The 288,358-nt window shown below is 42.1% G+C and overlaps 7 protein-coding genes and 1 long non-coding RNA gene across 16 annotated transcripts; 2 read left to right on the top strand and 6 right to left on the bottom strand.

Annotated features, from left to right (window-relative positions):
- Positions 1-19,404: 19,404 nt before the first annotated feature.
- Positions 19,405-21,424, bottom strand: LOC125303889. Its single transcript, XR_007195133.1, has 3 exons — positions 21,317-21,424; positions 21,157-21,225; positions 19,405-20,438 (listed from the first exon to the last, which is right to left on the bottom strand). It is a non-coding gene; the product is annotated as an uncharacterized LOC125303889 (long non-coding RNA).
- Positions 21,425-23,025: 1,601 nt separating this feature from the next.
- On the top strand, positions 23,026-27,675 carry irak4 (interleukin-1 receptor-associated kinase 4). Of its 2 annotated transcripts, XM_048256230.1 has the most exons (11): positions 23,026-23,359; positions 23,458-23,603; positions 23,705-23,812; positions 23,998-24,158; positions 24,264-24,328; positions 24,524-24,638; positions 24,738-24,847; positions 26,016-26,202; positions 26,489-26,551; positions 26,643-26,801; positions 27,534-27,675. In XM_048256230.1, the coding sequence occupies exons 1-11, from the start codon at positions 23,193-23,195 to the stop codon at positions 27,570-27,572; spliced, it is 1,320 nt and encodes a 439-aa protein (XP_048112187.1). In that variant the 5' UTR covers positions 23,026-23,192; the 3' UTR covers positions 27,573-27,675. The 2 variants fall into 2 exon arrangements, with proteins under 2 accessions (XP_048112187.1, XP_048112188.1); XM_048256231.1 differs by lacking the exon at positions 27,534-27,675 and having other exon boundaries at positions 26,643-26,837.
- A 73-nt stretch (positions 27,676-27,748) lies between these two features.
- On the bottom strand, positions 27,749-36,010 carry twf1a (twinfilin actin-binding protein 1a). 2 transcript variants are annotated; one of them, XM_048256233.1, is made up of 9 exons: positions 35,861-36,010; positions 34,681-34,758; positions 34,299-34,477; positions 33,415-33,510; positions 33,070-33,174; positions 31,617-31,742; positions 30,881-31,031; positions 30,504-30,625; positions 27,749-28,932 (listed from the first exon to the last, which is right to left on the bottom strand). In XM_048256233.1, exons 1-9 carry the CDS (start codon positions 35,883-35,885, stop codon positions 28,765-28,767), a joined length of 1,050 nt encoding a protein of 349 aa, XP_048112190.1. In that variant the 5' UTR covers positions 35,886-36,010; the 3' UTR covers positions 27,749-28,764. The 2 variants fall into 2 exon arrangements, with proteins under 2 accessions (XP_048112190.1, XP_048112191.1); XM_048256234.1 differs by having other exon boundaries at positions 34,299-34,472; positions 35,861-35,891.
- Positions 33,181-78,155, top strand: tmem117 (transmembrane protein 117). 4 transcript variants are annotated; one of them, XM_048256226.1, is made up of 9 exons: positions 33,181-33,198; positions 36,848-36,992; positions 38,334-38,639; positions 53,454-53,586; positions 64,100-64,199; positions 66,374-66,471; positions 69,174-69,333; positions 73,097-73,226; positions 74,127-78,155. In XM_048256226.1, the coding sequence occupies exons 2-9, from the start codon at positions 36,884-36,886 to the stop codon at positions 74,792-74,794; spliced, it is 1,704 nt and encodes a 567-aa protein (XP_048112183.1). In that variant the 5' UTR covers positions 33,181-33,198; positions 36,848-36,883; the 3' UTR covers positions 74,795-78,155. The 4 variants fall into 4 exon arrangements, with proteins under 4 accessions (XP_048112183.1, XP_048112182.1, XP_048112185.1 ...); XM_048256225.1 differs by lacking the exon at positions 33,181-33,198 and adding an exon at positions 36,081-36,386; XM_048256228.1 differs by lacking the exon at positions 33,181-33,198 and having other exon boundaries at positions 36,870-36,969.
- LOC125302891 (P2Y purinoceptor 1-like) lies at positions 46,274-48,766 on the bottom strand. Its single transcript, XM_048256232.1, has 2 exons — positions 48,594-48,766; positions 46,274-47,392 (listed from the first exon to the last, which is right to left on the bottom strand). The coding sequence occupies exons 1-2, from the start codon at positions 48,631-48,633 to the stop codon at positions 46,335-46,337; spliced, it is 1,098 nt and encodes a 365-aa protein (XP_048112189.1). The 5' UTR covers positions 48,634-48,766; the 3' UTR covers positions 46,274-46,334.
- A 7,785-nt stretch (positions 78,156-85,940) lies between the features above and the next one.
- On the bottom strand, positions 85,941-145,540 carry nell2a (neural EGFL like 2a). The gene is made up of 20 exons (XM_048258019.1): positions 145,187-145,540; positions 144,848-144,979; positions 137,972-138,122; positions 136,311-136,484; positions 136,062-136,158; positions 134,063-134,135; positions 133,869-133,951; positions 133,144-133,272; positions 131,945-132,047; positions 129,060-129,148; positions 128,506-128,608; positions 128,110-128,238; positions 122,062-122,187; positions 112,378-112,500; positions 108,215-108,310; positions 95,937-96,077; positions 94,950-95,143; positions 93,458-93,634; positions 86,806-87,030; positions 85,941-86,476 (listed from the first exon to the last, which is right to left on the bottom strand). Exons 1-20 carry the CDS (start codon positions 145,236-145,238, stop codon positions 86,435-86,437), a joined length of 2,439 nt encoding a protein of 812 aa, XP_048113976.1. The 5' UTR covers positions 145,239-145,540; the 3' UTR covers positions 85,941-86,434.
- A 74,850-nt stretch (positions 145,541-220,390) lies between these two features.
- On the bottom strand, positions 220,391-227,495 carry LOC125303061 (C-C motif chemokine 3-like 1). Its single transcript, XM_048256555.1, has 3 exons — positions 227,267-227,495; positions 226,429-226,549; positions 220,391-220,898 (listed from the first exon to the last, which is right to left on the bottom strand). The coding sequence occupies exons 1-3, from the start codon at positions 227,331-227,333 to the stop codon at positions 220,790-220,792; spliced, it is 297 nt and encodes a 98-aa protein (XP_048112512.1). The 5' UTR covers positions 227,334-227,495; the 3' UTR covers positions 220,391-220,789.
- An 11,005-nt stretch (positions 227,496-238,500) lies between these two features.
- Positions 238,501-284,053, bottom strand: smpd3 (sphingomyelin phosphodiesterase 3). Of its 4 annotated transcripts, none has more exons than XM_048256547.1 (9): positions 283,872-284,053; positions 263,923-264,058; positions 256,030-257,948; positions 246,681-246,756; positions 243,382-243,540; positions 243,153-243,242; positions 241,244-241,307; positions 240,823-240,985; positions 238,501-239,377 (listed from the first exon to the last, which is right to left on the bottom strand). In XM_048256547.1, exons 3-9 carry the CDS (start codon positions 257,671-257,673, stop codon positions 239,276-239,278), a joined length of 2,298 nt encoding a protein of 765 aa, XP_048112504.1. In that variant the 5' UTR covers positions 257,674-257,948; positions 263,923-264,058; positions 283,872-284,053; the 3' UTR covers positions 238,501-239,275. The 4 variants fall into 4 exon arrangements, with proteins under 4 accessions (XP_048112504.1, XP_048112507.1, XP_048112505.1 ...); XM_048256550.1 differs by lacking the exon at positions 283,872-284,053 and adding an exon at positions 270,607-270,652; XM_048256548.1 differs by lacking the exon at positions 263,923-264,058.
- Positions 284,054-288,358: the final 4,305 nt, after the last annotated feature.

A 288,358-nucleotide genomic window follows, 5' to 3' on the forward strand; every position in this document is an offset into this window, starting at 1 on the left:
TGCGCATTTTAACTATTCGAATAAGAAATCCCGATTGAAAACACGTGAAATGCACATACAAATTCTAATCGCTAGAGGGGGGTTGATTACCTCTCGATGCGCATAAGGTAATGCGAATAAAGTTGATGGAAACGGTTTATTCTCATAGTGTGATGTAGCCTAACCTTCACAGAATCTCAGCAATCTCAAACATTAGGCAACTTGATGTGCTCTCCTGCTTGTTCCCGTAGGATAAAACAAACTGAATACACACATCGGTGCACAGTTGTTTTGCTGACGCCAAACGTTTCGCACACGTAGAAGTTTACAACTGTGCAGTGCCCGTTCAAACATGCCATTCCTGTAGAAAACCCATAGCAGGTACGCCTGCTTTAAAAAATAAGACGATAGGGAAAAACATCATTCCAGCTAAGCATTCAATAATATCCTACTGAATATTATAAAAAATTAAATGACGGAATGAATTCCGACCGCAGAGAGGAGGGTGTCCATTTCACTCAACGTAGGCAAAGTGTCCCATAGGTGTTGTATTTTATTTATGCACATTACCACGGATGTGCATCACTAATTCCCATAAGTTGGATGGAAACGCTGAGGTCGTGACTGTAGCTAGACGTCTCGGTTGTTTTCTTATGATCATGAATTAATTGTGTTGTTTTCCCGAGATCACAAATTAATTATTTTGATACCTCGAGATAACAAGGTGAAAAAAATAATGATATGACATGGCCTCTCTCGGCTTCCGTACTTATTCACTGTTTTCTCTTTTTTAAAGTTATTGCACTGTCAATATATTCAGACACAATAGCAAAACATAAACCCCTAGCTCCTCTAGCAACAGAATTTTGTTATAAACAAAATCAACTCAAGCGTGCTCAGGTGACATGAATGACTAGGCACCATTGCTCATCAATCCAACTTCGTATGAAGCCAGCCCAAACGATTTGACTCCTCTGAACACCGACACCTCTGGCTCGGGCATAGATTTCTTAATGAAGCAACTCCAGACCAAATTTCCTGAACTGAAATTTTGTGGGTGGGGCTGGCTTCCAGACTAGTTCTGCTACTGAAAAATCAACCAAAATGTTTCAAAAGATATGAAAAGAGATTCCTCGAAACCTCGCTCGACTGAAAAACCTGTTCCCAAAACACCTGTACCCGGACAAGGATCAAAACAGAATTGGACTCGAAGACCAAGAACCTAACCATGTCCTTCCCCACCGCAGACAAACATTGCATCGAGTCGAGCTCAGTCCCACTTTCAATGGCAGGATTATTGGGCTAATCCATTCAGAGGTGTCGGGCATTCCTCCACAACACTGCTGTGCTTCTTCTCCCCCTCAGACCCTGTCATTTGGAGGTTAATGCTTCCAGGGTGTTCTTTGACAGAGACCTGCTTCTTCCCACAAACGTGGCAGTTCTCAGAACCTCAGTGCTGATAAACCCCAGCAACAGCGCTCCAGATAAAATCAAGCTAAAATTAGATGACTTTTTTTGTTTGTTTTCGATAAGATGTTCAGTGTTTAATTCCCAGATGGTGGTTGCTTTGCAGTGAAGGCTCTGTGTAGTATCACTTTTCCTGTTTGTTATGTGACAGTTGGGGGAGTGTATCTATGCAGATTTTTTGAAGTCCATGTTTTTTCCCCATTTCTGGAATAGAGCAAGGAGAATCCATTTTCTACAGTCTTTGAATTAATCGTAGTTTAAGGGCACAGGTCCACCTTTGTATGCTGAGTCACTCTGACATATGTATATAATTTTTTGTATTTCTTTCTCTTTCTTACCTGTGCTGCAGCTTTCAAAGTCGCACATGCAGTCTCTGTTGGCAACACTCTCCATGGAATATTTGATCACAGTATCAGTTTTTGTGGGGGGGAGGGGTGTGTGTGTGGGGGGGGGGGGTTGTGAGAGAGAGAGTTTATCTTTAGTGTGTGGGTGTTGCGTGCTACACATGTGAGTTTGATTTAATACTGGGGAAACAAATCCAGATAAATGTGATATTATCACCATTACTGAGATCAGATAGCCAACAGTATGCCAACAAAACTTCAAAAGACTACAGTATTTTTGTGTATTAGCCACATTGTGTATAAACCACAGGACAGTGTTTTATGCAAGTTAAAAAACAAAACCATATTAATGCCATATTTACTGCCCCCATGTATTAACCTCATCATAGCTGAAGAAATTTAGCAAAATCAATATATAAACCTCGGCTAATAGTTGGGAAATTACAGTAAGTGATTAAACTTTACAGATATAATGGTAAGTGAAAGATCTCAGGTATCACAATATTTCAAGTAGAGAAAATTTCTGCAGGAGTGTTTTTGAAGAGGGCATCCTGTCACAAATCCCTTACCTTTGTGAATAAATGGAAGTATATTATTCTAAAATAAATGGAAGGATATGATTCTAAGTCCTTCCTCTCTGGTAAGATGTCGCTATGTATAGGTAACTGTAGATGTGAACTATAGTCTACCTCAGGTTCATGACATCAGAGCCCCTAAAACCCCCTTTTTCTTGAAAGCGAAAACAATTCCCAGGCCTGTTTCAAATCCCAAACTGTGTAAATCCAATGGCATGAATCCATGAGACGTCTTGGAGGACGGTGTCGGGGGGGATTAGCCTCGGCCCAGGTGGTCTACATTTGCACCCCCATCTGGAACCTACGTGCTGCTGCGCCTCAGACCCCCACCTTCCCACTGCAGCAACCCGTCACCCACCCCTGGAACACACACGCACACACACACACACACACACACACACATTCACATGCCCCTACACATGTAGATACACACACACACACACACACACACACACACACACACACACACACCTAGGCACATATTAACATTCAAGCACACACCGATATAATGTGTTATGCAGAGATCCTTAGGCCTACACACACACACATGCACACAAATCTGCAAGATTCCCACTGGATTTGTCACCACACCTTGGCTGCATTTGCTTATGCTGTACAGCAGTCTCCACCTGAGCTCCCGGCTCATAAAAATGTGTTGGATCTCTATTACATTGGCCAAAGCATGGGACGGATTACAACCTCTCATCACAGGATTACTCCTCCTCTCCGACATAGAGGGCAGACCTGCCTAGTCCCCCGAAAAAATGCTGATGAAATGAAGATGAAGAGGATGAAGATGAGAATGCATACAGTATCTGGTGCCATATTAGATTGTTATCTAAATGAAATGTCATAGACACCTTTTTATGGTCCTTCCCACGGTGCTATTAGTCATTTTGAGACAACCAATATCTTGGACGTGGCCAGCGAGGCACTCATCTAAATTACCTCCTCAAAGACACATACATCCCGTAACTTTTAATGAGTAGAAATCACTAGACATGAACTTGTTCACCACTTTCACTGACTTTTTTTTAAAGTTGGAACGCTGCCAATCAATTACTCTGTGCAGTATAGTTTAAACTCCGGGTGGATTCATTGCTTCAGGCTGTGCCCTCTGCACCTGCGTTACAAAAATCTTCAGACTGACGGAACGACTTTTAGCTAAGCGGCTAAAAACAGTAGTTTTTGAAAATGGCTAGCACCCGCTTTGATCAAAGGCGGGCTGCCAGCAGACGGTGTCAGCTGCTCAGGAGGATGAAAGGGAGAAGATCGCTCCAGTGTGACATCTCCCAGAGGCTCCTGCCGGCCCAGTCTGTGTTGGCACAACACGCCAAAAAAAGAAGCAGAGGAGCAGCACCCACACATAGCTAGCCCACACCCGGCGCAGGATTAGCATTGTGCTGCTCTCGCTCCATCCTGGGTGACTGGCAAGCTATGAGATCCTCAAAGCAAAGCGTAGCTGATTGACAAGCGTTTTTTTACCAGTGACATTCCCCATGGTTGAATGGCAACTGCTGAGGATAACAATTCCCTTATTCTCCACCTAATACACTGACGTTGAGCCCCTTACATTGGCTTGAGTTGAAAGTTTCCCTTTTTGAGATGAATATGGTTTTAATGGGGAAATATGAAAACCCATGGACCATGACGGCAATAAGCCACAAGTCTATTAAATATGTAAAAGTTTCCTTTACATCTCTCCTGACTGAGCTCTACTCTTGCAGCCAGGGGCACCTCCACTCAAGACCGCCTGTCTCTTCACAGTTTGGTAGCACTCCAGATTTTCCTATTCTGTCAGAAGGCTTTACTTCGCCACTGTCTCTAGATAGATAGATAGATAGATAGATAGATACTTTATTTATCCCCAAGGGGAAATTCAAATTCTATAGCTTTGCCCCTGGGGTTTGGGTTCCAGTTATCCGCAGAGCCCCTTTGTGACGATACCATTTGCGGCCAAAAAAAAAGCCTCCGTTGATATCACATAAAACTCAAATGAATTGCACTCTGAGAGATTTAATTGTAATTCAAGCTCGATGTGAGCGCATATAGTCCGTGGATGAGTCTTTATGCTGAGCAACTGAGGCGGTCTGAACTGTGACATCTGAGGTCTATAGAACCGACTCCCAAGCACACTGGAACCCCCTGAGACAGAAGCCTTTAGAATCCCAGGAACAGCAGTGAAAGACTTGTGCTGGTTGATCCACGCACATAAACAGGCCTGGGAGAGCCAATAGGCTCGAGGAAAAGGGGGGCTGGGGGGCAATGGCTGAAAAAAACATGCCAGGCGAGTGAGGGAAAGTAAGGTGTTCACAGGAAGTCTGAGGCAAGTAGGGGGGGACTTCACTTTTCCACAGGTTTTTTGTTTCCGAGTGACAGCTCCCGAGTATTCCTCTCGCCTGTGCAGTCACACACGCTGTGGGGACCACCCAACTGTCTGTTCAGACTTCACGCCCCATTCACAGCGACCTGCCTGTCTCTCCACCAAGCCTCCCCTCCCCGCACGCGGCCAGCTGCTTTGTGTTGCGGGTTGCCGGGGCTTGAGTGGTGGCCCCAGCGGGTAGCGGAGGAACCCACAGTGAAAGGGCAGGGGTCCGGAGAGGACCACGGCAATGCCCGGTGCCCAAGCGTCGACGGGCTCACTATGACGAGCTTGGACGTGAGGCAGTGATGAGGTGTGTGTGTATGTGTGTGGAACGGAAGGAATGAGGAGGTGGGTGACAGCCGGGCTTCACATGGAGAGCGGGGAGATCCTGGCCCAGGAGGTGGCCTGGCTGCAGCAGCTGGGAGTTGGGAGCTGGGCCGGCCCGGGCAGCCCACCTGAGTGGAGCTTCACATGTCTGCTTTGCATTACTGCTCGCCAGTGCCGGGGCCAAATGTGGCTCACATTAGGGGAAGCCATGCCGCAGCGAGATCGGAAATTGATTCAGATAGTGTGCATTGAGGGGAATGACCTAATTACCCGGCAATTCATCTGTTACCACCAGGGCCCCCCTTTCGGTCATCTCTTATAAACGTCTTTCACAGTGAATCCCCATTTATCATATTCAGTCTATACAGAGGGCTCCTGATTATATAAACTGGATTAGGTGTGTCAGTGATGAATAGTGCTGAACAAATCTTTAAATGGGATTTGCAGTTCGGTTAGCTGTGTTTTCTATGAGCTGTCATCTAATCTAGGAAACGGAATACAATTATTCATTGGTAATAGCAATAATTGACACTCCACTGCAAAAGTTGCGCTAAAATTGGGGCAATTTTCATCTTAAAGAAGCAAGACATTACAACAGCATAATTTCTATGTACTGTAATTCTAGTCTGTTTCTAACAATGATGGTACTGTTTCAGCAGACTGCCAAGAAAACATCACAGCATAATCCAATGTGCACACTGTGCAACGTTACAAAAGCACGGATAAAATATTCTCAAAGGAAGTGTCAATATTTGTTTCTTGCTCTCCACAGCAAGCTCAATACAGTGTGACTTTGCTTATTCAGACTTCCGCCATAACACAACTTGTTGGTGTTTGTGTTTAAGATTGCGTTTTTTGTGTTACTAGAGATTAGAAGTTACTGTAGTCAAATGGAGTTCAGTTCTGATAGCACCTCCTGTGTAATTGTATAACCTTTGCTGATATTGTTAGGAAATGACCTTCATTTGGTTTCGCCATATTTCTCAGATGGAGACAGACCAGTCTAGTGCCTCTTGGCTCTGGTTCCTAGTTTGGCTCCAAGTCTCTGCTATTTGTGCTCAGATTACAAAGATACCCATATTATGCTGTTTAAAGGGAACAAAGTCATTCTGAAAATCAGCACGTTCCAAGAGGACTAGTGGCCAGTGCTGACATGTTTTCTACAGTATAAGAGTCTATGTAATTGACCTGGTGAGCACATCGCCAAAGTTTCCGACATTTCCACAATGTCGATTTATGGCTCAGTAAACTTTTACTTAATTAGTTTAGGACTTTTGGGGTCATTCGGGTGCATCGGTCGTGACTTACAGTTGTGTACCTGTGGCCAGCGGAGCAGTGAGTATTCAAATGCCATTAAATGAGATTTTCCTCCATTCTATCAGACACATTTAATGAGAGAAGTTGATACTAAGTCCTGTATCCTTTCCCTGAGGAAATACTTAAACAAATAAAAGGCTCCCCTTTCCTTGGAGCAGACAGGGTGCAATGGGTGACTGAGATCTTATCTGAAATAACCCACAGGAAGGAACAAAGACTTACCCAACTAGCATGAGTGCGCACACACACACACACACACACACACACACACACACACACACACACACACACACATGCACACACACACACACACACACACACACACACACACACATCACACGCACGCACACACACACACACGCACACACACACACACACACACACACACACACACATATGCCTCATGATATGTATGGTTAAATCCCTTTGTGCATGTTTGCCAACTTTATGACAAAGTCAGGGATTTTTCAGCTAAGCTGTATGGGACAGCATATGCTATCCATAGGACTTTTTTTCCAGGCCTGAATGCAATGTTTTGGCACTGCTTGCTGTTTCTAAGCCATGCTAAAAGACACAATGCCATCAAGCACTAGCGAGGGACATTTTCCCCAAAACACCTTTCCTCTCAAGAACGAAAAAGAGAGAGAGAGAGAACCCCCAACACCGCAGCTCACTCCCTGTTGCTCCGTGAGCGTCCAGAGAGCAGCAGTTCCAGAATGCTGATAAGTCCACCATTCACCCCCCGAGTTCATATTTTTTTGTGGAGGTCCATTGACTTTCTCCTTTTCAGGCCCTCTCTAATCCCCCATCTGTGTCCGCGCTGAGGCTCTCCACAGAAGAGGCATTATTCGGGCCCTTATTACGGCGCTCCTCGCGGCTTATCTCCTTCCTGGTGACAGTCTTTTCAAGCCTTCGCTTAATGACTTGGGGAAGCTCACATGCTCAACTTCCCAGGCTGCGAGGGCCCACTGATGTCAGAGGGAGATCGAGGGTGGAGGAATGGGGTAGGGTTGGGGGTGAGGGTGGGTGGGAGCGGGGGAAGGGGTGGAGGGGGCAGAAGGGGAGAAAGGAGCAAGGCACGGAGGTCCCATCGCATCACACACTCCCGCATTCTTCGAGTATGGAGAGCCGCACCCCGTGGAACGCGGTTCAGAGTGACGCGTTCTTCGTTGAGGTGGTTCAGCTGCTGAGCTCCAGCAGTGGTCAGTCAGCTGGACGGTTGCATAAGGGTATAACAATAGAGTGGTGAACTGAGTAAGGGAAGATAATCTTTGAATTTGAGATTAGCCTGGAATAGCATTTGAGTTGTTGGTAAGAAATTGGTAAAACAAACTGTAATGATGAAGATTGTACTAGTGGTAGTTCTTATTATTCTAGATTTATCATTGTATAGTATATCATAGTAAATAGTAAATAGTATTTCATATATCTGACATAAAGCTTTAGGAGTCAAGCATTTCTGGTTGAGAGCATGCCCTTATCCTCACACAAAACTCAGTGGATGTCATATAAAAATGTATGAACACCTAATAACTATCCTTTACCTAAATGAAACCCATAAAGATATCTAGCTAATAGTGCAGTGTAAAGTACACTTTGAAACCCATTAAGTTTCATGTTTTTTATGGGTTTTTAAAATAGATACATTTAGTAGGCATGAGTTTCCTTCCATATCAAAGACTTAGATGCATTTAGGGTGTCCCCTTAAATGTATTTGAGGTATACCTCATCCCCCATTAATCACTCATCCAAACCCACTTTTTCCTCTCTTCCCGACTAAAGTACAGTTAAAAGTCTTAAGTGACAGGGTCTTTTTGAACTATTTGGTGGGATTGACAAGTTTGGTGGCATAGCACAGTGACTGTTTGAGGCTCATGGGAAATGTGGTGCAGGTGTCCCAATCAGATGACACCCCAGGCCTTGTCCCTTGGGGGAACTCGGGGTGGTGGTGGTCGTCATGGGGGGCTAAAAAGCAAGCTCTCTGTGTTTGCGTCTCCAAATCGTAAACTACTTAAGGTCTTGGGAAAACATGCGGGATTGGTCCAATTAAGCGAGTAATGACTGAGGAGAAGCTATTTACAGCAGAGAGGACAGCAGACATGCACGCCCTGGAGGACCGTGGGCCTCAGCAGTGCTGTGCTCAGCTGCTCTGTGCGGCCGCACTCTCACCCATCTGGTTTCCCTTTAGCGCTGAGAAAAAACCATCCACAGCACAGCACACACACCACCACTGTAAAGCTCTGTGAGGAGCACACACACAGATTGCTGTGGCCCATCTCAAACGAGGATAAGACATACATGGTGGCTCCAACAGAACAATTGGAGAAGTCACTGTTTTATTTTCTTCTTCTCTGGAAGCTCATTTAAGATGTTAATTGTGTTACTCCATTGTTGCCATGTCTATTGACATTGTCACTTTGCAAACACTAGCTCAGCATCATTTCCTCATTTGCAGTGGCCACAGCTCCCAGAGAGCTGCTCGGTGAGTAACCCTACTGGCCCCTACTGGCCTTTCACCCTAAGATTTAGCTTCTTTGTGTTTCCCTTTTTTTTCTTCATGCCTAAACCCGCGTTTAATTACACCTCCACACGGTGACCTCTCCAACTGAAAGGACCGCTGACAAAACGCCAGACAAAGGAATGCTCAGTTTCAAGACTAAGGGAACACTGCGATGCCCCATGGCACAGGCAATAACTACAGAAACAAGTCACCTTTTGAAATTCTAGATGCCCCCTACTCCACCTACGGCCTTAATGATTTGACAAGTGCACGTTTACTCGACTCCAAGAGAGGGGAGATTAAGGCAAGGCTGTAATTGCCGCCACAATAGGTGTCTGTCTGTTGACAAGGGCATTGTTGTCTGTTGTTAGTGTGCGTTCCTTCTCTAACTAGCTTAAAGATCTTAAAAGTGGCACATTTTTGGATCTATTATTGTATTTGCCTGCATAACAAACTTCATTTTTGGGGTATGTGAGACAGAAGACAGCAAAACACATAAATGACAAATTAGCATAATAAAGCCAGAGAGGTTTTCCATTTGTTAAGTCCAGCAGGAGGAACATAAATAATTGAGTTATTACTATAGAACACTAATTGGTACAAAATGTGTCGGCTTGTTGTTGTAACATTGCTCTTTTCTGCCAATAACATTGTTTTCCATGTCTGTGTGTGTTATTATAAATGCCAAGTAGTGGAAAATATTTATGTCAACTTGAAGCATGTGTTGTTTTTCAGAGCATGCACATGCTATTGTTCAATACTTGATTGCATTGGAACTTAAAAACATTGCAGCCGCGCAGCTGGCAAGCAACAGTTCCTTATCCTTTGAGCTGCAATGAGAACATTACTGGGGAGTGAGGACTGACTGTGTAGACAGTGTAGCTATGAATTTTGACAGGTCAAATAATGGAACAAAGGCACTTTTGCAGTATGTTTACATGATACACTTGCTGTCATCAAAGGGAGGCAGAGATGAGAATGGAAACTGTTTTGACATCCAATGAAGAGTAATTATTGGACTTGAGAGGGGAATGAGAGGGGAATTCCATCCGATGGCGTTGGATTTCCTGGGGGTGGGAGATGGTAGGCTACCACTGATGCTCTCAAATGTACAACCTAGCACACGTCATGAAACTTCCAAATGAGACGAACCTCATATTTTACTACAGCTGTATAACTGTTTAACAACATTCTTGTCGTATAATATTTACGTCTTTTCTCCATCCTTGGGTTAGCTGTGATGTCACCTAGTTTATTGATTTCAGAACTTATTTAATGGTGTCCAACGGAATCTGGATTTATGTCCCCTTTCTGGTTAATTGGGATTTAAATGCTCAAATACTGGATATATCAAGGTAGATACACATCACAAACACTGCAGGGTTGCTATCATAATCGCCAACATCTTTGCACAGTAGTGATTCTGATGTGAACTATAAACCAAAATACAGTCTGTCCACTTATTCTAATACCTTACAGAGGGGGACATTGACTACACTGCCCATTTTAGGAAGGTGAACCTGGCCAGAGGAGTTGGCTGGCATGGGAGGACGGGGGGGAGGGAGCGTTTCCCCCTTTATCAGCAGGCCTGATCTGGCTGGCCGCCTTGAATGGCTGTCTGTGTAATGACCAGGAGAGGCGTCCACAGTGTAGACGGCAAATAGAGGCCCTCCACACTCATGCTGCCGCCGCTGATAACATCTGCACACTTTTACTGCAACAATAAGAAATGGGGCGCAGCCTGGGGCTCTGGACAGAGGGAAGAGCAGGGAAGTGTAGAGACGGATCAGTGTCTGTGTGAGAGAGAGAGAGAGAGAGAGAGAGAGAGAGAGAGAGACAGAGAGAGAGATCTGTCTGGAGTCTCCCTCTTGACAAGACCAATAACCTTGTTTGTTAGGTTTCGAGAAAAGGTGATCAATTTGTGAAAGACAGCAGGTCGGTATATTCTTCTTTGAAGTTAACCTGGGGCCATTGAGTAAACAACTTGTGACCTGACCAAACAAGCACGGATAAGGAGAGGGCATGTCTGTGCTACACTTAAACTTTTGTCAGAAGTGTTTGCCAGATCGAGGCCCATATGTGTATTTAAGTCTATTTGAACATCGAACAACTATGTTCTATCTATCTATCATGTTATCTGATATATAAATGCATAAACATATTTTATATAAGCTTATCACCCGGAGAGAAGAAATACTCTTTTCTGATTGGCTGGTGGGTTGGCTATTAATTCTGAATAACAGGACACCGTTCCATATCAATGCTTATGAATGGTAACTATAACAACCATAGGACGACGGTTGCAGGCTTCTCAACAATGGAATCAACTGTAAACAAGCTAACTGTCCATGCTATCACTGTTATAGGGCCAACGAAAGTTGTACAACAAGCTGAACTAGTGAGCTTCTTTTTAAACGGAACCGCGTGTTTCCTTTGCTTTACAGTGGCAACCGGATGATAAGCGGGATAACGGCCTTCGAGGTGTGTCCAGTTATACAGAATTAATGGACTCGGGGCGGAGGCTGCGTGTCGGGGAGTTCTTTGCCCCTCGCCCTCGTCCATTAATTCCATATAACAGGACACCTCGGCGGCCGTTATCCCTTACATAATGCATTACTTATTATAAGTACTATTACTTATCAAGGCTAAACTGCAAAATGTAATATATGTAATGTAATAATATGTAATAAATGTAATAATATACACTTTGCCAAAGTCCTTACCTGACACAGGATGTAGACCTGATTAGCAGCATGATGTATGGATGGAATGATCCCGTCCTATCCTACACAAACATACTGTAATGGCAGTCTGCCTCAGTGCAATGAGCAAAGTATAAGTATATATACTCTTTTGATTCCATGAGGGAAATTTGGTCTCTGCATTTATCCCAATCCGTGAATTAGTGAAACACACTCAGCACACAGTGAACACACAGTGAGGTGAAGCACACACTAATCCCGGCGCAGTGAGCTGCCTGCATAAAACAGCTGCGCTCGGGGAGCAGTAATGGGTAGGTGCCTTGCTCAAGGGAACTTCAGCCGTGCCTACTGGTCGGGGTTCAAACCGGCAACCCTCCGGTTACAAGTCTGAAGCGCTAACCAGTAGGCCATGGCTGCTCCTAAAGCCCAACTCATATTGAGCATATACAGAGCTAGTTCATACAGATGTTTGGAGTATGATAGCAATAAAATGAAATGAGTACGGCATATCCATGAATGCATTCAAAGGACAATATGCAATATGTAATTCTTCTCAAGGGACTGATATATTAATGAATGTTGAGCATAAAATAAAAAAGAATATATCACATTAATGCTACATTAGCGAACCAAAAACCTAAAACCATCAGTATGTGAAACTACACTGGTTTGAATTGCATATGGTCCCATTCCTGCTGGTCTCTGCACTTCAACATGGTCAAGCAAAAACTAATTGTATACCTTTCCCCCTCCTGAGGCTTTTGTAATGGTAATGTTAGACCTATAATCTGCTCAGCCAATGCACACTTCCCAGAAGTCCTGCAACCGTGTTTGCTGTGCTGTCTGTATCCTGGTCTGACACTTCTGGGTCCACCATTGACTTCCTTTTGATGTACTCTTCAATTATAGTGTGGAGCAATCATCTCTCCATTCCAAAGATGGTGATTGAGCGGTGTGATTTTTAAAGGAGAATTAATGCTGGTGCCTCGGGCATCGATCTAGCCATGCAAATAAATCACTGATTTTGACTTCTGACATTTAAAAAGACATTTTTGAAAAAACATGACGATTTATACAGACAGTGTGAACATCTTGAATTTGTCTCATAGCCCAGCTTCCTCATGCAAACATCCTTGGAATAGCCTAGTTTTTGCCAACTGTTTGCAGCCTAACTCCATTCCACAAGCTAAAACAGCCACAACACAGTATATTCGATATGGAGTTTTTTTGTTGCAAAGTGGGACCTTTGCACCATCGCACTCAAGGTGACTTCTGGACTTGTTATCAGCAAGATGTAGTTTGCACACTTGGGTTTTATTGCTTTTGATCAATCCAATAGTTGTCCAAAATGTGCACTACCTGCTGTTTTAGTATATGGATAGGTGTCACCGACATCGACTTGCAAAACAACAAGCCACTGCTTCCAAGTTGACTTCGTGTAGAGGTAGCCTGTGAAAACTTTCTGGAACATAGCTTCTCATCTCCTTGCCGCAACCTGGAAAAGCACAAGCGGCGAGAACCATTCTGTCTTCTCTTCCTTTTCTCTTATCGCCGTGAATGCCATCTGAAGCTGCAGTCTAAATTCAAGATGGCTGCTATGCAAGATTCACGTCACTGAGTAGTAAAACATTTATGCCATTTGTTGTAAGGTGCTCTTCGTTGTCATGTACATCATCAATACATATGTTAAACTGGAATCCATGCATTTCCACGGGATTATTTTTGCAATCTGGAAGACACTGTCTGTATAAATCACTGTCTGTATAAATCGTCTTGTAAGTAAACTACCAGTGCTTTTTCAAAGTTCTCAATGTCTCGTTTTAAATGTCAGGGCCCTGGGAAGTATACCAATGAAGTGTGGAGATACGTTGAGCCTCGTAAATGGTGTAAAACAGTGATTTATTTGCATGGCTAGACCGATGCCCGAGGCACCAGCATTAGCCGCCTTGTTGGTAGCATCGGCTAACTAGCGCCAGATTTCGGAGTGCAGGGGACAAGCCGAGATGGGCTATGAGACATAGGTTCACACTCGGCGTCATGTTTCAAAACACTTTAAGGTCAAAATCACACCGGAATTCTCCTTTAAAAGCATCCAGCCCAATAATTTGGATGCATACTTTTATGCCATTTTAGACTGCTCACATGGAAACTTTTGAGAAAGAACAAAAATGGTTTTGATATCTCCTACTTTTCTTCTTCATATCAGAATTGATAAGCATATCAAGTTAAAAAAAACAAGTTAACTCATGTGAGAAGCATTCAATGTGTGTTTAGTAAGTAAATGCAGCAAAAGTATCAAATCCACTTCAGCCACATAAGAAGCAGTCGGCTATACAAGAAAGAAAGATCTAAGAGTTCCTAGCACTCTGTTGCTTATTTGTGTTTTATTTTTTATCAATCTTCCTCTAAATTCTATTCATCCAAGACTGCTGTCTTCCCAGGTCAATTTTTATTGGAAGATGACCATCTCAAAGAGCGGAGGCCCTTTTATCAGTGTGCAATACAGTACCACCCACACATCAACCATTCATGCTGCTAATGGTCCTGAAGAACACTGACCACTTAATCCACCGCCACCCCAGCAGGGGTGCTCTCACCCGAGTGCTTTGAGCTATCCGATTTTCTGTAATTCTGGTCTTTACCGGTTTACACTCCATCACCCTTGGGTGTGTCTAAGGCTAAGAACCTTAATTAATAATGACTCAGCCATCAGACTCCTAACACGCACAAACAAACGAAACGATTCTTCATGGAACCACACAAGATGTAGTTGTTTCAGGGTTTTTTTTTTTACCAAAGATGCATTGGTCAGTTCTTTGGGCCCAGAGGGAAGCATTGTGTTTGCTCTTACCAGCAATGTCAAAGGGAGGTTTTAGCAAAGTACCACACAGTGAGAAAGCTATTCAACACCAATGGCCGGCCAACAACTGTGCCTAATCAGTCTTCAGAGAGTTGTGAACAAACTGGCAAGGAACCATCCCCTGGTCTTGCAGAGAATGGCTGCCATTGTGAGGGGTGAGCTAATGTATGACAGTCGAGTAAACGGCTGTTTGTCTGGATCATTTTCCTCATTAGGTGAGATTAGTGCACCAGCCGGTGAGGAAAGCACGGCCGAATGCGAGCCATGAAGCTGACTTACTCTTCACATGGCTATTTTTGTCTGTTTACTCTTGCTAGGAGAGTCTTTATTGTGCTCACACTTCATTTGAAAACAGCAGTTGCTGTAAATTCGCAGTTCTACTGTACTCTAGTGAGACTCTAGTAAGACAACTTATCATGTTTACCCAAATCACTTAGGCTTTGTTAATTCCCATAGCACACTCTACAAAGCCTTTCAATCCATTTACATGCTCCTACTGGTTCTCAGGAGAAAGTTAGGCATCAACAAAGCAGGAAAAGGGTGCATTGTTAGCAGAGGAAAAATCCCTACCTTCCACTTTTTGTCTACTGTCTGTTTAGGGCTCATCATATTGTATTAAAGAGACTTAGGGAAAAAAGAGTTTTGATGTGCTTTGATGGTCTGATCGCAGAACCTGCCTAGGGCCTCAGACACAACCTGTTCAATTCTCCCAGGGATAGTTATTCAAGGGGGCCACAAAAGTGCCCAGGTTCTTTTCAGAGTAGCACAATTGAAATGACAACGAGAAGCTGTAGCAAAGATTGCAACTAGGATAAAGTCAACATTGTCAACATTCAACTCTGTTAAAGCCTCACAAATAAAGCAAGTATACAGTAAATGCTGGTATAGCGTTTTTTTTTCTTACATAGCCTGTTGTGTTTCTGTTTGGCTCAGCTCTGGAGGGAGATTAGGACAGTCCTCCACTATGATGTGACTTTGAAGTAACATGGTGAGTACCCTTTTTTGTAATTGTCCTATTATGTGCATCCTAGTCTGACATTTCCCTCACAAGAATGTTGTGGCCTTCGTCACGGTCTAGAGACCATCTTATTTTTTTAGCTATGTGGTGTCTGAAATGTTTCTAGCCAACAGTGAAATTAAGTGACCCAGACAACCTTAACATGAACACTACTTTCTCACAGCAGGCGTCTTTTTTGATCTTGTCACCCAAACTTACAACCTAAATTTATTGAATGGCTTAAAAAAATCTGTGATTTCACACTTTTCTCCAAGTGAGGTACTAAGAGTTTCCAGATTACATCCCAAGTTCAAGCCGTAAACTTGTAGAAGGTCTATATGTGATAGACAGCACAAATACTATTGCCAAATATATCTACAGATGATGTATCTATCTTGCTGTATATTTGACAGTTTAAAAGGTAATTCCTGTATAATGATGGGATGATAACATAAACTCCAGGCTTCGTTGTTTATAAGTCAATGAGTGCTGCATGTGCAGCCGCGACTTGCGATGCCAAGTGGGCTGGACTACACAGACTCTTGGATCTGCTGAGGCTGCACATGCATTAAACCTAGTTGTATATACCTAAGGCAGGCATTTCAAAGATTTCCAACTTCCACAAATCAGCATTATATCTCACAGAATTTACTTAGCTATGCAAACCATTTAGAATCAACTCCAAACGAGCCATATTTCTTCATAAAAAGCTTCCCAGAGTCAAAACGAGGAACTTTGTGTTTGCTCTCAGTGTTGGCCAGGTACAGTTGGCCAGGGAACAAAAATCAGCATCCAGTCAGCATCAGACCTCATCACAGTGAGCTAAAACAGACTGCACAAACCTGTTGAGTATAAACCTAAACTTGAGTGATGTGTGACTGTGACTGTGTGTGTGTGTGTGTGTTAGTTCAGAGCACATGTTTACGTCCATCTCTGTACACTCTCTCTTCTTAACAGGAAAAGAAAAGAGAAAAAAAACATTGTAACTCCTTTGCTTGCATCTCGGTAATATTGTGTGTTATTCTAGAAAGGCGATGCAGTCCTGTGCTGGGCCTCCCTGAGGGAACTTCTGGAAATTGGGATTACTATTGACAAGTGCTGGATTACAGAAACCCCGCTGGGATGTCAAAGGGGCACACTGGCCCCTCTTTCACCCCCGGCCTTTGCGGAGAAAGGCATCACTCGTAGGGGTTGTGCACCATCAATGATTTGCTTAAGAAGATCAGAAGACCTTTTGAATGATCAGGGGTCGCTATTTGCCCAAGCCCCCCAGATTTCCCATGGATTATGCCTGCATCCATATCCTGTCACGTCCGCATTGGAGAGCGCTCCACAAAGAGAGCCCAGAGAGACCAGTCCCTCTTTGCCATAAACTCTCCTCCTCCCACAATGCACTTGGTTTGAGTGCTTGTTGGTTGGGAGTTGATATTGGGAAGACAAAGGGAGGCCCTTTTGCCTTTGGCAAATGCACTGCCTGTATTAATAGGAGTTGCCCTACTGGTGCAGACATATTCAATAGACATTTATGTGCAACCCACTCAAACTTCATACATACATATTTTTTGGTTGCCAATGCAAATGATTGAAATGAAATGAAAAATGATGAAATGAAGTCCAGCAAGTCTGATGAGGAGGGTCATATTCCATTAGTCACGCGTCTTCTGCATCATCCTGTAATCACTGTGTCTGTGGATGTCCATGAGATGTCAACCATGCTTGCCGTTCAAAGCCCTGACAAGCTTAAGTCTCAGAGCCCAGTGTGCTGATGGGGTAAACAGGGGGACCCGGAGAGGAAGGGCAAGCACGAGTCAACAAACAGATGGTGCACACGCTACTCTCAGGATGGTGCCTGCTCTGGGGTCGGAACTCATACAAGAGCAGCGGGAGGAATTGGAATAATGCACAGCTCCTCAGCCATTAGCTCGAGGCTAACTTACTTTCACCCAATGTTGGCTGAAAGCTCCCATTCTCTGCAGTTGACATTGTCAGACATTATTGTGTGTTAAGCAATATGTTGAGCTCTGCCAGCACATTCCAACTTGCCATTTCCCCCTAAAGTTAAACAAAAAGACAAATGTCTTTAAGGCGCACATTCATTAATCATGTCTCGATTACGTGTCTGAGGGACATGTTAATGCTACTGGGATAATTCCCCTGTCGTCGTTCCGTCAGGCAGGGCCGTGTATGTTGTTTATGTTTATGGTGGCATGAAGCTCGATCTGTGATTACATTTTGAGGTCGGGGTGGGTTTCAACACCGAGGTGGGTTTGGGTTTTGCCCTGATTGTGCACCGTCAGCACTTCCCCAGTGCCCACCGAGGGTCCGAGACCGACCTCCCCTCTCAATGGTCGCCTCGAGGCCCTCTGCTCTCCAGGGTCGCATTCCCCCCTTTGAACTCAAAACCACAAGAGGTGACTCAATGGGAATGAATTCAGGATATACTATAAGGTCACAAAGGGCCTGTGACAGACACTGCACTGGGTGACTTTGACAGCCATATCCTGACACAGGGTCTCTATGCATATTCCAGTTCTATGAACGTTTTTTTGCTTATCACCAAAAGGGTCATAATTCATGAAGCAACTACTTTAATAGACAGATGTGGGATAAAGGCTTTGTATGAAAGTGATAGGCCTGGTGGAGGAGGGGGCAGGGGATTTCTGTCTTATCGAATATATTCAGGTTAGCACACCTTGCTGGCCATTTCTCCTTAATTTCCTTCCTTCCCATATAATAAATATGTTGCTTTTTGAAAAGTCCATCTATTTGTTCTATTTTACAAGTGAGTACTGCCCTCTAGGTAGTGTCATGAAAACTGCCGTGATCCTGACAGAAAGGCTAATTTGTGCAAGATCTGTTAAATGGGGATTTATTGCAACAATAAACCTTCGGAATGATATCAAACACATGGATCAGGGTACATGCATAAACAAAAACAAACCGAAATTTGCTTTTCTCTGTGGTACTGCAACTACATCTATGTTTAATACATCAACCAAGGTGGCCTTAACTTTGTTTTGGATTTTTTATTATTTACAACTTATTTGAAATAATAGCAATTCAAAGAAAACAGAAGAGAAATTCCATAAAGCTCTGGAATGCTGAGATTTGTCTACAGTGACCCCGTACATCTGGTATATTTTTGTACACACACAAAGATGAGGGAAAAACTCAAATTCACACTGTGACTGGACACTGGACAAATAGTTTAGATACAAAGTGTTGTGACCATTGGACGACAGAGGCTTTCAGGGATTCTGAAAGCATACCCTCTTTGAACATTAGGGTGAAATGCTCCCCTGCCTTGTGACAGAGGTGATGCATTTTTTGGAGAAGTCTTTGTTCCACTGTTTAAATCACGCATATTTAACACACATATTGTTTGGTTTGTAACTCTGCATGGCGTTGGATGTACCTTTAACCTGAATAGACAATATCAAACAAATGGAAATCAAACATTTTTGTGGGATACCAATGTCAAGACAAGTCAACTTTATTTAAATAGTACATTTCATGCACATACTCAATGTGCTCCAAAAGAAAGAGAATAACACAACAAACATGAGATGACCACACAACAAAGCTAAAATAGATAAACATGAAAAGATGGAAATTGAAAATACAAACAATAAGAAGTTAATAAAATAATAATTAAAAACAATAAACAATTAAATTACTTAAATAGCCTGAGTGGGGGCATAGTGACTAAAGCCACCATGTGCTGAATTTCAGTTAATTCTGGGTATTGCAAGGAGCCCTTAATAATGTGAAAAGCATGTGTTCATATGTGTCTCCCAGGCCTTCATTGGTTAAATATTTCACACATATTATATGCATTATGCTACAGAAAACATGACATCAACTGATTTGGTTTTGAGAGTGAAACAGTGTAGGGGGGGGGGGGGGGGGGAGAGAGAGAAAAGGCTCCCTTTGGTAAGAGACTTAAAATTGTTTGCAAAGTTTGCCTCACGCCTTTCTACTTTCCATGATTGACTCTTATTGGGTTTGTTTGAATTCAAACATACTTTTAGCTGGTCCAACTGAACAATTGCAGAGACTTCAGAAGCCATAGCAACATGAACTGTTGCCCCATCAGACAAGCCCTTGTTTGCAGCTAGGCTGATGGACACAACAGAAACTGAAGTCCATGTATCATCACTGTCAAACTACTGAAGCTTGAAGGAGTACTTCCTTAATGCAACTGTTCTGTAAGCATGGTATGCTCCCAGAGGCGACTGGAGCAGAGAGAAGGCCTCATATCACAAGGCCGGCATACGTGACAAATGTGTGTTCTCATGTTGGTAGCCTAGCAACCTCTGCCGGGGTCCTTCGTAGCCCTCTGCCGACACATCTGCCCTGTTTTCCAACAGTGACTCGGCCCAGTCACATGACTTGTTTTGACTATTTCCTGTGCAGACCGTTTGATTTCTTTCACCCCTGGTCTTGTGATTTAACCAGTTCTGGCACCTCTCTCCCCAGCTCTTGTTCCACATCGGCAGGGGGCTTCCTCCCAACCCCTCGCGCTCTTCCTCTCCTCTTTTACTCTCTGTCTGTCTCTGTTTCCGTTTCTCTCAGTCCGTCTCCCTGCATCTTTCTCTCGGACCCTTAGGTCTGGCCGTCGGCGCTGTGCTCTCTGTGGGGACGCCCCGACTTTCTTTGTGCGTGCTCGTTTTCTTTTCCCCCCCCTGTCTTCCACACACTTTGAGCTGTCTGGCCTTTTTTCTTTAATCTTCTCTTCTGTTCATCTCTCCTTCATCTCAACTCACCTCCTCTTGTCACCCTCACCATAGTATGAAAATCTGACTCTCCTTCTATTTTGATTCCATTTCTCTTTCACATGTTTAGGTTTTCGGAGTTCTACACAGAGTTAGGAAAAGGTGGTGACGTGACATAGTCTCCGAAGTTATTGAAACGTGGAGGGACTTCAAAGGCACCCTTCTGCAGGTGTTAACGCTGCTCAACAAAGGGAGTGCTAATCTAGGGGTAGTCCATCAGCTGCACGGTCCTGTCGAACAAGAAACACCTTTGAAGAAACCAGGCTCCATATTGTGATACATTTACTGTAAACTTGATACCTGGCTGCACGGAAAAACCTCTCTCGCTCTCTCCTCTACTTGGCTGTTTCTCTCATTGTATTTCATGGATTTAATTTAAATCCATGAATTCCTACAAAAGTGGAATTACAGTGAGGTAAACAAAGCCAGAACCAAGCACTCATAAACATTGCGCTTGGGCGAGAACATCTCTCAAGTGCATTTGGAAGCATTTTTGTTTGTCTCCTCTGTCACTGATGGTTCTAATTAACTATGTTTTACATAAAATAAACATGATTTCTTTGTTTACAAATTTGAGGTCATTGGAATTTGAATATGATCATCATGCTTCCCCATTCCTTTGTAAAATAAATGTGTCTGGAAAGCATGTAGGTCCTTCCCAAATGGGACCTAGGGGCAGACCTCACATGAATCGGTATGATGCCATGCTGAAGTTCACTGGGAAACCCCTTGACAGACCCTACAAATCACATGGAGTGGCTCTGTTGCGTGGCAATATGTTTTCAATTGCTCGATTCAGGCAGACTGAGGTCATGCTCTTGTGTGGCCTGAACTTGATCAAGTGTCTGCTGAGTTCAGGGAGCCAGTGGCTGGCACCAGGACTCAAGGAGCCAGGACACCGCGTGATTGCTTCCATCCATAAAGGGGTGGTCAACACACAATACTCACTGCTTTTCTCTGGTTGGCCCAGGTCAGCATGTGGAACCAATCTCTCATCCCTGCCTGCAACTCTGAACCCTACACATAAGGAAAACAGAATTGAGCTGGCCCTATAAACACATTGAGTACTCCTGATAAAGACAAAGTATGATTAATTAGCTTTGCTCACGTCCAAGCTGTACTTCAGGGCTACCCAGGGCTGCCAAGACACCTGTTTTCAAGAGATCTGTTTTCTTCATTAGCAGTGATGATAAATGCAGACCACATTTTGAAGCTCTTTTTTCAATCTAAAAAAACAATAGAAAATTATTTTGTCATTTTGGTGACAGTTACTGTATTAGAGAATGAAAGAAAATAGATAAAGCTGTATGATTATGAACAAAATCATGTCACTATCAGGCACACAGGCAGACAAACAGACAGAAACACACACACACACATACAGAGAGAGAGAGAGAGAGAGAGAGAGAGAGAGAGAGAGAGAGAGAGAGAGCAAAGGTGGTTGCTGTATCCTTTGACTTGGAGGAGTCACATGCTGGAGATCTGACACACACATTCCTGTTACTATTACCAAAGCAAGAAACTTGGTAAATGATAGAGTGAAATTAAAGGCATAGTCCTTGATTCTGCCGAGATTGTTGTCAACTGATCTTATATACTCTCCCTTCAATAACATAAGAGCACCAGTGCCCCTTGTTGTTAATTGGCTGAATTAGTGTATTGATTGTTGAGTCACTATGGTTCCCATTCCAGAGCCAGGAATGTGTAAAAACCATAGACTGTATACAAAGATACAAGGATACAAGGAAGTTTATTGTCACATGCATATAGTTACTGGAAGTAAGAAATGCAGTGAAATTATGTCTGGTGTCAGCCTATTTGTGCATTAATGGGGGGGGGGGGGGGGGGCAGTAGAAGAGGGGTTTAGTAGATTAAGTGGCAAGGGGTGCAAAAAAAAGGTGGGGGGGGATTGGGATTGGGTGGGGGGCACCAACAAGGAGCACCCAAGAGCAACAGGGGCAAGGAAAAACTCCCTTACCAAGGAAGAAACCTTGGTATATATAGAGTCTATGGTAAAAACACCAGAGCTTTTTTTGGTTACATACTGTAGGTTATGGGCAGTGAGGAGAAAGTGAGAATTTAACAATGCATTGCACTGCATTACAATCACAAATTATACCATAAAGATATAGAAGATGAGTGATCATGTAATACCATAGCATGCATGTTCATATCTTAACCACAAGGGGTCCTTCTTCACTATGACTTTCTTCAGCTACTTTACATGATGCACCTGTAGTCCTGCTAGGGCAATGGGGGAATAACAGAGGCATGAGGGACAGATGATGAACTGCAGTATTTTTCTAAATCAATAAAACATCTATTATTATTACATTATTATAAAATAAGAAACAAAAACACACACACAAATTTCAGAAGGTAACTTAGCCTAGGCTACTCATTCAATTTAAGATTTAACAATCCTTCCTGTGGGTCTTCCAATCTGGTTACCAAGAATCTGTGTGTAGGCCAGTGCTAGGCCTTATTGCCATTTCGATTTTGGACATGAAGTGCAGTCCTACCCCATACGGCCTGCATGCCCAAATAAGTAGAATTACAGACACGTGCGCCCCCGCAAGTCAACGAATAATATTGCAGTAAAACCAGGAAATGTTACTTCCTTGTTATAATGTAGGCTATCCCTTTCATTTAAAATCCATCAAACTACAGACAGGTTAGCGTGAAAAGGGTTAATGTTTTCAGGAAGTTGCTTCATAACGGAAACCCCAAGCTTCATTCTGACTTCTAGACTGACTACAAACAAACTCATAAAATACAGGAAAATTAAAAAAAATCACCGTGACATGCGTAGGTAGGTAGGCTATGCCAGGCACAAACTATGTTTTTAAGTAGGTTAGTATGACTTAGAACGTAGCCTAATGTTACAAAGTATTTTGTTCAGTTTTAGCATAACAGTGCAGTTACATCGCCTAATTGTTCAAATAATAGGCTTTTAGCAGAAAAAAGATTTTGATGCCGTGAAGATGAGCAACAGTGATATAACACCGTCAACATTTCTTCGGAATCTCAATCATGGCACGCATCATAAACTGGCAGATTTTTTGGACCCTGTCGACACATGGAAGAGGATTCTCGTCGACATACAAAACAAATCCACGGGTCAGCCGAGGTACACACAGTTACACTTCAGGTGAGTTCTAATGGGATACGCATTCTGCCCACTAGATTTCATCAATGTTTAGTCTCCATCGCATATGGCCTACTGTGAACTATTCTGTGCCTCTACAGGAGGTTCGAGGGACTGATGGCAAAAGGGAAAAGCCCAACAGTAGAACTACTCTACGACTGGGGCACAGCCAACGCGACTGTAGGTGAATTGGTGGATCTATTAGTGAAGCACAAGTTATTTGGTCCAGCTGATCTTCTTCTTCCTGGTGAGTTTGCCAGTGTGGCGCCATGAAGTAGATTATTATTGTCGGTATAGGCTACTGAGATTTTTGTTTTTAGTTGACTATTTTCTTTTCTGTTTTCATAGATATGGTTAGTAGTAGGCCAGTTGAAGCAGTGACTGGTCTTGTAGGCCTATGCCAAAAAAAAGTGGCTCTGGAAAGTAGGCCTAGGCCAGAGGAATCTGTTGATCCAGGTAACTCATGATGTGACATTTTAGCAGATTTATTAGGAACACATCAGAGAGTAAGCATTAATCATCTAGTTTCTACTGAAGTATGAAAATGATTGAATATGTTTGATTGTTTCATAGCTGTTTTCATGTTAGGTTGTATCAAAGTTTTGTCAGCATAATAGTAACAGCAGGTTCCTCTCCCTCAGGTTTCTCTAGGTTCTCCTACCATGAGCTCATGAAAATCACAGGGAACTGGGATGACCGCCCAACATCCATGGGAGGAAATAAACTTGGGGAGGGGGGCTTTGGTATTGTCTACAAAGGTTGCTTAAACAACACACATGTGGCTGTGAAGAAACTCAACATGGTAAGTGTTAGTCTATTGTATTATTACGAACTTTGTAGTTGGATGATGTTTGACTGACATTTACTTATTTATTTCTTCCTCCTGACCCATTCCTGTTTCATTCAGATGGATGACATCTCCCCAGATGAGCTCCAGATTCAGTTTAATCAGGAGATTCAAACTCTAATGGTGTAAGGCAACTAGAATGTATTGTCTTGGAACTGGAGACATCACCTTTAATGTGATTTGTAATGTTCAGAAATAGAAATGGAAACCAAAGGAGATCATGAAATTGCCTCTCAGTTACTTTAATACGTATAGCCTTTTTTGCTTTTGAAGGGTGGAAAGCAAAGCTTGATATATAGTGTATGTTTGTAATTCTATAGGTTAGAGCATGAGAATCTGGTAAACATGGTTGGATTTTCATGTGATACGGAACATCCCTGTTTAGTGTATGCATACATGCCTAATGGATCATTGCTGGATCGTTTGGCCTGCTTGGTAAGCAAACCACCATTTTTCAGGGAAACCAGGTGATATAATGTGGTATATTCACAATCTGGCTTTGAACTAATATGTGTGTTTGTGTTTTTTTTTAAGGATAACACCCCGCCTCTCTCATGGCATAGAAGATATATAATTGCTGTGGGAACAGCAAAAGGCCTGGAATATCTACACAGCAATCATCATGTGCACAGAGATGTCAAAAGGTCTCTCTTCACTTTCAATCTTACTATTTAAAGTAGGTGTATGTAAGAAAGCATATTTATGTGCTTCAGTCAAGATAACCAGCTGGTGGCAACATTATTTACAGATTATCTTCCTTAGAAACCGTTTCAGCACTAATGCAGGACTCTGCATTAGCTAACTAAACTTTAACAGGCCTATCTAAATATGACTCAATATTCAGTGTAAAACTATTGACATTATTGCCTAAACCATATTTAAAGTTATTTAAATCTAACTTTCATATGACCATTTAGTTGGATGTAAAATAATTCATTTGAAGCCTTGGGTGCAAAAAAATATGTGAAATTGGAAACAAATAAGGTTTTATTTACATTCCACACTCAATAGCATGGTATTGAAAAGTATGGTATCTATTTTAAAAGTGTATCGGTCTCTTCTTGGAAGGAGGCTCCTCGCCTTGGCCGTTATCATCATCAGCCTTTCTTTGTTGGCGGCATAGTGCTGCATGCTGAAGGAAGGCTTCTCCGGCCTCTATTTCTTCTCCGTGATCTTAACAATCACAGAGTGATATACTATGCCATCCACGTTGTGCCCAGAAACCCTCCATAGCCCCGGGATCTCTTTGCCAGCGTTTTTGACTGGGGACAAAATTTCATAGACAGTCTGTCCATTGGCCAACTCCTGAGTGCTGCACTCGGTTGTGAAGTCCAGATCTAAATTTGCATCCTCTGGTTCTTCTGGCTGCCAGGGAATCTGGAGGGGGATGGAAGGGATTGGTTCTGGCCTTGGTGGTTGAGCAGTTTTTCGATGGTCTATAGGCTGTGGATTTTTTTATACATTTTTTTTTTTGTCAGTGTTGCTATACCATTATGCTATCTTAAATAGAGAAAATAACATGATGGTGAATAAGTCTCAAGGCCTACGCACACGGCCGGCGGCGATTTATGGCAGGTGACCGGCAAAATGGAATAGAATCTATTGAAGTGAATGGTGCAACAGCAGTGTGTGTAGTAAAGCTATTACAGAATTCCACCGTCTCGTTTGTCTGTCGCATCTCCGCCCGTGTGTGGTGGGCTTTAAACTGAATATATAATAAAGTAAAACATATTAAACATTCTAAATGAATGTATTCTTTTTTCCATTTAATGTTTTTGTATTTTTTTTTTTTTTTAATTATTATTTTGGCAGTGCAAATATTTTGCTGGATGAAAAACTTGTGTCAAAAATTAGCGACTTTGGGCTGACACGAGCCTCAGCAAAGCGCACATCCACCACAGTGATGACCGAGAAGGTGGTCGGGACTACAGCCTACATGGCACCCGAGGCCCTGAGGGGAGAGATCACTCCTAAATCAGACATCTACAGCTTTGGAGTGGTATTCCTTCCCTGCCTTCCTTTTGACCGTGTAGAAACACAACTATGTGTCCCTTAAAGTGACTTTTCCATCACTATGAAAAATGGCCACAGACCTTAAGTCAAGTCAAATTTATTTTTATAGCATAGTTAACACAACAGGGTTGTCCCAATGTGCTTCACCAATGAACTAAAACTAATGTTAATAATACAAATAATAATAATTACTGTATATGCTGGTAGTTTATTCTCCATGAGACTTGTACTGATTGTACAGTTTTACAATAATTTTATTTGCTTTGGCAAAGGTGTTGCTGGAAATAATATCTGGACTTCCACCAGTTGATGAGGAACGAAAACCTAAATTTCTAGTAAGTTTCCAATTTCAACAATGACACATTTTCTTTAGTTAATTTAGCTGTGCTGTATTCTGCATTATCTCTGTTGATGGCATCCTCACAGATGGAGGTGAAAGATGAGATTGAAGATGAGGAGATGGAACTGGAAGACCTGGTAGATAAGAAAATGGACTCTGTGGACCTCTCCTCGGTGGAGAAGATATTTGGCCTGGCTTGCCACTGTCTTAATGATAAGAAGGGCAAGCGACCAAGCATGGAAGAGGTAATGGAGTTACTGTTCAAAATCACAACCTCCTGAACAACCCTAGCAAGACATGTAGCAGGCCTCAGCAAACCAAATAGTCAGTAAGACCAGGGGGTATTCCAAGTACATGGTTTAGTGATAAACCTGGGTAAGTTAACTCAGAGTAAGTGTTAAACCTCCTACAAGAAGACCCTATGGCATTGTTTTGTTAGGCGAATGAAGCCAAACAGCTCTTCTGTTAGGAGGTATACCACTTACTCTGAGTTAACTTACCCAGGTTACTAAACCATGTACTTGGAATATCCCCCAATGATCACACTCATTCCGCACCACACCCCTCATATCAGTTTGTTAAATGTTAAAAGATGTTCAGTAGAATGTCAGAATGTATGAAGGCTCCCTGCTCTTCTTTACTATACTAACTCCAGAGCCATAGTGATGTGCATATTGCTGTAATACTACCCCCCCCTCAGACCTACTCGAATTTGATGTTTATTCAACACTCCTCCCATCTGAGAATGTTTGGGAGTCTTCAGAGCTCAGTTGCTTGCACTGTGCCCTTGAGCTAGCCATTTGAGCAGAAGTTATTCAGCTGCTACAGCTTTATTTTGCCCCAGAGCAAGGCGATGCAACTTGAGATGTATCAGCGCATCTAGCTGGATGCCCAGACTACTTGCCCAGACATTTATTTGTTGACTGTTATGTGCAAGTCACTGTTTATTCTTTACAAAATCACACCTCTTTTTGCAGGTGTTGAGAGTGCTGAAGGATGATGTCATTGTGGACTGACAAAGCCAGCAAGAACTAAAAATATACATCAAGTGGTGTAATGTAATCTGCCATGGTGTTGGTGGCACCTTCAGTTTGTAAATAAACAAATATATGGTTTCAATTGTCGTTGTTACGTCATTCATGACATTTTATTTGAGAATGTGCTTTATGTGAGTGAGCATTTTATTCGTAAATGGAGATTTAAATATTTTATTTCTTTTAAAAAATACAACTGTTAAACAGAGAACGGCATACTTAATACCATACTTAAGACAGTTCCATCATGTCATGTTAGTGAGACATTCACTAGGATACGAGATGTTCCATAGTGGTCTAACCTCAGTAGAAGCATGTTCTTCAGACAGCCCAGATTCTATCTAGTAACCTCTTGCTACAGTGTGCATGCTTTGCACCCAGGCTATTTGAAAGCTTGTGGCAGCTACTGTAACAAAGTTAATTGATTATCAATGATGTGAAACGGGAGCATTCACTAAAACAAATGATGCATGCAGTGACCACTGACAGAGAGATTCCAGACAGACGTAACTTTTTTCCACGAGAATACCATTTCTGTACACTTGCATAGAAAAATAAGTTTCTTGGCAGATGGGTCCATGTGTAAACCACAGTTATATCAAAACATGACACCTGTTCTTGTGTTATAAAAAGAAAGGCTATGCATGGAAAATACTATGCATGACATCGCACATTCCCTGTTTAATTCTGTGTTTATGGTGCTGCTGGTTGCAGTTAAGACATTTGTATACAACTGAGGCCTTAGGTGCATTTAAAAATATAAAAAAAGACATTAAAATGAATTGGAATGGTAAATGCTGGACACTAGGAAGATCACTCGCATTGGTGCACAATAGCAGCGGGGAACCTCTTGTTGACCATGTCCCAGCCTTTTAATAATAATTCAAGGAATGCTTAATTGGCTCACACTCTCAATCTGGATATGCTACAAGTGTGTGTGGATGTTAATGTGTGTGTTTACAAACGGAAGGGCTTCTCTTCCTGTGCGTGCATAGTTCAGCGTTGAGGGTGGGTCGGAGTTGGGTTTAAAAAAAAAAAAAAAAAAAAAAAAAAAAAAAAAAAAAAGATTCATGGAGGTTTATGTTGAATGGGCTTTTTCCTCCATCTTCTGGAATGTTCCACTATGGAGTTTGAAAGGAGGGTGAAAGTTGGGAGTGTGCAAGCGTCCATCTGCCTAATCATCGCAGTCATCCTCTCCTGGCGGCCTAGTGATTCGGCGTCCCCCCCTCTTGCCGGCGGGACCCTTGGGCTTGGCAAACGCTTGTTTGTGGGCATGCTGCTTAGGGTGAACCTCCTCATACAAGAAGTCTGCTGTCAGTTCGTCTCCATTGTCGATCTCCAACTAAAAGGAGCAACAGGGGTGAGTAAATGTGACTATTGTACAGTAAAAAGGACTGCTGACAGTTTTTCGATTAAGACCTGAACTGAGAATCGGTCTTCAAATCTCTTTGTCTGCTTTAAACCAGATTACACAGACTAAATCATAACAGTAAGCTCATGGCCAGTAGGTGGAATCCAAGTAGTTGCACAAGCCTTTTGTGGCACAAAGTACTTGGCTGATTCTAAATAGCCTTCAGTAGGTAAATACTAGTTCCAAGAAGATAATGTTTTAAGTACCTTGGCATCAGCATACAACCAACACGAAATACATATATTTATTTTCACACACTTGCTTTTGGAACACATACTGAACAAAACATAAATGCATCACTTTTTACGTTTGCTCCTATTTTTCATGAGTTGAAGTAAAAGATTATTTTTTTTTCTAAAAAGGCTTATTTCCCTAACCTTTGTTCACAAGATCTGTCACAAGGTTTTAAGGGAGCATGCAACTGGCATGTATACGTCACTGCAGGAATGTTGCCTGGGAACTTAATGTGAGAGTTAAATGCTAACTAATACAGATTTGTGAACAAATAAACCTTTTGTGTGCATAGAAGTGTTGGGTCTTTCTCTTTAACTTGTGAACAAACAAATGAGCAAAAAATGAAATGTGAGCAAAATGAATATATGTTTATATATATATATATATATATATATATATATATATATATATATATAGATAGATATAGATAGATATATATGATTTATGATTTAAAAAAAACAATGCAACTGATCTCAGCTGGTATTCTGTCTATAATGGAGTTGAATGGAAATTTCTAAGTGACTCCACACTCTTGACTTATAATATGCCAATTACATAGACTAATGACATAGCTAATGGTACAGTCAAAATATAAGTAGCAATAAATTAGGGGGAGTGGTTCAACCGAGTCATATCTCACACACAGAGCACCTTACCTTACTATGCACAGAGAATCACAGGCTCAGTCCCTGCCTCAGTCATTGCAAGCACCTTGTGATTAATCACCCACTATGTGTTGAGTATGATACTGTTTTTAGTCTTGATTTAGATTTAGTGTTATTTAGAATAATTTGTATTTTAGTATATTCTTTATCTTACTGTCCTTATTGCTTAGTTGTGTTTTTTATATTATATACTTTTAATTACTTTTTCTGCTGTTAGTGAATGTTGTGTGTGATGCATGTATGCTACTGAGACCTTGAATTTCCCCTTGTGGATCAATAAAGTATCTATCTATCTATCTATCTATCTTACTGAAGATGTACTACCAATAAACAAAACCATGAACAAATTTAGAACCTGGGTGAAATGCCATCTGAGAAGAAGTGTTACAGTATTTGCAGACAAGCTATTTGCACTTGTGGGTAGATGGGTCGTAATCGCTAACAACTTACACCATTCTCTTTTCTCTGGCAGTAAAACAGGTCTTGAACAAGTGCACCTCTGTGTTGACATCTTAAAAGCTCTATGCTTTCACAATTACATTCACAAAAGTATTTTTTAATCACAGAAGGATTAGTGCCTTCTGTCAAACTTATAACACTCACCTTCTTCTCAATCTCCATATTAAGCTGGTTTTCAACCATGTCCACCAGGGGGTTTTTACAGCTGGAGTAGAGCATTCTTTCTTTGATACTGCAGCTGTAGCCAGGCATGGAGTAGATGAAGACTGAACGATCAAAAGGAGGAAACTGATGTCATGACGTGAATTCTCATATTCCCATAGTCCACAACATGATGCAGTGTAAATCTTGACATCTTGAAATCTTAAAAGTTGCAAACTCAATAATTTGGCTCAGACACATTATTATTATTCTTACTATTAGTAGCAGTAGTAGTAATAATAAAGCACTTTGGGTCAACCCTGTTGCATTAAATGTGCTATAAAAATAAACTGACTTGACATTCTGCTTAGATCTCTCACCTATGGATTCCAAGTAGTCACCCTCATGTGAGTGCTTGTACAGGAAGAAGTGGTAACGTGCAGAGTCCTTTGGGATCCTTTTAGGCAAGTCTTTAATTTCCGTTGGATCAGTGTTAGACAGGATTATGAGTTCTTTATCAAAGTTGATTTCCTGATAATGAAAAGGTTTTGAAAAAAAATGTTATCATCAGAGCTGCTCAACTTCTCCCTACTCCCAAAATGCTAATTTAGAATATTGTTTTGCCTGTTGTGATTGATCAATCACTTCTTCACTTTTAAGAGGAAATTCTATCTGTTTTTAAAAATAGAATATACTAAAAGAACCTTTACACCAGCTTTTCACAAGCTACCAGTAGCTCCAAGTAGCTCTCCAAAAGGTTTGAGGAAGATGTTCATAAATCTGATAACCCAGTAACTTGGGAAATTAAAATTCCAATGAAATGAAATTCACAGTCTACAAAGAGAGAAGGTAAATAAGTTGAAAGGGACCTTTAAAAAGCATACAAATCTTATTCAGCCGTTTTGAGTGATCAGATATGTGAATACATGGCATGCTACCACTAACATAAAAGCTCTCGGCCATGTCCATTTTGTCAAAGTAGCTCTCAGAGGAAAAAAGTCTCTCGGCCATATCCATTTTGTCAAAGTAGCTCTCGGAGGAAAAAAGGTTGGAGACCCCTGCTTTACACCTAGTTTGTCAGATTTTGTAACCTAAATAGAATCATAGTTGACTTACAAGCTGAACGTAGTTGAACTTCTTGTCCTTGAACTGTTCCAGAGCATTCATGGCATCCCCATGTAGAGGGAAAGCGACACCCTGGAGGGTCTGCTGTTTGGTGTCCACGCTGATGTCAGTTTGCACCTGAGGACAGCAACATACGGTCAGTTTCACTTGTCACAGTCAAACGTGTTGCTAATGATGACCACTTCAAATTCAGCGTTTTAAATAGACAAAGTGTTGAAATCTGTGTAAGTCTACAATGTATCATAGAAATCTGCCCTTGATGCCTAAACCTTTCAGTCTCTACATTACATCAGTGGCATAACCACACTATGTTTTTCCTGTGTGAACTTTTTGTTATAATTAGCACATGCTTAGCACAGGAAGAACACTTAGTTACAGACTCCTAAGTCCTGAAGTCACCTAATGGTGGTGATGGTGCTCCACCCTCTAAATAGCTAGTCTGAGAGAACAGTGGCTAGATTAATGTGAGCCACACACAGCACCCATGGTGAGGTGACCCATGGTCAGTCTACAGAGAACACCAGACAGTCTGAGAGAAGCATAATGTAACTTCCTGTTTATAGTTTTGCTTAATCTCATTGGCTGGTTGTGAAAAAATGACCCATGTCAGCTTGTCATAGAACTTCCTTTTATGGTAAGGTGCAGGGCCAGTACAGAGCTTGTTGATTTGAAAGACTGCATTATGTGGAGCAGACTAGAGTCTGAACTAGCAAAGAAAGTCAACCTATCAACTGACTGACAGCTACTCAAGACAACATTCATGATTTGTCATTTGTAGACTACCGTATATTGAATTAAGACTGCAGTTCAGAACAGTAGTGGATTACAAATCCACAGAGAACAACAGTGATAACAAATCAATCAACACACACAATCAACACCTAATGGGCTTATCAACTCTGTGACCTTGTGGACTCATTCATCTAGACACTGTAGGCCTATTCATTTTGAAATTACACATAATTAGTGAGAGCAGTCTTTCAGCCTCCACACCCAACCCCTTTGTCCATGCCTTATATTATTTTTTTGTCCTTTTCAGCTCTAAATAAATTTTTGATAGTCATCATTTCCAGAAGAGCTACCATGTCAACCTTTGCCTGCCCTCAATCACTACTCTCAAGTCAATGTTTTTTTTTTTTTGCCCACCACCAACCCTCACCTTTTCGGAGGACAATCTTTATTTTTATTCCATATAGGTACAACAAGTAGTTGAAGCCGCTCCGAACCCACCCACCCTAGTGCCGTCCAAATCACAAGTGTGACAAACTGAGACATACAGACAGACAGAAGTCAATTGTACCCACATGTATAAAAAGTACCCACAAAAGTCAAAAGTACCCACATATACAACGATATCCTCAACAAATGGTTCTCAAATTTCTAAGTTTATACATGCAGACACGGGACGATGTGGCTGTGTTGGTGCATGTTGATGTGTGTGTACCTCGCTCAGTTTGATCTGTCTCAGTTCCTCCTCAGCAGCAGTCAGAGGCAGGGGAGCGGCTTGAGCAGTTAGATACTTCCTGTATCCACTGAGCGACACATCATCCTGCAAGGCAGACGTTCAATCTCAGTAAGTGCTTACATGACAACAGTCAGTTACTTAAGCTTCAGCAACCATTACAACTACAAAAGAAAGCCTTAAAGGTATACATCAAAATAGATTAAATCACATTAATCTTTGGCTTTCAAAGCAGGTAACTATGACAAAGTAAACACACATTAGCTGATAAATAAAGCAAGCAAGTTAACAAATTCACAAACAAGCAAACAAACAATCAAGTCAAACCTTAACGTTGCCAAACACCTCATCCTTGATGTGACCACCGCCAAACTCTTTTTTCAGTGTGGCTCTTGTAGCAGCATAGAGCATTTTAGGTCGCACCTACGTTTATTAAGTGAAAATGAAATATTACAACTTAAGTACTGGTTATTTCACCAACAAATTCACCCAATTCATGCTGATCATCACTGATAACAGAAGTCCTTTCATCAGAAACGAGTGCCCCTGCACTGTGGTTGACATAACAAATTATCCAAACAATCTACTCTCCAGGGCTGTTATTCTGTGTGCTTTCATTATTGAAGATCTGTCATTGCTGTTGCAAGACAGTGTGAGTAATCCTAAAGTGTTAAAATCTTTTGTGAAGATAACTCAGAGGAGCGGGATAAATGGGCACGTTCAGTATGCTATAATAAGCTGCCTCCCTCAGAGCCAACATGTCTGAGCCTGTGATGTCTTTGCATTCTGGAGAGGAATGTTTCACCTCCACTAAGTTATTCACTAATCCACTGCCTGGGGAATTGTTTTGCTGTATAAAATCTAACACACTTGCAAAATAACATGATTATGCCATAATAAATCTTCCTGACTAAATAATGATCAACAGAAAATCAAAATGGGACTTAATCCACAAACACAATAACAATGAGCAGTGAAGAACCTATCCTTATTCTATAATGATATGCCTAATTCTTTTTGTCAAAATTTAATACAAACAAAAAAAAACAAGAAGGCTATTGTACACTCTGTCTCCATATGCTTTTTTTGTTTGTTGATTACATTTTGAGCATCCAGGAGGCTACAAGGCTTGATTATTATCTATGACAGAAGCACTAACATGGATGTTAATGTCTATGGGACATGTATGGCATTCAAAATGAGAGACTTACAGGGGAATGGTCGGGGGACCAGGCAATAAAGATCCATTCATAACCCTGATTGTTGGAGGAGTCCAGTCTGTAGAGGATGTAGCAGGGCAGGTCATTTTCTAACAGTGGTAGGACAGAGGTGTCATACTCTTGGTCCCAACTTTGAGTGGCTTGCTTGGATCCGCCAACCACTAACTGCTCTGAAACAAAAGCACACAAACATCCATATAGTTTTATGACAGCTTGGCTATAATTTCCTAAACTGCATCTAAAATGTAAGATGGCCATTAATTAATTAGGCCTAGGTCACAACACTATAGCCATAACGTAGAAAGTCTAGTATAGCTTTTGCATGCATTATTACTAATATAGCTATGGTATGCTCCATTATTTTTATTCTTACCATTCTCAATCACAATTTTCAGCAGCCGATAGTCTCCATTCCTGGCACTGGCAAATATTTCTTTCACATCATCAGCAGCTAAACAGACAGGGCAAAGATCATGTCAACTGCTGGTCCTCCCATAATATAATTTGTTGACAAAAGAGCTGATACAAGGAAAAATTGGCAGTGGTGTGTCATTATTTTAGGTCAAAAGTTCAAACAAACAAGCTGAGCAGGCGATTTGAAAACAATGCAAGTCTGGGAGCTGATATGCAGCGACCAGGGGGGAAGACTATGACAAATGAAGGAATTAAGGCGAGGCATGGTTGCCACACTTTATGTCTTCAGAGAAATTTCAGCAACACAAACACACTTGCCCGACTGGCATTCATCAGCCTGTGTCTGCACTAGAGCTTTAAATTGCTCATTGACTCGCCCTTGATTTTTTGAATATCACTAGCGTGCAGTCAATATTAAGAGAATAGGGCCTACTACAGATTATTTAATATGAACAAAATACCGTAGACAGACATTTAAACGTCTTTGATCTGTCAGCTGTTGGACAAGTGTTTGCAAGGGAGTCTGAATTTTAGCTAGGTCATAGTCTACGTTTCAGACAGGTGACGGATGCAAATGATAACATTGCTTAAGACAAGATAACGTAGCCGCTGTTTCAAAATGTACCAAACATTTGATTTTATTTTTCTCTATTCAATCACAACAGAGGTGTGTTAACCTTCATTGGCACGATACACCTAAGCAGTTTTGGTGAGACCTGCCAGCCAGCTACGAAGGCGTTGCCCGTTCAAACATCTTACTGCATGAAAGGACTTGGGCTAGGCACGAGACTGCGAGCGAGCGACCGAGGTCTGTCGACTTCACACTTCTACTGAAATCTTAACAATCTGGCTAAATGCAATATTCGGTTAAGTGTGAATCGCATGAACTCTATTGTGCACCAGTTCTTTCAAATCTAAGTAGTATGCTGACCATGAATCAGCGTCGACAGTCACTAGAGGGGCAGGCAGGCAGGCAGGTTAACAGAGTGATATGCATAGCAATAGCAACAGCAGGTTTTCATTGAGTGTTGCTTCAGAGCTAACGTTACTTCGACGACAAAAACAGGACAGAACGGTTTCCCTAGAACCAACAGAACAGAACAGATAGTAGTTTCATCTATAGTTTCAATTAGATTTACCTTCGATACCCGTTTGATGAGACATTATTCCTTCGGAATCCGCGGCTGGACTAAAAACCCTAGAGTCAGGAAGAAGGAAATGGGACTACAGTAACATGACTTGTTTCGTTTAGTCTGACGTCATCATCCCGCAACAACTCACTCACTGGCTGCTTCAATGAAAGCAGGGCATGTTCGCTAATAAAGGAGATGCGCATTTGGTTCTGTGGAGGGAGGTATTGGTGGAGGTCCATCTTTTTTTATTGTTTAGGCTACATGCAATCCCAAATTAAGAGCCTGGAATTCACAAAACAATAGAACTGTCTTGCAATATGTTCATGAGAAATAGGCTAGGAACATCATTCCTCCTCCTCCTCCTCTAAAATAATTATTTGTTTTTTGATCATTTTTTTTTTATCATGAAGTCGGCAAGATCCTTCTGAAATATTCGTGTCATTTTGGCAGGCTAGTAACAGTCTAGGCCTCAACAGGGCATGCAGATTGCAAAGTCGCCTATGTCACCTCAGATGATCTCCATGTAATACAGGTGTGTAGCTGCTGTAAATATCCCGATGCCATCATATTATAATTATCCAAAATGTCGACTTTTTTGTAGGCTAGTGATTTTGATCTTTGTAGGCATAGGCTAATCATAAATCACTCAATAGTGGATTAATTAAACGTCATGACAACAATTTGTTAAATAATACTCTCCCGTTGAAGAGGTTGAACGCTTGGGCTATTTTTTCATGACATTGCACTGATGGTATGCGCCTGCTGCCGCGGGGAGTTGCACCCATCAGCACCACTGCTCTCATCATATACCGACCAGACGCCCGATCGTGTTGAGCTGACAAAGCAGCGCCTTGCTTGGCTCGCTGGCCCGGCTGTCGCTCCATGGACTGACAGCACAATGGCAGAGGATTTCGGGGGTGCCCCTGTCTCGACTACAACAACAACAGGGTCCACGTTTAATCTCGCCACGTTGTTTTCGCCCCTCTTCGTCAGGACAAGCAGAGTGCCGCTGTCGGCTCACCGAGCTTGATGAAGCGGTGTGGGAGCTCTGGGTTTGAGGTCCAGTTGAACACATTTGAGGGGCTAGCCTACACACAGCGGCGTGGAGGAGCAGGGTATGTAAGCAAGCATGTGAGCGGTGAGTGTGTTTACATGTATTCGGCATGTTTTGGTCGCGTTGTTAGGCGATTTCAAAAAAGCACAGCAGTGATTTGCATCAGACGATGCAACGTGTTGTGTAATCAGATTGCCTTCCTGATTCCTGAGGTGCCTTGCGATGTTATGGATTAGGTGTAATTTGAGATGAAAGTGTTTAGCCATTTGAAGAGAGACCATGGCTGTATTCACTACATTTTTGGAAATGAGCGTGACAAAAATAGCCAAATTGACATCATAACGCATGATTTTAGTCATATTGTTTTGTTTTTTATGACTGTCGCCGAAAACGCTAGACACATAAATAACTAGCCTACACCACACCGTTTCCTGTAATACATTTGAATAAACCTTTTCTCATTGGTCAGTGTGCGGACGAGATGTAGTGTTAAGGTGGTCCGAAGTTAATAAACACAAGGATGTAAGGGTAATACCTTTATTTAGTTAATTATTGATACTCATGTTGTTGAGCCTGCTGCCAGTCTACCCCTGTATTGCTCCCTTTCTTGTATTGGTAATGTGACAGCCTACTCTTGAACATTAACCTATTAAGTTTTTCTTGAATCGGTTAAACATGAAGGCCACTGGTATGAACAGCAACACGGTACACCCCTTCCAGTTCTATTTCTGGGGCCCTTACATCACAGACTATTCCCACATTGGGTGTTTTGAACGAGCAGTGTGTTAAAAGGAGGAGATCAGGGCAGGGCAGCACTTCCAGTCAGTGGATGGTTTTATATAAAAAGAAAGCAGAACAGGAGTCTACTGCCAGTAGCCTACATGACATCCACTCAGTTCTGGTTCAAGGAGAACCAATAGTTTAGTTGTCCTGTGGGTTCAATCCAATCTTGGGACATACATGGGATGAGATGGGGATCATGAAATTAGCACCCTCTGTAGCAGACTATCGCAGCCATCTATTGTTACACATGTGGTAAGTGACCTGAAGGGCATGATGTTTATGTGCCAGAGAGTTTTGGTTTTAGGTGGTTACTGCCTCACTGTCTTTTTAAACTATTTTTTTGTTGTTGTTGGGCAATTGAGACTAAATGGGATACACTTTAATCTAATCTTTGTGAGCCGGTTGTCTGTCTTCAGATTGAGGGAATATTCAGTGATGCAGAGATATTTATAGACATCATTGTTTTTCTATGTAATGCAACATGTGTACCCAAACAGAGAGTTTGATGATGTGTCATGATCCTGTAAAGTTATTTGTGTATTTTTTGTTTAACCCTTAGTTTGTTCAAGTGTTGCACATGTTATATGGATTCTGTTTCTGGTCTACCCTCCTGTCTTAAGAATGCTTCCTCTTCCTTTCCAGGTGTACTGTGGCCAGGGCTGATCAGGATGGAAATTGATGCCCGCTTCCGCTACTACTTCCAGCACCCCTGGTCTCGCCTGATCGTGGCCTACCTGGTCACCTTCTTCAACTTCCTCGTCTTCGCCGAGGACCCCGTCTCACACAGCCAGACGGAGGCGCACATGATCGTGGTGGGCAACTGCTTCTCCTTCATCGTGAACAAGTACCCCGGCGGCGCATGGAACGCTCTCAAAGTCATCATGTGGCTGTTGGCCATCATCACCGGCCTGTTTGTGGGAAAGTTCTTCTTTCACAGACGACTGTTTGGTAGGTCACCATGCGCCCCAGTCCGTTTATTTACTGCATGCCATTCCATTAGCTCGCTGAGTCAGAAAGGAGTAGATTAATGGTTGCGCAAGATACCTTCTCCCACGTCAGTGTTAGATTCACATCCTTACATCCGTATGTCTCCCTCCCTGTCAATAGGAGTGTGATCTGGGAGAATCTGACAGAAAGAGGTCAGTGTGGGGGTGGGGATTGGGATGCTGAGACCCAGTCCATTTTCTCTAATCTGTGTCCCTAATCCATTTTCTCCTCACAGAGTTGGGTGATATGGGCAAAATATTCATGATATTTCAGAATTATACATGTGAGAATACAGGTGAGGATATTTTGTCACCATATAGGTAATATTATAATAATGGCAACTTAATAACTAGATTTTTATTCTCAGAATCGTTTGTTCCAGCACTGGCAGGGGGTGCACAGTGTTCCTGCTCCACAAAAAATATGCAGACAAGCATGCAGATAAGAAAAGATAACCATCTTAAATACCTTATTTGCAGATAATATTATCCTACATAATATAGTCTATTACGGTTAGCTTAGTACAGGGCACATAGGCATACAGTATATTCATTAACATTATTTTTGAAGAAATGTTGTATATAAACATGTCTTCTGCTTGAGATATTTCTACCTGCATCTTGTTTCAGCTAATATTAACTACCACCACTGCGGCTGTATAAACACCCCAAGACCCTCTGTGGTTTTAGTAGCAATGAGTTATTGTTGGCTTGCATATGCATTTCAAGTTATCTATAATTAGGCAGGTCATGGTGTGTGTGTGCGACCTTTCCAGAGTTTTCTGTGAGGAGCCCATGACAGTAGGGTGGAGCCTACTCTCATCACCAGCAGGCCTTTCATAATTTTAGCACAGAGTCATGATCTTTCCATGTGGCAGTGGATCTTGAAGACAACACACTCACACCATTCTATAATAATGGTACATGTGATGTATTCTAATGTCGGCTTTTTTTAGAGTTTAGTTTAGCCACTCTTATTAACTCCAAGTCCACTCTAAATAATCCTGACAAAAATAGACTGCTTTTAAGCATTTATGTTTGTGTAGAAAAATGTTTGTATTTAGCCAACATGTGTGTGTAGCCAACACAAGAAATCCTACCAGGGGGCATACACAATTAGCATCTTTGTTTATGCTAGTGGTTGTCATCTGTTTAGCATGCAGTATAGTCTGTTGTGTTTACACAATTAAATCAGAAAATGATTCATATTTTGCTGCTATTTATTTCAAGCCGTTCAGTGGCAATAAATTGGATTTACATTTATAAACATTTCTATATATACACATTTAGAAACATTTGTAAATATTTTCACATTTTTGCATTCTACATTTGGAGTTAGATGTTTTAAGGTGGTTATGGATGTGTCTTAGATAGATAGATAGATAGATAGATAGATAGATACTTTATTGATCCCTAGGGGAAATTAAATTCTTGTGTAGAAGGGCTAGATTAGTGCACTGGAGTGAGAGTCCATCAGCAGCACCAAAGGAGGACAGAGAGGAGAAGAGCGCTCCCAGTGTAGCCAGGTGATGCTAATACATACCACTTTGATGTCAGTGTGTTTTTGGTACTGAGAGCGGGGGGAACAGATGGCATTTAAGGGCTTGGTAGAAATAGATAAATAGAGATACAGAGAGAATGAGAGAAAGAGATGGAGGGAGTGGACTTTCAAACTATCATTTAGCAATGCTCTTACGTAATCCTAAAACAGGACTTAGGGAGAGTGCAGGAGAGCCTACTCTGAGCATGCAGGGAAATGTCATCCATAATGCATCATTAACAGAAACCCAGGCCCACCGTGGACTGCTGCCTTTAGTCAAGCACAGCTGCTGTCTCCTCTTAACTGCTGAGAAGTTGTCCTTCTTTATGTAACGTTTCGATTATAAAACAAATAATCTGGAGGGATACCTCCACACAGCAAACATGTTAGTAGTTTGCTGACCCAACGCTTACCAAACGATCATCATTTTGCAGTATGTCTCATGTCACAATTATTGAATTTTATGAAATACAATTGTCTATTCAGTTGATTCCTTATCAAAGATGGCACGTTACAGAAGGCCCTACTGGTTAGTAGGGATGTGCCGATTGTGAAATTCTGGGCCAATACCGTTACCAATGTTTAAAATAACAATTTGGCCGATAACAGATTCTGATACCGATATTTGTTCATTTCTTTGTTTACTTTATTCCTGTTGTTAATCATAGCAGCAACTGGAATCCATGCATTTCCACAGAATTATTTTTGCAATCTGATCCCTTATCATACCTGTTGATATTCGTACTCGTCGCTCAACTTATCGTGACTAAATTCAAGATGGGACCGAACGGTAAACTTCCTGAAGGTTCTGTCGGTATAAATCGTCTTGTAGATAAACTACCAGTGCTTTTTCAAAGTTCTCAATGTCTCGTTTTAAATGTCGGGGCCCTCGGAAGTCTACCAATGAAGTATGGAGCTACGTTGAGCCTCGTAAATGGTGTAAAACAGTGATTTATTTGCATGGCTAGGCCGATGCCCGAGGCACCCCCTTTGAAAACCTGTTTGTAGCATCGGCTATCTAGCGCCAGATTTTGGAGTGCAGTGGACAAGCCGAGATGAGCTATGAGACAAAAGTTCACACTCGGTATCATGTTTCAATACACTTTAGGTCAGATAGAACTTCTCCTTTAAGAAAATAACTGAACCATTTTCAAGTCTTTCAGGCCTTTATAGCACCATCTGTGATTGCCCCAGTCCGTATCACAATATTTAACTAGTGCAGACCTGACGCAAAATAGTAGATAAACATCAGCCACTGCCATCGGTAAATATCATATTAATTTGGCGATAGCCAATATCTGTCAACAAGGCCGATATCGGCCAATACCGATGTTGGGCCGATATACTGTATCGGTGCAACTTTACTCGGTGCAACTCTACTGGTCAGGCAAACGTGTTTCATTAGTATGTGTGCTCCCTGGCTCCCAGGTCTTAGTGATGTTAAGACCTTCCTCCACCAGCTGAGTTACTATAACATAGGTATGGGTTGACAGTTTAAAGCTCTTCTGTTTCATATCATTTGAAATTATGTGCCGTTCGTAACCCTTCTTGAGGGTCTATTTAAGTACCAGAATGTTTAGCCTCACAAAAACAAGATTAGGTTAGATTTGCATAGATGCTGAACTGGATATGAAATTGCAAATAATTTTGCCAGTTTGTTGTTTGGCTGCCTGACACATTGCCTGCATCATTTATGATGACCTAGAAAATTCCAACACTCACAACCACTCATTTTTACGGTGAATTACACTATTCCTTCCCTCTGGCATTGTCCCCTTGCTTTCCCTGCTCACTTGCTTACTGTAAACTACAGGAGATTTTTGTACATAATTTGTCTTTGTGACAAATGCCTTGCATGCCCTGGAATTTGCCCGTTTTGCTTGCCTATGCAGCAGTTTTGTCATTGTGAAAAATAATTACACCAAATACTATTAGTACGCCTATATTATTTTAGAGGGACGTATATTGATTGTCAGTATTTTATCAAAGTGTTACTAGAGATATTGCAGTGGCAGTGGTCTATCAGTCCTTAGCTACTATCAGTCCTTAGCTTATTGTGTTTTGTCATGTCAGTGAGAACTATATCAGCCACAGTGTGAGAGATTGGTCCCATGGTCATGGCTGAATGACCTAACGGCATGGATTTCTTCAAGAAAACAAACGTGGCCATGTGCACACAAGCTGAGAGATGCAGACTGACAGTCGATGTGGGTTAAGACCAGCCCGGGGCTGTGTGGTGAACCTATGCTCTGTCTGCCCGCCGCCACCCTGGGCCATGATGTTTGCCCCTATTGATGGGCTTATCAGGGGGCTGTCTTGCAGCCGTATATCCTGTGGCCTGGATGACCACGTCTTCCCAAGGACTCCTGGGCTAGTGCCTTCGAGGAGGAGTTGGAGGTGTGGTATGCCAATGTCTGTGGAACAGCTGGCTAACTTGAGTTGACTCTTTGTTGTTGTCCAACACACAGAGCTGCCAACAATTGCCTCCTATTTCAGACTGTTGCTGTTCCAGATATAAAAAGATCAAATTTGTTGCAAGCACTCATCGTATGCTTATGCCTTTACTACTGTATATGTGAATACAATATACAGTATGTCATTCAACATCCAAAATAGGTCAAGCTGGTGACCAGGTAATGAAGTAGTGTGTTGCAGAAGTTGCAATGATTTGCTTACTTTTGTCTCTATTGGTTGCGGTTTAATGGCTTTTTATATAGTTTTCATAAGGCCGCTTCAGTTGAGGTAACTGTTCATCCCACTGTAGCGTTATTCATAGAGCATAGCCAGAGATGCTCCATAATTGCAACACGTCCTCATGGGCTTCACAGTGAGTGCACAGTGGACATGTTAATTTTTCATGGCTTAAAAATATGTGGTAAAATTTTCCCATGGGAATATCTAGCTTGTGCCTTACATAATCGACTCAACTGGAGAACAGATTTGACTGGAATATGAAATCAGTTTCTCACTATGTTACCTTTAAGCTAAAAATAAATAAATAAATAAAAAGCACAGTATCAGCACTAGGATGGGTGATGGTCTTGCATATGAAGATGCTGTGAGTTAATCCAGCGGCTTTGTGTGTACTCCCACTTCCCTGAGCAGCAGCAAAGCTTAGACACACCTGAGCACTTGGGCATTGGAGACAACTTCCTTGCTACTACTTTTGACCATTTCTGTGGTGTCCTCTTTTATTGGGACAAATTGAAAAGGAAGGGTACCGATGAGGTCTGTCAGGGATCCATCAGGCCACCTCAGTGCCATTCTTCAAGCGTGTTCCGCCCTGTCAGCCAGTTGTCCTTTGGTTCTAGCCTTGGGGCCGCCATCTGGGTTCTGTCACATGCACTTACATTGGGCCGGGAAAGGGACAGAAGGCTGCCGTGCGTCTAGGGGTCAGCATCCTTCTGTGAGAGCGATTATGTGTCTAGTGGCCCTGCTCACTGTCAGAGCTTTAGTCTCATCACTTTGTGTGTGTGTGTGTGTGTGTGTGTGTGTGTGTGCTTGTGTGTGTGAGTGAGTCAGATTATATGCGCATATGTGCTTGCATGCCTTTTCATTGGTCTTTCTGATCAGATACATCTAGATTGTGGCATAAATTTATGTAACTTTTCATGCACACATGCACTCGTTAAGCGTTACAATGTTATTTATAAGCCTTCACAGCTTTAACTACCAGAATGCATAATAAAGCTTGGTTTACCTTTTGATAATGATATTGATTATATCATTGCCTTATGTTAAATGCTGTTTATTCACCAAATGCACTACATTAATCCATAATGTGACTCCAAATTGTCATAATAGTAAGTTGTGAAGGGCTCATACTACAGCTTCATTATGTTCTATGAGTGCAGTCATATCGGTTTATAAATAATTATATAGATTAATGTCAGAATTAATTATAAGTACTTTACATGTATAAAGCTTATCATATCATATAATGCTTAATTGATACTGGGTTCAAGTTTTACTGACTGCCCAACGTTTTCCATTTTCAACCTTCTGTAGTCCCTTATAGATAATGACAGACATCTCTCAGTGCTGCATATAAAGTCTATTGGTCACACAGATGAACATAGTCAGTCATAGTCTAATGCAGTGGTTCTCAAACTGGCACTGAAGTGGTACTCCGGGAGTCTCAGAGATTTTTTATAAAGACAAAATAATCACTTCAAATTATATCAACAAAAAAAATCCTTAACTATGTGATCACTGAAGTTACATTTAAACTAGTTTTTGTCTTTGTTTTTTATCAGCCAATAGGAACCAATAGGCTTACTAGGTACGTTCAACTGTTTGGAGCATTAGCAAAATGGTTGACAAGCTAAGCTTGTTAACAAGCAAACTTGATGGATAAAAACATTGCATTCATGGCTCCAAATGGGAAGTATTACAAAGAGCAGTGCGGTGAATATGTCGAGCAGCAAAGCAGAAACTGAAGTTGCCAATGAGCCCAGCATAAATGCTAGCTGCGATTTTAGCCCCTTCTGTGTTGTGATTATTTTGTCATAGTTATCTGGTTACATTTGCCCGTAAAATGTCTTCTGGGTCACATATGTCTGTCACTTTACTAGAAAGTAATGAGGCAGTTAGTATTCAAGACTCTGCACTGCAGAGCTGTTTCAGTCTCACTGTGTGCCTAGTCTTTTTTCTACTGGATGAGGTGTGATTCAAATGACTGTGCCTTCCCCAGCCTTTGTCACTACAAGCTGTTGGCAGTAGCGCTGTTCCATGATGGTGATTGATTACATGCATTCTGCCAGGAACTGTCTCTTTTTTTCCTGTTCAAGTACCAATGGAACGGATGAGGAGATGTTATCGAAATGAGAGTCCCACTCTTAGTTCAGTTAAAGCTTTATGTTTTTGCGTAGGCCTTACAGAAAGGCAAACAAGAGAAAAGCAAACTAATGTGTGAGGAAATAAAAGGAAATGGCCTTTTTAGCTGTTTTTATTTGAGGGGGTGATGACTGATAGCCGCAGCTCTGTGCTTTGGTCATAAATAGCTGGGTGAGCGAGCGTCAGCGGGCAGGCAGAGGCCGCGACTGTGTGGCTGTTCTCACCCTCGCCTCCCCCTGATGCATCCCCACGGTGCGGGCTGTAAATACCCCTGTCTCCCGGAGGAGCCCGCGGCGACACCGACACCTCCACTGCCTGATTTATCGCTGCAGCTCCGGCTCACTGTGGCACCCCTCTCGACCTCACGTTTGCTGGCCAGTCAGAGGTGGACGAAAACAGCAGGTCACGCAGCCCACGGTTGGTAGCACTCTGCAGGCCTGTCCCCACTCACAGGCTGCGGGGCCGGGGGGTGGTGGTTGTCGATGGTTGGTGGGGGGGGGGCAGTCCAGGCAGCCCAGCCAGCCCAGCCGGATCTGTCTCCTCCTCTCTGGGCCCTTAGGGGAAAGATGGACGCACTACTCGCCTTATGTTGCATGCTAAGCTTTACTGCAGCCATATGTTTATAAGCACCTTGTATGTGCAAGGCTGCTCCTGTCATGTTAGGAAAACATAGCATGTTTGAGTTTTTTTTTTTCAGAGTGCGTTTATGAATACATTTCATTTCTAAATTGTTTACTGTTAAATTTAACTATTGTATTGTTGTTATTTGTATGTCGCTTTGGACAAAAGTGTCTGCCAAATCCCATAACCATAACCATAACATTTTCAAAACAGATCACTCTACATTTAATACGTTCTACATTTAATAAGGGCAGTGAGTCACATTTTATGTAATATTTTATGTAAGGTTACAGGAAACATGATTTCTAGTGTGTTTAATCATGCTGAATGCTGTAGTGAATACATGTGCTATTCCCCTTAACATGGTAAGGCCCATCCTGATCTCCAAAGAATAATACTCAATGCACAGTATAAAAATGTGATTTAAATATGATGTATGGAGGTGTCTGCATATAAAGAAGGGAAACGATTATCACAGCTTGCATCAGCATACAAGACATTCTTATAAGCTTGCAGGTGCTTTTTATATATAATATATATTTTTTGGCAAGAGGATATTTCATTTGCATTATATTCATTCATATAATTATTTTGCATTGTATTTATGTGATTTGAGGTATTTTCAAGAGTTCATTTTCAATCGTCTCCACTTTGAGGTCATCATCCCTCAACCCCCACCCTCCTGCTGGCTCGGCTGCAGAGCCCAATGGGGGGTCCTCGTCCTCCTCCACCTCGTTCTTCCCCTCCTCTCGCCGATCTCCCACGCCCGAGCCTCTGAAGCCTCTTCTGGAAGCGCTCGCTGGCGAGGATATAGAGCACAGGGTCCAGACAGCTGCTGACGCTGCACATGGCCTCCAGAAACTCGTAGGCGGCATACAGCACGCCGGTGTTGGCCGAGGTCACCAGGCCGCGCACGCGCAGGAACACCAGCGCCACGATCATGATGTGGTACGGCACGAAGGACACCATGAACACCAGTAGTGCCGCCGTGATGAGCAGCAGCGGCTTGCCCGTGACCGAGCGCCCGCGCTTTGGATCTCCTCCCCGCCGACCGGGCAGCCCCCAGATGGCCCGCACGGTTTCCGCGTAGAAGCCTAGCATGGCGCCGAAGGGCAGCACGAAGCCCACGAGCGTGCGCACCAGCGAGATGGTCTTGACATACTCGAACGGGCCCTGGATGTGGTCCATGCAGACGGTGACGTTGCCGGGCCGCCTCACGCCAAACGTGACGAACAGGTCCGGGATGGAGCCCAGCAGCAGCAGCGCCCAGGTCGTGCCGGATAAGAGCCGCGCCCGGCCCACATCCCACCAGCCCAGCGAGCGGATGGGGTGCACCGTGCCCACGTAGCGGTCGAAGCTGACCAGCGTCAGGAAGAAGATGCTGCCGTAGATGTTGACGTTGAAGGACATCTTCTTGAGCTGGCAGAAGGTGTGGATACCACGCAGGTAGGGCCGCTGCAGCGTGAAGTAGATGTTAAACGGCAGGATGAGCAGCCAGGCCGTGTCGCACAGCGCCAGGTTCAGCAGGAACACCGTGCCCGGCGTGGCAGTCTTGCGGAAGCAGCTGAAGGCCATCAGGGCGGCGATGTTGCCCACGATGCCCACGGGCAGCGCAAAGGAGAAGAGCACCAGCAGGATGTAGCAGTACCACTGACCACTCATGAACTGGCTGCAGAAGGGATAGGAGTCGTTTAGAAACTCCAAGAAGGGTTCCCCTTCTGGAGAAGGAGAAAGAGCAACAGAGCCGTTATAGATAGACAAGCAAGCTTAAAAGTATCTATGTACCGGTACCTATGTTATGGGTTTGTATGTACAGTATGTGAGACTGTATGTCATAGGCTACGTCAATTTCCCTTGTGGATGTAATATAATGACTCTTATCTATCTGTAGGGAATGTCCTTGATATTTTAGTGACATTCAGAACAGTGGTACATTGGGTTATTGAGTATTAAATCTATTCAAATGATTGTTTCCTGGATGGACACTTCCAAAGAGTTTGTGCGCATTTTGTTTTCAAAAGATTTGATTGACTTCATTGACATCATTGGTCATTGTTTCCTTGTTTGATAAGGCCAGAAAGGACTGTGGATTTATGGCTTGTTTTTGAAAACCTTTTCATTCATCCAATATCACGAGTGTCTCCAGGAAGCAACTGACTGATTTGCAAACTCTTAATATTGATTCAAGGGTTCAGTTGTTGATACAGCTTTTTCAATTGTGGTGGTCTTTGTGTAAATTCAATCACAGCTTGCAGTTTCTGTTTACTGGACTAGCATGATGGTGCTGCCTATGTCTGCTTCTCCGAGTGCTTAATGCTTTATCTAAATAGGTCTCATTGCCCTGGGTCCTCAGGGTCTTGTTCACAAACAAGGTTTTGGGTTTAAAAACGCCAACAGTATCAACAGATCAATGCTAATTTTCTTGTTGATAATGTTGAGTAAAGACCAGAAATAAGTAATGTTAATGAGTTTTCTCTACTTTCAATCTGCCTTAAACATTTTGGGAAAAGTTGGTTCTTGTAATAGAAAACACAACAGAAAGTAACATTAAAGGGGCAAAAATGTTTAAATCCTAAACCCACCAAAATGGTTGTCAAACGCATTTTTACATCAGATCGTATTGTCTTAGCTCTTTTTTACTTTAGTCTAAATTAGTTTGCATTTGTATCTCTTTGTATCATCTGAGTGTCTTGTAGCATACAGTATGTGTAATACTAGCAAGCACTTCAGTTATTTGGGGGATAGGGGGGTTGTAACCCCACCAATAATCAAAACCAGTCAATACAACCCCCATAAATCATAAATATTAACTGTTCTAGAACATGTAAAGTGGTCCCAACCCCCTACAATTTTTAACCCAAAGTTCTGCCATTGGATGCTAGGTGTGTGTGGGTTTGTGTGGATGGCCGAGGCACTTACCTTTCTTGTGGAGGGAGGCGTTGAAGAGCAGAGAAAACATGATGGTGCAGTTGTGAGCTCCCTCTCTTGTTTGTCTGCGCTGGGTTTCATCTGTCAATGCAGGGGCGTCCCCACACAAGCTATCTATGACTGTGACGTCTGTGACTACTGTGACGTCTTGTATATGTGTTGACCTGCTTATGCCAAAAGGACTTTGAGTCTGACCATGCAGCTGTCAGCCATTTAGAGTACCCTGGATTTGCAATATCCTAATAATGTGTGTGATCAAAGTGTTATTGATCTTCTGTGTAAATGTAAATCAGGTTTCTCGCCCAAGTATGGAATTTGGTCTCTGCATTTATCCCATCCGTGAATTAGTGAACACACAGTGAGGTGAAGCACACACTAATCCGGAGCAGTGAGCTCCCTTGCTACAGCAGCACTCGGGGAGCAGTGAGGGGTTAGGATGCCTTACTCAAGGGCACTTCAGCCGTTCCTCCTGGTCAGGGATCGAACCGGCAACCCTTTCAGTTACAAGCCCGAAGTCCTAACCAGTAGGCCACAACTGCCCACATGCATCTGGTAGCTATTTAGAGTACCCTGGAGACAACCTTATGCTTTTAAAAATACCAATTTGCAATATCCTAATAATGTGTGTGATCATAGAGTTATTGATCTTCTGTGTGTTGACAGATTTAGTTTCTAGGTAAATGCATGTTCAGTTATGGATTAGCACTGAGAGCAATGTTGACAGCCTTATGTAGTTTAGCCGATGCATCACAATTATTGATCATATATGATCATCAGGTTTTGAGCATGCAGTAGCTTATTCTGTAGTCAGCAGGGCTCAACTTGACTTGTTATGCCCTATTATTCACCACTAGATGGAGACACTTTCCCATGTCTGAATTCAATTTCAAAGCTGCCCAGGCACATCACCTAGCATCCCTGGCACATAAGCACAGGCTTTGGCTCTTTCGTGATTCTTTGCCATGCTTTGTTTGCACACAGTGCTTACATTTGCAGATAAAACATTAAGACACACTCTTACCCCCATGACCACTGAATAATGGATGTTGCGCCCTGCAGTTGTATGCACATGTTACAGACACAGAGTAAGAGAAACAGAGAGAGAGAGGGAGAGAGAGATGTGTAGTGTATATCTCACACACACACACCTCTCTACACCTCATCTCTCCCCATCTTTATTCCTCTCCCTGGCCTGACCTGCATTGTTTATTCTGTTGGGTGCAGTGCGGCTGACTGGAGGCAGAGGGCTGAATAATGTTGCTTTAGTTAGGTTAGGGCCCTGGTCTTTGGCACTGGAAGGAGGCCACCTTGTTCTGTTTTATTTGCTGGCTGGCTCTGTGTGTGTGTGGCCCCTGTGTTGTGCAGTGGCTGACTGAATCGAGCCTCAGATCTGCTGATACTTTCGCCGCCGTGGCTGCTCCCATATTACAACCCCGGCCCCAACCTCGCCACTCAAGGCAATTAAGTTCAGCCATGCAAATCGATCCAATTACGCCAGCGAGATGGACCTCCGAACGGCACAAAGGCTTCTCCACCTCTGCCGACACCTTCATCCAGTGCAGTAACATTTTCCATCTGAAGGAAGCTACATCCACCTTCAAAAAGTAGTAGTAATGGATGACAGGTTAAGTGGTCATGATCACCGTAGAAGCAGAAGTGTAACAAGGAGATGTGTCATGCCATGCCAACTCATCAAACTGACAGAGTGTAGGCCTATGTAAATCACAGACTTCACTCAAGAGGTTTATCTGATCATGCCAAGATAAACCTTCAAAGCCGCACAATCGATAAGATAGGCCTATGGTGCATCCATAATGGGGCCTGTCTGCATTAGGCCTGCTCTTTTACACTGAGAACCTCGGAGGGAGGGCCAGATTTAAGTCAGCATTAGCACAGCATACTTTAACGAGGGAGGGAAGTATGTACCTGGGATGACGGCCGGGGTCCATATCCTGTGGCGGTGCTTGAATTATAAGCACCTACGGTACTCCCACATCTTAGCTTAGCAGTGTTGTATGTACGCTCATGCACAATGCTAATGCTGGGTGATTTAGCTGGCTTGGCAGTGCAGGTGTAGCTAACGCCGGCGTAGCGCACAAAGCACCAGAATGCTAATGATAGGAGGTGTCGGGGGAGCGGCGAGGAGCTCATTTGTGACGGAGTAATCCCTCTCTCGCCACTGTGCGGATCCACCTGCTCTCTGCTGGGACAGACTGGCTCAGCGCACCGAGTAGCACAGCGGTGCTAACGGCGGTGGAGCTGCGTTATGCCTTTCGCGCTTCATGCAGTGTCTGCTCTCAAAATCAGTGTTATTTTAATGGATGTGGTCTATTTTTCTACTGGTTTTGTTCCAAGCCTTTTATGCTTCAGTGTCTCATACTTGAAGCAGCAATAAGGGGTTTTGGTCTGAAACATTGCAAGCTACTTGTCTTTAGTTGGGTGCTCTGAGTCCGATCCAGATAACGCTGTGCATAGGCTACTTTGGATTTATCTGTCCCTCATATGGCCTCATATATATGCAGAATAAAAAAAAAATAATATTCCGAGACGATTTAAGACGAATAGGGTTGACATGCAGCCTAGTGTAAGTATGTCAGTGTCATCCAGTCTACCACTGTAAACCTGATAAAAGATCAGAGATGTATGTACTGTACAGTAGGCCTAGGCCTCTCCGTGGTTGTATACAGGGGACAGTATATCTGCCACCTTAAAAAAAAAAATGAAAGCAGGTGTAAATGACTGCCCTGTCAACTGAACATATTGCATTGTTCAAAACATTTATAAGTGGTGGGGAAAAACTATTTAATAAGGTTGTAAACCAGCTCCTCTGGGACTTAAAACATTCTTCATGAATCCTGAAGTGTCCCGCTGCTGCTTTATGGTGGGCAAACAAGGTGAGTATGACTGTGTGTGCAGAGCAGCGTGTGAGGCCATCTCACAGATGTCTCTGGCCAGGGCCCTTAATAGGAAAATAAATTGGCCAATTGTGGCCCCCGTCAGCTGCCCGCCGGCTGGCATGATGCATCCGTGCCGGGACGAGGCGTGGCACCAGGGGGCCATAACTCAAGCGCCAACCGCACCACTCGTGGCCAGAACGGGGAAGCGAGAGTCGCCTTTTTATGAATGGTGTGTGCATCTCAGTTCCTAAGTGCTCATAATAGGTGAATGTCAGAGGATCCACTTCATGTCAAGTATGGAATATTGTGCAATGAGGGGAAAGAACTTATGAGACTAAGCTTGTTTAAAACTTGAGTGGATGCAACAGGAGGCAAGACGAGCAGGACTAATTAAAATTCAAAAGTGATTTTTTTTTTTTTTTTGGAGAATGCAAATTGGTGCTTTTCAACAGAGAGATATTTAAAAGCATAAGGTTGTCTCCAGGGCATTCTTAATGGTTGACAGATGCATGGTCAGACACAAAGTCATTTTGGCCTTTTCAAAATTGTTTTCCCCTCTAAAAAAGTCCCTCGGACATAATGGCTATTGGAATTTCATCACGGTGCGGCATCTGATGTGTTTCCTTTGCTTTCCAAGTGACAGATGGACAGCCTAAATGACCAGCACTGAAAGAACAGGCCCCTCTCCATCGGCAGGGTGCATCTGTGTGTTTATCAGGCTGTTCATTCTCTCTGTAATACCATTGTGTAACAAATGATGTGAAAACAACTATGAGCCTCATATGACTTTTTTTATAGCATGCTATTACTGTGTTTGCTTCATTTGCTTTTATTTTCATTCATGTTTCAATTGACATTCTTTGGATTAACAATCAGGTACTGATACTGAAGTAGCCTGGGACTGGAATGCTTTGGTGTCTCTGTACCGGTTGCTGTCTTCACCTGATAAAGTCTCTCAAATGCCTACCTGCTGCTCAACAGAATGCAGACTAAATGGAACTGTACCCATGCATGAAATGTGTATTTGAGTTTTCTACAGAGAATAATACCATTGTATAATAATATAATCTGAGTTGGCATATCACTAATGGCACATTATGGCGGACTAATAGACATTATCAGAACGTTTGCAAGGAAGGGATTACTTAGCATTCAATCCTCACAATTTTGCCGCATCACAGGAGAGTGGGAAGGACACAATTATGCATTCCGGGCAGGCGCCTGAATATCTGAATCAATCTCATGCTCTATTACTGCGATATCTCCCAGTAATTTGATTCTAAAGCAGAGACACAGAGAGAAGCACACACAGGTCATGAATGTCAAAGCAATCCTTCTAATAATGTGAAACTTCATAAAACGCAAGAACGCCGTTCTGACCTGATTGCTCGCAAAGAGAATGCCCGCCAAGACTGAAATTCACAGGCAACAGACTGCTTAACATGAATGGCATCATATCAGAACTGGTAATTGGTCAATGTTGCACAGGAGTTAAGCGGTTCAGTCGTGAATGTCATGAATGTTAAACAAAACAAAATCATTACTCCCTCCCATCCCATCTCGGTTGTTTGCTCATTCAATCATAAATTTATACAGGGCATAGCTGGAAAGATCAAAATGCTTTTTCTGTGGATAGATAAATTTGAGTTGCTTTCTGGAACTCGTATATTTGAGCAGTTTGAAAAACCCCTGGCGGTTTAAGTGTCTAGACGCTGCCCAGTTGCAGATGCCAAAGCAACCCCTCCTCTTTCAAAGCTCAGCAGCTTGTCCTGATCATCATGTGGTGAACGCAACAGTAAATCTCTCCGTAGGGCTTTTATTGACAAGGATGCTTACACAGCCTTTCATCTGGGCCCATTTGCATCTCCGATCCCCACTGAGGTATCGATATGTGAATACGAGATACAACTGGGTTTTAAGGGTTTCTAATGGCTCTCTCCTCTTTCCCCCGCAGGTCGATACCTGCGTCTGAAGATGTTCCGGGAGGACCATGGCTCCTGGATGACCATGTTCTTCAGCACCATCCTCTTCCTCTTTATCTTCTCCCACATCTACAACCTGCTCTTGCTGATGACGGGCGGCATGGGGTAAGGCTCAGCTCGAGCTGTCACGGGTTTGAACCGCTCTCTATTCTTTTTTTTAAAGTATATCTTTTGGGCTTTTTGCCTTTATTTGGACAGGACAGTGGAGAGTGAGACAGGAAGTAAGTGGGAGAGAGAGATTGGGTGGGATCAGGAAATGACCGCAGGTCGGATTCAAACCTGTGTCCCCGTGAGAGAGCTGTCTGGCTGCTGTTATCTCTGTGGTGTGGTTGCTCTGAGGTCAAACCTGCCTCCTCTGTCTGTAGTGAAATTCACCATTGCTTAAGCTCTCTGAATGTGGCCCATGGTTTCTCTTCAGGAGGGTGAGGTTGAGGGACATGCCTATTGCTTCCAAACAGCACATAACAACCTCTTCGCATTTCAGTGAACAAAGATACAAAAGGGAGTGCCCTCAGCCACTTGGACATTGGTCCTACAATTCAGATGACACAGAGACTCATCATTTCTCACACGCAAATGGAAAGCGATTGGCTAGCTGTGATGAATACAACACATTCCCTCAAGGTTGCTTTCGGTTACTAGGAAACGTAGCATCAAAGCCACTGACAGCGCTTCAATGAAGAAGATCCTCAACTGTTTTTCTTTTTTCTTTAACAGCTATCAATATAACGCTGAGCAGGGAAAAAAAAAGACACAAAAAACAAATATGGCCTCTGTAGAAGCTGACAGCAGCCTTCTGCCATATATTACGAGATCCGTCTCATTTCACCTATGTCTCCTGCGCATAAAGCCACTATAAAATATGTCCATTACCACAGGGGTGGATGTGTGGGGAGATTACGTAGAGATGGGAGGATCCATCACATCTGCCCTTGGTGGCTGGCTTAGGAACAGGTAACGCATGGCTGGGCACCGGCAGGAGAGAAAGGGGGCTTCCGGCTCAGGAGGGGGCGTGGGGCCAGCCTCGTGCAGTTGGGTGCTCTCATATCTGTTCTCAGTAGGTCGTCTGTCATCCTCGAGTAGAGTTTGCTAAGTTGTTGTCTGCTGGTCAGCTGTTTTGAGTCCATTTTGTACTTTACATTGCTTCCAATGTTGGTTAAGAGACTGTAAAGATCTTTAATTCTACGCTGATGTGTTTTTGATGTCATCCATATTGATTGTTTGTTTATGTGATTGATTGTAATATAGTAAATAGTTTTGTTTTTAGGATGGAAATTACCCAAAGTATTATATCTTTTTGCCTCATGCTTGTTTCTTGTTGCTGCAATGATGAGCAAGTTTGAGGTGGTACGAGAGCTGAAGCTCATTCCACTGCTGAGGCTTATTTCTAGTTCCCCTGCTCTTTGCGTAGGGCCCATAGGTGGCGCTGTGGTACAGCGATATGCTGGCAACTCTCCTCAAAGCTGTGAGTGGATCCAGTGCTCCATTCAGTTCAGGGGCTAGTCTTATAGCTAATGCTTTTCCCAGTCTTGTGATTGGTTTGTTTAAACAATTCTTCTTGCTTCCTGTCTTGCTCTCTCTTGCGTGCATACACTCTCTCTCTCTCTCTCTCTCTCTCTCTCTCTCTCTCTCTGTCTTTCTCTCTCTGTCTCTCTCTCTCTCGCTCTCTCCTGACTCATCTCACTAACTCTCTCTCTCTCAATCTCACTCTCTCAATCTCTCTCTCACTCACTCATTCACACACACACACACACAAACACACGCACGCACCAACCATCCATCCTATCAGCACTTCAGTGAGGACTCAGCTCAGCTCTGCCACAAACAATTAGTGTTTACATCTGTGTTGACAGCAGACCTGTGAGAGGCCTGCGTGCTGTCTGTCGGCACACGCCCCACAAGCCGAGCTCCTGCGCGGGGCTGCCTGCCACGGGACTCACCGCAGCTCACGCTGCACCCACAGCAGGGCGGAGAGACTGTGTGGGGTGGGGTGGGGTGGGGTGGAGGAGCGAGGAGGAAAGTCAAAAAGGGAGCAGGGGAGGGAATGGAGGAATGAGACGGAAGACAAAGAGGAAGAGAGAGAATGAATAAGAGAGTGGAGAGAATGACATGAAGGGTGTGTCTGTGTGTCTGTGTGTGTGTGTGTGTGTGAGAGAGAGAGAAGCTGGAGGGAGAGGAGAGGGAATTATTTTACCTCTTTTATTGCAGGAAAAAGCTTTTGATCTGTGCCCAGGTTTCCCCACTCACCCTCTCAACCCTTAAGATCATAGCTGGCTCTATCGTCAAGAAAAAGACAATTGTCCCTCGTAGCTGTTTCATTTCAGAGAGACGTTTTGTCTTTCAGTGCTGTATGTTACTGACTAATTGTATTCAGTTGAGTAGGTAATGATTATCTTGCTTAATTACATGATGAAACAGTGCTTGAGTTGTAGGATTTTGAAATGAAGGCGTAGTGGTTATGATCATTACATGTAGCCATGAAGATGCCTCCCTCATTCAGAGAGAAAGAGAAACTGTACGCACTTTGAAGGCGCATGCTTTGTATTCATTTCACAGGAGTCTTTAGTGAATTCTTTCATAGTGAGTCTGAACCACTACATGTGTGCTTCTATAAAGCACAGAATGTAATATTAGTCCCTGAGTCAACTCTTAATGTTACCAGTGTTTATATTGGACAGCTATAAACTATTGTTTTTCAATAAGTTAGAATGAGATGAATCCTTCAGAAGTGTCAGGAGATAATTGGTTTTAATATCCACAAAATAAAATAATTACTATTGAGATCAATATGAATTTCAATGAATGCACCTAGACGTCTCTCATATAAAAGCATTTAATCAATGCAATGGGACAGTCTACAGTTGCTTTAAGAGCTGTTTGCATCAGTTGCTTCTATGTGCTCCCATAACTCCAGCCTCTCCTGTGCGCTCCTGTGATCTCCCCTTTCCCCCCTCCTGTTACCACTTTCTACTTCCTGTGTGTGTGTGTGTGTGTGTGTGTGTGTGTGTGTGTGTGTGTGTGTGTAGGCAGTGTCTCTCACCTGCTGCCTCTCTGCTCAGACTCTCTCCACTCTCCCATCTGTCGCTGCTGCGTCTCATTGATATTCTTTTATTTTCTCTGACCTTTCAGTTGACTGCCCGCTTTATTCACGACACACGGCCGACCTCACTCAGCGTCGCACCCGTTGCCCGACTATTCACCCAGACAAATTTGTGAGAAAATAAGGTATCTGGCAGGTTCACTGTAGTGATTTTTCCCTCTGACCGTGACACAGCCGCCACCTAGGCTTTAGGTGAAATGCTTGAGGACTGCCTGCGTGAGGAGCCTGAGGTAGACCAGGACAGGAGCAGTCTGGATGAGCCACAGGCTAATTAGCCTAGCTAAAACGACACTATGTTAGCCTGCTTAACACCAGACCGCTTCTCAAATCTCAATTGAGATAGAGTGGGTCTGGAAAGGTTTAATTTACTTGCGGCTTCCAGGGGCGTAACCAGCAGTGAAATTAAACTTAAATTGGTGCATTACACTCTTACCAAATCGTTTCAGAAGTGCAGCAATCAAATCTTTCTTAAAGATTAAACAAAGATTTTAAATGCAGTTGTTTACTCAATTTCAAAGAAAATACACGTCCATATCTGTTTAACCCTGTCGCCATCAGCGCAGCCATTGGTTGTGTTAAATGCACTACTCTATCTGTCATAATATAATGCCACTCTATGCCGGATAAGCGATTGTGATTGGTTCCTTGGTTGCATGGGCCCATATGAAGTGTGTTATACCTCATCTCCCTCTACGGTTTTATACTGAGCTGTATCTTTCATCTGTTGGCTGGCTTGCATCGCCACAATCTGATCCAAGTGTTCATGATTTGGGCTTATAGCTGATCCAAACATTTGTCAATATAATTGGGATCAATGCTCATTAGCTACGCATCGAGCCCAATTTGTAGCATTGGAACATTTCCAGACCACAGCAGAAACAACGAGTGTGAGATTGGCAGAGATTAGCAAGCCACCAACTAAAGGTTATGAGGCAAACCCACTGTGGTGTATCACAGACGCACACACACACCCACACCCACACACACACACACACACACACACACACATACACACACACTTTGCCCATTGGCCATTCACATGCTCTCAAATGTTGAAAAACAACAGTTAATCATATACTGTGTAGACCTATTACTCTCCCACACACACACACACACTGTAAACACACAGGGACAAACATGTACTTATTAGCAAATGACATATCGTTGCCATTTGTATGATAATACAACAGTCATATGTGGGGGCTGTTAGAACTGGGAAGCCTACTCGAGTGGGCCTTGCCTCTCCCAGCGCTGTCCCATCATCTTGTGGCACCATCATGAGCATAAATCAGCCCCTAATTAAGCAGTGTTATTTAATTAAGGCTGCCCGCCGCACTGAGCACTCATTAATCACGCCCAATTTGGAGGGAAGTCGTTGGACGGGAGGGGGGAGGGTGTGTGTGTGTGTGTGTGTGTGTGTGTGTGTGTGTGTGTGTGTGTGTGTGTGTGTGTGTGTGTGTGTGTGTGTGTGTGTGTGTGTGTGTGTGTGTGTGTGTGTGTGTGTGTGTGTGTGTGTGTGTGTGATATTGTGTGAGAGTCTGTGTGTCTCTGTGTTTGTGTGAGATCTGTGTGTCTCTGTGTTTGTGTATGTGTGTGCATGTGAGAGTCTTTTGTGTGTGTGTGTGTGTGTGTGTGTGTGTGGGAGGCAGGGGGACGTGAGAGAGAGTGGGGTAGGGGTGGTCTTCTGGGAGCCCCTGTCACAGCTGCAGCAAGACAGAGGGGCTGGTGGGACTGCGCAGAGCTGCTTTTGTGTCCTCCACTCCGGGCAGACATCTGAAGGGCAGGAAGGAGGGAGGGAGCGAGGGAGGGAGGGAGGGATGGAGGCAGGCAGGGAGGTGGTGGAGAGCAGTCCTGAGCTCTCTCTGAGCTGGGCTTTGGCCCAGTGGCACATTGTTTGGCTGCAGCCCCATTCCCCTCTGTCCACCGCCATGCCTGTCATTCAGCCGCACACACACCTCTGAGCTGGACTAATGTGCCGGATCGGCAGATTTCATGGTGGGGGTGGGGGTGTGGGTGTGGAAGGTTGTGCCCTGGGAGGGGGTTGGTGCTGGCTTGGTGTGGGAGCAACAGTGAAGAGCAGCACGTCTACTCTGGCTAGAGGTGCAGGGTGCTGATGGAGAGTGCAGTGCAGGCTGTTTGACTCTGATATTTCACCTGATGGCCTGTTTTCTCTCCCATTTCTGTACACAAACAGACTCACGCACCTGCTGGTCCCCTGACTCTCAAAATTGATATAGTAACAGACTGACACAGACAAATGCACATACACACAGACAGACAGACAAATACCCACCTAGGAGAACCACGTCTGTGTCACTTCATAAATTGATATTGCCTCTCTTTCTCTCTCTCTCTCTTTCTCTCTCTCACACTCACACACACACACACACACACACACACACACACACACACACATGCACACTCGCACACGCACACACTCACACACACTCACATACTCATACACTTACACACACAAGCTCTGGCCAATCAGGAGAGCCGTGTCCTATCCTGTCAGAATTGATGTTGGAGCTGCGATGCTAGCGGTGCGGGACGACAGATGGTTTTCAGCTGCCAGTGCTGAGAATAGCAATGTCTCCAGTCCGCTGTGGATCGATACAGGATGTGTGAAAGGGCAAGCGCTGTTGGTCCGCAGCCCATCACTTTCCCCGCCATTGGGGCCGCTGTCGCACTGCAGTTCAGAGGTCACCTGATAATATCAAGGAGGCTTTGAAGCCATGGCTCTGTCCCGGCCAGATATTGGGAGCTCCTGAAATGGAGCAACACGATGTAGGGAGAGGTGGCCAGCGACTTCACAGGGTCAGCGGATGCCTTGTGGACGACTGATGTCTGTGGGATGACTGCTGTGAAAGCCCAGTGGGAATTGTAAATGCACATGGCAGAGAATCTATAGGACTGACTCAGTATATGCAAGTACAAAGAGGCTAGGTGTTAGTAGCCGGATATGTGTGGTGTGGCCTGCCCACACCGTGTGAAGGTGTAAATGTGTGTGGGTGTGTGTGTGTGTGTGTGTGTGTGTGTGTGTGCGTGTGCACTTGTATATGTGTGGGTGGGGGTGTGTGCATTTTCTCCACTTCTTCACAGTTGACCACGGGCCCTAAAATCCTCAGTGACTCAGCACTGTCACTCAGTGCAGTTCTCCCAGAGCTCTGAGGTATTTATATGGAGCCTCACTCTTACACCGTCATCACTGCATGAAGTACAATTCATAAGATTATATACTTTAGATACCACACACATCAGCAGATACTTTTTCCACCGTGAAAACTGACATTATTTTTATGACATTATATTTTCTACCTCACTCTTTGTGGTCCAGTTTTATATTATGTTTTCTTGTAATAATATAAAACTATACAACTAGGTTCACACTGATTTGCACAGTGCTTGGGGATCCAACTGCAGAGATCTAAATGTTACCTGTTCTAGTTCAATAATAAGCTGGGTTAATCCTTTAGCGGCAGAGTACGGCCAGATGAAATTTCACTCTTCCATCTATATGGATTTAATATAATGGATTGATAAGGTCAGGAGAGCTGACCCTTCTGTAGTTTATTACAATCAAAACTAGACTGGCTGTTTTTGTCAGCAGCATAGACACTTTTGGGGGGGGTGTATTTTCTCAGCACATGCTTAATAGATAAGGGGGTTCTTTCCCCTGCGTGGCAACCTGCTGAGCTTCTGGAAGAGAAGCAATCGACATGAATCAGTCGAGCCTAGAGAGACAATACACAGACAGCCGTGTGGAGCAGGCCTGTCCCTCAAGAGGGAGTTGCTGCTTCTGCATACATATTCATGGGAAGCACTCCGACCTTTGTGCCCCTCCTGAAGTAGCAACACTCACACTCTGTTTCCCAGCCTGACTAGAACATGTGCTCTGACAAACACTGCAGAAATGATTAGGAGCTTGAGCATTTGTATTCCCAACCTGCTTACACACTGCCACGACTTACAAGAGTAAATTACCTTTAAAGTGGATAATCGGCAGAGAAAATGGGGATGTAAAACACATAGGTGCCTTGATTTCCCAAACTCCCAGCAAGGTATTTGTGTCATGCGTGTCGAGGCGCGATAGTATTCGACCTGGTTTTTCCTTGAACAGTACCGATGCATCCTTTCGGAGCGAGCGCCAATTTTTCACGAACAAGACTATGATGAATTAGCAAACAGGCAGTAGGGAGCGGGTTTGTGCTCACATAGAACTGAGCGCTGGCCCTCACTTAGGTGGAGGCGAACAGTTTCTTCTCTTTTTTTTTCCCTGCACACACAACAAACGGCATCCCAGAGGTCCGTGACTGATCTGGGAAGTTTGCGCACGGCGGATAATTGCCTGGCTGTGATGCCGGCTCATTGTGTGTGCTCAGTGATGTATAGTGATAGCAAGTCTCCCTCTACCAGTCTTAATTTGTGATGGGTCACAGAAGTGCGATCCCATTCTGTCGGGAGGAATTGACAAAATGCATCTGCAGTCCGAAACTGTCATCAGCCGTGTGTGTGTGTGTGTGTGTGTGTGTTTGTGTGTGTTTGTAAAGAAGAAAGAAAGAAAGACAGAAAGAAAAAACAGAGAGAGACAGAGAGAGAGAGAGATAAAGAGAGAGAGAGATGAGGCACATGGTTGTGCACATGGATTTGTGTATTTCATGTCTTTTGAACAGGACGTCCTCTCTGTGTGGCATGTTTCAAGAGAGACTGTGACGAAAAGGAGGGCACAGAGCGCATTTGTCCCAGTAGCGCTGCAAATGAGACCGCCCACTCAACACTCATTGAGTGCAACTTAGCTACAGTGTATGTGAGAGGAGAGAGATGCTGCGAATTTAGAAAGGAGCGAAAAACACCAGTTCACACTGTTTTTTTTTGCCCTCTTCTTCTCCTTTCCTAAAAAGCTCATTATGCTGCCTGGTGAGTCGGGTGTGGGGCTGCTGTTAGACTTCCTTTTGAGCTTTTTACGAGTCAATTCGGCCCCGGTTATTCATAGATCCACCACACTGATGTTCCAGCACACTGAACTCTCTCTCATTAGGTCATCCGCCATGTAGGCCATTAAATTTTTAGCCATCATGAATAAGTCAAAGCCCGCTGTCTTTAATCACAAGGAACGAGCGGTCCCCAAATTCCTTCTCCGTTCAAGGGCAGGCAAAAAAAAGTAAACCAAATCCTTCTTCCCTGCACCAACATTTAACCAATTAGATACCCTGAAGAAAGAGTGTTTTCTGTGATGTGTGCCATAACACTGATTTAGCGCGCTGCCATGCTTGACAGACTCCACCACAACCCCGCCTGGGGTTATTGATTACCCCAAGGAAACTGCTCCCCGTGGGATCTCCTTGGAAACTGGACATCGTCCAAGCTGCTAAGCATCTAAGTGACTTAATGCAGATCTAAATCCCCATTCTAATCAAGGGGGGTTTATTTGTCGGTAAGGCGAGGTGATAAGTTACGATGCGCCTCACGTTCACATTAATGGCGGCCTGTCGCGGCGGCCTAATAAATGGAGTATTGATGGGGTATGATTTACAGCCCCCCCACAGCTCTCCCTTCCCCTTCCCCTGGTGAAGTTGTTGGACAGGATTTGTCATCGAGCGGTATTTTCCTAGCTGTACGCACACACAGTCGTAAACCAACCTCTCTGATGCTGTCCAGACCTTCTCTCTCTCTCTCTCTCTCTCTCTCTCTCTCTCTCTCTCTTTTCATGACATAACAAGCCTGGCACCGCCCTCTTCTCTTTCAACTGAAAGTCTTCGTTATGTAAAGTAATGTGCGCTAATGACTCCGAAGACGGGCGGAGCAATTAACGTGAACTTCAGCTGAAGGCTTATTAAAGGCGTCTCAGTTCGCTAATGGTATAATGGGATTAGTGCGCCATAAGCGCTCGAGATCGCGTCGAGTGTTTGTGGCGCGGCCGTCTTGTGTGTTACCCCCGGAGTGCCTCACGGTGAACGTGTTTTAACATACAGAATCCATTTGTCACAAGGCCACTCGATAAGTTGTAGGTGTGGACTGAAGAAGTATTTGGAAAGATCTCATTTACATGCACACAGATGGAGATGGAGCCTAATGAGCCAGAGTAGATACAGCAATTATCAGTGTGTCTCACTGAAAAAGCAGGTTCTGTTTCTGTCTTCGCCAGAGATCCTGCCTATTCTGCACCCAGACAATGAAAAAGACAGAGAAGGGCCGATTGACCTCTAAGTTGAATTACCCGAAGGCTTCACATCTTTTTTTTATTCCGTTCACTGACATTCGTCTGGGCGACATGAAAGAGAAGAAGCACTCCACCTCAACACGGTCCTCTCTCTCCCTCCCTCCCTCCCTCCCTCCTACGTCTGTCAAGTAGACCTTGCTGCAGACACCGAGGCTGGAGTCGCTGTAAAAAAGCAGGGCTGACCCACTTTCTCAACATGACACCACCTCAAGTGGAGAATGCCACGTGGGCCCAAGACCCTGAGCTGATGCTTCTGCTCAACCTGCGCGAAGGGGAAAGGGAGTGATGGCATTAACAATGTGCGGCATGCTTCTGGCCCAAAGCACAGATGCCTGATCAAACCCATGATGTTCCTGCAGCATAGCTTTATGGGAAGAAAAAAAAAACTTTTCTTTTGTCTTTGAAATGGAAACTTTTTTAGGGCTCCTGCTAGTAACCTTTTTTTGTCTTCAAATGACTATAGCTCCAGCCACCCAGTGCTTAGCAGCGCTTTCTGGCGCTTGAACAAAGATTCTGCCATGCACCTGGTGCCAGGCTTCAGTGAGATGGGAGACGGGAGGGGTGCTTTGTTCTAATTGGCAGCAAAAGGATTCTTCTCCAGAAATAAATTAGAGAGGCACTTGAATCTTGCCTTCTACCCACATAAACGCCTATAAGAAGGATTTAAAGCTTGTATTGTATGTAAAGATGTAATTTAATCAGTATTTTGTGTGACCATTGTTTATCGGAGCGTTGGACTTGATCTCTTGATATCAAAGAACCTGGGTTATATAAATGTGTTGTTTTGTTCCAAAAGCTGTACTGACTGGTTTGCGTTTGCCAGGAATCTAACAAATAAGCAAAAATTAAGTTATGATATTTCAATGCCATCTTTGTTATAATTATACTACTGTAATTATTCAACACCGAGGCTGAACTAGTGCAAAAACTGCCGCAGACAGTAACTTCACCATCTCATGATTAAGTATCTTTTTTGGACTGTGTGACCTTTTGCACAAAGCTTGCATAATTCACTATAGATTGCCATGGTCATATTTCTGTTGAATGCTACACACAATAGTAATAGTGATAGCATCCAATGTACAATCAGGTGAAGTACATTAGAGTCTAGCTGCAGCTGTGGCTGATTCATTCTCTGTAGGTAAGGCTCTCACCACTCTTCACTGTTTACGGTGGCACATTGAAATTGATTGGTTCTGACAGCTAGCATCATGGCACTTAGCTGCGCAATTCTTTTCCCTGAACTCTTCTCTCTCTCTCTCTCTCTCTCTCTCTCTCTCTCTCTCTTATTCCCACAGTCCGCACATGGTGACAGAGTACATGGGCATCAGGAATGAGAGTTTCATGAAGATCGCTGCAGTGGGCACATGGATGGGAGACTTTGTCACAGCCTGGATGGTGAGAATTCCGTCACTTTCACCATCTCAAACAGCTTACACCTGTCAAGAGTAAAATAGGGATTATATGTGAGATTATTAAACATTCCATAACAGTGTTGCCGACATGCTGGCATCCATAATAAAATAAACATGTACTAACATTATTGAGCTCTTAAATAGGCAACTTCCAGCACAGTGGGTGAATCTTTAATTATAATTTGACTTATATTAATTTATTGCTGAGGCTACCAGAAGACCAACAGCTACTAGAAAATAACCTGAAGCCGAGTTCACATTGCAGCACAGCACTGCGAATTGGCCTGCCGCTGCGCTGAGCAAATCGCAGTGCAAGTGCCATTTTGCCGCTAAGCCGCTCTTGCGCGTGCCGCGGTCAAAGTTGAACCATTACCAACGTGGCGCGCTGTAATTCAGGTATTTTGCGGTGAGCCCGGCAGCAAGCACAAAAAAATTTTTGGGACATTAACTCAACCAAGAGCAACCTAGCGGCGAGCGCGCAGTGAGCGCATTGCGGTGTACAATGTGAACCCGACTCAAGCATTCCAAAAGCTATGTGATGCATCGGCCTTATCAGACACCATTGTGGTTTTCTGGTAGCTGAGAGGTCACAGTAGGTGATGGGGTCAGGTTCAATCCCAAGGCAGATCGATGTGGTCAAAGTGCCTTATCTTATCAATAGCATCCAAGTTTATTCAACAGACACAAACACACACACACTCTCTCTCAGCAGATGGGGGAGGGGGTCCACTGGGAGCAAGGAGCCCATGGAGTGACTGCAGTCTTGACACCAGACGGAGGGGGGTGAACTTGACAAGCGCTCTCTGCATGCCCATTAGTATTCCGGCCCACCCCGCAGTAGAAGGAGAAAAGGGGAGTGGAGGGAGGGGTAGGGAGAGCGCCAGGGAAGGGAAAGTGCTGAATCCAGGCATTAGTGGAGATGTTTTGCCCCCCTCCTCCTGCACTTTCCATTAATTCAACAAGGCACTTTCAAGATGACCTCTGGCTCGCTTTTTTTCCCCAGCTGCGTCATCTTCAGACGAGCGGACAGGAAGGGCCTGTTTTGCATCAGCACCCACACACCTCACACCACTCGTCCGCTCACAAACACACCCAAAAACATACACACACACACGCATATATATATATATGCATACCCACACACATACACACACACTCACACACACACACACACTCACAAACACATACAAATACACACACACACACACAAACACACACAAACACACACAGACACAGACACACACACACACACACACACAAAAAAACACAAAAACACAAACACACACACACACACACACACACACACACACACACAAAACACACACACACCACACAAACACACACACACACACACACACACACACACACACACACACTCACACACACACAAATAACACCAACTCTTCTCACATTACGTACACACATACAAACACCCACACACTTTGTACCACACACACACACACACACACGGGCCACAGTGACATCCTGTGCCGGCCTGCTCCTGCTTCTGCCTCCAGGGTGGAGGTGATCTATCGGCAGAGTAACCTTGGCTCGGATGTCTCACCAGAAGTGTGGATTTGCATAGACAGGCATTAAAATCAGATACGCATCGGAGGGGAAGGACTTAGCTTAATTACCTCTAATGATTAGCTGGAAAGCCGCATTTTCCCCTAACAACGCCATGGCTGTCAAAGCGTGCCACGACTGCTAAATTGATTTTACTTGTGCTCAAGTGTGTTTTTTTAACCCTCTGGCTCTTCATACACAACAACAACAACAACATCCAAATAGAGAATCATTTTTTACATTCAGTGTAATGGCCATTTTTCATTACAGGAGATTTCTGTCTGTTTCTATCTTTTTGATTAAGCTTTATTTATCCTGACTGAAAATACATAACCTTTCAATTTGACATCTGTTTTGTCAAAGCGTAATAAGAAAGAAGTGGGCCATGTCATTTGAGTAGCAGGATCTATTTCAGTTTTTCTGATTTTAGCAATAAAATTAAAACTAATATTACTGCTATAAATAAATAACTTCCTTCCTCCCCGTAACATTTCTCATCACTTTTAGGTATAATAAAAAGACTTGCATTTGGTGTGACATATACAGACTTTATGACCCTGTGTTTATATAACACCCTCTTTCACTATGCAGGTGACGGATATGATGCTTCAAGATGAGCTGTACCCAGACTGGGGCAAAGCCGCCAGAAGATTCTGGAAGAAAGGGAACAACAGAATAGTCCTCTTCTGGTATGTCAGGAACACATCATAACATGTACACTTGGTGTTGTTTAAAATTGTGTGTATGTCTACTGGGACCCTTGCAGTGATATTTTTTTTTCAGTGTGCGTATGTTCACAAGACAATAGAGATACTCTCTCTCCTCTGTGAAATGAGCCGGAGCATAACATAAATATTTCCCCATATAGAACTGCTCTAGTGAGCTTTGATGAATACTGTATTGTAGGTGGGTACATCACAAGCTTGTATTGTCTACCCACACCGTGTGTGTGTGTGTGTGTGTGTGTGTGCGTGCGCGTGCGTGTGTGTGTGCGCGCGCGTGTGTGTGTGTGTGTGTTTCTTTGTGCTCTCTGTTTGCTGTGAGTCTGTACATCTGTGTGGGTGCACTGATATCTGTATGTTTACAGGCGGACCTGTATTCGCGGCTCGCCTGGGAGCCGTGGCGTGAGGCCGTGCTCCTGGGCGGTGGGGGTTGCGGCGAGTCAATAGCGATGTTAATCTCCCTCCACTCAGCGTCTGCACCTTTAATTAGCAGAACAGGGAGAGCAAAATCAATCAACATCGCAAGGTCGCTATGCCAACTCGACCCCACCGCTCCCCTTACAACGCGGGGTCTTTAACCCCGCGACAGCGAAACACATCCGTGAAGTTGTCATTAAAACGCGCCGGCAATCCCACTGAGAGCCAATATGCTGTTGTGTATTGTGGGTTATGGTAAACTGAACCCACATTTGATTAGATCTCTGTATTGACAATCACTCAAACCACCAAATTAGATTAACACAAAAACCTTATTCAATCGTTAATCCCTATAACATTATTTACGCCTTCATGATTAGATTTAAAGGGAAGGCAATAATGGAATAGTAATATGTTACCACAGGATCCAGCGAATAATTAGAAGAACATTATGAACATAATACATAATAAAGCAGTAAGTCTAAGCAAAGGCAACATAAGTAAGAGGTCAATGCATAGATTTCCATGGGCTCAACCTGCCCTTCTGATGTTAACATTTAGTTAAGAGGTAATCTTGTGCACAGTGGAGATTCCAGATCCCTGGGCAAAACAGAGGCCTAATTGCCAATTAGTTCTGTCTTATCTCGAATGCTGAAGCTCGGTGTTGGGGAAGACCAGTGCTGATGAAAGCCACCCTGTGTTGCCTCAGTCGCACCTGACCACTCTATTCACACTTTGTGGGCTTCATTTTAGAAGCTCCAGGAGTGAGTCTTCAATTATGCAACCTGGAGTGAGTGGTGCTGGGCCTTCAATTGATTTGGTATTTTATATGTTTCTCATTAAATCAGGATCCTTCCTTGTCTATTAGAAATGTGAAAGGCCGAAAAATGTAATGTGAATGAAATTTGCTATTTTCATTTGAAAGATCTGACATGCTTATACTGTAGCAAGGTGCACTTGAGGGAAAGAGTGACTAGATATGACTAGATAGTGGGCAGCCGTGGCCTACTGGTTAGCGCTTCGGACTTGTAACCGAAGGGTTGCCGGTTCAAACCCTGACCAGTAGGCATGGCTGAAGTGCCCTTGAGCAAGGCACCTAACCCCTCACTGCTCCCCGAGCGCCGCTGTTGTTGCAGGCAGCTCACTGCGCCGGGATTAGTGTGTGCTTCACCTCACTGTGTGTTCACTGTGTGCTGAGTGTGTTTCACTAATTCACGGATTGGGATAAATGCAGAGACCAAATTTCCCTCACGGGGTCAAAAGAGTATATATACTTATACTTATATCTAATTGTTTACAACACACACACACACACACACACACACACACACACACACACAATATCCATTACATGTGTTATTCATGTTTCAGAATATCTGTGCGCTCTATTTGGGTCCAATAAGGAAATCACTTATTTCTACGGAGTGTCACCCAGTCTCTAATATTTACAGATGTAGGTCATCAAGATGTAAGCCAAGGCATCACATTTATTCAATGAACTTTTAACTTTTTGAATATATGACCCCTCTGCATCATTACTTTCTGAAGCAGACCTGAGATCATCATGAATGTTTTCATTCCACTCACACTGCACCTATTTTTCATGCAAAATCCCAAATCAGGAGCTTTTCAGAGCACCCCATTGCTGGAGTGCTCTGACACTTTTAATCACTTCTGACATATGCAGCCGTTTTGTGAAACAGGAGTAATCACATCGCATGCCTTTAATCCACACTCACTTCATAATTAAAAGAGGGAGCAATTTGCACCCAAATAATGATTTGTCTGTAGAGGGAGGGCAGGTTGTGGAAGGCCGGGTGACGGTCCTTCCTCTGGCCCATGTTGGCCTCTGCTAGCTCTTTACGCAGCAGCAGTTCGGTAACAGTGTGTTGCAGGCTCTCCATAATCCGCTAAGCTTACCGTGACACCTGACATGTCTTGATATTTTAGAGCATGTGTGAAATCCATGTAATCCATGTAATCCATGAAGCTGTTCTCACACCCAGACTTTTTATGTGGTCAGTGTGCTGTGTAGGTGTTGCAGCAGAGATGTGTGAGGGGAGTGTGTTTGTGTGTGTGTATATGCGTGTGTGTGTGTGTGTGTGTGGGGGGTATAGGCCTGTTTATCTGCTTATGATCCTGTGAGTATTTACAGTACTTGCCCATTATAGTTTTGTTTCTAGATTAACTTCAAGATGCCCTCGTGTGTGTGTGTGTGCGCGTCCATGATTGTGTGGGTGGCATCCCTACAGGACAGTGCTGATTTCCCTGACGTCGGTGGTGGTGCTGGTCATCAGCACGGACTGGATCAGCTGGGACAACCTAAACCGCGGCTTCCTGCCCAGCGATGAGGTCTCGCGCGCCTTTCTCGCCTCCTTCATCCTGGTCTTTGACCTGCTCATTGTCATGCAGGTGAGTGCCCCATCTCTTTCTCTCTCTATCTATCCCCTCTCTCTCTCTCTCTCTCTCTCTCTCCCGGTGGCCAATTAAAATGTGCCGTTACCTCTCCCTGCTTCCGTCCCTTTTGTCTGCCTCCTTTTCCATTAGCTGGCTCCTGCTCTCTCTCTCTCTCTCTCTCTCTCTCTCTCTCTCTCTTCCCCCTACAGTCACAGAGGCACTTCAGAGAGAACTCAGCGTAGGCAGATTATTTTTGCTCATGTTCTCTCCAGTACTCTTTTCCAGCAGGGCAACTGGACATAGCAGGTCAGCTGGACATAAGATTCAGATATTTTATTTACCATCTGAGTTGTATGTATTTTGTGGGTTTTGCCACAAACTCTGAGGTTATTTGTATAACCATAACCATACATAGCCATAGAGATACCCAATATGTACTCTCCGTCAGGCACATAGAAATAATTCACACTAATTTGTTAGCCTTTATTTTTCTTTGTTAGCATATTATAGATATACTCTGCATTCTAATTGTGCATCGCGGCTTGATGACACAGTTGCCCAATGCCCAATTGTGAAGTAATTAAAAAAAATGACACAGATCATGTTTGATTGAAGTGGTTTGGTTGTTTAAGTTAGATGCTATGATGGCAGGCTAAATTGGTAGCCTGTGGAAGCCCCCTTCTGTTAATTACCATTGAACCACTTAAAGAGCACCTTTGAGCCCTCTTGGATTTAATTCAAGTAATAAATCAATATCCGAAGCTCATCACCGCAGCACACCGTGATTGATGCAAGCATGTGCTCGTACACGGTTCGCAATTTAGCCTGTCTCACACAGTTTTAATTGCTTCTGTTCCGCCATCATTTTATATCCCTCAGAGCTGGACTGAGATGAAGAGTTATTGAATTCGGTGCCTTCACCCTATTGCCCTGCTCCCTCCTTGAGAATTTACAGAAGGACTGCACATCATGGCATCCTCATTTGCATGGTGTCAGTCTCCCAATCGTCTGCCATGCAATCTGTAAACAGCACACCCCAACTCCGGCTATGATGGCCATCTCCTGTAAAGGTGTTTACGTGTGTTATTTACGACTTCTATTACTCGCGACTTTTACGACATGAACACCCACACCACCACCACCACCCACCCACCCACCCCCGCCAGGCACACACTTCATTGCAGTCAGGAGGAGGGTGGGGGGGCCCTCAACAGGCTTTGGATCCAAAATGGCTCCACTCACCTTCATCTGTGCCTGCCTTAGTGTGACGGTTAATTTCTCCTGTCTTTGTCGGAGGCGCTGATATTTTATTCAGAGCCCAATTAAGCTGCCTGCGACTCAGCCAGCTGTGGATGCCCCACCAGCTGTTGTGTTGCCAGAGGCTTTACCAGAGCTGCTCATGTGATGCCTCTCAGAGTGCCTCTCTGCTCTGCCACTGTTTACATTGTCCCGTATTGTATTTATTTATTTATTTATTTTGCACAGCACCACTTTCACAGGTGTGGTTGAGAGGCTGTTCAAGACTAGCTACCATGGATGTTGTTGCTGTCATCTGACGGGCTTGCTTCATCTGGTTGCTCCTAATTTTGGCTGGAGGAAATGGTGCTGAGTAAATGTCGTGCCTAATAAGCTGGACGAGGCTGGTCTTTTTTCCATTATCGGTGTCCAACTGGAGCCATCTCCACTCAGCTTACCATGACTGCTCACACTTTGGCTTTGACATTTCTACCTGGCTAATGAATAGGCCATGCAATCAACTGCATAAAGCAGGAACATTTTGCTGTTTTTTTATAGCTGCGTCTGTCCTGAGAATGTGCAAGAAGTTCAGGAAGTATAAATGCCAGCTTTGATTTTTCTTCATGTCATAAGCAGAACCTAACTCTGTCTAGATGCCTTATCCTTGTGATGCATTATTAACATTGCAGCAAGTTCTCCTCCAAAACCCTAAGAAATTCTCTGAAGACTGGTTGGTGGAGGCAGGTGGGGTTGCGGGGGAGGGTGGGGTGTGGGGCGGTTTGCTGATTCTGTGACTACTGAAGCTTTTTGGGCTGATGTCTTGTGACATGAGGAAGGCCCAGTTCACAGAGCCTCAGGACCCATGTGCTGTGCGCATCCCAGCCTTTGATCTGTCGAATGTCAAACACAATGGCACAGTGAGGTCCATCAGTTACTGTTCACCCTCAGGGACAAGTGCACCGAATGCAGCCCAGTTGGAATTACCATTTGTGCTTTTGGTACTCTGAGCAAAGTTGTTTGTTACAGAAGCGAAGTAAACTGATTTATACAGTAGCTCAATGCAGCAACAGTAACTTAAATACCTGTAGTAAAACTGATTTATACAGTAGCTAAAGTTGACTGAAAAGAGGAATATAAAATCAATGCAGCAACAGTAACTTAAATACCCATGCCAAGTAAAACAAGATAGTGTTTGTTATTGGGATTTGATTGAGTAACTTTATCAGGATGCACATGTATTCTGGATCCATGAAATAACTGGCCTTTAAAAATAAAAATCTGCCTGTCTCTATGGGAATTTAACATAGGGGTGGGAATACTTATGACCCCTGTATTTTAAGGAAGAACATTTATTTATTTATGATATATTATTCATTCACTAAGAAAATTGGTGTCCTTGAAGGTTAGATATTTCCTCACTTTTCACTTAAGGCATTAAGATCAATTTTCAAAAGATGATTTTATATTCCTCTTTTCAGTCAACTTTTTCTTGTTAAGCAGATCTTACCAAGTTAATGGCAGACAAGTAATGGGCATCTAGACCTCCGGTCATCCCTGGGTTTAGTCTCTTTGAAGTGGCCCAGCCAGTCTCTCTGACCCTTTGGTCCTGGACTGTGAGCACCGAAAAGGCTTGAGCACAAGTGACACCCGTCTTACAATCTGCTATGGAGTTAGATAGATAGATAGATACTTTATTGATCCCCAAGGGGAAATTTAAGGTCTCAGTAGCATACAGACATCACACACAACATGCACTTACAGCAGAACAAGTAATATAAGTATATAATTAAAAACACCACTGAACAATAAAGACAGTAGAAGATAAATATACTAAATAAAACTAAATCAAATATCCATACAAGGATGATTAAGTCAAGTCAAGTCAAGTCAAGTCAAGTCGGCTTTTATTGTCAATTTCTTTACATGCACTGGTCATACAAAGAATTGAAATTTTGTTTCTTACTTTCCCATGCAGACATAGACATGCTTTAAATACAGACATAGACATACTATAGACATAGCCATAGACAATAAACATTAAATTAAAGTGCAAGACTGAAATATAGAACATGTATGTATCAAAATAGAAATATAGGACATATATATAAAAAAAAAAATAGAGGTAGTTGTGTTGTATATTTATATAGTCTTAACAGTTACATGAAGTTTAAACTTGTGCTTGTGTGACCTGTATATTTACATTGATATGCAGTATGCAGTAATTTCAAGTATATCAGGCTTGATGTGAAGCAGCAACACGTTTGGCTCTTGCAGTCACAGTGCAGTTCCACATGGCGGTGTTGGGGGTGTTGGTAGACAGGATCCTAGTTACCTAGGTTCCTGGTTGGCTGGTGGGTGGGGGGGGCTGTCAGTGATGGGAGAGTGGGTAGAGTGTTCAGCATCCTGATTAAGCATGAGGCGCTTGTAGTGACAGGGCAGGGACTAAGCCTGTGATTCTGTATGCATGGTAAGGTGCTCTATGAGAGTGAGTAAATAAGTTCGTAACTCTGCTGCAAATGACTGACTTTGCCTTGGTTTGCAGGACTGGGAGTTTCCACACTTTATGGGTGACCTGGACATGAATCTTCCAGGAATGCCCACCACTCATGTCAAAGTGAGGCTTCCTGTTTGCAAGAAGTTCTTTAAGGATGAGTATCACATCCACATAACAGGTACAACTGGATGAACCCTGGTCTGACCCTCTCATTTACATGATGAAGACTTTTATGTGAAGACATTTTATGATACAACCTAATATTCAAGATAATAAAACCTCACGATAATTTTAATGACACTGCATGCATTGCATGGCTATTGAATGAATGCACAGGCATAAGGAGAGTTCTTTTTTCTGTGGATTCGGGTTTGAATAAGCATTGTCTCCTTGATGATTATATATTTGTAATCACACCGACATGTCTATTTCCTACTTAAGGCATTAATCCTTTAGAGGAGTATGCTCCCATTACAGCCATCTTCGTTGTCCTTGTTTTAGTCCTCTTGCATGCTTTGAGTCCCCGTAGGAATCTCGATGTTCCCCAAGTAAAGCGTTAAATAGCTCACCCATACAGCGATTTGCACTGGGCTGTTAACCCCTATGCTCTGTGCAGTCACTGAGAATTATAGGAATAGGAGTATGTGAGTGCTTTGAATATGGAGTTCATTAAAAGATACTGAGGGACCTCATTTTCCATTTCTGCATAGAGTCTCCTGGTTTATTACTGAATAAATTGATTGCAGTTTTAGAGCTTTATGTGCCGGTTGTTATCCGGCTGCTCGGTGTGAGTAATGCCTGCTCACGTCCTGCTCTGCCGTTGTCAAAGTGACTGATTATAGCCACAGAAACCCAGTGTATCATGGGAATTCTGTGTCGACGAAAGTCTTTTTAATGACTATCCTTTGTATGTCAGTCATGGACACCGACATGGAGACATTGTTTTTATGAAATAAATACTGCAGTTGGTTTGTTTATTATGTGTTTTTTAGATCATACCATATTAGTCTTTCAAAAAGTAGCAAAGCCTTTCTTAAGATTTAATAGCTCTTGGTTCATCTCTTCTTTTCTCTGTCAGGCAAATGGTTTAATTATGGGATCATCTTCCTGGTTCTGATTCTCGATCTCAACATGTGGAAGAACCAGATCTTCTACAAGCCCTACGAGTACGGCCAGTATGTGGGCCCGGGGGAGAAGATCTTCACCGTGGAGGAGCCGGAGACCCTGGTCAACTTCAACCGCAGCACGCTGACCTACGAGTGGCGCGCCAGCAACGTGGACCCGCGCACCAACATCCCCTACGTCCACAGCGACATGTTCCTGCACAGCCGCTACGTGGGCGCCAGTCTGGACGTCAAGTGCCTGGCCTTCGTGCCCAGCCTGGCCGCCTTCGTCCTGTTCGGGTTCTTCATCTGGCTGCTCGGCCGCTTCCAGGACAGCGAGACCTTCCCGGAGAGCCAGGACAAGGCATACGAGCGCATCAAGCGCAAGTCGCCGTCCGACCTGGGCGTCACGCCCGAGGACGTGCACATGTCCATGAGCGAGTCTCTTAAGCGCAGCGGCACACCCATGCTGTTGTCGGTGGACACACGCCACCACTTTGGCTCGTCCAACAACTCCATCTCGCCATGCTCCAACGACACGCAGGAGACCCAGCCCAGCATTGCGGCGGACTGCACTGTCCCCGCCCCCACCATTGAGGAGGAGTCGGCCACCTCGGACGTCAGCAAATCGTCGTCGCCTTGACCTTACCACGGACCCGTTGGCAGTGGCAGCATGGATGCCAACAAGCCAGAGTGGCATCCACTGGCAGAGTCACACACCTGTCTGTGGCTCTTTTGCTAGAATCTTTTTTCTCTGCCTTGGCACAGCCTGTTAGCCTGGGCAGTCACTGGAGAGCTTATCCTTCGCTACGTACCTCCAGAACAGAGACCTGAGCTGAGTCTCGGGGGACGTTGATGCACATCTTTACTCCCACTGAAGGTGTCTTTAAACACCCACAAACCCTGGCTGATTTATTTTTGTTTTCTATACCTTGGGAAAAAAACTCTTTGTTTTCTATACCTTGGGGGAAAAAACATTGTACATGGCGCCAAGTATCTGAAGAAAAGAAAACTTCTTCACCTGAAGAAGTGGTGCTTTACATTTACATTTTGTAAGTAGGTATATCTTTTTTTACAATAATATTTTGGTGCCTACAAGGAAAAATAATATTTATACTTAGAGTGCATGGCAAAAATGGTCATGGCTATTTTATTGTACATGTGATCTATTTCCGCGAAAAAGGTGTGCCTTGAGTTGTAACATTCCAACTGATGGGCAGCGTTGTCCAGTGTTGGAAGAAGATGTCTCACAATATGTCTTATGGTCTGTCATGTTATTGGTCAGTCTTCACCATATCACTTCCTGGGGATTCGTTTGATATATGCTTCTCACCTGCATGGATTGCTAGTGGCAAATGCCTGTGATTGCATTTGGGGACACTGAGGATTCATTTGTATGTTACAACATTTGTCATTTATTCTGAGAACCCTGCGGTGTTAATTTGTACTGTTACATACAATTACATACAAGGTTGGGGAATAAACCAATCTGTATTATAATATGGAGAACACTTTAGATCTTAATCATTTTTAATTCTCCTGTTCTTTGAAAAGCGGCATATTACATGAAGCATGTAAGGTTTGCTTTGTACAGATATTATGCACAAGCTTTCTCAATGATGAATCTAATGAAGGTGCTATAATCAGCTACCTACAAGTGATGCATTACAGACACCTAGAAGGCGTAACATACTTTTTAGTACCAAGGGACATCCATCATTGGACTTCATTATTTATAATTACATGAAGATCATTCTTGGAGTTTAGTAGTCCAGTGTTGGTTAATGAGAGATGTTTACTATATCCAATGCTCATCCTGCAAGCTCATTGGCTTTCTTCATTATCAGCCCAGTAAGTGGACCCATCCAAAGATGTATGTATGAACCTCTTCCACTATATAGTCCATATTGGTGCATTAGAGGTGTACTTATTTCCCCTCACAATGAAAACACTATAAAGGTTCTTTTAAATAGTCTAACTTATCAGTTTATTGCATATTTATGGAAGTTTCCCCCTTTCAAGTATTTTTCCTTACCAAGTGTATCAAAGGATTAAAGCATCCCAGGCACACTACTAGGCTGACATTTTCAGATGTTCTTAAACATTATTTGCAGTTTGTGGCAGCCGACCTTAGCAACATTACTTCATTCATGTGTTTTTTTAATGCAGGCATAATTTATTAAAATAAAGCTGTGTGTGTGAGTGTGAGTGAGTGTGTGTGTCTGTGTCCTGAGTCCAATAAACTTACCGTAATTTCCCGCCTATTAACTAAGGTTTATACATTCATGTTTTTTAAAAAAAAAAAATCTTTAGCTATGATGTTAATTCACAGGGGTGGGCTGTACATGGGAATTCATTTATTTTCTTCACTCTTCTCTTTGATTAAATCTGATTCATTGGGCACTGCGGTTAATATGCAAGTATTCATTTGCATTTCATTAATCATATGGTTTATTCACGATGCAGGTAATAGACAGAACATTACTGTATAAAAAGGTCAACTCTTCAAGTATCATCTAAAATGAGTGGCTTAGACATATTCCTGGAAAAGTTATGAGAGTGATAATATATAAGTATACAAAAAACAAACTGAAAGACATAATAGTCTTGCTCACTAAAGATGAACAGAAACCATTCATCAGATTAATTGTTGCTAGGTATGTGGAGGAGGGGGCTGTGGCTGTTTTTTGTGTGAATTATGTCTGACCTTTTTTAGATTTATACAATATGTCTTTCTATGTCTTTGGAAAGCAGATAGTTGTATTGAAGAGAGTTTTGGGCTTGTTAAAAAATGCTGCTCCAAAACGCTAACAAGCAAATACATTGTGATTTGTTTCCACCTTTTTATCAACCATTGTGCTCATTTACTCTCTGTATTGTTGAATTGCTTGCTACAGATTTCTTCTATGTCCAGAGATAGGTTAGTGTTTTTTACCAATGTCCACACATTTGTTTGGAACAGATTCTCTGAGCTGTAATGTCGCTTTCCTGAGGCTGATTGTTATTTGTGATTGTGGTTGAGTTAGCATTTGGATTCCTAGAAGTAGTTGGGAAAAAAATCTTCTCGGTGTATGTTTCATGCTTTTAACTGTTCACATGTGTTGTGAAATGTGTGGCTCTATGTTTTACAAAGAGAGTTTTTGCCTGCTGAAATTCTGTACTGTGTACATTGACATTGTTGGGGTTTTCTCTATACCTAGAGAAAATGCTGCATGCCAGGTTTCAGTTGGATTTCTGCCCCATCTTTTGAGGTTTTCTCATTCGTATGAGGATCCTACACTTCATCTCCTTACTTATAACTTAATAGATTGTGCACCAGTATGAATTAAGACAAATCATTGCCTTTACAGACAAACACTTCAGCAGCTTCATGGTCCAGGATACTGAAGTGTGTCTCATGCTAAGCTTTTGTTTACTTGTTATAAAAGTAGTTGGAAATCTATTTTGAAAACAGGTTTATTTATTTATTGTGACTCATATAATGAATATTGTTGCATATCCTGATATTCAAGTATACTTCCTGGATTTTTTTTTTTTTAAATCAGTTACTGATTAGAAAGTTGATTTGTATATTAGTGAGTCCATACTAGTTGATGCAATTGCCAAATTATGACCTGTGCATGAGATTCAGTTGCACTTGTGGGAGGTATTTTTCTTACCTGTTTTCATTTGAAAAGGTTAATTTTCACTTCAAAGCCATTGTCACTATGCATAATATTACATAAAACACAGTATTTGATTGTTTTACAGAGTATTTATATATCTATATTTGTGTGTGTATGTGTGTAACAGTGCCGCAATTCAAAATGAATGTGATAGCTCTTTCAGCTGTATCCATGTTGGTGTTGTACATAGTGCAGGAATGCCTGTGGTTACTGATCCTTAGCATTGTTTTACTGTTTTCTAAGGAGAGGTGACACTTTCTAAACACACTTGTGTAACAGTTGTCAGTGACATACATGTCAAATACTGCTACCAATAAATTACATTTTGCTACATGCCAATACTGTATGTATTTGAATCACATGTCTGATTTCCAAGAATGTATGTGTGGGGTGATGGCAAGCATCACAACTTTGGTTTACATTTCAAACGCAATCCTCAGAGATCTTGTTGCCAAGCAACTCCTTTGGGACCTACTATATCCAGCTGCCGACCCAATTAGGTTACTCGAGAAGAGAATAAACTTTGAATGTTAAACAAAGTTATGGGACAAATTCCATGTGATGTGGAATTGAGAAGAATATACTGTATACAAGTCCCCATGTTTGTATCCTGTATAAAATACTTTATATTTATAGTTGTTGTTACAGTATAGTATATAGAAGTGTAATTGCAAATGTGTACATGCATACGCATATCCTAAATGTTCTCTAAGCGATGCTGGGTAACGTCACTTCTGTTGACATTCAAACAAAACAGATAGCTACAGTAGCTCGCTACTTCCTTCCCCTCCCTCCTGTGCTGCTCCCATTCAATTGAAACTCCTAAACGCGCATCTCGTCTGTGATTTGCTGGAACAGTTTGTTATGTTTTTATGGGCTAGGTTTGCCCTGGTTGTTTTTGTTGCCGTTTTTGGAGCCTGGGCTGTCCACAGAGATCGCATTTTTTTACAGTGTATTCAGGACACCAACAGCTAGCGGATGGTTAGGTGATGTTTGCAGTAAGTAACATAAAATGTTTTAGCCTAAAAATGGCATCGCTTAGAGCACCTTTAAGCATATCTTATCCCATTATATGTAAATATAATGGGATAAGAGAAAGAAGCAAAAGCATATTCCTCTGGTAGGCATCAATCACTATCATCACTGTTCCACCAGCCTTTTTATGTGGAGAATAAATAAAATATACTGTCGAAGATGTCCGATATTGCCTGGACTAAAGTGTATTTGTTATGGAAGGGTAAGATGAGATGTTGTTTTCTGAGGTGCTGAGGCAGTGGTTAGGGCAAATTCTGGGGGTGGACAGAGTAAGAACACAATGTTTGTTTTATGACTGGATGTGCTGTGAGACGGATCAGAGGTGGCTTATGTATTTGCCTATGTGTTGTTACCATATATAGAAATGGTGTATAATTTGTTGTATTTTCTGTAAAACAGTGTGCATATTGTCAATACAGTGTCATTACACATTATTCATATTGTCAAACCAGGGACTTTTTATTTTGTATTTACTTAGTGTATTTGTAGAGACGGATGCGCACATCCAAAATATGTTGTGACAGGTGCCAGACAAAACGTGTTAGAGGGAGAAGGAGATGGTCTGCACACTGTATGGGCTCAAAGAGATACTTCATTTATTTTTAAAAGGTAACGTTTCGATCTCAACAGATCTTCATCAGGCAAATAAGAACTGGTTTTGCCTGATGAAGACCTTCTGAGATCGAAACGTTGCCTTTTAAAAACAAATAAAGTATCTCTTGGAGCCCATACAGTGTGCAGACCATCTCCTTCTCTCGTATTTACTTAGTGCTCAGTACCAACCGAAATGCCACTATTTGCATGTTCCCTTCTGTTAACATTATTAATATCCTTCGATTCAAAACCCTTCTTAGGTTGTGGCATTACCACATTCATAGTGACATTTCAAATGAAATGGCCAGAGTTTTTTAAGATTGCCTTTAGATATGCCAAAATATCAACCTTATCCATTAGCACAGAGAATCAGCCTTCAGATTCCACCCTTCTGGAAGAGGAAATGACTTCTAAGTCATTTGATTCCAATTAGCTGCATAATGTGGCTTAATTACACTCTCAGTTCAATATGCATGAGTGTTACCATTCCCTACCATACCCCATGATCGAGGCAAAGAACGATGATGAGCCAGATCAGGCCCAGAGTCGGTTCATCACGTCTGACAGCTTTGAACTCTGAAGAACCCTTGGAAAGAATCAGAATCAATCTGCCAATTTCCCCTCAGCGACTCAACCATACACGGCTTTCATTGGTGAGAAAGATGAGAGGGATGTATAGCTCCCTCGCTGCTCTGTCCCCGACATTCAAAGAGTGTGACAGGACAGCCTGAACAAGTCCCATGGTGTAGCAAAGTCATTTGACTGAACGATCTACAGACTGACACATCCAAAGATTTTTTTTTAGTTGCCTTGGTCTATCTGTCTGTCTCCCACAATAACCACACTATATTTCTTTTTTAGAATGAGGGTAAAGTCGGATGATAGTGCACCCTAATGCAACACTGTTGACAGGATGTGACATTACAGATACGTAAGCAGCTTGCCAGCACATCAAATGCCGTTGACACCTAGATAAAATTAATATCATTGAATCCTATCCTCATACACAATCCAAAGAAACTTCCACAGGAGTTACATTCAGCAAACGTTGTTTTGGTTGTGATGTTGTTTCAAATATACTACTCCAAACCTCGGAATATCAAAAGTGTGTCCCTGGACTTTCTAATTGCGTACGCAATTAATAGGCCTATGGTTTGGGAAAGAAAACTGATAAGACTGTATTTTGGGCAGGAGACGATTTCATATCTGTAAAATGTTTGATGAGCAAGGCTGTTAGAAGGCTGTAGCATCTTAGCCAGGGCATCTAAATCCACTTACAAAATGGGTGATATGGGGTGTCAGTTTTGGATTTTAGTTTACACTTAGGCACACATGAGGAAACTATTAAGGTTCATCTGTTACAGTTTTAGCCATGGGTGTACATAGTATGAATCAATTCCCAGAGTAGTGAGTTCATATGATTCCTTTAATGGCACTGTAAGGTTTAGAGTAATTAGAGTAGTACATTTACCCCAAACATGAACTAATACGATAATTAATCACATTTACAGACATGAAATCATTGCAGTAAAGACACATTTCAAGTTATAACATACAAGAGTCAGTCATATTGTTTGCTTGTAGCTTACTAACATGAGATAGTTACTGTATGTGCTACTGTTACACATTATGACGCAAGAGTTTGTTCATTATTTTATTCGTTGATAAAGAGTGTCAGGGTTAGGGGCTCCCTGTAGGTCAGGACATCTGTTGCCTGGGGTCCATCTCTCCAACAGAAAATTGGACATTTAAGAGCCAGCTGGACAGGCGCTCTTCCTGCTGTTACACTCCTTTTGTGCCACTGGCAGATCTCCACTATCGCCTGGGTGTCAGTAGACCAAGCAAAGCCAGATGGTGCCCTTGCCAAGAATGTATCAGTTTCTAGGAGTAGTTCCCCATAGTGATGTTATGTTACTGAGGATGATCACATCCATTTGTGGGAATTCTTTCATTCTATCAGTAATTATTTTCCAGAGCTTCTTCAATTACAAGAAGAAATAATTATACATATTGTCAGGAAACTCCAGAATTAGTTTGAAATACAAAACTATTATCATATCCTGAGGAAGAAACATAATTTGTTGTCAGAAGGCATGTGATGGTTCAGTTTCTCTTCCTCTGTTTGCTCTCCTGTATTTTCTGCCAACTGTGACTATGAACAACGGAAGGCACACGTCAGCACAGCGCAAAAAAAGCCTGGTGGCTTGTGAAGTGCTAATTCCTCAGGACTCAATAAATCCATAAATGAATTCCTGATCAAATGCTGGCGCTGAGGCTTTAGTGTTTTGGACCCAGTCCTTGGCAACCAACAGTTAATCTTCAGAATCAGCCTCATCAGCACTTTCAGTTCTTCAGAACTGAGAGTGAAGAATATATTTATCTTTTAACTTTTCCTGTTTTTTTTTTTTTTCTACCACAGCACTGTGTGTGAGTTGAGAAAGAGAGAGACATGAACATCTCATTTTATTTCTGCATCAGGTAATTAGGGCCTTGCACTGTTCTACTTGAAGAAATATGTAATTTGACTGGCATGTGAGACTGATATTTTCACTTTGTAGAATTAACAAGATGCCACCAAGTAGATATTTTTCAACCAGTGTGAGGGAAGAGTCAGATTATATCGCTGTGTGTACCCTGACACTAACAACAGTAAGTGACTTCGCAGACACCTAAACTGCTCTTTGTGTCAAACATGTTGACACAAAGATAAAATGAATATCATTGTATCCTCACCTTGTAAATCCTGTGTAATACTCTCTCAATATGAAAAGAACACGATTCCACCATAAATATAGATATACCGCACAGTGCTACAAAATATGACCACTGCTCAGTCCTGTACATCCTCGCAGTGAAAATAAATCACGATTGTCAATTTGTCTCCATCTCCTACTTCATACCCTACCCAACTTTTGTGTATGCTTCTTTGTGTGTGCCTGTGTGTGTATGTGTGCGTGCGCAAACAAAAAAAAAATCTGTCTGAGGGGCTATATGCCCACTAAGTTTCATGTGCCTGGGTGTTTAGTTGTCCCAGGAGTCGTTGACCAAAAATTCAGGAAGTTGATGACGAAAAAATAACAAAAAACAAAAAAAACTTTGACGATCCCTAAAACATCTCTGTCAGTTCCATGCCATTTTCAACAGCTATCAAAAACAAAGGTCATTTTTGGATGGATGTATTTTTTGTGAATGTTTCTTCTTCTACATAAGATTTTAGTCATCTTTAGTTCATGTAATACTTTATTGTCAATGCACAAATTAAGTAACAGTAGTCTGAATTGAAATGCACAAATTTTACATCTAACCAGCTGTTTTACATCTAACCAGTGGTGCAAATAACTGACATGTCCAAATGGGCCTTGATGAAATGCGTCGCTAGACTGTTCATACACATTTTAACGGGCCAAAGTTGAAGAGCTGTTGTCCGTTATTGTTCGTGCAAATATAGGCTGATTCATGTTCCCTTGCATTGTGTAACTGAGGTCCATGGCTAGTCTGGCTTTCATCAGACCAAGCTCAATCTTTTAAGAAATCAAAAAATAAATAGCGGGCATATCAGGCTGGGTTCACCCAGCCTAGTCCATAGGCACCGATATTGTTTAATTTTCGATTGAGATATCCACGCTCTGGCTATTCTAAATGCAAAAATGCATCAGGGAGTTATGACAAAACTGTAACTAACAAACTAGATCCTAATAGAAAGCTGTAGCTTCCCTACAGGTAGGCTTATAAGGTAGGCCTATTTACAACATAAATTGTCAATAGGCTATGCTGGCGACTCAAATAAAATCTCCTTTGGAAACTAATGGCTTACGCCTTACAGTATCAAGCGGACTTAAATTGCCATATCGTGGCGAAAAGTTGTAATAAAATTCATGCAGCTCCATGAGTCAAGGAAAGCGCGAATGAAGTAGCCACTTCTAAATGGGACCCACTACACAGTAGCTTAAGGTGTGTTAAGGTGTGTTGCTAAAGCAGCCATAATGAAATGAAGGTATCATTGTTTGAATACTTCACACACACGTGCTTTTTAATTTCACAGACTACAACTACCAAGCTGGAATCAAAGCACATCGATTCCCCTCTCACACCCTGCACACACTTAAAACAAAATAAACAGGCGTCTCAGTCTCACGCATGTATAGGCAAAACTGTATCAGACCGGTGTAACGTTGGTAAATCTTCGATGACACAGAATGATTTTTGTAGCACGTGCAACAAATGACAGTCGAAAGATACAATTACAGTGCTGCTATCAATTTGCTTGGTATAACCGCATTTATAGTTTTCTACAAATGCAATCAATCAAATTGGCCTCCATCACTCAACCAATGCTAACAGTAACATTACCTAGGTCCTTATTGATATTACAAGATTAACGTACCTGCAGTAAAAACCAAGCATGTCCGATAAACATCCTCAGATTTATTTCGGCTTCAAGAAGAAATGGGAATTACATTTCATGTGAACATCGTCCTATCCTTATTAGACGTTCTCTGCGGTAAACTACAGTCCTTGTAAGCGTCCATTGTTTTTCCAACCCACTTTTAACTTCCAACAAAATTAGGCTACGTCTCACTGCAACGATGCGCCATCTAGTGGACAAACGACTACTTATCGCCAATACTGGAAATGCAGCCATAATGATGATGATGAATATTTATTTTGGCTTTCTTTTAATCTTACTGAATTTGTAATTATGTATCGGCTGTTCTAATACCGATAGTATGTGGGTGCCTGTGTGTGTGTGCATGTGTATATGTGTGCACCGCCATCTACAGGCCAATCAGTGTACAGTCACTAAATGTACACATAACCTAATTTTTAGACCCCCATGGATGAAATTCTACTTAAACTTGGCATACCCCCAGAGATTGCCAGGTCAATCATACACATAAAATTGGGTGCAGTTCTGAACATCTTAACTGAAGATAGGGGCGATTAAAGCAGAATAATATTGCATTTTCATTTTTTACCGGGGGGGTGCAAATCACAAATGAGTGATTATGGGCCAGATTGATGTGGGCCCTTGAGACCAACATACCATAAAAGATTCTTCATCCTCAGTGCCACGGTTCAGGTAGTTATTTAGGAAAAACTGCATTTTTAAGGTTCGGGGGCCCAGCACGGGGAGTGGCCCCGGGAACTAAAACTAAATTTGTCCGTAAAAGTCTAGTGGGGCTACATGCCCACCAAATTTCATGTGCCCCGGTGGTTCGGTGTCCCAGGTATCGTTGACCAAAAATTCAGGAAGTAGATGACGAAAAGAAAAAAAAAAAAAAAAACTTTGACAATCCCTATATGACCGCTTCACTAGCTTCGCTAGCGGCCCTTCTAACTAATGAGGAAATCTGATGAATGCTAATCACATGCCTGAAAGCATGGTGTTTCACCTAAAAGAGAAACAATAGAGGGAACAGCTGCATACCTTCTCAATGACCTACTATTATATCGCTACAGTAAAACTGTAATTCTGAATATGAATGAGGACACAATGCAGCTTTTAGACAAAATGTCGGTACAGTACACCACTATACATGGCACGGAATGCTCCTTAATAGTCATCCAATATTCATGTGTATGAAAGCACTGGGTAGCAGGGCTCCATCAATAGCACTTTCAGCTAGAAAGGCTCAAATGAGGGGAAGAAATAGCCTACACTGAATTTATTCAGTTCTTGACTAGTTAGTATAGTGAGACAAATAATGAGCATCGTCCTGAAAGTTCTTGGCTCTCTTAACTCGTGTCAAGTTATCAAACCAAGACAATTACAATGAAGACTTTTGTACTCTTCACGGTCTCTTCGAAATTCGACAGGACAGCAGAATAGCCTATCCTAGTCTGTATAGTTCCAACAATATGTTGTTTTGTCTTAGAACTGTGCCTTCTGTGACTGAAAGCTTAAACTAAAAGAGGTCAAATCAGTGTCAACAAAACAAAACCAAGACAAAACACAAACAAACAAATAAATAAAACAACCCTAGCACAAGTGGCTGCTATGATTCTGGCAGTAGGTCTCGGTGCCCCCGGGGAGGCACGCCATGTAGCGCTGCGCTGGTGAAAATGAAAGGCAGGTGTGGTGGCGCGAGCCTGAGACCCATGCTGGCAAAGGGGACTCTGCGCAGCAAGCCAAGCGCATGAATGAATAATGAATGGAAAGGTCAGTCAGGAGGATGACTGTGCTCCTAATAGGCGCTGACTGCTCAGATGGAAATCTCACGCGCAGTCACGCATGTGTTTTGACAGCAACCTCACTCACCTCTCTATTTCCTATTCACATACCTGATGCAGAAGGTAGGGTAACACTAGGGGCATGCTGTAGCTTATGGGATTTGTTATGGTCTCAAAATGATGGCATTGACACACAAACAGGCTTAAATCCTACAGTGGGTGAAGAGGAAGGCATTAAGTAGCATGACAACATTTAAGAAGTTGAGCTTATGCCTAATGTGTAACAGGGCACTGTTGAACGTAAATAAAATAACAAATCTCAGATAAATGGAAATGGAAATACTTTATTTCACCATTACACAATAACAAGCCATATCGTACAGTAAACTGAAATTTTGAAAAAAAGTAACAAACCAAGAGCAAAAAAAGTGATATAGAATCATTTACTATAGAAGACTCCATTATGTGTTAAATGAGAACTACACTGAAGTTCACTACCTAGGATGTCTATAGCCTTTTGAATTTTTAAAAGAATTAAAAACCAGAACAAACATTTTCAACACTTAGTACAGTCATGCCTGTATATAATATTTTACAGAATTATGTTTTCTGATGAGTTTGTGATCTTCAATGCACAGAGTCCCCCTCAGCTGCAGCGATGAGTAGAGGTGGTTCTTTTGTCAGCAATTTGGTATATTACACATTTAAATTTGGTTTAATTTAGAGTTTCGGGGAGAGGGCGGGAGGCAGGGGGTGAAATGCAAGTTTCTTCTATATGGACTACACTGTACAAATGCAAATTCAGTGCCTTAGAGAGACTAAAGGCACATAGGATCCACTGAGCAACAGATGTGTCCATTCTGCAAAGACAGTAAATGAGGAGACCATCAGGAAGATCCAGAACTTTCAATTGTTCAACACTGAATGGCACATTATTATGCATGTCCTCAAAGGTCTCACAAAATAGGGGGAATAATGACATTAAACAGCCACCTTAGGTTGTACCAAGTCCCAGAGATTACCACATATTACAATTAGCACATCAGTCTACTGACTTTGTACTCCCTCCACTAAAACCACACAATATGTATGTTTCTGTTAGCACATTCAAACCCATGGTACCAGGGATGTCCCAACACAAGCCTTAACCACAAATCTTTTGAGCTAGCCTTCGCAATTCCATCCTTACCTTGCACTGGCAGAGTGTGCATTCGGTGCCATGCTTGACCCAGGAGGAGCCGCTGAAGCGAGTGATGCCATGTTCGTCCGTGCACGTCTTGGTGATGTCGTTGCGGATGGTGTCGGCCTGGCACGGGTCGGTGACACAACGGGCGCAGCACTCGCCCTCAGGAACCATGGTGAAGTCACAATCCACTGAAGGACAGGAGAGAGGCCAGCAGTCCACTTCACCTTGCTGCAACATGTACACAAAAAAAGAGTCCTCACTCAGCAACTTCACTCTACAACCTCTTACTTCATCACTGCACATTATTCCATATAAAAATGATTTTGTAATAAAATCTGATAACAAAAGACAAGACCATATCCTTCCATGAAAAATGTACTCCACAGCATTTCAAAGCATCAGATGCTCGCTTTTAGAATGCTTCAGTTTTAAACCCCAGTATTAAAAGTTTTTCTGGCACCAAGACTTCCTAGAATACTCCATATTATCCCATAAACACAGAGTGCACAAACTACTCCCATCTATACCATAAAGCTATGCTTTTCTGCATGTGACTGGAGTCTACCCAATGGCCCCTTACTCTACTCCATTAATCATGAAAAACTTCATTGGATTTCACACACAACTTTATTGGATTTCTCCCACTATTCCAATAGGCCTCGTGAATGCAGGTCATATATTTTGGCCAACATGATAGATCTTGGCTAAGCTATAATTTAGTTCAGCATGACCTACTTCCACTAACATTTTCATTCTGCAATCTGTATTACTTTACACCTCCGGAGCACATGGAAACTGTGCACTCACACGAACACATGCACAATCCTTAGGAGTGTGGACATGTTTTCATAATGCCATTTTCCCCCTCCACTGCAAAAAAAGAAAGAAAAAAAAAAACAATGCAATGGCTTCAAGTGTTAGACAAGACTAGCACAGCCATACATGTTTATCTTTATATCTTTATAGCAGCGGTGCATGCATGACGGTGCAGGTAGAGCATTAATGCAAGCTGCTTTTATTAATGTTGAGTGTAAACATTTGAGTGACAGCTCCCTTGTGGGACTCGAGTAGAAGTGTTCACATAAAATGGACGCTGGACTCATTATGCAGAAGGATGTTCATTATTCACAGCACAGCGGTGGGCCAGACTAAGATCCGCTGGTCTCCCAGTATACTCATCACAAATGCCCCTGTGCCACTATCTACAGTAGATGTCATAACACAGCACCAACGCACTACCGAGTTCAGAGTTCATTATGCAATGAATTAGCATGCGTACCACAAAACCTACTGTGCAACCTAAGGACCTAAGCCTCAAAATAGTCCAAAACTAAACGTGCAGGAACCTACAGCACTGACTGCAAAACACTAGTGACGTAGTACTATTCATTCAATGTTAATCAGCCGCTAAGCCTTCGCCTATCAAGTGACTGAACAGCAGCCCTCATTCCCAAGTATCAATATCATCAAATATTAAAAGCTACTATTAATGCAAATGTCCACCTATAACACAGTAACATGAATGAATGTAATCTAAAAAAGTACTATGGAATAAGCTAATGAAGTGAAAAACATGGTGAACTCTATAGATTTAGGTACAAGGCTTTGTGACCAAAATGCTGCACATCAAAGCTTGCATCCTAATGGTTGCATAACAATGGTTTAGTATACCTTCTTAACTGTATACTATTGTCTACACTGCACTATTCTAGTATGTTTGCACCACCTGCCTATACTGTGTATATCACATTGCACTTTTCTGCTTTTGCACTTCTGGTTAGATGCAAACTGCATTTCGTTGTCTCTGTATTGCACAATGACAATAAAGTTGAATCTAATGTAATCTAATCTATAGTCTACACAAGTGCTTTTGAGACAACATGCACACAGTAATGTTCATATCCTGCATCTGATTATGAGTTACACAGCTTTATAAAAAAATGCTGTATTATATAGCCATAATACCACATGATGCTCTACATACTGTATGCATTAATTGGCATATTCTTCCTTGATAAATAAGTAATATAACAGAAGCAAGACAAAGAGGTGATGTACAACTGAGCATTCTTTCTTACAATCATTTTATTACTGTGACATTAATGCTTTTTAAGAAGATATTACGTGTAGCATTTCACCTCTGCTGTGGTATTCTGATGTTAAATAGAAGCCTGTAGAGAGCATTCGTGGTAATGCCATTTGAGTCCAAAGGCAAAGGCAGAACTGGGCCATATTTATTCCCCTCAACTCTGCTCGGAGACCTACAGCAATACTTTATGACAACAAATGCTTTTATTCTTTAGACGCCAAGATTACAAAGCCCACACTGCACGACCATGAGTGGAATTATATTACGCTGGACAAAACATGTAGCCGGCCAGACATCTGCTATGCTTTGTTTTCATTTGACTTATTTATTTATTGAATTTTTTTTATCACCGCAATGCCAGACTAGGTTGCTCAAGGACGACCACATTTATTGGGTGACATTTGGTTTATGAGCGCTACTGGCAGAGCAGCATCGTAACAAATCATTTCAGTTTGGGTCTCTTTTCAGGCTTTTGGCCACCTCTCATGCGGTGACCTTGGCCTCCCATGCACAGAGTTCTATTCCTCAACATGGGCGAAAATTCATACACACTTCATGACACCTTTCATGACTACATTTGAGGATTACATCATATTTGGATTCTGGAGGGAATTATGGCCAAATGGATACTGAGGAGAAAAAAACAAAACAGCAGCGATTTAAGGTTTGAGAATGTTTCAATTCAACTCTTTTGTAGCTCTACAGCGTTCCAAAATGACAGCAATTTATACTTTAGTCACACTTTACAACCCGGTCTGCCAGCAAGGGCATTCATTTGGTTCTTCCTCTCAGTGAAGCACCTTGGGGACGGCCCTTATCTAGGACTTATCTCTCTCTGAGTTTCGCAAGCCCTTCTCAGAACCTGTGCTCAAACCAAAGCCGGGGGCCTGCTCGGCAGCTGTAGCACAATCAGAGATCACTTCACACACCCCTGCCTCTGCCACCACACACACATATACCCACGCACACACACACACACACACACACACACACACACACACACACACACACGAGCGTGCGTGCACACACACACACACACACAGACACACCCACGCACACACACACACACACACACACGAGCGTGCGCACACACACACACACACACACACACACACACACACACACACACACACACACACACACACACACACACACACACACACACACACACACACACACACACACACACATTTTGCTTTCATCTTCCCTCCTCTCTACCTTTCTCATCCTTTACTTTCCTCCCTCTCTTCTATCCTCTCTTATGGTCCTTCTCTCCTCTCTCACAGTTCGCTCTCCTTTTGACACTGCTCTCTCCTCTCCTTCTGTGCTCTTTCATGTTGCTCTGTTGATTTAATGCTGCTGCCCACTGTCTGGAGTGCTTCCACGGGACTGTGTTTCAACTGGCACCGCCATCTCTCCCATCTCTCTTTTTTTTGTACCCTCTCCCCCACCCCCTCCCCCCCTCTCTCTCTCACTCTTAGTCTCCTCTCCTGTACATTACTTTATGGCCTGGGCGCTATCCATACCCCTCCGAAGTGGCATCCCGCCGCAACCAATCTCGCTCTACCTGCATTCATATGCTAATCCAAGGGCCGGGTGTCGGCAGGCTATTTGATCTGGTTAGTGGGGCAGAACAAAGGCACACCACGCTTACCCACCACACGGCACAGAGAGAGAGAGAGAGAGATAGACAGAGAGAAAGGCACATGGGTGGACAGTAAAAGATGATTTGTGTGAGGGGTGTGTGTGTGTGTACGTGGTTATGTGGTGGTGGTGGTGGTGGTGGTGGGGGGGCTTTAAAAAAAAATAAAAAAGGTAAGTAGTCAGAGTGTTCCTTCCTACTGTGACAATGCCAAGCGTGACATTTGCATTTAATAAACATATGGCTGGCGCTGGGCTTACATCCCTGAGCTCTTTTTTCCGAGGACAAGAAGCCGCCTGGTCTGTCAGTGTGTGAGCGGCTTGTAGGGGCTCATTTGTACTCGGGAACACACAGCAGGGGAGGGAAGACATTCAAAAGGTGGATGGGAGGAGAGAGAGAGAGAGAGAGAGAGAGAGAGACGAAGCCCTTAAGCAACCCCTTTTTCCTTTCATTTCAATAGCGATTACACTCAGGTATTGTGACAAGACCAAATGAAAAGTCATTCCAAAAATACTCCCACTGTTATATAAGATAGGAAGAGAGAGAAAGGCCTATCAGTCCCTGAAGCTACATACATTTTTACACATTGTTAACACATCTACCCAGAAAAAGACAGTATCATAATACAACACCATCTTTAAATGATAGCCCGAGGCTTAATAGTTAGTGTCATTCGTGTCAGGTTGACGTGTGTGTCACATCACAATGTGTATGTTGACGTATATGTGTCACATCACAATGTGTATGTTGATGTATATGTGTATCACGTCACAATGTGTGTGTTGACGTATATGTGTGTCACGTCACAATGTGTGTGTTGACGTATATGTGTGTCATGTCACAACGTGTGTGTTGACGTATATGTGTGTGTTGACATATATGGGTGTGTTGACGTATGTGTGTGTGTTGACATATGTGTGTGTTGATGTGTGTGTGTGTGTGTGTTGATGTACAGTATGTGTGTTTGTGTGTTGGCGTGTGTGTGTGTGTGTGTGTGTGTTGGCGATATATGTGTGTGTTGGCGTATGTGTGTGTGTTGGCGTATGTGTGTGTGTTGGCGTATGTGTGTGTATGTGTGTGTGTGTGTGTTATGTGTGTGTGTTAGGCGTATGTGTGTGTGTTGCGTATGTGTGTGTGTTGGCGTATGTGTGTGTGTTAATGTATATGTGTGTGTTAATGTATGTGTGTGTGTTAGCGTATGTGTGTGTGTGTATGTGTGTGTGTTGGCGTATGTGTGTGTGTTAGCGTATGTGTGTGTGTTAATATATGTGTGTGTGTTAATGTATGTGTGTGTGTTAGCGTATGTGTGTGTGTGTGTTTAGCAGTATGTGTGTGTGTGTCCGTATGTGTGTGTGTTGGGCGTGTGTGTGTGTTACGTATGTGTGTGTGTTGGCGATATGTGTGTGTGTTGCAGTATATGTGTGTGTTAGCGTATGTGTGTGTGTTAGCGTATGTGTGTGTGTGTTAATGTGTGTTAATGTATGTGTGTGTGTGTGTGTTAGCGTATGTGTGTGTGTGTTGCGTATGTGTGTGTGTTGGCGTATGTGTGTGTGTTGGCGTATGTGTGTGTGTTGGCGTATGTGTGTGTGTTGCAGTATATGTGTGTGTTAAGCGTATGTGTGTGTGTTAGCGTATGTGTGTGTGTGTGTTGCAGTATATATATATTAATATATATGTGTGTGTGTGTATATATGTGTATTAAGCGTATATGTGTATGTGTATATGTGTGTTAAGCGTATATGTGTGTTAATATATATATATGTGTTAGCGTATATGTGTATGTGTATATGTGTATGTTAATATATATGTATGTTAATATATGTGTGTATGTTAAGCGTATGTGTGTGTATTAGCGTATGTGTGTATTAAGCGTATATGTATATGTTAAGCGTATATGTATATTACAATATATATATGTATTAAGCGTATATATATGTGTATTAATATATATGTGTGTAATATATATATGTGTAATATATATATATGTATATTACAATATATATATATTAATATATATATATATATATATTAATATATATATATATATATGTGCAATATATATATGTGTATATATATATATGTGTAATATATATATATATTATATATATATATATTATATATATATATATTAATATATATATATATGTGTAATATATATATATATGTATATATGTGTATATTAATATATATATATATATGTATGTGTGTGTGTTAAGCGTATATATATGTATTACAATATATATGTATATTAATATATATGTGTGTGTGTATATATATATATATTACAATATATATATTATATTAATATATATATATATATGTTAAGCGTATATATATGTGTGTGTTAGCGTATGTGTGTGTGTTGGCGTATGTGTGTGTGTTAGCGTATGTGTGTGTGTTAGCGTATGTGTGTGTGTGTTGGCGTATGTGTGTGTGTGGCGTATGTGTGTGTGTTGGCGTATGTGTGTTGGCGTATGTGTGTGTGTTAGCGTATGTGTGTGTGTTACAATATATATATGTGTATATATATATGTATTATATATATATGTATATTACAATATATATATATTATATATATATGTATTATATATATATGTATATGTATTAAGCGTGTGTGTGTGTATTAGCGTATATGTATATATATATATGTATGTGTGTGTGTGTGTATTTATTAATATATATGTATATTAATATATATATATATATGTATTAATGTGTGTGTGTATGTGTGTTAAGCGTGTGTGTGTGTATATATATATATATATATGTGTGTGTTGGCGTGTGTGTGTGTGTTGGTGTGTGTGTGTGTGTGTTAGTGTGCGTGTGTGTGTGTGTGTGTGTGTGTGTGTGTGTGTGTGTGTGTGTGTGTGTGTTGGCGTATGTGTGTGTGTGTGTGTTGGCGTGTGTGTGTATGTGTTCCTCACCAGACACTGGCACTGCTGGCAGTTCTCCATCCAGGTGTCGCCGCTGCCGTAGGTCAGCAGGCCGTTCTGGTGCAGGCACTGGCTACTCAGCCGTGGGTCGCACTCCGGACAGCAGAAGAGGTCTACCGTGGGGTTCTCGCAGTCGCACACCATTCGCCGGCACATCACCAGACCACTCTACACACAGCCACAGGCACAGAGAGAGAGAGAGAGGTGGAGAAATAGAGAGAGAGAGAGGGAATAACTTTTATAAAGGAGATCAAGAGTGTAAAGAGAAGTTTATTCACAAGGGTGCAGTTAAGAACGTTTAACATTATTGAGTTTTGAACAGGTCAATACTCTACTGTTCACACTACCCCCAGCTTGAATTGAGGGGTTAAGAGTTCATTCCACTGACAATATTCAAAGAACCAGAGAGAAAGCATAATATTGATTGCACTTTTAAATATCAACACAGGACCACTGGTAATGGACCTGGCCAATGATAAAGAAATAGTGCAAAAAACATCAATAGAAATCAGGATGACGGCATCTAAAGTAATGACTTCAACTAGGACAAATATTTTTCACTCCTGTAGCCCCCCCACCCACTAAACCTTCACTACTTTTGCATTTGTTCCTCCATGTCAGCACCTTCTGCCACAAACTACTGTTCCACCTTCTGATCGCACTGAGACATCCACAATCACAGGTCTCTCAATCCCTACTGTGCACTGCACCATTCACTCTATCATTAAAGGGTTTTGCTTTTGCCCTTGGGCGCAGCTTGCCTACAACACTTCCACAAAACGCTGCACTGTAACCCTGTTGACCTTGACCAACCAACTGCGTGAAAACACTGTGCTCTTTCCAGGGAGCGGAACACATTCTCACTAACAGCCAATTACATGTTTATGCTCCTATTCACCCAACCGCTCAATGTCACTAATTTTGAGTGGCAGTTACCCCCGGATTGATTCAAATCAACGAATTTGAATCAATTAAAGTGAGTCAACCAAATTGGAAATTACTTTTTTCCTTCTGTCTTCAATAATTACATGAATAATTGGACGCTTGATAATTCAATACCTGAGATTCATCTTTTTTTCCCTGCCATCTTTAGAAATCATTTTTAGAGTAATTAAATACTTGATTGTGAAACGTGATCAGACTCAACATTAATGGAACTGAACAGATGTGGCCCCCATTCCTGATCATGTGGGAGGACCATTGAGAAAACACATGGGCCCTTAAATTCGTTACAGTCACAGTCAAGTGCTCTCTTCTACGGTTTGTTTGAGAATTTTCTTCAAACCGACAAAAAAAAAAAAAACCCAGCAGTTTGAAAGTCACCTCCACCACAGGATGTGTGCGATCTTAGACTGCAACCCGCCCCCCCTCCCACACACACACCTCTAAAACTGAAATACGTTCACATGACATAGTATGCATTTCAAAGTTAGTATGTCAACACATAGAGAAGCTCTACACCCATATCAGAACCTTCACTCACCTGGCATGAACACACGGAACACCTGTCATTCTCCAGCACCCAGATCTGTCCGTTGTGCTTGACCTTGTTGTCATGGATACAATCACCGGTACAGTTGTGTCCATGGGGGCATCTGCAGTCGTACCCCCCATCCAGATTGAAGCAGACGGTGTCGTTGGCACATGTGTTTCTCCCTGTTTTACACTCATCCACATCTTGAGGAGAGGCAGAGGGAACAACAAGGTTACAATTAACAAACATATTGACTTTTCAATAATAATAATACAACAAATAGTAAACTCAGGCATGTGGATTCAAAAACCTTTTTTACACACAAACAAAAACTGCAAATGCTTTCCAAATGACGAATTACATTGATTACTATTCCTTCTGTGTCACACATTCATACCCAGATACACATTCATAAATCTTATGGGGAAGGCTTAGCATATAATTATTCAGAATGAACAAATTACTGTACGAGGATAAATTATGACTAGTGGGCTAACTGAGAAGCGTAAGGTTAAGACTCAAAATGCACATCATGAAATCATGAAATGGTATTAAAATATTGAAAGAGAAACAGTATGATAATTGCTTAAAAAATATGACTTCATTGTTTCATCTTATACGGAATTGATCTATGACTTGTGTCTCTCAGAGAGTACTGAATATTCAGACAACATCGATTTAGCCAGGAGCTGGAATCATAATTTGGACAAGTTACACAGTGCTCAAACTTAGAGATGCTTTAAAAGTTGGGGCTCAATGGTTTAAAAGACTGGGAATTCATATACCACTATCAAAAGTTTGACACTTTGTCGAAGTACTAATTAGTATGTTGGTCTAATCCTTTGACCCCTACCTGCTCATGTTCTCATGTCTTATTATTGTAGTCGATATGATGTTTGAGTCTGACATGCAGAGCATGTGTAGTATGTGAGGCGAGATTTTTCCATAAATGGTAAATGTTGGATAGTAGGTGTGCGTGCAGGGGAAACATCTTACCTTCACAGGACTCTCCATTGACCGAGAACATCCCGTTGTCATGGTAGCCTTCCTGGCACTCGCAGTGGTACCACCCGGGCAGGTTGACACAGGAGGCGCGGCTGTCGCACTCCACCAGTCCAGTGGAACACTCGTCAATATCTGTGGGAGAGAGGGAAGAGGCCGCAGGCATTATGAGGAGCACTGGGAGTGATGCCGACCTCCTACAGCACCATGGCTCTTTCCACTCACCAGTAGCCACTCTATGGTTCTACTGAACAGATGGAGGAGGTGGAGGGCAAATCAATAGCACTACTGAATGGTCAAGGCAAGTCGTTTGAGAAACTCATGTACAACTTCTGCCGCAGATGTGTGTCAGTGTTGCCCCCAAAGTTTTCCGACACTAAAACTCCTAATGTAAGTACTGCCTGGTGTTGTAAGGGTGTAAGTTGGCCACTGGTTAAAAGAATGGGTCAGCAAACATACGTCAGCATGCCAATTACTGCAGCAGTGAGAATCTATTTCACCTGAACCCACTGATGCATGAGAAAAAGCCTGGACTGAGCACCTCTTGATCTGTCAGTGAAATCCTTCAGATGTTAGATCTCAAAACAGAAGACCCCGTTAGATGCTTCTAAATAGGATTGCCCTTGAGGTGTCTTGACTTACATCTGGGTATTGGTTTTCCAAACATCACAGAGGATTTGGAAGAGAGGGTTTACCATTTTGTCCATCTGACTACATTTTTCAGACTCACCCTTGAGGCTCCTGTCTGCTATTGACTTTGCACTCGGCCTGATAGTGGCCGTGATTGTGATGAGCTCTGCATGCCTTTATCGACTTAGCATAATGCTCTCTAGAGGGGAGGCGATGCTCAACAAAACACTATCACTGTGTAAATCACAATATTCACAGTTCACACAACACTGAAATAATGATCGAACCGGTTCAGACAGAAAGTCAAATGTGAGTGCCTTCACCTACAACACACCGAGAACACTCGATCAATACAATTTTCCCATCCTTCCTGAATATAAAGCTTTTGAAATATTTTGTGGACTTGACTGAAAATGTGCAAATTCAATATATGTAATTATATTTTTATTGCATTTCTGTAGCACTGTTTATACATGCTCAGACGTCTAACAGTGACTCATGAATCCCAAATTCAACATGAATATGATCTCTTTAGACATGCCAAAGATTTCATCTTGCTCTTATGCCTTGTGATGGCATCTCTCTATGGCATTGTAGACAAACTCCCCGTATATGAATCCATCATGTTATTTATGCAGCAAATAGACAGTCAATACAACCTTTTAAAAGTCAATGTTGAATATTTCAACACAGTCTTTTTTATTTAGCTGACATGAGGGAATACTCAATAGATTTATAGAGGCCGTTGAATGACCTTGGCAAGTTAAAGTAGAGTGAATACCATAGAAACATTTATTTTAGAGTCTCTGGTAGACATCTACATTGTACTTCCTTTCTAATGCTTCTATTCCCAATGTGCTTCTCTGATTTGCAATTCTCCCAAGCAACTGCTTGAAGCAAACACACCTAGCCTCCACATGAAACTGATCAAAGAACTAAAGCAGTCAGTTTCTAAACTAATGGATGCGACATGATTTTAGTAGGAATCCAGATGAGAGTAAATCCATTCTAAAGCCTTTTAAGAGCTTCATGTTGCATACTTATAGTCTGACAACATGTGACATTTTATTGTAGGGCAGTGGCCGAAAAAACATTCAGTATAATTTAAACAACAGGATTTATGAATGAGGGGGAAAAAAACAATATTTCAGACGATATTCAATTAAGACTGAGGAAAGCAGATGAGGGGGGGATAAGCTTGTGATTACACAGGCAGAATAAATGGAGGGGCCTCTGTTGCACAGTGATTAAATGTGTCTATAAAGGCAGCGATGGCTTCTTTATGATTTTGGCGTGATCAGTGTTTCCCATACATTGACTTATTTGTGGCGGCCCACCACAATATCAACATTGACCACCACACAATGATTTTCCAGGTTGTACTAAATTGTGGTTAAAGCTGGTTAGCATCATAACCACACTGCGCTAATTTGTTAAAAACTGTTGCATTCAAGTTAATTTTGCAAACCTACCACCACAAATAGAATTCAATTCTGTGGGAAACACTGGTGATGCATTATCCGGGCCGCTCATTAGGCAAATGGCTTCCGCCGACTCGCCAGCCAGCCGTCCATTTGCCCATATAGCCAGGCGAAAGCACGTTTTATCCAGCCATCGGACTAATAGGATTATGTGCCAGCGGCTAATGAGGCTTTGCACGTTTTGGAAGATTATGCACTGGCCACAAGTTTAAAGTCACTCTGGACCAAACCCTCACACATAATGGACAAACTCCCAGAACAAAACAAAGTTCTGCTGATTACTCATTACCATCTAAGTTGCATTTGATATGAGCTGTCCCAGATTTTTTTACAGCAAAGTTTTAACACAGTAGTTCATCAATTAATTATATTAATGGAAGCATTTCATTAAAGTTAATCATGTCGTACAGCATGACTTTGTCCGATCACAAGATTTTGTTTAAAAAAAAATCACTCTTTTAAAATGTCTTCTCTGACTCCCTTCATCACTGATTAGAGTGTGTGAATGAATACTTCATCACATGACAAATGGCAGACTATAATATGATAATTTGACAAAAGTGATGATTCTGGTGGCCTTGGGGTCATTTGAGCAATGGACTATTAGCCTTAGCTGTGTGTGGGAGGATGATCTACAAGGCTCCAGGAACACAGTGATTTCACCTCAAATCACACACACTCACCAATTCATTTCCCACTCAGTGGAAAACCTGCATACCACAGATAGCATATCAGAATAACTTCAGTGCAGCCTGAGTTTGTAACTGCAGTCATCTGTAGCACATTCGTAATTTACCAAGGAGTATCACAACACCATCTCATAGACACTTGTTTAGACTGTGGGCATATTTTAAGCTCAAAGAAGAGAGTAATGGTATTCAAGAAAGCTTATCTAATCTTTTAAAAAGGTGAGATATATCTGGCTCTTTGTGGAGGAGTTGGGTTGACAGACTACAGAGTCTTTGGAACTGAAAAGATGCCAGCATGCTTTCAAGCAAGAACAAAGAAGACTGAAAGTATTTGAATTCTTTTGACTGCCCTCTGATGACTAAAACTGGAAAATAAGGTGTATTTCTCTCTAATTCATAACCACATAGTTAACCTAGTATTCTAAATATACCAGCAAAATCATATAGCACTCTTCTACATATCAAATAGGATATAATAAAATAGGATAATAGGAAAGTCATATGTAGTGAGTAGCTGTTGGTTTGTTACTTAAAGGAAAGGGCAAGCAAGGTACAAGGAACTTAAGTAGCTTCATGTATCAGACCAAACTGGAAACAACCTATACAATAAAACTAAAAAGGGATATGTTTGGTCTTTTGAAACGCGTGGAACATACTTCATATGCAACAATGTACAACCATACCCTCTTTTTTGTATTCAATAAATAACTGGAACAAAACTAAAAATGTCAGCAAATGTGAGTCTGAGAGAACAATCAAAGTAGTCAAGGACTATTCCGGTAACCGTAGCATGTGTTGTGGTCATACAGAGTTACACCAACACAGAAGCTGAACTATTTCAAAGGGAGAAGGCCTCCTCTTAGGTTCATAACTAGTGTAAATGCCTGGTAAACAGCAGTGCATTCAGTGAAGCCAAGCTTCAGAGCCAATTAAAAACCACAAACGCCTTCTATAATGGTCCTCTTGGTGCTCTTTGGACGCTCTGCCCACGGAAATCCTGGGATCACATTTCTCCACCACACCACTCAGAGCGTGATTATGCAACTTTTTTTGTCTTTGTATTCAGTGTTGTAGAATATGTTACCCAAAACAGTTTATTCTTTACCAGCCTGGCAGCTTGTCCTAACTGCATGAGAACGCCTGACTGATATGTAGCATCAAACACTCTCTGTCCACACTGAATAATGTAAATATGCCGTTCTTTTGCGTAGTGTTTCTCATTTAAAATAGCAGAACAACGCAAGCTCAAAATGTTGCACCGCATCGTGCCCGCCTTTACTTGCATCCAGTTCAGGACATTCTAATTTAAAACGTCATTAAACTGATTTTGTCGCTGACACTCGCTTGCCTCACATGCAGTTACGACACAGCCTAAATGTGGATGGCGGGGGCTAAATTGGAACAGAAAAGGGAACACACCCTCTTTCTCTTCATAATATATACTTTTCAAACTACTCAGCCGTATGCAGAAGAATGAAGGTGTCCAAATTAGAGCTTTCTGCTCAGTATCTGATGGGTAGATGCAGAGAGAAAGGCAGAGAGAAAGAGAAAGAAAGAGAGAGAGAAAGAAAGAGAGAGAGTCAGAGGTGGTAGAAGGGGAGGGGGAATAAAGGCAAGTACCCAGCTCTTCCTCTCATTATCTTGAGCGACAAGCTGGAAACAAAGACTCTATTAAAGCCAGTTCTCTAAGGACACGGAGCAAGTGCGTCTGTCCCCCTTACGCTTGTTACAGAAATATTCCTGCAGCTCAGGAGGGTCTGCCTCTCTGCTTTCCCCTGACTGATGAGTGACAGAAAGCACCCCGGGGCCCAGGAGCTGCACTGTGAAGGCACAAATCCCATCCCGAAAAAATGACTGTTCCCCTGACATACAGTATCATCAGTTTTGTACACAAATGACCTTATGTGAAAACGGTCATTTAGAGATATGAGTCCGTGTGTGTCTTGCTTTACTTCCAGTTCTTGCTATCTAATATTCCACATGCTTATGGTTACGAAATGTTGTTATATTTAATAATGATATATTAACCTAGATTCAGGCTGGCTTCCAGGCTATTCACCTGTGAGATGTTATGCTGAATTAACAGACTGAAGTGTCAGAATAGCATTATTATTTTAGGATACTATGAAAGAGAAAATGGAAAAATGATTTCCGTTTGATTGTCATTGCTGAAGTCAACCCACAGGAATGCATCTTAGCAGAGCAACTCTAGCCAAAGACAACTCTCAGGGGGAGACTGTTGGCTTTCTTTGAAAAATAAAAACAACAAACTCTAGCGACAGGCTGTAGACACAGCAAAGCTAGAACCAATGGCAGGATGGATAGGGAATAGACTGAAAACATGCGAGAACTGCAACACTCCACTAAAACCAATTATTTGCTATAGCAAGAATCTATCACAGCTTCCTGTAGATTCCATACTGCTAAACGGCAAATTAGGGGGGAACAAGTTCCTAATGTCGTTTGGTTTTTTCAGCGGCGTGGGAAGAGCTGTCTTCTCGCAACCCCGGGAGATGTGCCATTTACACCTAACGAGGCTCTCCTGAGCACCTAAGAGCCGGCTCCCGCCATCAGGAACCCTAATTAAGAGCCGCTAATGAGGCATGATGGATGGGCGCTCTGCACAATCCTAAATAAATGATGAAAGCCTAATCATCGCACTTTAAAACTAGTGTGGGTTCAGGAGGCGCGAAGAGGCATCATCGTGTCTCTTCCGGTAGGTGAGCAGTGTGCAAGCACGACTGTGTTTACCATGGCGGCCGTTAGTGGCGAGTGATCACTACGTGGCTAATCTGAGGTGTTCTGCAACTGGGGCCTCCGAGTGACATCTCACACGTTTTATGCTTTGTGCTGCTCACCGACACCCCTCATTAATCTGTCCTTCTGCTCTCTGATTTGGGATCAGTTTAGGGGTCTTGTACCGCACGTGTGGAGATAAACAGCAGGCCTGATTTCATCGGCGCCAACGGCCACCTAATCCCTCGTCTCCCCCCACCACAAAGCCAAAGGTGAGGCAGACAGCCAACTGCAATCACAGTTACTCAGACCCACCACTCTCCATCATCTGGGAGTGGAGTCGCTGAATGGGAGTCTAATTATGCCTTTCAGCAGAATTGCACTATTAATAAAATAACACCGGTAGCACTACAGTTAATGGCCATGGCCTTCGCATAGAGCCTGTGTGAACAATGCAAAATCTGCCCGTCTCCCCCGATCCAAAAAGTGAAAAAAAAAAACGGGTCAGGAGATTGAGAAATTGAAATCAAGGTCTGGTAACTTATTTCATCACGTCTGACAAAATATGTGCTTTACCTTGCATCATTCCTAGCCTTCGTTTTCACAATACTTTCCTCCAGAATGGGTTTTTACTTCACAAAGCACATATTTGGCTGTACGATCTTCACCATTATAGTTACTGCAGTACAGGCTTGCTCAGAATCTCAATAAATCAAGATCTCTCAAATTGACACCTGCCTTTTAATGGAGCTTCAGTCAGGGAGTGCAAAGATCAGATACCATCTCACTTCATACATGAGGCATCCAGACTTGAGGTTGGACCCACTGAAACATTCTGTATCATCACTAGATAAAATAGCATGGTAATAGAAACTGTCCTTTCATTTTGCTTTTCTGTGTTAGGAAGACATGGGTTGCAGAAGAAAGTATATTTTGTAGGTCTCCTCTGCTTTCACAGATGTGAAGAGTCAGCGCTTCATTGTACACAGTGGAGGGAGAAGTAATGGCCTCTGTAATGCTGGTAGCAATGCATAATCTCTGAGTTCCCAAACTGCACAGTGGTGGCCAGTACAGGTCATGCAGACTTTTTATGGAAGATGCTTCAAAATGACCTACAACAAAGGACCGCCTGAGGATGTGATGAATTAGGGTGATACCCAAATTGAGACCATGTGAATGCACACACATAACAGAGATCCAAGAGTTATAAGGATTTTAAGAAATGTTCATCCATTAGACACCATCTAAGGGCACATACACACCCAACAGTTAACAATCAGATACACCATCTCGCCTTATAATTGGACAGTGTGACATGTAAGGCCCATATTGTCAGAGTAGTGTGAAGGCAGAGCTGGAAAAGTATTGAAGTCTACAGCTGTAGGGTGAACTCAGAGTGAACTTTCTCTTCATTCCTCACGATCTGAGGAGGTGGGCAACGCTTTTCAGACGTCTTTGTGTTCACGACCTGTACTGGACATTTCTGGCATTGTTCTGTGCACTCATTTTGTCACTACTTGCTCTCTCCTTTTTCTCCCTGGCCGTCCTTCTACACAGATTGACTTGAATGGGCCGCCTGCGCCACAGCGCCTCAGATGGGAAGAGCAGCGTGGCAAGCTGAATAACCGTCTGATGTCTCCAGCGAAAAACAATGTCAGAGATAGTTCTGATGCGAAAAATAGATACATATCAAGAGAGGCAGTGGATGTATTATTAAAATGATGTTATGCTTTTAATAATTTGTTTGACAAGACTGCTCTATAACTCTGAGACAGCAAATGTGCGCGTGTGCACACACACACACACACACACACACACACACACACACACACACTTACTCTGCCTTTCTCCAACACACATAATCACACACAGACACACACATACACACACACACACACAATTTTTCCACATCAATTTTCTAAATGTGAATCCCTTGAGGGGCTGCCCAAATCTTTCCAGTCAGGATCAGAGCACTGGTGAAGGAGGGGGAGGGAGGCAGATGAGAGATGTCCTTTTCTCTTAGCTCCACACTTTGTCTCTTTATAACCGAGGCGAGAGAATGCCTCGAGCTTCCATTGGTCATCATTAGCTGCTGATCACTCAGTGGGAGGCCAGAGAGGGAAAATGAGTGTGAGGAGGGGGGAGGAGGGGGATATGAGAGAGACAGAGGAGGGTACATAAATAAAAACAAGTACCGGTAAATAAATAAATAAGTATGGCTGTAACAAATCTTGAAGACAAAAGATGAGCTAATAAGATTTTGACCACCCTCCTTTGAAACACACTGTGTTTTACAGCCCTGTTTTAATAGGCTCATCTGAGAAACCATAAGCCTGCGTGTGTCCTCCTTAGGCTGCTTCATCATTTAACCTATCTTATCCACCTAATCTCACCCACTCTCAACATTCTTGTCAAAACGCAACATTAAAATCCAATGTTATTTTGGAATTAAACGTTACACTGACTGATCGCTGTGTTAACTTTGCTGCATTTCCGTCAGAGTGGATTTTTGCTCTGTCTCCCGCCTCACCCAGCTCCTTGGCGCGGTGGCCGCGGGCTAAATAATTCATGCCGTGACGCGCAGCGGTGCGGCGTGGGCTCCAGTGCCAGGGTGCCGTGGCACCTGCCCCAGCTGCGCTGTGGAGTGTAGGCTATGCCATGCACGCGGCAGAAGGGGGGGGGGGCACAAATGGAGGCACTGCGGACATTCAGCTGGCATGGACAAGGCCAGCTGCCGCACATGTTGGTCTCTCTCTCTCTCTCTCCCTCCCTTGTTATCTTTCCATCCCTATCAATGCCCCATCATCCATCTTTCATCCATTTCTCCTCATGTTCTTTTTCTTGTCCCATCTCTCATTATCTCGCTCACTGTCTGTTCCCTTCTTGGTCTCTTGGTCTTTCATTTCCTTCCCATCCTCTATCTCTCTCTCCTTCTTTCCTTTCTCTCTCTCTCTCTCTCCCCTTATCTTTCTCTCTCTTTTTCTTTTTCTCTGCTCTACTCATCCTCTCAGCTGTCTATGGCCCGGCAGCTGGTCTCAGGGGATCCCCCTAAAAGCTGGAGGCTTCAGACAGTGGGACCGAGGGGAGGATGTGAAAGCTTTTCCATGTTCAGTCCCCTAACCCAGCTCTTCTTAGACCTCCATTGCCATCTCTCTCTCTCTCTCTCTCTCTCTCCTTACCTTACTAGCATCACTAAGCATCTCTTTCTCCTTCTACTTCTTCTTCTGCTGCTTGTCTTTCTACGAGTCCATGTTTTACTTTGAACTGACCAGCCTGGCCTGACCATGCCATGAAGGAGACACATGGAAGGTACAGGCCCGGAGCTGTCATGCATGACCAGACCAGACCCCCAGCCCCTGGGACTGACATTCCATAGCATCAGAGCAGAGGAACCACAACTACACAGCCTAACCATGCCCAGCGTTCAAGCCAAACATTCTAGAATCATGCTAGGGGTAGGTTGCCCTAATGTGGGAAATGTTTTGCTTTTCGGACTTATGTAGTAGGCCATATAAGGCAACACATTAAATCCACATCTACATTTTGATCACAAGACCCTACAGCTTTGGCTTTCCCATAGTTTCACTGACATTCATTAGATTGGGGAAGAGCCACAACCACTGAAGCTTAGGTGTCCCACATCAGACAGTGTCCCTCATTAGGATAATTTACCATACTGTATGTTCTGGTGGCTGAATGAAATAAAGGGGTGAGCCCAATAAAGTGAGATGTATCTTACTCAGAACAAATGATACAGTACAAGTAAAAACACTTGACTAACCAAACACTAAATATTTATCGAACTATCGCTGTCTCTAAATGAAACTGATCTTTCTTATTAAGAAGTTCTTAGAGAGAACCTATGAAAGCAAATGCTGCAGAAAAAAAACAATCAAAGTTTTTCCCCATCAAAGGTAAATTGTCTGCTTGGCAACCAATTCAGCAACTCAGTCACACTCCACTGCATTAGACCCACACTGCTGAAGTGATCTCACCTGCATAGTATGTAAAATCAATTGAGAACTGTCAGCCCTTCCTGAAACAAATTTCTGAAAGGGACAAGGAAATTGACAAAGCGCTAGCAGAATTGGAAATCACTCTCTCATATTTAGGGGGCATGTATTCCATTTAAAATGTTATTTACAGCTGATTTGAGAAAGCATATATATTTCATTTTCATGATTTAATTTACTACAGATGTGCTTTGGTTAAAATACTTATTTGAAAATATCCCAGGTTTACTTTCACAAAGCCACACCTTTCAACCAATCAACCAGTTTTTGATGTTGATAATGTGATAATCTTATCTGTATCTTGTGAGAACAGGTGTGTGTACTCTACCAACTGTCTACTAAAGGAGGAGTGCATTGAGACACTTTTTAAAGTCATATTACGCTGGTCCTGCAGGCATCCCCCTGACATTCTTGGGAGACTACTATGGTTGATTATGGAAGGAATAAGGCCCTCAGTACATGAACGTGCAAGACTGGGAGAGTGAGTTTTTTTAGGTTTAACTTGATTGTGGCTGTGTGTGTGTGTATGTGTGTTTACCTTCATGACAATTTTCAGTTGAATATGAGTATGGACTATGTGCATAATAGTTAACATAAAGTAAGAAAGTTAAGATAGCGTGTGTGTGTGTGTGTGTGTGTGTGTGTGTGTGTGTGTGTGTGTGTGTGTGTGCATATGTGTAGCCTGAGCATGCATTGTGTAGCCCTCTTGATGTGGGAGTTGGTGTCGCTTTACAACAACACTAGATGAATTGGAATCCATCTTGATATTAGCTGCTGGGAGGGCAATGAAAAATAGCTTGTGCCTGGGGGCACGCATCGCAGTAGTTTTCTTTAATTCTGTGATTACTTATGAGCACACAGCTCCTCCAGTGCCTCACTCAACCTATTTATCAGTCCACAGACAAGCACAATCACATTGAAAACAAACATCCTCAACTCATCTGGTTTGATCTCAGCAAACAAATCCTTCACAACAAACAATCCAACAAAAAAGAGGTTTCTCGCATTTTGATAAAAAAATAAATAAAAAAAAGCCACCCAGAGTTCATAACTGTGTAAGAGAGACGGATGGGTGAGCTCAATGTTATGGGTGCTGTTGTGAAGAAAAGCAATTGAGTTTCAATCAGGCAGCATACAGGGCTGCCTCTCAAAGGTCCTTTGTGTTTAATCAATAGGTGCACGCATGAGTAGGATGTTTTGGCTAGGCAGGATGGTGAGTAGACTGATTTCCATTCGCCCTCTCTAGTGAGTGGCCCGCCTCACACAATATCAGCGCAGAGTAGACTCTAATTTTGGTAAAGGAAAACAATCGGAGAGGTAAGTAGCATTTTAATGCTTAAAAATCCCTTAGCAGAAGGAGTGTTATATTTCAAGATCTGATGCAATCACCCACTGTAATTATTTTCATTCTTGATTAAAATGCCACTGTGACTCAAGTTCTAATTCAAAACCCAATACAGCATGGCTGAAAAACAACTTAATTATGTGCAGTCGATGAAAAATGTGAATTTAAATTGAACTCTGAATGTGGTGGCTTTGCAGCCAAAAGGCAAAACCAGGTGATGAATGTGAGAAAAATAGTCCTCAAGTGGTAGCACAGATTTTTTTTTTATTAAATGATTTGCACTACAAGATTTTATAGTACTATCTGAGATCACAAATTCCACTACAGCCTGTGAACATCTAAGATAAGATTAAATTAGCAAAGACTGGAAATTAAAAAAAAGTACATTTATGCTTTTATGATGCTTCAAAAACCGTACTCACTGTACAAAATATGTCAAACTCCAGGCAATACATATCTCAAGAAGGTTCAACTATGCTGTTTAGTAAAGAAAAAGGTAGGAAAGAAAAACAACCTTTAGTGTATTTGGAAATCAACATCTAGATCATATTTGGTGTTTTCACCAGACACTGACAAATCAACATGAACCTAGAGCTGGCTGTGGAGAGAAGGATGTTGCACAAGCTGCTCAACATTGCCTAATAAAAACACTACAGACTCCCTAGAGGAGGTCATTCCTCCCCACCATAATGGCTACCAACAATAATTCCCCGCTGTGCCAGGAAAGGAGTATGTGTATCAATGCACAATATACATACACAGACACACACACACACACACACACATATATATATATATATATATATATATATATATATATATATATATATACAGTATATACTGTATATTATGTGCTTACATAATAAGGGTTCTCCAATGTTTTCTCAGTTAGCCTTTTTATCAACAGATTAGTAAACAGAATGTGCCTTTGGAATATTGGGTGAATGGTTGCTGAAGCAATGTACAGTAGATATTGTATTAAAGATCAGCCATTTCTTTCTGCAACAGTCGAGAACCCTTTTGCAATTATGTAAGCACATAACGTAATCTGAAAACTGCTGCCCTGAAAAAAAGACAATGCAACTGATCTCGGCTGGTATTCTGTCTATAATGGAGTGGAATGGAGATTTCTAAGTGACCCCAAACGTTTGAGTGGTAGTATACACACACACACACACACACACACACACACACACACACACACACATACTGTAGTTCTGTGCTGCTGTCATACTGGAATTTTCCTTTGCAGATGAAGTACTCTGTCTGTCTGTCTGTTGAAGACAAACAACCTTTTGGCTCCCTCGGCTCAAAGGAAGCAAATTCTCCAGAAAGATTGAAAGAGAAAAATGAGATGGTGGTAAAGAAAGCTTCTTACCTTTTTCACACTTTTTTCCGGTAAAGCCTTGCTGGCAAATGCAGGCGTTGGGAGAGACACACGTTCCTCCATTTTGACACAAGCCGTCACAAAGGGCTGTGGGTCAAACAAAGAGGCAAGCACTGCTCACTCAGCTGCATTGTTTACGTGATGGAAAGCCTGTACATTCATTATTCAAATGTTCCTTATTTTAATTAACGCTATAAATCATTATAGCTTATGGCCCTGGCATTGTGCTTTTATCGAAAGTCAATATTTTTAGCACACCAGAGAGATGGCAGAGAAGCAAATGAGTGTATTAAATCACTTTTCCTTCCTTCCTAGGCTTTATCAGGAGCAGAGCACCAGCAAAAAACTTACTGGTGTGTTATATACCTAATAGCATGCAAAATATAAGACATATACACCAACAGCATAAATGTTCAGAGTCCTAGGGGAAGGGTATGAACTTAAACAGCATGCAAAGATGAAAATATTTATCAACCAATAAAATGATACACTATTTCTCCATCCATATTTTTATTGACACACCAAAAGCAGAAAAATAAGAACTATGCATAGAACATACAATCCGTATTATGGAAACGTTATCCTTGTCTGCAGGACCCAAACTTTTCCAGTATTAAAGGTTTAGTGAGGTTCAAATATGGTCAAATATATGTATTGACTTATGGCTGCCGTTAAAAAGTGCAGAGGACTATTCCTCACCCAGACTATTATTTTAGTACATCAAGACACCCCGAAGGCTATTATTCTGCTTATACCACAGTTACCACAGATAGCAACTAGATGTACTGCAGAGCGGTACAAAATATGACCGCCGCCCAGTCCAGCACATTTTTTCCACAAAAATAAGTCATGCTTGTCAAATTGTGTTTCCTACATTTCCTTTTTTGTGTGTTTGTAATTGAGTGTGTACAGAGTGTGTGGTTGTTTTTGTGTATATGTGTTTTGTGTGTGTTTTGTGTGTGCGTGCGTGCGTGCGTGCGTGTGTGCATGTACTGTAGGTGTGTTTGTATGGGTGCATGTGTGTGTGTGTTTATGTGCGTTCATGTTTGTGTGCGTGTTTGTGCGTGTCGTGTGTGTGCATGTATGTGTAGTGTGTGTGTGTTTACGTGTCTTTGTGTGTGTGTGTGTGTGTGTGTGTATGTGTGTGTGTGTGTGTGTTTTTATGTGTGTGTCTTTATGTATGTGTACATAAATAAAGCAAATCAGGGAACCACCTACTCTTTGCGATAAGTGCCATGGGATCTTTAACAACTTTAACAACCTCAATTTAACATTCATGCAAAGGAAAACATCTGCAGTACAGTGTCACTGCAATAGGACATTGGGATTGATATTTGTTTGGTGGCTTTTGGCCACAGGGAAGAGTGCCACCTACTGGCCAGCCACCAACACCACTTCCAGCAGGAACCTACTCTTCCAAGGAGGTTTCTTATCCAAGTACTAACTAAAACATGATTAGTTCATAGATTTCACATGTAAAATATATTTTATACAACCCCACCCCCATCTTGCCTGTTCATAATTCTTAGAAATTCTTGAATTGTGTGCATGTGTGCGTGTACGTGTTTATGAGTGTGTGTGTGTGTGTGTGTGCCTGTGCCTGTGTGTGTGCATGTGCATGCATGCGTACATATTAGGGGTGTAAAGATTAACCTATACGTATCGGTATCCGTTTTTAACGTGTAAGATACGGCTACATCGATATGTTAAGCCCCGTATCGGAATAAAACTGAAATGAACCGGTCGTTATATCGATTTACTTGTTACGAATCGGTTCACAACCTTTTCTGCTCGCTCAGACTCTCATTTACGTTGCAAGCAGCACGTTCATCCCACTTCCTGTTTTGAAACTACACGTGGCACAGATTTGTGGGTAATGAAGTTCGTTTTGGGCTGCACTCATTGCCCAAAGTTGTCGAAGGACTTCATTACCCATACATCTACTGCAACTTAAGCACGTGACAACTCGCACTCGGTCGTTTCTTTGACAGTTTTTACTCTTTTGTTTTTCAAAATCCAGCGTGAAATTAAACACTTACTATAGCATTCCTAAACGGTAACGATAGTCTGTAGAGTAGCCTTACGTTTTATGAAGGGATTTCCTTAATGTAAAAAAATAATTTGGCCCTTGCTGCTAAAACGATGCACAAATTATTATTAGTTTGTTCATATTCACTCAGACTTGGAACAAAATAGGCCCAGTTCAGTAGGCTAGGCCTATTTTGTTCTTGTAGGCTATCTGAGAAAAGGCCAAGATTGTCTTAAGCACTGTTTTATTTTATTTCGGTATTGTTACCTCAACAATAGGCTACAGCTCCTTGAAAACAATCAGATATAACTCTATAAAATCTATAAAGTCTATAAAAATGTATTTTTATGTTGTATTTGGCTGCTGTGTTTGACTGAAATGTAGACTATTATTTTTTCATTTCAATACAGTATATGATACAAACCTCAGTTTAGATAATCATATTCACACATTCTTTTGCCTAATTGACATGACCATGATAATTGATAATATAAAATGAATGTGCACCTTAAGCAAATGATAAAAAAATCTTTCAGAATGCTTTCCATTCTTCAACTGCATCGAACTGCATCGAATCGCATCGAATCGTTCTGAATCGTTTTTTATGAAGGTGTATCTTTTCTTGTATCGAATCGTGCCCATTTATCTAGATGTGAATCGTATTGTCTTTTACATGAGAGATTCACACCCCTAGTACATATTTCTACTGTGAATGTATGTGTGTGTGTGAATATCTGTTTATGCACATATGTGCATATGGAATGGGTTAACATGACCCCTGGAGGCAAACATACGCAAAGAATTGGTCATCCTAGGCCCTACGGTTCTCAAGATATTCACAGAAAACTCTGTTGGTGTACGGTCACTAAATGTACACATAAATTAATTTATTGTGTGGTCCCCCATGAACGAAAATCCACGAAACTTGGCATGCATTCAGAGGGTGTCATAACGATCCTACACTTTCAATTTCATGCAGTTTTGACCATGTCAGCCAGAGATATTGTGATTACAACACCTCATTTTTTGCTTTTTAATTTTAACTAACTTATACATGAATTGAGTGGTAATGGGATTTGACATGGCCCCCTTAAGACCAACATACAAAAAAGGTGGTCCTCCTAACGGTTCTCAAGATATTCACAGAAAACTGTGTCCGGCCACCTACAGGCCAGTTGGTGTACAGTAACATAAATGAATTTATTGTATGACCCCCCATGAACGGAATTCCATGAAACTTAGCGTGCATTCAGAGGGTGTCATACTGATCCTACACTTCCAATTTCATGCAGTTTTGACCATGTTAGGTCACAGATACCTGCGATTACAACATTTTTACTTTTTCGTTTTTAACTAGGTGGTGCTATACATGAAATGAGTGGTTATGGAATGGGTTGACATGGCCCCTCAAGTTCAACATACAAAAAAAGGTGGTCCTCCTAAACCCTACGTTTTCGAGATATTCACAGAAAACTGTGTCCGCCCTACCCTCCTTTCGGGGGGTCCAGTCCAGCGGGGGGGCTACAGATCAAAACGAAAAACAATGGTTCCATGTTATCCTTGTGGGGCTACATGCCCACCAAGTTTTGTGCACCCCGGTCTTTCAGTGTCCCGGGAATCCTTGACGGAAATTTGGCCATGCGAAAAAGAAAAAAATCAAAGAAAAAGAAAAAATCTGACTAAACCTATATGAGCCGCCGATTCGCTGCGCGGTGGTCATAATAACTTCTCAGCCACACATTGCTTCAATGACTCCATTTTTTAGTACCAATCCAGCTGAGCACTGACAACCCATTTTTGTCTTTTTGGTGAAGGTAACTTATGAGTATGTCATGCTCAACATATTCATATTTTAAAGTGTGGAAAAAATGGGCCTTCATTTTGCACAAGCTACTTTGTAACACTCAGAGTAATAGGTGATGAGAGTTCTTTGCATAATGCCTATGTAAGACCTTATAACATCTGGCTCCAGCACTATATACTGTACACTGTAGATACAGCTTTATGTTTTGAGCACACCACAGAGACTACTACATGGACACACATACCAGCTGGCATACGATGATATACATTCCCCAGAGACACATACATATACATATACATATACATATATGGAGGCCCCTACCTCTGCAGACAGTGCCGTTGCCAGTGTAACCAGGTTTGCAGGAGCAGCTATGCCCTCCCACAGTGTTGAAGCAGAGCGCGTTCTCGTCGCAGTTGTGGAGACCAGTTGCACATTCATCATGCTCTAAAAGAGAGGGGGAGAGAAGAGAAATGCTGATGCAGGCACCGCAACAACTCCCCAACTCCCTCCAATTCTTTTAAGGCAATGATTGGGTTGGGATGTCTCCAAACAGGTAACCACACAAAATAAATACATCTGAGCATGACAAATAATTCCATGTAACAAGTGCAAACAACTTAATCTCCAACAAGACTTCATCTACATATCCCTCTTAAAAAGAAAAACAGATAAATAAAAAAGAAGAACACATGTAATGAATAAGAAATCACTATAATCTAAAATCCAATCCATACAAAAGACTTTAAATATCCACCCACCAACAAAAATAAAAGCTCAACTGTAGGTGTCCCACACTCAGAGCAAGGAATTAAAACTTGCGAATGTAGCTTATAATTACTACTATCACTAAGAGATCAGAGATCAATGAAGTTTTTTTCCTTTTTATCTCATATTTTTTCTCGAGTTGAACATTTAACCACTTTTTTTACAGGCCATAAATACTGTTTCTGTGGAATAAGAATGTGAGATCAGCCACTAACCACAGGCACCTCACCACCCAGGCTGCCATTAAAAAACATCTCTCTTTGCGGGACGCTGTTGAATGTTCTGCACTTCCACTCGAGTTATTTTGGTACAAACGTGTTTTGAAGAGGAGTCAGGCAGACACAGAGGTGGGTGACACATGAAGAAGCCTACTGAGGGTGAATCATCAGCATCCCAACAGCAGTGATCTCATCTGAATATCCTCAGGTGTACAAGTAAATAAAAAAAGAAAGAAAGAAACAGAACGTCTTCTTCTTCCTTCTCCACACGGAACCCAAACACTCCGGAAAATAAATTGCCCTCCACTGTCTGCCTATGCTACAAAACAGAACTGACGTTGCATTGAATGATATAGTTTTCTTTTTTGACAGCAATAGCTGCCTTATTTTAGGATACAGCGGGGAAAATAAGTATTGAACACGTCAACATTTTTTTCAGTAAGTATACTTCCAATGAGGCTATTTGCATGAAATTTTCACCAGACATTAGTATTCACTCTGATAATCCACCCATATAAAAAAAAACATTAAAGTCCATAGGTAGAGTTATGTGTAATAAAGTGGAATGACACAGGAAAAAAGTATTGAACACGCCTGCTGAAATTTCTTAAATACTTTGTGGAAAAGCCTTTATTCGTAATGACAGCTTCAAGGCATTTCCTGTATGACGAAACTAATCAGTCACAGTATTCTGGTGTGATTTTGGCCCATTCTTTAAAACAGATAGTCCTTTAATATTGAAGATTCCAGGGGTCCCTCTTGTGAATCCTGATCTTTAGTTAACTTCCAAAACTGTTCAATTGGATTGAAGTCAGGGCCTTGATTTCCTTTCTCTGAGACCAATTGAGAGTTTCCTTTGCTGAATGGTTTGGATCATTGTCCTGCTGGAAGGTCTAGCCATGTCTCATCCTCATCATCCTGGTGGATGTAAAGATTCTCCCGGAACAAAATGACTCCATTCATCATTCCTTCAACTGTATGAAGTCTGCCAGTACCATGAGATGAAAAACAGCCCACACCATGATGCCACCACCTCCAAACCTCACTGTTGGTAGGGTATTTTTAGGGTGATGCACAGTGCCATTTCTCCTCCAAATATAGTGTGTAGTATGACATCCGAAAAGTTCAATTTTGCTCTCGCCTGACCAGAATACATTCTCTCAGTATTTCATAGGATTGTCCAAATGTTGTGTAGTAAACTTTCAACGAGCTTTCACATGTTTTTCTTCAGCAATAGAGTCTTGTGGGCTGAGCGTGCATAAAGGCCATGGCAGTGGTTGCATTACCTATGATTTTCTCTGTAACAAATGTACCTGCTGCCTCCAAGTCTTTCTGGAGCTTTCTCCAAGTGGTCCTTGGCTCTTGGGCTACTCTTCTGACTATCCTTCTGACTTCCTGGTCAGAAATCTTGCGAGGAGATCCTGCGCATGGCCAGTTGATGATGTAGTGATGTTCCTTCCACTTGCAGATAATGGCTCCAATACTGCTTGCTGGATGATTCTGAAGTTTTGAAATGCATCTGTAACCTGTTCCATTGATATGTTTTGCAACAATAAGGTTGCAAAGGTCTTGGGAGAGCTCTTTGCTTTTACCCATCATGAAATGTTTCTTGTGTGACACCTTGGTAACAAAAAACCTTTTTATAGCCCACCAGTATGTACTAACCCAGCTTATATCAATTTGCACAGATAGGAGGGATAATTTCTCTACTTATAGATTCCAGTTTGTTCCTTGCCTTTGTGTACTGCTTTTTCTTAGCTGTTCAATAATTTTTCCCTGTGCCATTCCACTTTCTTACTCATAACTCTACTTTTAGACATTAATGTTTGGATTTTTATATATGTGTGGATTACCTAAGTTAATACTAATGTCCGGTGAAAATTTAATGCGAATAGCGTCACTGAAAGTATACTTACTAAAAAAAAAAAATTTGACTTGTTCAATACTTTTTTTCCTCGCTGTATGTATATTTTAGTAACACATACCTACAAATTATTTGGGGATTAAAAAAGGCACACCTCTATGAATACATCCTGAAAGTACCTATTGCATACTGTAGCAACCTGTATTACATATACTGTATGTATACACAGTACATGCATACATACAGTACATACGTTTATGGTATACCTACTCCTAGGACACTGTGACATACTGTATGGAAGGACTGCACCAGTTAAATGATTATGTCAGTATTCATATTAGCACATTATCACTCTTATCACTGACCACATCAAATGGAAATGCATGGGTGTGGGTGCATGTTTGGAAGGCGCAGTAACATCCATATCCGCATGGCGTGATAAGGCAGGAACAGGTTAATTTCCATTTTATAAAACCGTGGCATGCCATATTCGGAGAGTACAGTGACTCATCTAAATTGTGAGTGACACTTGGGTGATCGCTTCTGAACATGAGGTGCATTTGACGGGACAGAGAAGGCATTTACAATTACTTTATGGCAGCCTCCTCACACGCCATCCACTGGTTTGCATTAAAACAGTCTTCAAAACCCCTTCCATCACCCAGCCAGGAAATGGAACAGAAATGAAATGTCGCCCAAGGAAGGGGGAAAAAAAGAGATTAGCCCAAGGTCACATCTGCTCACGCCTGTGGGACCTGAACTTAGCGTGCCGTCAGTCTGAAAAATCGACAGGATGGCAGAATCGTCTCTGCATGACAAGGACTCATCCCGCCAATCAAATGTGGGCCCCATGCTCCAACTCACCTCACTGCTGTCGCTCATGCTCCAGACAGATAAACAATCATGTTATGTACAGGCAGTCGCCAGGGAAAACCGAGTTGTGTGTGTGTGTGTGTGTGTGCTCCCCTCCAACTGTTGGAAGGAGCAGCAGGCTGTGGGCTGCGGTGCATTGTGTGCCTGTGTTTGCACGTGGACAAGAATGGAAACGAAGCATCAATACATCTGAGGGCCTGTGGCGGACAGGAGCATTTAGAATGCAGCTCGTGGGACGCCACACACGTGGAAATGGGCACTCAATAAATGGCAAACCTGTGTGCCTCTTTTTCTGCACCTGGGGAGAGTTTAGGACGCGCAAACATAAGACCTAAATCTTCAGCAATTCCCTTTGTTTGTTTTGACCAATCCAATCTCCAATTTGCTTTATGTAAATAAAAAATCCCTTCCCTTCCATTTTCAGTTTTGCACTTTCTTCAGTCACTTCTACCTGCCATTAGAATCCAGCTAAATTGAGGTGTGGCTTATAGACATGCTTTGTCTCACAAAACCAAAACCTTCTGTTTTCTCCTCTATCAGCGTCTTCCTTGTTCCGTACCTTGCTTACGATTCCTTTTGGATAAAAGTGTCTGTCAAATGAATAAATCACAATGTAACCTAGTGTTCTGGAGATGCCATACTCTCTCTCCGAGAGATGGCTCTTTAATCTAGACAGCCTAGCCGCCGCGGCAACCACCGCTCTCCCGCCTCCCCTCGGCAGAGGCTGGGTGGCTCTGCTATCACCAGATTAAAGTGCCGCCACACACCTCAGGACAGGCCTTTTAATAACATTCAAAGGGGCCATGCACCCAGCACCCTACCTTTCAAGGATTAGACGTTAATCTCTGCGAGCAGAGGGCACCCTAGGCTCTTCTTTACAGAAAAGGGGGGAGATCTTGACCTTCGTGTTCAAGGGGAAACTCGTGCTTGGGTGTTAGGGCCATTTTTTTTTTGCGATGGAGAGCGGTGGACGATAGCTGCACCCTATTCATCCACTGCCATATAAAGAGAAAAGCTGCATGATCACACTAATAATACTCAAAACCGAGGTTGCTTCTCACAACAAACACGAGGTTGCATCATGCTGTGTGCTTTTAATCTCTGGGAAAGAAAGATGTTTGGTAAGGATGATGAAACTGTAATCACAGAGTAGAAGTGTTTTATCTCTAAAGCAAACATGAGCTTTTCTTACATTTAAGAGGCATCTATACTGCAGTGGCCAATACAGCAAGGGCTGTATTGAGCAATCATCTTCCCAGTGTCATCATTTTGTAGCTGGAGGTGAATGTGAAAAGCCCGACCTTCACCCTTCAATTTTACTGAGGTCATATTAAGCTGCTCCAACTATCATGTCACCTGCAGATACAGTCCTGGTCACAAATGGTTGGGTAAATCAAAGCATTATCAATATAACTATATTATCTCTGTCACCTGGGAGAACAAACTGCTGCAGTCTGCAATCTACCACTAATTGCTTTGATCCCAGGAGATGAAAAGATCGCTGCAATTCATCAGAAGTTGGTGTCTTAATACATACTTGGATAATACATCACTGGTTCTATCTTTTATAGAGCTTTCCCGCAATTTACCTGGAACTACTCTGGGAAATGGTTGATCCCTTTGGATTGCCGTCCAAACCAAACAGATGTCCACTCCTCATTAATTACTGTACCTGAGGCCACAGAGCTCTGCGCATCCATGTAAATGAGGAGCCTTCCTGAATTTAAACAAGCTTCCGGAAGCAGGAGCTATTTACCAGCTCCCTTACACATGGCTAGAGAACCTGGGACTGTTATAAAGAGCTTCTAAACAGGCTGAATAATCCCAGGAGTATGGGTTCCATCCAATTAAAAGTTGGCTAGAGCCTAAAATGGTTCTCCCATATAGAGGAAAATCTTTCTATTTAGCCATCCTGTTGGCAGACTGCAAGAGCACCCCCCCTCCCACACACACACACTTCCAATTGAATGGCCAAGACAAAGTAATGTCCCAACTGCTGCATCCCAACTTCCAGTATGTGGACTAGGAAAGAGAGAGGTTTTTTGTGCTAAACTGGTGTGTAGAGAGGACTGCAGACACATATTGAGTTCTTGAAAACAAAACTCTAAAGCATTGCAATCAAAGACTAGCGCTAGCAAAGCAAAAGCAAAAAAATAACCCCAAACCCTCTAATTTGTCTGAGAAAATGGAAAGTAATTTCAACTAGATTTCACATACTTCAAAGAAACTCATTGTCAGTATTACAATGAATGTGCATAATGTTCCTGTCATGTCATGACTATAAGCAATGACTAGAGCTAATGTAGAACATATTTCCAAATTAGATTGAATGATTATTGAACATACTGTCACAAGAGAGTCCTTCAGTAGACTCCAATGCCCAGAAAGGGCAGACTTGGTGAGCTAAGGAACATGAGCAATAACTGCTCCTTGTTTCCAATGGACAAGTCTGATTGGTGTTTTGTGACAGTACATTGGGTGTGACGAAACACTTTTCCTTTTTGCCTTATCAATCTGAAAAAATATCAAATACCTTTGATACTTCATGTATATTCCTTTTCTGTTATTGCATGTACTCTATATGCCTCGTTTGCTACAGCTAGTAGTATACCAATTTGGCCTACTTCTGGCAACTTTACAGGCACCCAATTGACCCGATGCTTGATACAGTTAAAAAAGTCCACTGTTTTCATCCAAACACATAGCCACTTCTCTCTGCTTTGTGCTTTGAGATGTTTCAAAGATATTCAGAAGTTGAAAAGAGTGGCAGTATGGGTTTGTATCCACACTGCAACAACTCTCTGTGGCATCACAGTCCAAGCTCCAAAGCTCCAAAACAATTAAAAAAGTTTCCTTTTCTCAGTGTTCTTTTGAAGATTCTCTTTACTACTCCCCGCTTATTTGAAATAATCAGTACCTTGAGCTAATATGACATCACTACTGAATAAAAAAAAAACTTATACTATATTATTAGGGCAGGTCTTATTAGCTTTCGCTGGCTACACACCTATAATCCATTATGGCACTCCATATACATGTAGAGTTTCAGCACAAATATCCAAGATCACTTTCATTGCTTAGGCTTGCATCAGCCTTGAGTAGATTCACCCTTTTACAACACACTGAACTTTTTTACCCCCTCCCACATGAATTCACTAGGACATACCAGTAATAAATGGTCAATTTCCAACACTGGTCGTGATGCAATCCAAACAGGTTATTCATCTCAGGCTATTTAAAGTGTAATAAATCATACTCTTCCACATTAGACCTTACAGGCCTACAGGCAATATTTCACAGTATATGCAGGAACAATTATTACGCACGTATAGCAGCATCTCAGTAAGTCACGTTGAAGATGACAGCCATTTTACTGTAGCGTCTCCTACAGAAGTCGCTATATCAGCTGCACAGAAAGCCCACTTTAATCACATAAATTGACTTTTATAGGGAGATACATAACCAAGTCTAGAACTCCTGCAGCTCACAGGCACGTGATCTATGTTAAATTACTGCAGCTAGATTACATCGCCTCGCCTTCATTATTAATCTCTCCAGCATATCAGAGAAATCACACAATGAAATTATTTGTCTCTCCAAAGGCATACCAAAAGTGAATAAATAATAACTTGGGTTTCATTTTTCAAACGACTTAAATTAATTTCTCTGTAGAGAATTCCTCTTGAGCTGTTATGAAAGGGTCTTCAAAAAGTTCTTCAAAAACATTTTTTTTGTCATCAGTAGTACTGTCCCTACTTTTCCTTTCTTTTCCAACTCAGCCTGCCAGTTTCCCTCCAGCTTTTTAGAGGGGATTGCCAGTGACTGAAAAAGAACAATAACTGACTGCTATGATGTGAAATCACACTGGCCAGACTGATGTTACTCAGAGACAATGCCGTGTGAAGATGTGTGTGAATGTGACATACACTGAAACCCGCTGAGCCATGGCTTCATCAAGGCAGCTGAATATGAACTCATGTCAACTGTTAACTGTCAGCAAAACATAGGGAGTCATAAGGTGCTAATATGAACAATCTTGGTCTGAAATTCATTACAGTATTTGAGGAGGGGGGCACAGTGGGACATTACGGGAAGTAAATCCTCTGGCACAAAGCTGAAAGCTGGAAAAGTGTGTGTGTGTGTGTGTGTGTGTGTGTGTGTGTGTGCGTGCGTGCGCGTTTAGCATCTGCTGAGAGCCGGCGTCATTTTTTTGGAAGGAAATGCACTGTGCTCTTCCACTGAGACGCAGTATACAGGGATTTCATTCATCAGCAAATTACTTCAATGAATAGCAGTGAACTGCTCTGAATTAAAAAGGTAACACAATGTCTAATAAATACTCGGATCTACACCATTTGTCTAAATCTTATCAAAAGCCTGTCTTTAAAACTAAATGCAACCAAACAGGTCAGTGTGTGAGGCTAATCATGTTGTCTTTCTTTGACAAACAGTAAAGGTTATAGTCTTTTATTTGTGTTTCTTTTCTGCTGAGGGTGCATTTACTTGAAACTACAAGCCCAAAAACAATTGTGCTGTAGCTTTTCCCACATTCTCTAAAATGCATCTCCATTACTTCAAAACCAACAACACCTGGCTTTGGTCCTGAGGGCAAAGTCACATTCAGGACCAGGTTCCAAACGCGCGTTTCATTAAAAGCTCTCGAGTAAGAGGCCAAGAGGGAGAGAAAGCAATATTACAGCACCAGCCACCCTTTTGTGTCGAAGTCAAAGCAAAAACAGACCAAGAGCAAACTCTGCAACATGTGAGCAATCACTGTGTCAGCGTGTTCAGCTGGGCGCTGGAATGACTAAAACCTAATAGACAGGATGCTAAAGCAAAGAAGATAGATCTGACCCAAAGCTACAGTGATTCAATGTTTAAAGAACAAAAAGAGTGTGGTGAAAAAAAGAAACAAATTCTCTTAGCATTCCATTATTAGATTGAAGTGTAACTGTCTGTGGAAGCTTTGATGGTACAAGCCTTGAGCAACCTACTGTTCCCCAACACATTCAAAAAATGTTAAAAGTTAAACTTTTCTGTCTGGATGCTGTCTTTGGGAGCTGACCATTATCTGTTTTCACAAATAATACTTTATTCTAGGGATGCACCGATATATCTGCCCAACATTAGTATTGGCCAATATCGGCAAATGTATATGACATTTACCGATGGCAGTGGCTGATGCTTATCTGCTATGTTGCATCAATTCTGCAATAGGTAAGACTATGTTGTGTTATGTGCAGACAGGGGCATTCAGAGATGATACTGTGAAGCCCTGAAAGACCCCAGTATACGCCTAAATACACGGCTGTGCCATATGGTCATGCAGTTGTGCATGTTGGTGTTTTTGCGGATGTACAGTACTGTATGTCTCTCAGTAGCACAAGATGTGTCACACAAACAGTCTCCGCACCGTGCAAATCTATGACAAAAACGGCTATTTTAAGTCAAATTTCTCTGTCCATTCTTATCTGCTTGACTTCTCAAAAATAGCAATTGCATCTTTGTTGAAATACGTTGCTGGCAATCTAATTAGCTCAAATTTGCTGGAGTACAAAATTAAAAAAACTGGCTCCTGTAGTTTTGCTTCCTGTCAGTTTCTTCACTATTTTTCTTCACAAAATAAATTAAATAAAAATGCATTAACAAAATATTGGTATCTGCATCGGTTTGCAGCCAAATTGTTACTTGCTAAACATTGGTATCGACATCTAATCGGTGCATCCCTACTTTATTCATAAGCTATGTACAGAATCACAAATTATTTCCTAGATAAAAAAAAACACATCATAATACAGTAATGCATGTTGTTACACTGCATTCACTCTTGCACTCAAACAAAATAGCATAACAATTATGTCTACTACAAGGTGGGGTCCTAAGTCATAACAATGAATTCAAATACATCAGCAGTTCCATACAGACAGTCTTAGTATCAACTCACTACTCACAAGACAACTGTCTGGCAGAGAGTGAGCTAAGAGCAGACTGGTGTTCAGCTGAATATGGTTGATGTGGAATGGTCTCTTACCTTAGCTTGACTCCACCCGTCTACGTACTTCCACTCATTTACATTTCCCTACAGTACTCCATCTGGAATACTTCTCGTTCACTTTGTTTACTTCGGAAACTTGTCTCCGAACCAACCAGCGAACAGAGGGTGTTCCTGAGAGCGATTCCGTTTAAGTTGCAAACCTATCGTTATCGTTGTGTCCCCCGTGGTTAACATACGTCATTACCAAACGTTAGTGATTGAACTCCAACTGGTATCCAGGCTACTCTTACCTGTACAGGAGTAATCATCGATCCTGATGTAGCCAGTGTGGCAGATGCACATGAAGGATCCGGGAGTGTTGACACACATTGTGTTCTCACGGCAGTAGTGCTTCCCCTCAGCACACTCATCGATATCTGTAGGAAAAAACACCACTTAAACTCAACTATGCGGAGAAAGAGAAAAGTTTGAAACTTTTTTCTTTTCACACTGAAGTTTGAGAAGTAGCGAAGCACTGAGGCGAAGGCCATTTCAGAATTTTTGGTAGAGAAGCAGCGTATTTATCAGTTTCAACAGAACATTATCTCTGACTCCACTCTTTGATTTAAATGAATTTAAGCACACCCTGGGCCCACCTGTATTGAAATCCTCAAGGTTCCCCTTCCTTAAAAGGCGCTGAAAGAAAGTCCTCATTAAAAACAGCTGTGTCCTTCACTCACTTGGGAATTATTCACTTAATGCACATTGTTGTTCTCTCCTGCCATGGTAAGAGTAACCTAGTTTTTTTTTTTTAGGCAGATGTGGATGCAGAGAGAGCCAGCTTCATTCTGCACATTGCAATCACCCCCCACTGGCATTGTACATGCATTCTGCCATTGTGTGCTGTGTTATTAAGCTAAGGCCTTCTGTTTTAAAAACACACACACACATGCATTTGAGATGGACAGGGCCCATAGTCATGTGTGTTCCACTCCCCTAAATCACCTACTGTGAGACAGTATTCAATGAACCTCCGCTAAATAAATAAATAACTAATAAACAAATTAAAAGAGGCCATGAGAAATTGGTGGCCGCTTTTATCTCTGGGTAAAATTATCTGGGTCGAGCTGCTTGCACAGAAAGATAAATTAATAGAAAGCGCCTGCCTGTTGTTTTTCTTTCCTCCTCCTTCTCCCTTTCTCTGCCTCACTCTCTACCAAAGAGGAATCAATCAAAGTCACACCTATGTGAATCGTCTGAGCCTCAGACACACTTTGTTCAAGGGTAAACCAAGCAGCGGATTCCAATTAAACTCTACCAATCTCCACGCACACAGCAATGGGGAGGAAACAAAAGCAAACCAGGATTCTGGAGCCGCTGCCAACAAACAAATGAATAAACAATAACCTAAAAGGCACCATGCTACATGTCCTCCTGTTTAGACAATTAGAATGAAATGCTCAAAAAACAAAACAAAACAACAACAAAAAACAGTTGTGACTTTGCATTTGTTGTTGTCGATAGCACCTGAGCTCTACAGAAGCACTGTGTGGCTTTCCTCATGGCAGTAGCATAGCTATCCATATCATTTTTGGGGCTATCCATGTTATCTCGAGGGAGCAGCACAGTGGCAGTAATGACAGGACAGGACGGCCCTACAGTGTAGGCGGTCAGGCAGCGCTGCTGTGGTGAATCTCGTGCTCTACCTGGGAGCCTCATTGCTGTCTGCTGTCTGGAAATGAGGAGATAACACGCTGGCTGTCTGCACTGAACCGCAAAACACATGCTACCACTGCTGGAACTCCCTCCCCAAAACTGGGCCACTCAAACAAGCAGGGCAAACCTTGTCTTAATGATGAGGGTTATTTGGAATATGTCTAGGGAAGAACTGTACATGTTGTCTGACAGAGGTGAATGAGCTGCCACAGTGTTGTTTGTAGGTCCAGGTCAGCATACCATATTTCTCTTATGTATCTGGTTTGAATTTTCACATATATTTCAATGGATAAAAAAGCCTGTAATCCTAACTGTTAATCAAGACAATTTACCTGAAACAATTTTAAACCAAATGGCCCTTTTAATTGTAGACCGTGCAACTACAACTACAGCTTTTTCAAACACTAGTGGGGCTAATAACAACCTTAGATGTGCGTCTCTGTTACACACCAGATGGAAAAACTATACACAACAGGGAAACACCTGTATGTAGAGCTTAAATGGAGAGCTTGCATGGATAATACCTTGGAATTGCACTGAATATAACATATCAAAACAGGCAGAGCATTAGGAAAAGCAAATGGGGGAAGTAAAGAGCACTGCCTTTGCTGGAAAGCCCTGCCATAGCCTCATTACATGCTACTTGCAGGTGATAAATCATTTCATGTAGCGCATGCAACATGCCTGCTTGTTGTAGAGATCCATTGAACTCAGCAACCACTCAGCAGCACAATGGACTATGAAAGGCCTGATTAATAGTGATGAATCTCATTGTGGCGGCTAAACTGCTTGCCTGCCCATAGCGAGAGTGCAACAGAACAGTTACAATATAACAACTGCTTGGCTCTCGGAAGCAGCTCTGTGCTTGCCTTTCCTTTATCAGACGCAGCATTGTTATCAATGGCTGATGATCATCAATCATCATTTGGCCCACAGTCCTTCATAGAATACCTCTAAAATTATCCTCCAATGTAAATTGCACACACAGGTGCAGTACTTTAGGGCAAAAATAAGAAAGATTACTGAGCTGAGCAAGGGAACAGGAACGGAGATAGGAGTTCAGAGAGCCCTTTTCAAAGCTAGGCTTACTCAAACTCGGGGATGGTGAGGTCACAGAGACCGGTTGGCAGTCAGGTCAACCCTTTAACTAGGGCCCAAGTCATTCTTTAGGTTCATCTCAGTGGTAATTGCATTTGGGATTTTGCCCCTTCTCATCAGTCACTGCAAATTAGCCTCCATCTGCCTTGTGTAATTATTCAGCAAAGTAAAATAAAAGCATTCAGAGTGCACAGAGATGGACCAATTTCCAGGGGTATAAACCTCTCAAGCAGGTCCAATGAGGTTCTTGGGATACTCAGACTACCCATTCTATTACTGTAGTTTCTAGTGTTGCACAGAGCGGTGCATCAAATGGACGGTGACTTGGGCTATATATTTTCTTTATGTCTATCACCAGAAAGCATCTATGCTTACATGGGTCCCCTGTCTGTCACAAAGACTATTGTGACTGAGATGAGACTTCTATCCTTTAATCAAGGCTAAAAAATGTCTAACTTGTCACTTTATACTACGTTAGTGTTCACTATAGCTAACTAGATAACAAATAAACATCGGTGGAAGATAACTAATCATTAGGGCCTTGTTTTAGGTAAGAAAGCTAAAATATATAGACTAGCTCGCCCAGCTGTTACTCTCTGTTTTCACTCAGACTGGGAACCCTGTTTGTATTGAGCTTCAGTCAGCTTCTTTTTAGGGTGGAATAATCAGTCACCAGTGAAGGTGGCTAATGTGATGGTGTTGTAATGTTTCAAAATGGTGTAACAGCAGCAGCGGTAGAGCTAGACAAAGCAATAAAACAGCAGTAGCAAAAGCCAGCTACATCAAAGAATTGGAGCCAGAGCAAGAAGCCAGTAGCTAGTAGTAAACTGAAAAACTCTTTCATATACATTGCCAGTCAGACAACACTTAAAAAAGCTATGTGTAGAATTCAAGTTGTCTAAAGGTACCATTATCTGCAACAGCACTTTTCAATTGACTTGCATATTTGATACAGCACCTTGAGGTACAAAGTGGTATTACAAGAGAGTATTGTCCACAATTAGCTGGCAATCAAGCTAACTTTACATAGACATTCATAACATTACATTCAAATTTCTGTTACTATTTCTAGGTCAGTTTAAGAATGTTTTAAACAAAAACTACTACAAATAGCACTTTTAAAAAAACTTGTGTCACAGTAAATAATATTACAACTTTCCTTCCTACAATCCTTAAAAATGCTACTAAAATATAATAACTTATAAAATATAATTATTTCTAATTCATAACCTTCACATTATTTCTAGACAGTAAATCTTTGAAACCTTTCCAATTTTTCCCCATGGCAACAGATTGAAGAACCAGTAGATGGGCCACGTTTACTTTAAGACACCAATATTTTCCATCTAAGCCTCTAAGAAGCAATCATCATAATAACTACAAAATCATAATCATTACTTCAGCAAGGCAACTTGGCACATAAGAGGGTAAAGACATAATATATAGCAGACATAAAAGCATGCATATGCCATTATAATCAAACACTTAATCAAACACTTTGATGGTCAGTCTACCCATCAAGTAAATGACTATGCCCCCTTTCTCCTATTTGCTTAATGCTTTGAGCCGCACAGATTCCACCAAACTGAATTTGGTAGGGGGATAAAATGGGGCTCAGTGTTTTCTATCCAACACAGCAGTACTCCAGCAGAGAGGCAAGTGCAGCATCCCCCAGAGTCTCTCATACCACAGCATGGATGAAAAATTTACACAGGAGTGATCTCATAGTCTATTTTCGGCTCAGCAATGACCTAGGACTACTTTAAAGTACTACTGTTGGTTTCTTTACCTAACTAAACTTGGAATCTCATCATTGTCGTGTTATCTTGTTATCCAGCAAGTGAAACTGCATTTCAGTGTGTGGGTGATTTGATATTCAATTGTCTGAGAAATAATGCAATTAGTAAGAAGAGGTTGACAATTGTGGCTCAGACTTAGTAATATTTTCACAGGCAAAAGATGTTTCAGCAATTCTAAATCACCCACCTTGCCTATTCACTCTTACATATTTAAGATTAATTATTATGATAATCATCATTAGGTTAGTCAAACATGAAATGCCAATATTTCATTCCACAGAACTGAACGACACAACCAATACGAAATGCCTGCATAAAATATCTCAATCAAGATAAACTTCCAGCTATCTAGACATGAATGCATGTACTTTGTCCAATGTGCATTTTTAACGTGAAGATCTGATTAACATTGATGTGTGCATTTACCAGGAGTCATTGTCTGTAGTAACTAGAACAGCACCCTTAAAACCAGGCATGGAGTCTCATACAGTCTATTAGTGTGGGAGGAGAAAGCTCTACACCAGCCCAACCTAAAGCTTCTATGCGCAGACTCCATTCATTTCAGATGGGAGCCTGATAACATCTTTAATCATGTAGATTGGCCAAGACTGGGCAATTACCATCCCAACTGTTGGCATTAGACGTGCTCAGACCAAACAAGGCCAGGCCAGAGAGTGCAGTTCACACTTGTCTCCCTCCGTTAGCCTTTCTGCCAAATAGAGGAGCAAGTTTCATTAAAAAATCCCACTGATCCCCAGCAAGGTGACAGCGAAGCTGGGCCAATCACAGAGCACGGGTGGAATCCATTAGTGGTCTGCAAAAGTAGGCCACCGATGGAGGTGGTGGTGGAGGTGGGGAGTGAGGTGGGTGAGACGTTGATGACTTACTCCCAGCAATAAAGGAATGCACACTCGAAAAATCAGGCAAAATCCGCTGTGAAGCCACATCGCTGCACAAACATCCCAGGTGACCGTGAGAGGAGTTGATTATGTCAGAGAGGAGTTTAAATGATGCATGGGCAAAGAGTTGTGGACCAAATTATGGGGCAATTGATCAAGCAGCAATTTTAGAATAAATTGAGTATTAAGTTTATTATCAGTTTGGATATGAGAGGAACATTTAATACACTTTGATATATACACTCCTAGTGATAAAACTAGCCAGATAGTATCATATTTAATATGTTGATGGGTACAAAAGCTCACTTCAGGTGAAGAGGAGAGTGACTGAAGGGAAGCTTATGAAATTCACATCAAGGACCATGAGCATTTTGTGTTCATTATCCTCCTCTGAATAGAAGGAAGGACAGCTACACACATGCGCGCCTATGTGATAACTCACACATTTCTCAATCATGGGCAGTTTAGACGGAGAAGGCTCAACTGTGTGCAACTGCTTCAAAAGGGTACAGACAAGATGATCAATCAAAGTCTGTTTAGCTGAGTGGCCCTGCATGAGCACTACGGCAGAGCACCTGTGGTGAAGTCAGTAATGAACGGCCTTCACAATGATTGATGCGCACACTGATCGGTTGGCACTTGCAAAATGTCACTGATTGATAAACGACTGGCAACGGGCAGTGTGCCAGGAATCAAAATCCCCCATTCTCAGACTGACAAAAATCTCCTCACTTTTCCTCCCCCATGAGAACAGCGGGGATCAATCATCAGGATCCCCCCCCCCCAGACACTACTGCTGTCTTTGGCATTGAGGGGTGCAGATGTGTGGTGTGTGTTTAGCTGGTACCTTCGCAGTAGGCGTTGTCGTCGCGGAGCGGCCGGAAGCCGTCCTTACAGCTGCAGCGGGCTGCCGCCTCCAGGTTCATACAGTCGGAGTTCTCTATGCAGGGGTTGTCCTCGACGCAGAAGTCATAACCTACCCAACAGAGGTCAAACGTAATGTAAACACCTGGAACTCACCAAAAGAAACAAGTTCCTGTGCTTTATGCTTCGCTTGTGAGCAATTACGTAAGTAACAGCATCTTTGGTTGTAATAATTTTGTTATCACTGTCAGACTACACTAGATGTCTGTTGTTCTGTCCAACAGCTATCTCAGCTCCCTGTTAACAGCCCAGCCAGTGTTTATGAGCACATATGTCATGCTGTTTCAACAGGAGAATAAGCCGGGGGGTGTAACTGCACCTCTGCAGATTTTACAGCATCTGTCTACGAGGGTAATCTGTTCCACCTCGGGGCACTTTAGCTCCGGACAGCTTGGGGTCACCACCGTGCGCATCGTCTGATCCTGTTCAAGGTAACAAAAAACATTATGCTAGATTTAGCGCTCTTTCATTTATTCAAAACAAAAAAAAAACAGTGTTTTTGCACAAATCTCCTACTGAGTGCCTATTCAGTGTCTACTCTGAATCCATGTGTCCTCATGCAAATAAAAATAAGACCCTGTGTAATACAGATGTTCATTAAATTCATTTTGCATAGATGATTGACATTTATGTTGGCTAAATTGAAATACAGAGAGCTAATTATTAAAAAGGGCTCACAAAGCCTACCACCCATACTCTTTCCTACATAATTGAGCCCCTGCCTCCACACAAGAAAGACCACAACAGGCCTTTAGCGAGCTGTCATCTCTGCTAGAATGTTTGTGGACTAAGTGTGTGGGTTGAGATCCAAAATAAAAAATAAAGCACTTATACAAAAATAACAGCATTGACACTCCATTGAAGGCTACTTACTCGGCACTCTAGTAACAAGCACATGCCGTTGTCACGAATGGTGCGGGTTTCACCTTCTACCAACTTCCTCCCACTGAAGATGCACACGGCTGCAAATAGACACAAACAGCACTGTCAACACAGAAACATGCACCTTTGTGATATTGATTAGTGCCGACATTTTATAACACCCTTCACCCAACCAGACATGACAGGCTAGTGGTTGGATTTATGGCATTTCACATAGCATGATCAAAGTGATTATGGCTCAAGACAGCGCATCGGGTAAGTTTGGCTTCAATGTTACAGAAGAATTTTAGAGGGCAGTGTAGCTAGAGTGGGAATGGACAAGGACGTTTCAAAACAGATGTTTGTTGAGGTGTACAAATCTCATTATCAGACACGGCACTCCAAACAGGACGCTGTGATCAAACCAGAGAAAAGACAAAAACCCAGCATGTGTGAATTGCCACAACCTTATGCAGATGCAGTTGCTGCAAGATGAAGCGTCAGAACAAGTGGCAACGCCAAGCAATCCTTTCAGCGCGTGGCGCACTCTGCTCATCACGTGCCTTCAAACGCGCAAGCAGCCCAAACTCTGGAGGGACACTGCGCGCAGCGATAAGAGGCAGATAGAAAGGCGAAGGCTCGCTGTGGAGCCTCTCCACTCAGCACGGAGCGGCGAGGTAATTAGCGTGCCTCTCGTCAATGCTTGTGTGACTCACTGACAAGAGAAGCGTGCTGATGAGTTGTGCATCGTGCGTGTGTGTGTGTGTGTGTGTGTGTGTGTGTGTGTATGTGTGTGTGTTTAGGGGAGTCTGTGTGTTTGTAAATGTTCCTGTTGAGAGGAATACTTTGGACTGATAAACCCCACTTCTTCAGGATTATCAGCACCCCCGCCCCTATGCACATGCACATAGTCCCACTGTTTTATTTAGCTCTCTAAAAAATGACCACAAACAGCTACATCTCCATCACATACATACATGACATACTCATCAACCAGAGTTGAATTAAATGGTATAACTAGCTGGAGAGCTGGTCCCTCGTTGCAGATTACGCTTGATGTGAGTGGGAGTTTGTGCAGTAGTGAGCTCTTGGCTCATGATGAAACTTTGCAGATGATGGACACACACACACACACACACACACACACACACACACTTTCTCCACTCAACAGTTACAATTATATAATGATAAGTCAAAACAACACAGCTATTTATTTTCACAGCAGTGTCAGTGCAGAGGCGCTACTGCTACCGAGGGAGAGCAGTTCCAACTTAACACTGAGCCTGCAGTGGAATGCAAACTCAAAGATAATATATGTCTCTGGCTCCCTATCTGATTGATATTTATTTATGTATGGCAGTGCTTTACACAGGGGGAAATGAACAGTGTGTACTTGTCAGTATTAACAAGCATGGGAAAAAAGATGACTTTGTATACGCAGTATATGAATTCCTTTCATCAGAGCAGCTTTTGGATTGTCGCAAGTCCATTTCTAGGGATCAGCCACAGATCTCCACTGAGATGCTGATAATGGAAAATCTGATAATTTTAAATGAAAACTTGCTGGCTAATATAATAAAGGGAAAACCCGAGTGAATTTAGGGGCAGCCGTGGCCTACTGCTTAGCGCTTCGGACTTGTAACCGGGGTTGCCGGTTTGAACTCCGACCAGTAGGCACGGCTGAAGTGCCTTTGAGCAAGGCACCTAACCCCTCACTGCTCCCCGAGCGCCGCTGTTGTTGCAGGCAACTGCTCACTGCGCCGGGATTAGTGTGTGCTTCACCTCACTGTGTGCTGAGTGTGTTTCACTAATTCATGGATTGGGATAAATGCAGAGACCAAATTTCCCTCACGGGATCAAAAGAGTATATATACTTATACTTATACTACATGTTTGTTTGGTGGATGTCATGGAGAAAAAACAACCTTTGGTGGATTTACAATGCAAAAAGGACCAAGTAAATATAACATAATGCTGGGTGCAGAGATATTCATTGTGAGTCGTCTGAAGTTCACATCATTCATAGTTTTTTAATTTTTTTTGCATAGCAAAGCCCAATATCATTATGACCTTCGCTAGCGCTTCTGTAACACGGCCATATAAGTTTTGTCAGTTTTTTACCACATTTTCGGTTGACGATTCCTGGGGCATATGAAACTTGTTGGGCATATAACCCCACTAGGCTGATGAGGAATAGAATATGGATAGATAGACGAAGTGTGACTTGCAGTTTACTAGGATTTACAGGAGTAGGGCATGGAGAGAACATGGGACATTTTCTTTGTGCAGCAGGTGGCAACACCATGCAGCAGTCATAACATGTACTGTTACATGTATGTTTCTTAACCAAAATCACAGTTACAGTATAAGGAGAGACCTTCTTGTGATACAAATAGAAGCTGCAGAGAAAAAAAACACCTCTGACACTTGACTTCAATCTTATACACCTTCCTACACATAAATAAAAACAAGCATGTTTCGTAACCTGCCACCCAGTTTTATGATCCTGTTTATGTAGCAGGCACAGAGGTCGGTGTTAAGACGAGGCTCTGCCTTGAATAATTTATTCATCTATGTAAATGCAACGGCTGACATCTCAGGAGACATGTTGGGATGTAGCTTAGCAACGTGGAGATGTGGTCAGTTGTCAGGCAGCCCTTGTGGAGGCGTGCAGTAAAGAGCTGTGTTGTCTTCAGGGGGGAGTGTGAACAGAGACCATGAGGCTGTTGGCAGTTAAGTGCTTGCCTAGTACGCATTGTGCACTGCCTGTGTGTATGTGTCTGTGAGTGTGTGCTTGCCCGTGTGTGGTGTGTGTGTGTGTGCCCATGTGTGCGCGTGCCTGTGTGTGTGCGTGCGTGCCCGTGTGTGTGTGTGTGTTTGCTAGAGTGCATACTCACGTTGGCACTCTTTGCAACAGGCTCCCTTCACGTAGGTGGGGGCAGTACCCGAGGGGCAGTTTGGTGGTGGGCATGAAATGGTTTCACACTGCACTGTGCCATTCTGTGAGAGGATCACAGGATCGGTCAGTCAACCCGCATCAGCATCAGCATCAACATCGATACAGCTTTTACACCCTTTAGTCCTGTCCTCATACATCTTTCTAGTATGTGAGTCAGTACCTGTCAAAGCTTAACATCTGCTTTGGCTTGAATGATTTGACCTCTTTAAAATGTTGAGGAGTGTAAAGCATGTCAATTACTGAAATGGTCCAACCCATTGTCTTAACCTGTCATTTGATAAAATTACTGTTCTATAATGTTACATGTGTTATGTTTCACTCATTGTATGGAATTGAGCAACAGGCAGTAATTCATCGTACTTAACATACTGAAAGGATATTTCTAACTCTGACCTCTCAGGTGGATTTCAAGACCTGCTGATTAAGCAGGCAGGCAGCGTACAAACTACATAGAAATCTATCCAACTGAGAGCCCTCAGCATTAGCACTCTGACCTAAATAATTTTCCTCCCGCATTCTATCACTGCCACACAGGTACACGACTAACCATAACTGCAATTCTCTTAATTGCAACCACTTTGGGAACTGACATTGCAAAGATTTGCTGGACGGCCTCAAGAAACCAATGAGCATAGGTGTAATTATCACCATTCCTCAGTCATTAGACGCAGTCTACCAAAAGATATGTAATTTTGTTCAATTACACGGTAGACTCCAGCTGCTCAAATACACACTGTTTCATTGTATACTTGCACGAGTGAGGACATTAACTACATGGAACTGCAATGCCATAGAGTGGCAGAGGGTGAAATGTGTTTACTATTGCCAGCAGACTCAAAACACCTAAACAGCACAGTCTTTGTGGAAGTCTTGTTTTGTGTGTGTGTGTGCAAGAGGCACTCTCAGACCTTTCAGATTTCTCAGAAAAAAAAATGTGACTTGCCCTGGGCCATTGCGACAGACAGACAGAGAGACAGACAGACAAACAGACAAACAGAGAGAGAGATAGAGAGAGAGACAGAGACAGAGACAGAGAGAGAGGCAGTGTGTCCCGAGACAAAAGGCACCAAGAAGAAAGCCCCTACAAAGTGACCCCACTGGGCGAGCCCACGCACACACACAGGAAGGGGCCCCCACCGTGCACGTGCAGTTCCTGCAGCCATCTGTCCAGGTCTCGTCCTGCCGGTAGATCACCCCCTTGACGCTGCAGGTCCGCTCACAATAGCAGCTATCCAGCCCATTCATCTTCTCCTCGGCCATGGACAGCTGCTCGCAGCGTCCACCATGAACAAAAGGCGAGCGGAGAGAGAGAGAGAGAGAGAGCACAGAGAGCAGAGGGGAGGAGAGGGAGAGAAAGAGAAGGAGAGGGGGAGCAGTGAGTGAGGGGAGTGAGAACCATGGGGAACATTATTCCTTTATTGTCAATAGGAATCACATTATCAACAAGCACTCCGGCGAGCCACTAGCAGGCCTGCTGGGAGAGGAATGCGGAGAAGCCCAAGGGAAAGGGGAATGAAATATGCGTGTAATTATTAGTTAAGTGGTGATTACTCAGGGGCCAGCATGGCCCTATCTGGATTTGGGTTTGCTGATCGCAGCGGACCAAATGAAATGATCTGAACTGATTGTTATTCCAAAACTGAGAAATAGCTTGATCAAACAGAAATGAAAACAAATGAAATGTTTTCCTGCAAATGCTGAAGGGCTCGAAGGTCTATTTACAGTGAAAAAGCACCATGCAATAGCTGAAATATTTGCTATTTATCTTGTGATGCAAGGCAATATCATCGGAGTGCACACATCATATTTTAATATGCACTTCAAAAGCAGCATAAAAGTCTGACATAAAAGCCCTCCATTACCTTGCTTGATGTTTTGGCTAAAATGTCTTGCAGTTCCATGATTTTCTGCACAAGTCCGTGAAAGTCATTGCATGTTGGACAGGCTGGAAACATGGGAAACATTATCATTAACAATAACAAGGCTTAACATATGCAGACATCATATCATATCCTAATTATTATGTGACATGCAGTAGCGTAGGCAGCAGACTTACTTCGGTTCAGATCTGGGCACTGGGAGATGTACCCTTGAGGCATGACAAGGATCTGGACATCTTGCATGGTACCCTGCAAGTAAGATGCAAGACATGTACCAAGATTGGATCCGGCAGCTTAAAACTACTTTTCAAATTTCATTCTGACAAGCTTTGATCCATCAGAAATGGTCATCATAAACTGAAACACTTTTGACAGGGAATGGCCGGGTCACTGCCATTCCACGATTCATCGGAGAGATGAGATGGATTTTCAAAAAGCCAGAGAAGAGAGGGTGACGTATAACACATCATCTCATCTCACATCTCGCACGTCTTTTAAGACGGCTTTTCAATGGTCTTAGGATACTCATGGTCATCCCTGAGAGTTCTGTCAGGAGAATGATTATAAAGTGACTTTATTAACAATGAACCACATCCTGATTTAAGGAGAGCAATAGCAAAATACTTGTGCCAGTATGGAGCTTATCTATATGTTTTCAATTCATTACATGAGTGAGGCTTAACAAAATGGTGTAATCATTTCCATTTGATCAGGATTGCTTTTAGCCATCTTTTGATCTTGGTTCCTTAATAACCCCCCACACACACACACCCCGTGACCTTGCTGATGTTCCCGCTCTCTGAACATGGCACATTGTGCTGCTAACCAGTGATGTGGATGTTAGGCATGCAATAACAATTTCTGTTTTCTCCATCTCAGTTTGATGAGCTCAAGCAGGAGATACAGATTAAATTTGTCTCAGGGGTCCTTAATTTGATAGCTCTCCGTCCTCCTGACATGCAGGAAGCCAAAGCCTTACATATACTCCCAGGGTAACCATGGAAACCTGGTCCATTTCATCCTTGGAGTATATTTATTTCCATTGGAGAGGGGAAATGGCACAACTTGTGAGAAATTGTTTCTGAAATTGCGGCGCCACTTCAATTCCGAAACCCTAAGTTCGTCATAAGGATTCTGTACAAAGGTGACATCGGGCCTGCTGATTCATAAAACACAATTCGCCACTGTAAATTTGAGCAAACACACTTATGCAGTGCCACTATCTCCTCAGAACTGACAGAGCATGTCAACAAGTCCTTAGAGTACTCTATCTAACCACATGATGAAGGGTTCTATCAGAACAATCAAGGTGATGTGGGTAGGCAAGCCAACAGCACACGCTTAAAAGAGGAACGCATCGGCTATTGACGTAATGGCAGAACGATGCGTGTGCGCTGAATGCAGACAAAAGAGGACAGTGGCAGATGAGCTTTCCTTTTCATGTGTTTAGATGAAGCACTAATCAGAGTCTCAGAGGAGGGGGGAGGAGGGGGGGGTCACTGACCCCCAGAGTCCTCCTTCATCTGCCAATTAACGCCAGGAAATCTAACAACCTGAGGCGTCACAGAGACGCTCTATAGGAGGCAGGGGCACGCAATCTGCCAGCATATATGCACGCACGTGCACACACACACACACACAGACACACGCATAAACAAGGGTGCAAAATGCATAACAGCACAAACACATTCATGTTAAACTCACACAGACATATACAAGAGCGCACACACACACACACACAAGCAGACACATGCGCACACACACACACACACACAAATAACACTGTAACCTTAGTGAAAAGGCTACAGGTAAATGTGCAATCTCATTTCTCTGTGACAATAGACATGTGCTAGAGGGAGGGATAATGGTAATGGGAGGGATAAACAAGTGGCTTGTTTAATGAGCGATGTTAAGAGATGATCTAATCACTCTGTTCCTTTTCTCAGTGCTGCAAGGTTATTTGGTCTGAATGTCATTATTATAAGCTGTCTGCAAGATTCTCTTTTTTCAGAAGAAGAAAAAAACGAGAGCTAAAATGTATGCATTCATTTCAGGGGGAAATACTTCATCGCTGACCTGTATGTGTTCAAGAGGAATAAAAAGGTTAGAAAATCACTGGAATTGCAACTTGTTATTCATGTGTTACTGAATAACAAAAGCAACACTGTGCAGTACCTTAAAGAACCCATGTGCACCATTTCTTTGTCCCAGCCAGAAGGATGTCCCTTCAGGAATATCCATGGATGGGACGTCCACCACTCTCTCGTAGATTCTAAGGATACAGTCCAGAAGACATAAGTAATGCAAATCCTCTGCTGCTCAGTATTATTTTTTCTTTAAATGTCAAACAGTAATAGAAAACCATTATTTCATGATCCCATTATTGCAGTATGCTGTAGCCAGCTAATCTTTCAATTTGCATACCTGTTGCAATCCACATGTAAGACGACATGAGAGGCGCTGACCGCCAGCGATACTTTATGCCACTGGTCATCGGCCAGAGTGTAGGGGAAGGTTTCTGTGTGAGGCTGCCCGCCCTGCGTCCGAAAGTGGAGCCGCACTTCATTTCTCTGCCCACTACTCTCCAGCTCCAAGAACCTAGGGAGCAACAGATGAGTCACTACATGTGGGACGAGACACGACCAAGCCAGACCAGACCAAACACAGACAAGGTCAACAAGGTCAAGGGAACAGCACACAGAAAACTAGAACACTGAAACCTAAAAGGCTGCAGCAACACAGGATATTTGATGTTCTCCCTTAGAACAGAATACGGAAACAAGGTCCCTCAGGTACCACTCCACGAGGAGAACTCCAGGTGCTGCTCTGATGATGATAGATGTGTCCATCCTCTCAAATGATGTACCATATGTACACAAATCTCCTGAGATTTAAAAGCGGCACCTCTCTGCACGGGCAACTATATTTGTACACTGCCATGTGTGTACAGAGACAAAAGCCATGTACATGTATATGCGCTGTGCGACGAGAGAGAAAATGAAACTGGAAACATGAAGATCATCCAGGCATTGTTATGCGGCAGGGCCACTCCCTGCCAATTGAGATTCACTCTGTGGAGTGACACTAATGGAGAGAAGCTGCCAAAACAGTCATCACCCAGCTCTTTAATGACAGACCATTCTTTTTAGACCGCGCTTGAAAGCACTATTTGAAAAAAGCCAATTACAGATATGTGGCTGTTGATTTGCGTATCTACAAACTGGATCTAATTAGTTTTTTCTTCTTGCTTTGCAGGGGGTTTTGGAGTGAGGATCCAGCAATAGTGAGGAATACCAATAAAACCTTGTCACTGCAATACTGTACAGTAGAGCAGGGAGTGAAGCAGTTTCAGACTGCTAATCAGCATAGGATGAGAAGTGATTAACAGCTATAAAGGTCTTTAAACTGCATTGATTAAAATGTGCACAGTTATATCAAGGCATACTGCAGCTTTGTTGTATTACATCTAATTCTCAGTCTAAAGCTGTGCAGCACCAAATAATAGTCCATTTTCTGTCGATATGTCCCTCATTTCTGCCTTTGTAGTAGAATGGCATTCAATTACTAACGGTGGAGCATCCCTTTACCATCAATTCAGAGTAGAGGAAAATGATCAAAGAAATTGAGGTCATTTCCAAATTACTCTACAAGAAAATGGCACTAGGTCACTGCAGAGAGCTAGTGACAAAAGCTAGCAACAGTAAAAAGAGTCCATGATGAACCAGAAGGCAATAGGAGAATATATGGTAATGTTTTATTTTATTTATTGATTTTAACAGTGAAAGGAGAGTCTGATGTTGATTGTCTGTCTTTTATCTTGTGCCTTTTTTTGCTTTTATATAGTGGCACTGTTGTCTGTTCTCTGTGTACCACTGAAGGAGAGATGCTGAACATTTCCATTGTACAGTTGCTGTCCAATGACAGTAAAACATATTCTATTCAATCTCATTTTTTTAGAAAAGATTCTGTCAGTTGTACACAACAACACTGTGTAAAAAAAACAAAAAAACTCCTAACACTACAGAGACTATTCAACCGAGTCTGACCATACAGGGAGGAATGACATTAGGGTGATGGGACTCCACCTTTGGTCAGCATGATGGATGGACAAGATGACTCCGGAGTTGAGGCGCTCCTGTTTGAGGGTGGCCACAATGGTGAACTCAGTCTTATTTTTCAACTTCCGAAGCATGCGCTCTGCCACATCCTCTGTTGCTTTTACATTACGGGAAGCTCCTGAGAAAATGAGAAAGGTGGTTACACAATATTCTCTCAGTGGAGAGCTCACAACTTTACTCACATATGTGAATCTATATTCATGCAAATGTTGAAAAGAGTCTGATTCTCTTCCATTGTTCTCAGTTTCATTTGACACGATAGTGATTATAGTGAAACTTGAATGGCTTCTTCAAGAACCTTGACATTTTTATTGTCAGTGTAAAATTATGATATCAAAAGTTAGCATACACAAATTATTATGCAGTGTGAGCAGCACTGCTGTTCATTTTCCCTTATTGCCACTCACTATTCACCACTGTAGCGATTTATTCTCCTGTAAATAGTTGTGGCTGGTGAATAAAAAACTCCTAGCATATGATTAGTTTAACACTTCCACAACTCCCAAAATAGAAGTAGAGCTGTCCCAATGCATCCTGTCATTCTTAGATGGCAACAGTACACCATTAACTGCATCAATTATTTGAACTCTTTTAAGTGTACTTGTAGTAGATGGAGGTTGTAAACCGACAATATTATGGCAGCACCTACTCGGTACCTGTGGATTGCAGTAGAACGAAATTACAGATTTGAGTCTTTCTTAAAAAGGTGCTTCTTAAGGCTAACACACAAGCACTTTGAACTGGTTATTTCCAAAAGCATAATTTTCAATTTCATAAATTTGTAATAAATAATAATAATATGTATTAATACATGACTTTCCTTAGTAATATCATGCTACGTTTACGTGGTATGCTGATGTATTATGATGTACTGTGAATCCTGTAATCTACCAGTTTTCCAAATGTATGATAATATAAAATATTGTGGATGTCAGCAATGATAATTATGATATATACAACACACTCTAAACTGTAGAGGTTAGGCTAGACCTAAAGGCTAGGTCAAGTACACAGCCATAAATAGTGGCATGTGCAACAGTTCCAGTGAGCTCATGGGTGTTATGTCATGTTAAAGACAATATGAAAGACAATCATCTGAAATGTCATATTATTATTTATTATTATTTTATTTATATTATTATTATTATTTAATTATTTATATTATGATACAATATTAGCCTGGGTTTCCCCATGCTGCCTTGTGCGCAATTTTATTTGCGCTGCTAGGCAGCCTGGATTCCATGGACCCGACTTTCACCTCAACGAAGGAACCAATCACAGTACGGAAGGGGGACAGCAAGATGATGACGACACACCGAAGCGGTTATGAGCTACGTACAGACGCATTTGATAGACATTTGTAGCGCCCAATAAACGGCTCTGGACATTCGTAAAGTACGTCTCAAATATGAGAAAATGAATGTGTAGTTCCCAGACCCCATCTCAATGAGATGAGGTCTGGCGTTAGCCAGGCTAATACAATATATTAATAAAAAAACATTTTTTAAAGGGCTCCAAAATCTTAAGTTGACATGACTATGATATTTTTTTTTCAGTAACAGCAAGGACTAACTTGAGCTCCTGAAGATTCTGATGCCACTTAAACAGATGCATCATTAAAGGATCACATTTCTCAGAGGCAGTGACATCAAAGGCTTGGTTCATGGCACCGTTTCACTCGCAGCAGCTGCATCTGGCAACAGCATTGTTTCTCAGCATACACATGCAACCCCCGTCTGGAGATAGGGGCCCAGGAACACAATACTGGCTCAGATGAAGCATTTGGCACAGTTGGACTAGATAGAGCATACCATCAAACTGCACACTACTTACTGACCAAAGGAGTTTAAGGGACTCTTTCTGTTCATCATAAACATACTTGAACTTCAACTTCGAGCTAACTTTCCAGCCTTATTTCGACTATCAGATCATGGTTGTGTCATTGACAGGCTTGCAACAGGACAGAGTGACAGCCAAGAGACTACCTCTGTCTACTTATTTCCAGACACAATGGGATGGAATGGCCCATGCTATGTTTGTCTGCCGTGAGAGCTCCATTACAAGGCTCTCTCTCTCTGGCAGAGGTGGGCCCCTTTGATCTCCACCCAAAACCACAGGCTCAGCATCAGGGAGCGGAGCGAGCTAGACTGACGGAGACAATCTTCCACAGGGACGCGTGCATCAAAACCCCACTGTGAATCCGCAGAGACCGCCACTCCTACAGGGCTCTCTCACACACACCCACACCCACACACACCACACCACCAACAAAAGCCTGGGAGGATGCTCAATTACCCTTGCAGAAAAAAGCCGTCAGAATAAATTAATTTCTCTTCCCCTCCTATGAGGGTCAGTCTCTCCACAGCTAAATCAATACGATGCTTAAGAAAGGCATCGGTCAATTATTTATCGGCAGATCTTGGCAGGGGGTGACCACCTGCTCCGACTCTCTGCTTCAACACTTAAAAGGGAGTCTACAAATAGCACACACCGCCATTCATATCATCAATGCCCTAATGCAAACTTTTGAAGTTGTCATATCAGAAATAAAAAAAATCAGAGTGCTTTTTTGCATTCTAAAGAAGGAGACTTAGATTAAAATTTAGTAAAACGGTATATGAAAAAAAAGACAAAGCACAGAACTACAGGCTTTGTTTCCTCACCGCGGGAACAGTGCTCAAGGCAACAGACTGTCGGCCTGATCTTATCCTCAGGACATGCCGTTTTAATGGTTTAACACAAGACAGCAGATTCGACCACTTGGACAGACTCTAATCTGAGAGGGGGAAAAAATTCAAGTAATATCTTTCATTTTCCCTGTGTTCTCTCCAGCTAATCTTTGCACAGGGATGAGCCCAATCCCCATGAACACTGGCAGGGCTGATGCTGCTCCTGATCTGCAGACTTTAGTGTCTGGTGGAGGTAGGTGTGCTCTTACGTGAGTGCTTCCTTTGTTTCCTGCTGCCTCTCTTTCCTCCAAGCAAGAGAGAATAAAACAAGAGAATGAAAGGAGAGGAATGAAAAGTAGCAGAGAGAAATTGACTCTGTGGGAAAGCCACGGTAGAAGCTCTCAAAATGTAAGCATTCCATCTAAAATGCGCTTGACTAATCACCAAGGACATTAAAGTTTTATTCCATTTAATGCTGTTATGAAGGTTCGTTTTCCAGCTTGGGAATACATTTAGCATTTGTGTTTATTAAACCTCCAGCTGTGCAAAGAAAAACCCATTTTACAAAACCTTTTGGAACTGTTTAGATAGCAGAAATGTTCTCTTCTGGTAGTAGTTGTGTTATAAACAAAATCTCTACCACTACCAAAAGACATCTGTTATATGGTGTAGTTAATTCTCAGACTCTGAGACTACCTCTAAATTATTCATGAGAAAACACACAGGCACAAAAACTATTAAACTCAGGCCTCCATTAGGAAAACTTGGCTGCTCTGCAGGTTTGGTGCACGTAGTTCAAGCAATCGGCTCGTATGTGTCCGCATTCCTCTGGAACAAACACAAGCGTTCCGCCAAGGGCACCTTCCAAAACTGCTGGGGCAGCGCTTCAACCCTTACGACTTCAAACAGCCCTGCAATGAAGCGTCAGTGGGGAGAAGAGCATGACACTGACTTTACACTGTGTGCACTGTCACACACACACACACACACACACACACACACACACACACACACACACACACACACACATACACAGACTTCTTCCATGCACAAATAATGGCATGGAGGAGAGGGCCATATCGCACGCACATCAGCAGCTCTGGCACAAAAGGGATCAGATTGACCTGAGACTGCTGAAAAACAAATGCCTCGTTCACCTTCCAAGAAGCTGTCACTGGTGCGGTTGCACCAAATCAGTCAGAAGCTTCAGGCTTGTGCTTTTTTTTGTTTTGTTTTGTAAACAGGGGGAAGCGATTTAGTGCTTGTTTTTGGTGGCTCTTGGTGTTTTTTTTAGTTTGACAGAGAGGCCTCCTGTTTGCCTGGCCAGTCTCCATTAAGAGCCTGGGTGTCTTCCATGGCCCGCCGCCCACACAGCAATTGCAGGCAGCAGCACACACCAACATACCACCAGCATTACGTTCGCCCTCCAACAGGCACCTAATGTCCTTCCAACACACTACTGAATGCCCGACGACCGGATCGTGCCAAGATCTCCACTTCAGCCAGAGGAGCCGAGGCACAAGTTTTTTGGGGCTGCCAACATGCGGTGTATACTCATGCTGGGGTAACAATTAAAAGTGAAACTGATCTGAAGTCACTCGCTGGTGGCACTCCCACACACTTGGCACAGAGGGAGCGAAGTTGGCGTCTGATTGAGGGAATCAAGGAGGCATGTACACTGGTACAGCCAACAAAATGAATAGATTATGAGGGCCTTGCATGAGAATGCAGTAGCATCTTGTGTTACATGGGAACACATACAGTACATGCACATGCACACAGCCAGCCTCCCCGCGGTTCAATACTTGTGTCTCTACACAGGCATTTCTGCCACCTTCTCCCAATTACTGTGCAGCTGAAGCTTATCTAGCCGAGAGCTGTTCATTTTTCATTTCAGCATGTCAGTCCCAGAAGCATTCCCTTGTAATGTCAGTCAGGGAGCCCTCACACGAACCAGCAACAAAAAAAAACTCCTGTTTCTGCATGTGTATGTATTCTGTTCATTAATGTGTGTGTGTGTGTGTGTGTGTGTGTGTGTGTATTTGGGATTGTAATGCACACTTGAGCGCACATGTTTGTGTGTGTATGTGTGTGTGTGTGTGTGTGTGTGTGTGTGTGTGTGTGTGTGTGTGTGTGTGTGTGTGCATTTCTTCTCTCGCCCGTTGGCACTTCCGCAGATTCATTCAGCTTGCCATCTAATGAGCGTGGCAATGTCATGCTGCTTCCACTAGCATGCCACTATCCAATTCATTACATCCCATCAGATGGCAGGTGTGGCAGAGATAGCCCCTCTGTGTACTTAAGAGAGACATCCTAAATGACCGCTAAAAGAGGACACTGACTAGAATATCATATCTGCCTGCACATCATGCATTCTCAGCCAGATGCAACCTCTGCCACAGAGCAAAGGAAGGTCTCTCAGTTCCTGTTTGCTGCTGCTGCAACTGTAATTAAGTCAAGGACAATTGTCCACCATAAGACTATACCACCATCTTTTGATAAAAAAAGATTCAAATTAATTCATTCACATGAACACTTTGAGGTCATGCATGCTCCATTACCTGACAATTTTCATAGGAAGCAAAACCAACAGTTTAGACAAGCTAAGACCTTAGCTATATAAGCAACAGTCACCTGCTGTGAGATACTTGCCAACAAGAAATATGGCCTTATCCTCTTTCTCCTAGCATGAGGTAGGTAGAATTTGGTACAGGCCGTAGACTGACTGTAGGAATGTGCAGGTGATTCATGTGAGACACAAAGGGAGCATGTTGTGTAGTCAGCTCCATCTGAAGCGAGCAGTTGACTGACTGCCGACGAGTACCGTCCTTGTATCACACATCTGGACACCACCACAGGTAATATAACTGATGACGACATAGCTGTGTATAAATATCTGGAGTCAGATGCCTAGTTTTTTCCTTTATAAACAAGCATTGCTGTGTTGTGGATCCCAGAGGAAATCAACACAGCATCAAAGACGTGACAAGCTGGGAATGAGACTATTGTGTCTCCTGTACAGTATAATAAACACTGTATGATGGTACTGGGAATTGGTTGACATCTGGTCATAATTCCCTTGCTTGGTGTTGATAAACAGCAATTTGTGAATAACCACAAAGAGAACGGCACTGACACACTCTTCCGTGACAATGTTATCTCACTTTCATTGCCAGAAAAGAAATGTTGCCCTATAGGTCTATAAGTATGATGTCGTAAAGTTCTTCCATAGGCATTATGTAAGCAAACAGCATCCCACACATATGCTGCATATATTTATACCTTAAAGCATATGTGAATGTGCATAGTGCATACAGTGTATAAGAGTTCTGTAATGCAAAGTATTTGTAGTAGGCTGCAGGCCCTAACAACAGCTGAGCATCCACCACAACTCATGACTCCTTTCTCCCCTCATTGCATTCAAGATTAATAAACAGCACCCTGTGACCAATATCTCTCCTCTCTAAAGTGTCCTGCTGTCAGCCATGACAGTTATACTGTCTGGAATTCTTTGGGCTCATTAGTAGGCATCCACTACTAAGACCCATAGTATGATTCATGCTCTCTTTTCTAGGGCACCATCTATTGTTTGACAAATAATCCAATTAGGGACAAATGCTGTGCTCTGTAGGCTCTGCTTTTGGGTGTATCTCCTTCTTGAGAGTGTTCTTTGTTTCCACAACTGATGACTGTTTTCTCTAGGCCGTGGCCCCTTTCAGCTCCAAACTACATCTAGGAGCGATGAATGAAATTGGTCATTTTAGGCATACTTAAACTGGAAATAGTTATTGTGTTACCACTATGCTTTAAGCACCTTTGTATGTGTGTGTGTGTGTGTGTGTGTGTGTGTGTGTGTGTGTGTGTGTGTATGTGTGTCTGTGGCCTGTGTGGTACTTCCGTGGATTCTCGAATCATTGATTTAATGAAATTTGGGGGGAACGAATGGCAATGAATTATTTCTAGTTTCCGAAATAATGACACATAGTTGAAGGTTGAAGTTGATCATTGCTTACTCATTTTTTTAAAATGGAAAACTATCTATCCATCTTGTTTTTAAAAAAAAAAACATTATCATATTAATATTTCAAATCGCTGAGAATATTCAGGAAACAGTTCTCACTACAATAAGAAGTTTTCTAGAAATTCCATCAATGTAATGAAGCATTGGGGTTACCTTGGAAAAGGAAAGCTCTGGACTCGTCATGGAAGCCTTGGACCTGCGAGACTCCCTCAAAAGCAGTCTCTCCAAGCAACAGCTCACTGAAAACGTTGATGCGTAAGGCTGGGTCAACCCCAAATCCCCAAACTGAAAGGGACGGGGACACAGATAATTATACACCGATCACGTATAACATCCGACCAGAAAAACACTAAGGTGTACATAAACAATAATACTGAGTTAGCCTACATGTCGAAGAGATTGCAATAGTTTCAAAAACGCCTTACAGTTAAAATCGCCGTTTTTATTTTCCTTGCGCAACACCCAATAGCAATTAACAGATTGTTATCTTACCTGAAGAAATACAAAATAGCCCAAGCGCAAAAGAAAGTCTAGGAAATCCCATTATTAAATCAAGATTAGTCCATGTTTTGTCCCAGTTGAGAATGCTATCTTGAAGAATCACATGCGAACGATGTTATCACACCAGCGCTTTACATATCCTGGAATACTGTCTGCTGCATCACCAGAACTTTGGGGGAAAATGCACGAAAACAATGCTGTCCATTAAAAAATATTCCAATAACAAATGTTCTGTTTACAGTCCGTATGCCTTCAGCAGAGGAGGTGGATGTAGAACTGATACTATGCCAGATGCACCAGTCCGTAGATTACTCGCCCTTCAGCACAACCAGCCACTGCCACCAGTCCAAGCAAACTGCGCGCTCATACTTGGAATATAGAAAGGTGAAGAGTATTTTGCAAGGCACCTGAAGCCCCCTGGTGGATACTTAGGCTACTGCCTCACGCCTCCGTTGAACATTTCTGTTTGTCGACGCTATAATAAATTACTTTGGGGTGTGCCTTTGAAAGACTCGGAAATCAGAGCTGATCTGACAAATCTGTATCAGGACATTTTATAAACTCTTACAAATACGATTAGAATGAGATTTTTGTATTTTCTCCAAGACACATGAACAGAATCAAATTAGATTACACTGGAGCCTGTGAAAATCAATATGGAGTGAAAAATAAATCTTCACTTTGAGTTTCATATAAGAAATTGCATTGATTAATGAGGCATCAAGAAACATTAGCTTAAAAGTTTCTTGGCCTTAAAACTGCCTAAGTGCACATGGAAACAATCACATTCTCGCATCCTCATGTTCTGTGGTTAAAACGGGTAGTTAGAGCATTAATGTTGTTTCTTCCTTCACAGTGGAGAATTCATGCTGGCCAACATGTTGTTAAACATTAATAAGGAACAATCCTTTGCCTACTGACCCAAACCATTTACATCCATTTTAAAACCAAACTGTTTCTTGTCTCCAATGTTACTTTGACTTGTTTTTAAATAAGAGTAGCCTGTGGCGAAAAAAGGTAAATTAAGTAAAGAGTAGTCTGTACCGACACTGTGGTAGAAAAAAGGTAAATTCTCTGGCATTAGACTGAATAGCTACACCACATGGCTCAAGCTGGGTAGGAGAGAAGCTCTCGTCACTCAGAAGTTCTATAATCCACTTGCATGAACTAGGCTATGCTGGAGAGCTTGGCTGCTGGTTCTGCTTTTTGATGGAATGGCATTTATGGTCGGGCTCAATGTGTCTCACAAGAATGGCTCCCACTTGATATCAATCCAACTGCTCTGCAAACAGCATAATTCTCTGTTACTGTCTTCTTGCCAGACGCCCTACCCCCATGAAAAAATGGCTGGAGAAGTATTATATCTCGGAAGTTGCAGTGTTTCAAAACAAACACATTGCCAGCTGGATATTAGGCAGATCATTTTGTGCAGCTCTACACCAAGCCCAGAAACTGTGGTCCAGCATAGCTGTGGATCCTGGGAAAAGGCTTCGGTTGGCCTCTTGGACTAGCTGGCAGCCAAGCTACAGGAGAGGGTGTTATCATAGTCAGCCGTGTTTTCTTGAGACAAGCAGGCAGTAACTGAGATCTTTTTTTTTTTCTGCTTGGTCAAAGACATCGCAGTATGTATATGATGGTGGTGATGGTGAGGGTGTGTTTTAAAGTTACTCTGTAAATCCACATAGTCCAGATGTAGTTCATATGCTTTCCAGTAACAGAGAGAAAGGGGACATGGTGAGAAATATGATTACTATAAATTAACATCCATAACACAGTATCAAAGTACTTGCAAACTATCTGTTTGACCTACATTTGCTGCCATAAAACTTTTATGCGCGTGGCGAATACTTTGTTTAATGACCAAATAAAGGCTTAGAAAGTAGTCCAAGGTTGTAAACAAATGGACAAATGTACACTCTTAATGACCTGAACTCACTCTATGCTTCTCCATGTTCCAAGTAGGGTTCTGTAAAGTGAATTTCATATGGCACCAGCAGTGGAATTTATGCATAATTTGTCTTCTACCATCACAACTATTTAAAATGTATTTGACAAAGTCACTGTATGGCATGTAAATATGTATACATTTTGGTCCTATAGCATCACATTTTCCACCCAACTGTGTCACCATTAATATTTGAGGCCTCCATATGTGTAGGTTTGTGTATGTGTGTGCATATGTGTGCATACAGTATGTGTGCCTGTGTGTGTGTAGGTATGTTTGTGTATGTGTGCCTGTGTGTGTGTGTGTGCATATGTGTGTGTGTGTGTGCATGCATGTGTGTGTGTGTGTGTGTGTGCGTGCATATGTGTGTGTGTACACGCACTACAGTGCCACATCTGCAGCCTGCCTGCAGCTCTCAATTCATTATTAATGCAGTGTTTCATCTGGACCCAGGCTCGTGAAATGGAATTACATAGCATTTCCCACAAGTTGTCATTTCCTAAAGTGCCATTGGGAAAATACAATCATTTAAACATGTGCTCAGCCAAGAAAGAGAGCAATGTAATTTGAGCAGAGGCTCCTCTAGAGGACTCCCTGGTGGGGGAAGACAGCTATGTGACATGCTCAAACAGGGGGGGGGGGTTCAGTCTAGCCATAACCCTAACATCGTACACTCAAAGTCTGAGCTGAAGAACACACAACACATCGATAAAATAAAAAAAAATGTGGAGGCCTCATCAGTAAATGGGCATGTGAACTTTTAAAGAAATAAGTGATGATGTCTGCGTCCACCCAGCTCAACATTTTCAGCTCAAAGTTCCTTCAGTATACTTGTTGGCTTGTAGTTCATATCTCCTTAGTTAACTCAGTATTGTTTACTTTGAAATGCAAAACATGCAGCATATAAGGTTCAGTTTTTAATTAATGTGAATGTGGACTGCTGAGGAGCAGTGGAATATAGGGGGCAAAAACAGGTGCAGTGGACAGGTGTTGTACATGACATAGACCGTCAGCATTTTATCACATTTGCTGGGGTTTCAAAAGAGTACAGCTGTCAGATACCTAAGAAAGCAAAATGAATGTCATTCAACACATTCTAACGGGTCTTGTCTTTCTGCTGTTAGATCTCCGCTCTATGGTTAGTGTAGATGGTGGGTGTAACCTTAATTTCTCCGCAGTAGGCAATTTCATGCTTTGACAACAGATACAGTACAACCCTTTTTCATGCTTCTCAGGGAAGACCCAAGGAAACTTACGGATCTAATGCACTTGCTGTTGGTCATGTTGGAGCACTGTGACAGGGATAATCTGTAGACAACTCATTGCAAGGACCAACATTTTTGTAGCACCCTTGTTTGCTATACTTACTCTACATTGTTCACTCAAGGTTACCTGTACCTTGTTCACTCTAACATGCAGTGTTAGATTTAAGTTGAGCAAAGGAGACGTATACATTCTAATGTGGTAATCCACTGGACCAGACTGCAGAAGGAAAACTGCTCATTCAAACATTTAATTTTGCAGTCTCCATTCAGACAATTTGACATGATGACTAACTGAAATTAACCTTATAAAGAGGAAGATGCCGAATGCTGGAGACAAGAAATTTGTCCAGGCCATCAAAGATGGATACATTCTGGATGAATTTTGTATTCAGACTAACTATTTTGACCATCTCTTTGCTTCATGTAAAAATAATTATTGTCATTTGATAGCAATTATTGTCACTCAGGGTTATTTCATGATTTTTTTCCTGTATAAGCCACTTATACATACTTGAGATACTGTATAGGACCAACAGAACACCATTCTTGTGTGGTTCCACTTAAAACAATGCTGACCTCTGGTGGAGCAGAAGTGTGCCTACATTGTCACTGAGACATTATAGTTTTTCTCAGTCGCTTTGGTGCTTTTCTCACATCACTATTAACATTTGCACAGCAGTATTGCATTTCTCAAAACAATAAGTGCAAACTGCAAAACCTAGTGGATAACCTGCAAAAGCACGTCACTTGCTCAAAATGGATAGTCCATTCCTCAAAAGCAAGTATTTATGTCAATGAAACTGCCAGTGTCATCAAAATGAGAAGTCTTGACACCATCGTTTATGAACAAGACAGTCAAATGGCTTTGTCATGTTTTCATTACGACAGTTTATGCTCTGAGTGTTTTCTCATCCAAAAAAAGGTCAGAACTCGGTGACTAACTGAAAATGCTCAAGACAGCACTATACAGTACTTGTACAGCCATTTGAAAACTACAGTAAAGTTACAAATTGCTGTAGTTAGGGGAGTAAGTGAGCACAAGACACTGAATATGTACGTTTCACAGTTTTACTGTATATGCTCTTTGCAATTCTACAGCATTGTGACAGAATTTGATAACTAGTTCACCAATTTTGTATGTAATGACTGAAGCAATGAAATGAAGACTATTAGTTTTATTGGTAACGACTATTCAGCATCTATAAGTATAGTTCATTTTGACTGACATGATTTTGTTCAGAGGAAGGAGAAATTGCTACTATGATGTGCACAAATGACTAAATGTTGTGGAGGTTGAACTAATACTGTAGTTAAGAAAACATAAACATTTTTATTTTCGAAGGGTGTGATTTTTAGCCTAACTTAGCTGTCGCTGCCATCTTGAAGGAAAGGCCTAACAAGTCACTTAACGAATGCAGCGCAAACCACAGTCAATGAATGCTAAGGAGAGTAGCCATCTGCTTTCATACAAATGCATGAATACTTAAGTTTGTGACCATATACTGTAGGCTAGTGTTGATATTAACATTGAAAAGGAGACCCAAACAACTTGTATAGTCTAATTGATTGCTCAAGCATAGCCTAAAGCACTGAAATGTCAGGTGAAACATTACATGAAATGTTGCCAGAAAAACTGCTGCACACATGGGTATAAGAAGATAGTGAGAGTGTGATGACTGACTATCCAATCGTAGCAATAGAGTATCTGGTCGTGGTGAGGAGGAATTTGAATTCAATGGCCGCCCCTAATTTGAGCCCGAATATACAGAAGAGCTACATGAGCTCGACACCCCTGACACACGCTGTGTCATGGAGAATGAAGATTTCCCCTCCCTAATAAACCTAATAAATATGAAAGTGGTGGACACAAGGTGCGTGGGCCCTTGAAGCTCATAAAGGAAAGATATTTGGAGCCCGGTGAGAAGGCTGTGGCAGTTTTCAAAGACAGACTGAATTCTGCTTGGAGGTAGCTCGAGCAAACTTGCAATTGGACCTAAAACTCAACAGAGATTTAGCAAATTGGTGCTAAGTAGTCTGAAATGGAGATTGTCTGAGTGAAGTGAATGTGTATAGTATAGTAACACCTTTGTCTGGAATTTCCAGTCAGTATTCCTGGCTACAATGTGTTTACCAAATTCTATCAATATAATCAAAAGGCACTCGGGTTTGTTAAACTGATACACAGCCAGAGACATGGTTTCAAATAAAAAGTAATTTATTAACAAAATATATTTATAAAACACAAACAATAAGGTGGGGATCACATTGTCCAGCAGCAGCAACCATAACCAGAGACTTTCTAATGAGAAGACACAGCACTAAAAAAAACCTCCATAGAAATGCATGTTAGTTTGTCTACACATCACACACCTTCCGCGGAAAAACGTTGACATGTGAATACATTGAGCCAATCATGTGCTGTATTGTGAATACATTGAGCCAATAATGTGGTGTCTTGAAGACATGTGCCAACATGTGTTGTGATCTCGCAGCTGGAGCAAGATTGGTGTCGTGAAGCCTTGCGCACATGCATTTCTGCCGAAATAGATGCCCGATAAGTGCCCAAAAAGCGTTGCAATATGGCCGCCGAGTGGAGGGACTTGCCTAAAAGGACTTTGCCGTAACGCAACGCAAAGACCATAATTAATTATATCTCATTCCTAAGTAACACTAACGGTTTGCCTAAACTGACAATTGAATATGATCGCATTGTGCTTTGAAAGTTGAACCAAGTTCATCGCTCAGCTGAGGGAAAAAAAGTCAAAATTTTCGAGAAACAAAGTCAAAAATCATTTCTGAGATTAAAGTCAAAACTTGTGACTTGAATCTCAAAAATTCTGAGATCTTTTCTCAGAATTTTCAAAGATATTTTCTCTTCATGTGGCCCTAATACTCTTCCATAACACATAGATCCTGAGAGGGTTGGTTGTCTTTTTATTTTTAGTCGTGAAATAGACAAGTGGTTGTCAATTATAGACTTGTACATACAGTTTAATGAAGAAGATTATACAGAATGTGCCTTTGGAATTTGGAATGTGCCTTTTGGATGAATCGTTGCTGATAACGGGCAATGTAGATATTGCATTAGCGATTAGCCATTTTTTTTTACAACAGTCGAGAACACTTTTGCAATTATGTAAGCACATGATGTAATCTGAAAACTGCTGCCCTGATTATAAAAAACAATGCAACTGATCTTAGCTGGTATTCTGTCTAATTGAGTGGAATGGAAATTTGACATCAAACGGTAATGTATATTATTTATGTCCAGGGCATGATTTTGAAAAGGGTTTTAAAAAAAATACAGCTCAGCCCAGTGCCCACCCAAAAATATGGTTTGCACAATGCCCCTGCATACCACAGTGCATAAAGTCGCATGATGCCAGCGTATTACATATGCATTGATACAATTATTCCAGTCTTCTGATGGAAGGTTCAAGTAATGTTTGGTGCTACTGAGGACTGAAGTCAAGGCCACTGCTATGATTGTCTACGGGAACCATTTTGGTTTACCATAAAACCATTTGTACACATCATGGATTCTCCGATATACCCTCTTCCTTAGGTGTTGACTAGCCAAGCAGACGTCATGAAGGAACTGCTTGTAGCTCTCTAGCTGTCGGGGCCTTGCATACAGATATTTGCGCCAGGTAAAGTAGTTCTGGTAGGTGCTTGTGTCAAAGTCAAGGCGAGAGAGAGACTGCCAGAGCCTTAGCATCTGGGAAGTCGCTCACATGGATGAAACAGTCCTCGTAGTTTTTTTTCGGGGGACCAAGCACCACCGGAACGGTTCCTGAGACTAGTGGGTCATGCAAGGTCTTTGTGATGTAATCTGGGTGTATGCTGTTCTCAAAGGATAGGTGGAACTTACTGGAGGCTATAGAACCTTTCAACAATAAAAACAAAAACAATGCTTGAACATTCTATTTGGTTCCCAATCTACTTCCTCTGCATTAAGATAACATATGGAATGTTAAAACGGAAGCCTTGTGGGGCCAACTATGATGCTGATAATGGAACTTGGTTGGGGGGGGCGACGTTAAACCAGATTCATTTTTGGAAAGGTGGGTGGTCACGTGGTGGCAGATTGGCCAGATCTGATCGGATGGCTCTGTGGTATTAGAACGCCCTCGTAGTAAAAATATAAAGTAGTACATGGATATATAAATACAATAAATAGAATATTAGAATAGAACATATAAAATAGCATAATAGAATAGTAAACAGATTTAACATAATACATCTCTTTTAATATTGATATTGAAATAATTTAAACTGAATTGAATGACTTTGACCTGTGAAATAAAATATATCTTTTTATTATAAACTTTATCCACGAGTGTGTGTGTTGTCTTTGGGGTGAGTACTAGAATCTGGTCTAGAAAAAACCTACACCAATCTCCACTGAACCTAGATATTAGACTATAGACTGTCCCTGCACAAGTATAGGCCATAGGTCGTGCAGGTTACAGAAAGTTGGCGAGCCAGAGCCAGGAGATTGATTAATTAGCGTTTCAGACCATATACTATCCCACTGACCACACCTCTCTATAAAAAATATTTTAAATTATATATTTTTATTTTAGAAATAACACGGTCAATATGGATCTTTGCAATCAGTATAAAGTTTACGGACAAAACTGCTTATTAGTTGAAGGCATCAATGAAATGATCTCTAATGAAATGATAAAAAGTTTTTTTGAACAAAATGGTGAGATTTCAAAATGCATCAGAGTTCCTGATGACCCTAATAAACCTAATGGTAGAGTACTAATAGAATTTGTGTGTGAAAAGTCAATCACCAGGATCAACCCAGATACCCTTGGCAATATACCTAGTCCCAACGATCCAACTACTCTATGGAACATCAGACCAATTAGAGAAATATGTCAAGAGGAAATAGGCAAAGACTTAGCCCAGCAATATCTTGAAGAACTCAGTGCTATTGGTGGTAGTGCCACATCAGGCTATGCGACCATCCTAGAGAATGAACTGAGACGCATTCGATCTACAGCATCACAGAAAACTCACACAGGAACTCACACAGGATACAGCCCTATGCAGAACACTAGCATTGATGTTGAGCACACGTCTAGCATGACTCAAGAATGTAACAGACGCCCATCTATGTCCGACATTCATTGTGCTCCAACCACACACTCATCTGTGCGTAATTCTGTAAGCCTTGAAGAAAACATCATTAATCCCCCAAGCATTCAGAGAGTTGTAGTGGAACACGTTATTAAGAACGAGTCAGCACAGCCATACAGTAGCCCAATTAAAATTCGAACCTTCTCAGGTAGGCTTCCAAAACCAAATGGGGAAGTAGATTATGAAGCTTGGAGAACTCAAGTTGAACTGCTTCTAAGTGACACCCATGTCATAGCCTAGAAATCTAGACGCACCCTAGCGGCGGCAAATTAATTTGCTCAGCCTGTACGTCTAGTATCGAACCATAGGAATTTCTATTGGCTTAACACCGTGGATGTTCTCCACTCACAGCGCTCTATTTCGTTAGAGAGTCTTAAGGCGGGTTTAACAGGATAACGACATCCTGCGACGGTGAACAACAAGGAAGGTGGCTATGGCGAATGAAGAGCGGTTGTTTGAATCGGCGTTGGCGTCAACTTTGGAGGAGTTGGACTTGTGCTTTTCTTTGAAAGTAGAGCAACACAATGCACTTAAGTCATTCCTTTTCGAAGAAGGATGTATTTGCCGTTTGCCGACCGGATAACGGATATGGTCGAAGGCTGGCCATTGCATGCCTAGGCAGTTTGAAAGACAATTCTCTGCCCGCCCCTTGGATTAAGCAGGTGAATGATTCGATTCCAGACTATACATTTCAATGATATAGGATGGCCCGCCAGGCTACCCATGTCACTGATTCACAAAAAAATAGAAAGATAATAGAGAGCTTGGTTGGTCCAGTTGCTGACATGGTGAAACCACTTGGTATTAATGCAAACCCTGTTGCGTATGTAAACCATCTTGAATCAGCTTTTGGAGTCGTGGAAAATGGAGAAGAGCTTTTTGCTGCATTCTTGAGTGCAAACCAGAATTCTGGAGAGAAGCCATCTGATTATTTGTTCAGACTTCAGACCCTCCTCACTAAAGTCATCTCTAGAGGGGGAGCCCCACTTGTAGATTCAGAAAAACACTTAATTAGACAGTTCTGCATAGGATGCTGGGACCACTCGTTGATTTTAGGTCTCCAATTAGAACAGAAGAAAAATAGCCCACCCTCATTTCCTGAATTGCTTCATCGGCTAATAAGCATACGGTCACCTCCATGTCTTTAAACTAGTAGCAGCTCCTGTTCCGGGACGTTCAGGAGCTAAGTGCCAACATATGAGTCCCAAACCCATTAATGGTATAATGAATAGAACCCAGACAGGGAAAGATAGATACAGACAAAGATGCCAAAATAGCCAATCCCTTCCCCTTGGACTCGTAGGCCCACGCTGTACTGCATCTGTCTCCATTGAAGGAATTGAATGTGAGTCAATCCTTGACACCGGTTCCCAAGTAACAACTGTTTCAGAAACATTCTACTTGAACAACTTATCTTTCCTCCCCATCCAGCCCATTCAGACTCTATTCCAGATAGAAGGTGCCGGTGGGCCAACATGTTCCTTATCAGGGTTACATACAAGCCCTCATCTCCTTCCCCAGCAGCATCACTGGTGTTGCTGAACAAGTCTCTTCATTAGTCCTCATTGTACCCAATTGCCATTTTAACACTCAGATCCCCCTTTTGATTGGAACCAATGTCCTTGACCGATTATATAAAGGTGGCATAAAAAACATGGAAAAGAATTCTTACGAAGACCCAATATCAATAGTGACTGTGTCTTGCTGTTCCAGCATGTTGCCCTTAGTCATCAGGAGGAGATATCAGCCAATCATGTTAAGTTGCATGGACGCCATTCTGTCACTATTCCACCAGGAAGAAAAGTCTCTGTCTTTGGAGATGTCAGAGTGAAGAAACATTCCCCACGTTCCCTTTTTGTGGTCAAATCCCCTGAAAAAGTTTCCTTACCTGGTGGAGTGTTTGTTGAAAATTCCTTGATAGAAACTCCTCTTAGATCTTTAAACAAGATTCCTGTCATCCTTAGAAATGTGACTGATCGCACTGTCACACTGCATCCAAGGCAGGTGATAGCTGAAATGATGGTAGCGCAGTATGTGATGCCATCTGAATCTTCAAAGATGACTTTGCCTGAAATCCCTCAGTCTCAGAATAACATCAACTTTGATTTGGAAGATTCCCCCATTCCAGAAGAGTGGAAAAGGCGAATCACACAGCAGCTGAACAGCATGCCAGAGGTATTTGCTGTTGATGACTTGTCCCATGGCCATACGACTGCAGTAAAGCATCGCATCCGACTTCAGGATGAAGCCCCTTTTAGAGAGCGACCCAGACCCATTCATCCCTCTGACAGAGAAGCTGTCAAACAACATCTAAGAGAGCTATTAGATTCTGGAATTATTCGTGAGTTAGAGTCCCCATTTTCATCCCCCATCGTAGTTGTCAAAAAGAAGAATGGTGCGATCAGACTCTGCATAGATTTCAGGAAGCTGAACATGAGAACGATTAAAGATGCCTATGCTCCCCCTAACATCGAAGACACCTTCTCTGTTCTTAGTGGAGCCAAATGGTTTTTAGTCATGGATCTAAAGTCTGGCTACTATCAAGTAGAAGTTGCAGAGGAAGATAAGCACAACACCGCTTTTGTCTGCCCCCTGGGCTTTTATGAGTTTAATCGTAAGGTGTAACAAATGCACCAAGCACCTTTCAGAGGCTGATGGAGAAATGTGTAGGTGACCTGCACCTCAATGAAGTACTGGTATTTCTAGATGACCTGATTGTCTTCTCTGACACACTAGAAGAGCACGAGGCCAGACTAATGAAAGTGTTGAACCGGCTTAAAGAATATGGCCTAAAGTTGTCCCCTGAAAAATGCAATTTTTTCCAAACATCTGTAAAGTACCTTGGCCATGTTGTAGATGCTGATGGAGTCCACACAGATCCCAGTAAAGTTTCTGCTTTGAGAGAATGGCCTCAACCCACCAACAGAAAAGAGCTTAAAGATGCTTCCTAGGATTTGCTGGATATTATCGACGTTTTGTGGAAGGATACTCTAAAATAGCAAAGCCATTGAATGCTCTAACTGCTGGCTATGTTGCTCCAAGGAAAAGAGGGAAGATTTACAAGAAGGAAAAGGCCAAAACATCCATCAATCCCACCTTACCTTTTGGAAATGAGTGGACTGAAGAGTGTGATGTTGCTTTTAGAACCCTCATAGATAAACTGACTTCGGCCCCTGTTCTTGCCTTCGCCAATCCCAACCTTCCTTATGTCCTGCATACTGATGCCAGCCGCGATGGTCTCGGTCCTGCGCTCTATCAGGAACACGATGGGAAGCTGAGAGTTGTAGCTTATGCCAGCAGAGGATGATCTAGAAGTGAACAAAACTATCCTGCCCATAAACAAGAGTATCTCGCTTTGAAATGGGCCATCTGTGAGAAATTCCATGATTACCTCTATGGAACAGAATTTCAGGTTTTAACAGACAATAACCCCCTAACTAAAGTTTTGACCACAGCAAAGCTTGATGCAGCAGGACATCGCTGGTTAGCCTCTCTGTCAACCTACAGATTAAACATCAAGTATAGGGCTGGGATCAGCAATCAAGATGCCAATGGCTTGTCCAGAAGACCTCAGAGTCCATCAGAGGAAGATGAGGAGTTCAAGCAAGAGAAAGTGAGGATAGAAGAGCTGAAGCAAAGAATTTTAGATGGAGAAAGCAAAAGCATTTCTGGTGACATGCTATCTGCTGTATGTCAACGCCACTCTGTGATCCCGTCGGCTGACTATTCACCGCCAGAACTCCCCATTCTCGCTGAATCCTTAGCTTTAGATGCTTCTGCCATTCCTGATGACTTTGTGTCCTCTGGACAAGGCACCCTCCCTGGAATGACTCACAAAGACTGGTATCAGTCTCAAAGACAGGATCCATCTATCAGACGTGTGATCAGTTTCGTTCAAGGAAACCGAAAGCCCACTTTTCAAGAGACATCCTCTGAACTGTCAGAAGTCAAGCTGCTCCTTAGAGCAGGGGTCCCCAACCTTTTATGTACAATGGACCGGTTTGATTCCTATTTTTTTTTCACGGACCGGGGGGGGGTTCGGGTGTTCCATTAGGACTATTCGGGATATTGACAAATGGGTTGCGGACCCACTCATTGGTTTGCCGTGGATCTTTGGAGGATGGGAAGTAACGCTCAAACTCATTTGAAAGCGCAACAAGGTGATCGCGCACCAGCTGCGAGAGAAAGGGCCCTGCCTCAGTCTCTCCCAAAACCCCCACTACTGTTTGGAACATATCAAATACACCCCGGTTTGAGTTTATTCACAATACCAGTTCAAACATTACAATAAACCAGTATGGGTACAAAGACAGACGGGTAGAGTGAATGGGTCCCCCAAAGAAGCTAGAAAAGCTTATAGGTGGGGGCCCATGGTTCATGAAAGGGTAGTGGTACAAACAATGATATTCACAGTAACCATCTGAGACCAGATGGTGACAACATAACATACATACTTAACATTACATACACAAAACATCACATACAACATTACATATACACATACATCCCAGTAGTCCATGAGGAAAACAGTTTTATATTAGATATAGGTTAGTAAGAGATTGTTTTTTAGTTGTCTTTTGAAGTTGGAGATAAGAGGGCAACACCTTGAGGCCATCATCAATCCTGTTCCAAATCTGTGGCCCCCTACAGGCAACAGTCATACTGGCGCGCACGTGTCGACGACATTTACCTGTAATGAGTGGTTTAGTTCTTGTTTGGTATGTGTGCTGGGGGCTGGAGATGGGAATAAGACTACACAACCTAGGGTTGAGCCTGTTGACAATTTGAAACATAAGACAGGCATTATGACAAACATTCAGCTCAGCCAGTTTTAGTAACTCAAAGCGGTGAAATAGAGGGTGGGTGGAGGAATTTATCTCTGACCAGGACAGGGCCCATTATGACTTTTTTTTGCAAGGATACAGTTTTTTTAAGATGGCTGGTGAAGGTGTTGCACCATATCACATTACAATAGTTAAGGTGAGGTTCAAATAGAGTTTTGTACAATGTGAGAAGGGCAGACAGAGGAAGGAAATGTCTGATCTTGTAGAACAAGCCAACATACTTGGACAGTTTGTTTACTAGATGGTCTATATGACATTTGAAGTTGAGAGAATCGTCAATGTAGAACCCCAGGAATTTAGTGGCATACACTCTTTTTATTTCCTGGCCATTGATTTTAAACAGGCAGTGATCAATGTTTTTAAATTTTTTGTTTGATTTGAATAAAATGAAATTTGTTTTGCTGACATTTAATGACAGTTTGTTACATTTAAACCAGGAGTCCACTTTGGTTAACTCAAGAGTTTACTATGTCTTGTAAAATAAGTGGGTTCCTGTGTGATGTAAACAAATTTGTGTCGTCAGCAAAAATAATTTTATGAAATATTTGGGAGGAATTGACAAAATCATTTATATAAAGAATGAATAAGAGTAGCCCCAAAATTGAACCCTGGGGGACCCCAAAGAGTATGGGCTTACAGGTAGAGTTATGATCATTGACATGGACATACTGTTCCCTCTCATAGGTAACTTCGAAACCATTGAAGTGCTATACCTCTGATACCATAGTGGTGCAATTTATGCAACAAAATATCAAAGTCAATGGTATCAAAGGCTTTTGATAGGTCCAAGAAAATACCAACACCACATTTTCCCTCTTCTGTGCAGTTATTTATTTGTTCTATTAAGTCAAGTATTGCCATACAGGTTGTGCTCTTTTTTCTAAAACCATATTGGGAGGGAACAAGGATATTTAGTGTATCTAGGTAGCCACTGAGTCTATTGTATACTACTTTCTCCATTACTTTAGAAAAAGTGGGTAGGATTGATATGGGCCGGTAGTTGCTCATATCATTTCTGTCGCCAGATTTGAAAATTGGAATTATCTTGTCCACTCGTCGTCCCCACAAATCAAGCTTGGCTTTAAATGCAGCGACTTTATCTGCCAGTTTAAAGACAGTCGTCATTCTTCCCTGGAGTGACAGGTTGAGGTCATTAAGCAACCTGAATATGTCACACAGGTAAGCGAGTTTTGACACCCAGTCCTCATAACTAAAATGTGCAGCTAACGGTGACTTTTTTTCTGTAAGAAATCTCTGCACCGGCTCTCGCAACTCAAACACTCTGGCCAGTGACCTGCTAAAGATGCTTGTTTTTTTTGTTGCTCATTCTAGCAGTTTAGCTAACTTCGTGTGACACTACCGTTCGCCAAGAACTGATTAAGTGAAGTGAGCTGACCTGAGGCTGCGCAGCGCTGAAGGCAATACTGTATGTTAAAGTGTTGAAGGCGGGACAGACAGACGTAAGAAAATAGACCTTGCAAAATGCAAACATGCGTGCAATCAAACAACTGCATATAGGCCTATGCCATGTAAAAACGTGACATTATTGCGAATTAAATTTAGTTTAGTTTTTTTTAAACTCATGTCGTAGGAATGTCCCGGTTAGGAATGTCCCGGGCCGCAGCCCGGTGGTTGGGGACCGCTGCCTTAGAGAATGGAATAGACTAGAGCTTATGGATGGAGTACTGTTCAGGAAATCCCTTGATCGTGGAAATCAGATTTATCAGTTGGTGCTGCCTAGTAGCCATAAAGAAAGAGCATTGCACGGCCTTTATGATGAAGTCGGTCATCTCGGCACTGAGCGCGTCCTTCACCTTGTTCGTTCCAGATTTTACTGGCCAAAGATGTTTCAGTCTGTGGAACAGAAGTGTAGGACTTGCGAGAGATGTGTGAGGAGGAAAGCGAACTCTCAGCATGCTGCTCCTATGGAGAATAGACAGACCAGTTATCCCCTTGAACTGGTGTGTATGGATTACCTCTGTATTGAACCTGATAGTAAGGACACTAGAAACATCCTCGTCATCACGGATCATTTCACCAAGTTTGCTGTTGCCATCCCCACGAAAGACCAAAAGGCGAATACTGTTGCCAAGACACTGTGGGAGAATTTCATTGTCCAGTATGGTTTTCCTAGTCGCCTTCTCAGTGACCAAGGGAGAGATTTTGAATCCCACACCATCAAGGAATTGTGCTCTCTGATTGGAACCGAAAAAATCAGAACCACGCCATACCATCCACGTGGAAACCCTGTAGAAAGATTCAACAGGACCCTTCTCAGCATGCTTGGGACACTAGAAGACAAGGACAAATATCATTGGAGGGACTTTGTCAAACCGCTAGTCCATGCGTACAATTGTACAAAAAATGACACCACAGGCTACTCGCCATATGAATTGCTGTTTGGTAGACAACCACGATTGCCCATTGATCTAGTTCTAGGCCTAGCACCAGACTAAATTTGGTTCAAGTCACATTCAGAGTACGTAAAACATCTTCGTCAACGCCTCCAAGACAGCTATGCACTTGCCTCTGAAAGCTCTAAGAAGATGGGAGAGAAGAATAAAACCAGGTTTGATAAAAAGATTAGAGCAGCGGAACTTGTTCCTGGAGATAGAGTCCTTGTGAAGAATGTCAACATAAGAGGAAAACATAAACTTGCGGACAGATGGGAAAAGGAAGTCCACACTGTGGTGAAGAGGATGGGAGATGGCCCTGTTTATGTCGTCAAGCAAGAACAGGGTGAAGGTCCACACCGTACTCTTCACAGAGACCTTCTTCTGCCCTGCGGCTTTTTACCTGTTGCAGATAAAGATTTAGAACCTGAAACAATCTTACCTAGAAGGAGGCTGAGACGCAGGGAAGCAGTCCCGCAGCAGACCAAGCACAACAATCTTGTCGACCCAGATATGTCTAGCAGTGACGAAGATGAGGATTGCTATCCCCAATTTCCACAGATCTCAACAAGGTTCCCCAAAGCATTAGGACAACCACACAGGTCACCCCGCCAGCACGTGCCATGGAGCTGTTGAACCCAGTCGGCTTGAATCCAAGCCCATCAGAGTTCTCCCAATCTAGTAATCCACTCATTAGTGAAGTACCCCATACCCCTGAGTCTGTTCAGAATCAATTATTTGAAGAGGAATCAATTGTGCATGAGACAGAGATACTTACAGATGAACCTATTAAGACACTTACTTGAGGGAGACACTGTGCCCCCTATTACTGTTATACCTCAATTTGGACCAATTGAAGGACATCCGTCTGAGAACAACTCACTAGAACTTGAGAGTGCACAGCCCACTGGTGTGACTGCCCAGGCTGACCTGTCTGAGAGTGAACCGATCAGAAGATCTAGCAGAGACAGACATCCCCCTGAGAGACTCTGTTATGGTGAACTGGGATGGCCTTTAGTCCTAGCCATTGCTTCATTTTTTGAGAGTTTGGGCAGAAATGTTCCTGATACTTCTTCGGTGCCCTCCGCAAGATCAGGCCGTGTGTAAACGCATGCAGAGACTGATGCGGTTTAGAAGGGGAGATTGTAACCCAATGAATTGCCACTTCCCATTATGATGCACAATAATTCCCTGGTAGGCCCTAGATGCGTGCATGAGACAAATGTTAAAAAACAACAGAAAACCGTCAATCGGTAAATGAAGAACAAGTAGCACTACGTCTGATGAGAGACGGAGAGAAAGATTGAGAAGATTTAAAATACGGACGACTTCGAAATCATAATAGATACTTTGTTGGAAATTGGAAAACAATATAAAGATCCTCTTTCCCCCGCACAAAGCTTTGGTGAGTCGCAAGTCACAGCTGAACGCAACAGATTTGCATGTTCTATGTAATCAGAGCCAATTATTTAGTACATCTTAATTTTACCCGAAAACAGATGATCACCCTTTGAAAAGAAAAGAAGAAAGAAGACTTTTCCCTTGTATTTTGTATGGTACTGGAATCCTGATGAGCAAGCCTTGAACACTTGAAACCTAAGCTAGCCCAGCTAAAATTGTATCGTAATTCCGATTTGATTGCTAGACATTTAAAACCAGTCAGGACACCCGATCTATAGATCAACCATAGAGTTTATTTAATGTATGAAATTTAGACAATTTAATATAATAATGTGCTTGTTAAAAGAACTGTAAGCTCCGGTTGCCATTAGCCGCCGACTCAGGCTACATGGCGTCCACAGAAGCCATAGCAACCAAGCTATACGTGGACAGATTTAATAACGCTGTCTGGCTGTCATACAGCCTGGCTGCAATGACATTTATTAGACTGCTCCTACAGCAATATGCTGCTGTTGTCATTCAAACTCGGAAATTAGTTATATTTAGTATTTATGTGTTATTGTTATGATAGAGATTGAAATTAATAAGAAATCTGTACAATTTTGTGCAGACTGGTTTTTGTTGTACCCCGAACAAACCCTGTTGCCTTGCCCTGGAACTCTTGGATACCTTCTGGATTTCCCTCATCGTCCTGGATTTGGATTCACCATCGTCACCATCTACATCAACTTGCCCCTTCCTTTTGGACTGCCTGTTAGGCTACACATCCCCTTACCCTTGTGATTGTGGTAGGATCTGGACATTGCAGTTTGCACAAGTTGGACTAAACCATTTCCCCTTTTCATTTATTTTATTTTCTTTATTATTTTCTTGAGTGCACTCACATTTTGTTTTGGGTTGGGTTTTATTTTGGTTTAATTTATAGTATATAATAATATTGGATAATAAATATAAGACAAGATATTAGGTAATATAGTAGAGGGTTGGGTTAATATATTAATAGTATTTTAAAAAGGAAAATACAATTAGACTTAGATATTAAATAGAACAAAAAATATAAATTAGTACATGGATATATAAATACAATAAATAGAATATTAGAATAGAACATATAAAATAGCATAATAGAATAGTAAACAGATATAACATAATACATCTCTTTTAATATTGATATTGAAATAATTTAAACTGAATTGAATGACTTTGACCTGTGAAATAAAATATATCTTTTTATTATAAACTTTATCCACGAGTGTGTGTGTTGTCTTTGGGGTGAGTACTAGAATCTGGTCTAGAAAAAACCTACACCAATCTCCACTGAACCTAGATATTAGACTATAGACTCTCCCTGCACAAGTATAGGCCATTACCCTGTCGTTCAGGTTACAAAAACATGACATATTACATAGAACTGTAAATCATCTGACTATCTAATATTTACAGATATCTAGGCTATATATAAAAAAAAAATTATATTTGGCCTGTTATGAAATCATGTATTGAACAATTTATGCAGCAGGATTTGCTAAGCTGCTGTTACTGAAACGAGGGGCTGTTCCAACCTTAAGGTCATCACAACCGCATGCTGTAAGGCTATTTAATTTTCCTGTGTGTCATTCGGATAAAACCTGTGTTGTCATGTTAACCTACATTTTACTATGCATGTTTGTCGAGATCTCTGACAGGTTGTTCTCAGCAAGATAGCTAACTGAAGCTGAGTAACACGATAGTTTGGTTGCTAAGCTGTAATATAACCATAGACTGGAAAAAATATGGACAAAGCGTCTGTGACGTCACCCATAGATTTTCTGAAGAACGGTGTCACTCCCATAGACAGTAAAAGAAAATGGACGAACAGACTCCGTCATTTTCAACGGGAGGGGACTGGGTCAAATTGAATGATTTTTCAGTTGGTCCCCCCAGTATTGCACAGACTCGAACTTAACTTTGTGACGTCAGCCATCAAACTGAATCCTGTAACTTCGTCTGATAGATGGGTCACATAGAAATTGCCACAGACGTAGACGTTGATCAGTTTGCTTGGATCTTGTAAGTATTAATAAAAAGTTATTATTTTTAGTTTTTGTGTGAATAACTCCATTTTGGAAAATGTCATTTCTGTACTTTTAAGTCGATGTATACGGTTTAGAAACTATGAAAACAATATTAATGAAGTGATAAGACCGTTGGAGTTTTCTCAACCATCTCTGCTATTCTAGCCATTAGCAGACGGACTAACTTTTTACTGTGTATGGTATGGCTAAGTAGCAGCTAGCACTAATGTCAGTTTAATTGTAATGTCGTCCATCAGTATCTATAAGTAGATTTCGTTATGATTACATGTGTCATTTATTTAACTAGTGAACTACCTTGCGTGAGAATACAACATCTGCACCATTTATTTTCCATGCACTAAAACAGTTATCCCCAGAAAATGCATGGCTTTTTTTTTTGCTAGGAGCACATGGCAGGCGTTGTTTGATTTGTTTGTCTACATGTTCAAATGAGTGCTTGATCATTTATTAATTTCCATTTTTTCTTTTAGTTTGAAAAAATGCCTCAGAGGACCAAAACTGGTAAGTGTCTCATCATGATGTAATGTGATGTGAAAGCAAGTATATTTGCATAGTGGTTTTACCTTTTCTGTTCTGTTCAGTCAATGTGTCACATTAATTAATTCATTAATATAAGGGGAAAAAAATAATAATTCCTGTATCTGTTTCTTATTTATTTCTGTTCCAGCTCGCCCAGTAATCTGGGTTATGGGCAGCAGCTACATTCGTCGTGGGGAAGAGAGGGCGCGAGAGACCATGGGGCCCAACCTGGTCACTCCCCGATGTGAGTCGCTACCATGGTCGCTACCCTATGGTCACTACCCTATGGTCACTCCCCGATGTGAGTCGCGCATGCGTCACTTTGCTACTTTGCGATTACCAGTGCTGTTAGCCACAGAATAATGACATTAGCCTACACAGCAGTAATGTATTATTTAGGGTAAGGCATCACATTTTCACGGCATGATCTCTAATGTCAGTTCTAGATTAGAGGCTGAAGTAGCCTGCTAGCGAGAGACTTCTGTAATATCAATAAAAATTGACCTACATAACGAAGTTTGTTCACTGCTGGCAAGTAAGTAAGCAGTCAAGCACAACAAAGGCTGTCACTTGAATGGCGTTTGCTAACGTTAGCAATCAAACAAACGTTTTTGAAACAGAAAAGTGAATTATTTTATGGATTTCAGTCGGATCCCTTGGCGTTATGCCGTAAAACCTATCAATCTGAGCATGCGTGACTCACATGGGGTAGCGACCAGTGACAGTAAAAGAAAAGATCCAAGATGGCGGCTGCATACACACGCAGCGACCTCTCTCTGTCCCAACCGTACGGTGTTTTGTTCGCTTAAAAAGTGTTTGTCCGAAAGTTTTACGTGTTCGCCTCGTCTTACCACGTCGTACTACAAGTACAGCAGGCAGTTTTTAATTGACATCTGCAAAAGCAAGTTTTGCAGCGTTCTGGACTTTGCAACAGAGACGCTTAAAGGAACTCGACTACTCCGCCTGCAACAACACCGACTCGCCTGCTACTCCTCCCGGAAAGAAAGCGCGAAGCGGTGTGTGAGGAAGCAGAAGAGGGGCAAGCCGCTGAGGCGTCCGGGCCAGGCTAGCGGCTAGTCTAACTTCGCCCAGCAATACCATCCATTCTCCTGGCAAATGCAACGATCACTGGACAACAAAATGGATCACATAATGACTGCTGAGATCAACGAACCGGACAGTAAGTAACTGCTGTGTGCTCGTCTTCACTGAGACTTGGTTAAATGACAACATTCGGACTCTGCTGTACAACTGGAGCAGCTAGCATGCTATCGAGCAGACAGGGCCATTGTAAAGGGAGGTAAATCACGAGGAGGAGGAATCTGTGTTTACATCCGTGACGAATGGTGCGGGACACTGTAGTAGTATGCAAACACTGCTCACCACTGGCAGAGTTTATGATCATAAAGTGCCGTCCTTTTTACCTGCCAAGGGAAATTACTGCGATTCTGCTAGTCGCAGTATACATCCCGCCTACCAACAACAACAGCGATAAGAACGCGGCTCTCAGTGAACTGTACCAGGCTGTCAGTGAACAACAGACAGCACACCCAGACGGTTTCAACATCTTCACTGGAGATTTTAACCATGCTGATCTCAAAACTGTACTTCCAAAGCTACACCAGCATGTTGATTTTCCAACAAGAGGAGATAACATCCTGGACCTGGTCTACACTGCACACAAAGGAGCATACAAAGCCACCCCCCTCCCCCACATTGGACTTTCAGACCATATCACTGTTATGCTAATGCCCGCATACAGACAAAGGGTAAAAGCGAACAAACCGGTTTGTAAGCAGGTAAAAGTGTGGCCTGAGGGAGCCTCCGATGCTCTTCAAGACTGCTTTGACACAACAGACTGGGAAATGTTTAAGCAGGCAGCCACTTACAACAACCGGACAGACATAGAGGAGTATACAGACACTGTAACCTCTTACATCACCAAGTGCATCGATGATGTGACCCACACAAAAAAGACATCATCACTGGCTAACTGGAAGCCATGGCTGACAGGGGATGTCCTCAGGCTGCTGAGGGCCAGAGACAAAGCCTACAGAGCTGGGGATGAAGCTGGCATGAAAACAGCGAGAGCCAACCTGTCCCGTGGCATCAAGGAAGCAAAAAAAGGAATACACTCACAAGATAACCACCCACTTCAAAGACAGCAGGAACGCACAAAGCCTATGGCAGGGCATTCAGGCCCTCACGGACTACAAGCCTCGCCCACAGAGCTGTGAGAGCAACATCCCTCTGCTCAACAACCTGAACCGCTTCTTTGCTCGCTTTGAAGCACAAAACAGCACCTGCCCACAGAAGACCCATCCCCCCTCTACATGAGCAGCCCCTGTGCCTCTCTGCCGACAGCGTGAAGAGGACACTTGCTGCCATCAACACCAGAAGGCAACAGGTCCAGACAACATCCCAGGTCAGGCGCTGAAGGACTGTGCAGGGGGAGCTTAAGGATGTCTTCACAGACATCTTTAACACTTCCCTGAAGCAAGCCATCGCCCCATCATGTTTCAAAGCTGCCACCATCATACCTGTGCCGAAGAAAACTGCTCCATCCTGCTTCAATGACTACCGCCCCGTGGCACTGACACCCATCATCATGAAGTGCTTTGAGCGGCTTGTCATGTCACATATCAAAGCCATTCTCCCCCCCACCCTGGACCCTTCCAGTTTGCATACCGAGCCAAGCGGTCTACAGAGGATGCAATCTGCTCTGCCCTCCACCCAGCCCTCACCCACCTGGAAAAAAGAGACTCATATGTGAGATTGCTGTTTATAGACTTCAGTTCTGCATTCAACACCATAATACCACAACAACTCATCTGCAAACTTGACAAACTGGGACTCAGTACCTACCTCTGCAACTGGCTACTGGACTTCCTCTGTCAGAGGCCCCAAGTAGTAACGTGTTGGCAACAATACCTCAAGCAGCATCACACTGAGCACAGGGGCCCCCAGGGCTGCGTGCTCAGTCCGGCTGCTCTTCACCCTGCTGGCGATGACTGCACTGCAACCTACAGCAACAATCACATAGTGAAATTTGCTGACGACACAACTCTGGTGGGTCTCATCACCAAGGGCGACGAGACTCAATACAGGTTGGAGGTCGCACCATCTGACCACGTGGTGCAGGGACAACAACCCTCCTGCTGAACGTCAGCAAGACCAAAGAGATTGTTGTTGACTTCCGGAGAGGTCACACCCAACACCTGCCACTGACCATCGACGGTGCTGTGGTGGAGAGAGCGAGCAGCACCAAATTCCTGGGGGGTGCACATCAGTGAAGACCTCTCCTGGACCACCAACACTGCATCACTGGCTTAAGAGAGCTCAGCGCCGCCTCTGTACTTCCTGCGGAAACTCAGGGCAGCAAGTGCTCCACCAGCCATCATGACCACATTCTACCGAGGCACCATCGAGAGCATCCTCTCCAGCTGTATCGCTGTGTAATGGAAGCTGCACTGAATACAACAGGAAAGCCCTGCAGCAGATAGTGAACACAGCTGGAAGGATTATTGGTGCTTCACTCCCCTCCCTGAAGGACATTTACACCACCCACCTCACCCTAGCAAGGCGACCAAAATTGTGAGTGATGCAAGTCACCCGGCTCACAATCTGTTTGATCTACTGCCCTCTGGGAAGAGGTACAGAAGCCTGCGCTCCCCACTACCAGACTCACCAACAGCTTCATTCACCAAGCCGTAAGGATGCTGAACTCTCCCTCCTCTCCACCCTCAGCTACATAACATCCTGGACATTGGACCCAAAATGGCAGCCTGCACTACTCCACTTGCACACTTGTACCTTTACAACTGGTGTTGTTGTCCTGAAACACAACACTTCTGCTGCTCTTACATAATAACTTGCACCACTATGCCACTTTCTTCTTACTTAGGTCAAACAGAACTACCCAAGCCTTTTATTGGCCTGAATTTGCACTAGTATTTTTATTGACTGTCTATGCACAATTTCAACCACATTTTGCTGCTCTTATTTTTTTTCATTATTATATGTGCCCTCTTATTTACTTATTTACTTACTTTTTTGTTTACTTGAATGTTATGTTTGTCTGTGGACCTAAATTGGTAAAATATGTCTTGTCTTCACCGTGGGATAGTGAGAAACGTAATTTCGATCTCTTTGTATGTCTGGAACATGTGAAGAAATTGACAATAAAGCTGACTTTGACTTTGACTTTGAAATGGACGAACAGACTCCGTCGTTTTCAATGGGAGGGCACTGAGTCAAATAGAACGATTTTTCAGTTGGTCCCCCCAGTACTGCGCCGACTCACACTTAACTTTGTGACGTTAGCCATCGAACTGAATCTTGTAACTCATATGATAGATACACAGAAATTCTTCTCACACTTCCTTCGCCTTCAAAGTCATCAAAGTTAAACATTTATTTATGTATTATTATTAATATCATCCTCACCAAGTAGTTTGATCATCTTCAAAAACAGTCATTCTAAAACAAAACAAAAAAGTTATAGCCTTGAAGCTAATCTTCTTTCCACTTTTCCGACCTACGGTCAATCCATCGAAAACCTCTGAAATGATTAGTGCCGTTTTTTGTTTTTTTTTAAATTAGGTTTACTTTTTTTTATTATTATTAGGTTGCCTCTGTGTAATGCTTTACCTTAACATACGGTCGTGTATGCTAGGTTTTGCTTATGAGTTACCGTCATAGACAGTAAGGTGGACTGAGCTTCTTATCCAAACAATACGGTTATCTCCCCACGGCAAAAAGAGATTACGTCAAAGCTAGCTTCCCTCCAACCGAACAAGCTAACCATTCTTCTTACGGGTAACCAACGTTACGGATTAGGTAGTGGAGTCTGTTTTGCCTTTGTAGTGTTTATGTAGATTACACAGAAGCTACAATATCGGCACAGGATATAAGTTATATGAAGTTATGGTATTTCAAAAAAATCCTAGAATGAATGGGCTTCTATGGGAGTTAGCAGAGAGGTGGTCCCTCCAGCCTACGTCGATTCTTCTACTTTCGGGAATTTGCCTGCCCCCTTGGTGCAACCCAGTTAATAAAGTGGTATTAAGTAGCAGTTAGCCATATCGTCTTACCTTCAATATCGTGGATATAACGTTCAATTCAGTTGCTGTATCCTTTTTTCTGAATTCTTTTAGGGGTGCTGACCTGTTCATCTGTCCATGTTTCGATTTCTTGGCATGTCAAGGCTGGTAGATAGGTTAGGTTTTTGGACCATCTTGCCATAATTCGGCTAATCACAAACACCGGACAGCTGACCGTTTTTGATTTATTTGTTTGGAGTTCCCCAGAGGATTCCCACCCTGAGCATGACGTCATAGAAAGATGGCCACCGTGTGAATTTGGTGAATACGTGAACGGTACGGTTTCTAAACTTCTTTTTAATAAACTGTCTGTACACTTACAAAGTTCTCAATGCTTCGGTTGCTCAAAGCCGAGATGAGCTATGAGACAAAAGTTCACACTCGGTATCATGTTTCAACACACTTTAGGTCAATATCACACCTAACTTTTCCTTTAAACGCTTATTAGCAGTTTGTGGTAAAACTGGTCACGTCCGATTAGCATGAAAACATCCCAGAGAACGGATGAACTCGGTACGTGTGTTATTAACCCCTAGGTTCATTTAGCGCCGGAATTGTCCTTTAGTTTAAAGTTAATTTATTGAAGTAACTTCCCAGGTAAAAAAAAAAACTATTAAAAGTATACTTTTTGAAAGTGTACCAAGTACCGTTTGTACTTTTTTCGTCAAATCCAAGTGTAATTAAGTGTATTGAATTATGTATTAAGTTCAACTTAATACCAACTTGACTATACTTTGAGTGTAATTAGTGTGCTAAAATGGAACAACTTATTTCAAACTTTAAGTGTTCTTAAGTACATTATACAAAAAGAGATTTTATGAGCATTCGAAACACAATCGCAGTACAATTTTGTAACATCCCAAGTGTATTGGCAATGTACTTAAGAGGCATTACAGTATAACTAAAAAGAATAAAGAAAATGCAGATTTCATGAAAAACAAAAGTTGTTTACCCTCCTAGGTGAGAGAATTTGCCCTCTAAGCTTGAAATTGTTTACTGGACACCCAGCCTACAAGCCAACAATTTAACAGTCTAACATGGCTACATTTGTAATGCATGATCATTTATTGCTTATTTGTTTGCAAAGTCTTCTGGCCCAGAAAGAAAACCATGGTGGTTACGGATCATGGCTGAGGAGGAAAGGTACAGCTGGTAGAGTTGTGCAGTGAGTGAACTTCCTCCCAACACTGAGATGTGGTGGCAAAGCTGTGGTAGCTAGCTTCCTTACTAGCACACCATCTTCCAGTCCAAGATGCATAAAGTGGCAACCGGGCTGGACAGCAGTCAAATGCATTGACCTTGGTATTAGAGAATTTGTCTCTGTTGTTCAGAACAGAAAGAAGATGGACAACATTTTACAAGATAAACAATATTTTACACAGAAATCCATTGGCAATGATGAGATTAATACAGATTATCTGTACCTATTTGACATTTACTTTTTATGGGTCAAATTGGTATTGACACCAACTGTTTGCCATCCTGGTATGGGTAGACCTGGCCAGGTAGTGTTTCCTTAAAGCATTGTGCACCTTGGCACCGATATGAGTGCAACCACCCCTGTTTTCTGCATTTGATTACCTTAGATTCCTTTGTTTCAATACAATCAGATATTGTTGGAAGTCAAATGGAGATGAATGGGAGTCGAGGGGGTGATTAGCCTACTATTTTGATGCATGAATCAAAATCATCATGTATCAAAATAGTTCAGCCCCTAACGATTCCCATTCAAAATGGCATTTGACCCAGAACGACAATACAGTCAAGCTTAATGGTGGCGCTTTGACTTAATTATGCTTTCAAACGAAAAGTTTGACTCGGTACATTCACAAAAAGACCCTAGGTCGCATTTTGGCTTGAGTTATGCTTTAAGAGTAATGGGACAAGGTCCTGGATGAAGAATATTTACCTTCACTGCTGATTATTTGAGGTGTTCAGACATCTCGGTTTCAAAACTGTCCAGGAACACCTGTAATAACATAGTTAGGCTACAGATTAAAACTAGGTAAATTACTAACACTACCATGAAATGAACTTGAACGCTCTGTGAAACACAAATAATAAAAAAAATCTAAATCTATCGCATAAACCAAGGCATAATATCAATCATGTAGCCTAAGCTTCATAGCACTAACTTAGTAGAACACCAGGTTTAATTCCCCCTCTAATATCAATGGTGGAAAAAAACGTTCTACTTCATAAAATGCATGTAATTTGTCCTGTAGACTCATTTTAAAAGATGTCTCCACGATTAAAGAAAAAAACAGCTACAATGTCATTAGCATGCCTAATGAATGTGAAGTGTGAGCACCATCCTCCTTTCTGTGAGTTAACTTAGCCTACACCACACATAATATTAAAGAACATTGGTGAACTTTAGGCAAACGTTGCTTAATAAAGAACACACTTTCTTCCATCATAGTTTGTGTAGTTTTCTTCTTGATAGGGATCTGGTCGACGTTTATGACGTTAACGTTAGCTAAATTAGTTAACGGATCTGGCATTGCTAGCTTGTACTAGCAAGGATAAAACAAACTCTTGAAAGATTGCTAAGCCATCAATTTAACTTCTCCAAAGACTACCGAAGGTCATAAAGAGTAAGCTACATCAGAATCATTTAACAATATGCTTTGGGACTCACCTGATAAACTAATAACTTGGCACTTTAGATCCAACTGGCTTCTGCCCTTGTTATCTCATATGACGAAGTCCTTCTGGCTCTGTAGGACCAACGTCTCTGGCATGACTAGAATTTATGGTATCTTTAATTTGGACAAACCTGTAACCTTATAATGGACCGTAAACGATGCATTTTCTGGTCTCTACAGTCCATCTGTCTTGCAAATAACGTTATAATATATAGCAAATAGACTGTATAAAATAACGTTAATTTTTGCTCGAAAGCTGCACAGATCCGCCCACTCCATTTCAAATTCAAACAGCCATGTTATTGGTCAACTGGACTGCCTATACATTTAACTGTGTTGCCTATAAATTTAACAAAATGCCATATTCATCCTCTCACAACCTCTACTACATCACAAACGTATAGGCTACTACCTTAAGACACAAAATCAACAAAAGAAAAAATATTATTCAATGACCAAAACTGATAGATCAGTGTGTCTAGGCTAGGTTATTGCACACTGCCATCCATGCGGCTGACATATCAGGCCTAAAAGCTACACACATTAGTATTTCATTAAAGGTGAGATGACTATGAAACTATACAAACAATGTATTAGGCCTACCAAAAAAATATACTTTCCATAAGTACACTATATTACAACTCTGAGTAGTAGCAATTTAATACACTTAAACTAAATAAACTTCTTTACCATTTAAAATACACTAACAACAAAGTACACTTTTAAAAAGTACATTACAAAAACACTTTGAATATTGCACAATAAGTATATTTAATTTTAGTACACTAAAGTTGAACTTAATAACATCTACTTTGAAGTATACTTTCTAAAAGTACACATTAAACATACTTTACATAAAGTACAAAAAGTGTAAGCATACTTGCTTTATACTTCATGTACTTTAATCATATTTCTAACACACTAAAGTATACTACTTTTTTACCTGGGTTGCTTTGCTTTCATTATTACATACACATCACATTTTTGCTTACCTTGACCTCACTAAAAATTACCTGCTTCCGCCTCAGGTTGGCTTTCAAAGCCTCGTATGAATGATCCCACAGGAACATCCTGTTCCACCTTCTGCTGCCGCAGAGTAGCTCCTCATATAAGCTCTGAAACGAAACACATAAGAACACTAACACATGTGAACACACACTTACTTCATTTTGTTACGGCTAATATATGTCTTAATAATCACCTTCATTTGAGCCTTTGAAAATTGAGAATCCCTTCTCTGTCAACAGTATCGATTATTCTGTAGACAAGAGGGAAATATATTTATTGTAAAGTGGACTACCAGCCAACAACTGTTAAAAAAATCTTAACACAACAGAAAGAATGTCTACTTGGCTGACATTTCATGATGAGAAACAGTTGTTTTCCTTTACTTAACATGTTGACATTTTGTACTATTTTTTCAAATACAAAACGACATAAGCATATTTTTCAGTAGTATGTGGAGTAGCACCTTGTGATATCAGGGATACTTGCACAGCCGCACGACCATCTCTGATGCACAGGACCCACACAGTCTTTATGCAGCCACCCCTTGCAGCTTTCACACTGCAGCCATTCCAATGGCTCAACATCTGGGTATAAGAGCCTACAAACACCAGATTTGTTATAGTTGAAAATATATAAAAATCCAAATGATATATATACATCATTTGGCTTTTTAACCAACCTCACTCCCTGTATAGAGGACTGGAAAACACAGACGCCATATGGTTCTGCAAGACACTGTCGTGACTGTGGGATTGTGGCAGGTGCAGAGGGTGGACACTGTGAGATAGAAGCAGGTGCAAAAGCCAGACACAGTGAGATGGAGGCAGGTACAGAACCTGGAGACTATGAGATGGTGGTAGGTGCAGATGGCTGCTACTTTAAAAGAATTTAGACAAGACTGAGTGCAGAGGCGGACAGAGTACACAGCTTCATTACTTGAGTAAAAGTACAGATACCCTTTGCTAAATTTAACTCAAGTACAAGTAAAAGTACAACAGTCAAATGTCTACTTAAGTAAAAGTACTGAAGTACTAGTTTTTAAAAGTACTTGAGTATCAAGAGTAGCCTACATTTTCTAAATATTGCATTACTACTGCCACAGTGCTCACATTTATGTACAGAAACGTCCTACATGGAGTTATGAAAAATGTTAATACCTTGGAGAATGTTAAAGGAATTAAATCAAGTCATTTTCATCTTTTTACCATGTTGCCAGGGATTGGCAGTATTTCTAATACATGTATTTAAAATACGTATTTCAAATACAAAATACTATTTTGTAATTAAAACACTATGAAAACTATCCTTAACTTGTTCAGAAAATTGAAATAGTCTGGCGAGGTGGGGCCACAGGTTGGCACATTCCCGGGATGGACCTGCTGCGTCTTCATCCATTGTTTCGTCTATGGCTTCGTCTCTTATCTAAATCTGACCATAGAGTTGACTTTGGCTAGCCCTGGCAGCAAATATAATTTGCTGCCGCTAGGGTGCGTCTAGACTTCTAGGCTAGACTTTGGCGGAAAGCTGAAGGTGATTGCTCATAGGCTGTCTCAATCATTGGCGCCTGCACAATCCAATTACGTTTGAGAGGGAAACAACAAATTGAGGGTTTCCGAGATTTTTTTTCCGAGAAGAAGTAACGGGTACTCACGGTTATGGATAGAAATGTAGTGGAGTAAACAGTACAATATTTGCCTCTCAAATGTACTTGAGTAAAGTGATGAGTACTCCCCAAAAATGAATTGTACTCAAGTACTGTACTCAAGTAAATGTACTCCGTTACTGTCCGGCTCTGACTGAGTGTATCAAGGGTCTTCCTCACAACGGGGGCAGCCGTGGCCTACTGGTTAGTGCTTCGGACTTGTAACCGGAGGGTTGCCGGTTCGAACCCCGTCACGGAGGCAAGAGCAAGGCACCTAACCCCTCACTGCTCCCCGAGCGCTGCTGTTGCAAATTTCCCTCACGGGATCAAAAGAGTATATATACTTATACTTATTCTTACTTAACTAACCTCAGAGTCCTGTTCACGCCTTCTCTTCAGCCTCAACACTGGGGAATAATTTCCACTCAACACCTCCTGGCCCTCCGCTGTCCAATGTGCAAAGACTTGGCCATGGCTTCAAATGAAATTGTAAAATTAAAGCCATGGCCTACATTGTACGACACTGTAAGTGCCTACAGAATCAGGGACAATCATCCTATTTCATCTGCACAGCATCCCGATAGGATGAGAGGCAAGCAATAGTGAAACAGAGTGAACTCATTTAGACAAATTTAGAGTAAAAAAAAACCTACCAATGGCCATGGCATTTACAACAACTACTTATACCTGTCAAGGGAATAATTCTCCAGTAGTAGCAGACACCACCATCTCTGCAGGGCTGGCATGTCAAGCTGAAATTTCAAAATGTTGCCTCAGTACACAAAATGACAGAACTAGGCCAAAACAATTGAATAGTAGAAATACTTACAACATGCTTTGACTAGCATCACAGAGTAAGACCCACCATTAACATAAAAATGCCACAATCAATGCCGAATAGCTGGCTAGGGAAGCTCTGAATAAAGACAGGCAAGGACTCATTAAAGGATCAGTATCCTTCCAGTGTAGGAAAAACGTGGACAATAAATTGTAATCAATCCACAAATGATCACCATATGCCGTCAGAGAGTAAAAAAAACACGATAAATGGAAGTAATGGCTCATTTGACAACATTACCATAAACCCGTAAAACTTAAAGAAGAAATATTGAGTTACGGGCCGAATCCCTTGGAATTTTCGTTTATGTTTTGAACGATTTAATTCTAGATTTGTGTATTAATGGGCCGGCACGTTCAGCTATTTGGGTTGCCAGATTAGCTAAGGCCAACTGTCAACAACTGTCAGTTCAGTTGTAGTTATGGACGAGTATGAGAGGCAGTCGGCGGCATGATCGCCACCAAAAAAGAAAACAATACACATTTCCAAAAGATTGTTTGATAAAACAAGAAACCGTGTGGACATCGGAGGAGCCGTCCTTAGATGGCAACGTCTTCGTCAAACAAAAAATATCAAGTCTGACGCAGAGCTGGCCATATTTCTCCTCAACAGGTAAGTTAGGCTAAACTTAAAGTATTTTTTGTTTTCACTATGTCATGGTTGGAGAAACGTTAAAGCAGCTGCAGGTCAACTTTTAACGTTAGTCTAGCAGATCAGATATTCCGTTTAGGGATAGCGCTAAAGTTAACGTTAGTCAATGAATTTGGGGTAGGCTATTACTTTGGGCCAGCCAGCAAAGTGACAGTGTTTCATTTACTGTAACGTTATTGATCTTCCGATTACTGTTAGAAGTCACACACTGGTTTCTTTGGTAGCTGACGTTGGAGTCAGAAGAGTTGTGTTGTGATTGAAACAATGTCGCAACATCTCACCTAGTCTAGGCCTACATGTCGCTAGATTGACACATATTAGGAGACCGACAACAATGTAGCTGGACAGTCTCGCCTATATTTCACTAGTGTAATGAATGATAGTATAAAGCCTGCGATGGTTCTTTCTTTTGCAGTAATCGATGACTACTCTTTCACTCAAGTCTTGGATACAGGAGTGCGTTACGCCCACACACACGCACGCGCGCACTTACCGGAAAAATGGGTCCTGCAGAACAACATGGGAAGAAGTCCAAACAAACATAGACACATATGAGAGTCCTCTATACTAAAGTTCTTTTGTAGCTATGAGGGACCAAGTACCTCCACCACTAGCAAGGCACAGTGGACGAAGTCTGTTGCTCCAGCACTGTCATCTATATGTCCGTCTGATGGGTCAGTATCTTGTTTATTATTATTGGTATTATTTTTTACTGAAATAATATTCTGCTTGTTAAATGTGGGTCTCATGGAAATTTTGGTTTCTATGAAGAACTGTCATGTGAATCACTGGAGAGGGAGAGCACCCTGGATGCACCTGAAGCGCTAGAGCAAAGGTATCTTGTAAAATACATTTTCTGTTATCAAGCTATTTGTGCTGTGGATGTGTTACTGAGATTAATGCCTTTGTTTGTATTTATTCATTTTCATGTAGTTTCCATAATATGATTGTCCAGAGCGAACCACACACGATGGACGAAAGTGAATTCGATGACCTAAGAAACAGTGTGTAAGTCGGAATGGTTTTCTTCTCGGTATATATTGTTAGTTAGTAGCCTATTATCACCCTGCCATTGCTGGCTACTTTAAAGCCGAACAACACCCATTTGGATGGGAATACCCATTACCAACCCCAACTCACCCATGCCATATTGCTTGAACATAGTTCTGCCAAACTTATAACCGCTTTCGTAATCTTAAATGTTACAGTATTGACTGGGGACCGATGAAGAGGACGATGATAACCATGATCAGGACGACAACAGCCATGATGAGGATTACGTACCTCGTATTAGTATAAGGTATGCTATTAGTAATAGACAGCCCCAGCACCATAAACAGGGCATTAACATTCTGGAGTTGGAGCAACACTAACACAATATTGTGGGAATTTTATTCAGAGAATAATACAGATTGAATGTAGGGGAGAGTTGTCTCTCTTTTAAGGATGATGCTTCAATCTATGTCCTGTAGGATTGGTGGAGCACTGCCCACATCGTGCATTGACAGTCTGCCCATCATCGCCATGAGTGATGTTGTCCATGACATCGATGCAGAGATTGAGCCTCCATCAGCTCATATACCAACGCAGCCAACCATTCTTCCTGCACAACTGGAGGTCTTGGCTGAGGATGACCCTGGTGGAAAAGCGGGCATCCATCTGCTATGAGGACTGCTTGAAACAGCTGGCAGCTGTCCTTATGCTGCCCATTAAAAAGTGCCCATACAGGTGCCCACGCAGTCACACAGACCTCCCTCCCTTTGAGGTTTCCATTACAGCAAGGGGAACAGCTAGCATTATGGAATGGGTAAGCAAACAGGTTGTACGCCCTTTTCTCTATTAATGTTAATTTATCAGAAAGGTTCTCTTTCAAGCATTCGTTTCGGTGTCTCACTATGGGATACGTCCCCTCTGCGTATTCCTCAGAAGCATTATCTCATTACGCCAGCCCTATTAGCTGGCAGCTGTGACGCTTGTGTCTAGGGCCAACCCCGCCTCCCATATAGGCACACACAGCGTCACCAGGTCATTCAAAATCCTCTTCTCGCTTCACACCAGAAGCCACTCTCGACTTCCCTAATCCTCGCTGGCGACTAGCAAAACAGTCCACAGGTGGAGTGCGCAACTCCACCAACGGGCGCTAGCCAAACCCACCGAGGAAAACAGGCGAAAGGCCGGCTGCAAAGCCCTGGCATTGTTGAGTAAGCCGGATTGTCACCAAACGACGGCACACTTGCTTCTAGCCTCGCGGCTAGCTATCCGAAGTCAGCTTCGAGAACTTTGGAGTTTAGCACACCAGCTAAATGGCTGCAGCGATGCAGGCAATTCCGACAATGGAGGACGAAACAGGACGGCTATGTTCCTGTGGCAACAGGATATCTAGCAAAGACACGCACGAAGCTTGCTCTACCTGCCTTGGGCTGCAACATGCCCAGGCAGCACTAGACAACAGCGGCTCCTGTGAACACTGCGCGCGCTTCACGCTGAAAAGCTTGCGCCGTAGGCTGTCCCGCCAGGCTAGCCTGACTGGCAGTGACCCTCTCATGTCGTCGGCTAACAGAACTATCTCCACCCAGCGGCTGGTCCAAGCTGTGCGGAGCAGGTGGAAACCAGTCACTCCTGTCACGCGACATGGAGTAAGATGAGGATGACGGAAACTCGGACCTACTCGTCTCGATGAGGACGATTTCGACGACTCCTCATTCCTAACCCCCGGCCAGATGGTCAACCCTGCTTCGACCGAGGCTTCAGAGCTGGAGGCGCCCGCCTCCCCTCTTCTCAATGTGGACCTGCACGATGTGTGTAAACGCGCCGCAGAGAAGCTTGAGATACCATGGCCTACGGTCACCGCTGAGGCTGCAAAGTCGCGGTATGAGGGGAAAAGGCTACCGAAAGCAAAGCGTTCGGCGAGACAGCTTCTCCCCATCTTCCCTGACCTGCTGGAGGAGCTCTCAGTTACATGGAAGACAAACCCTTCACATGCAAAGCGCCGATACAGGGGGGTTCAGTGTTGGACCTGGAAGGCACGGAAAAGGAGGGGCTCCTCCGTATGCCTCCTATGGAACCGCTGGTGGCAGCACACCTCCATCCGCGTCTCCCCACTACGGCTACCACAACGTTACCGTCAAAGGCAGACCGCTTTCAATCAAGCCTCTCCGAACGCACCTACAAAGCGGTGGCGCTGTCTGCGAGAGCCTTGAATGTCATCTCACTGCTCACAGCCTACCAGGCAGAGCTGCAAGAGGAGATGACCACGAACCCGGGCAAGGCACAGTGGGATGAGATCTGCATCATCACCGACCTCTCCCTGCGTCTCCAGAGATGCGGAGTCCAAGCTGCGGGAAAAAAATTGCCACAATGGTCGTCCAGGAACGAGCCCGCTGGCTTAACCTCGCTAATCTCTCCGACCGAGAGAAGGAGGTTATACTGGATGCGCCAGTTGTTCTGGGAGGCGTCTTTGGCACGGCACTCACGCACATGCAAAAGCGCTGCGAAGAGAATAGGAGAGACGACGGGGCCCTGCAATTGTGCTTACCGCGAAAGCCACAGCCAGGCCCCTCCACACCAGACCTTTGCTCAGGTGGCTGCTCGCCCTGCCCCAGGCCCAAGCTATCGTATTCCGAAACGATCGAAGCCACAGTCAGCGCCCCCATCCGAAGCGGCTCTCAGGATGTGAAGCGGGCTTGGACAAGGAAGCCCAGCACACCTGCAGCCCTGCCAGCAGACCAGCACACACCACACCCCAACACTGGGGCAAGGCGTAAGAAAAAGCTGGCCTGACCCTGCCCGGTTCCATGGAGGGTATGGCAGCCCCCCTGTTCACTGGCCCCCGTCCTCCGTCCCACGTTCAGGTTGGGACCCAGTGTTTCATGCAGCAGACAGAGCTGGTGTCACCCAAGAGGCCCAGCCCTGTAAAAAGAAAATGTAATTGTGTTTTTTCAATACAAAGCTGTACACCTTTTTCATGCTGTCAAAAACAAATAAAGATTTTCCCTCATGCCCAAAAAATGTTGAAAAACATAAAGCATAAAGCATCAAATGTTGCAAAACACAGTATACACAGGCGCTATAACATCTCCCCTGACGAGCAGAAGGCTCTTGGGGGAGATGAGCCACATAAGTGGGGCGACAAAGCCGAGCTATTGAACGCTTGGGCGGCGTGCGTAAACTCAGAGTGGGTTCTACGCACGATTCAGTCAGGCTACAGGCTGCAATTCGCTACTCGCCCACCCCAGTTCAAAGGAATAATCTATTCCCATGCTCAAATACTGCAGGGGGAAATCGTCAAACTGTTAAACAAAGGCAATATCAGAGTAGTTCCACCAGATCAAAGTCTCACAGGGTTCTATTCGAAGTATTTTGTCGTCCCAAAGAAGGGAACACATGCGCTCAGACCAATGCTAGACTTGAGAGCCCTGACATTTTTTTAAAGAAAGTTTACGTTCAGAATGCTCACATATGCGCCAGGGAGATTGGTTCACTACACTGGACCTCACCGATGCGTACTACCATATATGGATATATGCGCCCCACACAAAATATCTGAGATTCGCATTCAGGGGGGTGGCCTACGAGTTCCTGGTACTACCATTCGGGTTATCACTCAGCCCTCGAACCTTTGTAAAATGCACAGAAGCAGCCCTGACTCCTGAGAGAAAAAGGGATTCGTATTGCTACTTTCATAGACGACTGGATGACGGCCTGTCAATCACAACAAATGGCGAGGGAACACACAGCGGCACTCATAGAGCACCTAGCTGCACTGGGTTTCAAACTCAACTACACGAAGAGTGTTCTGACTCCCACTCAGACTGTGTCCTATTTGGGCCTGTCACGGAACTCGGATCACGTTCAGAGTGCGTCTTTCACGCGAGAGAATAGACAAGTTCAATCAATGCATGGCACACTTTCAGAGGGGCAAAGTGGTGCCCTTCAGACTATGTCTCAGGCTGCTGGGGCTAATGGCCTCAGCCCTGGTTATTCGTCTGTATATGAGGGATTTCCAACGTTGGGTAGCTTCTCTCAAGCTGGACCCAGCGCCATGCTCACCAGAGAGTGAGAGTGACTACAGAGGCGTGTCTGGCACTAGTTCAGTGGAGAAACCCGACTTTTCTGACAGAGTGGGTGCCTATGGGCACAGTGCAAGCCAGAAAAGTATTAACAACCAATACGTCCCTCCGAGTGGGGAGGGACGCACGAGGGCAGGATAATAAATGGGAAATGGGACCCGAGTCTCAGGTCTTGCCACATAAATGTTTTAGAGATGCGTGCAGTCTGGCTGACGCTGAAACATTTTCTTCCCCTGCTGAAGGGACATCACGTCCTAATTCGAATGGACAACACCACTGTTGTGTCGTACGTGAACAGACAAGGGGCTGAGATCTCGTCCACTACACATGCTTGCACGCAAACTGATTGAGAGCTACACACGTTCCAGGTGCCATGAATCTCGGGGCGGACCTGCTGTCATGGGGCAACCCCCTCTACAGCAAATGGAGGCTCAGTGCAAAAGTGGTAGATCAGATATGGCTACGATACGGCAGGGCGTCAGTGGATCTGTTCGCTTCACACGACACAGCTCAATGCCCGCTATCCCACGAATGGCCAAATTGTTCTCCTGTGCGTTTCCACCCATAGCGCTGATTCCCCCCACCCTAGCCAGGGTGAGGGAGAAGCGGCTATCGCTGATTCTAGTAGCGCCCCGCTGGTCGGGGAAACACTGGCTAGCGGAAATAATAGAAATGCTGTACAAAGAGCCGTGGCAACTCCCGTTTCACAGGGACCTGCTGTCTCAGGCGAAGGAAGAAATCCTTCACACCAACCCCAAGAGACTGGCTCTATGGGCTTGGTCCGTGAGTGGTACAACCTAAGCACGACGGGTCTACCGCCTAGCAGAGTTGCCAACTTTGGGTGTTTGGCTGGAGTGAGATTTTGTGAAGTCATAGTGCGTGTGCGTTAAATTTTTCCCTAAACCTAATTTTAAAAATGCCTGTCCCCTGACTTTTTTGCTATGTACAGTATAATCCCCGATTTATGTTTTAAAAAAAAAACTAATAGAATGGAAAAGTTTCTTCAAAATGTACAATTAAATTATTGATTGCACTTGAAAACAAGACCAGTGTTTTAACCCTGTGGCATGGAAGGATTATGAGCCACTGGGCCCCTGGGCACAGACATGAAAAGGGCCCCCCTGCCCACCTGAAAAAGGTAGTAGCTCAGTAGAAAAATTTACAAATAACCCCTTAAATGATAACTTCTGGCGAGTTTTGTGGAAAGAAATGGACAGATTGAGACTTATGAATGTGTGTATGAGTGTACGTATGTATCAGGGATGGAAATAGCCTAAAATATTTTTTTCCACCTACCATTGTGGCTGGTGGATACCAAAGTCTACCAGCCACTAGAGATGATACAATATGAACATTTGATGAAAAATCATGACCAAAAGGATCACGGTTATTGGTATTATTGCAATATGATTAAAATGTGCTGACTTTTTTTCTAAACCTACCATCAATGTTGGACAGAACTCATAATTGGCCTGCCCTTCATGCCCAGTAGCAACAAATCTAAAGGTCAACAGAACAGCTATAGTGTCATAAAAGTGGTGTGGCTCTTTTAAGACCCAATCCACTGGTGTGAGTTCTGGAGCCATCCAACTTTATCTAACTCTATACTATCCTACATTATCTGATTTTAATATTATGTCTAGGCTATATTTAACATTTAACATTTATTTTGTATTTGGCCTGTTATGAAATTATGCATTGACCAATATAAGCACACTTTTTTAAGACACTTAAATACATGCATGCAACATTTTGTGAAAAAAAAAAAAAAATCATTATGGCTACATCGACAAACTCTTAGCCATTAGCTGTATATCCTCTGATTTTAATATTTACACATATGTAGGTATTTAAGCACAGCTCAGTTTTAAGACACTTAAAGCCCAAAATTGGAGACCATATAGAAATGTGCTACCATTTCAAAACCGGATTACTCTGGAACGGCTTATTGTACAGGGGATTGCATTACACCTTTGTGTTCAGTAAGGTCTGCTGTTTATTCTGGTTTACGGTTTGTCATGTGTGGAACGAAAAGTTTGTGAGATATTCCTCCTATATGAATTGAAATGACCGCAGAGCTCATTAGTAGCCAAATATGATTATTTCTTGAAAGTTAATTTTCTCGCGAACCGTTTATCGCAGCAAATAGTGGCTAGGACCTTATAAAAGATGAGAAAAAGTTATTTCATTTCGCGAGTAGTTCCTAGAGAAGAATGGGCGGCCACACTTTATGTTGCTCTGCCTCATGTCTAAATAGCAGTGTGTTCCGTGAAGGTGTCGCGGACCGGATTAAAATAGTCAGCGAATCAACAATCAGAGAAAACTGCGCTGAGAACGTTGTAGGCGGATATTAGACCTACCTACTGTTGGTCTAGACATATGTATGCCTTAAACTCGTATCCTGTCATTTAGAAACAATGCTGTGGTCTAGTCATCAACAAAAAAATGAACGGATTGCAAAAAAAAAAAAAAGAATGGATTTGGCGTGACATTTCTTGAGTGTGCGTGAGATTAGTGCTGAAAGCGTGAGTGTCACGCCAGATGCGTAAGAGTTGGCAACCCTGCCGCCTAGTGTGATAAGGACCATACAAAAAACGCGAGAGCTGCGTCAACAAGGTCACTCTATGATTGTAAATGGGGAGTGTTTGAACGGTGGTGTGCTACTTCAGACGAGATACCGTATCAGTGCTCCGTTACTACGATTCTATCCTTCCTTAAGACTTAATCGACAAGGGTAGGGCCTTCTGACCATTAAGGTGTTTTTGGCTGCGATCGCGACATGTCACATTGGTTTTGAAGGGAAAACGATTCTATCCTTCCTTAAGACTTAATCTGTCCATGTTGCTGGAGGCTAAGGGTAGGGCCTTCTCGACCATTAAGGTGTTTTTGGCTGCGATCGCGGCATGTCATGTTGGTTTTGAAGGGAAAACAGTGGGTCAGCATCCACTAATTTGCCATTTCATGAAAGGAGCACGTCGGAGTTTGCCGGTTTCAAAACCACTTGCTCCATCGTGGGATCTGTCCATGGTGCTGGAGGCTATTTCAGTTCCGCCATTCGAGCCCATGGCAAGCGTGGATCTTAAAACGTTCTCACTTAAAACTGCGTTGCTATTAGCCCTGGCTTCAGCAAAACGTGTCAGTGAATTGCATGATCTCTCAGTGCACCTCACTCATGCTATCAGAGAACCGGGGTTATGCAACTAACCTAAAGTTTTTTGCAAGACTTAATAAATAGGAAAATATCTGGTTTGTTGCATAAAGTACTTAAAAGTTTTTTTTAAAAAACACCCACCGTGAAATATTCCATGTTGGCTGGAGACTTCATGTTGGCTACCAACATCCTACTCTCAGGGAGAACTATGCCAAAGTTTCCCTGCTGTTCAAGTTCATGAACATCGTAATGGTGAACCGTAGCACATACTTTACCATCCAGGACACCTTTTGTGTGGACACAATCAAGGAATGCTGGCTTGAGAAGAGGGCGGAGATGATAAGTCATCTACAGGACAAAGATGTGGTGATTGTTGGTAAGGCGCACTTTTGGTGGTTGATATAATATAGTGTTGATAATGATGATATCATATAGTGTTCAGTTAATATACAGTATGTTTTCTTATGACCTGTTTTTTATTAGCTGATGGAAGAATGGACAGCCCTGGGCACTGTGCACAGTATTGCACATACAGAGCAATGGAAAATGACACCTGGGCAATAATATCAGTCATTACCATTGACAAGAGGGAAACATCTAGAAACTCGGTCATAATGGAGAAAGAGGCATTCATCAGAACTATGGATGGGCTTCTCAGTGAGCTGAAGCTTGTTGAGGTCTGCACAGATGCCCATGTTCAGATATCTGCCCTCATGAGTAAGTAAGGATTAGAATTATGTACCAGAATTTAAATTTGTTTGATGATCTTAAACATTTAGGTGTGACAAACATGCGAAAAACACTTTTTCACACCACTGTAAATGATTATTTACTTCTCTTACCCACCCAAAGGAAAATACAAAGACCTTGGTGTGCAGCACAGCCTAGACACGTGGCATGGAGCCAAGAACTTGGCCAAAAGGATCAATGCTGTAATTGGCTACTCAGGGCAAAGCATTGCCTTTTTTAAAATAGTGACTTTGTATTACTTTGTTATATCTCTATACATTCTTAACAGGCAGCCCAAATCAGAGGCCAGTCCTGCCTGAATTATTGGCTAAAGGACATTGTAAACCACTTTTGGTGGTGCTGCAAAGTTGCCGGGTCATACCAGCGCTTCCTTGTAAGTGTTTTTTTAAATATATTGGATTTAATGTTTACACATACACATAAACACACATATTGTTACAATAACACTGTTCATTTTACCAAAGGAACTGTGGTTTGTGAACACACGTGGGTGCTAGGAGGCTGCCACCATGAGGAACATGACACCTCAAAGCAATGGCTCACGAGAGGTTCCGCACGTCTTCCGATGTCATTTCTGAGTCATCTACGAGATGTTTACACACACACACACACACATTCACCTCCGTAAATAGAACCAACTCGACGTTGACTTCAACCTGTGCTATATCCTAGATGAGACTGCCTGGGTTATTTTGTTTCGATATTATATATAAAAACATAGTAATTGTAGCCTACAGTGGGTCCCAGTTAAGTTTGGACGGGTTCCTTCATGAATCACGCACCCCATTTTCTCAGCAGTTGACACAAACAACCACAAGGTGTCACTTGGGAGTTCTGCAACTACTATTTTTGATGCGACTTGACTTAACTGCTTCCATGACGCAGTGAGCCATTACCAAACATATATGATAATACAATAGCGTGAGTTTATATATCCTATACCCTATTTGTCACGGTTACTTATAGATGTGATAGTGTAACGATAAGCGCATGAGACTTTCAGTGGGGGCACAGGAACTTAAATTTATCAAGGTAGTTTAAGCTTACACTTAATCAGACAAAACATTCTAATATGAAAATGTAGATGCAATTGTTGTAAAATGGTGCAGCTCCTTTAAGAAAGCCCCGTGCGCAGGGATGAAAAGAGTAAGCGAGAGGGATGTGTGTTAGAACTTAGATGCGTGTGGAAAAAGTAGACGTGCTGTTGAGACTGGAGCGAGTCATATTCAAAATAATGCAAAAATAAATCCGCCAGATAAAACCAATTATCCTCATTCATTGCAACCGCAGCATGCCTGCTTGCCGACGTTCAAACGAAAAAGATATCAAAGCGTTTGAATGTAGCACGAATTTGTTTTTAAACAGCTGGACAAATGATTTAGCTAATTAATTAAAGCCTGCACACCAGCAATTGTTGAACATTTACCTGTACAAGACAGTAGCCCAGCCTAACAAGCATGTTGCATCTAGTAGGCCTACTGTAGCCTAGACATTTCACTTAAATTGCAACCGCAACATGCCTGCTTGCCGACGCTCAAAACGACAACTAAAAAAGATATCAAAGCAACAAGAGGGTTGAGTCTGAATGACACGGAGTTCAGACTCATATTGCTCCTCATAACCATCTATAAAAAAAGTGTTCTTTCTTTTCTTTTTGAGCATGTCCGAATCCCAGGACATAACGCACTGGACCTTATAATAGGCTCGAGATATAATTCCAAAGGGGGCAGATAGGGGCCTACTGCACTTAAAACTTCACAAACTTAAAAAGATTGAACGAAGCTTCCCGAAATTTGAAATTGCGATCAGTGACTGACATCGGGTGAAGCTTTTCGAAGTTGAACAGGCTATTAAAAACTATTTGCGCACCTCAATGTCACAGGAGAGACTGGGCTCTCCCTTCTATGAATTAAAAAATTACGTTATGCTACCTGCAAACTGGCCTATGATTTCATTGCTGAGTTTGCGGCAAAGCAAGACAATGTTTTTCAGAGTCAGGATATGGTGAGTCAGTGTCATTTATTTGTCCAATGTTAGCCTACAGACAGTACAGTTTAGTGCACAACAGTTTGAATGTCGTGTGTGTTTCTGCTCATTGACAAATACCGTTCAGCACAATGATACAAGGAAGTTTATTGTCACATGCATATAGGGGTAAAAAGTGCAGTAGAAGAGAGGTTTAGTAGATTAAGTGGCAAGGGCTGCATAAGAAAGGTGTGTGGGGGGGGGGGGGGGCACACCAACAAGGAGCACCCAAGAGCAACAGGGGCAAGGAAAAACTCCTTTACCAAGGAAGAAACCTTGGGCAGATCCACGGCTCAAGGGGCTAACCCAACTGCCAGGGGTCTTGGTGTGTGTGTTGTGGGGATGACAGGGGAGATGGGATAGTGTGCTGTGTATGTGGGGAGAGGGCAGTGTGCAAAATGTGCGATTCATGCATTTCCCCTGTTAAAGTGTTCGCCTTTGTTACACTATTTGGTTTCGTGATGTAGGCTAGCCTATGATAAACACCATATGGCCAAATATGTGACTCAGCTAATGTTATAGGCTATACAATTTCCCCTCTTAAAGACAAGCTGGTGTAGCTTATTAGACTAGGCTACTAAAATGCAACCGACGGTAGCCTTGGCTATGTGTAAAGTAAGCTATCGCATGATTTTATGCACGTAAGTTCATGCATCTGTCAAGTTCACACAGGGCCTCGCACCCCCTTGCGACGGCCCTGCAGCTCCTCCTAAGACAGCGAGGAAAAAGTTAAAATATGCGATAAACCCGGGAAGTTGACAGGTTTGTTTCGGTCCCGGTGATTATTTGTGGAATTGTCCAAACGACAGCCTTTTCAAGGCATTTCAAGGAAGGTGTCGTATGCAAGCTCCCAAATTGACCCAGTAGCCTACAGAAGGCATCAATCAATTGTTGGGACTGAGGAGGGTCATGCGTTTTCTCAATCACTTTGGAGGTCATAGAAAAATTTCTTGCTGGCGAGGGAGGGTCACGTCTTTTTTGACTAACGCTCCCAAAACTCCTCCGGTAGCCCCTTAAATAAATTACTAATTGATTATAGCCTGTATGTAGGCCTACACCAGCAATTGTTGAACATTTACCTGTACAGGACATTGACAGTAACCCAGCCTAACAAGCAGATGTTGCAAAAGACATCAAAAGACGCAATTAATCAGAAATAAATAATGTAATCGGCACGCTTTTATTTAACAAACTGCCAGCAACAAGAGGGTTGAGTTCGCCTGTGAGGCCAAACCCAAGAGCAGAGCCTATCTGTTAAGGCACTCGATAAGCTATATGGTAACAAGCTGTGTGCGCCTTGAAAGACAATAGAAGATGCTTTCTGAATAGCACAGCGAAGACGGCTCTGGTCATCCCATACCCTCCCCCCACTTCCTGTAGCCTACCATTATGACTTGTTGCCGTTTTGGGACATTAAGCTTTTTCACGTTTAAGCCCCTCCCCACCCCCTTCTTTCACAAGCAGTGGGGGAGCGCGGGGCACAAAGTAACACTTTTTGGCAGACAAAGGAGGGTTCTCCGCGCTTCTGTCGTTTGGCGACAATTCGGTGCAACCAGGCCAGGACAGATATTTTAGAGAGAAGGAGAGACGCCGGTGCAGCTCAGATGTCTTCTTAATTTTCTTTATTCTTTTGTAAAAGGTGCAGAACATTATTAAACTTTGACTAGCGTTTCGATGTGTCGATGTTTTTGACTAACGAGATGTTCAGAACGTAAGAGCTAAAACTTCTACAAGCTCAATAACATCAACAGCGGAAAAAAAAGGTAAGAAAAATAGTCGGAAAACTTAGATGTGTATATGGTGACCAGACGTCCCGAAAAATTCGGGACAGTCCCGATATCCAAGCAGTTGTCCCGAATCCGGCCCTAATTGTCCCTAAAATTATACTCAAATCAGAATACTAAGTATTTATTTTCTGATAAACATTAAAAACTGTCCGTAAAGAGGTTCAGGTCGACTGCACGCAGCCCCCGACGGCAGTTAAGTGTCTGGATGCAGCCCCAGCTACTTTGTTTCTTTTTTGACGTTCTATAATTAGGCACGAATATGCACTGATTTTAGCTCATTTTCATTCATTCCTTGACATGGCTGATGTACCGGAACCCCAACACGCCGCTAAAAAGAAAAAGCGTCTATGCAGGTACCGGGAGGAACCCATGAATAGACAAAGCCTTAAGTGACGACCTTTTTGTCCCCTTTCTGTTTTATAGAGTAGGCCTAGATGAAGAGAGCGCAAGCTGCAGCAGCGGCAAAGCCGAGGACATTGAATGTGCAGGCAGAGCCAGCAGTGATTAATTGGTCGCGTCATGTGTGCAAAAAAAATACGTCGGAAGTTCGGCCTAATGTCCGATGTCGTTTTAACGTAATCTACTTAATCTAACAATTATTTTGTATTCTTACTTAATGACCATCATTTTTATTTTCTTCCCACAATGACATTTTGAGACCTGATGTTTGAATAAAAATGTGTTACACCCCCCCCAAAACAAAATCCCGAATTTCAGCCAATCTCATCTGGTCACCCTACACTGTAGATGTGTAAGGCAAGCAAGCAAGTTTGGTGGTTGTTACTAAAAATGTGAACATGCACGTTGCACTGTTGTGCGGTGGACTTTCGGAATGAATGGAGTCGCCGTAATCACCTCATTTATCAATCAAAGCAAACAGGGAAAAGAAATAGCAACACAACCATGAAAAACACTCAAATAAATAAATGTGCACATAAGTCTGAATGAAAAGCAACACTGGTTGAAGCCTGGAAATATTGTAAACAAAGTACAGTAGCTTAATTTGCTAGTTTATCATAGTCTACTGCAGTGATGCCAGGGTTACGGCCCGCGGGTGATAAGGGGAGAAAATATTTTTATTTTATTTGTATTTAATTATCGGTGGAATCCGTCAGTTGGTCTGTTGCTGCTGTTCGCCTCAGCTACAGCAGCGTGCTGACGGTAGACTAGTCGCTATCGAAATGTCGAAAAGAAGCGCAATGCAGCCCACTTCCCCTGTCTAAAATCTCAGCCTGTTAATCAAGGATGGACAAGTAGGCTACGCAAACTTGCTTTCCGGACTCAGGCATGAGTTTGACAATCGATTCACGTTTTTTGCTGAACTGGAAAAGGACTTTGCGGCTTTTTGCTCTCCATTCAACGATTGACGCTTCGAGGGTCCCAGAGGCTATCCAAATGGAACTGATAAAACTGCAGTGTTGCACCGTCAAAAGGATTAGCCTACTATGTATCTGTTGCACTTGAATCATTTGATCAATACTTGCCACCACAGTACCCAATGCTCACAGCCTTTGCAGGTCAAATACTTGTGTAGATGTATGTTAGGGACAACATATTTATGTGAGCAGGCCTTTTCCGTGATGAATATGAATAAATCAAAAGTGCGAAATCGCCTGACGCACGGACATCTGAATGATGTCATGTAGGCTAAATAGCCACTGCCCAGAAACTGTCCCCCGATATGGACAAGCTGGTGAAAGTTAAAAGGTGTCTTTTTGTTTTACTAATTCCTACTGGATATACAATCACATGGCCTATTGTTGGACGACTTTATTCTGGCGCTTACTTTCTGTGACTCGTTTAGGCTTAAAAATAGCACTTGTGTTATTTATAGGAAATGTGTTTTGTTGGCACCTAGTCTATTTTGTTGCATTTCTAATTTATAAATGTAGGCTACTTGCATGGGTAGAAAAACGTTTTTAGAGGGTAACTGTCTCCTGCTTTAGGTTATGTAATTGTAGGGCTTATTGTGAGGCTATTTTGGTGCCAATGGAATTTCTTTTTGATATATAGGCTTTCATGAATAATTTCAAATAGCCTACCTATCCATGTGTTTGGCATTTTCAGTTCGAAAGTGTAATCCGGCCCCCGAGGTCTCACTTGAAAAAAATCTGGCCCCCTGTCCAATTTCACCGTGGCATCCCTGGTCTACTGGATAGACTGTTCAGTTTCCCCACGTGTGTTTTAGTTTCAAATTAATACTTTTTCTCCTTGGGACAGGCCCGTTTGAGTCTTGGAAAATACTTTTCCATTTGCATCAGGATTGAGATGATTAGAACTTAGCAGTCAATTTGAATGCAACACTTTTGAACAAATTCATGCAGCGTGCTAATGATGCTAACCGGATTTAATAGCAATATAGCCAGTCGTCTTGTACGATTGTGAATGTTTGGATTACATGTGCATGCTGACGAGGGATGCGCCTGTTGAGAGAGAGTGCACGGGGCAAGGACTCATTGATAGTCTGTGTTGAGGTAGGCCTACTTCTATTGCCTACTCTGGTAGAGTTGCACATACTAGCTACAATGCAAGATATATTTAGCCTACTTATTTATGGACAACGTAAGGCGGGAGTTGTGTGTTGCTTTTAATTATCAAATGTTCTATCGAATGTATTTTTTATTGATATTGATTACATGTTTATTGCGATACATATCGCTATCGTTTTATCGCCCAGCCCTAATGTGAATGACTTGTTATTTTATCAAGGATTTCTTTCTTTTTGCAAAAAATAAAGTAGGCCTACAATAGGCATTAATTAGTAGGCCAGCAGGATGTTGAAATTATGTGCCAAATTGCGTTTTTTATTACAATGATAAGATTGTAAAAGGACGTGACCGAAGCAGAGGCAATCTAGGCGATAGGCCTGACGGTAATTGTAAAACAATTTACAAAAGATTCACTGAACAAAATGCTGATGTGGTACATGAAAATTTAGCTAAAAATTGAGAATGCAATGCAATCAAGCATTTTGGACCCGATGTAGAGAGACAAGCCGCAGCAGATTAAATTCGAGAGAGAAAAAGATGCTGTTTTAAAAGGACGCAGACCTAAGCTGCAGCAAGCAGGTGATATTTAGACATTTATTTCACAAAATCCAAGACTAAGAACAGACAGACTATGTAACTGGACACATTGAGGCCAAAAAATATTGAGAATTCTACAGGGAATGTTGAAGACGAAGGAGTGAATAGTGGCAAGAGGCAAGCCGAAGGCTGCTGACAAGGGCCGACACTGTAAAGCAATTTACAAAAGATTCACTGAACAAAAATGCTGATGTGGTATATGAAAATGTAGCTAAAATTTGGAAAATGCAATGCAATCAAGCATTTTAGAGTATATATTGGCACAAGCTGGCAGAATGGGAGCGTACCTATGTTCCCTGCTTTGTATGGGACCCGAACATGTACCCGGGAACAAACCCTAACCTAAAAAACTTAGGACCTGGGGAACATAGGGATAACCCTGGCAGAATAGGCAACAGGCCGATGTGCGTTTTATTTGGACACTGTTTTGCGAGACAGAGACTGAGTTTTGCTGCTAATATTCTGGGGATAGGCTACAACATAGCCAATGTAGGACTTTAGCCTTTTAATATATTTGCTGCATTGAATCAGTCTTAGAACAGGCAAGAGCTTTCTAGCTTCACGTCAGCAGCGCCGCATCACCCATATATATTAAAACAACCAGCGGGCGGGTGCGGTTTTGAAAATTGGTCAAAAAACTTTGGTGCGGATGGATGGCAGATGGATGATAAGTTTTGCTATGCAGTTATGGTTGAAATAATAGCCCATCAGCGCATCTGTAGTGTGTGTGCCTCTCTCTCGCTCAGAGGGAAGGGGGAGGCTGAGGGGTCGGATCAAGCATGGATTCTAAACTCTGTGGTGGATAGGATCTACAATTAGGTGTTAATTAATATTACTACGCTAGGTCAAGTATACTCCCCAAGTGCTATTGCGCCACACATTGTAGTTCTCCTCTTCGCCACGTTTCATGTTGTGTGACCTTACACATTTTTATCAACTACTCGTGCAACTGTATTTAAGTAGGGAAAACGTGGATGTGTTTTAATTTGATTAATGCTATATTCCTCCCTCTACGGCTACTAGAGGGTGACATGGGAATCAATTTCCACTCCCGTCCCATCCCGAGCCCACACAAATACTCCCGTCATATCCCGATCGTGACTGCCCCCCCCCAAAAAATCCTGTCCTGCAAAATCCGAGAAAGGCTCCCGAATCCGTCCCCACTCCCGTTCCCTATGTTGTCTAAAGCATTGGTTCCCAAAGGGTTTGTCGTAGGAGATTTTATTTGGCTCGCCAGCATAGTGACAATTTATGTTGTGTAATAGGCCTAGCTTATAGGCTACCTTATATAGCTTAGGAACTCCTTCTGTGCACATTTAGAACACCACCAGAACGTGGATAGCACTCGAAAAATGAAACAATATTTCTGTCGGGCGCCTATACCATGGACCTCACAGTTGCAAAATGCAAGGGACATTAATCAGTTTATACTTGCACGAACAATAAAGGACATAAACGTTAATAGCAGTCTCCTCACATTCCATCTTTCAGATTTAAAACGCACAAAAGTGCATTAGAAAGGCTATAATTTAAATCAGTGGTCCCCAAACTATGGCCCGCCACCTCATTTTGGGTGGCCCCCCAAAACATGTCCGTGGTATATAGCATCTGGACCGCATGGCAGTACGACATCATCAAACTATAACCTCCGTAATTTCCCCCATTCATTCTCTATGGCAAGTCTTAACAGTACACATGTAATACTCTTTTTGTCCACTGGTGGTTATTTTGGCGCTGTTTCGCGTTTGCCATCGAAAACGGAATGAAATGTAGGCCTACCTACCTGCAAACAATGTAAGTAACCGGGCGTTATCAGAAATTTCCACTTTGGCGGTTTTAGAAATAATTTTCTGTGATAAAAGCGGGGTTTTGGTGTAAGCGTAGAGGCCAAAACGCGGGGGATATCTCGTTTTTCCCTTAGTGTAAACAGGGTCTAAGAGGCCTATGCTGACTGCATCAGTGCTCAAAGTATTCTACAAGTTTATCAATGAATTGTTAATAACTAACTAACTTCTATTCAAGTCATATTTCTGGGACTTTCTGGGATAATTATTTCTATTTTTCTCATCAGATGAGTGAAAGTGGTAATTTCAGATGTTTTTGCCAGCACTTCATAAAACTCTCATAGTTTGAGAACTTCAAATTATTTGTAGGATATTGCTTGTTCACAACTTGAGCTGTGTATGCAAAGACACACAGAGTTCAGAGTTCACACATTTTTGAATAAAATACACTTTTTGGGACTCCCTGCTAATACTTTTGGGAATGCTATTTTTTTTATTAGTATTATTTCATTTGAGCTACATTTTACACTGATGGCATGATTGCAATATAAACACAGCTAACAATGGTATTAAATTGCAGTAGCCTATGATTAAATGTATTGGAATATTCAACTAAGGTAGACTGCTGTTGTCCACAGCACTAAGCTATTTATGGTTACTAATATACTCCGAGTCTCTGGCCCTCTCTTAGAACCAGGCATAGTGAGCTAGCCCTCGGAAGAAAAAGTTTGGGGACCACTGATTTAAATGGACATGTAAACGCTATTTCCTCTTCCCAATCTGGCGAACTTCACTACAGTAAAGCTACATTGCCATTTATTAGCTAGTTTCCCATAACAACCACCACATAGGCTAGTCGAGGTGACGAGGGTTATTAAGATAGACTTTGAACACAGTGAGCCATACAACTTGACAATTACACTGTAACATAGTGTAAATGAGTAAAGCTACACATGTTTAGATTGATTTTGTAACCATGTGTGATTATTCCTGCCGATACAAAAACTAGCATCTCAGATAACGTTAGCGATTAGCTCACGTTGATATGGCAATAGAAAACACCTTAAGTTTTAGGTGTAGTCGCTGACGCTGATTGATTGGCTTGTGAACAGGGCAGCTGCTTTGTATTGCTCTGATAGGCTACTCTGCAGCTAGCAGTAGCCAATCAATGAACGTATTGCGAGTTGTAAGTGGTTCTCTTTTCTAGAAATGCCTTGCAATCTTTGGGTGCACTCACCGCATGTTTTAATTTAATCTCGGCTCGTTCCCCTCCGCCCGCTCCCGTTGATTTCTGCCCGTCCGTCCCCTATCCGTTACCAACGGTAAAATTGACTCCGTGCCGCGGGACTCAGCGGGAATACCGTGACCCGCGGGAGTCCCGAAAAATTGTCACCCTCTAACGGCTACATCTGAGCCCGCTAGAATAGCAACATGCTAACACATTCACACTTGGCCAGGTGTTTGAGTGCGATACCGACACGGGAGAGGTATGACTCAACTTCGTGAACGTTAAGGTAAGAACATATATTAATACTGACATTGGGTGGCGTGTTTCTTTAACAATTCAGAGCTTAACCCTTTAGGCGCCAGAGGTTTTTTTTTTCGAAACGTTCGATTTGACATCTTAATTTCAAAAGGCTATATCTTAAAAGTGATAAGAGAGAGAGACTTTCTGTAAATTAGAGAAATATTAAGGATGACCCAAAGTTTATGTAGGGATTAAATGTTTATATCTAATTTGCATATTATGACGTCATATGGTGGCGGCCATCTTGGATTATAGAATTTTCATGAAAAGTCGCATGTTTGAATGATAAAATGCACCACTTCTTTCCCCCCAAAATGTCCCTCACCTTCTGCATGCTATATTGCACAATACTGAATGCTCAGGTAAATACTAAGTAGTAAACAAACTATGTAAATCATTACTAATAAATGGCAGAAACAAACCAAATGCATGTAGCGGTGAAGCCTTTTTTGCTGTAGAGATTTTACATTTCCTACATACAGTAGGCACTCTGATTCCATGTATGGGGCACATATATATTATTCAGATGACACACAAACACAAGTAGACAAGACCTGTTTAGTTCAAAAGCTCACTTGCCACGGCAAGGCACAGATCAGGAGTGAGATGCCCGAGACAAGACAAGAGACAATGTTAGTATTTGTTTTCTTTTTGTTGTTTTTTTGTTGATTTTTTGTTGTTGTTTTTTTAGCTCACAAAGACACACATCACAAGGACATGAACACACAAAAAGAACACATATATGTCCCTAAATGGTCAGGGGAAATAGATAATCATCAGTGTAAATCATTACTAATAAATGGCTGACATTTTTTTTTTTTTTTTATGTAGCAGGCCTTTTGCTGTAGAGATAATGACTATCCATATCCTATCCATACAGGGCCGGCATTCCCATCATCTTGTGATAGACTATGCATGGCCTAATGGCTCTCCTGCCCGATGTCACCACCTCTGCTCCTGTTGCGAGCAGCATGGCCAGATCTGCCTCGGCGTCAGTGGAAAATTTCGCGCCTTTCGGACTAGGCCTACTGTCATTCTCATTGCGACTCCCACACTGCCTCTCGTTCCCCCCCTAACTGTCCTATGCACCGACCTCGTCTAACATACCCAGTGACATTAGATAAAGGCTCCACCGTTACTACTGTCGCCGCGATTGCGGAGGCCTGCGTTCAAAGACAGAAGCTAGCGCTATGGACATTAGGCTACCTCAGCCTCGTTAAGCCACACCACTAACACTCCGATGACATCCCGATGAACACTCCGAACCCGTGAAACATTATTCCCACCAGTGACATTAGGCAAGCGATTCAGCGTTTGTGCTTGGTGTAAGCTAAACTATGGGTAAACTCTCACTTTGTCCAGCTGCATCATTGCAAGGCAGGGACGCATCTGAAACCTCACTAAACGAATCACCGTCATTTTCTGAAGGCAGATATTCCCCTTCAGAATCAGGGTCCATGAATAGAAGACCCAACACTTTTTTTTGATGCCATTAGGCGATAATCTAATGCAAATACTACGCTGGCGTTGACAATATCGGCTCTGACAAAGTGTCTCCGCACACTAGCTCGGTATTTCACACACTGATTCAATGCATCTTGTCGACTAAAGTCGACCGTGGCGCCTAGAGAGGTAAGAACATATATTAATACTGACATTGGGTGGCGTGTTCCTTTAACAATTCAGAGCTTTAACTAAAAGTATTTTAGACCAGTTCCACAAGATTGCAGTACATTTAAAACTTAAATGAATATTAATAAATTAATATTATTAAATTTTATACGGAAACCTGGCTTTAACATTCCATCATTTCATGAAAAGAAACATTTCTATTTGTATTTCTTTGCAATATTTTCACCAGGTGGGGGTGCCTGTGCGGCCACCTTTCACAAACTACTCTGAGGAGCAAAACTCAAATGTTTTATAAAAGTTTTTGTTTTATTAGAAAAAGGTATTTGAAAGAGTCTTATGGTCACAAGAGTGACGTGGTCCTTCAGTAGAATTCCTCTGTGTGGCCACAAGGGGTCTGCAGTCAGTCTGTAGACTGTGGTTCACTGTGTAATGCCTTTAGCCAAATGCAGTATCTGGCGATAGGCCCGCCATTCATCACTTAAAACACATGACCCTATTCTGACATGGTGGACAATCAGTGGCATCAGCTCATCTCTGGTCCGTCTTTGCACCAAACGGAGAACAGGCCGTGACTTTTGTCCTTTGCGCTTGACTCCAAGCATCCCGAACACCCAGTTCTTTCTGTTTCTGCACCTGCTATTCGCCCTCGTCCATACTATCAAAATGCAGAAGTACAACATGTATATGAGAATAACTTCATGAAAAAGTGCATTTCTAAATAGCTTTAGGACTAGCAATAGTCACTACAGAAAGTGCATGAAAATGTTGTTGCTAGGGTACTTGAAGAGGTTGCTATGCTGTTGCTAGGGTAGTTATGGTGGTTTCTATGCAAGTTACTTGGATAATCTTGTTGGTTGCTATGTTGGCTGCTAGGATCTATCTGGAAGTGGTTACTAGGCTGTTGCTAGGCTAGTTATGATGGTTGGATGCTATGCTGGTTGCTAGGTTAATCATGTTGGTTGCTATGTTGGTTGCAACTGTGGAAGTGATTGCTATAGGCTGTTGCTAGGATTGTTATGGTGGTTGCTATGCTGGTTGCTAGGATAATCATGTTGGTTGCTATGTTGGTTGCTAGGTCGCTACTATGGAAGTGTGGAAGTACTGTTGCCCAGCTGTCTTCTTGAGGTGGTTGCTTGGCTGTTGCTAGGTTAATCATATTGGTTGCTATGTTGATTGCTAGTTTGATCATATTGGTGGCTAGATTGTTACTAAGGAAGTGGTTGTTAGGCTGTTGCTAGGGGTAATTATGGTGGTTGCTATGTTGGTTACTAGATCGTAACTGGAAGATATTGTTAGGCTGTTGCTAGAGCAGTTATTGTGGTTTGCTAGGTTAATCATGTTGGTTGCTATGTTGGTCCCTAGGTGATAACTCTGGAAGTGGTTTGTAGGTTGTGAGTTATTATAGTACCTGGTAGTATAATTATGATGAGTGACATGGAAATATATGCTTTATTTCAGTGCTTGCTATGTTGGTTGCTAGGTAGGTGATGGTTTAATATAGTTAGCTTGAAACATATATGAGATGACAACTGACAGTTGGAATGACTGAACAGTTATTTAAAAGTGAATTATTGTAGTGTGTGTGTGAGTGTGTTCTGGTATTCCTGACCTTACAGGGACGAAAATCTGTTTACACAGTCACGTTATGGGGACCAGTTCCACTATGGGGACAAAAAACCAGGTCCCCATAAGAGAAACTCTTTGAAGTGAGTGCTGGAGCCATACTAAAGGTACCTGTGAAGTTTTCAGCATTGGCCCATAAGACACCTTTTTCAGTGAATTTGTGTGTGAGGTGTGTGTGCAGCTGCGCCCCCTTATAGTTTGTAGCTGGTAATGCACTCACTGCTTTCACACACACACATTCCAAATATGGTCTGGTACCGCCCATTTCCCGTCCCCTTAAGGAATGATTACTAAAGGCAAGTAGATGTTTTCAGTGTTAAACATAGCTATTGAAATATATTTGCATTATGATAAAGAAGAAAGTCGGCAAAGATGGAAGCTGATGAGAAGAATGGTCTTCCAAAAGAAAAATTCAAAACGTGGTAAATGCAACTGGATGGCAAACAAGTAATTTGTAATTTTGGGTGTGATTATGTTTGTATTTTGACAGCCAAACTTCTAGGTACTACAGGCTACCTAGCTGGCTGACAATAGCCTTAGTAAATCACACCATAAAATGACCATGGAGTATCAAACTGAGTACATAAAACAGAACAAAATGCTAGTAAAATTGAAGCTCAGTTACATATATTATGTTATGACTATCTAACTAGCTAACCTGCAAGCAATATTAAGAATTAGATTCTTAGTCTTGTGTTTGTTAGCTAGCAAGCTATCTCATTTAACATTTCTCAAGCAGACATTAGCCAGTTGTTGCTAATTAGCCTATTGCTATGAGAAAGTAAGTGGTGAAGCTGAGTTTGTAAGCAATACTACATTGAAACACAAATATTTTGATTAATGTACCAACAAGAGTTAGTAAAACTTATAGACAGTAGCTTAATTTAGTGTGATCAATTCTATATTCTGTTGCAGTTTGAAAATGCCACGACAAATCAGCCCTATCAATGATGCCATTCATCATGTTAAGTCACATACTGACAAAACATCTAAATTAGAGGTGAAATATATTAATGCAACTAAAGGTAAGGTGGTACTGTATATGGTTTTGTACGCTTAGCCTATGTTCTATGTATGTCGGAGTGAATACAGGTTAGTTTGAGCCATCTTCACCAACCTGAACTTTTAGTGGTAGTGGTCTTAGTGGCTGCGGATAGGAGATAATACCTCCGGACAAAAAAAAAACAGGATAAAAGATGAAAAGATACTAAAAGAAAATACAGTTGTTGAAAATGTTGTGTTTTGCAGGGCGTGGTATATTTGCAAAGGGCCCAATCTGCAAAGGAGATTTTGTTCTTGAGTATAGGGGAGATATGATAAGCGATGCAGAAGCTCAAAGAAGAAGAAAACTTCACCATCCAGTGTGTGCTGCATTTATGTTTACTTTCAAATGGAAAGGAAAAACATGGTGGTAAGATTTGAAGTTGTGGCTAACACTCTATTCGTTTGTGTCTCATGACAGCTATTCGTTTGTGTCTCATGACAGCCGCCCAGTGGTCACACAACAGCTGACCGTCTTACAGCTAACAGCTGATAACCCACCACAAACTGTTCCCATAAAGTCACAATCGCCTCGTTTCCCTTCCCTTCATGTTCTTTCAATGAGTATAAACCATGGAGTGTATAAAATACGTATAAACACATCTTACATTAAAGGACATTATCCAGATTAATGACAGCTAGCTGTGAGCTAAATGACACTAAAATGAGTGGTAGGCTAGCTTGCTAGCTTAGAACTCACTACATGTAGTAAGGGTAAACTACCACCAAAATCATACATTTGAATTGTTTTTATATAATACTTACATTTCCCATGATTTAATATAAATCCTTGGTGGCCAGGTGCCGCACTTTCACGTTTTTGACCCATCCAGCCACAGCATATTGATAGGCAGGGGAGCAGTTGAAACACTTTTTAATTAGGTCTAAACGTAATTTAGCCTACAAACTGATCGTACCACACTGAAAGCTAATATTTGGTCACTATAACCTACATCTGTCCTCTGTCAAATACAAATCCTTTTCAACTTTGAACAAAACCGTTCAGGAATTATTACAGCAAAAGTGGGACGTGCGTTTCATTCCTCCCTCCTCGGGACAGTTGAATAAGGGGACGAATGAACATAGGCCTAAGACTACCATAATATAAAACGTCCCACAACTTCAAAATTTTACTACATATCATGAATGGTAGGCCTACTGCCAATAGGGGTTATTGGTCATATAGGTTTAGTCAGATTTTTTTTCTTCTTTTTTTTCTTTTTCGCATGTCAAAATTTCCGTCAAGGATTCCCGGGACACTGAAAGACCGGGGTAGACGAAACTTGGTAGGTACCCCATATGGATAGCATGGAACCATCGTTTTTCGTTTTGATCTGTAGCCCTCCCCCGCTGGACTGCACCCCCCGAAAGGAGGGTAGGGCAGACACAGTTTTCTGTGAATATCTCGAGAACCGTAAGGTTTAGGAGGACCATTTTTTTGTATGTTGATCTCAGGGGCCATGTCAACCCATTCCATAACCACTTATTTCATGTATAAGCCACCTAGTTAAACACAAAAAGTAAAAATGAGGTGTTGTAATCGCAGGTATCTGTGACCTAACATAGTCAAAACTGCACGAAATTGGAAGTGTAGGATCATTATGACACCCTCTGAATGCACGCCAAGTTTCGTGGAATTCCGTTCATGGGGGCCACACAATAAATGAATTTATGTTACTATACACCAACTGGCCTGTAGGTGGCGGAGACAGTTTTCTGTGAATATCTGGAGAACCGTGGGGCCTAGGAGGTCCACCTTTTTTTGTATGTTGGTCTTAAGGGGCATGTCAACCCATCCCTTTACCACTCATTTCATGTATAGCGCCACCTAGTTAAAAATTAAAAAGCAAAAATTTGGTGTTTTCATCACAATATCTCTGGCTGACATGGTCAAAACTGCACGAAATTGAAAGTGTAGGATCATTATGACACCCTCGAATGCATGCCAAGTTTTGTGAACTTTTCGTTCATGGGGGGCCTTACAATAAAATAATTTATGTGTACATTTAGTGACCATACACCAACAAGGATTCCCGGGACACTGAAAGACCCGGGTACCACGAAACTTGGTGGGCATGTAACCCCACATGGATAGCATGGAACCATCGTTTTTCGTTTTGATCTGTAGCCCCAGCTGTACTGGACCCCAAAGGAGGCTAGGGCAGGTTTTCTGTGAATATCTTGAGGATGGGGCCCAATTTTTTTCTGTATGTTTGCCTCCAGGGGTCATGTTAACCCATTCCATGTGCACACATGTGCATAAACAGATACACACGCACACACATACATTCACAGTAATCATCATTATGACACATACTCACACAGTAGACATATGCACGCATGCATGCACATGCACAAACACACATCACATGAGGCAAACACACAAGCGCGCACACACACACAATTCAAAATTTCAGAATTATGAACAATTCAAGAATTTCTGGGGTTGTATGAAAGGCAAGATGGGGGTGATGTGAAATCTATGAACTAATCATGTTTTGGTACTTGTTGTATAGCAGATACCAGTGAGAATTGAGTGTGGATAATGCAATTTAGTGAGACAGTTAGAATCATATAGGCCTTTCAGCGTGATTTATTTTTGTGGAAAAAATGTGCTGGACTGGGCGGCGGTCATATTTTGTACCGCTCTGCGGTACATCTAGTTTTAGATAGATTGTTGCAGGGCTATAGGCTCTTCGTGCATGTCTGATAACTCATTGCCATCATCGTGAAGCATGTAGCCTATGAAGCGGTTTTTGAAATATCATGCCCATATCTCTCTCTCACACACATTCAAATGTGCAGTGTGGGCGGCCATACTGGGCAAGATCGGTCGTAAATATGGCGGCGTTCTATTTGATAGTGACATAGATGGCACCTATGAATTTCCTATTCCATGTCTTACTATTTATTCTACACCACATTTTATGAGGCTGTGATTTTGTGGTGATGCTTTGTATGTACACTAATAATCCTTTCATGTTTCTTAAGTCTTGATGCCTCTACAGAAGATGATACATTTGGGCGGCTGGTTAATGATGACCACCTAAGTCCAAACTCTAGGGTAAAGAGACTTGATGTAGATGGAAAACCACACCTTTGTTTGTTTGCCATAAAAGACATCAAAGAAGGGGAGGAAATTACCTATGACTATGGGGGTGATGACTGCCCGTGGAGAGCACAGGTATGTTGCAAAGTATACATCCTCCATTATGGAGGTTAAATATATTACACTAATATTGATGGTAATGCTTTAAAATAACATGTGCTTATTAGGTATTAACAGTGCATAATGAGCAGTTAACAATTCATTACTAACAGTTAGTTAACTGTTCTTATCCTTTAATAACATTAACGTTAACATGCAGTTTGTAATTGTTAATAAGCAGCCTTTTAAGTTACTTACAAGCATGTTTGTTAAGTTAACATGCAGCTTTTAAGTGTTAACAAGCAACTTGTTAATACTTATTAATGGTGTATAAGACAAAGAGGTGGATAACTAATAGAGGTGGATAAGACCTTTCTTACCTATTTGTAGTACATTTTGCAGCCCCCCAATCTAAAGCGAGGACCATGTAGCCTATAGTTCCACAAGCCCAACCTTCTATCTCTATATCTACTGTAGCTATCTATCTAGCTCGGTTAAAGGGGTGGTTCAGGATTTTGGACATAGGACCTCATTTCCAAGTTTGCAAGTGTGATATTTATCAGTGGAGACCGTTTTCAACACATTTCACAGAGGCGTTATCAAGCTTTTTAAAAGTGTGGGGGTTGTGGAAGTGAAACAATTCTGCCAAATTATAAATAACTCCCTACAGGGACGTTAGTATTTTCCGAGAGGGGTGCAGACTTTATTTGTGGGTGTCGGGGAGTTTCTCCCCCGAAAAATATTTTGGAATTCTGATTGCTAAACACACCATTTTAATGCAGTTTGGGAGGGACAGAACAAGCAGCACCCCTCATCTGTGTGGCTTATGTAACATGTAGGCCTTGTGTTGCCCCCTGCAGGTAACCCCCAGAACCTAGTCAACGTCAGCCGTTTCTCAGACGTAACCCCAGGCCTAGGCAGTTAAGACCCACGATACCCTCTAGAAGTTATTGTAGATAGCAGGGACCTACTGTCGAGCGAAGTTGCACGTCTTCCCTCTGCAACACAGATAACCTATTACTCCTATTTTTAAATATCCCCCTTGGAAGTTGATCAGGCTTCCGTGGTGGATTTATTGAGATGTTTATGAAATAAGGAGTGACTACCCCTAGGTCTCGAACAGTTGGCTAGCGTGCAAAGATGTTTGACCCTAGAGTTTATCTAGAGACACAGATTATAGGCTACTTCTTGCTCAGGTTTTATAAGGATGGAGATTTTGTTACCGTCCAGCAGTACTAAAGTCCAACTAACCCAAGTCTTAGACAGAGCAGATGAATAACCACAGAAGAAACCAAGTTATCTTACCCTCCTGCTGGAATTCGTAGAAAAATCAAGAAAAGACACAAATACTGCTTGAAGAATTGGATGCCAAGGTTAAATGAGTTCTTTACTTTTTCAGCACTCTGGTGATGTTCAAAATGCTTGGTAGTAATATCCACTTGCAGGTTACAATGTTGTAGAAAATGGAAAAAAGTAAATCCACAAAATAGGAAAATAGTAAATCCACAAATGGAGAAGAGATTACAATAAAAATGGTAAATCCACAAATGGAGAAAAAGAGGAGATAAGGAAAAAAGTAAGTCCTCAAAAAGGGGAAAAAGTCAGCTGATTATCTTCTGCAGTCACTCTCTGTCGGAGTAGCAGGTCTGATATCTGCAACAGGTTCCACGGAGTTTCGGTCTGCGACTCAGCCTGGCACGACGTCCAACACTTGTGCCACCGCACGCGACATCATAAAGCAAAAACCCAACGAGTTGAAGGAAGGAAAAAAAGAAGAAGCAGCCCCGATCATTTGGTTCGACCCCTATTTATACTAGGTAGACTTGACCTCCCCCACACATTCCTAAGTCAAATCAATCCTACTTTCCCACGACAGTTTAGAACCTTCTAGAAGTTCCCACGATAGCTGGGAATATTCTCACGGTAGCTGGGAATATCCTCACGATAGCTAATACATTCTAGAAGTCACTGATCTTAACCAACAATTTAAGATGACACACATTACTTCTCCGGGTTACATTTCGGAGATGCTACATTACATTCAGGTTTATGGTTAGATAGTTTCAGAAGTTACACAAACAGTTTACATTCAACGACAATTATAACAATGTGACACATTACATTTAACAACGTACACTTACAGTCATCAAGAGAGTTCAGTTACATTCTTACAGGTTACAAACACTTATGGCATTACAATGCAATCTGGATACATTCATTTAAACAGTTTTGAGACATACAATTCTTTACATGCATAATTCCCTAGACTTTACAATGTCAGGCTACTAAAGTACTTGTATTGATACATTTCATTCATCGCACTTTATTATTTATTATGAGGTCATTGTTTTGCAGTTATGGTTCATTTTTCCATTCTTTAATTCACATTCAATACTCATCAAGTATTTCTGAGGTCAGGGCAATCTGGTTTAGTAATCCAGCACATTGTTCATCATCTGTTACAACACATTCATCCACTTCCACACTTTCAGGTAAACTTAATTCAAGAGTAGGTTGCAAGGTCATTGGTTTAACATTACGATTCAATTCCTGGTCAGTTTCTTTCCTAATTTGCCTGATCATATTTCCTAGATCAGAGAGATTACCTTGATAGTTAGTGCTGAATCTAGCCTTTCTGCGTTTTCGCCTTGTAAGACGTATTGGTTTTGTGCTACCGCTCTGTGGTCCATATGGATGGTGTTCAGGCAACACGTCAGCCTACAGAGCGAAACCAAATAGTGTAACAAAGGCGAACACTTTAACAGGGGGAATTAATTGGGCATGAATCATTGTGCTGAACGGTATTTGTCAATGAGCAGAAACACACCACGACATTCAAACTCTAAGATGTACTGGTCTGTATCTATAGGCTAACATTGGACAAATAAATGACACTGACTTCGCCATATCCTGACTCAGGAAAAAAAAAACATTTTCTTGCTTTGCGCAAACTCAGCAATGAAATCATAGGCCAGTTTGCAGGTAGCCTAACGTCTTTTTTCATAGAAGGAGAGCCCAGTCTCTCCTGTGACATGGAGGTGCATAAATAGTTTTTAATAGCCTGTTCAACTTGAAAAGCCGTTCACCCGATGCCAGTCACTGATCGCAATTTCAAAGTTCAGAAAGCTTCATCTTTTTAAGTTCTAAGTGCAGTGGCCCCTATCTGCCCCCTTTGGAATTATATCTCGAGCCTATAATAAGGTCCAGTGCGTTATGTCCTGGGATTCGGATGTGCTCAAAAAAGAAAAGAAAAACACTTTTTTATAGATGGTTATGAGGAGCAATGTGAGAGAGAAATTTGATGATCATTGATCGTTGTTTTGGGATGTTAAGCCTTTTCCATAGGCGTCAGTGAAGGAGATTGAAGAATGACCATTTTTTTTTATACGAAAATATTTCTTAACTACAAAAACTCAGTGTCTAAAAACTCAGTGTCATTCAGACTCAACCCTCTTGTTGTTTTATTATCTTTTTGATTGTCGTTTGAGCGTTGGCAAGCAGGCATGTTGCGGTTGCAATTTAAGTGAAATTTCTACAGTAGGCCTACAACAAGCTAGGCTGGGCTATTGTCAATGTACTTGTACAGGTAAATGTTCAACAATTGCTGGTGTACAGGTTATATAACCAATTACCTAAATCATTTGTCCAGCTGTTTAAACATTTTTTAGATGCTACATTCAAACATAAAAGGTGCTTTGATATATTTTTCGTTTGAGCGTCGGCAAGCAGGCATGCTTTGCTTTGCAATGAATGAGGATAATTGCTTTTTTTTGCATTATTTTTGAATATGACTCGCTCCAGTCTCAACAGCCGCGTACTTTTTCCACGCGCTAAGTTCTAACACACATAGGCCTATCCCCTCTCGCTTTCTCTCTCTCCATCCCTGCACGCGGTGCTTTCTTAAAGGAGCTGCACCATTTTACAACAATTGCCTCTACATTTTCATATTAGAATGTTTTGTCAAGTGTGCTTAAACTACCGTGATCAATTTAAGTTCCGTGCCCCGCTTCGTCATGGAAGCAGTAAGTCAGTTAGCAAAAATAGTAGTGGCACCCAAGTGACACCTTGTGGTTGTTTGTGTCAACTGCAGTTTGTGCCATTTCTGCTGAGAAAATGGGGTGCGTGATTCATGAAGGAACCCGTCCAAACTTAACGGGGACCCACTGTACATGATCTACCTGCTATCACTTCACTGCTTGACACTACATGAGACATCTCATGTTATAAATGAAGAAATCATTTCAGAAATTATGTTCTGTGCACATGGGTTAGCAGGCTACAATAAATTGTTATATACAATAAACAGACAACAGCCTAATTTTGAGGTATTCGCTGGGCTATTAAAATGCCTAACTATAATACCTAAAATAAATGTAAACGACTCAGAATAATGACAGAACTGTAAGCTCAAATTCAAAAACGTTTGAAGTCTACCCAAACAAATGCAAAGGGAATATAAATAAGTTGTGTTGCATATAGCCAGCTTAATTAATGTCAATTTAAAGACTATGATTAGCAGTTTCTATGCTGTTTTCATTGATCAGTCACAGGAAGCCGTTGTTGTTTAAATTATTGTTGCTTCTAGCCCACGTTACCTCCAGTTTCACTTGCTGCAGGGACACACACATTGCATGAGTGCTCATAAGCGTTCCATTTAAATTCTACATGCTGGAAATCTCAGTTCTCAGATGTAGAACTCCAATGTGTTTTGACGCCGCCGTAAGATCAAAATAAGATGTTCTAAATGGAACACGATCGTATTTAAGACATTAAGATCTCCAGATGTAGAACTACGACACACATTGACAGTAAAATGCCGCCGACGTTTGGAAGATCAAATAAGACGTTCTAAATGGAACGTGATAATTACTGTAAGCTGTTCAGATCTTTTCCAGGCGTCTTGGAGACGTATGCGTGCTTACTGGGCTATGTCTCCATACACCAAATTAAGAAGCATTTCTGATTGGGGAAACTATTTAGCCTGGCTGAGGAAAACCCAGGCTAGAAACTATTAACCTAGTTTATTTTTCTTTCAGTCCGCAGTTCAATACCATTTACTCTTGGTGCAAATAATCAGACGTGTGAAGCACCGGGCATACAGCATCACAGTCCCGCCCACAGCAGTTTCCGGAAGTAAGAATTCAATACAATTTCTCCATTGACAATTTGGGAATAAGCCATAAAAACGTAACCATACATGGTAGACTTAAAACTAGCTACGGCTGTACTAAGCGATTGTATGCTCATATAGAGGGCGAAAATTCAAGGGGCACTAACCTTGTTTTGAGATAAATGTCTTAATCGCGATGTCTTGGATAAGTACTTCATTACCCACAATCCTGAACAATCCCACAGTGATGCCTCTGATTGGTGGAAAGGCCGTTATGATCATAGTTTGAAACTTTGTCAGCGAAAATTATTGACAAAGATGGCGGAGTCTTTTACTGCCTATGGCGAAAATCTTAATGTGAATAAAAACTTTCTAGACGAACATTGGTACAAGGATTGTGGTTTATATATCACATGAACTTAGTCAGGGCCAATACACCATCAAATAGAACACTGTAAATGCTAGTTTAAACACCTAACTTTTCAGGTAGCCGATAGGCTAATCATTAGCCTTTTAGACATTAGAATGTCATTATAATGCTGCTAACATTAGCCTACATGCACAGGTATGAAATATATTATGTTTTAGTGACCTTGTTGTTTCTATGAACATGAATTGTTGTTTATAGGAAACATCAACTTAGTCGAGGCATAAAAAGCCCTGTATATCCTCATTAAGTACTTAAACTTTTGAACTAGCTAGCTAGCTGATAGCACAAGCTGGATGCTACCACCTGCTAGACACTGCAGTAAAATGGTTAGCAAACCGTCCATGCCCCTGTGAATATTTCACTGTTTCAAGAACGAAATCAAGAGTGTCCAAAGGGGTGAAAACCACTTTAAATCGGGTCACACTATTGACTGCTGTGTGTCCGAGGGTCAGCTTGTGGGTTTTGTAAGGGCCAGCATGAGGGACAAGACCTACAAAGTTGTGTGGTGAGTTTGGGATGGGATGAGTAGTTCCTTCGCTCGGAAATGAAAATATGTAGAGTCTTGTACCTTTGACTTTTTTTGGACTTTTTCACTCGAAATTATATGTTGTATGCTTATGAGTTACGCCATAGCTGATTACTGTAGCCTAAGACATGCTCTAAAACTCTTTAGATACGGATTTTTCCAAAATGTCAATGGGAGAAATTAATGGGAAATTTACTTCCGGAAACTAAGCTCTCTCGCAGGAGGGGCGGGACTGTGATGCTCTATAGCCTAGACCTAAAGCAAATTAATCAACCATTTAGGCTTCAATAGGAGAATAAGAATATGTCATGTGTAAATGTCAAAAGTCACTGGGTTTATAAACAATATTTCTAAACTCACTGGGTTTAGAATCAAGTGAGAGAAGTCCTCCTGAACCAGTATGGAGTCACAAGAGGAGGAAGTCTGTCTTCCATATACAAATTTTGTGTGCAGTATAATATCCACAGATACCTTTACTCTGTTCTTGGAAAAGACTGTCAATGCTATTGTGGCATCATCTGTGTGCAAAACTGGACCATATTCTGGGAGGAAAGTAATGACAGGCATGTTGAGAGCTGCTGGGTTCAAGCTGGGAGAGCGGAGTGTCAGGCAAGCTCTTTCAACAATGACCCCTGTCTACACACATGAGAGAAGAGGGTACTGCCAGGCTGACTAATCCTCATCCATACTATGCAGAATACGCAGGACACAAAATGAACATCGATCAAAATGAGAAGCTAATTGAATTTGGAGTGACTGAGGTTGTGGCCTCAGATGGCTTTAGTGGAAAGATCCTGGCTTCTGCTGTCATGCCCATCAAGAACAACTTAACAATTTTTTGATGAAGTCTACAGAGAGGTTTGTTTGAAGTATGGCATTTTTGACCAGATTAGAGTTGACTATGAACGGGAATTCTACCTTTGCCTGTACCAACAAGACAACCTTCAAGCATACCGGACAAACACCCCTTACATACAAAGTCTGTCCAGGGAAAACCACGCTGCTGAGAGAAAGTGGGTGGAAATAAATGCGAGAGTGAATTATCCAATCAAGCATGCTCTCTGTGCGATGACCAACAACCACTTGTGGAATATGGATGACGTGCACCAAATTCTGTGTGTCCACTTTTGCACAGTGCTGCTGCAGAGTAGGCTTGAAAACATTCATTCCAGCATGGAATGCACTTACTATTCCCCAGAAAGGGATACCTCATGTCCTGTTTGTGAACAACCTAAGGACATCTAGAGTTCCTCTGGCGCTTATTCCACCAGCTGAAGTGGTGGCAGCACATAGAGTATCACAGTCCCGCACACAGCCGATGCCGGAAGTAAGAATCCAATACAATTTCTCCATTGACAATTGGGGTATAAGTCATAAAAACGTAACTGTACATGGTAGACTTTAAACCAGCTATGGCTGGACTAAGCGATAGTATATGCTCATATAGACGCCAAAAGTTCATGGGGCACTAACCTTGTTTTGACTGTGCTGTCTCCAAAAAGGACATTGTAGTTTACCCCAACAACAAGCCTTATATAACAAAGGATGTAAAGAACCACATCAACAGAAAAAGATAGCTTTTATGAATAATGATATGGTGGGGTGAAGGTAGTGCAAAAGGCGCTCAATCAGATGCCGGAAGGCATCATAAGGACATTTTAGAAAATAATTTTATGTCAATGGGCTCCAGAAAGATGTGGCACTCTGTAAAGGCCATTACTAATATGAATACAACCAGGAAATTCATGAATTAAATGCTTTCTTCTCCAGGTATGAAAATAGTAACTTTAAAGAGGAAGGTGACAACTTAATAAATAACATCTCTACTGACCCTGGTGTTGTATCCATAGATATATTGCATTGTTCTATGCATTCACTGTTGTAGTACTGTGTTATATGCACTTACAGACATTAGAGGACGCTAGTACCATAGCTGTCAACCCTTTTTCCGGGTTTCTCACGCATTTTAACTTTTTCCAGCAGTCTTCCCGTTTTAATATTTTCCCGTAAAAAATATCCCGTATTTTAACAATCTCATAACATTATCTCTACCATCGGACTTGTCAGTCTCTGCACTGTTGTCCTGTTGCTACCCCTTGCCCTTCCAGCGAAACAGATGTTTTCAAAGTATCGTTTTGCTTGCTTGAAGGCGACAGTGAGACTATTTAAGATGACGGCGTGGTTGTTGTGAGAGCACGATTCAGTGGCACCTGCATAGTGTACGGCTGCACGCACTGTGTGTATCGGCCTACCAGGCTACTCAGAGTCAGCTACGAGTAGAGAAAGAATTCCCCGTTTGTATATTCACTCCAAGTTGGCCAACCATAACTTCCCAACTCTGCACTGCCCATAAACTGCATGACAGGCTATTTATATTTTTCTTTAAAATAACCAAATGCATTTGTTCAACTTTATGAAGAAGAATTACGCACTAGGCTACTTGGAACGCACACATTTTAGGCCTTTTCACACAGAGATCACGCTAAATTTGCGGGAAGAGGAGACATCTTTTTGCCGCAACGTGTGTCTGAAAACGAGGTGAAAATTTGCCGGCCTGCTGATCTATTCACATGATGCGGCATTTTGGGGAGCCAGCAGGCAGGATCAGCTAGCAAATTAAAATGTGACGTGCAACAGGGGGCGTGTAGAGTGATAGTCGTAGGCCTTACTATGTGCGGGCCTTCAGATGCAGCAGGTGTGTGATTTCCAAAACCATGGCGGGAGAACCGACTGAACTTTGGTTAGCTTGCATTTGCATGTTTCGCGCACAAATGATAGCCTATGGCAAAGAGAATGGACATCTCAACATAAGGATACATTAGAAGATGATGATTGGTGTAAACTTTGTAACATGACGTGATAAGCAGTTCTGGCGCTTAAACACGCAACGTTCCATTCAGTTATAAATCATTCAAGCGTAGGCCTAGTGCTCGTCATGAAAAGAAAACAGCAGCTTAATATTTTTCAGGTGTTTAACAGTAGGCCTAGGCGCACTGTTAGCAGTTATGCCGAAGGCAGTGAGATTATTAGGCATTGCATCCTGTCACTCTGTTTGGAACATCGCAGTTCGGGTTGATAAGATTCAGTTAATGCGAGTATGGATCGTCTCAAAGTTTGGGACAACCAAACAGCATAGTAGGCAAAGCGAATCCTAATTGTTAGGTTACCATAGCTGTCTTTTTTTTCCAAGGCCTATCGGAAATCGCGACATAAGCTCATTGGTTTCTTTTTACTTTTCTTTCTTGTTCGCGTGTTGGGTAGTGAAGCGATAATGCATTTAAAGCACATCATGTGAGCCAGAGCCGATATGGCCAGAGCTGCTGCTCTGTAAAGGTATTTCTGTCCCACTCGAATAGGCTACTTCGCAAGTAGTTAAGCAAATTTATCACATACATCACATGTATCACACGAAAGAGCTTTTTCTCAGCTTTTAAATGGTGTTAGTGGTTAGTTGTTGTGGTAAACGGTTCGCGAGAAAAGTAAGTAACTAATTTAATCATATTTTCTGCACCCGTCTCCCTACCCATTCATCTTGGTGGAATACTTTGCGAACCTTCCCTCAATACATGACAAACCATATATCAGAATAAACAGTAGACCTTACCGAACACAAAGGTGTAAAGCATTCCCCTGTACAGTTAGCCAAGTTGCAGGCCAAATAAAAAATAAATTTTACAAATATTGCCTAGATATCTGTAAGCATTACAATCAGAGGATATACATATAGGGCAGACAGACTCTCATGAGTTCATGCTTTGTATTATCGCTGGATTTTAGGATTGCCTATTATGGCAACCGATTGCATTCCGAGCTACAGTCAACTCTAGCAGGCATTAAATGACTGGAGACTTTGTGAATTTAAAGATTGACATAATGTGCTGTCTCTGCTATTGCTGCTTTTGATCAGTTAGATTTATTTGCAATCTCCTGTGGTGGGCTGGACTAGAGTGTGGCTACCCGACCCGAGCCGTCGGGCAAGGACAAATATTTAGAAATTGTAGTTGGGTTCGGTTCGGGTTCGAACACATGGGGGCGATATGCATTGGAAGCTTTACATTTAAAATTCCTTATTATGTTAGGTAACCAACAGGTCTGCTTTACATGATGCAAACGTTTGTTTTTTGAGAATAAAGTAAAATGTAAAAAAGACCTAATAGCTTTCTTCCTGTGTGCAAGATTTGTTTATCGTGACAACCCATTTCAGGCATGCCGCCTGAAATGCACACGCGTTGTCACGATACATAAACAAATGGTTATGCACATTTGGCACATATGCACATAAGCACAGTCTTGGGTGACGTTAAAAAAAAGTTGTTAGCCTATCAGGAGATTTTAAGATTATTTGCGTTGCATACTGTGGTAAAGACAGGCTACCGGTAGGTCGTCTCATTCAACTGGATGAGGATTTCCTTGAGTTGCCCCAATTAACGTCGATGCTGCATATGGATCAGTGACAGAGGCACTGTAGTTTCAACGACTGTTGCAGTTCATTTTTAAGACTTTTCGTCAATGATAAGACAAGAATTCTATTTCAATAGGCTATGCTTGCTTGGGCCTCTTGTGTTAATGTGCGCTGTGTGTGACCTGCGTGCGTGCACGCTCATCTGATTCTGTAGACAATTTGTTGTGTGTTCCGTTTAATGGGCTAAAAAGACAGGCTATCCACAAACGTGAACGTTTAATCACTAGCATGGGAATAACTGAGGCATCATCTGCGTCGGGCTCGGGTCGGGTTCGGACATAAAAATGAAAATGCCTGTCGGGTTCAGACGCAACTCTGTCGGACGCGGGCCGGGTTCTGACAGAAATTTGCGGCCCGATCCGCACTCTAGGCTGGACATAGCATCGAAATGCCCGCCCAGATTCCCCTTTCCGCCTTGACCCATTCACACTGGTGCCAGAACGAAAAAACTCGGCAAAATGTCTAGGGGGCTTGGTAGTAAATTTGGCGAGACACTTTGTCCCGCCGTTCCGCCTCGGTCTATGTGAAAGGGACAGTCATTCCGCGATTCTGGTACATAAAATCGCGGCGATTTGGGCAGTGTGAAAAGGCCTTGTGTTTGCGCAGGAGAGAGAATCACAGTGCACAGGGGCATCGATTACAGACATTTAGCCTTGTTAGGGCTGTATAAAGTTGATTAACTTTTAACTTGATAAACAAATTAATATAGGCTGTTGTTAGGCGTAAATAAAGTAGGCTACTTTGTTGTATTGTTTAGCTGACCAATGCACAACCTTGCCATTGCGAAATACTGCAACCCTTCCAACGTTGGGGGACGAATGTTGACATTTTCCTGTATTCTGCGTGAGAAACCCGGAAATCTCCCTTATTTTCAAACCTCAATGTTGACAGCTATGTAGTACTAGTGTGAGTGTTGTGTTGATACAGTGTGTTGTTACAGTACATTTACTCCAGCCAACTGCGCATTATTGTTGAATCCTGTGTTATGATGTGTAATAGTAAATAGATTTGCTTGTTGCTAGGATACTATGGGAAATCCTCTAGCTACAGCACAAGGAATTTATTATGTCTCCTGTGTGTATCTGAAATTTGTACATAAACTTTCATACTTAATGTGCGTTACCAGAGAATACCAGAAAAGCTGTAAGTCCTTGAGTCTGCTCATGATTAAATTAAAAACTCATAAAATCGCAAAACTATGAAAAACACAAAGAGAAATTTGAAAAAATAAAAAAACCTTTGGTGAATGGTTAATTTATAAAAACCATTCTCAAAATTTCTTAGAGTAGCCTAGTTTACTGCACATTCTACTGTTTGTTAGGCTAAGACAGTTTGACTTGGTTTTAAGGTCAAGTAGATATAGTTAAGTAAATATTTCACACTGATAAGAAGGTTTATTACACAAGAGGTCAACAAAATATGAAGATTACAATATACAATAAAGGATACAATATTATTATATTAGCTTTGTTTTATCGGCATGTGTATGCTTTTCAGTTCATGTATGTTTCATTATAATTAAAGAGGTAAGTATTTGATTTAAAAAACAAAGCTTATTTTCTCTATGGAATAGATATTGTACATTCATTTAGTCCTCACAATCAGTGTAAATATGACAGTTTAAAGGTACACTATGCAGGTTTAGGTATTTTTTGGAAACTGTTTAGTATATGAGTGTGTGTGTCTGTGTGTTTACATGAGTGTGTATGTTGGTGTCTGTAGACCTCATGTTCAAACAAGTGTGTTTGTGTGTGTGCCTCATGTTCACAGCGGGCTCTGCTGTCCAGGGTTCTTGGCATCCAGGCCACTGATGATCTGCTGTACCCAGGTCTCGGAGGGCTGCGCGCACACCTGACGCCTCGCAGTCTGAAGTCTAATGGACAGAGATATCAGTGGAGAGGATTACACCAAGCTATGGTTAAGCAGACCATACATAATGACCCAAGCTCTCTACGAACACAGTGCATAACTGACTCCCCTAACTGAATGGATGTTTAACTACCAATGATCTGCCATATATTTCATAGACCACTGCAAAAGTTAGGTTCATATAATTTATTAACCAAGGAAAAAACATTTGATAATACTTTGAAACCCTGAATTTATGTGTATAATAAGTGTGAAATAATTTGTTGATAGTTTTTCTACAGACAGAAATGGATATCTTTAAATCTAAGTGCTTTTATTAGATGAACACAGCAGTAGGGAAGTCAGAATGATCTGCAGCTTGTAGCTAATAAATTAAAACTCTTGTGTTGTGTTGCCTGTTTAGGGGCTTGGTAGTAAATTTGGCGAGACACTTTGTCCTGCCGTTCCACCTCTCGGTCTATGTGAAAGGGACAGTCGTTCCGCTTAATTCTGGTACATAAAATAAAGGGCGATTTGGCCAGTGTGAAAAAGGCCTTGTTAGGGCTGTATAAAGTTGACCAAATTAATATAGGCTGTTGTTAGGCGTAAATAAAGTAGGCTACTTTGTTGTATTGTTTAGCTGACCAATGCACAACCTTGCAATTGCTTAAACGGACTAAAACTGCAACCCTTCCAACGTTGGGGGACGAATGTTGACATTTTCCCGTATTCTGCGGAGAAACCCGAAATCTCCCTTATTTTCAAACCTCAATGTTGACAGCTATGTAGTACTAGTGTGAGTGTTGTGTTGATACAGTGTGTTGTTACAGTACATTTACTCCAGCCAACTGCGCGCATTATTGTTGAATCCTGTGTTATGATGTGTAATAGTAAATAGATTTGCTTGTTGCTAGGATACTATGGGAAATCCTCTAGCTACAGCACAAGGAATTTATTATGTCTCCTGTGTGTATCTGAAATTTGTACATAAACTTTCATACTTAATGTGCGTTACCAGAGAATACCAGAAAAGCTGTAAGTCCTTGAGTCTGCTCATGATTAAATTAAAAACTCATAAAATCGCAAAACTATGAAAACACAAAGAGAAATTTGAAAAAAATAAAAACCTTTGGTGAATGGTTAATTTATAAAACCATTCTCAAAATTTCTTAGAGTAGCCTAGTTTACTGCACATTCTACTGTTTGTTAGGCTAAGACAGTTTGACTTGGTTTTAAGGTCAAGTAGATATAGTTAAGTAAATATTTCACACTGATAAGAAGGTTTATTACACAAGAGGTCAACAAAATATGAAGATTACAATATACAATAAAAGGATACAATATTATTATATTAGCTTTGTTTTTATCGGCATGTGTATGCTTTTCAGTTCATGTATGTTTCATTATAATTAAAGAGGTAAGTATTTGATTTAAAAAAACAAAGCTTATTTTCTCTATGGAATAGATATTGTACATTCATTTAGTCCTCACAATCAGTGTAAAATATGACAGTTTAAAGGTACACTATGCAGGTTTAGGTATTTTTTGGAAACTGTTTAGTATATGAGTGTGTGTGTCTGTGTGTTTACATGAGTGTGTATGTTGGTGTCTGTAGACCTCATGTTCAAACAAGTGTGTTTGTGTGTGTGCCTCATGTTCACAGCGGGCTCTGCTGTCCAGGGTTCTTGGCGTCCAGGCCACTGATGATCTGCTGTACCCAGGTCTCGGAGGGGCTGCAGCACACCTGACACTGCGCAGTCTGAAGTCTAATGGACAGAGATATCAGTGGAGAGGATTACACCAAGCTATGTGTTAAGCAGACCATACATAATGACCCAAGCTCTCTACGAACACAGTGCATAACTGACTCCCCTAACTGAATGGATGTTTAACTACCAATGATCTGCCATATATTTCATAGACCACTGCAAAAGTTAGGTTCATATAATTTATTAACCAAGGAAAAAACATTTGATAATACTTTGAAACCCTGAATTTATGTGTATAATAAGTGTGAAATAATTTGTTGATAGTTTTTCTACAGACAGAAATGGATATCTTTAAATCTAAGTGCTTTTATTAGATGAACACAGCAGTAGGGAAGTCAGAATGATCTGCAGCTTGTAGCTAATAAATTAAAACTCTTGTGTTGTGTTGCCTGTTTAGGGGGCTTGGTAGTAAATTTGGCGAGACACTTTGTCCTGCCGTTCCGCCTCGGTCTATGTGAAAGGGACAGTCGTTCCGCAATTCTGGTACATAAAATCAATGGGCGATTTGGCCAGTGTGAAAAGGCCTTGTTAGGGCTGTATAAAGTTGACCAAATTAATATAGGCTGTTGTTAGGCGTAAATAAAGTAGGCTACTTTGTTGTATTGTTTAGCTGACCAATGCACAACCTTGCAATTGCGAAACGGACTAAAACTGCAACCCTTCCAACGTTGGGGGACGAATGTTGACATTTTCCCGTATTCTGCGTGAGAAACCCGGAAATCTCCCTTATTTTCAAACCTCAATGTTGACAGCTATGTAGTACTAGTGTGAGTGTTGTGTTGATACAGTGTGTTGTTACAGTACATTTACTCCAGCCAACTGCATTATTGTTGAATCCTGTGTTATGATGTGTAATAGTAAATAGATTTGCTTGTTGCTAGGATACTATGGGAAATCCTCTAGCTACAGCACAAGGAATTTATTATGTCTCCTGTGTGTATCTGAAATTTGTACATAAACTTTCATACTTAATGTGCGTTACCAGAGAATACCAGAAAAGCTGTAAGTCCTTGAGTCTGCTCATGATTAAATTAAAACTCATAAAATCGCAAAACTATGAAAAAACACAAAGAGAAATTTGAAAAAATAAAAAAACCTTTGGTGAATGGTTAATTTATAAAACCATTCTCAAAATTTCTTAGAGTAGCCTAGTTTACTGCACATTCTACTGTTTGTTAGGCTAAGACAGTTTGACTTGGTTTTAAGGTCAAGTAGATATAGTTAAGTAAATATTTCACACTGATAAGAAGGTTTATTACACAAGAGGTCAACAAAATATGAAGATTACAATATACAATAAAGGATACAATATTATTATATTAGCTTTGTTTTATCGGCATGTGTATGCTTTTCAGTTCATGTATGTTTCATTATAATTAAAAGGTAAGTATTTGATTTAAAAACAAAGCTTATTTTCTCTATGGAATAGATATTGTACATTCATTTAGTCCTCACAATCAGTGTAAATATGACAGTTTAAAGGTACACTATGCAGGTTTAGGTATTTTTGGAAACTGTTTAGTATATGAGTGTGTGTGTCTGTGTGTTTACATGAGTGTGTATGTTGGTGTCTGTAGACCTCATGTTCAAACAAGTGTGTTTTGTGTGTGCCTCATGTTCACAGCGGGCTCTGCTGTCCAGGGTTCTTGGCGTGCCCAGGCCACTGATGATCTGCTGTACCCAGGTCTCGGAGGGCTGCGCACACCTAGCCTCGCAGTCTGGAAGTCTAATGGACAGAGATATCAGTGGAGAGGATTACACCAAGCTATGTGTTAAGCAGACCATACATAATGACCCAAGCTCTCTACGAACACAGTGCATAACTGACTCCCCCTAACTGAATGGATGTTTAACTACCAATGATCTGCCATATATTTCATAGACCACTGCAAAAGTTAGGTTCATATAATTTATTAACCAAGGAAAAACATTTGATAATACTTTGAAACCCTGAATTTATGTGTATAATAAGTGTGAAATAATTTGTTGATAGTTTTTCTACAGACAGAAATGGATATCTTTAAATCTAAGTGCTTTTATTAGATGAACACAGCAGTAGGAAGTCAGAATGATCTGCAGCTTGTAGCTAATAAATTAAAACTCTTGTGTTGTGTTGCCTGTTTAGGGGCTTGGTAGTAAATTTGGCGAGACACTTTGTCCTGCCGTTCATACTCGGTCTATGTGAAAGGGACAGTGGTTCCGCAATTCTGGTACATAAAATCGCGGCGATTTGGCCAGTGTGAAAAGGCCTTGTTAGGGCTGTATAAAGTTGACCAAATTAATATAGGCTGTTGTTGGCGTAAATAAAGTAGGCTACTTTGTTGTATTGTTTAGCTGACCAATGCACAACCTTGCCATTGCGAAACGGACTAAAACTGCAACCCTTCCAACGTTGGGGGCGAATGTTGACATTTTCATTATTCTGGCGTGAGAAACCCGAAATCTCCCTTATTTTCAAACCTCAATGTTGACAGCTATGTAGTACTAGTGTGAGTGTTGTGTTGATACAGTGTGTTGTTACAGTACATTTACTCCAGCCAACTGGGCGCATTATTGTTGAATCCTGTGTTATGATGTGTAATAGTAAATAGATTTGCTTGTTGCTAGGATACTATGGAAATCCTCTAGCTACAGCACAAGGAATTTATTATGTCTCCTGTGTGTATCTGAAATTTGTACATAAACTTTCATACTTAATAATGGTTACCAGAGAATACCAGAAAAGCTGTAAGTCCTTGAGTCTGCTCATGATTAAATTAAAACTCATAAAATCGCAAAACTATGAAAAACACAAAGAAATTTGAAAAAATAAAAAACCTTTGGTGAATGGTTAATTTATAAAACCATTCTCAAAATTTCTTAAAGTAGCCTAGTTTACTGCACATTCTACTGTTTGTTAGGCTAAGACAGTTTGACTTGGTTTTAAGGTCAAGTAGATATAGTTAAGTAAATATTTCACACTGATAAGAAGGTTTATTACACAAGAGGTCAACAAAATATGAAGATTACAATATACAATAAAGGATACAATATTATTATATTAGCTTTGTTTTATCGGCATGTGTATGCTTTTCAGTTCATGTATGTTTCATTATAATTAAAGAGGTAAGTATTTGATTTAAAAAACAAAGCTTATTTTCTCTATGGAATAGATATTGTACATTCATTTAGTCCTCACAATCAGTGTAAATATGACAGTTTAAAGGTACACTATGCAGGTTTAGGTATTTTTTGGAAACTGTTTAGTATATGAGTGTGTGTGTCTGTGTGTTTACATGAGTGTGTATGTTGGTGTCTGTAGACCTCATGTTCAAACAAGTGTGTTTGTGTGTGTGCCTCATGTTCACAGCGGGCTCTGCTGTCCAGGGTTCTTGGCGTCCAGGCCACTGATGATCTGCTGTACCCAGGTCTCGGAGGGCTGCGCGCACACCTGACGCCTCGCAGTCTGAAGTCTAATGGACAGAGATATCAGTGGAGAGGATTACACCAAGCTATGTGTTAAGCAGACCATACATAATGACCCAAGCTCTCTACGAACACAGTGCATAACTGACTCCCCTAACTGAATGGATGTTTAACTACCAATGATCTGCCATATATTTCATAGACCACTGCAAAAGTTAGGTTCATATAATTTATTAACCAAGGAAAAAACATTTGATAATACTTTGAAACCCTGAATTTATGTGTATAATAAGTGTGAAATAATTTGTTGATAGTTTTTCTACAGACAGAAATGGATATCTTTAAATCTAAGTGCTTTTATTAGATGAACACAGCAGTAGGGAAGTCAGAATGATCTGCAGCTTGTAGCTAATAAATTAAAACTCTTGTGTTGTGTTGCCTGTTTAGGGGGCTTGGTAGTAAATTTGGCGAGACACTTTGTCCTGCCGTTCCGCCTCGGTCTATGTGAAAGGGACAGTCGTTCCGCAATTCTGGTACATAAAATCGCGGCGATTTGGCCAGTGTGAAAAGGCCTTGTTAGGGCTGTATAAAGTTGACCAAATTAATATAGGCTGTTGTTAGGCGTAAATAAAGTAGGCTACTTTGTTGTATTGTTTAGCTGACCAATGCACAACCTTGCAATTGCGAAACGGACTAAAACTGCAACCCTTCCAACGTTGGGGGACGAATGTTGACATTTTCCCGTATTCTGCGTGAGAAACCCGGAAATCTCCCTTATTTTCAAACCTCAATGTTGACAGCTATGTAGTACTAGTGTGAGTGTTGTGTTGATACAGTGTGTTGTTACAGTACATTTACTCCAGCCAACTGCGCATTATTGTTGAATCCTGTGTTATGATGTGTAATAGTAAATAGATTTGCTTGTTGCTAGGATACTATGGGAAATCCTCTAGCTACAGCACAAGGAATTTATTATGTCTCCTGTGTGTATCTGAAATTTGTACATAAACTTTCATACTTAATGTGCGTTACCAGAGAATACCAGAAAAGCTGTAAGTCCTTGAGTCTGCTCATGATTAAATTAAAAACTCATAAAATCGCAAAACTATGAAAAACACAAAGAGAAATTTGAAAAAATAAAAAAACCTTTGGTGAATGGTTAATTTATAAAACCATTCTCAAAATTTCTTAAGTAGCCTAGTTTACTGCACATTCTACTGTTTGTTAGGCTAAGACAGTTTGACTTGGTTTTTAAGGTCAAGTAGATATAGTTAAGTAAATATTTCACACTGATAAGAAGGTTTATTACACAAGAGGTCAACAAAATATGAAGATTACAATATACAATAAAGGATACAATATTATTATATTAGCTTTGTTTTATCGGCATGTGTATGCTTTTCAGTTCATGTATGTTTTCATTATAATTAAAGAGGTAAGTATTTGATTTAAAAACAAAGCTTATTTTTCTCTATGGAATAGATATTGTACATTCATTTAGTCCTCACAATCAGTGTAAATATGACAGTTTAAAGGTACACTATGCAGGTTTAGGTATTTTTTGGAAACTGTTTAGTATATGAGTGTGTGTGTCTGTGTGTTTACATGAGTGTGTATGTTGGTGTCTGTAGACCTCATGTTCAAACAAGTGTGTTTGTGTGTGTGCCTCATGTTCTGGCGGGCTCTGCTGTCCAGTGTTCTTGAGCGTCCAGGCCACTGATGATCTGCTGTACCCAGGTCTCGGAGGGCTGCGCGCACACCTGACGCCTCGCAGTCTGAAGTCTAATGGACAGAGATATCAGTGGAGAGGATTACACCAAGCTATGTGTTAAGCAGACCATACATAATGACCCAAGCTCTCTACGAACACAGTGCACAACTGACTCCCTAACTGAATGGATGTTTAACTACCAATGATCTGCCATATATTTCATAGACCACTGCAAAAGTTTAGGTTCATATAATTTATTAACCAAGGAAAAACATTTGATAATACTTTGAAACCCTGAATTTATGTGTGTATAATAAGTGTGAAATAATTTGTTGATAGTTTTCTACAGACAGAAATGGATATCTTTAAATCTAAGTGCTTTTATTAGATGAACACAGCAGTAGGGAAGTCAGAATGATCTGCAGCTTGTAGCTAATAAATTAAAACTCTTGTGTTGTGTTGCCTGTTTAGGGGGGGCTTGGTAGTAAATTTGATGAGACACTTTGTCCCGCCGTTTCTTCGGTCTATGTGAAAGGGACAGTCGTTCATAATTCTGGTACATAAAATGTCGGCGATTTGGCCAGTGTGAAAAGGCCTTGTTAGGGCTGTATAAAGTTGACCAAATTAATATAGGCTGTTGTTGGTAAATAAAGTAGGCTACTTTGTTGTATTGTTTAGCTGACCAATGCACAACCTTGCCATTGTTAAGCGGACTAAAACTGCAACCCTTCCAACGTTGGGGGGCGAATGTTGACATTTTCCGTATTCTGCGTGAGAAACCGGAAATCTCCCTTATTTTCAAACCTCAATGTTGACAGCTATGTAGTACTAGTGTGAGTGTTGTGTTGATACAGTGTGTTGTTACAGTACATTTACTCCAGCCAACTGCGCATTATTGTTGAATCCTGTGTTATGATGTGTAATAGTAAATAGATTTGCTTGTTGCTAGGATACTATGGAAATCCTCTAGCTACAGCACAAGGAATTTATTATGTCTCCTGTGTGTATCTGAAATTTGTACATAAACTTTCATACTTAATGTGCGTTACCAGAGAATACCAGAAAAGCTGTAAGTCCTTGAGTCTGCTACATGAGTATTCTCATGATTAAATTAAAAACTCATAAAATCGCAAAACTATGAAAAACACAAAGAGAAATTTGAAAAAATAAAAAAACCTTTGGTGAATGGTTAATTTATAAAACCATTCTCAAAATTTTTAGAGTAGCCTAGTTTACTGCACATTCTACTGTTTGTTAGGCTAAGACAGTTTGACTTGGTTTTAAGGTCAAGTAGATATAGTTAAGTAAATATTTCACACTGATAAGAAGGTTTATTACACAAGAGGTCAACAAAATATGAAGATTACAATATACAATAAAGGATACAATATTATTATATTAGCTTTTTTTTTATCGGCATGTGTATGCTTTTCAGTTCATGTATGTTTCATTATAATTAAAGAGGTAAGTATTTGATTTAAAAACAAAGCTTATTTTCTCTATGGAATAGATATTGTACATTCATTTAGTCCTCACAATCAGTGTAAATATGACAGTTTAAAGGTACACTATGCAGGTTTAGGTATTTTTTTGGAAACTGTTTAGTATATGAGTGTGTGTGTCTGTGTGTTTACATGAGTGTGTATGTTGGTGTTGTAGACCTCATGTTCAAAACAAGTGTGTTTGTGTGTGTGCCTCATGTTCACAGCGGGCTCTGCTGTCCAGGGTTCTTATATCCAGGCCACTGATGATCTGCTGTACCCAGGTCTCGGAGGGCTGGCGCGACACCTGGACGCCAAGAAGTCTGAAGTCTAATGGACAGAGATATCAGTGGAGAGGATTACACCAAGCTATGTGTTAAGCAGACCATACATAATGACCCAAGCTCTCTACTCTAACACAGTGCATAACTGACTCCCCTAACTGAATGGATGTTTAACTACCAATGATCTGCCATATATTTCATAGACCACTGCAAAAGTTAGGTTCATATAATTTATTAACCAAGGAAAAAAACATTTGATAATACTTTGAAAACCCCTGAATTTATGTGTATAATAAGTGTGAAATAATTTGTTGATAGTTTTTCTACAGACAGAAATGGATATCTTTAAATCTAAGTGCTTTTATTAGATGAACACAGCAGTAGGGAAGTCAGAATGATCTGCAGCTTGTAGCTAATAAATTAAAACTCTTGTGTTGTGTTGCCTGTTTAGGGGGCTTGGTAGTAAATTTGGCGAGACACTTTGTCCTGCCGTTCACTCGGTCTATGTGAAAGGGACAGTCGTTCGCAATTCTGGTACATAAAATCACAAGCATTTGGCCAGTGTGAAAAGGCCTTGTTAGGGGCTGTATAAAGTTGACCAAATTAATATAGGCTGTTGTTAGGCGTAAATAAAGTAGGCTACTTTGTTGTATTGTTTAGCTGACCAATGCACAACCTTGCAATTGTGAAACGGACTAAAACTGCAACCCTTCCAACGTTGGGGACGAATGTTTACATTTTCCCCGCGATTCTGCGGAGAAACCCGAAATCTCCCTTATTTTTCAAACCTCAATGTTGACAGCTATGTAGTACTAGTGTGAGTGTTGTGTTGATACAGTGTGTTGTTACAGTACATTTACTCCAGCCAACTGCGCATTATTGTTGAATCCTGTGTTATGATGTGTAATAGTAAATAGATTTGCTTGTTGCTAGGATACTATGGGAAATCCTCTAGCTACAGCACAAGGAATTTATTATGTCTCCTGTGTGTATCTGAAATTTGTACATAAACTTTCATACTTAATGTAATGTAGTTACCAGAGAATACCAGAAAAGCTGTAAGTCCTTGAGTCTGCTCATGATTAAATTAAAAACTCATAAAATCGCAAAACTATGAAAAACACAAAGAGAAATTTGAAACATGTCAAACAACATCTGGCCCGCATGGGAGTACGACATCGTCAAACTATAACCTCCGTAATTTCCCCCATTCATTCTCTATGGCGAGTCTTAACAGTACACATTTTTTGGTGCTGTTTCGCGTTTGCCATCGAAAACAGAATGAAATGTAGGCCTACCTGCAAACAATGTAAGAGGTCTATGCTAACTGCATCAGTGCTCAAAGTATTCCACAAGTTGATCAATAATTGTTAATAACTAACTAACTTCTATTCAAGTCATATTTCTGGGATAATTATTTCTATTTTTTATTCACTCGTTCAAATGTTCATACAAATTCACAAAGTTCTCATCAGGTGAGTGAAAGTGGTCATTTCAGATGATTTTGCCAGCACTCTCATAGGTTGAGAACAAATTATTTGTAGGATATTCCTTGTTCACAACTTGGGCTGTGTATGCAAAGACACAGAGTTCAGAGTTCACACATTTTGAATAAAATACACTTTTGGGACTCCCTGCTAATACTTTTGGGAATGCTATTTTTTATTAGTATTATTTCATTTGAGCTACATTTTACACTGATATGGCATGATGGCAATATAAACACAGCTAACAATGGTATTAAATTGCAGTAGCCTATGATTAAATGTAATGGAATATTCAACTAAGGTAGACTGCTGTTGTTCACAGGACTAAGCTATTTATGGTTATTAATATACTCCGAGTCTCTGGCCCTCTCTTAGAGCCAGACATAGTGAGCTGGCCCTTGGAAGAAAAAGTTTGGGGACCACTGTATTAGATGAACACAGCAGTAGGGAAGTCAGAATGATCTGCAGCTTGTAGCTAATAAATTAAAACTCGTGTGTTGTATTGCCTGTTTAATATGATGATACTCTTCTAACTTAATGACTAACTTAATCTGAAATATGAATAGGTGGTCAGTCAAACAAAGACATGCAGAGACTCCTGAAGCTCTACTTACATCACAGCAGGTTTGGAGCACTGCATGCTGGTGTGGCTGTAGCTTATCACACGTTTCTGAGGCAGTGGGCGAGTTTCAAACTTGAAGCAGCACATCTTGGGGCCATTGGCCATACGCAGTCCTACAAGACAATGCAGGTGTTAGGGTCTCAAAACATCAACAGCACTGTCAGACACATGCATTTACACACACATATTCCCACATACACACATGTTCGCATACTCACTCAGACACACTCACATATACATATATATATAAGTACGCACACATGCTCTCTCACACATACACAAATATGCACACATACTCACAGTCATGCACAAATATGGACACATACACAAACATGCACACATACTTACACACATGCACAAATATGGACACATACACAAATATGCACACAAATATGCACACATACTCACTCACACACATACACAAATATGCACACATACTCACTCACACACATACACAAACATGCACACATACACAAATGTGCACACATACACACATAAACAAATATGCACACATACTCACTCACACACATACACAAACATGCACACATACACACATAAACAAATATGCACACATACTCACTCACACACATACACAAATATGCACACATACTCACTCACACACATACACAAATATGCACACACACTCACTCACTCTCTAGCTGACACTGACCTTTTTGAATACTGCAGTTCTGGCTCTTTTCCCATTTCCAGCTCCTCAACCATCTCTCCCTCTATCATTCACTGTCTCTGTCACATGAATCACTCCTCACATACTCCCCCCCCCCCCATCTCTCCTCTAGTGTTCTTCTCACCCCCCTTGACCCTCTTACCTTCTGTGATCATGATGGCACCCAGCAGCACCAGAGTGGTAAGCAGCAGGAGGCGAGACACGGCCATGTTACTAGAGTGCAGGCAGCAGGAGGACGGTTGAGCAGCTAGGCAGCAGGTAGTGATGGGATGTTTTGGCTCGGCTGAGGACCAAGTGACAGACCGATCTGCTGGGGACTGGGTTCCAAACGGCCCTTTATGAGGAGGCTGTCGGGGAGACCCCCGAGCTCTACGTGGGAGACCCCGACAGATGGGGGAGTTTTCATAAAATCCCACTTTTAGTCACCGAGAGGATCTTTAAAGGCAGAGGAACTGTGTGCAGTCTGCCCACATGCAGAGCCTGGGTGGGGGGAGGGGGGTCAGTGTTTCACTTCTCCTTTTGCTTCCCTTCTTGAGGTTGATAAAAGTCAAAGGTCATCACATTAACTCAATCAGTATTGGAGAGAGGGACTTTCCATGACAAATACAATAGATCGAGAGTACAATTGACATTTCATAACCCATGTTGATAGTTAAGTAAGGGACAATGGGCGAACAGGACCCCGCCATTGACCCACTTGTTACACGGCTACTTGCCAAAACTAAAAAAACTCCACACAATATGACTCTTTAGATTTATTATAGTGGATGGAATCCACTATCTTGAAATCTCCTGGCTTCTTATTACAGTGCATGAAAATGCACTGTACTGTTCTTCCTAGGCTGGGATGATCTGCTGGGGATTAAAAATGTTAAAAAGTTTTCCCCCATAGACTTCAATGGCTGTGATGTCATAATGGCCTAAAGCTGCGCTAAAGATCCCAGAGTAGTTCCCGGGCTAATCAGAACACTGGCACAGGTGTCACCTGTGAATCATAGACTGTAATAAATAAGCTGTGAATTCAACTGTCTCAGCTTCTAATGCATACAATCTGGTGCTCCCTAAAACTAAACATCCTGTTTAAGTGTTTCCCGTGTGTCAAAATAAAAGTCACAGCCATATATCATGCTTTGCGCATTATCAGTGTTGCCAACTTAGCGACTTTGTCGCCATATTTAGCGAGATTTCAGACCCCAAGTTTAATTTTTTTTTGTAAAAAGTTTAGCGACAAATCTAGCTACTTTTTTCTGTCGTTCTTGGAGACTTTTTGAGACTGATGTGATGGCATGTAACGTCCCTTTTTACTCTTCTGAGTGAGCAGTGAGTTTTGCTGTGCTGTGTAAGAGTCTCATGCCTGTTTCGTTTGTGAATTAGCCTACATAGAGTTCGCCCAAAGCGTTGCCCCATGATTATAAAAGTAATGACTGGCCAATATAGTATCAGCCCATGTTATCCACGGAAGTAGATGTTCTATAGCTCTAACAGCTCAGACAACGTTACTGGAAGGTGCAGCAACTTCGGGTGAGACTACAACCAGAGTCAACGAGACGAGAGCAATGACAGGGAAACAGGGACACGCTTTACAGCACCGTTCAACAAAAGAAAGTAGGCTACAACTTCATTCACAAGCAGATAGTTCAAAATCGAGCATACAAGTTAGAAAAACCTAAAGCATTCGTTTAGGCTATGTAGCCTCAATGTTGTCAATGCAGGACAGACTGTGAGGGGAAAAAATTCTGTCTGTCTGTCCGAGTGACATTAACTAAATAAATCCAAAATATAGCCATTGTCGTAAGGTTAAATTGTGTGTAGCCTATGGTGACGTTATAAACAGACTTCAAGATGTGCAAAGCAAATGCAGCAGTTGGGAATAGGTTGAAAATGACTGATTTTCAGCCACTTAATGCTCATTCTGGTGGATACTATGACAAGATGTACAGAAGTGTATTACCCTAATATACAAGTATATTAAATTAAATATATTAAATTAGGCTCTTAAAGTTGCCTATTTGAGTAGGCCTAGGAGAAAAGCAAACAGGTGTAAAAGGGGAATTAAAGGGCCATCACCGTTTTTTTTGTTTTTTTTTGGGTGGGGGGGTCATGACCTTGTGACGTAACTGATATGCAAATTAGTGTGTGACGTCATCTAGCGACATTTAGCGACTTTTGGAGCTGGCTTTAGCTACTTTCCATTTGAAATAGTTGGCAACACTGCGCATTATATCTCCAGAACGGCTTGACGCATATGCTTCAAATTTGGTACAAGTGTTTGTATGGATGAGTGAGTTGATGTTGGAGGTCAAAGGTCAAGTCCATGAATACTCTGAGCGCGATATCTCAAGAATGCCTTGACATACATGCCTGAAATTTGGTATGAGTGTTTGTTTGGACTCAAAGATGAGGAGAATTGATGTTGGAGGTCAAATGTCAAGGTCAAAAACACCTTGAGTGTTATATCTCAAGAACGCCTTGACAAACAAGGTTTTTTGGTACGAGGGTAAAAATACAATTACACAGACAATCATTCAAACCAGTAAAAAGCTGTAAAGACCTTGTGCTAATTCAACTTCCCATAAAGTGTTTTGTGCAGTTTATAAAGTGCATTTGAAAAAGGCGCATTTAGTAGGTTGCGAGTGTAAGGATCTGTTCCTGTTTTGTTCTCCCGGTGTAGTGTTTTTGTATTCCATTGTGTCTCCTTTGTTTACCTCCTGTGCCATGTGCTCCTGTGTTTATTTCCTGTCCCTGTGTTTTAGTTCCTGTCAGCCATGTGCTCCTTTGTTTGTCTTGAACAGGTATGATAAGGGATCAGATTCCAAAAATAATTCAGTGTAAATGCATGGATTCCAGTTGCTGCTACTGGAAGAAACTGGAATCCATGCATTTCCACTGAATTATTTTTGGACTCTGATCCCTTATCATACCTGTTAATTCTTACTCGTTGCTCGACTTATCGTGACTAAATTCAAGATGGCTGCAAACGCTAAACTTCATGAAGATACTGTCTGTATAAATCGTCTTGTAAGTAAACTACCAGTGCTTTTTCAAAGTTTTCGATGTCTCGTTTTAAATGTCAGGGCCCTCGGAAGTCTACCAATGAAGTGTGGAGATACATTGAGCCTCGTAAATGGGTGTAAAACAGTGATTTATTTGCATGGCTAGCCCGATGCCGAAGCACCACTATTGAAAAAGCCGTTGGTAGCATCGGCTAACTAGCGCCAAATTTTGGAGTGCAGGGGACAAGCCGAGATGGGCTATGTGACATACGTTCACACTCGGTATCATGTTTCAATACACTTTAGGTCAATATCACACCGGAATTCTCCTTTAAACCTCGCTTGAATAAACGAGGCCAAGATGCCGCTTACTTGAGTTAATGGAACGGCTTCAGCCCCAAGTCAAAGTCTACGCTAGTTCAAGCCAGGCTATTTCTGTTAAGCGCCACCTTCATTAGCGAGGTTGATGGAATACCCTCCTGGGGTCCGTTGCACAAAAGCAGAATTAAGACATCTGGGATAAGTTACTGAGCTGCGCTCAATGAATCCAAAACAAGAGCGTACAGGCTTAATTGGTTGCACAACGAGCAAGCCAGGATGAGCAGACACGGATTCACCAAGCCAGGTGAAACGCTCACGGCTCCCTCAAATAGACCCCGCCACCGATCACAGATTCACTGATTCACCATGGCAACTAGAGGGGCTTCATTGCTTCTTTTACGGTGTGAAGTAGGTAGCGATAGCCTTTTCACCACAGCAACAAACAGCAACACCTCTGTTTAGGAGAATATTGCAACTAGTGCCGCGACCACCACGCGCAAAATGGTTAGGCACTCCCGTGACGTCACATTGTCGCATGACAGGTCGGGAATGGCGAGTATGTAAAAGTTAATTAATGATCACAAACGTTTAAATAATGACAGTGGGTCTAGGTATATGTGATAACAATGTGTAGTGGGCAGTGGAATAACTGTTGGTTTCCGTTTGTGGTGACTGCTGACTGAGATAAGGGATGAGATTAAATAGATCCTGGAACTTAGCCTGGTCTGGAGCAGGTTAGCTCCACAGAATAAATCGCCATGGTGATTTATACCATAACATATCCTGCTGCCCCTATCCGGCTTTTGTGCAACTGGATCACAGATAAATTGAGCCAGGATAACCAAGATAGCCCGGCTTAATCCCTTATCCTAGTTTTGTGCAATAGGCCCCTGGACACTGAAATTGGTCTATCCTGTTATTTGTTTAGCAAAAATCCACAGCTCCCGGTTCTTCTGGTCCAATCAGAGCAGGGCTGTGTGAGATCTGACTGTCAATAACAGTCTGATGCAGTCTGGTGCGCACAAGCACAAACTTGATGAGAGGGTGCTCGGTGGTAGTGGGGGAGGGGCATGAGAGTTGTAAACATTCAAAATTTTGGTTAAGTCCCCTCAATCTCTCAGACTTGCCAACTGCAGCTTTAAATCCCTGTGTATATAAACCCCTAGTTTCGCTATGTTCCTTCTGTGTCTGTGGTATTGTTCCTGTGCTGCACTCTGTCAGTAAAGTCGGTGAGAATACTCTGTGTGTTGTCCTGCAAGGGGTCAAGTAAAGAAGCAGCCTGTGACAGTGAGGTGTCTGAGCATTAAGGAGCCTAATAGTGGCAGGGTAAGTACTGTTGCAGAAGCAGGATGTTTTGCCCCTGAGACTTTGAACTATTTTACCAGAGGGCAGTAGTTACAAGAGGGACCTGGCAGGGTGGGAGGGGTCGTCTAACACTTTCTGTGCTACAGTATATAGCTGCTCCGCATGGTGTAGATAGAAGCTACAGGTGGGATGGCATGTCCTATAATTTTGAATAAGGTATGCAGTGCACCACCTTCTCCAACTGCTTCCTCTCTGAAGAGGTGGAGTTACCATATTGATGGAAAAACCTAGCGCACTTTCCACTGTGGCTCTGTGAAATTGGAGCATTGCATCCCTAGTTACACCAAACTTCCTGAGCTAGCGCAGAAAGTGAAGCATCTGGTGCTTTGCTTATAATGAGGTTGGTGTTGACCTCCCACTTCAGGGACTGACATATGGTGGTGCCAAGGAATTTAAAACTGGACACTCTCTTTACTGCCTGGTCATGAATGATCAGAGGGGAGTGAACTGACCTGTTTTCCCTAAAATCTATGATCAGTTCTTTTGTTTTGTTAATTTAAAAATATTCCTCTTAAACCATACCTCTAAGGATGCCACTTCAGATCTGTAGTTTGACTCACAACTGTTTCTAATCAGCCCTACTGCTGTTGTGTCATCAGCATATTTGAAGATTTTAACATTGTCAGAATAAGACACAGTCATTGGTGTAGAGAGAATAGAGCAGAGGAGAGAGGTCACACCCCTGTGGGGCCCCAGTGAATTGGAGAACAGGTTGCCCATTTTAACCACCTGTTTCTTGTCTGATAAAAAGTTTAAGATCCAGTAACAGAGGGATTGATTGATTCCCATCAGCTGGAGTTAAAAAATGTAGTGGGTACAATAGTATTAAAAACAGGATGCTGTGGAGGCATAGAGATATAGCATCCTTTGCAGACCTGTTAGCATGGTAGGAAAATTGATAGAAACATTCTCTGAACACAGCTAATCAACCGTCTGCTTTTAGCCTAGAAATCTAGACGCACCCTAGCGACAGCAAAGGTAATTTTAATGTAATTTGCTGCCCGGGCTAGTCTAGCAACTCTCTGTTGGCTTGCGAGCTGGGAAAATTAAACTTCGATAGGGCCAATTACATTGTGTATAGAGATGTTAGGTGGGCTTAGCATAATCATTGATGGCAGAGTTGCGACGGTTCGGCGTGAATTCCCTGCTACTTGAAAACAAAGAAGATGGATGTAGCTGCTGGCGAACAGCGCGACACGAGTTAAGCTTTTTTTAAGTTGGCAAAAGTTTGATCAACTAGCGAACTAGCTCCACTGGTGGGAAAACGCATGGGACTCATGAGTTGTAGCGGTTTCCTATTGCGTGCAGAGGGAATTTGAAAGACAACCCCTCAGACTGAGCACTGCGAATGATGAGTCCCCAGACCCTACATCTTGATGTGGGTCTGGCTCGTCAGGCTACCAGACAACATTACACAGATAATAATTATTACAAATAAGCAGTGAGTTAAGCAAATTTGTCTTGATAAGAGCCTGATCATACAGTATGACAGGCTGGCCATTAAATTACGTCAAAATGTTCTTACTGAGAAAACGCTAGGTAAGTTTCAAACACTATAAAAACAATACTCATTACATTTTTGCAGTGCATATTAGCCAGAATCCTGTGTCCTGGTCCAATAGTATATGTAAGTATATATACTCTTTTGATCCCGTGACGGAAATTTGGTCTCTGCATTTATCCCAATCCGTGAATTAGTGAAACACACTCAGCACACAGTAAGGTGAAGCACACACTAATCCCGACGCAGTGAGCTGCCTGCTACAACAGCAGTGAGGGGTTAGGTGCCTTGCTCAAGGGCACTTCAGCCGTTTCTACTGGTCGGGGTTCGAACCGGCAACCCTTCGGTTACAAGGCCGAAGCACTAACTAGTAGGCCACGGCTGCCCATACAATATCTGATTGTGATTGTGTTGTGTTGTATTCACATATCAACTGCGTGATTGTATTGTGTTGTATTGACATATCAACATATCAACATTTGATCAATGTGTCACACTGATGAGAGCTTGTGTTATTGGTCATGCTGTATTAGATCCTCATTTTCACAATGAATGTGACCTAAAATTAGCATAGCGGAGGCATGTGGGGACAGTAGGTAGTTTCACATCATATTGCTCTTGCTTCTGTGCGGTAGATAGTAGAACTCTTAACACTGGTGGTTGGTGTTTTGGCTGTGGGATTATGAAATTTGTTACATTTAAGAATAATTTCTTTTGGTTGGTGGTGTGTGTGTGTTTTGGGGAGGGTCATCATCACATGATGATGACACTGTATCCTGAATGCATTAATTCTTGTTTTTCGAATGTGGGCAAATGATATGTCAAGTCAAGTCAACTTAATTTATATAGCGCATTTCATACACAGAGGTCATTCAATGTGCTTTACATAAACACAAGTAAACAGGAATAGCTAATAAAAGCATAGAAGGACAATGGTCAAAGAAAGGTTTATAAAACATAAAACACACTAGGTAATATTTCATAAAAGCATTAAAGGGAAATAGTTTAGTTAAAAGTGTTTTAAAAAAGTAATAATTAAAACACATAAAAACAACATAGAATGATTATACTAGTCAGTTAGCAGAAAGCATCTGAGAAAAATTTGGTCTTAGAGGGGAAATCCGGTGTAAAATGGATTTTGGATAAGCTTAGCATGATAATGAGTTCAAACGTTCATTGGGGAGCAAAAAAACGCTACTTTTCAGGCTACTTTGAGCCTCGTAGCATTTAGGAAGCATTGGCTAAAAACAGGTTAGTTTAGAATGCATCGGATTAGCGTTTTTTTGCTCCCCAACAAACATTCGAACTTGTATAAGTATATATACTCTTTTGATCCCGTGAGGGAAATTTGGTCTCTGCATTCATCCCAATCCGTGAATTAGTGAAACACACTCAGCACACGGTGAGGTGAAGCCGGCGCAGTGAGCTGCCTGCAACAACAGCGGCGCTCAGAGAGCAGTGAGGGGTTAGGTGCCTTGCTCAAGGGCACTTCAGCTGTGCCTACTGGTCGGGGTTCGAACCGGCAACCCTCCGGTTACAAGTCCGAAGTGCTAACCAGTAGGCCACGGCTGCCTAATTGTTATCATGCTAAACATATCCAAAATCCATTTTACACCGGATTTCCCCTTTAAGTCTAGTGGCCCCAAGATCAACCCCTGGGTAACACCACAGCTCAAGGACGTTGGCGTTGAGGTACAGTTGCCGATGGCAACAAACTCCTTTCTTGTAGATATGATTTGACCCAATTGATGACTATACCTGAAAGTCCAGTGCTCTAGTCTGTGCAGTAATATGTTGTGATCAACAGTGTCAAAGGCTGCACTGCGGTCCAATAACACTAGGACTGATGTTTTGCCTGCATCTGTATTGAGGCGTATATAATTTAAAACCTTAATAAGAGCTGTTCAGTGCTGTGATTTGCCTGAAAACCTGACTGACTGCAAAATACCCATTTGGTGTTAGGAAGATGGTTAGTTGATTAAAGACTGTCTTTTCAATAATTTTGCCAATAAAAGGTAGATTGGATATGGGCCTGTAGTTGTTTAGCATGGTGGCATCCACGTTATTCTTCTTGAGAAGAGGCTTTACAACAGCTGTTTTCAGGGACTTAGGAAATGTGCCAGACAGTTATGATACAATGTGAAGCACGTCTGCTGCTATGAGGTGAAGAACAGATTTTAAAGAACTGAGAGTGTTTAAGCCACAAGACTTTCATAGTCTATCATACTAAACTCTGACATCAAGTTAAGTTTCCCTTCCCTTGAAGCTGGAAGTTCCAGATGTTGAGTTAGTACAGTCTGATTTGATCAATTTTGCCTTTGAAAAAAGATTCAAACTCATTGTATTTATTACTTGAAAGAAGTTCAGGTGCTAATGGGGGAGACTATACCACAGTTGAAAATAGGACACAAGAGTTGTTTGTACTTCTACTAATGATATTTGAGAAGACTTTCTTGCTTTGCATATTTCAGAATTATACATGCGGGACATGTCTTTATGGATGTCATAGTGGATCTGAAGTTAGAATTTGCACCATTTTCTTCCTACAGTCTCTTTTTTTAGGATTTTAACCACTGGATTTTGTTTCCATTGTGCTTTCTGTTTGTCCTTAACTGTCTTGAATTTAATGGAGCAATATCATCCATAATATTTTTGAATTAAAATGATCCAGTAGAACATCTATACATAGGTAACATAATAGTAGATCATCTACACATAGGTAACACTTGATATTATAGGGTCCTTATTACAGTGTATCTAAACCATGAAGTAGATTGTACACAATGTAATTCTGTATTGCACATACAAACTCTGTTCATGGAACTAAGGCTGTGTAGAATGTTAGTGTACTCAGAGGGCTGGAGATCTAGAATAAGAGGAGGTATTCTCTTTTTCTTCTTCTGGAAAAGCTACACTAATTTATAAAAAACACAATTTGACAATGTGACCTATATGAATTTAAGCTAACCTACATTTTAACTTGGTTCCGAAGACTGTGTTATTACAAATAAAATACATTTTAAATTTCTCTTCACTTCCATCATCCTCAATCACATGTTCTCTATCATCTTTCTCTACATTAAGGATTCATTTGATATTTGCCTCTAATCCTAATTATAGCCTAATATATTAAAACACTAAGATAACCTTTCAGTCAAAATAGCTAAACATGGTTCATTTTAACTGTAAGTGTTGGGGAAGAAGCACTACATCTTTCAACCAGACCTTTGTGAACCTTTGCTTTAAACCAATCAGAGGCTAAGGCCAACTCTATTATTCAGTCAACTTCTGCTATGTCAGCAAAAATCCCAAAATGACTCACAGATTATTTACATGTGCTAAGGGGTTGTGTCATTTATTCACTCACACCTGATAATCATGACACATGAGTCTCTAAGGTTTCTCTGGAAGACTGATCAAGGGAAACAGTTAGGCTTCAACGTCTGTTTAAAAATGTCTAAACTTTCCAGTCGGTTAAATCCCTCTGTGTCAGAGTGCAAACACACAGACACACAAAGATGAGCTATGCTATACCACACAGAGCATAAGGTCAAATAAATGACAAAGAGGTTGTAGAAAAAGGGAAGTTGTATTGTTTTTATTTTGTAAGGCAGAATAAAAGAAGCCGTTCATCCCGTTTGCAGAGAGAGGTCTCTGCCACACTCACTGGGAAACTCCATGAGCTCACACTGCTCACGCCATGAACTTTCATTAGATTGCTTTCTTCAAAGTAAACAAAACATGGAAAAGAATTAAACAAGGAATGCCAAAACACCAATTATAAAGACATATTTCCTCAAACAATAAAACAATAGACAAAATATGAAAAGGCGCCGAAACGTGTCAAAATGATAAAAAGGTAGTGTGACAGAGTTAAGGGAAAGGTTCTGCAGAGAAGCGTAGTTGTTTACACACCACATGCACCTCAACAGCAGCGTCGCCCCTGGTGACCTTTGACCTTGCCGTCCCTGTCAGTGTCAGAATGTCAGGGGTTCCGCTCTAGTCTAGTTAACTACAGCATACAGCCAAGCAAAGCCTTGTAGGACATGAATTTGACTCAGATTTTTTTTACCTTTAAAAAGCACAAAGATAATGTCTACTAATAATATTAAGAATGACAATAATTATAATAGCAGTAATATAATAATACATATTTTTAGAAACAAGTTGGGTGAGTATAAAAAGCATTCAGCTGGCAGGTCAATTGACAGCTCTGATGAAGAGCATCAGATACTTCAGGCATCATCAGTGACCCAGAGCAAACACGTGTGTGTGTGTGTGTGTGAGTGTGTGAGAGAGAGAGTGTGTGTGTGTGTGCGCGCGTGTGTAAACATTGTCATCCAGCTGTCATTCAGAATTCAGCAGTAGACATTGAATAAAAACTACAACAGTGTGGTGCCAGGCCGAATGAGCTGCAGACTGATCTTTGATTGGCTACCGCAGCCCTGTGACCAGTCCTCTCCACCATGGGCTGAGCAGGATTTGCACGAGTCGTGTGTATGTGTGTATATTTCTGTGTGCATCATTTTTAATGTATTTATGTATCTATGCATGCATGTGTATTTATGTAGTTTGTATGGGTATATGCATATGGGGTTGTATCTGTGCATATGTGTATGAAGGGGTACCTGTGTGTTGGGGTGTATCAGTGTGTGTGTGTGTGTGTAGGGGGTGCAGTATGAGCGGAAGTGTAATTTCAGACTGGCATTTGACATGCAGGCACAGTTTCCATGGCAGAATCGTTTTTGGGTGGGGGTGACATGCGTATGGCCTGTGATGGCCAGATGTGTGGGCTTTTGACTCAGGATTAACCCAGATTAACCCAGGTGATGACCAGAGGGCTGGGTCTCAGGATTAACCCAGGTGATTGCCAGAGGGCTGGGTCTGGCGTGGGACTGGGGCTCACCCAGGTGTGTCTGGCGTGCCCTCCCTCCTCCAGCGCTCGGCCTCCTGGCTCACAGGGTTCTCACCCCCTCAGTCCTGCAGAAAAGCACAGCGCTGGGAGTGGGCACGGCAAACTCCACTGAAAGGACGCTGAGATAGAAATCCAAGGTCTCTTTTAGGAAATACGTAGAAAAAAGACACTTTAGTTAGCTCCTTTGGATGAAGCTGGGGTTGACGGAGGAGGCTGCCTCTCCTTCCATTAGGTTGAGAGATGGCCGTCATGCCAAGAGCATGTATCAAGCAAGACCCCCAACACACACACACTCCATAACCATGACAACACAGAGAGGTGTCATGACAACACAGAACTCCACCCCTTACGGCCCACACCCATTTCTCTCTATGCCCACACCCATTTATTACATATCTGAACGGCATTAACACACAAACCTGACATACAATTCAATAAAGTACAGGAAATCATTCAGCCATTTTTATAAACTATTACTATTTTGTTATAAATCCATATAGATATGAGATCCAAAAAGATCACATGTTCAGTAAGGACAAAAGAGAGTATCTGTGTCTTTAGTCTCTGTGAGGATACACTCACAAGGCAGTGTGTGTGTGTGTGTGTGTGTGGTTGGGTGGGTGGGTTCTGATGGTGTGGTTATCTTAGAGTCGTCAGTCAACTAGCAGGCTTCCCACAGCCATGGGAATCATGGAGAAATCATGATATTAAAATCCCATTTATAAGACCTGGGCAAACACGTAAAATTCATAAAATACACTGAAGGTTTTGGAAAAGTCATGAGATTTGATTTTTGTTGGTGTAAACTATCCCATTTAACAGAAAAGGTTGTTTAATTGCACCCGTCCTCTGGAGTAGAGTACACAACCTTTTGCACCTGTTCATTAAAGGGCCAAATGGTTTGAATTGCTGTCAGTGAACCTGTAGGGGAAACCTGCAATGAGGAGCACCATGGGCCGTAGGCTAGGTGCTCACTCTGTCCTCTGTGGTGTCAAAGGACGTGTGTGTGTCTGTCTGTCTCTGTGTGTGTCTGTGTGTGTGTGTGTTTGTCTGTTCCTACGGCTCTTCTTCGCCGGTGGCCACGGCCAGTCTGATGGCCACAGACAGGTGGTCAGTGAGGCCAGCCAGCTGTGTGATGAAGCTGAACTCCTCAATGTCCTGCAGGGGGCGACAAAATCACACATCACATGGAGGTCAGGAAGTACAGATTGTCAGATTACAGATCATGATAAAATATTCTAAGAACAATATATATTCTGGATGAACTGACAGTGGTCAATGAAAAAGTGGATTCCACCAGTTGTCAAGGAGTATTTCGGTATTTCATTTTCATGATCAAAAAAGCTTCAGTCGCACAGTGACTCAAATGCAATAAGCCACCTTGGGTTAGTATATCCAAGACCAATCCACAACACAGGCCGTGAAAAAGCCTACCTTAAACAGGTAGAAGACAAGGCACAGTGTTTAACACTAAACGTCAGCAATACCTTGGCATAGACATTACTGAGGACCTCGTGTGGAATGTTTAACACCCAAAACACACTCAAGAACACTCTACTTCCACTATCAGCAGCAGAAATAATCCTACATCTTAAAGACCTTCCACTCCTCAGATCTCTGGTCAGGAGAATAAGGTTATTTTCTGCATTCATTTCATCTTTTGTTTCCAACTCAATTCCCTTCAAAAGTGTATCCGTATTGCACACTAGACAATCCTGAGGGACAGTCATATTCACAGCTCCACTGGTTTTAAAGAGAGTGGAAAGAGTAACTTCATAATAAATACCCATTTACTTACTAATAATAAGCCATTTCCTTTTACTTTAGCTGCACACACTGTCTATACCAATCCTAATCAAGAGGCGTTTTTATTTTTCAACTATTCCCTCATTTGAAAAGATAGACAAATAATAAAAATCAATCCAATAGATGACAGACAGGGGGCAGTGCTAGTCCATCCTGAGCCAGTCAGGTGTTCCTCTCTGTAGATCTCCTGTGTCTCTTACCGGGCCTCATCGTTCTGTAAGTACCTCTTAGTCACGGGTTACAATGAGGATTTGATGTTTTAATCAGCGAGCACAAGTCCGTCCTCTGGGTTTGGTGTTATAATCAGCGAGTACAAGCCTGTCAAATGAGGGTTTGGTGTTTTACTCAGCGAGTACAAGCCTGTCCTCTGGGTTTGGTGTTTTAATCAGCGAGTACAAGCCTGTCCTCTGGGTTTGGTGTTTTAATCAGCGAGTACAAGCCTGTCCAATGAGGGTTTGGTGTTATAATCAACGCGTACAAGCCTGTCCAATGAGGGTTTGGTGTTTTAATCAGCAAGTACAAGCCTGTCCAATGAGGGTTTGGTGTTTTAATCAGCGAGTACAAGCCTGTCCTTTGGCCTCCAGGCTCCTGGATCAGACTCATTTGAGACTCTGCCCTCTGCAGAGGGTCAGTCTCAGTTCCTTCTCTATGTAGTTGATGTTAACTATGAGAGCATGCTTCTTTTCTGAGACCCTCTCTGTTTTACTGCTCCCTATGCCTCTACGTAGGTACCAAAGCACTTTCACCTTCATCCTCCCATCATGCTTTGCAACAGACCTTTATGGGGGAGTACATACCACTTTCCATTCAGGCTGTAAGCCATCTTCGCGGTACAGGATGTAATCGATCCTCCTGCCGTTGCCTTTGAGTGGTATTTTCCGGCCTTTCTGACTGTGGCACTGGTTTTTGCTCTTGGGATAGACTAAGTACTCTTTCCTCGCCTCCTCATTCTCCATCACCCTGCGTTCAGGTCAGAAACAATCACACCGTTTTCACAATGCACTGTCAAGTTTTCTTTTTTACATTTTGTAATGGCACTGGTCAAGATGAAAACACAACAAAAAACATCAAATGTGTTAATACATAACAAATAATAAATTGTTTCATGTTACAAACAAACCAGCTTGACTAGTAAATATTATTAATATTGCGGTTCATGGTTTATGCACATCTGCTGCATATATTTAATGATTTTCACTGTGTGTGTTTGTGACTTACTTTTGGAGACTCTCTGGTGAACTGACTTCCTCGTCATAAAGTCCATCTGTGTCTAGTAGTGTACCTGGTCAAGAACAAATGTAGAGCATATTTTGTTCCTTTTCTAGTGTCATTTGTGACTTGTCACATTTTTTATAAAATGTCAAAGTCAAAGTCTGCTTTATTGTCAATTTCTTCATATGTCAAGACATACAAAGAGATCGAAATTACGTTTCCCACTATCCCACAGGGATAGTTCCTGGATGCGAAAGATGTAAGTATGTATTTGTAAGACAGTAGGGGTGGCATGTTTTATAATCTTTAACACTTCATAGATATCATACTTCAGCATATGATATATAGGTTAATTATCCACCATTTAGGCTACAGTATTAAAAACACTTACAGTATATAATTTAATCATGCACAAACTGAAAGAATGACTTTAAGCACATCATTGAGACCATTTCTGAGGAAAGGTGAGATTTTGATACAGCAAGATTAGATTGAGACATTGATGATTTCAACATGCTTTTCATTTATTTGCCAACAAAGTACTGTAGAATGTGTTACTGCCATCTACAGGAACTTTTGTGCCTTTTTAGCACACGAAGATTGACTGAAATATTACGGAATATTTTATTTCTACACATACAGTATCGTAGCGTACTCGAGCTATGCAAGATAGCTTCTAGGCTACCACATAACAGTGACAAGCCCTGTAAATGCGCACTTTCTCTCTTGTCTCTGCCAAATTTGAACGCTCCTCTAGTTTCTCTGAACAGGGCTATTTGCTCACTGAAACTGAACGTTACATCTTCTATCTGAGGAGGACCCAACTCACATTTTAATGATATTTTATTTTCGAGGGCTTTTGAGTTCTGGGGTTATTACCTTACAGTAAAATGAATTATTACTAGCTTACTACATGTCTCCCCTGCACACATAAGAGTTTGTCAGAGCTGTGCCACTGGAGGAGGGGCCACTCATATAGCCTAATTATTGTAAATGTAGACTTGGTTGCAACTTCAAAACAGTTTGTGAGTGTTACTTTGTTAATATTTGAGAAACTGCGAGTAAGGGGCTGCTACTGCACAACCTAGGCTGCTGAAGTGCCGTGCGGGCACAGCAAATTAACTTCAGACAACACAAACAAACGCAACTTCCTGCATAATCCCTGACTGCGTCTTTAACCTATCTCACATTAAAAGTTTCAACAGTCCATGAGCAGACAGCTGAATTGAATTCATTCAATTCAACGCAATTCAATTTGTCCAATTTAGGGCTGTCAGCACTAACGAGATGCGATTAAGGACCATTCCAAAAATGTAAATGTAAAAATCATGTAAATTAAGTTTCTAGGCCAAGTACACTTGCGTATATAAGGAATTTGGTCTCTGGATTTATCCCATCCGTGAATTAGTGAACACGCAGAGCACACAGTGAACACACAGTGAGGTGAATTAATGGCGTGTCACCAAAGATTTTTTTTTATTTTAGACTGTGCAATGTGAACCCCACTTTACCATACTCACGTCTGACCAACCAGTGATAGCAACAAGTAATAGCCAATTAGAGGTCGAGTGGAAATATCTTGGAAATAGCGTCAGTATTAAACCACATGGACCTGTATTTTCTTTGAAATTGAGTAACCGGATGCATTTGACATTACATTTGAGTTCAGAAGAACCATGTGTTTGCTGTACTTCCAAAAGGATTCTGTGAGAGCTTAATGTACAACGTTGGTAATCGGCAACTTTTTGGGAAATTAGCTTATTTACCGTCTACCCCAGGGTTAAAAAAGAGGACACACACACCTTTCTCTTCTCTGTGCGCGCAAAAATCCAGTGTGACACCGTTAATTCACTGGAAGTGGGTTACACTAGTTAGCCTATAGCTCCCTTTTAGTTATATACTGTAACTAACTTACCCAGTGCCCATGGCTTGTCTTCCCCTGCACCCAAGCGACATGGGTCCTTATAGTGAGTGAAGAGTACATGCTGCTGCTCCAGCTTATCCTCTGAGAGGAGGAAAAAACAATAGCTAGATAGGTAAATAGACCACTTAATCATATAGAGCGGAGATGAAAAAATGACTATATTCAGCAGAATGTGTCCTACAGTAGGTGATCATCTGCACCCCATGTACATGGCTATTACCTGAGGAGCAGTTGTCAAAATTGAGGTCGCCCAGGATGACGTCAAAAGCCACCTGGTCCTCGAGCCCCTTCTCTCCTACTGGGCAGGATGTAGCCTTACGGAACACCATCCCCCACTCCAGCAGCAAGTCCAACTGCTCACAGCGTACAGCCGCATCCCCTGGACCCGCGGGAAGAGGAGAGAGAGAGAGAGAGAGAGAGAGAGGGAGGTAGGAGGGCAAGGATTGCGGGAGAGAGGAAAGGAAGGAGGACAAGGAGAGAGAGAGACAGAGAGAGGGGGGTAGGGAGAACAAGGATTGAGGGGGAAAGGAGGGGGGTGGAGAAGGGAGTAAGAAGGTAATTATGTCAGGGACAACAAAAGATGGAGAAAGATGGAGAAGGAGGAGTCAGAATGAATGTCACTGGTAATGAAATGGAGAGACCATAACAGTCTTGTTGACATACGCACGCAAGCATGCGCACACACACACACACACACACACACACATACATATTTCTAACAAAACAAAACAACTATTCTACCAAATTCCACCAGTGATCCATAAACATCTAATCAACATCCGGACTGTGACTGTGAGAACTCTGTCTAATAAGACATTTATTTTAAATGACAACTTTATGTCTCGTCAGCTGGACTTTCTGTTTATTACAGAGAGCTGGCTTAAAAACTGCGACCTCATTCCACTTGGAGAACTTTGCCCTCCTCACTGCAGCTTCTTAAATTCCCCGACGGGGCAACTGATCATGGAGGTGGCCTACCTACCGTGTTTAATAGCTGTTGTAAATGTAGGATTATACCCACTGATATGTTCTCTACTTTCGAGGTGCATTAGTGTACAGGCCTCCTAAAATGAATAGTTCTTTCAGTTCTTTCAAGAGTTCTCTAATCTTTTATAATTTATGGTGTTTTTTAGACCCAAGATGCTACTTGTCTGTGTGTCTCTCCAGCAGTGATACTCAGGAGATTGTCTCTTTAACTATCCTCATCACTGTGCATAGGGACGTAGGGGCACTGTGCATAGGGGTATGTGGGCATAAGGGCACTGTGCATAGGGGCATGGGGGCATAAGGAGCACTGTGCATAGGGGCATAAGGGCATGTGGGCATAAGGGGCACTGTGCATAGGGGCATGTGGGCATAAGGAGCACTGTGCATAGGGGCATGGGGGCATAAGGAGCACTGTGCATAGGGGCATGTGGGCATAAGGAGCACTGTGCATAGGGGCATGGGAGGCACAGGAAAGACATACATGAGTCATTTTCCAGGCAAATTTGTAACTTTTCCATTATTTTTTAACTGTAGGCAGGTACCTCCTTTTCATACCCATTTCCTGACTTAATGAGACCATACACGTTCCCCTTATTTGAATTGTATATTCTCTTGCATTTCCCACTTGGGCATTTGGCCTCTGTTCCTATTCATATATGTTAATGAGACAGGAAGTCATGGATTACTGCTTGAAAGCTTATCAGCACTCTAATTACCTCAAAGAACACAAGCACAAATGGCAAAACAATTTTAGTTGCATTTTCTTTATAAGATTTTCTGGGGGTGCCAATAATTGCCATGTGAGTTTTGGTTTAGAATATTTCTATGAGGAATTTGTTCTTCTGAGAATAAATTTGAATCCCTTCAAGGTTGGATTTGTCCTCACATTGTTTTCACTGTGAAACTAAGGTAAAGAAGATATAACACCAACAGATAAAACACCAAAAGATTAATCTCTCTGTCTCATCTTTACCAGGGCTGCCAATAAATGTGGAGGGCACTGTATGTCACCATAGAAACAACCATGCTATGAGCCAGATAGTACTCCTCTTAAAGCCATAGAAAGACAGACAGACAGACACACACACACACACACACACACACACAAGCACACAAGGGAAAGTCAGGCATCAAACACCAGACTCCACTTCATAAGTCCTATATAAGTATCTCCCAAACACAAAATCAGGTCTCTCTCTCTGTCCCACTCTCTTTCTCTCCCTCTCTCTCTCTTCTTTCTCTCCCTCTCTCTCTCTATCTCTCCCTCTCTCTTCCCTCATGATTCATTTATCCTCTAAAATAGCCATGCTGCTATAATTAGCTGGAGAACAGACTTGTGGAGGCGTAGGGCCGTGTGTGTATATGTGTGTGTGTGTGTGTGTGTGTGTGTGTGTGTGTGTGTTTGTTGAGAGGGCTGTCCTGAAATAGCAGGAAGATCTGTCTCCGTAAAAAATGAGTCCTAGAGACCTGATCGCTTTAAATAGGGCCTGCACAGTGTGAGCCTGTTGTCATGGGAACGTGAGAGGGCCACAAGTTTGGCCTGTGATGGTTTATATCCAGCTGAAGCAGGAAGCAAAGCGGCCACACCACGCATCCACACCATACTAGGCTAAGCACACACACACACACACACACACACACACACCACGCACCCAAACCACGCATCCACACCAGGCACAGCACACACACAAACAAACACTCATACTAAACACACACACACACACACACACACACACACACACACCACAGCGGGCTCAGGCAGCACATACACACCACACCAGGCCCCCACATACATACACACACACACACACACACACACACACACCACTGTGCTCAACACATACATGTATACTGTACATACACATACACACACACACACACACACTCACAGTAAGGCAGAAAGTGGGAGAGCATGATCCAGGGAGGTGAAAAGATGTGAGCAGACAGATGCCAGAGGAGCAAAAGGGGAAAGATGATGCTGTCAGCCCTGGTCAGTGTCAACTGCTGCCTCTGAGCCTCAAAGCACTATGGATGCAGACACAGTGCTACAGACACACCAGTATAGACCCATTGCTACAGACACACTGGCTCAGACACTGCTACAGACACACTGGCACACTTCCACAGACACACTAATGCAGACACACTAACACAGCCGCAGGTACAGAGACTACTACAGACACACTGCTACTGATATACTGCTACAGACACACATGCACAGACACACTGCAACAGAAACACTAACACAGACACACTGGTATAGACACACTTCTACAGCCACACTGCAACAGAAACACTAACACAGACACACTGGTATACAATAGACACACTTGTACAGCCACACTGTAACAGACACACAGGCACAAAGACTGCTAAAGACGCACTAATACAGACACACTGGCATACTTCTACAGACACACTTCTACAGACACATTGCTACACACACACTAACACATACACACTGGCTCAGAGACCAGAGAGTGTGTGTATGTACATGTCTTTTTGTCTATTTGTGCTTGTGAGATGACATACCCTCAATGGCATGCAGGTGTGTGCAGGCGATGTAGCCCACGACCCTCTGTCCTGTGCTGGAGGTCCCCACCTGCACCTGAGGGGAATAGAAGACAGCAGCTTCAAACATGGAAATGGAGAGCTTTTGACATAAACCTAATTTTAACCAGATAGAAAGACTCACAGAAACATGAAATACATTTAAACCAGAAACACATGTTGAAGGGTCAATGTATAGAATTCCTTTTGTATTTGTGTTGTATTAAGCGCACCAATTGCCCTCCTCCATTGGCTTGCATTGTATTTGATAAATACATTTTAAACTAAAAATAATTTAAGCTCAGTCCCTTTAAGCGCAAACAGCTTCAGGCCAGACAGGGATGTTGCTGGGGAAAGCACAGTGAGGAGTCAGACGCAGAGATTAAGAGAGATATATAGCAGGGCTGTCAATCGATTAAAAAAAAAATCTAATTAATTACATACTCTGTGATTAATTAATCTAAATTAATTGCATATATCATTTTTGCTGTGAAAGGATTTTAAATGTTTAAATTCAAATAAATCGTTGAATAATCAGCATTAGTGACATTAAAGTTTTATTATTATTTTCACTTTTATAAGGCCATAATAATCTATGATATGACCTATTATGCTGAGGAAATAAATTCAAAAGTGCTTTGGGAAGAAGTTTTTTTCACATACAAGGCATTTCAGGCCACAGATATAACCTAGGGGACACAATGATAATAAATTAACACTCCCCTCAATGTCAACACTATTTCTTTGCATTGATGTGCAACTTCAGAGTTGACGAACTCCGGTGATATGCAAATTCATTGCTGCAGACATTGCAGACACCATCAGGCCGTTTTTTAAAAGTAAATGTTCCAATCAATGATATAGACAGCACATTTTCTTCTCTCTCCTTCATTTTACAGTCGAATGGTTACTGACTAGAACGGCTCGCGGTCAAAGGTCATACAGAATCGATTAATCTGCGCTATTATTTTTAATTCAGTTCATTCAGTTATTTTTTCTCAAATTAAGTAATCAAAATTAATCAGTTATTTTGACAGCCCTAATATATAGAGATAACAGAGATAACTGTTTATATAGAGATAACAGAGATAACTGTTTAAAAAAACAGCATTCACTGATGCACTTATTCTTACTGTACTCTACCGTTTTTAAATTGTCCTAAAATTGTTGAGAGAATTGCTTTAAAACGTAACTGTTGTTAGTCGCTTTGGTTAAAAAAGCGTCAGCCAAATGTAATGTAATGTAATGTAATGTAATGTAGATATCTTCCCCTTCCCCAGAAATATTAGTAACTCATAAATATGAGCGTTTGTACTCAAATATGAAACCATTTCATGTCCTTTGACCTCGTCCCTCCTGCTTCTCTCTGGAAAGACAAACTCCTCTGAGCCGCTGCCCTCTCACTCTCCCTTTTTGTATGTCACACTCCACCCTTCCTCCTCTCACTCTCCCTTTCTGTATGTCACACACTCTACCCTTCCTCCTCACACTCCACCCTTCCTCCTCTCACTCTCCCTTTCTGTATGTCACACACTCTACCCTTCCTCCTCACACTCTACCCATCCTCCTCCCACTCTCCCTTTCTGTATGTCACACACTCTACCCTTCCTCCTCACACTCCACCCATCCTCCTCCCACTCTCCCTTTCTGTATGTCACACACTCTACCCTTCCTCCTCTTTGTGAAATCTCACTATGTGTGTTTCTGTCTCTCTGTGTGGTGTGATCTAAATAGATGGTCTCTTGCTCAGTGAGGCACTGACTCATAACTGTGAGCTTGGCCATGAATACTCTGATTGGCTGGAAATCACTCGTTTTGGAGTTATTTATTATTTTACTGCAGCCTAGCTGACAGACTCCAAAGAAATGAGGGAGGTGGGGTGGGGGGCTGGGGGGTGTTTAATCTGGGCTGAGAGGATGGAAAGTGTAACACTTGCTTCAGGGATTGCAGGCTAGAGAGGACAGGAATGAGTGGAAGAGAGAGATGAGGACAGAGATGAGTGGAAGAGAGAAGAGAGGACAGGGATGAGTGGAAGAGAGGGATGAGTGGAACAGAGAGAGAGGACAGGGATAAGTGAAAGAGAGAGAGAGGACAGGGATGAGTGAAAGAGATGGATGAGTAGAAGAGAGGGATGAGTGGAACAGAGAGAGAGGACAGGGATGAGTGGAAGAGATGGATGAGTAGAACAGAGGGATGAGTGGAACAGAGAGAGAGAACAGGGATGAGTGAAAGAGAGAGAGAGAGGACAGGGATAAGTGGAAGAGATGGATGAGTAGAAGAGAGGGATGAGTGGAACAGAGAGAGGACAGGGATGAGTGAAAGAGAGAGAGATGACAGGGATGAGTGGAAGAGATGGATGAGTAGAAAAGAGAGAGATAAGTGGAACAGAGAGAGGACAGGGATGAGTGGAAGAGATGGATGAGTAGAAGAGAGAGATGAGTGGAACAGAGAGAGAGGACAGGGATGAGTAGAAGAGAGAAATGAGTGGAACAGAGAGAGAGGACAGGGATGAGTGGAAGAGAGAGATGAGTGGAAAAGAGAGATGAGTGGAAGAGAGGGAGGACAGGGATAAGTGGAAGAGAGAGATGAGTAGAAGAGAGAGAGGACAGGGATGAGTGGAAGGAGAGGTTTAGGGCAACAACTCTGCTTTGTCTTTATCATTGTGCTGCATGAATACTCTGAATGTGTCATATTTTACTACATTTATCAATGCCCATGTATTTAATTGTTAATGTATTTAACATTAGTCTATCTATTTTTGCATTGTGCTGTGTTTATAGTGGTATAATTAGTGTTTGTTTGTTTCTTTTATTATTACACTACTGTCCAAAAGTTCGGGGTCAATGTCCTTGTTTTCAAGGGGAAAATAGATGTATGGTCATTGTAGAGAGGTAGAGGTAGGTCTTAAAAATCACCTCTCTTCAATCACCTCACTTATCCCCTCGATGGTAGGTGTGTTGAACTGGAGTATCTAAAATCACCTCTCATCCCCTCGATGATAGGTGTGTTCAACTGAAGTATCTAAAATCACTTCTTATCCCCTTAATGATAGGCATGTTGAGCTGAAGAGCACCTTCAGTGGCACACAGAAGAAACACAGAAAGAAGGTGGTTCCTACTACTGTAGGAACATCAAACTTGAACTCCTCCCGTCTTTACTGGAATGCCAAACTGACGTTCTATCTTTTTGTCTTGCTTTGTGTGTGTGTGTGTGTGTGTGTGTGTGTGTGTGTGTGTGTGTGTGTGTGTGTGTGTGTGTGTGTGTGTGTGTGTGTGTGTACACAGGACACTTACTTAGGATGAATAAAGTATTTGTTATCTTATCTATTACCGCTTGTTTTGGTGAGCACCTGAAACCCACTACTTCCTACTGGGCCCCTTTCTAATCTAGCCCTGGAAAAGTGAAAGGATCCAGTTGGGTTTCTATCCCCTCTATCTCTACGTCATTACAGTCTACACATACACCATTTCAGGAGAAATCAGATTGGCACAGATAGAGTTTCCGAGGCAGCAGCATCTCACCTCAGAAGCCACCTGGCTTGATTACATGAGTCTGAATTAGAATACCAAACCCCATGGTATTTTGTATTTGTGAATACATGCCACTGTAGACCCTCGCCCCATCACAAAATATTAATCAAAGCATTTACATTCCGAGCCTCTTCTGGAGGGTTGAGATATTGTGACCCTCTCTGCCTTCTACAAAAGAAAAAACACAAATCCCTATAGGAGAACATGAGTTTTATTAACACACATTCCTGATGCTGTTCTATGAAAACCAAGTGTCATATCTCTGATGCTGTTGAATAGTACCTCTGCTCCAGTGGCCTGAAGCCTCTAAAGACTGCCAGGTCTGTTGCAGGCAGTGGTCCTCTGAGCAGCTTGGAGACGGATGGCTAGTTTGGCCTCACAGGCTTCTGGCAGGGCCCTCATAGCTACACAAATCGCTGATGATGCCTAACGCCATAAAGTTTGGCAATGCACTTCACTTCAGCATCTACTTGCATCCAAAAAGTAACAGCTTAGCTAATTAGTGAGTCCATTCATTGTAAGCGCCAAGCTTCAGGGAAGGGATATCATAAATTTGTCAGGCTTTTCTGCAGAGATCAAGTCCAGCTTTAATTACATTAAAGCACTATAAACCTCCCCTGCTACCATGGTGGCCTTCAGCTCATTACTATACTACTCTTTTTCACACACCGTGTGTGTGTGTGTGTGTGTGTGTGTGTGCCTGTCTTTCTCTGTGGCTGTATGTTAAATAGGACAATTTTGCAACTTGTATTTCTCATTCCTCAAAATTGCATCCACAAACATTCCATACACACACACACATAATTATATTCACAGTGAGCTTTTATCCCAGGAAGTCAAGAGAATCCCAGACTGAACATGTCATGAAAGATCCCAGTCTCCCACACACAAACAAAACAAACACACACCCATAAACACACAAACACACACCCAGAAAAACATACAAACACACTCCCAGAAAACACACAAACACACACCCAGAAACACACACACACACACACACACAAACATACACACACACACACACACACTTTCTCCCCTGCTGACCTGGAGTCACATTCAGTGCTGTTTAAATAATTATAACAGGGAGAAATGTTGAGTCTGAGAAGCTCTAATTAGTTAGGTGTGCATTCCTTATGGACACATTTTTAATTAATTCTTGTTCCACACATAACCTTTCCCTCTTCGTTCAATGTTTTCTATCTCTTCCATCCCTCTCCTCTTTCCCTCCTTTTTCTATCTCTCCCTCCCTTCTCATCTCTCTCTCTCCCCTCTCCTCTATCTCTCCCCTCTTCATTCTCTATCTCTCCCCTCTCCTCTTGCCCTCCTTTTCTGTCTCACCCTCCCCTCCCCTCATTCTCAGGAGTACACATCCACATCAGTCTCAGACATGTCCCTTTCCTTCCTTTAATGCAAGACTAGCAATGACAGGGCTTAGTGACAAAAAGTGAAAATGTGTTTCCATGGGCTTTGTGTGTGTGCATGTGCATGTGTGGGAGAGGGGGTGAACGAAAGAGGAACAGAGAAAAGATGTCTATTTTCCTTTATCTGACTGCATGACTGAACACAGTATAATTGCATGCAGTGCACACCCATTAAAGTTATAGATTAACAGGTGGAGGGCTACTGCTGTTGTAAACAAGGTGAGTTAGTGAGAATAAACAGCTCTACAGAGCTTTAAGAAGAGCTAGCACACACACAATATCCCTTCAGAGAGTTATGGAAGCTTTGAAGCTCTAAGGTGAGCTAACATACAGACTATCTGTTCAGTGAGTTAAGAAGTTCTAATGTGAGCTAGCACACAGACTACCTGTTAAGTGAGAAGCTCTAAGTTGAGCTTATGACACTCTATACAGCTTTAGGGAGAGCTTCTAGGTGTCATTTTGTCCCTGTTTCATAGCCTTTTGTTTACTGCTACATTTTAACAAGAGCTTGTGATATTGCTTAAAGTAGACTACTTGGCATGGGCTCACGTGAGCTGTCAAACACTGTCCACTAACCGTGCACCCCTCTGCTTTAAGCTTGTACATCTAGGCCTCTATCTTGCACTCCAGCGCAATTGACTTTGTTTACTCACGCTTTTGTCTTTCCTATTTTGCAGTCAGCGCATATTGGAATTTTCCCTCCACAGGTACATGTGCGCCCACGGGGGCGTTTCAGCAAAAAGAGGGGGCGTGTTCCGGCGCAAATGGTCCCTGTTGATATTTTGCAGTTGCAGAAAACAATTCCGCCACAGACCAGAAACCTCCTGGTCAAAAGTCAGTGGCGCAAATTCAGATGCTATTTTAAGGGCGCATGCATGGCCACAGGCCTGCAGGAATAAATGCTATGCACACCGATCTACAGACACCCTGTGCACAGATGGAAGCCTTGATAATATTTGTCCGTTTCCCGGTTTTGTTCGTGCATTGATCAACTAAAAATTTAGTAGCCTATATAGTACATCTACATGCAATATCTTTACAACAACAATGCCTAATTACGACCTATTAATTTGGACAACTTTATACAGCCCTATAAAGGCTAAAGTTACCTTTAGTTTTGTTCCAATTTACCGTTGTGTATGGCTTTAAACATTGTGTGCGCTTTAACATCAGCCTATAAGCATTATTCCAGCTGCGGTGGAATTTTGGTGGAAAGGTTTTGACAAGCACCACAATTTTGCCTACCTTGTTGTAGCCCATCTGAAATAACTCCAAGCTTTGCTATGTTCCCTCCACCCTTTCTTTGTTTTCAAAAAACGTTTTATATCCATGATGGCCTTGAAGTCTTGAGTTTGTGAATTCGCTTAAATAAGCTTATTATGCGCTGTTAACTAGCAACCAGTAAAAAAAAGCAGCAAGTAGCCTTGGCTACAATTTCTGTAGTTGCTGCGTCCTTTCATTGTTATTCTCTCTTCTGCTCAAACAAAAGTTGTGCGTGCATTAAGTTGTTGGTTGGTGTCGTGTTTACAAACTCTACTTTACATAAAATATTGTAAATAGCCTAGCCTACTGTCATGCAGTTAACTCATTGAGTGCCAAAACCTTCCCATGCATTGAGTGCCAAAAACGTAATATTACGTTTTTAGCTTCTTTTTTTTAATTACGAAACTAGACACTCTAACACACCTTATATGTGATTTTGGGAACTCTGTGATGAATGGAAATGAAATACATGACGATCGTGAAACTCATGAAAACGCACAATCTGGACATTTTATCTGGACATTTTATCATTAACTCGGTTGCCGCTTTGGGTCGAATCAGTGACGCATGCACGTCCGGTCAAAACCAGGCCATTTTCATGGGTCTATCACTAGGTGGCAGTCTCGCCAGGTCTCGCTGATCACTTCCCGGAAAGTTTACACAAGTAACAGGCAACACTTCATATTTCATTAAAGATGTTATATCTCCATTTCTAGAAAAAAACAGCGATTTTGATGAAAACTAGCCACTGTTTAGCTTGGGATTTCTCAGGAACAGAGGCGTGTAGAAATACATGGTTTGCACCCACCGAGAGCGTAAAGTCTCACCTTTTAATCTAACTATTGTATGTGTTCATAGCTATAACACAGAATATGCTGTGGCTGTACAAAAATCATCAACAATGGTCTAGATTGCTGGCACTCTAGGTCAAAGCTCCCGAAAACAGCTTGGCATTCAATAAGTTAATGGGATACTGTGCAGAGTTGGAAAGTTAAGTCAACTTGGAAGCTGTTTCTCGTTGTTGAGTTGGTAAGGTACAGCCGTAGCTTACACCTGCAGGAGCGCTTGATTGGGCGCCTGTGTTGCGCAATGCACTTTGCTCCTCTCATCTATACGACGCAGTTCCCATTTCTCCAAACCATACATAATTACAAGGACAAATATTGCTACACGAGGGGAAATCAGTGTGGTGTCCGATGTGAAAAAATAGGTATAAATCTAGGGTACACATTTCCACGAATCACAGATGTGTTGATGACATAAATTAGGAAATATTAGAGGACTTATGACACGTGATGTTGAACTGCATGCCGATGCCATTTAACCCAAATGCCCCAGCAGCAGCACGGGAGAGGAGAGCTTATCTGACAGATCTGTATTGTCTATAGTGAGGTAATGTTAGATTACATTGCAAAAATATCATCATGGATTCATAACCTCGTGATTCAGCGAGAGTGATCCCAAAACATCGGAAAGTGAAATTTTTGTATTACATTTTGTCAAAAGGAAAATCAATAGCAAACTGTTCCTAACTGACTAGCGCTGTGAACCGTTCCTGGCTGCGCCTGGCAAATCCGCCATCATAATAGCAATCCGCTATGGAACAAGCGTGCCTGTTGTTAAAGGGAATGTGAGGTGATGCTCTGATTGGTTTATTGCACGTTACGCCCAAACCACACCCATGAGTAATGTAGCTACTACAGACCACCCCATTTTAGATTAGTCATTTTCCCGTCTGTAAAATAGAAACAACGCCCAAGATCCGCCCACAAAGCGATTTGCGCAAAGTCAATTGCGCTAGATTGCAAGATAGAGCCCTATGAAGTGCTATCAGAGCAAGATGTTAAAGATGGCGCATGACGTGCAGTGATGCCTCATATAAAAATACACAAATGAATAAATAAAAAAGCCAGAGATTTAAGTGGCTTTGAATTGAGGCACCGAAATCCATGTTGATATTTGATGTTGTTAGTACCGTTTGCGTCAGCGCCACTGCCATATTAGAACTGGGTTTCGGTGCCCAACCCTACACAGCACACACTGATGCCCCAGAACATACACTGATGCCCCAGAACATACACTAATGCCCCACAGCACACACTGATGCCCCAGAACATACACTGATGCCCCAGAACACAGCACACACTGATGCCCCTAAGCTCTGCACAGACTGTGACACACTGGGAAGCACTTAGCAGTTTGTCCCCTCTGAAAGAGTCACTCCAACAATGGCATCAATAGCAGACAGACAGAGAGCTGCTTGGGCTCTGTCCCTAGTGAAGCTGGAAGTCAGCCAAACAGACACTTGCGCACAAACACACACACATACAGTATACATATGTACACACACACACACACACACACACACACACACACAAAGAGAAAAGTACACATACACAAACAAACAAATACATGCACATGCACTTACAGTCAAACATACACTCACAAAGGTCCCATTGAAACTCATACACACATTTAGAGGGCATGAAGACAATCTCTGTCTCTGTAAGGTAGGATAGATGGCAATGTTAAACTAGCTGGATACTTTATTATTTTGATTGCACTAACCATCATAACAGATTATTAACCCTTACAGATGTTGATTCCCATGATTTGTTTTGCTTGTAAGGTAGAGGAAACAGCATAAGCGTTTCATAGCCTAAACGTTTCATAGCATATAAGCGTTTCATATTCTAATGCCAGAGTGCCACCAAAGGGCCACCAAAAATCAATTCTATGTGGATACTGTTTTTAGAATTGATTTAGATTAAGTGTTAGTATAATTTGTGTTTGTGTTGTATGTATGCTGCTGAGACCTTGAATTTCCCCTGGGGATCAATAAAGTATCTATCTATCTATCTATCTATCTATCTATCTATCTATCTATCTAAAGAATACAGCACTGCATGGAGTCACTTTACCAGGCCATATGTGGCACCCACCAGGGTTGTGCAAAATTCGAATTGCAATTCTGCTTCCTGTTTGCTACCTCAATTGAAATGCAAGTGAAATTCAAGAATTGAATTGGAATTTAAGAGCCAGTTTCAATTCAATTTTGGAATTTTGCAAAAGCCTGGCACCCACAGAGACAAAAGATATTGGCAGTATCCTCACCTTGGCAAACAGTGCGCCCTTAGAGGCCAGCGCGTCCTCCCCTCGCCCATTGGGGTAGCACTCGAAGTGGGCGTCTAGGATTGGGTAGCGGCTAGCAAGGAGCAGGCCACTGTTGAGAAACTTAAAGCGTGAGCAGCAACCCCTCCATGCATAGCGGCCCACGTCACTAAGCAAGTAGGGGAAGTAGCGATGCAACTGCCGCCTTAGAGAGCCTGCGGCCCGCTCCTCAAACACTTCCTGCAGACACAGGAAGTCGAGGTTGGCCGGGAAGAAAGCTGAGATTTCATGGTCAAAGCCATCATCACCATGGCGACGCTTGCGGCCCACGTGGCGCTTAAACACAGAGGTACGGTGTGATAGTGTGTTGTTGGACGGTACACCACCCCCACTTCCGCCGCCATCACCATGGAAACGAGTGAGAGACTCACGGGAGGCGGTACGACTGTCCAGACTGCCTGTGTCAGCGTCAGGACGATGGTTTCTTGGGGGCTCCTGACGCCCATTGGCCTCTGGTGCACTGATGCTGATCTGCACTCCAGAGGAGTGAACAGAGCAGTCTGGAACACTCTGACTGGAGGGGTGGAGAGGGCAGTCTGAAACACTCTGACTTGAGGGGTGGAGAGGGCAGTCTGGGACACTCTGACTACAAGGGTGGAGAGGGCAGTCTTGGGTGTCCTGATTGGATGAAGGCAGAGGTTCTGAGTGCAGAGGGCAATCAGAGGCGGAGCCTATAACAGGTGAGGAGTGGGCGGGGCATTCTGCTGATGAGGTTATGAGAGGGGTAGCTACTGATGGGTGGGCGGGGCATTCTGATGATGTGGTGATGGGAGGCATGGCTACAGATTGGTGGGCGGGGCATTCTGCTGATGTGGTGATGGGAGGCGTGGCTACTGGTGGATGGGCAGGGCATTCTGCTGATGTAGCGATAGTGGGTGGACTTGCAGTGCGGTGGATGGGGCCATCTGGCGACTGGTGCACTGGGCAGTCTCCCGCGGAGCTCTCAGCAGGCTCTGATTCCGGCCGCTGGTCCAGGGAGGATGTGCGTCTGAAGCCCCCGGCATTGCTCTGCATGGCCAGACTGCTGAAGGAGGCAGCGCTGATGGAGGTGTTGGTCGGGGAATCGATGTAAATCTTGATCTGCGGGCGGCTGGCTCCATTGCGGATGCGTCTGCCCACTTCTCCCGCACGGGACTGAGTGTCTGCCAGGTTGTTGAAGCGGGCTAGTGCGTCCGGCAGCAGGCACACATTCGCGCTGCTGAAACAGAAGCTCCGCCCTTGTGGACGCCACTCCCCTGGCACCAGCCCCGCCCCTTGCTCAGCTGCCCGCTGCTTGTCACTGACTGGCTGGTGGGTGTAGAGGTAGGACTGCCGTGCCGTCTGCAGCGGCGCCCACACCAGGAAGCCCAACAGAGCGAAAGGCAGCGAGGCCAGTAGCAGCAGCAGGTACAGGGGCACCACCACCAGGATGCTGAGGGAGGAGAAGGAGCAGGGGTCCTGGGAGCGACGCCGCTTCTCCAGGGAGGTGGGCACGCACGAGCCCAGCAGGCAGTTCAGCAGCCAGTAGCAGGGGAAGATGAACCCCCAGGACAGACCATCCAGGAAACATAGCAAGGCACTAGGGTAGGGAGAGGCATGGAGACCCATGTCCTCTTCACCAAGTCATCCACAAATATACAAAAGTTGAAAAAAAGTAATATAAAAAATACAAAAAAACGACCCGCCCCCCTTGGTGAAGAGAGGGTCACTACATGATTCTTGTGTGGTGTATGCAATCGGTCCAAACCTCTGTGACCTCTAGTCAGTGAAGGGCCTAGTATGTCCAGCTGGTTATCATGGTTACAGACAGAGGAGTAATGGTGTCCCGTTGGTGAGTAGAACGACCATGTCAGCAAAACCGTTTCATTCTCCACATAGGAAACCTACAGAGACAAGAGAGAGGGGGTAAAATAGACATAGGTAAAACTTTTCTATTCTTATATGCCGTAGTGTTTTAGGCAGCCTAGAGATGTGCTTTAGCTATTCTGTTTCCACTGCATAGCCTACAGGCTATCAATATTGAAACATTGATTCTCTAGATAACTTTAGGGTTAACACTGTCCCAAGGTCAAGTCACCAGCCCTCACAAATTTTCATAGGATTATGCTTTAAACTTGTTTACTAGCACTAACTTCACAGTGCAATGCAAAGCATTGTAAATCACTGTTGACATCTAAAGCATATTTACACTGTGAATTTCGACTGTAATACTGTAACACTGTAATAACATAATCTCCAGGGTTCTTAACATGTAAGCCACCCAGTCTGATAATGGTTTAAATGCATTTCCAGAGATTATCAATCCCACAGTAGTGACCATAGTCAGTTCATTCACTGCAATGCAGACAAGGCTAGCTGGATCTGGCATCATTGTTCTATGGTGATGACTAAACTTTTCTATATACTCTGAATTTTATACCAACGTTAATTAAACATCCGTATATGTTGTGTCCATTTAAGCCAGCAGTGTTTTGTACTGTTGTGTATTGTATGATGCCCATGACCTATTTTTGGCTGATCACACTCACACTTTATTAATTTAGCCCTATTGTTAAGCAGAGCCTTGCTTCCATGTGATGAGCTGACCATTTTATCAGACAATGAACCTTTCCGGTCTGTCAATCATAATAATAATCTAAAAAAAACAATCAAATTGTCCAATTTTCCTGAACCTCTTCCTTTTGTCCCACAAACAAACAGTGGCTCATAAGTTAACCCTTAGAACTCCAGCGGCACGGGCCCATGCCACTGACGCACCCTTGGGAAATGACTAACTTTAACAGACTTACAGTACACTCGTTTTCCGGTACCACTGGTGTCTATCGAAAGGGGAGGGTTCAGGGATCACGCTAAGCTAAGTGGTTTTTGGATCCATGAAGTAGTGTTTCGGATCCATGACGTGTTATTTTAAAAACATGTTAATTTTTACTGCAACTGGAATGTGTCAAAGATGTTGCGAAAATAGCAGGGGGAAAACTCACATAACATTGTTTCATCATTATTGTTTGACCATCAAACCAATCAGGACGTAAATTGAAATGACCATAGGACGTTTGTATGGAAGTCATTTCCTGTCCAGGGATGGGTACATTAACTAGATCAACAGCAAATGTTAACATGATGGAGTTTATAGCATGGTTAGGAGGTGCAGGAAATCACAGGGAAGGAATTTGTCTTGATTTGCTTCAAGCAATTTGTTTGATGAAGAAGCAATTTGCTTGATTTGCATGTCTTTGGCGCGACTGTAGGGGACATGCTATTAACACACTACCGTAGGGTACATACTATTAACACACTACCGCACTAACTTTAGCAGCTACTGGAATATTGTGTTTATCAATGTGGATCCGTCTCTTTAAAAAAGTAAAACAGTCCCCCATCCCTCCAGCCCCCACCCCAAAAAAACTAAAAAAGTGTGTGTGTCTTGCCCTCGCATACTCTGAGTTCCCTTGGGGGAACCCCATACTGTGAGTTCCAGTAAGACAGTCTGATTCCTCTGTCTACTAAACAGCCTGTGATCTAATGGCAGCTGAAGAGAGTTAATGGCTCGGCTTTCAGGCTGTAGAGCTTGCCCCTCCTACCTGCACCAGATAGATCAGAGCTGCTCATCTATAATGAGTCATGACAAACCCTCTGTGGCTGTTGAAGTATTCTTAATACACACTTCCTGCCCTTCTAAACTAATAACTTATACATTTTTGATGAAGACAACATTTTTCAAATCAATCAAACTTAAGAATATTCCCTGGAAAGACCACACGGCATCTAGTCATAATTGTGGTTACCACCCCCAAATTGGTGGATAAAACCCCAACGCAGAGTTTGATTTGACTGAAAGTAACCTAATGGAGGTTCACCTGTGTGAGTACAGAAAACACCTTACCAAGGTTAAAGGTCTCATATTATGCTTATTTTTCAAAATCAAGTCAAAATAGTCCTATGGGTTGCACAAAACACGCCCCTGAAGCTGTTTGTGCAAAATGTCTGCATCAGCAGCAAAGTTCCTTATCAGCAGCTCCACTCTGGCCAGTTTCAGTCCCTTTCAGAATAGGCTGTTTCTGGGGCCTGTTGCCTTAAATGCAAATGAGCTGTTGTTGGCCACGCCCCACTCTGATTTCATGTTTGTCAACGGGCAGCATGGTTGAAAGCCTGGGAATATGAGTCAGTGACATGGAGATGGAGGATGGAGGATTCTCCAGAAAGCCTCTGACTGCCATTGATAAAATGCAATTTGTTATGCAGGAATGATGAATGTGTGACAATCATCATTGCCGGTTCTGTTTAAATATCCGTAGTAAAGTAGAGTAGTGTCAATCAGTTTATCATTCTGTTTACTTATGGTCCGTCCCATTTCTCCCCCCTTAAAACTTCCACTTGGTTTTGATTGCCCTCAACATTAAAGCCCCCTCGACAAGGGAAGTGGAGGTGAAGATCTTTCCCTATGAATTGGGACACCACTATATGCAAATTAAGCGTAGCTTAACGTGCTCACCTACGCCACGCCATGGAAACCGGCGTGTCTACCGGTAGTAGCCTGCTACTATTTTCATTTAGGAACATACCCGTTCCAGCGGCCATTTTTGTGTGGGCTGTACTGGTTTATCTACGTCTGGTTAATCAACAAAGATATACGTGTTCATGTGAAGAGAACACACACCTTAAATATTGACGAAACTACCCAGATCAGATATATAACGTTATTTGATGGGCAGGCTCTCTCAAAGCACTCAGCAGATATCATGAACATCGTCAGATAGCTTTGTGAGATATTTTCAAACATTAGTGTTCTCAAAACTCAACAGTCAAATCAAAACTAACATATTCCAACAAAGTTCGAAATTTTAATATGTTTATTTGCGAAAATATATGAAAAATGTGGCCGGCTCGGTGAGCTCGAACGGTATCCTGGGTAGTTTCATCTCCCACTTCGTTTTAAGCCTGCATCGGTCCTGGCTATATTTTGAGGGTTGATTTTAAGGGGAAAATAGCACTTCCCCTTGCTCCCTAAAGTAATGGGACACCCTAGCCTTACACGTGCACGCGCAAAAACGAGGGTTTGGGCAAAAATCTAGGGGTAGGGGAGGTATTGGGACGGGCCCTTAATCTCTCTTTTTTTTCTTTCAAATCAGTTTCAATTTCAAGAGAGCTTAAATATATGACCATGATCAGTCACTCTCCCCACACAAATGTCCTACCAGTCGGAGATAAAACTCGGGGGCGGTGGTAGTGTAGTGGTTAAGGAGCTGGGCTAGCGTGCAGTAGCCTGAAAGTTGTCGGTTCAATTCCCGGCTTCCACCGCTGTGCCCTTGAGCAAGGCACTTAACCCCAAGTTGCTCTGGGGACAATGTGATCCCTTGTAATATAGCTGACATACAGTATGTAAGTCACTTTGGTCAAGAAGTGTCTGCTAAATGTAATGTAATAATAATAATAATAATAATAATAAACTAGCCACTCTTCAGACACCACCAGTCTGATTTCCTAACCATTAGGCCACAACTGCCCCAGACTATTCAAGGATGAATCGACTTGGAGACGACCACAACACATGCCACATGTTGTAGCAAGGATATGTAGACTACTCATCTAAAAAGTCACCAGACAAGACAAGAGAGAAAAGAAACAGCCAGCTTTCCTGTATGCATGTTATCATCTAAATATCAGACATGGCATTTAATGACTGATTTAGGCCTGTTAAGACCAAAAAGTTAACACACATAATAGTTTGTCATGTCTGTCATGGCATGCATATTAGTATTAGTCGTCCATCATCTTTCACTCACCCCCGCTCCCACACACATATACATATTGGTAACATTTTACAGCAAAAGTACATGAGTTATCATGAATTCATGCAAGAATTAATTTATTATTTATGTACTACTTAATTCCTTAATATCTCATGAATCATCAGGAATTGACATGAGTTCATACTGTTCATACTGTATGGACCCTTTCAAGAGAGTTCCATTATCAGCATCATAGTTGGCCCCACAAGACTTCCTTTTTAACATTCCATGTGTTATCTTAATGCAGAGGAAGTAGATTGGGGCCCAAATAGAACGTTCAAGCATTGTTTTTGTTTTTATTGTTGAAAGGGTCCATACTGTCTGTCATTTGTGACCTCATACATGAACAACACATCAACTAAAGCAGAGGTTCCTAAACTTAACACTGCTGAGGCCCAATTTCAATTCTGAAAATCTTCTGCGGCCCACCCAAACATTAATTCACATTTCTGTAGTCGAAGTTCTTGCTGAGGTTCCTGTTCTTCTTCAATATCAATGCTCTTCTTCAAGATCAATAAAGATCAATCTACACTGTAAAAAAAACCACAGCCCAGGCTCCAAAAACGGCAACAAAAAACACTTGGTCCAACCTGGACCATAAAAACATAACAAACTGTTCCAGAAAATCACAGACGAGATGCCCGTTTAGGAGAGTTTTAATTGCACTGGAGGGAGGGGGAGGGAGTAGTGAGCTGGCTCTCTGTTTTATTTGAACGTCAACAGAAGTGATGTTACCCAACATCGCTTAAAGTGCCTTTAATAAAATACTGGCGCTCAATTTTATGTAGCACACAGCACAGTACTTGTGCAAAAGAGGAAGAAAGCTAGGTTTGTCACATTGCAGTTGAAAGAAGACCTATCGGGCTACTCCAAGCCTATTCACCCAGGTCAGTTAACAAGTAAAATGAAGTGCAATAATGATGATGTATTCAATCGGATCTGTCTTAAATGTGATTATAGAATAACTTGCAAACGACAACCATAAGCTAACTGATCACAGCTAGAGAGCTGGCTGGATACCTGCCATCCTTAGTCATATAGCCAGTTACCTTAACATTACTACTGTCGATATGCATAACTCCTCCTATATGGTTTTGAAATGGTCAGCTACCATCTAGATCTTGTGAAAGTTTGGTTTTCACAATAACCTTAGTGTTATTAATCGTAGTTGCCAATTAGACTGATATTATGTAATAGCATTTATCCTGGCTGTAGCCTACATGAAGCAGGATATTGAGTTTCACGCTAGTGTTTACTGTGGTTGCCAAAAGACTGGGATCAACGTCAGAGGTTGACATTGATTCAGTGAAGTTACAGTAGTACAAATGTGGCAGATAGCTGATTACCATTGTGATGTCACTAGTTTAACCTCCCCAAGTTTCGACCCATTTATTTACAATGGGGAAATGTTAGCTTGTTTATGCCAAATATTTTAAAAGTGTAAAGTTTACAAAAATGAAAAAATACATAGCAACAATGTCCATAGAGGCCTACGTTTGACCTACAAAGTAGACCTACAAAGTTTGAACAAAGTTTCTACCGTAAATGGTTCAAGCTGAATTAAACAGAGAAATTTCGGTTAGAAGAATAATAAGTATAAGAATCCAAGGAACAGTACAGTGTATTTTCATGCACTGTAATAAGATGCCTAGGAAGAACAGAATTTTCATGCATTGTAATTATGATTTATTAAGAATGATCATGATTTAGTTTTTCTGCCAAAAATGTACTGCCAAATCACTACTCAAACTGATTTGAACACAACTTGTGCAGTTCTCTAAACATATGCCATTATTCATAACTTTAGTTGAGGGGACGCAAACATGTCAAACTCATAAGTAATTAACCTTAAATTAATTTAATCATGATGATCATTCTTAAGAAATCACAATGATGTACCCACTGTACCTAATGCTTTAGTTGATGTGTTGTTCATGCATGAGGTCATGAATGAGAGATTATTAACTCATGTCAATTTCTGATGATTCATAAGATATAAAGGAATGAAGTAATGCATAAATCATAAATTAATTCATGCAAGAATTTATGATAATTCATGTACCCTTACCGTAAAGAGTCACTCACAAATCTTACTCCAAGCTGAGCTCAACACCCTGATGGATGTTGATTTCAAAGATTTTGAAATTCTGGATGCTCCAGCGGCTTTTACTGTAAATATGAAATGTGGAAGCACTTCCATTTCCCTGTGTCAAGAGAGGAGAAACAGAGATGGATGCAGACACTGCAGACACTTCTTTCCATGTCTTCATTTTTATTTTTCAAGAAATATTTTTTAAAAATATCATAATTAATATCCTACCATGGACTTACAAAAGTATTGTATTGAAATATTGTAATATTGTAATAAATATCGTACTGTGGATTGCTACTGAGGTATTGTTGTATTATGAGATTTTGGTATTGTTACATGAGTACAATTGACCAATCCGAAGCCCCGCCTCCCATTGTCAGTCCCTATAGTTACTGTTGCTACGTCGGACAAGTTTAGTGGGGTGTGAGAGAACGAGTGTTCAACATGGGGGACATCAGTGCCATTTAGCCGAGCACAACAGTGTATGCTGGATAATTTCGGGGCTTGGGATCGGTCAATTGACCGAGGTCCTCACTGTGACATAGTGAAAGAGGGGCAGCGCTTGGGATCGGTCAATTAAGTGATGTTTTGTTGGATTACCATTATAATGAAACAAATCACCGATCAAAAGCTGCACTCTAATTCGCCGTTGCTCAACGTCACGCTTATGTCACCAAACTGACTTTGTTGTTGCACAGTACAAATGGGCTTCACTCCACTCCATCCATGTCCTACAGAGTGGCTCTGTCCATTTCTTTTATTGTCCTATGGCCCCACTCTACTATCTGCCCTTCTTAATGCCCCACTCTACTATCTGCCCTTCTTAATGCCCCACTCTACTATCTGCCCTTCTTAATGCCCCACTCTACTATCTGCCCTTCTTAATTCATGACTAGACAGGTGTGTGTGTGTGTGTGTGTGTGTGTGTGTGTGTGTGTGTGTGTGTGTGTGTGTGTGTGTGTGTGTATATATTTGTGTGTGCATGTTTGTGTGTGTATTTGTGTGTGTGTATGTGTGTGAAATGTGTGTAACGTGTGTGTATGTGTGTGTGTGTGTATGTGTGTGTGTGTGTGTGTGTGTCTGTTTTGTTCAATAAACATATTTTGTTCAATAAACAGCTCATTAGGGAGAGAGAGAGATAGAATGACTGAGCATATGTGTGTGTGAGGAAGAGACAGTGAGGGGAAAGGATGGAGTTGATTAGGGGATGATGTGCTGTTGTGTATCCTGTGACCATACAGATCAATACATGACTCTCATCAGCTCCAGAGCTGCAGTTTTCCTGTTCCATTATGTATGGCATAGTGTAAGAGCCTACTTTTCAAATAGGAAAGTGCTGCCTGCCTTGCTCATGAGGACGCCACATCTTTATTGAGGACAGAGAACATTAGTTAGAACTAACATGAGCTAAAGTCAGTGCTAGTTGGTTTGATGTTGGGCATTACATACAGGCAACAGATTTGCATTAGATGACCATTCTGATCCTGCCATTTTCCTCATTGGGTTTAATGTGTTTCCAGCACAGTGAGTCTGGCAGCTATCAGTTGTCAAGAACGTGATTGTGTAGCAACAGGGTGGCAGATTTCACTCAGCCTGGTACTAGGGATGCAGTGGTACAGTGTGGCCACGGTTCGGTATGTATCATGGTTTTTGGGCTACGATAACGATACAGTTTCGGTATTTTAATATTAAAAACCTCCACCGATTTAGACAATTAACTTATTTTGCCTATAGACACAAAATGGCAGTGTGACAGACTAGGCCTTCTTTTTATCTATAGGGTAGTTTTAAATTGCTTTGTGCAAATATCAGTGGAGAGACCTGAGGTGTCTAGGTGTGAATATATTTTAAATTTCTACATTCTATTGTAATGTTACATCAAAGTTACATTATGAAACTTTTTCAATCATGACGGAATCTTGAGGGAAGTAACCAAACCCCCGCGAATGTGACTTTCCAACTGAGAGATATTAAGGGTGTTTTTGGTGCAGGTTATCTATCCATGAAACTTGGTGGAAAGAATGGGCTGGAGGAACCAATTAAAGCAGATCCGATGTGTGGTTTCACTTTAGATAATCCTAAATGTTCACTCATAGTGGACATGAAAGACGGCGGCACCTCTTCGAAGTTTGTTTCTCTGTCTTGCTAAGCTCCACTCATATTGGAGCAGTCAGGCGGGTTCTGATAATTTTCTTTTTCTCTCAAACTGATTTGCATATAGAGTGCAACAACCTATCAGCGCTTTGCTCCATTAGCAGGGAAGTGATGATACGTTGCAAAGGTGTCAGGGCTCATCCATTGTTCTCTGGAGCTGTTCTGTATGTAAGAATGGGGATTCTTGATAATTCAGAAAAGTTTGGAGATCAATTCCTCCTCATAACCTCCAGGGGACAGAAGGGAGTCATATTTGGTGAACTTTTGGGATATTTCCATCAATGGAGCAACAGGTTCCTTTGGTCTGACATTATGGGAGGTTATCCCCCTCCCTCTCACAGTCAGGGCTCAGGCAGTCAGGACAGACCATACTCCTCCCATCAAATAATGTAAGACAGAGAATGTCTAAATTTGTAACTGATTATGTGTGTGTGTGCCTATATTTCTATGTGTGAGGGTATGTCTGTGTGTGTGTGTGTGTGAGAGTGAGAGAGAGAAAAGTCTGTCTATGTGTATGTCTATGAACAAAACAGAAAGAGAGTTTGTGTTTCTGCGTGTGTGAGGCTAAGTGTATGTGTGTGTGTCTGTCTGAGATAGACCTCCTGGGATCTGAGTTGCCATGGTGACCCTACTTCCCTACCATAAAGTGACATAAGCCGACATGGAGTTTCAGACAGAGTGGTCAATTACCCTCAGCAGATCATCTCTCTCTCTCTCTCTCTCTCTCCCTTCATCTCTTTATATACAGCATGTATTTTTCTGTTTTCCACAACGAGTTTGGTTGTCTTTCCTCCATACCTTTCGTTAACAGTTGCCTTCCGCCTTCATAACAGTCACCCTGAGATGCTATCAAAACAGACACAGGAGGAGAGGGCACCATAATTCATCATGTGGGACAGATGCACTAATATGTTAGTGCCTGTTTGCTATATGGCATTTAAAAACATGGCATGGTATGTATGAAGAGAATGCAGATGAATGAAACCGCATTCTAGAAAGAAAGATAGATTATTTATCATTATTGTACACAAGTACAATCAGTCCCTCCAGGATTTCACAGGCATATTTCCCAGCCTAAAATGGCTGATTTCGCAGCAACTTTTCTAAAAAATTCCAATGGAAGTTGCAGTGTTTATAGGCGTTTGTTGCAAAGAAATTGTGGGAGGAAGTGAAAATTGCAAACATAGTAGTTGCAATTGTTTTTTTTTTTTAATTGAGGGCAACTAAGGGTAGTAAAACCAAAATCACACCGACCATCTTGATATTCTGATTAAAAATAATAAGAAAAGTAAATCAAGTAAAAATCAAAGTACTTTATTTGTAGCTAATTAAAGAAATGCTTTGGCTGGGGTAATTCACAAGCCCACCCTCTAAAAAGATGGCATCATGTCATATGTTTCAATACATTAATACATTTTGGAATTCGTATTAACCCTTAAAGGAGTACCGTCACAGACGGGAATGTTGAGAAATGAACGTTCTAAAGAATAGCTGGGTTCATTGAATTCAACATAGAATTTTAGAACCTTCAATTGTTGCGGAACTTAGAACGTTCAAAAACCTACACCTTTAAGGGTTAAGTTCATATTCTTAATAATTCATATTCTGTGACCTGCATAATAAGGCTACTAATAGCCAACTAAGTATTTAGTCGTTTCAATATTTCATATTAAAGGTGCTCTAAGCAATGCTGGGTAACGTCACTTCTGTTGACTTTCAAACAAAACAGAGAGCTAGCTCGCAACTTCCTCCCCCTCCCTCCCGTGGTTTTCCCGTGCAATTGAAACTCTCCTAAACGTGCATTTCGTCTGTGATTTGCTGGAACAGTTTGTTATGTTTTTATGGGCTAGGTTTGCCCAGGTTGTTTTTGTTGCCATTGTTGGAGCCTGGGCTGTCCACAGAGATCGCGTTTTTTTACAGTGTATATTTAGAACACAGATAGCTAGTGGTTGGTTAGGTGCTGTTTGCAGTTAGAGCGACTTTAATTTTTAAACTTAATAATTACATTTCTGAGAGGATTGATGTTGATTAGGGATCATTCTCAACTAACTACAGGAGGAGGTCAGTATGCATGTTGACCCGCTTCAGTTTGCATACAAACACCACAGGGACATGGATGACGCCACACTAACGCTGCTGCATGGAACCAAAACACACCTTAAGAAGCACAAATAATTTTTACGACTAGTGTTTGTGGACTTCTCGAGTGCCTTCAATACGGTACAACCCCATCTGATGGGTCAAAAACCGCTTTAGATGGATGTCAATCCTAACCTCACCCTCTGGGTCCTCTCATTTCTGACAGGCAGACACCAGAAAGTGAGAGTCAACGGTCACCTAAGCTCATCTAAAAGGACCTCCACAGGCGCTCCACATGGCTCTGTCATCTCACTGGTTCTCACTGGACTCCACCAAGTCATTAGATCAGTTACAGTCTGAGTTGGCCACTTTTGCAGACTGGTGCAGGTGGAACTGCCTTGATCTGAACATCACAAAAATCAAAGCCCTCCTCCACCACCACTATCCCCACTCTGACTGTCAACAATCAGCCAATAGAGAGGGTTGACATATACCTTGGGACAATAATTGATAACAAACTCAACTTCCAACCAAACACCCATACCATCTACTCCAAGTGCCAGCAGTGTCTCTTTTTCGTCTGTAAACTCTGCAGACAATCTGTACTGGCAACATTCTATTAACCTGACTCTCGCCATATGAATTTCGCTCCGCCTAGCTTCACTCACATCCATCTGGGACCTCTTCCGCTGAGAGTGATTTCTGCACCAGATTTTATGGTAGAGCCAATCAGGACGCAGGGCGGGAGTTTCATAGATGTGACATAGCGTAGAAGCGACTGTGAGACTGTGAGTGGTTGAAGTAGCACGTCAATAGATGACGGACAAGTGGCTTATCCAATCATATGCAAGCATTTTTTGATTAGGCCCAGCCTTCTGAAGCAACACTTCAATGGATTGATCCCAGATGGATGAGTGGAGCTAGGCGGAAAGAAATTCATCTGGCGAGAGTCAGGTTAGCATTCTATAGATGCCTCATTGAATCCATAATCACCTTCAATATCACAGCCTGGTTTGGGGCACTGTCCAACATCCAACCCACTAAACAGAATCATAAAACTGAGCAGCAAAATAATTTAACAAGAGCAGGGAATCACTCATCAGCATATACAACAGAAGGACTAAACAAAAAGCAACACAAATCACCCTGGACATCACATACACTCTATACGGCTGGTATTACCCCTTACCCTCAGACCACAGCTACAGATCCCTCACATTCAGTACTAATAGAGCCCTGTTTTGCATAAAGCTTTGTGCCTGCATCGATCAGACTTTTGAATGGCTGAACCCCATTTGGACTGTCCTTTTAACACTTGGTCTCTTTTAACTGTTATTTATTGCTCATCCAGTATAGATCTGCTATTTATTTACTAGGCTAAGCTAGCTTTTTACCTACCATGTCTCTAATGTGGGCTGTTGGTGTGTGTGTGTGTGTGTATGTGTGTGTGTATGTACAGTATGTGTGTGTGTGGGTGCTAACGGAAAAAAAGTTCTTTGAATTGTTTTGGCATGAACAAACGTCCACATCTCACTGCCTCGCCACAGGGGTGCCCCAAGGTTCGGTGCTGGGGCCCCATCTCTTTGCCATGTCCACCACCTCACTGGGCCCGATTATCCATTTATGTGGCTTCTTGTATCACTGCAATGCAGATGATACACAACTCTGTCTGTTGTTACTGCCTAACGACCCCACGGTCTTGGCTCGGATCACGGATTGTCTCTCTGACACATCCACATAGATGAAAGAACATTACCTTCAACTTAACCTCTCTAAGACTGATGGTCTTCCCAGTCTATCAACTATATAACATCAACATCAACAACAAAATTGATTCCTTAAGTTTTGCTGCTACTAAGTTTGGGTGTCTTGATTGATGACCCGCTGACCTTTTCTGACCATGTCATCTCAGTCGCCCGGTCATGATGCTTTACACAATTCAATATTCAATATACTACCACCGAGCTCATGGTACATACCATGGTTATTTCTTGCCTCAACAACTGTTACACCCTCCTAATGGGTCTCCCACTTCATGGTACAGACCATGGTTATCTGTTACACCAGCATGTGCGGTGGCCCATATGGTCCAGAATGCGGTGGCACGTTTGTTTTTCAATCAGCCAATAAGGGCACATGTTACCCCATTGTTCATTGAGCTCCACTGGCTATCCTAAGCTTTCCTGGTGAAGAACTTTGTGCAATGGTGCAAACTCAATCACCTTCAACTCAACACTTCAAAGACCAAGGAGATGGTGGTGGATTTCCGCAGGTCTAAGCCCGCTCTGCTACCAGTCTCCATTGATGGTGTCAACGTGGAGGTGGTAAGCACCTACAAGTATCTGGGTCTCCACCTGGACAATAAACTAGACTGGTCAGCCAACACTGACGCACTCTACAAGAAAGGGCAGAGCAGGCTGTACTTACTGAGGAGGCTGCGGTCCTTCAATGTGTGCAGCAAGCTCCTCAGGATGTTCTACTAGTCTGTTGTTGCCAGCGTCCTCTTCTATGCAGTGGTATGCTGGGGAGGAAGCACAAAGAAGATGGATGCTGGGCGACTTGACAGGCTGGTAAGGAAAGCTGGCTCTGTAGTGGGAGCTGAACTGGAGCGAATCACTTCAATATCTGACAAAAGGACCCTGAACAAACTGATCAACATCTTGGACAATGAGTGTCATCCACTCCACAGCACTATTGTAAAGCAGAAGAGCCTGATCAGCTGGAGACTTCGCTCACTGCCTTGCACAACAGACTGAGGAAGTCATTTGTCCCCAGGGCCATTGAACTGTTCAATGCTTTACTTAAGGGAAGAGGAGAGATAGACTTCTCTGCATAGTCTGTCTGCCTCTCCACCCCTCCATGTTCGAGTACTGAATGCCCACTACTGTTTTGCTACTGTTTTACTACTGTCCACAGCCTAATGTTTTTGCTACTGTTTTACTGCTACACTGTTTTTCATCCTATATTAGCACACATGACCAATGGCTTCTGCTACAATACTGAATACCCTGTAACCCTATTACCTCAACCTATTCTTGCACTGACATAGTTTTTTTATATTACCTTGTCTACATTATACTTTACTCTCTTATTTGTCCATATTATTTATGCTGATCTCTAGACCTTATTCTTGCACTGTTGGACTACTTTTTGCACCTTCACCATGACACTCACTCTCTTGAGCACCTTACCATGCACACAGAATTACAGGACTACTGTTGGACTACTTTTTGCACCTTCACCATGACATAGAGGTCTGCACTCCCGCGGTAGACCCGCAGGTCCCGACGCAAAAGAGTGTGGCGCGGGACAACTTTTAAAAAGCTCTTTGCGGGAGCGGGCGGGATGAGAGAGGTGCGTTCGCAGGTGCGGGACAAACCGATGATTCACTGCACTCCCGCAAATTAAATATGTGCGTAAAATTAAATATGGAAATGATTAAAGTAGTGTTCATAACTATAGTTCAGCTGGATGTTCTGTTAGGCAGCATTAAAAAACGGGGTTTAAGCATAACTGACGGATAGCAGGCCTATAGCCTATATTGTTGTTTACGTGGGTTCAATTTGTTCCTGCTGCTCATTGTCAAAACTCTAAAATCGAAAGCATGACAGAGGAAGAGAGCACCAGACTAGGCCTAAGCGGTCATATAGGGATTCCCATCATCTACTTCCTGAAATTTTGGTCAACGATACCCGGGGCACATGAAATTTGGTGGTTATGTACAGTAGCCAGTAGCCCCACTAGACTTTTACGGAAAAATTTAGTTTGGTCCCCGGGGGCCACTCCACTCCACTTACTACTGATATGCAAAACTATTAACTACATTTTCGCCAAGAGGTGGCAGCTTATGTCTGCTTGATACTGTTGGTTCCCAAAGGAGATTTTATTTGGGTCGCCAGCATAGCCTAGTGACAATATATGTTGTGTAATAGGCCTAGCATAGGGCATACCTTATATAGCTTATAGTTTAACAGTCACGGTTTTGTCATAACCTCTATGCATTTTTGCATTTAGAATAGCTCTAAAACCAATGTCGCAGAGGAGGCGCCAGTGCGTGGATATCTCAATCGCAAAATTAAACAATATTTCTATCAGGCGCCTACCATGGACTAGGCTGGGTGAACCCAGCCTGATCTGCCGGCGATTTCTTTTTTGATTTCTTAAAAGATTGAGCTTGGTCTGGTGAAAGCCAGACTAACCATGGACCTCACAGTTGCAAAATGCAAGGGAACATGAATCAGCCTATATTTGCACAAACAATAATGGACAGCAGCTCTTCAACTTGGCCCGTTAAAATGTGTATCTAGAGAAGCATTTCATGAAGGCCCTTTTGGACATGTCAGTTATTTGCACCACTGGGTAAAACTGCATTTTGTTTTAGACTACTGGTATTTAATTTGTGCATTGACAATTAAGCTGAATATCATATGAACTAGATGACTAAACTTATGCATATGTAGAAGAAGAAACATTCACAAAAATCCATGACATGACCTCTCTTCTTAGCTGTTGAAAACTGCATGGATCTGACAGGGATTGTTTTGTTTAATAATAAATAAATAAAATAAATACATTATGCTGCTACCTTCTTTCCCAAATACAATGTAGCCTACAGGTGTACCTTTCATCAGTCCAGTTGCAATGGATGGACTGTGATGAACTGCCCTACTTGTGATTGTTTAGAGATTTTAAAGGTTTTATAACAATGCTACAAATTTTTTGGCAAGTGCTACAAATCTATTCACCTTTGCAGCCAGTAGGCTACTTTCAGCGGCCCGCAAAAACACACATGCCAAACAAGCATACACAAAAGTTTCAAGAGTGGGGGATGGAGTAGAAGATGGAGACAAATTGATTAATGTGATTTATTTTCACGGAATGGATGTACAGGATTGAGCGGTGGTCATATTTTGTACCGCTATGCGGTACATCTAGTTTCTATCTGAAAGATGCTGGGATACATATTCATCAGAAAAACCTTTGATTATAGATGTATGAAAGTCTTTCTAGGGTGTCCTAATAAATGACAGTTGAATGAATTAGACAAGTAGAAGTACTGTACTTAAATGAGGAAATAAGGTTTGTTGCAAGTGTCAGTTCTGCTGTAGCCTCATTGGGGTGCTTCTAAAGGTGGGGCTTGCCTATCTATGTGGGAACCTGATAGTGGCTTGATCCTCCACAAGACACTGAAGATGGGCAGTTTCTGTGTGTCTGTCCAAAAGACGCTCAAGATAGGCAGTTTCTGTGTGTCTGTCCACAAGCTGGGGGAAGGGCTCTCATGACGTGGCCAAAGTTTAACCAAAGATTATACATAGGCGGAGCAAGATACTTTGTCGTAATTCATGTATATGGGCGCGAAATGGGGATCGATTCCTGTCTGCATAAAGAGGCGTGTTGCTGATGTATTGATGACGTTCCACCTGTGAGAAACGTAGCAACCAGCCAACAGCAGCAGAATACTGTAAAAAACAGGCGCACACCTGATATACAGTAAGGTTGATTTTCTCCAGACTGGAATGCTCAAAAACGCTAAAAATGTATCTGAAATGGTCAGAAGGGTTTGAGGATCATGAAACCATGCCCAAAATTCACATTCCTAACTCTATAGAACCAAGATCATAGCATATGTGGTGAAATTCTGAGCTATGGCCATAGAGTTAAATGGAGCAGTCGCTGCCTCTGGTCTGCATAAAGAGGGATTTTGACCCTCCTTCATGCGATCCGGGTTCCCGGAGGTGGCTCCTGATGTAGATGAAGTATCTTGCTCCTCCTATTTATACTCTTTGGTTTAACACAACCGACCTCTCAACCCATTTGCTTCTCCATGTTTCAATTTGAGTCAATCTCTCTCTCTCTCTATCTCTCTCTCACTCTCTCTCTCTCTCTCTCTCTCTCTCTCTCTCTCTCTCTCTCTATCTCTCTCTCACTCGCTCTCTATCAGTCTGTCCCTCACTTGTTCTTTCTGCCCCTCTCATATGTTCATTCCCTCTCTCCCTCTGTTATTGTCTGTCTCTCATGCTCTCTCTAATGTAATGCTCAGTCCCTGCAGGCCGGTGAACAGGATGTTGTGCCCTGGGCTTTGAGCATGTGCGTGAAGGCTGCTAACGCAGTTAGCGGAAATGGACAAAGGCATTATTATGACCACAATCCAATCAGCAACTTTAATTCAGTTAGAGTTGCATCCTTAACCCCCATCCCACCTGCTCCTCTGAAGACAGGAGTCATTTGGCACTATCTCACAAACACTGGCACAGTAACACTGGCACAGAAGCACAACAACACTGGCACACAAGCACAGCAACACTGGCACAGTTACACTCCGGGTTAGAACAAATATTTAGAAATTATACTCGGGCTCGGCTCGGACACATCGGCGCGATATGCATTGGATGTTTTACATTTAAAATAGCTTATTATGTTGGGTAACCAACAGGTCTGCTTCACATGATGCAAACGTTAAAATAAAATGTAAAAAAGGACCTAACAGCCTTCTTCCTGTCTGCAAGATTTGTTTGTAGCCGTGACAACACGTGCATTTTAGGTAGCTTGGGTGATGTTAGAAAAAAGTTGTTAGCCTATCGGGAGATTTTAAGACCAAAGAAAACATAGGGAAGTCTAGGCCTACTGGGTGGAGGTATTTGCGTTGCATGTCTTAAAGATATAGGCTACCGGTATAAGGTCATCTCGTTCAATTGGAGGAGAGGATTTCCTTGAGTTGTCCCAATTAACGTTGATGCTGCATATGGATCAGTAACAGAAGGACCATAGTTTCAATGACTGTTGCAGTTCATTTCAAGACTTAAATCTTTTCAAGAAGTTTCGTCAATGGCAAGACTAGAATTCTATTTCAATATGCTTGCTTGGGCCTCTTGTGTTATTGTGTGTTGTGTGTGACCTCCTGCATGCATGCACACTCATCTGATTCTGTAGACAATTAAGAATTCCATTTTGACGGTTATTTAATAGGCTAAAGACAGGCTATCCACAAATGTGAACATTTAATCACTAGCATGGGAATAACTGAGGCATCATCTGCATCGGGCTCAGGTCGGGTTCGGACATAAAAATGAAAAGGCCTGTCGGGTTCAGGTCGAGTTTGGACGCAACTCTGTCGGACGCGGGACGGGTTTGGACAGAAATATGTAGCCCGAACCACACTTTAGTTGGGAAAGGGTCCAGGGCATAGGTGGAGGGTTTCATCCTCCTGATGATATTCAGGGTGACTTCAGGAAAGCAGTTTAGGGGGTGGGAGATGCCATTTGTTGGAGAAACAGTTTGGGTGGAAGGACCAGAGAGGGCAGAGCCAATTTGTGCAATTTTTGATTTAAAGAAGGCCATGAACTTATTGCACTGTTTTTCTGTGGTGCCTGTAGGTGGGGGAGATTGTGGTTTGAGAAGATGGTTGACAGTGGAGAAAAGCTGCTTGGAGTTTCCTGGACTGTTACTGTGCCAGTGTTGCTGTGCCAGTGTTGCTGTGCCTGTTCTATATCATGTGATGCAGCCTCCAATCGCAAGAAAGACTGAGGGATGCATATGGGACATTGTGCTTAATCCTGACTTGTCTATTGTCTCTGCTGGAACTAGCATGATGGTTATTGGTTTTTATCCATGAAGTGCCCAGGTATTGTCATATGGCTGTATATAATGGTTTTGACAATAAACAATGTAATTGTGTAAGATGAACCTGTATATGATGGGGCCTCGCCCCAGAGAACTTGGATTTGCTGCTGGAACTTTATTGCTGTTAACATGTCCCCAGTCGGGATTTGCATCCCCGATTATAATGAAAGATGGTACCTTTCTTCACTGCTGCCTGTCTTGCCTGGATTTTTACCACAGTAGGAGTTAGGGATAGTCCTCACTGTAGGAGTGTGTAAAAGCACTGAGAAGACGCGGTTCTGAAGACGAACTCAAACAGAGCATTGCTGTGGACACTGAGATGCTCTGACCTGTAAGCACCTTGGCGTGGCTGTGAGTAGCAGCAATATTACCCAGCAAGGGGCCCAAGCAACCACACAAGCAGATAAATCTAGATCAGCCCGGATCGATCACACACATCATACACGCAACTGACAAGCCCCACCCCTACCCCAGCTCCCCCAGCACTCCCTCTCTCCCTTTCTGCCCAACACAAAACCAGTGACCCTTCACAAATATCCCTCAGACTGCACGTCCACTCACGCACACACACGCATACACAAACACACACACACACACACAGACACACACACACACACGCACACACAAACACACACACACACACACACACACACACACACACACCAGACACACACAGCTCTTGCTACACATGCCCCCCATTCACACACACACACACTCAAACACAATCTCACATACACACACACAAACATGCAGACATGCTGGAAACCTAGCTTAGGGGACACTCACCCTCCACACTCACAAAGGCGGCTCTGGCGTCCCCTGAGGCACATTCAGCGCGAGGCTCAGTATTGATGTGTTCTATATTCCGCAGGCTTGTGGTAGTTATTTGCACTGTGTCACATGACCCAGGATTTTACATGGTTTTCACACTTTTCTCAAAACTCTTCACACGGTGTGCTTTACAAACACACGCTAAGCACATCAGTTCAGCTTTGCTTTTCTACAAACACAAAGACATACTTCACCCAAAATATACTGCCTCTAGAAAATGCAGGTGTACTGTCATTCAAAATACAATTTACTAAAAGACACAAATACACACAAAACATAAAGTTCTCAGTGGAGTAAGGAAAAATAAAAAAGTGCCATGTTGACAAGGTGTGAAATGGGATCAGATTCTGTATATTAGGCGGACATGCTTTGAGTCTTTTATTTTGTCTTTTAATTATTCTTTATTTTTTAAATATTATGATCTTTACCTTTTAAACTATTATTTGACTATTGCCCTTCTATGCTTTTATTTGCTACTACTATTTGCTTTTGTTTATGTAAAGCACTTTGAATGACCTCTGTGTATAAAATGCCCTATATAAATAAACTTGACTTAACTTGACTTTGTGGAGAGTGCTGGAGCAGATTCTATATGTTAGCCGGACATGCTTTGGGAAGAGTGGTGGAGCAGTGGCATAAGCTGACTGGCTGGTTATATCCTTTGAGAGGGTGGGAGGAAGGGATGATGCAACTGCGTTTGAAACAGAAGGCTGGGGGGATGGAGGATAAATATTTGGATAAATTATGTTGACTTTGTCATGGAAGAACTGAGTGGAGAAATGAGTAAGAGTGTTCAACAGAGCTAGACACGGCAGCTTGAAGGGGGGGTGAAGGAGCTTGTTGATATTGCAGAAGAGTGAGTAGTGTTATTGGCACTGTTTATGATGACAGACAAATATGCTGTGTGGCTAATGAGCGTTACAGATGTTCATGTTGCCACTTTATAGCATATTCTTCGGCAAGTCACAGCATTAGGAATTATGGCTGATTTTCAATGTGGGAATCCGGCCTTCAAATTTCATTTAGTAGACAGCTTGATTATGCCTTCAAGATTTCACTAATATAGTAGCCTCCTTATGAGCAATGCCCTTGCTAACTCTTAAAGAGTTTACAGTGCATGTACTGTCCTGAATACCACCCAGCCTAACAACGAATACTGCCCATCCAAACCATGAATACTCCGCCATGTTTATTTGCTATATGCAGTATTTAGCTCCTGATATGTCTTGTGACAACTAAAAACACATAATGAACATGTTTATGTTTTAAAGGTTAAAAGGTTGCTTGAGTGGGTTTTTGGTTGATTTTCTACAACTTAGACCAACTAGGCTCTAGGCTTACTGTAGGGGGGCACCCTAACTTGTAGGGGGGCATCCTAACCCTAACCCTAACCTGTAGGGTGGCATCCTAACCCTAACCTGTAGGGTGGCATCCTAACCCTAACCTGTAGGGTGGCATCCTAACCCTAACTTGTAGGGGGGCATCCTAACCCTAACCCTAACTTGTAGGGGGGCATTCTAACCCTAACCTGTAAGGGGGCATCCTAACCCTAACCAGAAGGGGGCATTCTGAAAACCTGAAACAGTAAAGCAGTAAAAGACTATCTATGGGAGCACAAATGCAATATGCAGATATCCAATGTTTATCTCAGAAAAAGAGCTACATGGTGAATTATTTAATCTCTATCAACACTCACACACACACTCTCTTTTTTGTCTCTCTCTCACACACACACACACAAATTATTCAGTGCTGGCCAAGCAGAGCAGAAATGAGAAAGAATAAGCTAGAATGATAGAGAGAGTAGGAATGATAGAGAGATAGAGAATGATAGAAAAAGAGTGCATGACTCCTTTGGAAGCTGAGATGGTGGTTGCCATAGAAACCACCTGAATTCTACACAACATAAACAGAGGAGAGCAGTAAAGCATAGACCTGCTGAGAGGCACACACACACACACACGCATACACACATGCACGCACACTCACATAAACACACACGCACACACACACGCACGCTACACACACCACACCGAGTAGTGTCCCCGAGTAGAGACCCAGCTGTGTTCTAACATTAGGCCTACCTTACCACCTAATGCTCTTACATGCATGTTGATAACTGCTGATATCTTTGCCTGTCTAACTAATTTTATCTCTGAGACTGAGTCTGTTGTGATAAGAACAAACTAGTTAATTTGCATACAGGAGTACTAGCCTATTGAACTTCATTTTCGGTGTGGTGTTGATAATGCTAACCTTTAGTGAACACCAACTAGCCTACGGATGGGTGTTTAAGTATCATTACTTAGGGTGTTTGAGCTGTGTGTGTGTGTGTGAAAGAGTGAGAGTGGGATCAGGAGAGGCGGTATGAGTTTTCTGCCACTGCATGTAGTCTAAAAGGAAGACCATATCTATGTGAAATAGCAACAAAATAGAAACTTAATAGCCTAGGTGGTGGTCAGACTTAGGGGGCACATATTTTATTTGAGGGGGCACCGTCCAGCGCTGGCTCTGTATGAGAGGTACACACACACACACATACACACACACACACACACACACACACACACACACACACACACACTTGGCCTACGGTGGTATGAGAGGCCTACACACACACACACACACACACACACACACATACACATTTGGCCTCACGGTGGTGTGAGAGGCCTGCACACATACACAAACACACAAACACACACATACCTAGACACACGCACAAACACAAACAAAGACACAAGCACACACTAGGCCCACCGCGGTATGAGAGGCATGCACACACACACAGACACACACACACATTAGGCCTACTAAGGTATGACAGGGAGACACACAGCCACACACACACACTAGACCTACTGAGTTATGAAAGGCATACACATACACACTGTGCCTATGGCGGTGTGAGAGGCATGCACACACACAATCACACACACACTAGGCCTACTGAGGTATGACAGGTAAACACTCAGACACAGACACGTGCACACACACACACACACACAATAGGTCTATTATGGTATGAAAGGCATACACACAGACACACACACTCGGCCTACCGAGGTAAGAGAAGTTTACACACACATACACACGCACACACACATACAGTACACACACACACTCGGCCTACCAAGGTAGGAGAGGTCCACACACACACACACACACACACACACACACACACACACATGGCCATCTGAGGTATGAGAGGCAGACACATACATCACACTCAAGACTTTAAATGAAAAGGAGCTCTGCTACATACACTGCTATATACGCATATAGGACTCTAAATAAAAAGGAACAGTACTCTAATGAGAGACCTGATATGTGGGAGGGGACTAGATGCCCTGTGTGCCTGCTGCTGCCCCCTTTAATCACCCCCGGCCCTGCCCTCTACCCTCTCTAATCCTGCTCACCTCTGGCACAGACACACACAACACACACACACACACACACACACACACAGACACACACACACACACACACACACACACACACGGCCTAACCAACACCCTACACAGACACACACAACCACACACACACACAAGGCCTAACTCAACCCAACCAAGAACTTGTAACGTCACCAACTGACAATCGGTTGTTCCGGGTTCGATTCCCACCGTCTGCAAAACATCAGTCAACTTTAACACACACACACACACACACACACACACACACACACACACACACACACACACACACACACACACACACACAGGGCCTAACCCACCACCTACAGAGACGCCACGAAGGCTCCAGCAACAGACACCAGCTGGACCCAAACCTGATTGGACAGCCTAGTTGGAGCGCCACCAAGAACCACAGTCAGGCCCAGAGCAGCAGCTCCATAAATACCCACAATTACATGGGGCACTGGGATGGGTGTGGCAGAGCTGAAACCACCATCCAGAAACAGCTGGGGGCAGACGCACAGATTACCCCCACACACAGATTACTCCCACACACACACACATACACACACACACACACACATACTGTACGAACACACCAGCACTGCTTTGAACACAAGTGGACATTCACAAACACTGCCACACACACACACACACACACACACCACACACACACACACACACACAGACATCAAAATGCCTTAAATACACTACTATACATGTGACAGTCACACATATAGACAGATGTCTTTTTACACATGTAGACTACTGTCAGCATGACAGTCATGCAGTCTACCCAGCATATTAACTGCCCAAAAACACAAATCCTCCCTCTTCTAAGTGAAACAGATGTTGTCAAAGCAGAAAAGCATTGTTTTGCTTGCTTCAAGGTTATTTAAGGTAACCGCTTGGTTGTTGATTTTAGAGTGATATTATTTAAGATAACTGCGTGATTGTTGTGAGAATACATCTTGATGCCAATCGGTAAGCAAAGTCATGTTAGCAAGCTATGTTAGCTTCACACCACATTTAGTTAGTGCAGCAGTTTTGTAGTCTGTAAATTCTTGCTGTTAGAGGACGGATAGCAACAGAAAGCCCAAAATTGAAAGTTCCTACATTTTGGGTTATGATCTTGGGAAATCTCCCTTATTTTCAAAGCTCAATGTTGACAGTAGATGGGTGCATGTCAAATGTTGCACTTGTTAGGTCCCATTATTGCTTGAAAATGAAATCCTTAAAAGGCATCATACTCCCTGCTGGAGCTGAACTATAACCAGTCGAAAGAGCTGGAGCTGAACTACAACCAGCCGAAAGAGCTGGAGACCCTCTGCAGCACATTTCCTCTTTCAGGAGGAGTAGAGGCACAGTCGCTCCACATGGTGTGTGTTTAAGAGAGCTATGGTCCACACAAATAAGCAGTAACCGAGGCTAACTCCGTGAGCCCCCTCTCCTGCTGCAGCTACACCCACAGGCAAGCGCACACACAGTGGTTTCCTCCACCTGTCCTGGCCACAGCTGGGAGGCTAAAGGGATTCGCCTATAAATAGCACTGCCATCACACAGTCATACATGATTACAGTTGACATAATCTGAAGGAATCCTATCTAACACCAAAGACATCATATTGGAAAAATATCTTGTATCATTTCATTGTGTGTATGTTTGTGTGTGTGTGTGTGAGAGAGAGAGAGAGAGAGAAAGAGAAGGAGAGAGACACTCTCCATCTTCATGGGCCCTTCCAGAAAGTAGGCATTGGTGTGCTTAATATACTGCATATTACATTAAGGATTTGATGCATGTGTGGGTGGAGACATTTGGGTACACAACTGTGTGTGTGTGTGTGTGTGTGTGTGTGTGTGTGTGTGTGTGCAAGAGAGAGAGAGAGGAGAGAGAGAGACACACACACACACACACACACACACACACACACACACACACACACAGTGAGTTAATAGTGAAAGCATTACAATGAATGCTGTCATGTCAGACAACAATGAAATACAAAAATAGGCAATAAAAATCATACCTTACTAAATGTTAAAACAACATGTATTGGTTCACCAACATGTGCAGTGCCAACTGAGTATTTCTTAAGCTGCTCTGGATATCTGCTGTTCTACTTAGCCTACTAGACTAGGCCTACACCCCTGCTTTATTGCGATGGAAAGGGGACGACTGGCTAGCCTGACGCTGGCACGACCACTGATTATCCCCTAGCAACTAGAATGTTGACGTGACATCCTCTGCTAGTGATCCTTCTCCCGAACGACTAAAACATCCTGTGAAGTGTTCATTAAAAATACATCAATAAATAAAATAAAAAATACAAAAACTTAAGTTAATTAACGGACACGTCTTGACGTCAAACGGTGTACAGGACAATACTAACCTAAAGCTTTATTCGTAAGAATACTGAAATCGCATCTTTGTATTAACTTGACACTTTCATCTCAACGAACGGAAATGTTCCATGCCATACAATATGAAGTTAGTCTGCGCGCTCGGTTGATCACGAACAAGATCCGGAAGAAGCGCCTAAACACATTAATTGCCCGCTCCTCTAATACAGTTTATGCGTACAGTTAAGGAAACCGAACCTAGTGGTGTCTGGTATCACCTAGGCTACCTGGAGCACATCAGCCCGCCTATCCTGTTTCACTCCCTGCGTTTGTTAACATGCTTCATGACAAACGCAGGAAGCCATGGTAAGTCCAACGATGGCAAAGAACTAGCTGCCCAGAATCCGATTTCAAAGCCACACGCATCTAGTTGGCATTTGATTAAACTATCCAATGTGCAGCCCTGATATGAAATAAGCGAAACAAGTCAATATTCATGTCTATAACTCACAAGCATAGGGCTACAGGAATGGTATACTGTACATGGACAGGTTGCAAAGATTTGTAGCACCGGCCCATACACTTTTGAGCGATGAAGCAGTGTACTCTGCGTGCGTGTGTGTGTGTGTGTGTGTTTGTGTGTGTGTGCGTGTGTGTGAAAGAGAGAGAGCAAGGAAGGAAGAGAGAGCGAGAGAGAAACAGCCTACGTCTGTGCGTGTGTGTGACAGAGCGACTGTGTGAATGTGTTTGGGGGATGTAGGGAGACAGACTCTTTGAACCACGTCAGCTAAACGGATGAGAGACCGCGCCGAGCCACACCTTTAAGTCACTATTAAAACTGCTCCGACTAAAGTGTGCGTTTCATGTACACGTATGACATTATTCTTTAGAAATCTATTCAGCGTCATGAGCGCAAAAGTCCACACACGTAGCCTATCTATCCAAGCCACCCACATATGAGTAGTCAAGTGATTGGTAAGGTGCGAAGCTTACCCATGTAATAAATTACCCGTGTAATAAAAGCATCATGGGAATTATTTCTATCTTATGAAGTTCATGAGTCGACGACCATTTGAAAAGACAGATAAACAAAGCGCTTCTCGGTTCTGTTCAGTTATCGTGCAGAATCAGTTCCATGCCATCGCACATACAATTGTATACTGGCGCACATAGGTTCGTCAACAAAAAAACAGGCACGCCGCCGTTTTGAACCCTCGCCTCTACTCTGATTCACAGACATGCAAACATAGTCAAATCATAATCCGTCCTCACAGAGGCTGGATGTGTAGGCAACAACGAAATCCTTTCCTGTGATGCCCGAGCGGCTGGACAACTGCAATTCTAGCTGAAATATGTTTTTCCATTACTTTTGGTATATGTTTTTCCATTACTTTAAGACTATTACACCCTAAATTGTTAGTCTACAATAATATGCCAACCCTGAATTGATGGTCGAGAGGCGCACAGAAACAATGGGAGTGGTACTTACGGCAGACACGACGTAGGCTATGCAAACAGGTTTGAAACGTGTCGTTCGGCAAGTGTCGGTGAAAGGCGGTAAACTGATGTTCTCAGGATGCTTTAGAAGCCTGAGAGAATCCACCTCATGGCCGCCTTGCTGAAATCGACGGACTGCGTGCTTCTATCTCCAGCACCACCACGCTTTGAACAGCTCCATTGACGTCATATCTACTCTCCATGGCCACGCCCTTATCATAACGACCAATGCCAATCACCAGCTGAGAGCAAACCACAAATCCAGTTCGCATTGTAATAATTTACTTCAACCAGAAAATGTACTCATATGTATAGGCTATTTTATTAACACTACCATGTCTCTGTAACCATAACCCCCACCCCCCTTGTTCCCCAAAGGCTATACCTGAGACCAATAATTAGATTCATTTTCCATAAAAATGTTTACTCTAGGCTACTACAAAGAATGTCCCAGATAGAGTTCTCCGCTCCCTTTTGTCATCATTTCCGAGGGACTTCAAATCCCATGGCATTTACAAGAGCTCTGTTTCCATAGTTACCATCAATATCCAACAGAAGAGCAAGTTAATGGTTGAGCTTTAGTCGCTAGACTTTCCACTTTGGTATTATGGCTACTCAAGTAGGCCCAAGTGTCTTTACTCGGCTAATCGACAAACAATAATGTGGTAATAAGGTGTGGTTTTTGTTAGGCAATTGTATGCAAAAATAGCCTAATTTAATTTGAGCAAATCATTTTCTATCGCTCATTGGTAGCCTAGGCTAGCCTTCCTCAGGCCAGTTAACATTATAGCATGTCAACTGTGTGGGTCGGAGTGTGCACGCTTTCTAGTTTGTGTGTGTGTGGAAGAAGCGGAGTGGGGCGGGGTAGTAAAATCAATCACACCATTACTTTCAAATAAAGCAGTTTTCACTCATAATATTGTGAGTTTATAGGCTAGGCCAGGGGTTCCCAAACTTTTCCACGACAAGGCCCCCCAAATACCACTAGGTTCTGGCCAAGGACCCCCTTGATGTGTTATTAAACGAATCGTCGACAATACTATGGCAAATGTAAAAATACATTAAGCTAATCCTAATAATTATTTTAGCCACAAGCACTTCGCAATGGATCATACAGTGTGTAAAAAATGTATTTGGGGCTTTCTGCTATATGAGAGCTATCACTCTACTATTATTCCAAGTCATTATCATGGGAAATATAATGTTCAGATATGCGTCACATTATTATAATGCCATTGTATAACAATCCTTATAGTAGCAGGTATATATTAAACTTTTCAAATGTATTTATTTGTTGCTTTTATTTTTCCTTCCAACTTGCTGAGGCCCCTGGCACCCCCTCGTGGCCCCCACTTTGAAAACCTCTGGGCTAGGCTACATGTTGTGTGAAAGCATTAGAAAATAATAGGCTACAAAATAAGTCTGCATACCAAATTGTAATTAGCTGCTATAGTCGCAAGTGGCGATGACGAGCCCGAGCACCTACCGCAAAACCCTCTAAACACCACCTCCGTCAAAAATGTGATAACAATGGTGAGTGAATGCTCTCCACACATTGTATACATTAAATCATTTTGCTTCAAAACCCGCTAAATACCACTCTCTTCCTGATCTGAAATATCGATTTGTAGCAAAAACCAATAGGACCCTGATAAAAAAGCTAATTTAAAAGAAAAGTAGTCCGACGGATTTAGAGGGTTTTGCATCTGAACTCGAATATACATATCTACAGTGCAACCGGAAAGTTTTCAGACCCTTTCAGGTTTTCCACATTTTGTTATATTTCAAACTCATCTTAAAATGGATTCAATTAATTTCTCATCAATCTACACACAATTCTCCAGTACTCTACCAGACAACAGGTGTTTGGAGTGTTTTGTCTTCCTAGATCTGGCCGCTCAGCCAAACTGAGTAATCTGGGACAGAGGGCTGGTCAGACAGGTGGTTGATGGTTGTCATTCTGTAAGGGTTCTCCCATGTCCACAAAGAAACTCTGTTTCTCAATTAGTGACCATTGGGTCCTTGGTTACCTGTGAGTTCCTTTGTGGACATGAGAGACTTTCGGGCACTTTCAATGATGCAGACATGTTCTTGTACCCTTCCTCAGATCTGTGTCTTGACACAATCCTGTCTCGCAGGTCTATGGACAATTCTCTCGACCTCGTAGCTTGGTTTTCACTCTGACATACACCATCAACTGTGAGACCTTACATAGACAGATGTACCTCTCTTAATAATGTCCAATGAATTCATTTAGACACATGCGGACTCCAATCAAGTTGCAGAAGCATCTGAAGGACCATTGATAAAAGTAGGATGTACCAAAGCTCAACTGCAAGTGTCATAACAAAGGGTCCCGACATACATATAACAACAATACTAAATTAAATTTAACAGTAAACAATTTTAAAAGTTGGTAAGACTACATTAAAGCAACATTCTGTAATCTCATGGGTTAATTCTTGGGGGAAATTCTCCCATCTAGCAGTGAGATGGTATATTGCAACAGACTCTGGTCTGTAGTTCTTCGCATCAATTGGATTAAGTGTACTTTTCTTTAGCAAATTCCAGAACTGAGTGAAGTGTAAAACACATGTGTGACTGCCGGTAGAACAGCAGGTGCGATAGACTGTAGAAGAGTAGAGGGTACAGGACCCAAAGGGCATGTTGTTGGATGACTTCGCTGAAGCAGTTGAGAGACTGCTTCCTCATCTAGAGGAGAGAAAGAGTCCAACGATGCCATCATGTCAAACAAGGCAAAGCCCTCTTCATAGGTTCATCAAACTGAGCAATTATCTTAGCAACTTTTTCAATGAAAAATGTTGCAAAGTCATCTGCTGATAGTGAAGTAACTGATGGCGGTGGTGGAGGATTGAGAAGAGACTTGAAAGTGGAAAAAAGTTTTCTACTGTCAGTGGCGCTCTAAATGTTGCTCTGATAGAATGGCTTTTTTGCAAGTGTAACCCTGGATGAAAAAGATTGCACAGACTGGTAGTTACAAAGATCATTTCCATCTCTGGACTTACGCCATTTCCTCTTAGCAGCTCTAAGTTTCTTTCATACTGAGCGTATACTGTTTGTCAGCAATGAATGAGGAGGTTTAGAACAGTTGTGCGTCTCAGTGCAAACAGCTTGACCAGTGAAAATCAACACTTTCAGGTGAAGAGAAATTGTGCTCTAATGCAGCCTTGGTGTGCTAGTGTGCTCTCTTGAGGAGAATGATGATAGAGAGAGAGAGAGCATGAGAAGATAGAGAGATCAAGCATAAATAGCAGATCTTCTCGAGGCAGGAGCTGATTTTGGCATGGTGGACACAGGATTTCTCTTTGGCATGGTGGACACGGCACTGGTCATCATCAGCCCCTGTGGGAAAAAGTAATGTGTGCTGTTTGGACAGTTGCCTGTGCAGCTTCATTTGGTAGACAGATGAGGAGGATCTCTTTGACCCAGAACAATAGGCAGATGCTCCCATTAAGATGTGCAAGAGCACGAAGGCTCAGCCTTCAAAGGCTGGGGGAGGGGAGGGGGTGGGCACACCGAGGCCAAAACAATGATACAGGGCTCTTTATATTTCACTGACTCAGTGTGTGTGTACGTGTGCACTCATGTTTGGTAGTCCAAGTGTGTTTATACCAGTGTTGTAGTCAAGTCACTATGCCTCGAGTCCGAGTCCAGGTTCGAGTCCCCAGTGTTCAAGTCCGAGTCAAGTCCAAGTCATTAAAAAAAAATTCCAAGTCAAGTCTGAGTCGAGTCCACTACTCATCCGAGTCAAGTCCGAGTTGAGTCACTATTGATCCACGTCGAGTCCAAGTCCAGCACTAAAGTAAGCATAGCCTACATGTCGTTCCATTTTTTTCCCATTGCAGATGAAATCCTTAAAAGCAAAATGGACAATCTTCTGTCTCCATGCAGGGGTGCTATCACTTGTGTGAAAGTAGTATTGCCAAATTTCTTGCCAAACCCAATGTGTTGTAGTTATTATATCGGAGACAATACCATACCATAGCCATACCATAGTCTATAGGCCTACTCATAATAAATTAGCAATCCACATCCCAATCACACAGGCCATTAAAGGAGAATTCCGGTGTGATATTGACCTAAAGTGTGTTGAAACATGATACCGAGTGTGAACGTATGTCTCATAGCCCATCTCGGCTTGTCCCCTGCACTCCAAAATCTGACGCTAGTTAGCCGATGCTACCAACAGCTTTTTCAATGGTGGTGCTTCGGCATCGGGCTAGCCATGCAAATAAATCACTGTTTTACACCATTTACGAGGCTCAATGTATCTCCACACTTCATTGGTAGACTTCCGAGGGGCCCTGACATTTAAAAGCGAGACATTGAGAACTTTGAAAAAGCACTGGTAGTTTACTTACAAGACGATTTATACAGACAGTATCTTCAACGAAGTTTAGCGTTTGCAGCCATCTTGAATTTAGTCACGATAAAGTCGAAATGACGAGTAAGAATGAA

The sequence above is a fragment of the Alosa alosa genome, chromosome 11, assembly GCF_017589495.1.
Source record: "Alosa alosa isolate M-15738 ecotype Scorff River chromosome 11, AALO_Geno_1.1, whole genome shotgun sequence".
NCBI classification, from domain to species: domain Eukaryota; kingdom Metazoa; phylum Chordata; class Actinopteri; order Clupeiformes; family Clupeidae; genus Alosa; species Alosa alosa.

Coding starts and splice junctions, on each gene's coding strand:
- tmem117 (XM_048256226.1), top strand. CDS start 36,884: ATGAAGCGGTGTGGGAGCTCTGGGTTTGAGGTCCAGTTGAACACATTT. Junction 36,993..38,333: donor TGTAAGCAAGCATGTGAGCG/GTGAGTGTGTTT, acceptor CTTCCTTTCCAG/GTGTACTGTGGCCAGGGCTG. Junction 66,472..69,173: donor AACAGAATAGTCCTCTTCTG/GTATGTCAGGAA, acceptor GCATCCCTACAG/GACAGTGCTGATTTCCCTGA.
- twf1a (XM_048256233.1), bottom strand. CDS start 35,885: ATGTCTCATCAAACGGGTATCGAAG. Junction 30,626..30,880: donor TGACTACTTGGAATCCATAG/GTGAGAGATCTA, acceptor TTGATCGTTCAG/TCTTCATCTACTCCATGCCT. Junction 28,933..30,503: donor ATATGGAGATTGAGAAGAAG/GTGAGTGTTATA, acceptor TGCTCCTTTTAG/TTGGAGATCGACAATGGAGA.
- smpd3 (XM_048256548.1), bottom strand. CDS start 257,673: ATGGGTCTCCATGCCTCTCCCTACCCTAGTGCCTTGCTATGTTTCCTG. Junction 243,541..246,680: donor ACACCTGCATGCCATTGAGG/GTATGTCATCTC, acceptor CCGCGGGTCCAG/GGGATGCGGCTGTACGCTGT. Junction 241,308..243,152: donor AGACAAGCCATGGGCACTGG/GTAAGTTAGTTA, acceptor GTTCTTGACCAG/GTACACTACTAGACACAGAT.
- LOC125303061 (XM_048256555.1), bottom strand. CDS start 227,333: ATGGCCGTGTCTCGCCTCCTGCTGCTTACCACTCTGGTGCTGCTGGGT. Junction 226,550..227,266: donor TGCCATCATGATCACAGAAG/GTAAGAGGGTCA, acceptor ATTGTCTTGTAG/GACTGCGTATGGCCAATGGC. Junction 220,899..226,428: donor TGCTCCAAACCTGCTGTGAT/GTAAGTAGAGCT, acceptor TCTGTCCATTAG/ACTTCAGACTGCGAGGCGTC.
- nell2a (XM_048258019.1), bottom strand. CDS start 145,238: ATGGGATTTCCTAGACTTTCTTTTGCGCTTGGGCTATTTTGTATTTCT. Junction 138,123..144,847: donor CAGAGCTTTCCTTTTCCAAG/GTAACCCCAATG, acceptor TCATTTTCTCAG/GAGCTTCCCGTAATGTAAAA. Junction 136,159..136,310: donor TTACATGTGGATTGCAACAG/GTATGCAAATTG, acceptor CTGTATCCTTAG/AATCTACGAGAGAGTGGTGG.
- LOC125302891 (XM_048256232.1), bottom strand. CDS start 48,633: ATGTTTTCTCTGCTCTTCAACGCCTCCCTCCACAAGAAAG. Junction 47,393..48,593: donor CGCCTCCCTCCACAAGAAAG/GTAAGTGCCTCG, acceptor CTCCTTCTCCAG/AAGGGGAACCCTTCTTGGAG.
- irak4 (XM_048256230.1), top strand. CDS start 23,193: ATGAGCAACAGTGATATAACACCGTCAACATTTCTTCGGAATCTCAAT. Junction 23,813..23,997: donor AGAGGAATCTGTTGATCCAG/GTAACTCATGAT, acceptor CCTCTCCCTCAG/GTTTCTCTAGGTTCTCCTAC. Junction 26,552..26,642: donor AACGAAAACCTAAATTTCTA/GTAAGTTTCCAA, acceptor GCATCCTCACAG/ATGGAGGTGAAAGATGAGAT.